Below are 210,953 nucleotides of genomic sequence, written 5' to 3'. Positions count from 1 at the left end.
AAAGTGGGAAGGAAAGTTAGATGGTGATGTGGATCTCAATTTTATGTTCTATAGTCTTCCCCCATATAACAGATATTTATTACAACTTTATTTCTGCAGCTAGAAGGTGGGAAAAGTATTTTCCTATATCTTTTTTCTTATTATTAATTTTTCTTCGGGAAGTATGTTCCTTAATCTCTATATATAAAGTCATATAAAAAATAGGCAACAGGGTTAGTTTAGTGGAAAAGAGCATTGACTTGCAGTCAGAGACGGACCTAGGATTTCAAAATGACGTAGGCTAAATTTACCTTACATATAAACCTATTGAAAACTCAACGGTACAAGTAAATTTCTTTGATAACAACAAAAAAATACACGAGAGACAATGAGTCTTACCCCTCAAATAACACTTATATAAGTTGCGTCATTCAAGTCTTCACAGAATTAAAATCACTAATTATTGATTCATTATCTATATTATCAGCAAATTCTCTTTCAATATGAAGTAGCATACAATTAGCAAGAAACTCATCACCTATCTTATTCCAAAGTCGATTTTTAATAAGTCTCATACATGAAAATGCTCATTTTGCTGTTGTTGTAGACACAGGAAGAGTTAGCATCAAACGAATCAATCTATCAATCAAGTAATATGTTTCTACTAATTTTGTTCTTTTTATTTATTTGTTGGTCAGCCTAGTCCTAATAGGATTAGTTAATAATATTTTATTTAGCCTAGTCCTAATGGGATTAATTAATAATATTTTATTTAGGTGACCTAGGCTAGAATATTAATTTAGTCTATAAAAAAACAAGTTGCCTGGGCTTTAGCCCAGTTATGTTGTACGTGCTCGCTTGTAGTTGCAGACTAGAGGTCTCACCAATGACATCTGTTTGGGTCAAAACTCTGCACGCCAGCTCATTTTTGTCAAGAGGCCCATGAACAAAACATTTGGGCTTTTATATACAGGAATTAGAAGTACAAAACCAAGATACTGAAAAGCCCAAACCCTTTTTGAGCAGATTACAAATACAACCATGATCTGAACAGAAAAATACCATTATTGTCAGTTAAAAAAGCACACACAACAACTTTGATAAAAGCCAAATTTCTGAAAAATTCACACCACTTGGTCTCTACCCCAAAAAAGGCAAGTCAGTAGATCTTTTTCTCAAGAGAACCCCCACGCGACTTTCTAATTTTAGAAAAGTTAAAATTTTCAACTATCATAGAGGAGTTGATAAGGAGTTAATGAAGGCAGGTCTTACAGGAGGACTTCTCCATTTTTGCAGCCAAAGAAAGAAGATCAAATCCCCCTTTTATATACATAGAAACTTTGCACCAAAGCAGGTAGCCTTTCCAAGAGATAAGCAGACTACATTTTCAAGAGATAAGTAGGGAGCAAGGAGGTTGTTAATCAGGAACAGCAAACTGACCATCATGACAGATTGTGTTTTTTTTCTCTTTACAAAGAACAAATGAAGAACAAAGAGAGTTGGTTTTCTTTCAAAAAAGTAAGGAAAATACCTCCATGAAAGCTAATTGTTGATGGTTCTTCTCTGCCAAAATAAAAACTTCCTTTTTGTGGCATTTAAAAAGAAAGATCTTTTGAAGGATCTGCCACCCATTATTAAAAGATTAAAAACCCCACTCCAGCAATTCCTATAAATATGAGATGAGGTGAACATATCAAAAGACAATCAAAAAAATCAATCAAGACAAATAAGGGGATGAGGAAGATACCTGCAACTGAGTAAAAGGAAAACAATCTTCATTAAAAATAACAAGCCTAGATGTGTAGACACGGCCTATGGATGGGTCAAGGCAATGATAACCCTTGTGATGGAGGCTATGGTCAATGAAAACACATTCCAAGGAACGACTCAATAACTTGTGATTAACATAAGGACCAAGAAAAGGAAAACAAGAACACCTAAAGACACGGAGATTTTTGTCAAGAGCAGGAACAAGGAAGACATCACTAAGGTTGAGTTTAGAAGTCCCCAAAGAGAGGGGTATGTTACTAGTATGAGAGATGGGAAAGGAGTCTCCATTACCCAAAAGTACATAATTATTACCATTGTTGGGTTGGGGATTAGAGAGAGAATTGCCATTACCAGTTATATGGCGGGTTGCTCTTGTATCGGGGTACCACTTGTTGTTAGGCAGATGGAGGGTGTGGGAGCCAGCAAAGGATGGAAATGAATATAGCGATGGGGGCAAGCAGCAACAGTGCGTTGAGTAGTAGAGCAAGTGGGACACCAATTGGAAGGAGGAGGGCCCAACACACCTTGGCCAGCCCAAGAGGGCAGTGAGCTAAAGCCACGACTAGCCGAGGGTTGTGAAGGCCCATTCTAGGGAGCCCAACTAGGTGTCTGCCACGAAGAGGATTGAAGGGAGAATGCATTCCAACGATCACCACGACGGGAGCCATTGTGATTCCAGCCTCCATTGCGACCATTGCGACCGTTACCACCATTGCCATGGGAGAAATGAGAGGTCTAGAAAAGACCAGCTCCTCCACGAGATGGTCCGTAGGACTGGCTGCAATTAGGCAATGTCTCAGGCAAGCAGGTCGAGGAAGGGCACGGGGCATGGGTCTCAAATGAGAAAATGTAAGAGCATAACTCGGTGAAATTTGGCATCGGAGGGAAATTAAGGATGGCAGTAATGAGCATGGCATAGTTGGGACCTAAGCCACGTGGAATGGCAGTGACCAAATCATCATTGGAGACAAGTTAGTTGATGGAGGCATGTGAGTCAGCAAGAGATTTGGCCTAGTTGAGGTATTGGTCAACAGATTTGGTGCCTTTTGTCATATCAAAGAGTTGGAAGCGGGGATTGGCAGCATTAACAATGGACTTGTAGGCAAAGTGAGTTTGCAAACAATCCTAGATTTCTTTAGAAGTTTCGTAACCAATAGTGAGGGCGAGAACTGGCTCGGAAAGTGTAGAGCTGAGGTAACTAAAGATAAGCTGGTCTTGTTTGTAAAAGACACGAAATCAGGATTGGGTTGAGTGCAAGTGGTGGTTGTAACAGAAGAGGAATTAGGAGGGTCAGAGGAGTTGTTGGTTGTGGTGGCAGTAAGGGGTGAGGTTGGAGGAGGTGGTGGTAGTGGTAGCAGCAGGGGCAGGATTAAACCCACCAATATATTGTCACAGGTCATGGCAAACAAGGAAAGGCTTGATTTGGCGAAGCCAGCAAGTACTTGGATCCAGAGAGTTTGATGAAATGGGTAGTTTGCTGGAAGGGAGGGAGAGGATGAGGAGTTGTTGGTGGCTGCCATGTTGGATCAAAGAAGAAAAGTGACTTTGCTTGAAGGAGAGAAGGGTTGATACCTATGAAGAATTTCTTGATATTATATTTGATATACAATTGTACAATATATATATATATATATATATAATACAGTTGTCTTTTAATGGAACAATTTTGGTAAATACAAAGGGCTATTAACCATAGCAAATCATTTGGAGATCATGATATCAATCAGCATCATTTAGGGATTTATCAGTGGAGGAAATAATGGCTGTGATCGCTGGATTGACAGCATATATAGGTAAAGGAACTTCAAATTATGGGAAAGAAAGAGTTGGAAACGATCTCCGAGGATCTGCAACCAAAGATCTTCCAGGAGAATGACACGGTGGTTGAAGCGGGACAGCCTCTTCACTCGATGCTCTTTATTATATCAGGCACTATGCAAGCGTACGTACCAATTAGGGATGCTCCAAGAGAGGCGAGAAAGGTATGTTTTTTGGAGAACAACTTCTAGATTGGGCAGTGAAAACCAAATTTTTTGATGAGCAACCTCATTCGGACAAAACTGTCCGATGGTCCACGAAAGTAAAAGCCTTTGCTCTCACAATTGATGACTTGAAAACATTGGTGAAGACTGGCAAAGTAAAGATGAGTGGTGAAGTTTAGGCAACATTTCCAACAGTTCTGAAAGGTGGAAATAGGCCCGAGGTTAAATAAGTGATTAAATTTCCATATTGGTCAACCCGGTACTCTGTGGGGTCCACGACATCCGATTAACAATTCGAGAGTTCTCATAGGTTCAACACAATTTACTAAACATGCCCTGCAAGTTTGGTTCAAATTGAACGGTCGGATTGCTCGCGATCGCACGATCGGATGGTTACCGTTTACCTAAACTTTGAATTATTGAATTGGAGTATCCGAGACTCCAATTCTTGATCCGCGAAATCTTACACGATCCTAAAGGTGCCTAGAACAACATATTTGAAAATGAAGTCGATCCAACGGACCGAACATATCAAACCTGAATAACGCCGAATATGAGATATCTGATCGACAGCAAACGTGAAATCGAGCATACCGTCAGGTTGGGACTATGGGAATCATTTTAGAACCAAACTCAACTTTGACACTGCGACGTACGCCATCATCTGGCGGTGTAGAGAAATTTTCGCGATCCAAAAACTCCAACCGCGCCAATATTCATACTCTAGATCAAGCACATCAAGGGGAGTAACCTTATACCCTTGCTCGAAGATCAATTCCACCATTATGCCCTCAAACGAACGATTTTGTCTTTGAGAAACCTAGAAAGTTTTGGGTCTGGATTTGACAATTTCTACTTGAAATTGGGTCGGGTCTTTGTGGGAAATCGCATAGGGAAGATAGGGGAGTGTTTTAGGAGTAATTTGTGGCCGGTGGTAGCTGGAGCTAGCTTAAAGCCATCGGTGGCCATTGTTTTGAAACAGCTTAAATGGACTCGCCGCAGACGGCCGGACGGATCTAAACACACGGAGGTCGCTATGCACTGAACCAAGGGGAGAGAGAGAGTTCAGATTTTTTAACCCCCTTTTGAAATATTTACGTTTTGCTGCTGGGCTTCTTTAGATCACAACTTCTTTGTTATAACTTCGATTTTAGCCCACTACGTGTCTGCGAACTCATCTCGACGTGCTCTATTAAAATATTCCTAAGGTAAAATTGTCTTTTGCTTGAATATTTTAATAATTAAATATTAAATTAGGAACGAATTATTACAAAAGTACTAAAACGGAAAAGGAAATGAATGCATTGTATTTGTGTTTTTGCATTGCAATTTCTGATCAAGTTGCAACCAAACTAACAACAAAAACAAAACCAAAAACCAAAACCAAAAAAAGCGAAGAAAAGACATATCCATTGATGACACAATTATATAATTTCCATTAACTTCAAAAATCATACTAATATCCAATGATAAAACAATTTAGCCAATTGTAATTAAATGGAAACCGCAATGCAATGTGTAAAACTATAATCCTGTGTGTACAAAACTGCAATGCAACACATGTCTAGAAAGTCACTAAACTATCTCTAACATAAGCAACCACAAACTGAAAAGGAAAAAATACTTTTAAAAAAAAATTTATTTAACTTTTTGGGTATGAGGAGACCAAAAGTCACTAAGCCAAAAACACCAACTAAAACATAACATAGACTGAATTTATTGCAAAGACCTTCACTGCACTGAAACAAGAAGACTAATATATCGACAAAATTCTTTTCCTTCAAGCATTCTAAAACCAAGACCAGCATTGATGATAAACATGCTAATCAAGGTCTGACTTGTTAACAACATGTTTTCATGGCGTCACAATTCTACCATGACAATAAAATTTCTAAAAATCCAGACATTTTTAGACCAAAGATAAGTTAACTTTTAAGACTTACCTTAGGATAATTGCACCAAAAAGTCAAAAAAACAATCCACAATAAAAGGCAAAAAAACTACAATGTAGTTATTATTTTATAACAAAACTTATTACAAGGAATATTAAGACATTACCATAACCACTGCAACATAAAATTTAACAAATTCGTAGAAATAACACAAAAATTTGGTGGTGCCAATACCATTCATTCATCCATATCCTCTTTCAATCCACGTTCTTGTTTGTTTGGTTTCTTCCATGGTGAAATTGACTGGGTGCCGACAGGGGCGGAGCTAGAATTATAAAGTTGGGGGGGCCGAAATAGAAAATATAAGTATATAAAATACTTAAATATTCAATATTTACATGTTCAGAGCTAAATATTTATAATTAAGTCATATCTAATTTGTTTTAGAGGACATTTTAACTTAAATTCTAAGTTGTTTATTACAAATTCTATATATTATATATATAATATAATAGAAGAGTGGTAAAATATGGGGCTAAAAATACTCCAGTCTAGGAGTGGCTCCGCCACTGGGTGCCGAACTAAGCAAAATTTATCCAAGTAAAAGAAAATAAAACAAAATATATAGAACATACGACATAGTGTTACTTCATTGACACTCCACCAAACCCAAATTAGTTTTTGTTTCCTTCTTATTATCAAGCTCTTTCACAAAACCTCCATGTCGAGCTAATAACAAATTTGCAGACTACAAAATTATAAGTATAGCTGATCATCTAAATAAAATGAAACCATAGTTAGCCCAGATACCAAAACTATTGTTAATCACTAAGAAAAAAGCACCTCCAAACTCAAATCTTATCACAAAAAGCAAAATGAGAACAAAATCTACATCAAATACTTCAAAATCAACTTCTCAAACCAAAAAACAACTACAAAATTGAAATAAGATTCTAATCTAGAAAACACCTACCTCACCATATGAGAAATAGAGCTTCGTGCGAGAAGAAGGAAGATGAGAGAGAGGGTGTCGTCGTCAATGGAGCAAATAAGGAAGAGGAGAGAGAGTGGGCATCGTCATCGTTGATTGAGTGAAGAAGGAAGAGGAGAGAGAAAGGGCGTCATCGCGTCGTCAATGGAGCGAAGAAGGAAGATGAGAGAGAGGGCGTCGTCGTCGATGGAGTGCATAAGGAAGAGGAGAGAGAAAGGGGTTAAGATTTGGTTTTAAACAAAAGGGTAAAATTGTATTTTACCTTTATATTGTAGACAAGCCCAAATTCGTTGGGCCTCCTCTTTGGCCAAATTCAAAACAAAATTCAATTCCTAGGTATTAAAACCAAAACAGAAATAGTGTTTGTCTCAAATACTAATTAGTAAGGATAATTATGTCTAATACCTAATTTTTTTAATAAAACATTGGAGACAAGTCTTCCCCTTAGCGTGGGACACCATATCTAAGGCCAATAAAGAGAAAACTGGAAGGATGTCGAAATTTCAAGAGCTGCTTAATTGTATTCATATTGGAAAATATATATTTTCCTAGCAGCTTCTCTTTATATTTCAAATTATCCAAGCCCTTAATCATGTGTAGCACCAAATACATCATCAGGTTTTCCTAACACACACAACCCCAGGCCCCCCCTCCTCCTTTTTATTTATTTATTTATTCATAACTTATCTCGAAACAAGTAAAGGATCAAATAAAAATGCAAGCACTTGTTCGGATTCCCGAATTAATAAAATGGAAAGTAAAAGATCATTCCATTCCAAAATAGAAGGAATATAATTCATGTTCCTCTTTAAACATTCCTATCAAACAAACGTCGCCTAAAACTTTGGTAATGAAATTCTTTCACTATTAGACTTTGGTAATGAAATTCTTTCACTATTAGACGCTTAGTTCAGTCATAATTTACCAGCGATTATCAAAGCATGGTGCTAGCTGCCTCCAGTTGATCCTGCTTAATTCCATACACTAGTTTGAGTTTGTATAAATCTTTAGTTGTCATATATAGCTGTTTAATTATGAGTGCTGCCAAATGAACCCTAAAATTAACTGAGTACACCTTACTGCCAAACTAATTATTGAATTACTAATTTACCCAAATATAAAATGACCAAAAAGGATATATTGAATTGTGAAATAAATGTAATTTTAATAAGTACACCCTACACACCATATTCAACTATAATCAAATACAAGCGAAAAACCCTACTTCCAAAAACCTTAGTATTAACTCCACCAATTTGTTTCATCATTATTTAGTAATTCATGGATGCAAGCAAGTTTCATGTATGCTTTAGACATGTTAAGGGAGTCATCAAAAGATGTATTAACTTCGATTTTTTTGGTTTAGGTTGAAAAAAACTCAGATAACATATTTTCTCTCTTCCCCTCTTCGTCCTCCCCCACCTTCTTTTCCACAGAAAGTTTCTCACGACGCCACCTATATAGATCACATCATTACATTCATTCTCCACATCAATTCTAGCATCGCTGGACAATGGAAAAAAATTAATCCTATAGAAACCTTATACTCTCTTGACCATCTAAAAAATTCAACTAAATTATTATTGCTGTGAATCTTGACAGATGTTATCTTGCTCATCAAAATAATATCCCCAAAGGCTTCCTAGCTGGAGTCTAAAAATTTGTGTGCCAAACTTCACGAACAATGAAAATGAAATTATCTCAACCTACTCTTCAAATATGGATCTCTAACGTGCGAAGAGGAGGGATGTGTGAATCAAGCAATGCAGTGTTAGGGTGTACCAGAGATATTTTTGGTATTTAAATAGGGTGTACTTTTTTAATTTTACATTTTGGTTTAAATATTATGGTATACTTAGATCGTAGGGTGTACTCTGTTAATTTTAGGGTTCGTTTAACAACACTCTTAATTATTGTATTTGTAGGAGCTCATGCTGCCTAGCTATTTATGTTACGCCAGACCTGGAGTTAAGAATTTCAAACAATGGGTTAATCGTTTTATTAGTCCATAAATTTTGATCCGATTTGCATTTGAGTACGTCAATTTCCAAAATGGTTCCCGTGGTCCTTTAACTTTAGTTTCGTTCGGACATATGATCTTGCCGTCAATTTTGTTAACTTTTTCTGTTAAATGCAGGGGCAAATGGTATTTTTATATTAAAACCAAAAAATGAATAAAACATCATATCTTGAAAATAACAATAAAAGAAAATGGAATAAAAAACCAACCCAAAAAAAAAATTCAAATTTGGGGGAGTAGAAATTAGGATAGAGGGGGAGAGATAGAGTTTAATTTTAGTTTTCTAGTTTTTTAAATTTTTTATTCATATTTTAATCAATTTTGATACAAAAATACCATTTTGCCCTTGCATTTAATAGAAAAGTTAACAAAATTGACGGCAAGACCATTTATCGTAACGAAACTTAAGTTAAAGGACCACGAGAACCATTTTGGAAATTGAGGGACTCAAATGCAAATCGGGTCTAAATTTAGGGACAAATAAAATCATCAAAAGGTACCCTATGATATGCTACTTTCGTGTAACATGTTTCCTACCCCTTGTATTCTATCTCTCATCACAACAAGGCTTATCGGGTAAGAAAGATTAATTTCTCCACACCTTGAGGATTCACTTGCACTCTTTCTCCGAAGTTCACGTAAGTTTAAAGTAAAGGCCTTGTGCTTGTACGGGCAACTCTTGCAACCTCTTGCAATCTTCTCTTTCTCTCGCCCGGTTTGTTTTCCTCTTTCGGAAACAAAAATTTATTCTTTTCTTTTGGTTGGGGATTGTTAATTTGATTTTTGGGGTACATACACGAATTTCTCGTACATACACAATGATTTTTGGGATTGTTAATTAACTATTAATCAGGGCGCTAGCTCTTATCCAAAACCAACCTCCATGATAATAAATACCTACTTGGTCTCTGCAAATAGCTTCAAGGCAAGTAGGGAAGCCAAAATGCCACGGAACTTGATGATCAGTTGCATCCCTCCGACTCCGAGAAGGTAAGTAATCATTTTTTTATTCAAGATCTAAGGTTGTAGCATTATGCGCATTTGATTCCCGGAATGGGTTCTTTGAAAATGAAATCCCCACTAGTTAACTCTAAAGAGAAGCCATGTCTGAAGAAATGGGGTGTGGAAGCTGGACTGTCGTGAAGAGAAGCCATGTCTGAATTAACTCTAAAGATTGGTTGAGTTTTATGGAAAAGCTTGCACATAGTTACATTATGGTCACTATAATGAGTCCTTCAGTGTGTGTGTGTGTGTATATGATAATATGATATATACGATTATATGATAATCAATCAAGGTTTACATTATGGTCAATGTTGTCTTATATATGCACATAGTTACATTTGCTCAGTGAGTCGAGTCCCTAACCTGCTGTTTTTGGTCCAGTTGGCAATATCAGTTTTCTATTTCAAGCCAGGACTAGGCTCTAGAAATTTCGGCCAAAGAGTGACAGTGAGCTTCTTCCTTATTATCTATTATTTGGTTAAGTGTTTTTCTAATCTGCATATCCAGTATGGATAACATGTACCATGCTGGAAAATGGGTTCGAGCTACACTCAATTTATTTTTCTACATCCTTACTAGTCATGTAAGTTCTTAACTCGTACATATTCCTTTTTATGTCTTATCCCTATTTTTTTAAGTACTTCTTGACTAAGTTCTCTTAAGTTTGACATAAATAAGTTTTTCTTTAAAACTCAATTTTATCCAAGTTAATAATGCTAGAGATTACATCTATAAATACATAGTTTATACACATTAGATTGATGGCTTCCACCCCTACTAGAGAAGTACCGCTCTTTAAACACATTGTAAATTTATCACATTATGTGGCAACCGATGTATGCATGCCCCGTCATTTAAAATAGCCACCTATTAATACTTGTTTTACTTACATTTTATGAGTTTTAGGGTTAATCAATATTCTTTTTTCAACTTTTCACCCTTCTCTCTTGGCATTTTTGCCTCCTTTTCCTCCCTTATCTGCAACTTATCTATGGTTGTTGGGTGGTACTTGAAACAAGATCATTGGGTGGTACTTGAAACGACGGAATTCAATGAGAAAATCTATATAGATCATTGGGTGGTACTTGAAACAAGATCCTTGTACTAAAACACAAATCCTTTACTGGAACCAAGCAATACAAAAACTTCTTTAAGTTTGATTAGGGCTGAATATGGTGAGTATGGTGTACTTATTAAACTTGTATTTATTTCACAATTTAATATATTCTTTTTGGTCATTTTATATTAGGGTAAATTGGTGATTGAATAAATAGTTTGGTAGTATGGTGTACTCAATTAATTTTAGGGTTCGTTTAGCATCACTTTTATGAAAATCAAGTGTTCTAAGAGTTTTTTTTGCCATTAAGAAGAATGGTGTGGTGGAAGGGGTGGGACATTGGAGCAATGGAATGGGGAGGGGGAAGGTGGTCGCTGGGACTGGGAGTTGGGAGGGGCTGTTTGGGTTTTTAAGTTTTGAAAAAAGTTCATTTATTTTTAAACATTTAAAATAATTTCTCCAAGAAAAAATATATTTATTTTTAAAACTACCCATGCCACATCAATGGAATTAATGATTTTCATCTAAAAACTAACGGAATGGGGCAACTTTGGTGATATAATGAAAGTTCATGGGAGAAATTAAGTCATTTAAAACGTCCCACATAGGGTATTTCAACAAATAAGTCTAATATAATAGAAGATACTTTTTTATTTCTTAGGACAATATAAAATTAGTTAGGGTGAGATCATAGAGACGTGAAGTCGAGCAACGTCTTGATAGATGCGGACATGAAACCCCGGCTAAGCGACTTTGGCCTTGCCAGGCTCTACGATCATGGAGAAATATCACACCCCACAGGTGTGGTTGGTACAATTGGGTACATTGGCCCTGAATTGGCTGGCACCGGGAAGGCCTCCACATGCTCTCATATGTTTGCATATGGGGTTTTGCTCCTTGAAGTGTTGGCTTGCAGGCAAAGACCTATCGGCTCGGGCGAATTCAATCTGGCGGATTGGGTGATGGAGAATCGTCTAAATGATCGCATACTCGAAACTGTTGATCCAAACTTGGATTCGAATTATGTTGTTAAGGAGATGAGGTTGGTGCTGGAGCTGGGTTTGATTTGCTCTCACTTCAAACCAGAGGCTAGGCCTACCATAAGACAAGTGGTACGATATCTCCATGAGGATGAGCAGCTCCCAGAAGTCGACAACTGGAGCATTGTTGATTCTGGACGGATCAGTGAAATGAACGCAAGATTTCTGCAGGTCCTTTTGACCGATACCATCACATCGTATCAGTCATCATCCTTAGGTGGGATCCCTTGCAGTTCAAATCAAACATTGTAACATTTGTCTAAAATTCATTGTCCAATCAATTATATATACAAGTTTTTTTCTTCTTAAGCTATAACAAAAATTATCAGAGCTCTATTCTAAAGTTTATTAAGCATTTGATTTGATGCAAACTAGGTAGTCAAATGTCGTCTCGAATGGCTTCTAAGCATTGTCACTGAATATGAAGTTGTACAGCAGTACGAGGAAAGCACGAAAAAAACTGGACGGCATAAAAGTTGACCCATCAAACCACTGATCAGTGGATGTATTACAATTAACAGAGTTCCAAAACATAAGAAAGGCCACCTTCATACTGGCTTCAATGATGGATTCTGCCAAATACTAATACTATACAGAAAATATCATTTGCTCACAAAAGAACCAGCACTTCTCATGACTCCATGATGCGCCTAATCCTCTCCAGAATCCAAGCTGCCGTTGTCCTGAGTTGTACTTACACTATACAGGAAATATCATTTACTAACAAAAGAACCAGCCACTTCTCGTGACTCCATGATGCGCCTAATCCTCTCCAGAGTACAAGCTGCCGTTGTCCTGAGTTGTACTTACACTATACAGAAAATATCATTTACTCACAAAAAAACCAGCCACTTCTCATGACTCCAAGATGCGCCTAATCCTCCCCAGAGTCCAATCTGCCATTGTCCTGAGTTGTTCATCATCAGATTGAAGACACTCTTGCAAAAAGTCAACAATGAATGCACCGTCCACAGACAGCAGCTTAAAGTTTGGGCCAAGTACATCTGCAACGTCACCCAACGCAGCAACTGCAGCATTTGTCACACTGTCATCCCTGTAAAACAAGGACAATCAGATGGGAAGAAAACAGATTCCAAACCGGCAAAGCCAGAAATTTAGGGGCAATTTATTTGATACATCAAGAAAAAAAATTTATATATATATATATATATATATATAGAGAGAGAGAGAGAGAGAGAGAGAGAGAGAGAGAGTGATACCTGTGTGTCTCCCTTAAGACAGATTCAATAAATTGCACAATATATTGGGCATATGGCATCATGACCTGAGGCTTTGAATTTTTACAGCCCTGAAATATACCAGAATAACCTTCAAAGATGCTACACTTTAGCTGGTTTCCATATAACTCATCATCATTAGCACTGGAGTCCATCCGAGAACAGAGATTCGCAGCTTCCTGCATCCTGTACAGTACATAAGGTGCATACTTCTCAAAATGCTCTCCCATTGTGAGAGCTATGTTGCCAAAGGCAGAGAATAGGGGAGGCTTGACAGACCGGTGGAGCGCTTCACGAGACCAGACGGTAATCAGGTGAAACATAATCGCTTCACAGTACTGTGATGCCTTGTCATCCAAGGCACGGCAAATGTCACCAACCAGCCCAACTGTGATAGCACAGACTTGATACTCCTCAAAATTCTGCAACCCCATCTCCAAATACTTGGACAGTTCAGACAGGTACTTCTCAAAAAGAGACCCAGTTGCATAAGCCAGTGTACCTATAGCAAGCATTGCTTCCTCATGCACTGTAGAACTACGGCAAGCAAACACTCTAAGAAACAAAAGCATTATCTGATCTGCTGCCTCCAATATAAAGCGCTTAGTTTCCTCAACACTGCTCAGTTTCTGAATGATAACCTGGAGGACACCACAAAAAGAAGCTTGCAGGTCTCCTTGCTTTTCCTTGTCATATGACGATACAATCTGAAGCTCCAAAGTCTGACTCAACTTATTCATGATCACAGGGAGTAGCTGAACTATAATTTGTGATGTTTCTACAATATTGGAACACCTTATGACCGCATTCACTGATTCATATGCAGTAGACCTCAATCTAGAATCATTCCCATCTGGATGACTAGCAGTGGAAAGAAGACATTCAATGATGGCTGGGACATATGGAGTAAGGAGAGAGGAAGAGGTTCCTGCTTCCTCATACCCTTGGCAAAGGTGATAAATGGCGCAACAGACCTTCTCTGCAAGATTTGGCGCATCCTTCGTGCCTTCCAACAATACTTCCACCACCCTTGGAAGGTTATCAGCAGAAATCACAGAAAATCCCCGAGCAGGATGGTGCAAAAACTCAAATATACGATTGAGAGTCCAAGCAGTAGTGTCTTTGACATGGTTGTTTTCATCCTTCATTAATCTTAGCAGGAAATCTAAACCTGCATTGACCAGACCAGATAGCTGCTCAATGGTTGGGCCTTCAATGATTGAGCCAAATGCGAATGTGGCTGCCTCGCGACAGTGCCAATCTGGCTTCACTATGTTAGCCTCCACAAATGGCATCACAAGGGGTAGAATGGCATCCCCAACAGTCCTGGCAACAAGTTTTAGGCATGTCCCGCCAGCCATCGCAATATTCCAAATGTTGTGATCTTGGTCTAGATTCTCTTCCTGTTTCAGCAATGTTTCCAGCACCATTGGAACTAGAGACGTCAGAGCTTTTTCTATAAAACGCGAATGAGGCACAGAGTCCCCACTCTCAAATTTTTGAAGCTTTATTTCTTCATCACAAATGGAGCTCCAAAACTCAATTGCTTGGAGGGCAACGGCCTCTTCATCCCCCTTTACAGCATTTGACGTAAGCTCAAAGAGAGCCTGCATATAAGGCTCAAGCACCTCATAGTACCTTGAAGCAATTGAAGCAAGACACTCAAAAGCAGCCTGCCTAATATCTACCTCCTTAGACAAGGCCGTCTCACAGACCATCTTCATGATGTAATTCCGTTCCATCTCATTTTTAAAGTTGGTCTGTGCAAACTCCAGGGCATTATATAGAGCCCTTGTTGCAGCAAGACGGACTTCAGGGCTTTCAGCAAGGCTCATTCCTTGGACTACAGCAGCAAGAACATTGTTCACCTCACCTTGCCAAAGATCTTGATAGGATATCTCCTCACATATATAACCAAGTGTTTCCAAGGTTGACTGTTTCAAACCAGCCGGGCTATCTCGATGAATCATATTGTTAAGCAAAGATCCAATCAGGTCAGTCCACTGTTTCCTGGGAATATCAATAGAAGCAATTTTTGCAATAACTTGGGCAGAGGTGTGTCTTGCCTCTGACACAGGTGACCCAAGTGTCCTTAAGAGCAAGTCCTTGATTTGGGATTTAATAGAAATGTCAATAGCCATCCATTGTTCAGCAATAAGTTTTTTTTTGGTACCTGGTGAGTTCTTAAGCATTATACCAGCCAACGTACGCGATTCAGTGGGTTTCTCATGGTTTGCAAGCTCAACCGACAAAGCCAGTAAAAACGAAGAAACATTTTGGTCTTGGAATTGCCTAAGATTAGCCTCTGCTTCAGTACGAATTCTTGCATCAGCTGATTGAGCGGCCAATAGAATCTGAGTAATGTCCATAACCATTTCTTTCCTACCACAAAAGAAACCACAAAAAAAAGATACATAAGAATATATAAACAGATAATAATGATTGAGTTGACACCAATGATTTCTTGAGGCTATACAGTATGTCATTGACTTATGATTACCAAGAAAACTAAATAAATTAATAAATCTACTTAAAAATTTGTTAAATCAAGAGAGGACATAGGAACAGTGAAAAGAATGATCAAGCATGAAAGCAGCAACTGTAGAGAGAAACAGAAACCTCCAAATACAACTAACATGACAACCAAAACCATAACTTGTACTAAAATTATACAAAATTGCAGCTCATGTCTTTTTCTCTTCCATACCAAAGGCAATTCAAGCGTCACCCGATTGATCCAAATTCCTAACTAACTGGCCAAATTCAGTTTCTGAGGTGCCAGAACCATAACATCAGTAACTTCTGAGCCAGAAGCATCATGTGAGAAACATAGAAAAATCTCCTCCTCTTCCCTCTTCTTTTCGTTCAGATTTCCAGAGAAACAAAAAATGATTTAAACTAACTTGTAATATAAAATAACAACACATAGCTTAAATCCTCAAAACCCCAAACATAACACAATCCATGACATGCACTATTCGATTGAAAACAACATGTAAGATCCTGAATACTGAAACCCTAAGGAACCGCATTAGACTAAATAAAACCCAAATCGCATTTCACATAGCAAATACTAGAGCGGAGCACAAAACCTAGGGGACCAAAAACAAGTAGAAACATACGAAAGCAGCAGATATATTACCAGAAATGTAAACCGATGAAGCAGAGCGCGCGACTAAGGCTCTAAAACCTTACTCGAAGAACAATTAGAGGGCAAGCGAGCACTTCAACTCACCTCTGTACCGTCGCGTATAGAAGAGAGAGCCTCTGTACCGTCACCTCACCTCTGTACCGTCACCTCACCTCTGTACCGTCGCGTAGAGACAAAGCAGAACAAGAGCGAGAGAGAAGAGAGAGAGATTGAGGAAGAGAGCGTATGAATGAAAATGAATTTATCGGCGATTTATATAATGGTTTATATTTCGAATGCTTGGAAGAAGCGGGAGGGGAGTAGTCCCGATCTGGACTCGCGGGAGGGAGACGAGAGGAATTCAGATATCCTGCAACTAATTTGTTGACACGTGTCACTTACTGAACATACCAAACGTTGTTAACTCTTATTAGGACTCGTCCAAGTGGCTAAACCCAAATTTTTTCCCTTAAAAAAATAACTATTTGGGTTTTAAGAATAGTTTAAGTCTAATTTTTTCTAAATGAATAACTTTTCTTCATTTAATCTTTTTAAATAACTTTATAATTTTATTTTTTTGACCAATTTAACCTTAAAAAATTGAAATTCCACAAGTATTATTTTTTATGGATTATTTGAAAAATTGGTGGATATTTACAGTGTTTTGAGTAAGTTTTGAGATTGGATCTAATTTATATTAATTAAAAATATTATTTTGACCGGTGGATTTAAATTTCTGTCATTGGAATATTTAATCAAGATCATTTATTTGGGTTACTATTGAAATATTTATAAATTTAAAAAGGGGGGGGGGGAGGGGATATTTGATTATTGTTGTTGGATTCCAACGACAACATCACGAGGGCGTGACAAAGTCTTTAGCTACAGCAGCGCGGGCCCCTTTCACAACTATTTGCAAATGGGCTGCACTAAGTAAAAAATAATTAAAACATAAGTAATTAAAAAAGAGAAATTCAGATTATGGTATTTACAGAGTATAGCTGGGCAGCTGTACCTTTAAAATATTCTGTTTGTAGGGTATAACCGCACGGCTATTCTCTTTAAATATCTAATGAGTGCCTTATTGTTTCTTAAATTTTTTTCTCCATGATTTTCCTTTGTCGATAAGACGAGTTTGGAGCAGTATCCATTACGTTTAGGCCATTACCATGGTATAGCTATTGTCCCCTTTCGATTTTTTACTTTCCCAGAGTTATTACGCGTATAAAGAATTTAGCATTTCCCCATTTAATACTTGTATTATACACATACGTACGTATTTTTCAATAATACTTCCATTTTTTGTATACGTCTTAAAGACTCGTTATAATGAAAGCAAACGTATAATACACGTATTGTACACACCTATTTTAATGATTATTCAATATCAAAGAACGAAAAACAAAGTCCACAAAATAATTCAAAACAATTAATTACTATTTACCAAGTAATTTACAAAATCATTAAAATATTTAAATATTCATTAAATAAATAATAAGTAAAACATAATTACTAATTAAAGTAATTTAAAAAAAGGCTAAAGTATTACCTAATTACGTGTATTAAATTAAAGAAGTTGGCCAAAAAACAAAAGTAAAGAAACAAATTTTATATTTTAAAATTTTCAAAATAAAAGGCAAAACAACCTTTCCCGACGAAATTTTTGTAGAAATTTCGCTTCAAGACAAAGAGACCTCACGAAAATATCTCTGCCAACGAAATTTCATCGGGGAAAACCTAATCCGGCAAATTTTGTCAGCATAGACCTTTGCCGACAAAATTTCGTCTGGAGAGGTTTTCTTAAAAAAATAAATATAAACTTAGTATCCTTAGGTCAATAATTTTTTTGTGAAAAAAAATATTTTCAGTAATTGAATAATATCCTATAGCCTGATTTAGTTACTTTCATTAGTATGTATGTTCTAACTATTATTTCTCTAGTGAATAATTTGTATTAAATACTAATTATTCACTAAGTAAACAATAATTATAAAATAAGTAATTAAAAAAGAGAAATTCAGATTATGGTATTTATAGAGTATAGCCGGGCGGCTGTACCTTTAAAATATACCCTTTAAATATCTAATGGGTGCTTTTTTGTTTTAAAATTTTTTCTCCATGATTTTCCTTTGTCGATAAGACTAGTCTCTGTATGAGCAAATCTCGGAGCAATTTGAAAAGCAAGGGTAATGAAAGCGTAATATCATATTGAATTAACTATGGCCATATCCATGTATGCTGGCTCTCTGTAATACTGTTTTTAATCATTACTATTCCAGCGGAGCAGGTGCTTACTCATAGATGCGAAAGGAAGCATACTGGAGGAGAAGAAAGGGATTGTCATATCTAACTGCATTGATTGCCTTGACAGGACGAATGTTACTCAGGTTTAGAAGAGAATTATCTAGTGTAATTGCTTTTCATGATTTGTGCTGGCCATGATTAAAATGAGCTTTAATATATTTTACTGCTTCCTCCAAATCTTATTATGCAGAGTTACTTGGCTCAGAAGTCTCTAGATATGAGCGGCCTTGAGGGTGTGCAAGTGATGCCACTGCACAGGGCCCCCAATTTTTTAAGGCCCCCAAATTTTTTAATGTATATTATATATATATTGATATGTTATATATTAGATATATAAAACCCGAGTAGGGCATTTACACAACGACGGGTTTGGCAGCCTTGTGTTTGGTGCACCATAACTTCTACTTATGGCACGGGGTCGAGGCCCACTTATGTACATCAATGATTGCAGTTTTACTTTGGTTTTGTTTTTTTTTTTCTATTGTAACCGCAACAATAAAAGAAATAAAAATTCATGTCTCCTCCTTTTTAAACTCATATTTTCTAAGTAATAATAATCATCACCAATCTATCACTTTGACTCTTATTTTCAATCCTTTAATTTATTTTTTTCCAATATCAAGGATTTCAATATCAAAAATCCAAAACACTAATTCCTAAATTCATAAAGGGCTAAGGGAAAAAAAAAATCATAAAGGGCACTCAAAATCAAATAGTCAAATTGAAATCTCAATTTAAATTCAGGTATATATCTAAATTTCAATCTACATGACTTGTTTCATTATGTTGATTGTTTACAAGTATTTACATATCTAACTTATAATATATACAAGTCTTTATATAGTTAAGGAGCACTGAAAGGAAAACTTAGTCTTTATACTAAACATACTGGTATTTAAGTTTCTCAAATTGAAATGTCAAAAATTTTATATAGTTAACGAGCAAGTGTATAATACACTTATTGTACAAGTACACACCTATTTTAATGATTATTCAATATCAAAGAACGAAAAACAAAGTCCACAAAATAATTCAAACAATTAATTACTATTTACCAAGTAATTTACAAAATCATTACAATATCTAAATATTCACTAAATAAATAATAAGTAAAACATAATTACTAATTAAAGTAATTAAAAAAAAAGGCTAAAGTATTACCTAATTACATGTATTAAATTAAAGAAGTTGGCCAAAAAACAAAAGTAAAGAAACAAATTTTATATTTTAAAATTTTAAAAATTTAAAAATAAAAAGCAAAACAACCTCTCCCGACGAAATTTCATGAAATTTCATTAAAAATAGACCTCTCCCGATTTAAAATACCTCGCTAACTAAATTTCAGGGAAAACCTAATCCAGCAACTTTTGTCGGCAAAGACCTCTGCCGACAAAATTTCGTAGGGAGAGGTTTTCTTAAAAAAATAAATATAAACGTAGTATCTTTAGGTCAATAATTTTTAAAAAAATTATTTTCAGTAATTGAATAATATCCTAGCCTGATTTAATTACTTTCTTTAGTAATTATGTTCTAACTATTATTTCTCTAGTGAATAATTTGTATTAAATACTAATTATTCACTATGTAAACAATAATTAAAACATAAGTAATTAAAAAAGAGAAATTCAAATTATGGTATTTATAGAGTATAGCCGGGCGGCTGTACCTTTAAAATATTCTATTTGTAGAGTGGCTGTACTCTTTAAATATCTAATGGGTGCCTTTTTGTTTTTTAATTTTTTTCTCCCCGATTTTCCTTTGTCGATAATACTAGTCTGGAGCAGTATCCATTACGTTTAGGCCATTACCATGGTATAGCTATTGTCCCCTTTTGATTTTTTACTTTCCCAGAGTTATTACCCGTATAAAGAATTTAGCATTTCCCCATTTAATACTTGTATTATACACGTACGTACGCTAGGACTTATGCCCAGTGTACTGAACTCTGTTGCTTTAGTGTGGGCTGAGCAAGGTGACGAGATAAGCCTCGAATATGCTGGGACTTATGCCCTGAAAGGGGACCTGGTTAGGTGCGTTCAACTTATACTATAATTTTCAAGAATTATGGTAACTATGTATATCCTTTTTGTATCATACACTGAGTCCACATTACCGCAGAGATGGAAAACAAACATTTGGAGAATACTGAAGGATGGGATGAGTGCTGTTTCAAGATATTATTTGAATAATTTTCATGATGGCATTTGTCGGGTAATCTGCCTGCCTCTTATCTTTCTCAAATATGGAATATCGCATCTGCATAGAAGAGAGTAACTGCTAGTTAATCGTAGTTGCTTAAATAGTTTTAAATGTGTTCAGGATGCTACGGATCGTAGTTGCTTAATTTAATTTTTAGTCCGGATAGGACTAGGATTTCTAACTAGTAGTCTTAGTAGGAATCCTACTCCTAGTAGGATTAGGTTTTCTTAATTATAAATAATCTTAGTAGGAATCCTACTCCTAGTAGGATTAGGTTCTCTTAATTATAAATACTCTTAGTAGAAATCCTACTCCTAGTAGGATTAGGTTTTCTTCATTATAAATACTCTTGTATTTCAATTTGTATGAACATCATCCATCATTCGAGAATTCAATTTATAGATTTTGCATCCCTTCCAGTTCCAACTTGTTGTCATAGGTGCACATACCTATCTTCATAATTCAATTTATAATGGACGGAAGAGCTGATGCTATGGCTAAGACTACTCATGAGAAGTTAATGGACGAAGCTAAATTCTTTGAGGAGTTCCAACAAAAAATGATAGATTATATTAAGGAAGTGGAGTCAGAGGTGGAGAGGGTGGGCAAGAAGGTGGAGAGGCTGGGCGTAGGCAACACTGGTTGTAATTTTTCAAAGCAATACCTTGAATTCAGGGTACACGAATTGAGTTCGACAAAGCATCACCTTGATATCATCACAAACTGTTTGAATCGGACGAGGGAACAAATTGCCACTCATCATGACTACTATGTGCTGCCACCGCCGCCGCCGACCGAGGAGGAGGAGGAGGACTCTTCTTCTACTTGTAGCAAGCAGCACTAGTATTGTTGATAATACTCTCATCGCTACCAGTCTTGCATTATTCTGGCGATGTTCAATCTACAGCATGCTCGTAGTAACAATGTATTTTGACTTTAATGATAACAATTTTAGTTTTTACCCTTTCAATTTCAAATGTTTGTATTTTGGCCTCCGGATCGAATGAGGAAAAGGCCCAAGTGTGCATGGTTGTCGTTTTCTCCCATTTGCTTTGACTTTGCTCTTGATATAGTTAGAATTAACATTCAACAAAATATAGCTATAAGAAAATACTACTAATAAGCTAAAAAGTACATATTCCAAAAATGAAATGGATTTTGACTTTAATGATAACAATTTTAGTTTTTATCCTTTCAATTTCAAACGTATGTATTTTGCCAAAGTCACATCTAAGGCAGGTTACATATCCGTCAATTTACTTAATTATAAAATAATATCATCAAATGCGTCATTAGGGCATAATCTTATTGCATTTAAATTAAATATTTTTTTGTTAATTATGTAAACTGACACTCGTCTTTGACACGACTGCCGGTTGTGACAAATTCATCGTTTTTGAATCCAGAACGCCTGCCACTCGTCTCACAATTCCCGCATTTTTGTGTAGTCCAATTAAACTCCCATCTTCAAGATTTCATTATAGTTCATTTCATTTGCAACAAGGCATCAACGCCGGCATCCTCATCTATAGGCAAATTAACCGAAGACCGGCATTCTCTTAGAAATTAATGAGTTAGAAATTAGCATATTTAGGCCCAAATCAGCAAGACATGACAAGGCCATGGCTTTGCTTTCTTCCCTATTCCACGAATTAGAATGAAATTAGCAAGTCATAATAATCTTATACACCTAATAGTTTTAAAAACCTGCCAAATAGCTTCCAAATTATGCACTTGAAGTTCAAACCAAAAAGAAGAATATTATTATTGTCGGAATTTGCTTTGATTTTTTATTATTTTTAAAATTCAAAAGACCAATCTGCCCGGAAAAATTAAAGTAAAGAAAAGAAAAAAAAGGACCTCTGTATAGCTGAGCGGCTATACTCCTTAAAAAATTAAAAAACAAAAAACAAAACACCTCAGTATAGCCACCAGGATTCATTATTTTATTTGCTGGAATTTGGTATCTGCAACAAATTCTCGTCTTTCTCTTCCACTTATTTCTCTCTAATTTCCCCTTAGTTAAATAACAAAAACTAATTTCTTTGCTATAGTGTAGAATATTTTAAGCGTATAGCCAGGCGGCTATACTCTTTTTATAGAAGTTTTAACAGTATATCCGTACGGCTATACTCCATAAATAGATATTTTAACAGTACAGCCGGTCAGCTGTACTCTATAAATAAAATTTAACAGTATAGCCAGCCGGTCAGCCGATCCCTAGTGACACAACAACGTTTTCTTTCGATCCCACAAAGGACACGTGGAGTAATACAAATCCTCGTTAGGAGGGGAAAAGATCTCTTTAAATACAAATCCTCATTAGGATGGGAAAAGACTCTATATCCTAATTCAAATAGGAATTATATCATAAGCGCCGCCTATAAATACATGTAAATACTTGGGAATCATATCCCAATATCATCAGCAGCAGCAGCAATCGCTATGGCTTCTACTCATTCCGCCAAAAGGAGGAGGCTAAAATATTCAAGCACAACACCAAATAAGTGGGCTGATGAGCTCCCAACTGAGCTGTTAGGGTTGATCGTGAAAAAGCTCGCTCCTAATTTCATGGACATCAGTCGCTTCAAAGCCGTCTGTTCTTCTTGGAACCGCTCTGCAAGATCGTATACCTCCGCCCCGTTGCCTCAATATCCAGGGCTCATGTACCCCTCCACGCGATGGGGTTGGATTGGGAATGGCATATGCTTCTCCAGCCTTGCAGAGAAGAAGGTTTACAAGACGGAAGCGTCTCAAGGCTTTCTTGGAGTCGATTCCTTTTTGGGTTCATCACATGGGTGGCTGGTGATGGGGAAGAGGGCTTGGACATTGGGCGAAATTCGTCTTTTCAATCCAATTTCTAGAAAAAGCAGGACGCTTCCTTCCTTGCCGCGTGGGTCTCCAATCCGTAAAATTGTGCTTTCCTCAGACCCCTCTCGCAACAACAACTTTGTCGTTGTGGTAATTCATGAGACCTTGAACGTACCGACAAGGTTAGCATTCTATCAGCACGGCAGAGGAGGAGAAAACGCTACAGCATGGACTGAATTAGAGGGTTCACATGATCATTATTTTGATATCCTACTACGCAACAATGGTCATTTATTTGCACTGTCCAAAGACCACTCAATTCAAGTTTGGGACTTCGGGGACACCTATAATAATAATAATCCCACGAAGATCATGCATTTTCGACCTTCCATGGCTCGGAATGGTTTTCACGGAACCATGATGGGGGATAAAAAATGGTTGGTGGAGTCAATGGGTGAGCTTTTGCTTGTGGAGCGAGAATGGTTGGGGGACAATGGCAGAGGAACAGAGAAATTTGATGTCTACGAGTTAAACATTGCTGCCAAAACGTGGGAGAAGGTGGAATGTTTGCGTGATTGTGCTTTATTTTTGGCCAAAAATCAACCGGCAATGTCATTATCCACCCAGAAATTGCCAAAATTGAAAGAAAACTCAATTTACTTCGCAGATGAGTATCATGAGCATTCACATGGTGGTGATATTATTGATATTCATGTTCGAGGAGTGTACAACTTTGAAACTAAAGTTGTTAAGCAATACTCTATAACTGGAGCGAATAACTTTAGTTATTCACCAGCCGTTTGGATTGTGCCTAGTCCTTGGTGATGTTGGCATCAATCATATTTTTGTTTCTGTTGAACATGTAAGGGGTAGGCTTATGATACAAATAATTTTTAATAATAAGTCTCTACAAGTTGTACAGTTATGTGTCTCGTGCTATTCCTATGAGTTAATTAATTTTATGGTTTTTTTTTTGTTCCCATTTCCAATTAATTTTCTTTTCATTCTCTCAAAACCTGCTACCCATTATTTTAATTGGGCACAATTCAATCATATTTACCAAGTTGCATTAATGTATTCAACAAATAGTAGAATCTAGTATATATTTAGTCCTTTAAAACGAAGTTAGGTCAAAGAAATTTAACAATAGCACATTCAATCATTACTCTTGTACAATTAGAACATGAACAAAAGCATCAAAATCCAGAGCATGCCATTATGGTCAACAAGTGAATTTAATTACACCAGCACATGAAAATATTTTCTTCAATATTCTTCACCCAATAAATACAAAATGGCACCAAAGTCAGCCAATAAACCAATTTTCAATATTTTTGTTAGTCTTATTACTTCTAGCTTCCCCACCTATTTGCATCCAAACCAAAACATTCAACAATGGACTTTGTACCTCTGCAGCATTTCTTGCTCCTTCATGGTTGTTTATTCATCATCTTCCGCCCTGCATCCCGCTCCCTCTACTCAAGTTTCTCCAACTCATCCTACAAAACACCATTACATAAAACACACAACATCCATCGTATGGTAATGAGTAGTGGCAATAATTATTTATTTGATTGTTCCATTTAATTACTACATTATGCATTAATATAACTTACTTTTGCCGCTTCATCATTAATTGGCCTAGGAGTAGGGCCCTTCTTACTGTAAGCAAGCCTCAAAATTATGCAGATCGAATATCATCGACAAACAAATACCATTGCCTTTGAACCAAATATTATATATGAAGATACTAGTTAAGGACTTAATATTAATTGCACACTAAAAACAAAAATTTTTAAAAAGCACAGGTTGAAGCAATGACACTCTCAACCAAAAAACAAATAAAGTAAACATCACTTCCCCAATAAAGCTTGGTTAAAGACCAAACAACATACTAGCTAAAAGACATGCATACTTCGAAGCAGTCAAAATTATTCATGCACCAAATTTAAAACAACCTGAAAATAAAAGACGAGAAGCCACTACCCAATTATTGGAAATTTGTATAACTAACAAGCAAAATAGCAAAAGCATTGTGTGTTACTTGCAATTTTCTGATAAAGCCTCTGAAACAGCAAGAGTGTAGATCCCAAGGACAAAGGTAAACATATGTTTATATTCCTGCAAAAGTTATTGGGTTGTAAAACAATCCACCAAAAGAAGAGGAAATAACCTTTCCTTAATCTAGTTTAATACAAAATCTACACAATTATTATATCAGAGAAGCAGAAGCACCAAACAAGAAGCGATTCAATTTCTTGTCATTTTAACAATCCTTGCTCACTAATAGCATGTTCAAAAAGGGAAAAAAAAATTTATATAAAGAAAATAACCATGTAGTCCCTAACAAGAGTAATATAGGCCGAAGGTTAAAACATCAACCTCCTCTGCAGCACCAGGGGAATTACTCAATTAGATACAAAAATGGTATCCTCCAAACATGCTTTACATAGGGCAGCAGAAAACATAGGAGAAAAGCGTTTGGAAAAGACAAATATTGAGCCAAAACATAAGATTTTACCTTGACTGAGTTATGGTCAATCTTTAGAGGCTTTGTACGAACTGCAACTTAATCAATTGAAACACATTTTTCACAAGTAATGAAGGGGGAAAAATCAGACATGAGAATTCATGAACAAAAGGGTAAGTTCCTCTGCCCAAATATGCATAAAAACAATCAATTGCCCAAGGTAACAACTCTAATAGCCACCACACTAAGCAAATGATACACAAAATACATCTATATGTGATAATTATAAAATGCAGGTCAGCATCCAGACCAGCACCTAATTTGTCAAAGTCATCATGATATGATGATAAGATATATAAATCTAGTAATACAAGTTTAGACTAGCAGAAAGAATTAATGCAATCAATGATACATAAACAAATTAAACAACAAGTGGAGAGGGGGGATTTTGACTTGTACTGATTCAGGTTGATGAATCAGACATCTTCTGCTTCTTAAAACTACCAACATATCCAAATATAAAATTTGAAAGAAATTGTTTTAGAACATTGTTTTCAGTTAATTTCAACTAGGCAATTGTCTATCCACTAAAAGTGGAAGAGACAAGACAACTGCCTCACTCTCTTATACTCAAACCTTACAGATGGTCTCAAAATTGCATACTGCTTATAAAACATCGACAACTAGGGATGAGATTATATTGATAAAACTACAAAAACGCTCTCAAAAGATTAAGGATCCAGTTCAACAGCTGCAAATATCAAGTCTAATTGTACAAAACAAGAAGAGCCACAGGATTCACAATTTGTAATGAATGATAGCAAACCAAGAGCAGTGCACTGCGTACCTATTTCAAGCACATCCACAGAGCCAATATGTAATATACGCACGAGTTACTTGGCATCAACCGCTACATGGACAATACAATCCCCTGATGACCTAAACTGCAAACCAAAATTTCAAGCTAGCTAGTAATTAAAACAATGATGACAAAATTACTTTGGTAAATTTTAAGTGCATATGTAAAACAATGATGCCGAGCTACAGTCACTCTGCTTTCAATATATGTAAATTCCAAGGTTCAATTATGACTAAAACCCACTTCTCAGTTTTGTTTTTCTTTTGAAAGATTAATTGGTTCCTGATTGAATCACCCCAAAATTAATGTCTTGTTAATTTGCAATGGTTCCAAATATGTAGCATATGTTACAATTAATTAACTAAAGCGCCCCACAGTTGTCTTGCTAGTATAGTTCATGCAACCCATGATTTTAATACAGACAAAATCACAGGTGCCAATAAAAGAGAAAAACAGTAACAAATCAAATGCACAAGAACAGAACAATAGAATACCTTCCCTCTTATTTCTCTCCCCTTCTTCTTTCAAAGCTTCTCTTTCCTATACTAGCAACGATAACATCAAAACCAAAAATAGTCCAAATATCAAATACCGACAAATTAAACCAATCCAAAAACACCAAAGCAGAAACACCCAAACATCGAAAGCTTAGGGATTTTCATACCTTAGATTAAAGCCCAGAGAGGCAGAGAGATCTGAGAGAGTGGTCTGATCTCCAACGTGAGCTGTTAGAGCTGATGTTCGAAAAGCTTGCTTCAATTAATTTCGTTGACGTTCTTCGCTTTAGAGTTGTTTGTTCATCTTGGAACAAGGCCGCAAAATCTTACATCTCTGCTGCTGCCAAAAATAACACAACAACGTTTCCTCAAGCTCCATGGTTGGCGATCCCTATAGATGAAAAATACGACGGGACGATACTCTGCGCTTCGTTAACCTTGCGGAGAACAAGGTTTACAAGCTCAAGAACGCTGCATTTAGAGGCTTTCCGTTCGAAGGCTTTCACTGCGGAACAAGTTATGTGGGATCGTCGCATGGGTGCCTGGTGATATGGAAGGAGGATGATGTTGTGCTACAATCATCAAACTAAAACTAGAAGTAAAGGATCTCTATTTTATTAGAAGATAAAATAATTTAACATAATTTTTTAGAATTTTTAGAAATTTATTTGATATTTTTTTGGAATAAAATACGAATTTTAGAGTATAAATTACCTTAGTCAAAAAACGCAGGAATAGTAAGATCGGATGGTGGTTGCCCATAAATAGATGGTCGGAAAAGCAGGATCCCGATGGAGGTCTCTAAAAAATATGTAAATACACTAGGAAAAAGAGAAGCTTCGAACTCCAACTGTCACTTTGGCTCTTGGGGTCTCTGAAAAATAAAAATAAAAAATCTTATTACTACTAGCACATAATGCATTATGACATTTGGATGTTTTATATTAACTCCTTGAGCCACCAGGACTGGGACTCATTAATTTATTACAAATTAATAAATAAACCCAATTCTAGACATGTATTTATAAAAAAACTCAAGCACTATTTAAACATAAAAACACACCCAAAATCAATCCCAAAGTCAACTTTTTGGGTGTGTTTATAAATGAGTTTTGAGTGTGTGTAATGATGGGTTTTGGGTGTGTTTATAAAGTGTTTTGGGTGTTGGGTTTTTTTATAATTTCAACCTCCATTTTTGGTGTTTTAGTGAAACTCCCTTATTTTATTTGCTGGAATTTGGTATATGGTAGAAACAATGCCAGTTCATATACTAAGGGAAATAATTCTGTTTAAATTTTAATATTTTATATTATTTTGATTCAGTAATATGTGAAAATTAGGTGTATGATATGTGAACTTTTTTATGCATTATTGAAAATTTTGTAAAAAAAACACATGTATTAAATATAAAAAATATGGACATATTTTACGTTTGCTTTTTAAAAAAACTTTTGATTTTTAAAAAAACTTGTATTTTACTGAGTCTTTAAGACGTATAGGGGAAACATAAATATGATTGAAAAATGCGTACGTAAGTGTACAATACGAGTATTAAACTGAAAAAAATACTAAATTCTTCATACGGATAATAACTCTTTAAAAGTAAAAAAATAAAAAAGGGATAATAAAGACTCGGGTAATGGATAATGCTTTAAACTACTCTTACGAAAAATCCGGGAATTTTTTTTTTCTATTTAAAAGGACCCCAACGGCTATACTATTGATTAAATGTATTTATATATTTTTTTAAAAAGGACCTCCGGGTCTCAGAGCTAGACCCTAGAGCCGGGGACTCTCTTCTAGATCCTTAGCTTGGGCATCTCACTTGTCATCTTTATATTCGGGTCCAACCCCATGTACAAATGTAATCATACACTATTATAATGAGAACATACTTCTCTGTAGACGTAGCCCATTTATTAAGAGTGAACCACGTATATATTGTCTTCTTTACATTTATCGCTTGCCCAAGTCTTTACACGCATGCTTAAGGTCCTCACCTTCATCCATCATCCATCACACTTTATCACTAAATTGGACTCAATCTTGGCCTAAACCATTTTGAGCATCAACAGTTTGGCGCCGTCTGTGGGAATTGATACAAAAGGCTTATGTCGTTCTCCCATTCCTCAGTGCCCTTCGGCACCCATACAATCTTCATCATATAGCTTGTGCGATGCCTTCAGCACCCAGCCATCAATTGGCGCGAGCGATGCCTTAGGCACCCAGCCATCAACCGGCACCCTCATGCCTAGTCACATTGCCTTGCAACACGCGAGTTTTGTGTTGCCTCCAGCACCTTCGTGCCCGGCCACATTGCCTTGCGACACGCAAGCTTTGTATTGCCTTTGGCACCCCCGTACCTAGCCACATCGCCTTGCGACATGCGAGCTTTGTGTTGCGTCCGGCACCCTCATGCCTAGTCACATTGCCTTGCAACACGCGAGCTTTGTGTTGCCTCCAGCACCTTCGTGCCCGACCACATTGCCTTGCGACACGCAAGCTTTGTGTTGCCTTCGGCACCCCCGTGCCTAGCCACATCGCCTTGCGACATGCGAGCTTTGTGTTGCCTCCGGCACCCTCATGCCTAGTCACATTGCCTTTGCGACACGCAAGCCTTGTGTTGCCTTTGGCACCCTCGTGCCTAGCCACAATGCCTTACAACATGCAAGCTTTGTGTTACCTTCGGCACCCCGCCATAATTCGACCTAAGCGATGCCTTCGGCACCGTCGTCATTTCAGTTTGAGTGATGCCTTTCAGCATCTCATCATCATTCGAAGCAAACAATGCCTTCGGCACTTCATCATCATGAGGCGATGCCCATGCACATCCTCACCACAAGATAAGATCTCTCTTCTTACATATAAATATTGCATACGAATAATAGATGTCCAGGTACCCAATTCAACTAGAGTACCACTTTGCATGGCTTGCATGGCTAGGAACGAGCCATTATTTCAATCCGAAGGAAGGTCCATGAAATTCACATCCAAGAGCACCCCATGCCACGGAGAGAAATCAAGACCTCTAAAGGCGCGGCACTGGAGCTAGCCTCCTTTCCCTCTAGACCCTGCTAAACGTCAAAACAAGCTCAAAGGAGGGCGTCTTCAAACCTATTTACCTCCACAGAGGCCCAGTCCTTCTCATCCGAGATCCAGCTCCCAGACCACTCGAGCTACAACACCAAGTTGCTAACTCATGGAGCCTAGCTCCAAAACAGGCTCGACTCCAAGCTTCTCGAGACTCAACAAGCCTTAGAGGCTCGAATAAAATCACCGTATTTTCTACGAGGAAGGTCCCGTGAAAAAGCAAAATGGGGGACTTATGCCTAGGCCCGTGCCAAACCCCGTACTCAAGGCCAAGGATCTTAGCTCCAAGCCACGAGCACAGCTCCAAATTCGAAGCCCGACTCCAGGTCACAGCACAAAAACCAAATTTGCCGAAACTACAAGGCACCTTTGCCAAATCCTAGGCCCAACTTCTCTTGCCAAAATGCCCGGACCCAAGGCCCAAGTTCCTTGCCGAATAAGGAGCAGGCGCAGCTCCCCGATTTGGTTGCCGCAGAGCCCTGCTCAAGATTCCCGATTCTCTTGCCGAATCAACACACACCACGTTTCAGATACCCTTGCGTTTCTCCAAATCAAAGCTGTCCCAATCTCTTATCAAGACTGCCGAAGACAAGTTAACATCAGACCAAATGAACGTTCGGCAAGGCCCCATGGATAAAGAAATGGGAGACTCGCAGGAACACAAAGCCACGGGGTGAGCCCAAGCCGACATGGTGCTGAAACCTCCTTTCGAAAAATAGCCCAGCTTTCGAGTCTACACTCCAAAACTCTTGAAGCCCAGCCTTCTAACCGAAGATTTACTCTGGACACCCTTGCAGAAGGAAGGCCCCTGCTCTCACCTCTCGCTGAACCTGCCATGGCAGCCCAGCTCTGAAAAATCCCACCCAGCGCCTTGCCGAACGGCAAGGGTCGTGCAGAACCTTCGAAGGCCTCTCGACTTCCCCTGCTCCACGATCTCGCCCCGCTCCCAAGCCTCAGTTCGTTGCGACCTCATGAGACATCGGATCCAACGCCAAGGATACTGGCAGGTCGGAGGCTCACCAAAACTCCGTTCGAATGTATGTTGCCGTTCGGCACCTCCACTTGCCGAAATTCCCAGCTCCAAATTCATGACGAATCCGCAGAGTTACCGAAGACCAAAACTTTTTCTTGCCGAAGGTCTAGGTGCCGAACAAGAGGTGCTGAGCAGACAGAAACTGACGAACAGCTCAAAAAGGTCACGATTCCAGGTCACCGAACCAAGTCCTTGTCGGCTGAACCTTGCCTTGCTTGCCTAAGCTTGGTTGAGCTGAAACCAATTCCTTAGCTCCCAGCTACAAAACAGAAAAAAACCAAAAAAAGAAAAAAGAAAAAAAAAGGCTATAGTTGCATGGCTTGCATGGCTTACAATGACCCACCTACCAAACTTTGGCTTTCCTAGTCTGCTTGCCGAACGGCATGGGTCACCAAGTCTTATTGGATTCTTGCTTTTTTAAAGTCTAGTGCACACCAGACCCCCCAAAAAAAAAAAAATTTAAAAAAAATTTGCATGGCTTGCATGGCTCACCACAATTCAAACTAGTCAAGCTCCAAGATGGCCCAGCTCCTCAAATCCTTGGCTCGTGCCTACACAAAAAGCCCAGCCTGTTGACCCCAGGACTTTTCCAATAAATGAAAAATAATTTCCTAAGTCCCAGCTCCAGGCACAAGCTTAAAGAGCCCAGCTCCTTACTTTTCGAAATTTTTCTCCCCAAGCACACAAAACCCCAGCCACCTATGGCTCAGCCAAAACCCGTGACCCAGGGAAGTCACGGCTCTAGGATACCCAACCAAGTCCAAGCCTGGAGTGACTTTCAACGCCAAAAATTCTCCATGCAGAAGAATTTTTCAAGACACCCATGGCAATTCCATATTGGCACCTATTCAGGAATCACCTACTGCTGCTTCCATATCGACATCTCTTATTGGAGCAAAACTGCTCAAGCCACACTCCCAGCTCCAAAGTCGGGACTTACCTCCAAACAGCTGCCCCATTGCCCGACTCCAGTTCAAGCTAGCTCCTCTCCGCCACAAGCACCTAACCCAAGGACAGATCCTGGACCCATGCCTCAGCTCCAAACCGGTCTAAAACCGTGACCACTTGGAGTTTTTGCCAAACGAAATGAAAACCCCAGCACTTTTCAAATCTCGCCAAGGCCACCTTTACCGAATTTTATGCCATTGCTTGAATTAATACACTGTTCTTCTCTCTTTCAAGCAATAACTTGCATGGGCTCATTCCAGCATCAATATGCAATGCCTCAAATCTTCAGATTCTTAATCTGTCCAATAATTCTCTGAGTGGCATGATTACCCAATGCTTGACTGCAATGCGTGATCTCAGTGTACTTAACTTAGCGAGAAACAACCTCATTGGATCTATTTCTAATGTTGAAGTTACTGAAGATAGTTCATTGCAAATTCTAGAGATCGGTGGAAATCAGTTAGGTGGCAAGGTTCCAAAATCTCTAGCTAAATGCATTAAGTTGGAGGTTTTAAACATTGGAAACAATAATATAACAGATAGCTTCCCATGCTTGTTGAAGAACATTTCCACTTTGCGTGTCCTTATTTTGCGCTCCAACAACTTTTATGGAGGCATTGAATGTCTCAACACCAATGGCACCTGGCCAGGGGTTCAAATTATAGACCTAGCTCACAATAATTTCAGTGGTGAAATACAGGGAATACTTTGGAGAACATGGCGGGAAATGATGGCTACCGAAAATGGTTCCCTATCGACAATTGCCTTTGGATCACATACAAAAAGAAAAACCTTGGCCTCGATGACTGCTACAAGCTGCAATCGAGCATCTGATAGATCCTGTCGTGGCTATCAAAATGTTGTTCCTTCTCGTGCAGAATCTTGCCCTTCAGATTCAACTAATAGACTCTGCCATCGCTATGCAGTTGCTAGTTCTTCTAATGCATATGCTGGTTCTTCTAATGCAGATGATGGTTATTCTTTAGAGTATAGTGTAAGTGTAACAGTTACTAGCAAAGGTTTAGAGATGGAACTGGTAAAGATTCTATCTATCTTTACCTTGATTGACTTCTCAAGCAACAACTTCAGTGGACCCATACCCACGGAAATAGGAGAATTCAAATCACTATGTGTCCTTAACTTGTCAAGAAATGCATTCACGGGCGAAATCCCATCCAAATTTGGTAACATGCAGGTACTCGAGTCCTTGGACCTGTCACATAACAAGCTGAGTGGGTATCGCTGAAGCTGTCCTATCAAACCAGTGAACTCACAGGACCCAAGTGATAGTCCCTTGCAGAACCCAGCTCCAGTATCCTTCAACCTTTTCCAAACCTGCTGAAAGTTCAAAGGAAGTAAACACCAAGTAATCAACTGGTCCTTGCCGAACGGCAAGGTCCATATAGAAGAAAAGTGGGGACTCAAAATAATACCTCCTTGCCGAAGGAAAAGCTCACAACCCTAGGGGTCCAACTCCAAACTTCCCTCCTTGCCAAAGTCAAGTCCTATGAGGAGGCCTCCAAAAATTCCCAATCAACCCTTGCCGTTCGGCAAGGGATGAGCAAATGTCAATTGGGGTAACTCGAGCTCTGAAACCCACCAAAACAGGACCAGCTCCGATCCCCCAATCCAAAGTGACGAAAGGTAGGTGGAGCAACCCGGACCACCTCAAATGCCCTGCCGAACGGCAGGAGCCGTGAAGGAGTTTTTGGGACGCTCGTTTGAACCCACTGTAGACTCGACGCTCGAACCTTGCTGAACCTGCAAAGTGCTGCCAAAAAATACCTGCAATCACCCTTGCCGAACGGCAAGGGCTGTTCGAAGTTGTAAGGGTGACTTCAAGAACCCAAGTATACTGGCTCACGGTGCTTCAACTCCAATATTCTTCTCCAACAAATTTTGGATGGCATGAACAGCTAATAGGGGACTTGTATCTCTTTTCCAATCTTTGGACTCACCTTCTCAGCACTTGCGAACCCAGCTTCACCAAGCTCCAATTCTCCGACCCTGCTCAAGACTTAGAACTAGCACAAAACGGAGGAGTCATGATTTGATCAAGACACCCGCTCCAAGAGCCCAGCCCCACTCAAAGGCCAAACCCGTGCACTTCCAAAACTCCAATGGTCCGGCTCCAAGAAAATTATCAATATCCCAGCCTCACCAATCTGCCGAAGGAACAAAGGAACACCACAGGCCTCCAAAAATCTCAAACAAAACCCCAGCTGCCCTTGTCGAACGGCAAGGGCTATGCGGAAATTAGAGCAACCCCCCCCCAAACGAACAAATGCTGAACTACAAACCTCGACTCGAGCCAAGGTAGCCAGGAGTCCAGCTCTATTCACGTTGACTCTGTTCTCACCGAACCCAGCTCCATGGATTCACAAGGGACCCAGCTCCATGGATTGACAGGGGACCCACACAAGACCCAGCTCGTGCCAAGGTACCTAGCCCCTTTTGATTTTACCTTGCCGAACGGCAGGTTTTGATTAAAAGGAGATGCGCACATCCCCCTCCAACCACAGGGCCTAGCCTTGGTGCCGACATTTCAAGGCCCAACCTTGGCCAACCAAAAGCCCAGCTTCTTGTCTAAAACTTCCAAGGTCCTACGCTGCTCCAAACACTCCAAACAATCCAGCTTCTTGTCTAAAAATTCCGAAGCCCAGCTCCAAGCCAAGAAGGCCTCTCACGTTGGTCCAAAAACAAGGTCCTGTGGGTCAGCTCCACAAACAGGCTTGGAGGCTCGGATTGGTGCCATGCCAAAGGCCCAGGGGCTTAACCCCATACAGAAGTAAATGGAGGCCTCAAGCTGCTGCCAAAAATAAAAAAAATAAAAAAAAATGCTATTATTATTATTATTTCTTCAAATAATAATAAAAAATGCACACTTGCATTTTTCCGTTCAGCACCCTTGGCATCACTTTCCTACTTTCTAAAGCCATCACTTGGTTACCAAGGATGCATGAGCCAAGGCCATAACTCAGCCTCCCTGTTGAACGGCAGGACCCGGGTCGTAAAGAACTAAGGGCCCACAAACCTCCTTGCCGAAGCTGGAAAGGCCCAAGCCTACTTTTCTCTCCTAAAATAGCCCTCTTTGCTGAACACCAAGTGTGCACTTGGCACAATTCCAAGACCAAACTCCTGTCGAAGCTTCAAGGCCCCCGCCTCTACCAAGCTCACCCATAAAGCCCAATCTCGGCATCCTTGCTAAAACCAAGTACCTAGCTACCTACGGTTCTAAAGGTTCACACAGCTCATACCATACCTTCCAAGTGTTGACGCAACTTCTAGCTTGCCCACTTGGGGGACTAGGGAACGCCCTACGACTCCCACTGAACCGAAATGCTCGGTCATGATTACACAAAATCTAACAAGTTCCCAACCCAGAAGTTACTTCTTGACCGTGAACTTGGGGGACTATTGTTTACACCATAATCAACCGAGCATATCCGGCATCAAAGCAACAGCACCAAGAGCATCAACACCGTGACATGTGTCACCACCACAGTGACTTGCAAGAGTCCCACATCGAAATTCTATGCAAACCTCCCACTTTCACCTCCCTATAAATAGGGAGTAGTATCGTGTGAAAATGGGACTTCCTCTCTCCACTTAGAAGAGGATCCGGGTCTCAGAGCTAGACCCTAGAGCTGGGGACTCTCTTCTAGATCCTTAGCTTGGGCATCTCACTTGTCATCTTTATATTCGGGTCCAACTCCATGTACAAATGTAATCATACACTATTATAATGAGAACATACTTCTCCGTGGACGTAGCCCATTCATTAAGGGTGAACCACGTATATATTGTCTTCTTTACATTTAACGCTTGCCCAAGTCTTTACACGCATGCTTAAGGTCCTCACCTTCATTCATCATCCATCACACCTTATCACTAAATTGGACTCAATCTTGGCCTAAACCATTTTGAGCATCAACAGGTAGAAACAATGCCAGTTTGTATACTAAGGGAAATGATTCTGTTTAAATTTTAATATTTTATATTATTTTTATTCAGTAATATGTGAAAATTAGGCGTATAATATGTGAACTTTTTTATGCATTATTGAAAATTTTGTAAAAAAAATACATGTATTAAATATAAAAAATATGGACGTATTTTACGTTTGCTTTTTAAAAAAACTTGTATTTTACTGAGTCTTTAAGACGTATAGGGGAAACATAAATATGATTGAAAAATGCGTACGTAAGTGTACAATACGAGTATTAAACTGAAAAAAATACTAAATTCTTCATACGGATAATAACTCTTTAAAAGTAAAAAAATAAAAAAAGGATAATAAAGACTCGGGTAATGGATAATGCTTTAAACTACTCTTACGAAAAATCCGGGAATTTTATTTATTTATTTAAAAGGACCCCAACGGCTATACTATTGATTAAATGTATTTATTTATTTTTAAAAAAAGGACCTCCGTATAGCCGAGCGGCTATTAGTATATTTAAGGAGTATCGCCAAGCAGCTATATGCTTTAATTATAATAATATAGTATCGCCGCATAGCTATACTATTTATTAAAAAAATCGAAAAAGAAAAAAAGGACTCAGTATAGCCACGCTTCTATACTCCTTAAATATAAGAATCAATCTAAATGCTAACATTGGGCGGGGTGTCAATAGATTGAGGTGTAAGCCCTTATAAAACTTTTCCTTTCTAGACACAAAATTCCGACTAAAGGTTATGGTATTAGTAGAGTGCTACATTGTCGAGATGACTTCACTTGCGAGTAAATATAATATATATAAAAAAAATTAATTAATTAATTAATTTATTATTTTTTTATTTAAAAAAAAAACCACAATATAGCCACGTGTGGACTCTTTAAATATTAGGGAGACTTTAGAAAAACACAAAAGAGAGAGAAATTTTGTAAAAGAAGCCAAAATGGACAAAATTACCCTTATTTATTTTTAGATTTCCTAAGGAATTTTTACATTTGCATGTCTTTGATTTGAAAGTTGAGAGGTTTTTCTGTCTTTTTTGAAAAAGTTTTGGCTTTTTCTAAAAGTGAAATTTTTTTTTTGGCTAAAACCTAAATTTACTTAAATAATTACCACAAGGCATTCCATCTCATGTTTCCAAGTTTTACTCAACTCACAAAAAGGAAAAAGTTTCAGAGTACGTGTACACAATGCAAAGTGTTTTTGCTTGACGCAATTATATATATATATATATATATATATATATATATCTTTCATTTTCAGCGCACTGCCTCTTTGACGCGACCCAGATGTTGCCACGTCATCCACTCCTGTCACCTCGAGCTCGAGCATATCTGTTGTAACTGATTACGGTACAATTGTACGTAGAGAATCCTTGCTAGAAAACCAAGCATCTCACAGCTGCCCCTGCTCTCACGGCTCACACTGACGGTAAATTACAAAATTATGATTTTGTTCCGTCAATTGTCTCCAAATCCCTGAACAATCACGAAAGTCATTAGGGGTAATAACGTCTTTTAATACAATGCATCGTCTTCGACATTGGTTATCAGCTGAAGCCCGAAACAGAGTGAGGAGTCTGTCAATTGGATATTTCCAAATTGGCAACCACCATTTTCTTCTTCGATCAATATAGAAGATAATTCTAGAGTTATTGTGTTTGCGGAAATGGACGGTGGATCTTGTTCTAGCGGTAAATTCAAGCTCTACGAGCAGTTAGAATTGCAGGAGTTTCAGGACAAGTTCGTGATCAAATCCGTCGAGGCTCCAGATCAAGGCTTCTCGATCGACCGCCGTGACGGGACCATTGAACCACTTAATGGTATAAATTTTTTAGCTTTGTTTATGGAATTTCAATTTTTTCTTATTTTTCTGAATTTATGTGCTTGTTTATTATTATAAGGTGATTCTTCTTCTTCTTCTTCTTCTTCTTCTTCTGCAAGACCAACCAAAACCTCTACGATATATGGTGTGGCGGGAACCATCAGATTGCTTGCAGGTAGTTAATTGCTTGGCAGATTTGTGTATTGGATTTTGTTTTAAAAACTTGCATCTTGAATTTCAGCTTGAGCTATTTAGATACAATGATGTTTCTTTGAATAATTCATGTATTTGGTGCAGGAAATTATGTACTTTTAATAACTTCGAGGACCGAAGTTGGGGCCTTTCTTGGCTTCCCTTTTTACCGAGTAACCTCTATGAAGTTTCTGTCCAGCAATGAGGTTTTGAAGGATTCAAATCTTCAAGAGGTGAATTTTTTTATTTTTTACTTCTTTTAATTGACAATACAAAGCTAATTTGAGCGTCTCTTGGGATTTTTAAAGTTTTGAGTCTTGTCTGAAAGCTTCTGATGTCTTTGTGCAGAAAAAGGATGAAGCTTACTTCATTGCTCGGTTGAAAACAGTCCAATCAACTCCAGGGCTGTACTTTTCTTACCAAACAGATATTACATTAAAGTAAATTCTTATACCTAGCGCTCAAACACAATTTAAAAGTTTTCATACCTGTTAGGGTGCTGTTTGAGTAGATTACCGCTGTTTTCGTCATTATTCTGTGATTACATTCAGACGTGTATCATGTAAGTATATGCATCTTTTTGGTTAAGTATCATGTCAATTTACGCTAATTACACATATTTGATAATTTCTACGAGCTTTCAAAGAAGACGTAAGTTAATGGAAAGATGGATGGCCAAACCAATATGGAAGCAGGTTAGTTGGAAACGTGGAATATTTGGTTTATCTTGAGCTGATTATTTCCTGGAAGTTATCCATGTCAGATATATCAGGTGCATATAAGCTATTGTCCCATACATGTAATATGATGGATATTAGGCCACGGGTTTAGTTTACAGGTATCCTCAACTCTGTCTAAGTGAGAAGGAAAAAAGGGAAAAGAAAGGCTAGCTGGTATAGAACCAAGAGGAGAGCTTTGAGAGAAGGAAACTAGAAAGAATAGAAGAAAAAGAGAAAGGTTTAGAGAGATGAAGGGGGAAATGCTTGGTCATAAACCAAGAAGTGAATTTTAAGAGATGGAAGAAAGAGAAGGAGATAGAGGAGAGAAATGTTACTTTTGATGGATATTTTCCCATCTTTTTCTTATGCTATTTCAGCCCCTGACAAATGTTTTTCTCATTTACAATATGATCTATAATTACTAATTGCTTGGTCAGGAGTTTGAGCTTTTAATTTTGTTTTCTTTATATTAGAAAATATATTTTTTAAATTGACGATCGAATTAATTCATTGTATTCATATAGGGTCAAAGAGTGTAGCTATAAAAAATCATCAAAATCGGAGTTAAAATAACCGTTAAATCGTGATTTTTCATTTATAACCGTCGAAAAGTTTTGTCTCATTACTTGATCTCTGAATGTTTATTTTTTCCGATTTTTGGCGTATATGATCTCGAAGTATAAACAAACAAGTTTGACGGTTAGATCGTTCAAAATAGTTTCGTAGAATGCGTATGCCATCAAAACAATATATTCACTAACAATTAAGAGTTTATTTATACTTTTGTTAAATATAACATAAGATTTTGTGGTATCCACTAGTGTAAATATTTGTATTCATATAGGGTAAAGGAGTGTAGCGGTAAAAAATCATCAAAATCGGAGTTAAAATAACCGTTGAATCATGATTTTTCATTTATAACAGTCGAAAAGTTTTGTCCCGTTACTTGATCTCTGAATGTTTATTTTTTGCGATTTTTGGCGTATATGATCTCGAAGTATAAACAAATAAGTTTGACGGTTAGATCGTTCAAACTAGTTTCGTAGAATGCGTGTGCCATCAAAATAATATATTCACTAACAATTAAGAATTTATTTATACTTTTGTTAAATATAACATATGATTTTGTGGTATCCACTAGTGTAAATATTTTAAATTGAAGATCAAATTCAGTCATTGTATTCATATAGGGTAAAGGAGTGTAGCGGTAAAAACTAATCAAAATCGGAGTTAAAATAACCGTTGAATCAAGATTTTTCATTTATAACCGTGGAAAAGTTTTGTCCTGTTACTTGATCTATGAATGTTTATTTTTTGCAATTTTTGGCATATATGATCTCGAAGTATAAACAAATAAATTTGACTGTTGGATCGTTGAAACTAGTTTTGTTGAATGCGTATGCCATCAAAACAATATATTCACTAACAATTAAGAGTTTATTTATACTTTTGTTAAATATAACATAAGATTTTGTGGTATCCACTAGTGTAAATATTTTAAATTGACAATCGAATTAGTTCATTGTATTCATATAGGGTCAAGGAGTGTAGTTGTAAAAAATCATCAAAATCGGAGTTAAAATAACCGTTAAATCGTGATTTTTCATTAAGAACCGTTGAAATTTTTTGTCTCGTTACTAGGTCTCCGAATGTTTGTTTTTTATGATTTTTGGGGTATACGATCTTGAAGTATATACAAACAAGTCTGACGGTTGGATCGTTGAATGGTGTGTGTGTGTATATATATATATTTATTTATTTACTTATTAAGTAGCTTTAAATTTATTTATTTTGTACGTATAACACTTAAGAAATTGGTATATACATTTATTAAGTAGCTTTAACCTTATTTATATTTTAAATCGTAAAAAAAATAATTTTATTATTCATAACAATTATTTTTATAAATATCATGCTACGAACCAATTTTTCGTCTCTCAAAAGTTTGCGTGACCAACAATTCGTCGTGCAAAACTCTAAAAATTTGGGCGGGTACCAAAAATGGGATGCGGGATGAATTTATTATATTTTTTTTTTTAGACTTTGCGAGACCAATATATATTTAAATCGCGCAAAAAATTTGTGGTACCAAAAATGGGACGCGGGAATTTTTATATATTATTTTTTAGACTTTGCGACCAATATGTATTTTCGTTGCAAAATTTCAAATTTAGGGTACCAAAAATGGGACGCGGGATTTTTTTGACTTTGCGCGACCAATATACTAATATTCGTCGCGCAAAACTTTGCAACTAATACTCCAATATTTTTTCGCAAAAACTTTGCGCAACCAACAATGTCGTTCGTCGCGCAAAGTGATACAGTTTTTAAAATGAAAATAACTCCTCCACCATTTTCTCAATGTCTTTCTCTACTCTTTCCTCTCCTCTCTCTTTCCCTCTCCCCAAATCCCACCATTTCTCTCACACTCACTCCTCTCACTTAATCTCTCATCATCTCTCTCTTCACTATCTCTCAGTCTCACTCACTCTCTCATCTCTCATCATCTCTCTCTTCACTATCTCTCACTCTCACTCACTCTCTCATCTCTCTTTTCACTATCTCTCACTCTCACTCACTCTCTCATCTCTCTATCACTATCTTCTCTAATTCTCTCACACTCATTTCTCTCTCTCATTCTCACTGACTCTCAATCTTGCCAAAAGGTAGATTCTCTCCAAATTTTAATTTTTTTCATTAATATGTGTTTTTGGAGTTAGTTTTGAGTTTGTGTGGGGTTTGGGGTTGAGTAAAGGGGAGGGATTGGAGTTTGGGTTGGATTTGTGGTATAACAATTTTAGGGGAGATTATCCCTTTTTTTTAATTGTACTTTGTTAATTTATGTGTACATTTTGAATATTATATATATATTTATTGGATAATTTGATCACTATTTTTCATATGTAATTTTATTTTGAATATGTCAATTTAAATTAAAGTAATTAAATTTAAAAAGTAAACATTTGAATAAATTAATATAATTAAATTAATATCAATTTAAATTAAAGTAACAAAAAAAATCATACAATTAAATTAAATTTAAAAATTAAAAATTTGAAATAATTAATATAATTAAATTAATATTAAAGAAATAATAAAACAAAAAGTCAAAAACCAAAATATTTCGTCGCGCAAATATTTGCGCGACATTAATATTCGTCGTGCAAAACTCTAAAAATTTAAGGGTACCAAAAATGGGACGCGGAAATTTTTTTAAAATTTTTTTCGTCGCGCAAAGTGACTTTGTGCGACCAATATGTTTCGTCGCGCAAAGACACTTTGAGCGACCAATATTTTAAATCGCGCAAAGTCTCTTTGCGCGACGAATGAAAGTTCGTCGCGCAAAGTCTTTCTCCACGATCTTTGCTCGACGGAATCTGTGACGAAATTTACGTCGCGCTAAAATTTGTGCGACTATAATGTATTTTGCGCGACGAAATTCTCTTCGTCGCGCAAAGTGAAAATGTAGTAGTGTAACAAAAGTTAAGGATTTGACTTTAGATACATTAAGATCTATATCTTTTAAATCCAACAGAAGGGAAAAACCAGAAGATCACTCAAACAAATTATCCGTGTTTTGATGCCCACTTTAGTTTTCAATAAAAGAAAAAAAAAATATAGAAATTCCAGTTGACAGATATATGGCCTTATTTTAAAATAATTAAATTTTATATAAATTTTTATATTGTATATATTTATAATATATTTTTGTACACATGGCTCTTTTTTATTAGTTGTATATGACGTTATCATAGGCGTGCATGCACACGATCAGCACAAAAATTATAACACAACTAGGTTTTCATTTCTTCTTTCATTCTCCAATTTCGTTCCTCTCTGAGCTCTCTCCTTCTCAGCCGCCGAAACCTCTTTGACAGAGGCTCTGTGTGCGCCATTGCCAAACCTCTCTCAGCCAAACCTACGTCTCTCTCACCTTCCTCTCTCTCATCCTCTCCGACAGAGGCACTGTCCGCTCCAATCCTCTCTGCGCAAAACCTCCTCTCAGGCAAACCTCTCATCAACCGCGCCTCTGTCATCCAGCGTCTCTCTCAGCCTCCACTTCTCTCTAAGCCGCCACCTCTCTCACCGCCACCATCACAGGTCAGATTGTCTCTTCTTTTTCTTTCTTTTCCCTTTCGAATCTCTGGCTAACTCTATCTGCTGCAATTCGCAGATTCAGCTGATGAGTTCGCAGCCACCTCTTCATTTTATTTACCTCTCTTTCTCTCTGTTAGGTATGATTCGCCATAAACGATTTGAGAATTTAAGTTTCTTTGTTATGCTGCCAAGTTTAGTTTATTTCTCCACCTAGCTGGCGTGTGGTTCTTAGCTTTGTTATTGTCTGCTGTTTGCACGGAGTGTTTTTCAAATTGATTTAGGCTGCTTGTTTATATATTAGCAAGCCAAGCTAGCTTGAGCAGGTTGTGTAATGTATGTTTTCATTTCTAAATTCAATTTGGACCACCAAAGTAGTTTCTTGTACTGTAGTAACTTCAGATGCTTCATTTTAATTTAATTTTTTGTCCGGATAGGACTAGGATTCTAACTACTAGCCTTAGTTGGAATCCTTCTCCTAGTAGGATTAGGTTCTCTTAATTATAAATACTCTTAGTAGGATTATGTTTTCTTCATTATAAATACTCTTGTATTCCAGTTTATATGAACATCACCCATCATTCGAGAATTCAATTTATAGATTTTGCATCCCTTCCAGTTCCAACTTATTGTCATAGGCGCATCTACCTATCTTCATAATTCAATTTATAATGGACGGAAGAGCTGATGCTGCTGAGGTTGCTATGGCTAAGACTACTCATGAGAAGTTAATGGACGAAGCTAAATTATTTGAGGAGTTCCAACAAAAAATGATAGACTATATTAAGGAAGTGGAGTCAGAGGTGGAGAGGGTGGGCAAGAAGGTGGAGAGGCTGAGCGTGAGCAATACTAGTTGTAATTTTTCAAAGCAATACCTTGAATACAGGGTACACGAATTGAGTTCGACATAGCGTCACCTTGATATCATCACAAACCATTTGAATTGGACGAGGGAACAAATTGCCACTCATCATGACTACTACGTGCTGCCGCCGCCGCCGCCAATCGAGGAGGAGGAGGAGGAGGAGGACTCTTCTTCTACTTGTAGCAAGCAGCACTAGTACTGTTGATAATACTCTCATCGCTACCAGTCTTGCATTATTCTGGCGATGTTCAATCTACTGCATGCTCATAGTAACAATGTATTTTGATTTTAATGATAACAATTTTAGTTTTTACCCTTCGAATTTCAAATGTTTGTGTTTTGGCCTCCGGATCGAATGAGGAAAAGGCCCAAGTGTGCATGGTTGTCGTTTTCTCCCATTTGCTTTGACTTTGCTCTTGATATGGTTAGAATTAACATTCAACAAAATATAGCTATAAGAAAATACTACTAATAAGTTCAAAAGTAGCTGCAAAAGCCACACTGACTGTTATGATGAAATATAACTGAATTATGTCATCTAAACTAAAAACCAAGTGAAAGTTTGGCGGTTGTGTACATATTCCAAAAATGAAGGAACATTATCATGATATTTAAATTCTTCTTCACTTTCAAGTGGAGTAGATTTCTGAAAGCAAATGACAGTCTCCATCTTCAGCTCTATCCATGCTATTATTTTATGAAAAGAAGCAGCTCTGCATGGAAAGATTAAGTAACTTGAATGTTGAAGCTACACAGATAGCTAATCTAAACTATTTAAGAAACCAAACTCTTTCATTGCAGGCCAGCTATAACCCAACCCAAAACTACATGGAATTCTTTACAGCTAACGGTTTTTGTTCAAGTTAACTCATCCAGGGCTTTGCCATGCAAATTGCAATTAAAAGGAAGACTTTAAACTCAACAAGTCAAGCCAACCACGAATCTCGTGGAGGCCTTTTTGCACGATATTAAAGCCACATCATTATTTTAATTATGTCCTAATTTTCATGGTTACTACAATATTAGATGGTGAAAGACTTCAACCTAAGCAAAGTATATCCATGCCGAAAGACCAATGATAATTATCATGCAAGAACTTCTCAGCCCAGTTCAAACCAACAGCATGCATTGTCCTTAACAACTGAATGTGTTCTTTATGTACATCTGCCAGACAATCAAGACCTTCATATCGTGCCACCACCAGGACATGCCTTTGTGCCTGCAAAATTCCAAAGTTCTTTTAATCAGCTAAGAAGTAGAAGAGGTTGGTGAAGGATATATTAAGGGAGATTCACAATTATACTCAATATAAGAGCCCAAATTATTAAAAAAAACCCTATATGAAATGGACTTTAGAAACATACCCAAAGCCCAATTACAATATAACAAAAAAGCTTTTAACTTCTTTTAAATTACAAAATTGTCATTGATTTCTTAAAACAAACTCAACCCCAAATCCTCATAAAAAAAACACAAAACACTCAATGGGGCATCAAAGTAATTTAATAATCAAAATTAAATTCAATAGGGCCAGCTGCCATTTTTTGGGGTTTGTTTAGAGAAATTAAATGGTGTAGGGTTTATCTATAATATTAGTGCTAAGAATTGGTATATGACTAAATATTTCATATATTAATAGGTGACATTACGCTACGACATATTAATTTAAACATATGCCATTACGCATCATTCGTGCTTCATTCGTAAAAGAAGAAAGAAAAAAAACTTCAATAGATGATACCCAAATACACCCTTTATACACCCCTTCTCAAATGCATGAAGATTACTCTACCCAAACCAGTAATCATCGCGCTCTACTACCCAAATAAATCACATCCCTTTGATGCCTCACTTGTTACCCAACACTTACCCAAGACAGATACTCTTGAAAGTTGGAAAACTCATCACCTAACATATATACGTCCCTCTCTTGGATCATACTCTTGCACCCAATTTAATTCCCAACCGAGCAATATATACCCAAATGACCAAGGCCTTCACCTTCAATTTTTGGGAAATAAACTCTGTATGAAACCGAAATAATAGAGCAAAAGCCCAAAACTACCCAAAAATAAAAATAAAAACCAAGCGAAAGAAATATAAGAATTACAAGGGCCTATCTCTTAAGAGAGTCCACAAATAAAGTAAAAAGGCCCTAAAAACTGATTTTGATTAGAGCAAATGGGATATCCATGGTATTATGGGAGGAGATCATTAAAAACACTCCGGGTAGAACATACTGAGATGGATCATGGATATATAGCAAAGGATTAAAATCAATGCTTTAATCTTTTGAAATGTATTAATCAAAATTGAAACTTATATAAGAATTAGGAGCGACTATATTTTTACACTAACACCAAAATCCTCTCATGTCTCAAAAATTACACGAACACCCACCGAAGATTTCAGTTTGTTTTCACAAAACTTCTTTTGATTTAACAAACTAAAGCTGACGTGTACAGTCTTCAAAGTGGGGCTAGAATTTTAAACCCCTTTTGCTTTGGCTGATGGTATGGAATGATTGAAGAAGTGCAAAGGTACCCTATGATATGCTACTCTTGATTTTAACGTAATCGGTACGTTTAGACTAGCGCTTGTGTAATTAGTCGAAAGTGGGAAGGAAAGTTAGATGGTGATGTGGATCTCAATTTTATGTTCTATAGTCTTCCCCCATATAACAGATATTTATTACAACTTTATTTCTGCAGCTAGAAGGTGGGAAAAGTATTTTCCTATATCTTTTTTCTTATTATTAATTTTTCTTCGGGAAGTATGTTCCTTAATCTCTATATATAAAGTCATATAAAAAATAGGCAACAGGGTTAGTTTAGTGGAAAAGAGCATTGACTTGCAGTCAGAGACGGACCTAGGATTTCAAAATGACGTGGGCTAAATTTACCTTACATATAAACCTATTGAAAACTCAACGGTAAAAGTAAATTTCTTTGATAACAACAAAAAAATACACGAGAGACAATGAGTCTTACCCCTCAAATAACACTTATATAAGTTGCGTCATTCAAGTCTTCACAGAATTAAAATCACTAATTATTGATTCATTATCTATATTATCAGCAAATTCTCTTTCAATATGAAGTAGCATACAATTAGCAAGAAACTCATCACCTATCTTATTCCAAAGTCGATTTTTAATAAGTCTCATACATGAAAATGCTCATTTTGCTGTTGTTGTAGACACAGGAAGAGTTAGCATCAAACGAATCAATCTATCAATCAAGTAATATGTTTCTACTAATTTTGTTCTTTTTATTTATTTGTTGGTCAGCCTAGTCCTAATAGGATTAGTTAATAATATTTTATTTAGCCTAGTCCTAATGGGATTAATTAATAATATTTTATTTAGGTGACCTAGGCTAGAATATTAATTTAGTCTATAAAAAAACAAGTTGCCTGGGCTTTAGCCCAGGTTAGCATGTTAGTAGGTACGTGCCTGCTTGTAGTTGCAGACTAGAGGTCTCACCAATGACATCTGTTTGGGTCAAAACTCTGCACGCCAGCTCATTTTTGTCAAGAGGCCCATGAACAAAACATTTGGGCTTTTATATACAGGAATTAGAAGTACAAAACCAAGATACTGAAAAGCCCAAACCCTTTTTGAGCAGATTACAAATACAACCATGATCTGAACAGAAAAATACCATTATTGGCAGTTAAAAAAACTGACACACACAACTTTGGATAAAAGCCCAGCTTCTGAAAAATTCACACCACTTGGTCTCTACCCCAAAAAAGGCAAGTCAGTAGATCTTTTTCTCAAGAGAACCCCCACGCGACTTTCTAATTTTAGAAAAGTTAAAATTTTCAACTATCACAGAGGAGTTGATAAGGAGTTAATGAAGGCAGGTCTTACAGGAGGACTTCTCCATTTTTGCAGCCAAAGAAAGAAGATCAAATCCCCCTTTTATATACATAGAAACTTTGCACCAAAGCAGGTAGCCTTTCCAAGAGATAAGCAGACTACATTTTCAAGAGATAAGTAGGGAGCAAGGAGGTTGTTAATCAGGAAAAGCAAACTGACCATCATGACAAATTGTGTTTTTTTTCTCTTTACAAAGAACAAATGAAGAACAAAGAGAGTTGGTTTTCTTTCAGAAAAAAGTAAGGAAAAGACCTCCATGAAAGCTAATTGTTGATGGTTCTTCTCTGCCAAAATAAAAACTTCCTTTTTGTGGCATTTAAAAAGAAAGATCTTTTGAAGGATTTGCCACCCATTATTAAAAGATTAAAAACCCCACTCCAGCATTTCCTATAAATATGAGATGAGGTGAACATATCAAAAGACAACCAAAAAATCAATCAAGACAAATAAGGGGATGAGGAAGATACCTGCAACTGAGTAAAAGGAACACAATCTTCATTAAAAATAACAAGCCTAGATGTGTAGACACGGCCTATGGATGGGTCAAGGCAATGATAACCCTTGTGATGGAGGCTATAGTCAATGAAAACACATTCCAAGGAACGACTCAATAACTTGTGATTAACATAAGGACCAAGAAAAGGAAAACAAGAACACCTAAAGACACGGAGATTTTTGTCAAGAGCAGGAACAAGGAAGACATCACTAAGGTTGAGTTTAGAAGTCCCCAAAGAGAGGGGTATGTTACTAGTATGAGAGATGGGAAAGGAGTCTCCATTACCCAAAAGTACATAATTATTACCATTGTAGGGTTGGGGATTAGAGAGAGAATTGCCATTACCAGTCATATGGCGGGTTGCTCTTGTATCGGGGTACCACTTGTTGTTAGGCAGATGGAGGGTGTGGGAGCCAGCAAAGGTTGGAAATGAATATAGCGATGGGGGCAAGCAGAAACAGTGCGTTGAGTAGTAGAGCAAGTGGGACACCAATTGGAAGGAGGAGGGCCCAACACACCTTGGCCAGCCCAAGGGGGCAGTGAGCTAAAGCCACGACCAGCCGAGGGTTGTGAAGGCTTATTCTAGGGAGCCCAACTAGGTGTCTGCCACGAAGAGGATTGAAGGGAGAATGCATTCCAACGATCACCACGACGGGAGCCATTGTGACTCCAGCCTCCATTGCGACTATTGCGACTGTTACCACCATTGCCATGGGAGAAATGAGAGGTCTAGAAAAGACCAGCTCCTCCACGAGATGGTCCGTATGACTGGGCTGCAATTAGGGCAGTGCTCTAGGCAGCAGGGTCAGAGGAAGGGCACGGGGCATGGGTCTCAAATGAGAAAATGCAAGAGCATAACTCGGTGAAATTTGGCAGCGGAGGGAAATTAAGGTTGGTAGTAATGAGCATGGCATAGTTGGGACCCAAGCCACGTGGAATGGCAGTGACCAAATCATCATTGGAGACAGGTTAGTTGATGGAGGCATGTGAGTCAGCAAGAGATTTGGCCTAGTTGAGGTATTGGTCAACGGATTTGGTGCCTTTTGTCATATCAAAAAGTTGGAAGCGGGGATTGGCAGCATTAACAATGGACTTGTAGGCAAAGTGAGTTTGCAAACAATCCTAGATTTCTTTAGAAGTTTCGTAACCAATAGTGAGGGCGAGAACTGGCTCGGAAAGTGTAGAGCTGAGGTAACTAAAGATAAGCTGGTCTTGTTCGTAAAAGACACGAAAATCAGGATTGGGTTGAGTGCAAGTGGTGGTTGTAACAGAAGAGGAATTAGGAGGGTCAGAGGAGTTGTTGGTTGTGGTGGCAGTAAGGGGTGAGGTTGGAGGAGGTGGTGGTAGTGGTAGCAGCAGGGGCAAGATTAAACCCACAAATATATTGTCACAGGTCATGGCAAACAAGGAAAGGCTTGATTTGGCGAAACCAGAGCAAGTACTTGGATCTAGAGAGTTTGATGAAATGGGTAGTGTTTGGGCTGGAAGGGGAGGGAGAGGATGAGGAGTTGTTGGTGGCGGCCATGTTGGATCAAAGAAGAAAAGTGACTTCGTTTGAAGGAGAGAAGGGTTGATACCATGTAAAGAATGTAATTTCTTGATATTATATTTGGATACAATTGTACAATATATATATATATATAATACAGTTGTCTTTTAATGGAACAATTTTGGTAAATACAAAGGGCTATTAACCGTAGCAAATCATTTGGAGATCATGATATCAATCAGCATCATTTAGGGATTTATCAGTGGAGGAAATAGCGGCTATGATCGCTGGATTGACAGCATATATAGGTAAAGGAACTTCAAATTATGGGAAAGAAAGAGTTGGAAACGATCTCCGAGGATCTGCAACCAAAGATCTTCCAGGAGAATGACACGGTGGTTGAAGCGGGACAGCCTCTTCACTCGATGCTCTTTATTATATCAGGCACTATGCAAGCGTACGTACCAATTAGGGATGCTCCAAGAGAGGCGGCAAGAACCTAAAATTTTGAGAAAGGTATGTTTTTTGGAGAACAACTTCTAGATTGGGCAGTGAAAACCAAATTTTTTGATGAGCAACCTCATTCGGACAAAACTGTCCAATGGTCCACGAAAGTAAAAGCCTTTGCTCTCACAATTGATGACTTGAAAACATTGGTGAAGACTGGCAAAGTAAAGATGAGTGGTGAAGTTTAGGCAACATTTCCAACAGTTCTGAAAGGTGGAAATAGGCCCGAGGTTAAATAAGTGATTAAATTTCCATATTGGTCAACCCGGTACTCTGTGGGGTCCACGACATCCGATTAACAATTCGAGAGTTCTCATAGGTTCAACACAATTTACTAAACATGCCCTGCAAGTTTGGTTCAAATTGAACGGTCGGATTGCTCGCGATCGCACGATCGGATGGTTACCGTTTACCTAAACTTTGAATTATTGAATTGGAGTATCCGAGACTCCAATTCTTGATCCGCGAAATCTTACACGATCCTAAAGGTGCCTAGAACAACATATTTGAAAATGAAGTCGATCCAACGGACCGAACATATCAAACCTGAATAACGCCGAATATGAGATATCTGATCGACAGTCAAACGTGAAATTCGAGCATACTGTCGTGCTTGGGACTACGTGGGAATCATTTTAGAACCAAAACTCAACTTTGACACCCTGCCGACGTGCCGCCATCATCGGCGGGTGTGTAGAGAAATTTTTCGGCGATCCAAAAACTCCAAACTGCCGGCCAATATTCATACCTACAGATCAAGCACATCAAGGGGAGTAACCTTATACCCTTGCTCGAAGATCAATTCCACCATTATGCCCTCAAACGAACGATTTTGTCTTTGAGAAACCTAGAAAGTTTTGGGTCTGGATTTGACAATTTCTACTTGAAATTGGGTCGGGTCTTTGTGGGAAATCGCATAGGGAAGATAGGGGAGTGTTTTAGGAGTAATTTGTGGCCGGTGGTAGCTGGAGCTAGCCGGAAAAGCCATCGGTGGCCATTGTTTTGAAACAGTTAAAATGGACTCTGGCTGCAGACGGCCGGACGGGACTGAAACACACGGAGGTCGTTGCGGCACTGAACCAAGGGGGGAGAGAGAGAGAGTTCAGATTTTTTTTAACCCCTCTTTTGAAATATTTATGGTTTTGCCGCTGGGCTTCTTTAGATCACAACTTCTTTGTTATAACTTCGATTTTAGCCCACTACGTGTCTGCGAACTCATCTCGACGTGCTCTATTAAAATATTCCTAAGGTAAAATTGTCTTTTGCTTGAATATTTTAATAATTAAATATTAAATTAGGAACGAATTATTACAAAAGTACTAAAACGGAAAAGGAAACTGAATGCATTGCAGTTTGTGTTTTTTGCATTGCAATTTCTGATCAAGTTGCAACCAAACTAACAACAAAAACAAAACCAAAAACCAAAACCAAAAAAAGCGAAGAAAAGACATATCCATTGATGACACAATTATATAATTTCCATTAACTTCAAAAATCATACTAATATCCAATGATAAAACAATTTAGCCAATTGTAATTAAATGGAAACCGCAATGCAATGTGTAAAACTATAATCCTGTGTGTACAAAACTGCAATGCAACACATGTCTAGAAAGTCACTAAACTATCTCTAACATAAGCAACCACAAACTGAAAAGGAAAAAATACTTTTAAAAAAAAATTATTTAACTTTTTGGGTATGAGGAGACCAAAAGTCACTAAGCCAAAAACACCAACTAAAACATAACACAGACTGAATTTATTGCAAAGACCTTCACTGCACTGAAACAAGAAGACTAATATATCGACAAAATTCTTTTCCTTCAAGCATTCTAAAACCAAGACCAGCATTGATGATAAACATGCTAATCAAGGTCTGACTTGTTAACAACATGTTTTCATGGCGTCACAATTCTACCATGACAATAAAATTTCTAAAAATCCAGACATTTTTAGACCAAAGATAAGTTAACTTTTAAGACTTACCTTAGGATAATTGCACCAAAAAGTCAAAAAAACAATCCACAATAAAAGGCAAAAAAACTACAATGTAGTTATTATTTTATAACAAAACTTATTACAAGGAATATTAAGACATTACCATAACCACTGCAACATAAAATTTAACAAATTCGTAGAAATAACACAAAAATTTGGTGGTGCCAATACCATTCATTCATCCATATCCTCTTTCAATCCACGTTCTTGTTTGTTTGGTTTCTTCCATGGTGAAATTGACTGGGTGCCGACAGGGGCGGAGCTAGAATTATAAAGTTGGGGGGGCCGAAATAGAAAATATAAGTATATAAAATACTTAAATATTCAATATTTACATGTTCAGAGCTAAATATTTATAATTAAGTCATATCTAATTTGTTTTAGAGGACATTTTAACTTAAATTCTAAGTTGTTTATTACAAATTCTATATATTATATATATAATATAATAGAAGAGTGGTAAAATATGGGGGGGCCAGGGCCACTCCAGTCTAGGAGTGGCTCCGCCACTGGGTGCCGAACTAAGCAAAATTTATCCAAGTAAAAGAAAATAAAACAAAATATATAGAACATACGACATAGTGTTACTTCATTGACACTCCACCAAACCCAAATTAGTTTTTGTTTCCTTCTTATTATCAAGCTCTTTCACAAAACCTCCATGTCGAGCTAATAACAAATTTGCAGACTACAAAATTATAAGTATAGCTGATCATCTAAATAAAATGAAACCATAGTTAGCCCAGATACCAAAACTATTGTTAATCACTAAGAAAAAAGCACCTCCAAACTCAAATCTTATCACAAAAAGCAAAATGAGAACAAAATCTACATCAAATACTTCAAAATCAACTTCTCAAACCAAAAAACAACTACAAAATTGAAATAAGATTCTAATCTAGAAAACACCTACCTCACCATATGAGAAATAGAGCTTCGTGCGAGAAGAAGGAAGATGAGAGAGAGGGTGTCGTCGTCAATGGAGCAAATAAGGAAGAGGAGAGAGAGTGGGCATCGTCATCGTTGATTGAGTGAAGAAGGAAGAGGAGAGAGAAAGGGCGTCATCGCGTCGTCAATGGAGCGAAGAAGGAAGATGAGAGAGAGGGCGTCGTCGTCGATGGAGTGCATAAGGAAGAGGAGAGAGAAAGGGGTTAAGATTTGGTTTTAAACAAAAGGGTAAAATTGTATTTTACCTTTATATTGTAGACAAGCCCAAATTCGTTGGGCCTCCTCTTTGGCCAAATTCAAAACAAAATTCAATTCCTAGGTATTAAAACCAAAACAGAAATAGTGTTTGTCTCAAATACTAATTAGTAAGGATAATTATGTCTAATACCTAATTTTTTTAATAAAACATTGGAGACAAGTCTTCCCCTTAGCGTGGGACACCATATCTAAGGCCAATAAAGAGAAAACTGGAAGGATGTCGAAATTTCAAGAGCTGCTTAATTGTATTCATATTGGAAAATATATATTTTCCTAGCAGCTTCTCTTTATATTTCAAATTATCCAAGCCCTTAATCATGTGTAGCACCAAATACATCATCAGGTTTTCCTAACACACACAACCCCAGGCCCCCCCTCCTCCTTTTTATTTATTTATTTATTCATAACTTATCTCGAAACAAGTAAAGGATCAAATAAAAATGCAAGCACTTGTTCGGATTCCCGAATTAATAAAATGGAAAGTAAAAGATCATTCCATTCCAAAATAGAAGGAATATAATTCATGTTCCTCTTTAAACATTCCTATCAAACAAACGTCGCCTAAAACTTTGGTAATGAAATTCTTTCACTATTAGACTTTGGTAATGAAATTCTTTCACTATTAGACGCTTAGTTCAGTCATAATTTACCAGCGATTATCAAAGCATGGTGCTAGCTGCCTCCAGTTGATCCTGCTTAATTCCATACACTAGTTTGAGTTTGTATAAATCTTTAGTTGTCATATATAGCTGTTTAATTATGAGTGCTGCCAAATGAACCCTAAAATTAACTGAGTACACCTTACTGCCAAACTAATTATTGAATTACTAATTTACCCAAATATAAAATGACCAAAAAGGATATATTGAATTGTGAAATAAATGTAATTTTAATAAGTACACCCTACACACCATATTCAACTATAATCAAATACAAGCGAAAAACCCTACTTCCAAAAACCTTAGTATTAACTCCACCAATTTGTTTCATCATTATTTAGTAATTCATGGATGCAAGCAAGTTTCATGTATGCTTTAGACATGTTAAGGGAGTCATCAAAAGATGTATTAACTTCGATTTTTTTGGTTTAGGTTGAAAAAAACTCAGATAACATATTTTCTCTCTTCCCCTCTTCGTCCTCCCCCACCTTCTTTTCCACAGAAAGTTTCTCACGACGCCACCTATATAGATCACATCATTACATTCATTCTCCACATCAATTCTAGCATCGCTGGACAATGGAAAAAAATTAATCCTATAGAAACCTTATACTCTCTTGACCATCTAAAAAATTCAACTAAATTATTATTGCTGTGAATCTTGACAGATGTTATCTTGCTCATCAAAATAATATCCCCAAAGGCTTCCTAGCTGGAGTCTAAAAATTTGTGTGCCAAACTTCACGAACAATGAAAATGAAATTATCTCAACCTACTCTTCAAATATGGATCTCTAACGTGCGAAGAGGAGGGATGTGTGAATCAACAATGCATTGTTAGGGTGTACCAGAGATATTTTTGGTATTTAAATAGGGTGTACTTTTTTAATTTTACATTTTGGTTTAAATATTATGGTATACTTAGATCGTAGGGTGTACTCTGTTAATTTTAGGGTTCGTTTAACAACACTCTTAATTATTGTATTTGTAGGAGCTCATGCTGCCTAGCTATTTATGTTACGCCAGACCTGGAGTTAAGAATTTCAAACAATGGGTTAATCGTTTTATTAGTCCATAAATTTTGATCCGATTTGCATTTGAGTACGTCAATTTCCAAAATGGTTCCCGTGGTCCTTTAACTTTAGTTTCGTTCGGACATATGATCTTGCCGTCAATTTTGTTAACTTTTTCTGTTAAATGCAGGGGCAAATGGTATTTTTATATTAAAACCAAAAAATGAATAAAACATCATATCTTGAAAATAACAATAAAAGAAAATGGAATAAAAAACCAACCCAAAAAAAAAATTCAAATTTGGGGGAGTAGAAATTAGGATAGAGGGGGAGAGATAGAGTTTAATTTTAGTTTTCTAGTTTTTTAAATTTTTTATTCATATTTTAATCAATTTTGATACAAAAATACCATTTTGCCCTTGCATTTAATAGAAAAGTTAACAAAATTGACGGCAAGACCATTTATCGTAACGAAACTTAAGTTAAAGGACCACGAGAACCATTTTGGAAATTGAGGGACTCAAATGCAAATCGGGTCTAAATTTAGGGACAAATAAAATCATCAAAAGGTACCCTATGATATGCTACTTTCGTGTAACATGTTTCCTACCCCTTGTATTCTATCTCTCATCACAACAAGGCTTATCGGGTAAGAAAGATTAATTTCTCCACACCTTGAGGATTCACTTGCACTCTTTCTCCGAAGTTCACGTAAGTTTAAAGTAAAGGCCTTGTGCTTGTACGGGCAACTCTTGCAACCTCTTGCAATCTTCTCTTTCTCTCGCCCGGTTTGTTTTCCTCTTTCGGAAACAAAAATTTATTCTTTTCTTTTGGTTGGGGATTGTTAATTTGATTTTTGGGGTACATACACGAATTTCTCGTACATACACAATGATTTTTGGGATTGTTAATTAACTATTAATCAGGGCGCTAGCTCTTATCCAAAACCAACCTCCATGATAATAAATACCTACTTGGTCTCTGCAAATAGCTTCAAGGCAAGTAGGGAAGCCAAAATGCCACGGAACTTGATGATCAGTTGCATCCCTCCGACTCCGAGAAGGTAAGTAATCATTTTTTTATTCAAGATCTAAGGTTGTAGCATTATGCGCATTTGATTCCCGGAATGGGTTCTTTGAAAATGAAATCCCCACTAGTTAACTCTAAAGAGAAGCCATGTCTGAAGAAATGGGGTGTGGAAGCTGGACTGTCGTGAAGAGAAGCCATGTCTGAATTAACTCTAAAGATTGGTTGAGTTTTATGGAAAAGCTTGCACATAGTTACATTATGGTCACTATAATGAGTCCTTCAGTGTGTGTGTGTGTATATGATAATATGATATATACGATTATATGATAATCAATCAAGGTTTACATTATGGTCAATGTTGTCTTATATATGCACATAGTTACATTTGCTCAGTGAGTCGAGTCCCTAACCTGCTGTTTTTGGTCCAGTTGGCAATATCAGTTTTCTATTTCAAGCCAGGACTAGGCTCTAGAAATTTCGGCCAAAGAGTGACAGTGAGCTTCTTCCTTATTATCTATTATTTGGTTAAGTGTTTTTCTAATCTGCATATCCAGTATGGATAACATGTACCATGCTGGAAAATGGGTTCGAGCTACACTCAATTTATTTTTCTACATCCTTACTAGTCATGTAAGTTCTTAACTCGTACATATTCCTTTTTATGTCTTATCCCTATTTTTTTAAGTACTTCTTGACTAAGTTCTCTTAAGTTTGACATAAATAAGTTTTTCTTTAAAACTCAATTTTATCCAAGTTAATAATGCTAGAGATTACATCTATAAATACATAGTTTATACACATTAGATTGATGGCTTCCACCCCTACTAGAGAAGTACCGCTCTTTAAACACATTGTAAATTTATCACATTATGTGGCAACCGATGTATGCATGCCCCGTCATTTAAAATAGCCACCTATTAATACTTGTTTTACTTACATTTTATGAGTTTTAGGGTTAATCAATATTCTTTTTTCAACTTTTCACCCTTCTCTCTTGGCATTTTTGCCTCCTTTTCCTCCCTTATCTGCAACTTATCTATGGTTGTTGGGTGGTACTTGAAACAAGATCATTGGGTGGTACTTGAAACGACGGAATTCAATGAGAAAATCTATATAGATCATTGGGTGGTACTTGAAACAAGATCCTTGTACTAAAACACAAATCCTTTACTGGAACCAAGCAATACAAAAACTTCTTTAAGTTTGATTAGGGCTGAATATGGTGAGTATGGTGTACTTATTAAACTTGTATTTATTTCACAATTTAATATATTCTTTTTGGTCATTTTATATTAGGGTAAATTGGTGATTGAATAAATAGTTTGGTAGTATGGTGTACTCAATTAATTTTAGGGTTCGTTTAGCATCACTTTTATGAAAATCAAGTGTTCTAAGAGTTTTTTTTGCCATTAAGAAGAATGGTGTGGTGGAAGGGGTGGGACATTGGAGCAATGGAATGGGGAGGGGGAAGGTGGTCGCTGGGACTGGGAGTTGGGAGGGGCTGTTTGGGTTTTTAAGTTTTGAAAAAAGTTCATTTATTTTTAAACATTTAAAATAATTTCTCCAAGAAAAAATATATTTATTTTTAAAACTACCCATGCCACATCAATGGAATTAATGATTTTCATCTAAAAACTAACGGAATGGGGCAACTTTGGTGATATAATGAAAGTTCATGGGAGAAATTAAGTCATTTAAAACGTCCCACATAGGGTATTTCAACAAATAAGTCTAATATAATAGAAGATACTTTTTTATTTCTTAGGACAATATAAAATTAGTTAGGGTGAGATCATAGAGACGTGAAGTCGAGCAACGTCTTGATAGATGCGGACATGAAACCCCGGCTAAGCGACTTTGGCCTTGCCAGGCTCTACGATCATGGAGAAATATCACACCCCACAGGTGTGGTTGGTACAATTGGGTACATTGGCCCTGAATTGGCTGGCACCGGGAAGGCCTCCACATGCTCTCATATGTTTGCATATGGGGTTTTGCTCCTTGAAGTGTTGGCTTGCAGGCAAAGACCTATCGGCTCGGGCGAATTCAATCTGGCGGATTGGGTGATGGAGAATCGTCTAAATGATCGCATACTCGAAACTGTTGATCCAAACTTGGATTCGAATTATGTTGTTAAGGAGATGAGGTTGGTGCTGGAGCTGGGTTTGATTTGCTCTCACTTCAAACCAGAGGCTAGGCCTACCATAAGACAAGTGGTACGATATCTCCATGAGGATGAGCAGCTCCCAGAAGTCGACAACTGGAGCATTGTTGATTCTGGACGGATCAGTGAAATGAACGCAAGATTTCTGCAGGTCCTTTTGACCGATACCATCACATCGTATCAGTCATCATCCTTAGGTGGGATCCCTTGCAGTTCAAATCAAACATTGTAACATTTGTCTAAAATTCATTGTCCAATCAATTATATATACAAGTTTTTTTCTTCTTAAGCTATAACAAAAATTATCAGAGCTCTATTCTAAAGTTTATTAAGCATTTGATTTGATGCAAACTAGGTAGTCAAATGTCGTCTCGAATGGCTTCTAAGCATTGTCACTGAATATGAAGTTGTACAGCAGTACGAGGAAAGCACGAAAAAAACTGGACGGCATAAAAGTTGACCCATCAAACCACTGATCAGTGGATGTATTACAATTAACAGAGTTCCAAAACATAAGAAAGGCCACCTTCATACTGGCTTCAATGATGGATTCTGCCAAATACTAATACTATACAGAAAATATCATTTGCTCACAAAAGAACCAGCACTTCTCATGACTCCATGATGCGCCTAATCCTCTCCAGAATCCAAGCTGCCGTTGTCCTGAGTTGTACTTACACTATACAGGAAATATCATTTACTAACAAAAGAACCAGCCACTTCTCGTGACTCCATGATGCGCCTAATCCTCTCCAGAGTACAAGCTGCCGTTGTCCTGAGTTGTACTTACACTATACAGAAAATATCATTTACTCACAAAAAAACCAGCCACTTCTCATGACTCCAAGATGCGCCTAATCCTCCCCAGAGTCCAATCTGCCATTGTCCTGAGTTGTTCATCATCAGATTGAAGACACTCTTGCAAAAAGTCAACAATGAATGCACCGTCCACAGACAGCAGCTTAAAGTTTGGGCCAAGTACATCTGCAACGTCACCCAACGCAGCAACTGCAGCATTTGTCACACTGTCATCCCTGTAAAACAAGGACAATCAGATGGGAAGAAAACAGATTCCAAACCGGCAAAGCCAGAAATTTAGGGGCAATTTATTTGATACATCAAGAAAAAAAATTTATATATATATATATATATATAGAGAGAGAGAGAGAGAGAGAGAGAGAGAGAGAGAGTGATACCTGTGTGTCTCCCTTAAGACAGATTCAATAAATTGCACAATATATTGGGCATATGGCATCATGACCTGAGGCTTTGAATTTTTACAGCCCTGAAATATACCAGAATAACCTTCAAAGATGCTACACTTTAGCTGGTTTCCATACAACTCATCATCATTAGCACTGGAGTCCATCCGAGAACAGAGATTCGCAGCTTCCTGCATCCTGTACAGTACATAAGGTGCATACTTCTCAAAATGCTCTCCCATTGTGAGAGCTATGTTGCCAAAGGCAGAGAATAGGGGAGGCTTGACAGACCGGTGGAGCGCTTCACGAGACCAGACGGTAATCAGGTGAAACATAATCGCTTCACAGTACTGTGATGCCTTGTCATCCAAGGCACGGCAAATGTCACCAACCAGCCCAACTGTGATAGCACAGACTTGATACTCCTCAAAATTCTGCAACCCCATCTCCAAATACTTGGACAGTTCAGACAGGTACTTCTCAAAAAGAGACCCAGTTGCATAAGCCAGTGTACCTATAGCAAGCATTGCTTCCTCATGCACTGTAGAACTACGGCAAGCAAACACTCTAAGAAACAAAAGCATTATCTGATCTGCTGCCTCCAATATAAAGCGCTTAGTTTCCTCAACACTGCTCAGTTTCTGAATGATAACCTGGAGGACACCACAAAAAGAAGCTTGCAGGTCTCCTTGCTTTTCCTTGTCATATGACGATACAATCTGAAGCTCCAAAGTCTGACTCAACTTATTCATGATCACAGGGAGTAGCTGAACTATAATTTGTGATGTTTCTACAATATTGGAACACCTTATGACCGCATTCACTGATTCATATGCAGTAGACCTCAATCTAGAATCATTCCCATCTGGATGACTAGCAGTGGAAAGAAGACATTCAATGATGGCTGGGACATATGGAGTAAGGAGAGAGGAAGAGGTTCCTGCTTCCTCATACCCTTGGCAAAGGTGATAAATGGCGCAACAGACCTTCTCTGCAAGATTTGGCGCATCCTTCGTGCCTTCCAACAATACTTCCACCACCCTTGGAAGGTTATCAGCAGAAATCACAGAAAATCCCCGAGCAGGATGGTGCAAAAACTCAAATATACGATTGAGAGTCCAAGCAGTAGTGTCTTTGACATGGTTGTTTTCATCCTTCATTAATCTTAGCAGGAAATCTAAACCTGCATTGACCAGACCAGATAGCTGCTCAATGGTTGGGCCTTCAATGATTGAGCCAAATGCGAATGTGGCTGCCTCGCGACAGTGCCAATCTGGCTTCACTATGTTAGCCTCCACAAATGGCATCACAAGGGGTAGAATGGCATCCCCAACAGTCCTGGCAACAAGTTTTAGGCATGTCCCGCCAGCCATCGCAATATTCCAAATGTTGTGATCTTGGTCTAGATTCTCTTCCTGTTTCAGCAATGTTTCCAGCACCATTGGAACTAGAGACGTCAGAGCTTTTTCTATAAAACGCGAATGAGGCACAGAGTCCCCACTCTCAAATTTTTGAAGCTTTATTTCTTCATCACAAATGGAGCTCCAAAACTCAATTGCTTGGAGGGCAACGGCCTCTTCATCCCCCTTTACAGCATTTGACGTAAGCTCAAAGAGAGCCTGCATATAAGGCTCAAGCACCTCATAGTACCTTGAAGCAATTGAAGCAAGACACTCAAAAGCAGCCTGCCTAATATCTACCTCCTTAGACAAGGCCGTCTCACAGACCATCTTCATGATGTAATTCCGTTCCATCTCATTTTTAAAGTTGGTCTGTGCAAACTCCAGGGCATTATATAGAGCCCTTGTTGCAGCAAGACGGACTTCAGGGCTTTCAGCAAGGCTCATTCCTTGGACTACAGCAGCAAGAACATTGTTCACCTCACCTTGCCAAAGATCTTGATAGGATATCTCCTCACATATATAACCAAGTGTTTCCAAGGTTGACTGTTTCAAACCAGCCGGGCTATCTCGATGAATCATATTGTTAAGCAAAGATCCAATCAGGTCAGTCCACTGTTTCCTGGGAATATCAATAGAAGCAATTTTTGCAATAACTTGGGCAGAGGTGTGTCTTGCCTCTGACACAGGTGACCCAAGTGTCCTTAAGAGCAAGTCCTTGATTTGGGATTTAATAGAAATGTCAATAGCCATCCATTGTTCAGCAATAAGTTTTTTTTTGGTACCTGGTGAGTTCTTAAGCATTATACCAGCCAACGTACGCGATTCAGTGGGTTTCTCATGGTTTGCAAGCTCAACCGACAAAGCCAGTAAAAACGAAGAAACATTTTGGTCTTGGAATTGCCTAAGATTAGCCTCTGCTTCAGTACGAATTCTTGCATCAGCTGATTGAGCGGCCAATAGAATCTGAGTAATGTCCATAACCATTTCTTTCCTACCACAAAAGAAACCACAAAAAAAAGATACATAAGAATATATAAACAGATAATAATGATTGAGTTGACACCAATGATTTCTTGAGGCTATACAGTATGTCATTGACTTATGATTACCAAGAAAACTAAATAAATTAATAAATCTACTTAAAAATTTGTTAAATCAAGAGAGGACATAGGAACAGTGAAAAGAATGATCAAGCATGAAAGCAGCAACTGTAGAGAGAAACAGAAACCTCCAAATACAACTAACATGACAACCAAAACCATAACTTGTACTAAAATTATACAAAATTGCAGCTCATGTCTTTTTCTCTTCCATACCAAAGGCAATTCAAGCGTCACCCGATTGATCCAAATTCCTAACTAACTGGCCAAATTCAGTTTCTGAGGTGCCAGAACCATAACATCAGTAACTTCTGAGCCAGAAGCTTAATTCCTTAAAACTCAGATACAAAGCATCATGTGAGAAACATAGAAAAATCTCCTCCTCTTCCCTCTTCTTTTCGTTCAGATTTCCAGAGAAACAAAAAATGATTTAAACTAACTTGTAATATAAAATAACAACACATAGCTTAAATCCTCAAAACCCCAAACATAACACAATCCATGACATGCACTATTCGATTGAAAACAACATGTAAGATCCTGAATACTGAAACCCTAAGGAACCGCATTAGACTAAATAAAACCCAAATCGCATTTCACATAGCAAATACTAGAGCGGAGCACAAAACCTAGGGGACCAAAAACAAGTAGAAACATACGAAAGCAGCAGATATATTACCAGAAATGTAAACCGATGAAGCAGAGCGCGCGACTAAGGCTCTAAAACCTTACTCGAAGAACAATTAGAGGGCAAGCGAGCACTTCAACTCACCTCTGTACCGTCGCGTATAGAAGAGAGAGCCTCTGTACCGTCACCTCACCTCTGTACCGTCACCTCACCTCTGTACCGTCGCGTAGAGACAAAGCAGAACAAGAGCGAGAGAGAAGAGAGAGAGATTGAGGAAGAGAGCGTATGAATGAAAATGAATTTATCGGCGATTTATATAATGGTTTATATTTCGAATGCTTGGAAGAAGCGGGAGGGGAGTAGTCCCGATCTGGACTCGCGGGAGGGAGACGAGAGGAATTCAGATATCCTGCAACTAATTTGTTGACACGTGTCACTTACTGAACATACCAAACGTTGTTAACTCTTATTAGGACTCGTCCAAGTGGCTAAACCCAAATTTTTTCCCTTAAAAAAATAACTATTTGGGTTTTAAGAATAGTTTAAGTCTAATTTTTTCTAAATGAATAACTTTTCTTCATTTAATCTTTTTAAATAACTTTATAATTTTATTTTTTTGACCAATTTAACCTTAAAAAATTGAAATTCCACAAGTATTATTTTTTATGGATTATTTGAAAAATTGGTGGATATTTACAGTGTTTTGAGTAAGTTTTGAGATTGGATCTAATTTATATTAATTAAAAATATTATTTTGACCGGTGGATTTAAATTTCTGTCATTGGAATATTTAATCAAGATCATTTATTTGGGTTACTATTGAAATATTTAAAATTTAAAACGCTCTCAGACTTTCAAGTTAAGGTCTCTCTCTCAATCTCACTCGATTCAAGGCCAAATCCTTCCCATCTCATCTCGATCTCTCACTCGATTCAAGTCTCTCACTCTCTCGAACTCGATCTGTCACAATGTCAGTCTTTGGATTTCTTGATCTATCTCTGTCTCACTCTCTTAATCTATCGATTTCTCTATCTTTGATCTCTCTCAAGCTCTCACCCTCTCTCAACTCTCTGGAATAAGAAGCATCCCCAAATCGACGAAGGGACAAATGGTAAGTTTGTTGTGATTTTTGTTAATTTATTTAGGGTTAATTAAATACGAATGAAGTTGAGGGATCTGTGTTGTTGTGATTTTTGTTAATTTTTTGTTAATTTATTTAGGGTTTACGTTAATCTTTAGGGTTTATGCGTTAATCTTTAGGGTTTATGCTGTGTTGTTAATCCAAGTATAAAATAAAATGCCTATGTGATGACAAAGTATGGTATGGAATGCAAGACTAACCTGTAAAACTTTTGTTGTTGTTTTTTGGGCTGATGAGGATATTGCGGGCCCCTTTCACAAGCCAATGCAAGCCCTTGAGAGTGAAGATACAGAAATGGTTAGTGAGCCAATGCAAGCCCTTGTAAGCCATAATGCATAATTTTAACTATTTTGGTTTGTAAGCCATAAGGCATGAGTTTTAACCATTTGAATTTGATGAATCTCTTCATGGATAAATATTGATTTGGTTGATTTGGATATTGAATATGTTGATGGATATTTAATATGTTGATTGAGATTTGGATATTGAATATGTTGATTAGGATTTGGATATTGAAATTGAATATGTTGAATCTTTGAATTTGTAACTTAGGCATCATTTATTTTGTGTTGAATATTACAGAGTATAGCTGGGCAGCTGTACCTTTAAAATATTCTGTTTGTAGGGTATAACCGCACGGCTATTCTCTTTAAATATCTAATGAGTGCCTTATTGTTTCTTAAATTTTTTTCTCCATGATTTTCCTTTGTCGATAAGACGAGTTTGGAGCAGTATCCATTACGTTTAGGCCATTACCATGGTATAGCTATTGTCCCCTTTCGATTTTTTACTTTCCCAGAGTTATTACGCGTATAAAGAATTTAGCATTTCCCCATTTAATACTTGTATTATACACATACGTACGTATTTTTCAATAATACTTCCATTTTTTGTATACGTCTTAAAGACTCGTTATAATGAAAGCAAACGTATAATACACGTATTGTACACACCTATTTTAATGATTATTCAATATCAAAGAACGAAAAACAAAGTCCACAAAATAATTCAAAACAATTAATTACTATTTACCAAGTAATTTACAAAATCATTAAAATATTTAAATATTCATTAAATAAATAATAAGTAAAACATAATTACTAATTAAAGTAATTTAAAAAAAGGCTAAAGTATTACCTAATTACGTGTATTAAATTAAAGAAGTTGGCCAAAAAACAAAAGTAAAGAAACAAATTTTATATTTTAAAATTTTAAAAATAAAAGGCAAAACAACCTTTCCCGACGAAATTTTTGTAGAAATTTCATAAGAGACCTCTCACGAAAATATCTCTGCCAACGAAATTTCATCGGGAAAACCTAATCCTGCAAATTTTGTCAGCATAGACCTCTGCCGACAAAATTTCGTCTGGAGAGGTTTTCTTAAAAAAATAAATATAAACTTAGTATCCTTAGGTCAATAATTTTTTTTGAAAAAAAATATTTTCAGTAATTGAATAATATCCTATAGCCTGATTTAATTACTTTCATTAGTATGTATGTTCTAACTATTATTTCTCTAGTGAATAATTTGTATTAAATACTAATTATTCACTAAGTAAACAATAATTATAAAATAAGTAATTAAAAAAGAGAAATTCAGATTATGGTATTTATAGAGTATAGCCGGGCGGCTGTACCTTTAAAATATACCCTTTAAATATCTAATGGGTGCTTTTTTGTTTTTAAAATTTTTTCTCCATGATTTTCCTTTGTCGATAAGACTAGTCTCTGTATGAGCAAATCTCGGAGCAATTTGAAAAGCAAGGGTAATGAAAGCGTAATATCATATTGAATTAACTATGGCCATATCCATGTATGCTGGCTCTCTGTAATACTGTTTTTAATCATTACTATTCCAGCGGAGCAGGTGCTTACTCATAGATGCGAAAGGAAGCATACTGGAGGAGAAGAAAGGGATTGTCATATCTAACTGCATTGATTGCCTTGACAGGACGAATGTTACTCAGGTTTAGAAGAGAATTATCTAGTGTAATTGCTTTTCATGATTTGTGCTGGCCATGATTAAAATGAGCTTTAATATATTTTACTGCTTCCTCCAAATCTTATTATGCAGAGTTACTTGGCTCAGAAGTCTCTAGATATGAGCGGCCTTGAGGGTGTGCAAGTGATGCCACTGCACAGGGCCCCCAATTTTTTAAGGCCCCCAAATTTTTTAATGTATATTATATATATATTGATATGTTATATATTAGATATATAAAACCCGAGTAGGGCATTTACACAACGACGGGTTTGGCAGCCTTGTGTTTGGTGCACCATAACTTCTACTTATGGCACGGGGTCGAGGCCCACTTATGTACATCAATGATTGCAGTTTTACTTTGGTTTTGTTTTTTTTTTTTTTCTATTGTAACCGCAACAATAAAAGAAATAAAAATTCATGTCTCCTCCTTTTTAAACTCATATTTTCTAAGTAATAATAATCATCACCAATCTATCACTTTGACTCTTATTTTCAATCCTTTAATTTATTTTTTTCCAATATCAAGGATTTCAATATCAAAAATCCAAAACACTAATTCCTAAATTCATAAAGGGCTAAGGGAAAAAAAAAATCATAAAGGGCACTCAAAATCAAATAGTCAAATTGAAATCTCAATTTAAATTCAGGTATATATCTAAATTTCAATCTACATGACTTGTTTCATTATGTTGATTGTTTACAAGTATTTACATATCTAACTTATAATATATACAAGTCTTTATATAGTTAAGGAGCACTGAAAGGAAAACTTAGTCTTTATACTAAACATACTGGTATTTAAGTTTCTCAAATTGAAATGTCAAAAATTTTATATAGTTAACGAGCAAGTGTATAATACACTTATTGTACAAGTACACACCTATTTTAATGATTATTCAATATCAAAGAACGAAAAACAAAGTCCACAAAATAATTCAAACAATTAATTACTATTTACCAAGTAATTTACAAAATCATTACAATATCTAAATATTCACTAAATAAATAATAAGTAAAACATAATTACTAATTAAAGTAATTAAAAAAAAAGGCTAAAGTATTACCTAATTACATGTATTAAATTAAAGAAGTTGGCCAAAAAACAAAAGTAAAGAAACAAATTTTATATTTTAAAATTTTAAAAATTTAAAAATAAAAAGCAAAACAACCTCTCCCCGAAATTTCATGAAATTTAAAAAATGAGACCTCTCCGACGAAAATACCTCTGATTTAATTTCGTGGAAAACCTAATCCAGCAACTTTTGTCGGCATAGACCTCTGCCGACAAAATTTCGTAGGGAGAGGTTTTCTTAAAAAAATAAATATAAACGTAGTATCTTTAGGTCAATAATTTTTAAAAAAATTATTTTCAGTAATTGAATAATATCCTAGCCTGATTTAATTACTTTCTTTAGTAATTATGTTCTAACTATTATTTCTCTAGTGAATAATTTGTATTAAATACTAATTATTCACTATGTAAACAATAATTAAAACATAAGTAATTAAAAAAGAGAAATTCAAATTATGGTATTTATAGAGTATAGCCGGGCGGCTGTACCTTTAAAATATTCTATTTGTAGAGTGGCTGTACTCTTTAAATATCTAATGGGTGCCTTTTTGTTTTTTAATTTTTTTCTCCCCGATTTTCCTTTGTCGATAATACTAGTCTGGAGCAGTATCCATTACGTTTAGGCCATTACCATGGTATAGCTATTGTCCCCTTTTGATTTTTTACTTTCCCAGAGTTATTACCCGTATAAAGAATTTAGCATTTCCCCATTTAATACTTGTATTATACACATACGTACGCTAGGACTTATGCCCAGTGTACTGAACTCTGTTGCTTTAGTGTGGGCTGAGCAAGGTGACGAGATAAGCCTCGAATATGCTGGGACTTATGCCCTGAAAGGGGACCTGGTTAGGTGCGTTCAACTTATACTATAATTTTCAAGAATTATGGTAACTATGTATATCCTTTTTGTATCATACACTGAGTCCACATTACCGCAGATATGGAAAACAAACATTTGGAGAATACTGAAGGATGGGATGAGTGCTGTTTCAAGATATTATTTGAATAATTTTCATGATGGCATTTGTCGGGTAATCTGCCTGCCTCTTATCTTTCTCAAATATGGAATATCGCATCTGCATAGAAGAGAGTAACTGCTAGTTAATCGTAGTTGCTTAAATAGTTTTAAATGTGTTCAGGATGCTACGGATCGTAGTTGCTTAATTTAATTTTTAGTCCGGATAGGACTAGGATTTCTAACTAGTAGTCTTAGTAGGAATCCTACTCCTAGTAGGATTAGGTTTTCTTAATTATAAATAATCTTAGTAGGAATCCTACTCCTAGTAGGATTAGGTTCTCTTAATTATAAATACTCTTAGTAGAAATCCTACTCCTAGTAGGATTAGGTTTTCTTCATTATAAATACTCTTGTATTTCAATTTGTATGAACATCATCCATCATTCGAGAATTCAATTTATAGATTTTGCATCCCTTCCAGTTCCAACTTGTTGTCATAGGTGCACATACCTATCTTCATAATTCAATTTATAATGGACGGAAGAGCTGATGCTATGGCTAAGACTACTCATGAGAAGTTAATGGACGAAGCTAAATTCTTTGAGGAGTTCCAACAAAAAATGATAGATTATATTAAGGAAGTGGAGTCAGAGGTGGAGAGGGTGGGCAAGAAGGTGGAGAGGCTGGGCGTAGGCAACACTGGTTGTAATTTTTCAAAGCAATACCTTGAATTCAGGGTACACGAATTGAGTTCGACAAAGCATCACCTTGATATCATCACAAACTGTTTGAATCGGACGAGGGAACAAATTGCCACTCATCATGACTACTACGTGCTGCCGCCGCCGCCGCCGACCGAGGAGGAGGAGGAGGACTCTTCTTCTACTTGTAGCAAGCAGCACTAGTATTGTTGATAATACTCTCATCGCTACCAGTCTTGCATTATTCTGGCGATGTTCAATATACAGCATGCTCGTAGTAACAATGTATTTTGACTTTAATGATAACAATTTTAGTTTTTACCCTTTCAATTTCAAATGTTTGTATTTTGGCCTCCGGATCGAATGAGGAAAAGGCCCAAGTGTGCATGGTTGTCGTTTTCTCCCATTTGCTTTGACTTTGCTCTTGATATAGTTAGAATTAACATTCAACAAAATATAGCTATAAGAAAATACTACTAATAAGCTAAAAAGTACATATTCCAAAAATGAAATGGATTTTGACTTTAATGATAACAATTTTAGTTTTTATCCTTTCAATTTCAAACGTATGTATTTTGCCAAAGTCACATCTAAGGCAGGTTCCATATCCGTCAATTTACTTAATTATAAAATAATATCATCAAATGCGTCATTAGGGCATAATCTTATTACATTTAAATTAAATATTTTTTTGTTAATTATGTAAACTGACACTCGTCTTTGACACGACTGCCGGTTGTGACAAATTCATCGTTTTTGAATCCAGAACGCCTGCCACTCGTCTCACAATTCCCGCATTTTTGTGTAGTCCAATTAAACTCCCATCTTCAAGATTTCATTATAGTTCATTTCATTTGCAACAAGGCATCAACGCCGGCATCCTCATCTATAGGCAAATTAACCGAAGACCGGCATTCTCTTAGAAATTAATGAGTTAGAAATTAGCATATTGAGGCCCAAATCAGCAAGACATGACAAGGCCATGGCTTTGCTTTCTTTCCTATTCCACGAATTAGAATGAAATTAGCAAGTCATAATAATCTTATACACCTAATAGTTTTAAAAACCTGCCAAATAGCTTCCAAATTATGCACTTGAAGTTCAAACCAAAAAGAAGAATATTATTATTGTCGGAATTTGCTTTAATTTTTTATTATTTTTAAAATTCAAATGACCAATCTGCCCGGAAAAATTAAAGTAAAGAAAAGAAAAAAAAGGACCTCTGTATAGCTGAGCGGCTATACTCCTTAAAAAATTAAAAAACAAAAAACAAAACACCTCAGTATAGCCACCAGGATTCATTATTTTATTTGCTGGAATTTGGTATCTGCAACAAATTCTCGTCTTTCTCTTCCACTTATTTCTCTCTAATTTCCCCTTAGTTAAATAACAAAAACTAATTTCTTTGCTATAGTGTAGAATATTTTAAGCGTATAGCCAGGCGGCTATACTCTTTTTATAGAAGTTTTAACAGTATATCCGTACGGCTATACTCCATAAATAGATATTTTAACAGTACACGGTCAGCTGTACTCTATAAATAAAATTTAACAGTATAGCCAGCCGGTCAGCCGATCCCTAGTGACACAACAACGTTTTCTTTCGATCCCACAAAGGACACGTGGAGTAATACAAATCCTCGTTAGGAGGGGAAAAGATCTCTTTAAATACAAATCCTCATTAGGATGGGAAAAGACTCTATATCCTAATTCAAATAGGAATTATATCATAAGCGCCGCCTATAAATACATGTAAATACTTGGGAATCATATCCCAATATCATCAGCAGCAGCAGCAATCGCTATGGCTTCTACTCATTCCGCCAAAAGGAGGAGGCTAAAATATTCAAGCACAACACCAAATAAGTGGGCTGATGAGCTCCCAACTGAGCTGTTAGGGTTGATCGTGAAAAAGCTCGCTCCTAATTTCATGGACATCAGTCGCTTCAAAGCCGTCTGTTCTTCTTGGAACCGCTCTGCAAGATCGTATACCTCCGCCCCGTTGCCTCAATATCCAGGGCTCATGTACCCCTCCACGCGATGGGGTTGGATTGGGAATGGCATATGCTTCTCCAGCCTTGCAGAGAAGAAGGTTTACAAGACGGAAGCGTCTCAAGGCTTTCTTGGAGTCGATTCCTTTTTGGGTTCATCACATGGGTGGCTGGTGATGGGGAAGAGGGCTTGGACATTGGGCGAAATTCGTCTTTTCAATCCAATTTCTAGAAAAAGCAGGACGCTTCCTTCCTTGCCGCGTGGGTCTCCAATCCGTAAAATTGTGCTTTCCTCAGACCCCTCTCGCAACAACAACTTTGTCGTTGTGGTAATTCATGAGACCTTGAACGTACCGACAAGGTTAGCATTCTATCAGCACGGCAGAGGAGGAGAAAACGCTACAGCATGGACTGAATTAGAGGGTTCACATGATCATTATTTTGATATCCTACTACGCAACAATGGTCATTTATTTGCACTGTCCAAAGACCACTCAATTCAAGTTTGGGACTTCGGGGACACCTATAATAATAATAATCCCACGAAGATCATGCATTTTCGACCTTCCATGGCTCGGAATGGTTTTCACGGAACCATGATGGGGGATAAAAAATGGTTGGTGGAGTCAATGGGTGAGCTTTTGCTTGTGGAGCGAGAATGGTTGGGGGACAATGGCAGAGGAACAGAGAAATTTGATGTCTACGAGTTAAACATTGCTGCCAAAACGTGGGAGAAGGTGGAATGTTTGCGTGATTGTGCTTTATTTTTGGCCAAAAATCAACCGGCAATGTCATTATCCACCCAGAAATTGCCAAAATTGAAAGAAAACTCAATTTACTTCGCAGATGAGTATCATGAGCATTCACATGGTGGTGATATTATTGATATTCATGTTCGAGGAGTGTACAACTTTGAAACTAAAGTTGTTAAGCAATACTCTATAACTGGAGCGAATAACTTTAGTTATTCACCAGCCGTTTGGATTGTGCCTAGTCCTTGGTGATGTTGGCATCAATCATATTTTTGTTTCTGTTGAACATGTAAGGGGTAGGCTTATGATACAAATAATTTTTAATAATAAGTCTCTACAAGTTGTACAGTTATGTGTCTCGTGCTATTCCTATGAGTTTTTTTATATATATTTTTTTATATTTTTTATGCCAAGAGAAAAACCTAACACCTTTAATCAACATTATTCCCAAATATTGAAATTGTTTCTTGACCTAAGACTCGTTCTCTAAAATTATTAAGCCTTTTAGTTGATGGGTCAAATGCAAGAACCCGATTTTGAGTGGGGGAATCTACTAATATGACTCTTATATGGAGTCCAAAATTATATATGCAAGAACCCGATTTAACTTCCATATTACAAAACCCAAGTAGTTAACGTTTTTGTTTCTTGCGACAACATTATCATTATGCAAGCAAGGAGACAAGCATGGAATGAGATGGAACGGCCTAAACGGTGGGGATTATGACGGCAGCTATAGTGACATTGCATTCAACAATGGCTGTCCACGAGAAGGAACTCAATTGAAGTCTGGGACATAAGGGGGGGAAGCTCATAACCCCATGATAACTATGAGTTTTTTTTATGGGTCGGAAGTAGATTTCATTAGAAACCCACAAAAGGACACAACAATACAACAGCTAACTAAGCTTAGCAACAAAGCAAAAAGGCAAGAGGCCCAAATAAAATGCAAAAGAAAAGCAACAAGCTTAAGGCCCAAAAGGCATTAAGCCCAAATCAAGGCCAAGATAGCAAACAAACCCTAAACAAAACTCAACCGAGCCGCCGTCGTCAACACTGAGACGACATCACTGGGAAAAAAACCCCACAACCCATATATCCGCACAAATACCTTAAAATCTCACATATTACATAAATATGACAAAAAAAAAAAAAAAAAGCCAGCCACATGAAGATTATCACCTTCCAAATCAAAATTGACAAATCACTAGAACGAACACAAAAACCAAACAAAGATCAACATAGTAAAAGGAGGTGGTGCAAGCACCCGAGCAAGAGCAAAAGCTCGGACTCTACGCATCTTCACAGTTATGCGAAAAATCTCTTGTTGGGCTAGCAAGCGACCACAAGGTGAAGCAGATCAATAAGGAGGGCAAAATTTCAGCGGGAAGGGACAATACCGAGACCGTAGAGAAGGGATTTGAATAGAGTAGGTTGGGGGGGAAGGAGATAAGAGGAAAGGGGTGGAGGAAGGGGCAATTGAATACAATGGATGAGAAATAAAGGGGGATTTGGGGAAGTCATGTTGTTCTGTTCATCCTGTGTCAGTGCACAAGTCATCCATCATGTAGTTCTGTTCATACTGTGTCAATTTACTTAATTATAAAATAATTACATCAAATGCGTCATTAGGGCATAATCTTATTACATTTAAATTAAATATTTTTTTGTTAATTACGTAAACTGACAAAACTGATGACCAAAATAGAGACAGAGAGAAAAAGTGAGTTCACACAATTACACTACTAAAAGTTATAAAATAACAAACTGCAATGAAATAAAAATAAGAAGCAGGTTTTGCACGACGGTTGTGACAAATTCATCGTTCGAATCCAGAGCGCCTGCCACTCGTCTCACAATTGCCGCATTTTTGTGTAACCCAATTCAAAAGAAACTCGCATCTTCAAGAATTCATTATAGTTCATTTGCAACAAGGCATCAACACCGGCATTCTCTTAGAAATTAATGAGAGTTAGAAATTAGCATATTGAGGCCTAAATCCGCAAGTCATGACAAGGCCATGGCTTTGCTTTCTTTCCTATTCCACGAATTAGAATGAAATTTACCCAAAATAAATAAATAGGCTATATATAAACAAACCCAAGTCATAATAATCTTATACACCTAATAGTTTTAAAAACCTGCCAAATAGCTTCCAAATTACGCACTTGAAGTTCAAACCAAAAAGAAGAATATTATTATTGTGGGAATTTGTTTTAATATATATATTTTTAAAAAAATTAAAGTAAAGAAAGAAAAAAAAAAAAGACCTCTGTATAGCTGAGCGGAGCGGCTATACTCCTTAAATATAAATATAATAATATATTTAAAGAGTATAGCCGATCGGCTGATTATAATAATATAGCCGCGCGGCTATACTATTTTTAAAAAAAATTTAAAAAGGGCCTCCGTATAGCCAGGCGGCTATACCCCTTATACAAACTTTTAAAAAGAAAAAACAAAATACCTCAGTATAGCCGCCCGGCTATATCCCGTGAACATAATATAATAATATATTTAAGGAGTATAGCCGCGCGGCTGTACGCTTTAAGGCAGTCCATCTCCTGTTTCCAAGTCTTACTCAACCCACAGGAAGGAAAAAGGTTCAGAGTACGTGTACGCAATGCAAAGTGTTTTTGGCTGCACAATAATATATACCTTTCATTTTCAGCGCACTGACTCTTTGACGCGACCCAGATGTTACCACGTCATCCACTCCTGTCACCTCGAGCTCGAGCATATCTGTTGTAACTGATTACGGTACAGTTGTACGTAGATAATCATTGCTCTTGCATAGACGCAGAAAACCAAGCATCTCACAGCTGCCCCTGCCCTCACGGCTCACAGACGATAAATCACAAAATTATGATTTTGTTCCCTCAATTGTCTCCAAATCCCTGAACAATCACAAAGTCATTAGGGGTAATAACGTCTTTTAATACATTTCATCGTCTTCGACATTGGTTATCAGCTGAAGCCTAAAACAGAGGGAGGAGTCTGTAAATTGGATATTTCCAAATTGGCAACCACCATTTTCTTCTTCGATCAATATAGAACGATAATTTTAGAGTTATTGTGTTTGCGGAAATGGACGGTGGATCTTGTCCTAGAGCTAAATTCAAGCTCTACGAGCAGTTAGAATTGCAAGAGTTTCAGGACAAGTTCGTGATCAAATCCGTCGAGGCTCCAGATCAAGGCTTCTCGATCGACCGCCGTGACGGGACCATTGAACCACTTAATGGTATAAATTTTTTAGCTTTATTGATGGAATTTCAATTTTTTCTAATTTTTCTGAATTCATGTGCTTGTTGTTTATTATTAGAAGGTGATTCTTCTTCTTCTTCTGCAAGACCAACCAAAACCTCTACGATATATGGTGTGGCGGGAACCATCAGATTGCTTGCAGGTAGTTAATTGCTTGGCAGATTTTGTGTATTGGATTTTGTTTTGAAAACTTGCATCTTGAATTTCAGCTTGAGCTATTTAGATGCAATGATGTTTCTTTGAATAATTCATGTATTTGGTGCAGGAAATTATGTACTTGTAATAACTTCGAGGACCGAAGTCGGGGCCTTTCTTGGCTTCCCTGTTTACCGAGTAACCTCTATGAAGTTTCTGTCCTGCAATGAGGTTTTGAAGAATTCAACTCTTCAAGAGGTGAAGTTTTTTTATTTTTACTTCTTTTAATCGATAATACAAAGCTAATTTGAGCGTCTCTCGGGATTTTTAGAGTTTTGAGTCTTGTCTGAAAGCTTCTGATGTCTTTGTGCAGAAAAAGGATGAAGCTTACTTCATGGCTCTGTTGAAAACAGTCCAATCAACTCCAGGGCTGTACTTTTCTTACCAAACAGATATTACATTAAAGTAAATTCTTATACCTAGTGTTCAAACACAATTTAAAAGTTTTCATACCTATTAGGGTGCTGTTTGAGTAGAATACCGCTGTTTTCGTCATTATTCTGTGATTACATTCAGACGTGTATCATGTAAGTTTGTGCTTCTTTTTGGTTAAGTATCATGTCAATTTACGCTAATTACACATATTTGATCATTTCTACCAGTTTTCAAAGAAGACATAAGTTAATGGAAGGATGGATGGCCAAACCAATATGGAAGCAGGTTAGTTGGAAACGTGGAGTATTTGGTTTATCTTGAATTGATTATTTCCTGGAAGTAATCCATGTCAGATATATCAGGTGCATATAAGCTATTGTCCCATATATGTAACGTGATGGATATTAGGCCTCGGGTTTAGTTTACAGGTATTCTCAACTCTGTCTAAGTGAGAGGGAAAAAAAGGAAAAGAAGGGCTAGCTGGCATAGAACCAAGAGGAGAGCTTTGAGAGAAGGAAACTAGAAAGAATAGAAGAAAAAAGAGAAAGGGATAGAACAGAGATGAAGGGGGAAATGCTTGGTCATAAACCAAGAAGTGAATTTTAAAGAAAGAGAAGGAGATAGAGGAGAGAAATGTTACTTTTCATGGATATTTTCCAATCTTTTTCTTATGCTATTTTAGTCCCCGTCAAATGTTTTTCTCATTTACAATATGATCTATAATTACTAATTGCTAGGTCAGGAGTTTGAGCTTTTAATTTTGTTTTTGTTTCCAGGCTGACCCTCGATTTGTTTGGAACAGAAATCTTTTGGACGAACTTATTGAGTATAAGGTTACAAAGACATTTCCAAAAGTTGTCAGTTCTTCAAACTCAGAAAACTTTTCGCTGATTCACATTTATTCTCTCATGGCAGCTTGATGGGTTCATTATTCCTATACTACAAGGAAATATCCTGAAGCTACTGGTTCCTTATGTCTATTACTTAAGATTTCTCTCTCTCTCTCTCTCTCTCTCTCTCTCTCTCTCTGTGCTATTCATATGTGCGCCCATGTAAGGGGGATGAAGATTCTGAAATTAGGTTTGTAATATATTCAATTGGGGAATGGTATGGTATTTCTTTAACCTACATTTAAGCTTCCAGGCTGCACAGCTTAAGCTAAAAGGCTCACCTGCCACACTTACAATATTCTCAAGGAGATGTACGCGACGTCTAGGTACAATTTTATAGAGATGATTGATTCTTGTAGACTTTGTGTCTGTATCAACTAGTTATAAAAGATCTAAGCATGAGATACTATAATGTGGTCACCAGGCACAAGAATGTGGAGAAGAGGAGCTAACCTTGAAGGAGATGTAGCTAATTTTATTGAAACTGAGCAGTTGGTGGAGTGTGAAGGTTTCAGGTCCTCATTATTGCAGGTAATCCCAATTTGGAGGTTCAGAAAATAATTGTGTGCTTAGGGAATAGTATTAGCAGTTCTGTAACTGAATATGTACATTTACGTTATGTTCCTAAGTTTAATAGGGCATCAGCTTATATCTTGGGCTCATTACACACATGATCAACTAAGTTGGCTGAGGATGAAACTTTTTGGAAAAGTATAATCAGTGCTCCTTTTTTATCTGAGCAAAATCATAATGGTAGAACTTTTTTCTCTTTTCTAATCTTTATGAACTGGCCCTCACATGAGTGAAACAAATGTATAGTTTAACAAGGACGGATTCATATTTCCAATTTTTGTGCATCTAGACACTTCTAGATAAAGTACTTTCTAAATGGCATAAGCTGTTTCACAATCAATCCTTAGATTGATAGTAGACAGAAGGTTTTGAGCATTTATTGTCATCATTTAATATGAGAAGACTTATTTCCTTTTTCTTTTTTTTAAAAAAAATGCATTATACTTTTTCATATGTTTTCAGATTCGAGGTTCAATTCCACTTCTTTGGGAGCAAATTGTTGACTTGAGCTATAAACCACAACTTAAAGTTATTGATCATGAGCAGACGGTAAATTTTGTCCAATATGCAACCACCCGTCCTTTCTCTTTTCTTCTGGCTTCGGTGCAGCTCCCTTGTTAGAGTTGTGTTTTGAATTTTCCCATCTATCTGCAGTCAAATGTTGTGGAGCGCCATTTCTTTGATCTTTTCCAAAGATATGGAGAGATAATAGCTGTAGACCTAACTGATAAAGTAAGGGTTTCTTCTCTTTTATGTTATACTTTGAAAGAATAAATCTTCCACACTAATTTAGCTTCACTGTTAAGCTACTATATCTGTGAAGAGGAAGAATTTGGCCAGCTGAAAAGATTACAAATTTTGTTCATAAGACAGAATCACCATTGTGGCTCCAGGATTTGCTGAATATGACAGTTTTTTTACTTATTTTTATTTTTAAATTCTAGTTATTTGTGCTACACAAGTTTGACCTCCTTTTAGTTTAACTGTTATGCGAGATATATGTTGTTTCATATGTTTCCAGTTTATATACCAGTTTCCATTTATTTTATCTGTAGTATGGTGATGAAGGTCAACTAAGCATGGCATTTTCTGCCGAAGCACAAAATCTGCCAAATGTGAGGTGACAATTTGCACTTTTTTGTATGTAATTATGTTGATCCCCAACTGAGTCACTCTCCCACTTCAAGTAGATTTCTTTTTTGTTATTCTGTTTACGTATTCAAGCCTCCATTTTGTCATTATCTTCACCCATTGGCTACTAATTATATCACTAGCTTAATGTTTCTGTTTTTCTTGTTATAAATAATCTATCGTCTGGAATTGAGATTTTGTTTTTGACTTAATAGTTTTTGTGTTTATTGCAGATACATTTCATTTGACTTTCATCATGTCTGTGGGAACTCAAACTTTGAAAACCTAAAGCTTTTATATGAGCAAATCTCGGAGCAATTTGAAAAGCAAGGGTAATGAAAGCGTAATGTCAGATTGAATTAACTATGCCCATATCCAGGTATGCTGGCTCTCTGTAATACTGTTTTTAATCATTACTATTCCAGCGGAGCAGATACTTGCTCATAGATGCGAAAGGAAGCATACTGGAGGAGCAGAAAGGGATTGTCAGATCTAACTGCATTGATTGCCTTGATAGGACGAATGTTACTCAGGTTTATATGAGAATTATCTAGTGTAATTGCTTTTCATGATTTGTGCTGGCCATGATTAAAATGAGCTTTAATATTTTTTACTGCTTCCTCCAAATCTTATTATGCAGAGTTACTTGGCTCAGAAGTCTCTAGATGCACAGTTGCAGAGGATTGGAGTGCTTGATTCTTCTGAATGCATTTCTATGTTTGCAGAAGATTATCAAAAATTTAGAGCATGTATGGAATTCTTATTATATTATATCCCATGTTCCATAATGAGTCAGACGATGTCTGTAGTTATTTTTTAGCCTTATACTGAACTCTGTTGCTTTAGTGTGGGCTGAGCAAGGTGACGAGATAAGCCTCGAATATGCTGGGACTTATGCCCTGAAAGGGGACCTGGTTAGGTGCGTTCAACTTATACTATAATTTTCAAGAATTATGGTAACTATGTATATCCTTTTTGTATCATACACTGAGTCCACATTACTGCAGATATGGAAAACAGACATTTGGAGGAATACTGAAAGATGGGATGAGTGCTCTTTCAAGATATTATTTGAATAATTTTCATGATGGCATTCGGCAGGTAATCTGCCTGCCTCTATCTTTCTCAATATGAAATATCGCTTCTGTATAGAAGAGAGTAACTGCTAGTTAATCGTAGTTGCTTAAATAGTTTCAAATGTTTTCAGGATGCTATGGATCTTATCAGTGGCCGCTATACAGTTAGAAGGGATGGTTCACCATTCCAGACTGATTCTTTTTCTGTAAGTATTTGGAATCTTTCTGAGAAATTTTAGTGCCCGAATAATTTTGTTGTCCATTTTCAGCTCTTTACAATTTGTTATTCAAGTCCTGCAACATTCAGTATAACAAGAAAATCTTTTCGTTTCATCTTCATTTTAACTCATCACTTTACGGTGAAGGTAGCGACGTTCAGACTCTCGTTTTGTCTGTTTGCACTCTTCCCCTTATTTTATGCTTCGAATTCTCCTTTTGTTTACTAAATTACCAAAGCATAAAAACAGTAGGAAGGAGTGTATTAGCTGATGCCTGCATGCCATTTGATTGTTGTTGCCACTTTTAAGATGGTTTATTGAATTTATAGTCAAGTTTTAATGGAAGTACAAATATTGCAGTATCTACCGGTGGCATCAGCTTTGTTAATTGGAGGTTTGACGCTGACATCTGTAACACTTCAGCAAGGTATTGCTGTTCTTTTATTTCTGTCTGTAATCTTTATTACAATGGAATCTGTGTGCGAGTTTTATTCTATGTTCACTAAGACATGAAAAAATTTATATCCTATTTTCAGCGGGGCGAAATGCACAGCAATTTATGTCTTCTGTGCTTTGGGCTGGGGTGACTGCTGGAATAGCGGCAGTGGTGAAAGCTAATGGAAGGCAATTCTGTTCTAGGCCTCGCTTGTGCAGACTTGTTTAACAACATCATTGTGAACTTCTTCAAATGGATAGTTTTGGAAAATGGTGGAAAATGTAATACTATGTTACTGTTGTTTTAAACCTTGTAATTCATGAGATATATATACAAGTTGATTGCAAGCGGTTTATGGTTAAACGTAATTTAAGTTACTTAAAAACTTGTTCAGGTCTACTTCTCTTTGTAGCCGCTAAAGCACTCAATACATCTGGACATGAGTTGTTGCTCAAATGGGTTAGGGAAGGGTGGAGAAGTGGTATATTTGAGATTCAAATACATTTACTCAATAAGTACAATTTTAAAATTCATCTAAGTATATGTCATTTCTAAAATTCCACAAGGGTGACAATTTTAAAACGACTAGGTAAAATTTCCCCATCAATCCCACTACTATTGCCACCACCCCCGCCACCACCTCCACCATCATGACCTCTACTACCACAACTAGAGTCATAGTTAGGTGTATGCCTGAGGTCGCCATGGCCTCCCCAACCCCATATAGCTCATTCATCATTTAACATCTAATTATGTAATAATTTAGAAAATTTGAAAAAGTTATTCTAATTAGCCCCTCATATGTAATCGAGTCTGGCTCTGCCACTGCCACCACCTTGCCATGGACACGACCATCGCTACGGCCGCTACCACCACCACCATCACTATTGTTGCGATCACCACCACCATTACTAACTTTTTAGTGGGTGGGTGAGCCTCTTCTACTTATATTGTGAAGCAAGCCAAACTGAATTAGTTAATTAACTTACTAACTTATTAGTGTTTGAACCTCAAAAATACTTTTTTTATTTATTGTTTTAAACATTATTTTGTCTTTATATACCCCCAAAAAACAGAAAAAGATAGGAAAGAGGAACGAAATAACATAAACCCTATTCTCGTTCTCTCAGTCAGCCGTGCCCCACTCCTATTCCGAATCGGGCCAATCCCCCGCTTCTGTTCTCATCTCGAACAGTAACAGCCCCTCCTCCGAGTCCCCTCCAGCTATCCTCGCTCTCATCAGTCCTCTCCTCTCCTCTCCAGCTGCGGTAAGGAATGGTTTTTTCTTTTGCTTCTCGTTCTCCATCTCTAGTTTTCGTGTTTGTAGAAACCGCTGCTTAATTTGATTTATACAACTAATATTAAAAAGTTCTGGCCAAATGCGCATTTGATTACCATGTTTCTACATCTCATTATCTTCCGCATTCCCTTTGAGTTGTTCTGTTCTGTTCAAATTATGTAGATTCGTTTACACTCTTATTGAGCCCAAATTTTGCTTTCTGTAAAAAAATTGACATTGGGAATTAGACAAACATCACAATCACCCCTAAGTTGAAAGAAAATTTAGACCCAAAAGGAAACATTCAACCAAAAGAAAATGAGACATGTTCATCCTTTGTAATGATGGGGCAATAAACTGCTTTTCCTTGACTGTGAATGAAATATTTTCGTGGTTTAGCTACATTCTCTGTTAGTTGTTACCCTGTGATGAATTCATGTTATGAAATTAAACCACTGTAATTATTTTTGTTTCTCTGTATAAGTGAGTATTGCTACAGAAAATAATTTGCAAATCATCGTAGTCGATTGATTCTCCATGTTAATTTGCACCATAGGTTGCATGACTTGTGAATATGAACACTCTGGCATGCTACCACTTTGGCATGAACTGTAGCAGATAGCTCATTTTCTTTGTTTTACTTGCCCTGTTGATTATTGAAATTATGCAGATTTGCAAAATCGGTTAGTTTTGAATTTTTGGAATCAGCTTTGAAGTTTATTGATAAACATAACCAAAACACAAAAGCCTTGTTGGTTTTAGCCCCGTCAACATGATTAATTAAGAAATATGTTGTTTGGAACTATCATTATCATAAGCATTGCAATTGATTTTGTAAATAATCTGAACTTGGGCACAAAATCTAGTGGATTTTATAACCAAGTTGCACTAGTCAATTTCAGTTTTGATCTTGTTGATTTATAAACTGCAATGCTGCTGCTTGTTCTCTTCTCTTTGGGAGATCACTGACACCCATGTATGGATGATTCAGGGTGCATCTATTGTAGGACAAGCATAGTCTTGTTGCAGGAACATGGCAAAGCATCATCCTGATCTGATTATGTGCCGGAAGCAACCAGGAATAGCTATTGGAAGGTTGTGTGAAAAATGTGATGGTAAGTGTGTAATCTGCGACTCTTATGTGCGTCCATGCACGCTTGTTCGGGTCTGCGATGAGTGCAACTATGGATCCTTCCAGGGAAGGTGTGTTATCTGCGGAGGGGTTGGAATTTCTGATGCTTATTACTGCAAAGAGTGTACTCAGCAGGAGAAAGATAGAGATGGGTGTCCAAAAATTGTGAATCTGGGAAGTGCCAAAACAGATCTTTTCTACGAACGGAAAAAGTATGGTTTCAAGAAAAGATGATCATTAGCAGGGCAAGTTTCGCTTAGCTTCATGAAATCACTCTGTTTTGTTCAACATTGAGGCTAGCCTATATTGCTATAAGGTGCTTTTGCTTAGGAAATGTGCTTCTTACTGCTTGTATTTCTTCATATTTGACCGATGCGATGGGTTGTCTGTTGTATGTTGGATATGTTTCCATGATCAAACCTTCACTCTCTCTGTATCAAGTCTAGTTAAGGAATTTCTGACGTGTAATTCTCACGCGTAATTTGTGTACTTGGGAGTCTAAAAGCTTTCGGTTAATCCCCATTCCATATGTGATTTCAAATTCCATAGATGAACTTGGCCTTTCTTTCTTTCTTTTTTCTTTAAACCAAAGCTGTGAAATGGGTTTTTGTTGATTGGTGGTTCCATAAAGCTGAGATGTAATTTTTGTTCAGATGCAATTTAATGATCGATCTATTTGTGTTGGTGGTACAGATGGTTTTATTGTTGCTAAGATGACACAAGTCTCAACCTCATTGGAAATTCTTAGCCATGTAGTAGCCACCACTTACCGCCGTTGGCCGATCAACATGGCCAATTGGCAAAACAAGCTTCTCCTAAAATATCACCACCCCATCAATCAAACCAAAACAAAGTCCAATTAACTGCTTGTTGCTCAAATTCTCATCCTACAGCCAATTTCTCGTCATTAAAAGTCAAGCCAACTGCCACCCGGCCCCCAACTTCACTGCATGCAAAATCACTTGGAACTGCCCCCTTTATTTAGTTTGTCCCATCATCACACACACAAACCCTGTGCCTAAGCACCCTTCAACTTTTCAGACCAAAAAAAACAAAGAAAGCACCCTTCAACTTCTTTTTTGGTACTTTGCCCCCCTCCCTTCCTAGCCATTAACCCACTTGCATCAAAAACATTTGTCTGTTGGAAAGGCGTCCTTCCCTTGAGGGTTTTTAACTCCCCAAAAACGATGACTTTATTTTTTTCTTCCCAAAAACGATGACTTGTCTTCACACAATCTCTCCACTTTGCGGCCTTGAGACGTGTTGCCCCGTCAGCCAATTATCTATCCATGGCAGCAGCCAAGCCACATTTCTGCCTTGAGCCTTGAATTGAAGCCATTCATTTCATTTCGCATCAAACAAAATCAACCCCACTTCAACCCTTCAACCCTTCAATCCCTTCCTTTCTTGTCAAATCAAAGCTGCCTCTGACAAAAACACATGTGATGAACAAAGAATCACAATTCATAATCACAAGCCTCTTTTGAGCCTTTTCCCTTCCCTTTCCTCTTCTGCACTTGTTCTTCGCACCTCTCTGAATACACTAAACGACAAAACCCACCGAGATCATCCTCTCTCTCTCTCTCTCTCTCTCTCTCTCATCAGTCGGTCGGTGTTTTTTTTAGTGGCCGAATTGAAAGCCACCGTTTAATATCACGCTCCACTCACTTGTCACACGCAGTCCTAAAATCTCTCTTCTATAATGGCGTTCATCTTCACACGCGTCTCTTAGAGAGGGCTCAACCCAGTACAAAACCAAATGCATAAGCCTTGCTCTCGAAGTATCCTCTATTACCATTACCATTACTTGCCCACAACGCGAAATACAGCCAAAGACCCACACTATACATTCCACCTTTGAAATCCCAGCTCCTATTTAAACATTCCCTTCTCTCTGTTCTCTTCTTCCTTGTCTTAAAATCCCACACAACCAACCCACCTTCCCTGTTTTGGCCTTTTCTTTTCTATGACTAACAGGTCCGACAGCGGCTCAATATCAAACATATTCGGGGCATTCTTTGAAGCCTGGCTGGTTCGCCAAGAACATTTCTTAGACGAACTTCTCTCGGCCCAACAACGAATCAATGAAGCCCGAGACGAAGACCTCAGAGATTTGGTGTATCGGGTTCTTCTTCATTATCAGCAGTACTATGACGAAAAATCGAGGATTGCCCAGCGCGATGTTTTCCTAGTGTTTTCTCCCCCGTGGTTCACTTCGTTCGAAAGGTCCCTGCTTTGGATCGCCGGGTACAAACCGGGTCTCGCATTCCGGCTCCTGACCGAGTCGGTGCCCGATTTGTGCGACGGGCAGCGGGTCAGGATGGCCCGGCTGATGGAGGAGACCCGGGTGGAGGAGCGCGCGCTTAACGACAAGCTGGCGAAGATTCACGAGAGCGTGGCAGCGCCGCCGCTGGTGGATGTGGCGCGGCGGTACGGGAGGTTCGCGAACGGCGAGATCGTGGAGGAGGACGTGGCGATCGATGAGTTGAAATCGGACATTGGAGTCTGTGCTGGCGAATTCGAACTTGCTGAGAACCACGATGGCGACAAAGCTGGTGGATATGCTGAGCTCGGCTCAGGCGGTGAGGTTTTTGGCGGCGGTGGCGCAGTTTCAGCTGAAGATTAGGAGTTTGGGTTTGGAGCGAGACGCCGACAAACAGAGGGAATTGAATGGCGGTGGTGGTGGTAAGAGTCCAATTGGTAATTGATAAAAAAAAGGAAAGGGAAGTGTATCGTTAATTAGGAAATGGAGTTTGTTATTTTTGAAGAAAAAGTAATGGTGGGTTAGTTAGTACCATTGCAAGCTTCGATGAAAAATTGTTTAAGGTGAGGCTTAATGTTGCTTAATTTATCTAAATGGAATATAATCATGGTGATTTCGAGTTGAATTATGTACACTTTGTTTTTTACTTTGTTTTTCTGGTATTTTGGGCACTGGTATTTTTGAGAACTGGGTGCCCAACGGCTCTATTGATGGGAAGAAGAAGACACTTTAGAAGTTGCAATCAAAGATGCTAGTTGCAACTGCTTGTGACGTTTAGCTACCCCTTTAAGCCTTATCTTCCAAACACCCAACCAAACCAACGACTGCTCGTGCGAATTTGTTTTGGTTAGGGTCATCAGAGGTTTTGGTCCATACGATACAACGCCTGTGCAAGCTTTCCATTGACCCAGTTTCAGCAAGCTTTAAGCTTAAGTTTCATAAAGTTCTATTTCTTTATGTCATTTTGGTGAAAAGATGAGAACACCAAGTTGATTGCATCGCAAAACATGTCCTGACTGGGACTTATGGAAGCGCCGGCCCACCTTACTACTCCCCAAGATATTGTGAGACATAACAACAATGCAAGGTGTAAGCCTACAAAAGATTCAGGGTAAACTCTAGTTTGGTGACGGGAGATTTGTTTCTGCTAAGATTTATTCTTTCATAACTATGAGAATACAATGTTCAACAAGAAGAATTTATAATGCAAATTTATTGTTGTGGTCGCCGATAGATGCATTCACTCCATGTCTCATGATTGTTTCTTATTTAAAACCACCTTGGCATCAGCCTACCCTGTTACTAATTAAACAAAGTTGTCCCGAGAGCTGTGGAAATTCAGAGAAGCTTCACAGCTACAGGCGGCTTCGTTGGCTCGATGCGGCTGGCTTGAAGCTGGCAATGCCAGTGATTTCCCTACCTGTCACCAGGGCGTTGATGTCATACGTGCCTTCGAAAGTGTAAGATGGGTTCCAAATCACCGAAAGCCTGCATAGCGACCCAAAAGAGGAAAACATTAACATGTGACAGAAACGACTGAAAGGTGTACATATATAACAAAAATCAGTTGCAGGTTTGAAATCTCATGAAACCAGATTCTCACTTAGAAATATACAATAGCAAACGTTGCCAATTCTTTTACCAACAAAGATAAGGATTACGTATAAAAGTCGGTTTCATAGAGAGCAAATTTGGACTCAAATCTAACACTGCCTTCGAATCCTAGCTTGAAAATGCGACTAATCAAATCCTTGTATGATCCAATCCTTCTCTAGGTTCAGAGATAAAAACTATTAATTGAGAGATAAGCATGATAACCTTTGCAACAAGAAAATCAGCTAAAATTCCATTGCCACCTAGTAATTCCCTCCCTAGAGCAACTGTTTCCCTTGCCCTCAGAGTAATCCATGCCTGAAAATTACAAAAGTTCATTACAGAATGGATAAGCAACAAGATAACTGAATGCATCAGGATGTCATTTTGTCTTACCTTCCCAAGCTAGCGTGACCTGGAGTCATTTTACCCTTCTCATACAACTTACAGAGGCGCCAACCTATAAGTACCATAGCTTGAACATTACCCAGCATACGAACAAGTTTCTCTTGGTTGATTTGGAAAGCTGCAAGGGGGGCTCCAAATTGTTTCCTCTCCTTCAGATACCTTTCAATTACTTAGAACTCAGACTAGGAAACACTGGAAACTTGGAAAGTACACTTGATGGAAGATGAGAGAGGCATAGGTATTCATCTTTTACCTGTGACACATATCATAGACTCCCATAGATAAACCAATAGGTTGCCAGGCGACCATGACACGTGAAACAGCAAGAACCTGTTTCGGTAGTTTAAGGCAACATTAAATCAATAAATATTCATAGAGCCATTTTGACACGTGCAAAAAAAAAAGAAGAGAGATCATAGCAAAATAAACTATTTGAAGAATCAATTCTTGTTGCAGCATACCTTGCTAGTATCCTGAAAAGAATTAACACCAGGTAACCTGTCCTCATCAGGGACAAAGACTTTCTTCAAGAGAATATCTCCATTTTGAACAATTCGCAAACCAATTTTATTTTCTATTTTTGTAGCAGTCAGTCCAGGGACATTCTTCTTTACTATATATCTGAAACAGAAGGGAAAAGAAATACATTCAACATGAGGATGCTGCTATGGAAAACCATCACACTAATTTTCCATGACTCCTAAGCATCTCAATACCAATGCAATGAGAGAAATAATGAGAAAGAGATAATTCATGTTTTAAGCTTAACAAACAAGTTTCGAACACATATAGAGAGACTTTATACATTTTTATGTTTTATGTACCCATTACTCTGATTTCTTATTGTATTCCTAGAAAAAATAACCAATACATCAGCACAGGTGCTATTTCCTACCCATTAATCTGATTTGTTGTTGTATTCCTAGCAAAAATAACCAATACATCAGCAAAGGTACTATTCCCTATCCAGCGCTTTTGGCCCTCAAGTATCCAACCGCCTTCCACCTGATGACCTCAAACAAACAAGAAACGTGGCATAGCATGAGATCATAGCCATGATACCCAAAAAACAAAAACAAAAACAAAAGCCATGACACTTGCGTTTAATATAAATAAAGAAGCAGATCGAAAGGTTGAAACCACCTTTGTTGCTGTTGTTCTCAAGGCACTTGCATCACTTCCATAGTCAGGCTCAGTCAAAGCCTTTAACATGCAGACGAGCAGATTTGAGATCTTGACATTAGCATACAAAAGATATCAAATACAAATATTCATAATAGAGGATCTTACCCAGCAGGCTACAGTCTTTAATTCGGCCAAGGAAGGTAAATATTCCTGCTTTTGAGCCTCCGATCCACATAATGCTATTTTTGGCAGTACAGAAAAGTTACATTAAGTCATGACTTATCGTTAAAAACTCCAACAAATAATATGTAACAAAAAGTCTAGGTCTTTTTCTTTCATCAGAAGTAACCATTATTCAACCCCACTAACAAACTTAACTCATTTTTGAAGAGTAATATATCTGACTAAATTTCTATATTCCTTGACCAAAAATACCCCGAAAGCAAAAAAATACAACCAAAACTCTTCTTCTTCCTATCGTTTGAAGGCCAGCATGAAAAAACCTTGACTCTGTCACTTCTTCCTTCCTACATCAATCTCAGAATCTTCCTTCTCTATGCTGCTAAGGGAGATAAACTATTTCTTGCATTTTCATGGAGAAACCATTCTCACAGTCAGCAAGAGAGCTAGAAATCCATTCTCACTGTCACAAAAGGAGGAACCATTCTCGTCATTCGCCGTTCAGCATGAAAAGAAAAAAAACATCATGCCCATTTGAGGTGAGCTAAAATGTTGGGTGTTTTGTCCTTTTTTTAAAGGAAGTTGTGTCTTCCATTTCAAATCCACCACATTACACCATATTTTTCAATCACAAACTTTATACAAATTAAAATTTATGGGTACGATGCTTACCTTTCTTTTCAGGGAAACAATAAGAATGGGCATCTTTCTCTCTTCACAACAGTGATAAGGATGAACGAAGGAAGAAATCAGATTTTTCAGTTTTTGTTAACTTTTAAGGGGTATTTCGATACAAGAAAATAAAAAGTGTCCGTTTTAAAGCTAAAGAAAAAAAATATTTAGTTCTAGTTGGTGGAGTGAAGGGTTGTTAATTTAAAATACAAAAACTCAAAAGTAGAAGATTATCCAAATTCTAACCAATAGTTAGCATTGCAAGTGAGGAATGAACTAGGAAGAAAGTAGAACAGCTTGCATCAACTCTAGCAATTTCAGCAGTAGCAAAAGCATTTGCTGTAATAGAAAGACCGGGACACCCATAACCCTGATAGCAAGAAGGCCAAAAACAAGTTTAACAGCCTCATCCACCAAATTGTCAAATGCAAGATTCAAAAATAACCATTAAGATATGTATCAAGTACCTTGATCGTGCCACCAGCAATACGCAATGCACCAAACTTTGGAATAACATGAAATGGAAACTCTGCCTTCTCCCAATACTGAAAAAACAAAATTCCGAGATCTATCTCATTGTCTGTAAATGTATATTAAATCATCATAGCATACTAAGTGTTTTTGCATTAATGTAAAAAAACACAAACACCTCCAAATGGTTAGAGTTTAATGAAAAGGAATACCTCTGCCATAATAGGAGCAACGTCTTTCTCTAAACACTGTCTTACTCTCAATCTGACAGCCTGCTCCTCAGGCGTCAATAGATCATCAAACTGATAATAGTCTGAAGCTGTAAATATTTAAGGCAAAGAGAAAAGAATACGGAAGTTACTATCTGAAGCTACCCAGTTGACTTCAAATTACAAATGGAAACGGCAACCAACTAAAGCCTTCAAGTGTACAAAATATTCACAAAGAAACAAGGTAGGGAAAGGATGCAGAAACAGAAATATCAAGACATACATGGATGTACATGTGTGTGTATGCATGCATAAATTACGATGTATATTATATGTGTACATGAACATGTGTTACATACCAATTTCTTATGTTGTTAGACTCAATCTGGACTCCATACATTCAAACAAGAATCCATTTAATCAATTGTCTAAATTCACATAACATGCCAGCACACTGACAAGAGAGAATTTCTCCATTCACATATGCACATTTATTTATACGAGATGTTTGTACAGTGAAGGACTAATAAGTCTAATATTCTTACTGCAGGGAGGAAAGGTAGATGCTGGTGTTGCTTGCGGAAAAGCAAGTGAGACATCCATTGCAGGTGAATTGAAGTAATTAGTCCTCTCATTCTTGTTAACATCATCTGCAAGACATCAGCAAAATAATACCTACAGTCAACCCATTGGAAATCACAACCATAGAGAAGCTTAGCAACAAGTGCAGAATAACCAAATCAACAACAAGAAGCTTCAAGTTCAAAGAAAGAGGCTTCATTTCTAAACCGAACTTAAGGACTAAAACCCAAAAAGGAAATTTATATAAAATAAAAAGCCCGTCTTAATCTCTATGTCAATATATACATAACAATCAGAAATTAGATATAACTGCCACAAAGTAGTGATCTTTTACAGTTTTCTGAGTTTCGTTCAAAATATTTTCGCTTGATCCTTCATTTCTGATCGTTCAAACAAGAAATAAGAAACCGAATTAAATGAAACAAAAATGGACCAAATAGCTGAAACTACGATTGAGCTGAACCTAGCTACCACCGTACCTTGATTCGGAGGTACTGTCATGGCTGAGAAACTTCAAGAGAAAACGATGAGGGATAGAAAAAGGAGGCCTTTCTCTGTTTTTTCGTTTTCTTTCGGTGGAGCTTCAACGAAAAAAAATGAGCAGCAAATGGAGCGGGAAGGGGACGATAGTGCTGAAATGGAAACGATCTTACGTGTTACTATTGTGGCGGATCACTAATAAGAAGAAAGAGTTGGCACGCAAAACTATAAATGGTTCGTTTTATATTATCCTTAAATCAAATTAATAATTGCCAAAATATCCCAAAACTTTACGTAAATGCTAAAGGGCCACAATAACTAAAGTTTGTTTTCCCTTTTGGTCCGTCAGGTCCATTGGGCCGGGACCATATTCTACAGAGATTTTTCTTTTTCCATATTTTGAGTCCTATAATGAGATTATATAAAATGGGTTAATTCGCCAAAATCCCTATGAATTTGTAGGTCAATTTCAATTTGTCACTTACAAATTTTTTTTATTATAATTGAATCATTAGGACTTGAACTACTAAATATAGTAAATTCCCTCTACTCTTATATTTTTCTATATGTTATCTAATTTTCTGCTTTTAAACAAAATCACATATCCGACACGTTAAGGACAAATTAGTCATTTTCTATTTAATAAAATTACAAACTTAAAAGAAAGTTTGTGATACTTATATGATGTAGAAAATGCCATCTCAATCAACTTTCTCTTTTCTGTATATATTAATAATGTTTTCAATCAACAACTAAATCAGAAAAGGATGTCAACAATTTTGTGCTAAATATATTTTCTAAGCTTCTCCAATCCACTAATGTGTCCACCTCTCAACTACTGCACTTGTAACCAACCAAAGGCAAAGCGACACGCAAACGACATCGTTTCAGCCTTTGGGACAGATTGCTGATTGCGTGCCCAAAACGCAGCGTATCGGGTACAGCTTTATGAGTTTAACAACGGCTAAGCGCCCTTTTTTTTTCTTTTTTCTTTTCTTTTATTGCATTTGACTGACTCGAAAAATTTACAGCTCTATGACCATGGAAATGTCATCGGTTTGATCACTCAAACAAAGATAGAAAGTCTCCATCCGATAGTCGACAGAGGAGCAGACGAAAACTTCAAACACTCTACTCAATAATCTTCGAGCTTCTAATTGGCTATGTTCGCCAAGCGCCTTTTACAGAAGGCCATCCACCAGTCTCAGGTACCATATTCGCAAGCAATCCGTCGCCGCCGCTTTTTTTGCTAATTTTTTCAAATTCTTTTACTTTAGCTTCATCAGCAACTCGTAAATTTGTACTTCAACGGAGATTTTTGTGTTTCTATTTTTGTTTTTTTGATAAAAATTTCCAATCTTTTGTTTGGCTGGATTAAATTCCTATGCTTTTGATATTTTTGATTCATTTCCGCGTAATTTTAAGCTCAAGTACTTGGAACAACATTGAAAACAAAATCAAACTAAATTCAATTGCTTTTGGATATGCTAGTTGTGTAATGTCGATTTTCCGAATTGCTTCTCTCTTCCAGGCATCGGCATTTTGACTGATATTTGTGATTTTCTCTTTTTATTATTATGAAAAAATTGTTAATTTCAGCATAATATGTCACACGGAAGTTTGACGTCAGCAGACTTGGACCTACGAGTCGCAGTTCACTATGGTATCCCATCGACGGCATCCATTCTTGCTTTCGACCCCATTCAGCGCCTTTTAGCCATTGGCACATTGTGAGTTAAAATGCACCTTTTATTCTTCTTTCCACTATTTTGGTGTGTGAATTGATAGAAGACCGTTCTATTGAGCACTGTGCACAGTGCACCTTCATGTAGTTAATAAGATGGCTTGCTAGCTACTAAGCATTACTGTTCCATATTTCTCGGAATGGCTATTCGTTTTGGTGGTAAAATGCACACGTACATTTGGTGAAGTATGCTTGTAGATATCGGAAAAAAAAGGCATGCTTACCCTGCACTACCTTGCATATACTTTAGTGCACTACATCTTCCTGGTACCCTTTGATAATTGACTCAGACATGTATAATGGCATATGAGATTCACACAAATTACACAACAATTTCACATTATTGCTTTGTTTCTTTGGCAGGGATGGGAGGATTAAAGTAATTGGTGGTGATGGTATTGAAGGACTTCTTATATCCCCGAAGCAACTGCCTTACAAATACATTGAGGTATCTGTGTGCACCATTGATTCCAAAGTTTCCCAGTATAATAATCTTTTATTCCCCTTGTTTAGTTATGATATAAAAGATGAATAGTATATCAGGGTGATATATTCAAAAAAAAAAAATATTAAGGTTTTCTGGAATGAGGCTGGCACTTGTTCCTTCACGTGAAGCAAGATATTTAAGGAGTTTCATGCATATGAGGGAAAATATTTTCTATTGGCCTTATTTTCACCTTTTAATGCTTAGATAAAGGATATAAATTCAAGATGAAATTTTCTGATTGTGGGAGATTTGATTGAATTTGGCTAGAACTTATTTTTTCAGCTTAGTCTCCAACACATCCTTAAATATTTTTCTGTATTATTTATTGCCGCGTCCGCAAACTAATCCTTATTGTATTTTGGCAGTTTCTAAAAAACCAAGGTTATCTGGTGAGCATCTTAACTGATAATGATATTCAGGTATTGATTCTTATCAACACTGCAGTTTTTGTTTCTTATGTCAAACTTTACTCCATCTATGTGAAACATGACTTCTACATCATGCATCTCATTACATTCCCGTAGTCAATTATCAACATCAGTGCCTTTTTAATTTTAAATATTCAGCATAGACCTTAGTGGTCATTTTTGGATTCATTAGGTTTACCATTATAACAAAATTGTACCATAGGAGCACTTCAATGTGGGAATTTATCAAAAGGGGAGAATACACATAGATAGAAGCAGGTAATAGTTGGTAGCGAGGCTGTTGTCTTGGCAATTGTACAGTTCACAATCAAGTGCCAATAATTTAAATGCTATGAAGTGCTTAAAAATGAAACTATCTTTTGTTTAAGTGATTAATAACTTTTCAACTTGGCAGGTTTGGAATCTCGAGAGCAGGTGCCTAGTTTATTGTCTAGAGTGGGAATCGAATATAACTGCTTTTTCCGTAATCAATGGCTCCAACTTAATGTACACTACTGACCCAAAAAATTGTTAGAACTATTTTCAGTCAGCTCCTGGGTGGCTGGAGACACACACTTTATAACTTGTTTACCTGTATTACAACTTACAGGTATGTTGGCGATGATTATGCTCTAGTGGCTGTGATGAAGTATGATGCTGATGAGGGAAAACTTTTGCAGTTGCCATATCATATTTCTGCAAATTCTTTAAGTGGTAATATATGAAGAAATTATTTTCTTCAGTTTCATAGTTGATAACTGAAGCTTTTAATTTTATTATTTCTTTGCTTCTGTAGTTAATAAATTTCCTTGTTAATGTTATAAATCTCGTCACAAAAGAAGCTAATGCAGCTGTTCTTTGCTACAGAAACTGCTGGGTTTCCATTTCCTACTGACCAACCTGTAGTTGGAGTTCTTCCCCAACCTTGTTCATCTGGAAATAGGCAAGATACAAGTATTACTTAAAGTTTCTCATTTTGCATTTCTGCTTTAAGTGTGAAACAAGAATGGGCCCTGAATTATTTTATTTTACTTTTTTGTATCCTTCCAGTATGATAATGTATACAGGAAATTGATGTTAAATTAAGGGTATTTCTATTTTTATATTCTTTCGTTTCTTCATTTTAGGGTCATCCATTTTCATAAAGAACCATGTAATGATTGAAATTTTGGCAGCTAAAAAACCACTTTCTTTTTCTCTTAGAGTGGCTTATTAGTTAAGTCATAAGATCAAGATATTTCAAACTCGCTACTACTCTCACCAATAAAGGGTAGAGTGTCACGTTTGCACCTTAAGGAGAACACAAATTTAAATCTTCCTATGGTCATGAAGGATATCAAAAAGTACTTGGACATGGTGGAACATTAAATAAAATTGTTACAGTTATGACTAATGTTAGTGATATATAAGGGTACATAATTTTGGCTCCCTGCTGATTTTTGTTCTTGAGTCTGAATAAAGTTGCTTGGTATCCCATGAATGAATCCAATTGTTAGCCCCATTCGGTGTTTTATATTTCAACTTCCTTGATAGCATGGGACTTATTAATGAGGTTACATCGCATTACTTGGGACTACAAAGTAAAACTGATGAGAAAAGTTACAGTATAGTTTATCTATTCAGCTTATTGAATGATGAGGGTTTTTGTATTGGCAGAGTACTGATCGCATATCAAAATGGGTTAGTTATTCTTTGGGATGTATCTGAAGATCAAATCGTTTTTGTTGGAGGTGGTAAGGATCTCCAGCTAAAGGATGGAGTTGTTAAATCTACAAATGAAGTCAATATAGACTCTCCAGAAGAAACATTGGAACATCAACTGGGAGACAAAGAGATAAGTGCTCTTTGCTGGGCATCTCCAATGGCTCCATTCTGGCTGTGGGATACATAGATGGAGACATTTTATTCTGGAACACGTCATCTTCTGCTTCCATCAAGGGTCAACAAGCATTGTCACCATCTAATAATGTTGTGAAGTTACGATTATCATCCGCAGAAAGGAGACTTCCTGTCATTGTCTTACAGTGGTCCAAAAATTATAAATCCCATAATGATTGTGATGGCCAACTGTTTATCTATGGTGGCGATGAAATAGGATCAGAAGAAGTTTTGACGGTGTGTACTGTAGTTACAGAAAAGTTCATGGCTTTTTTCAGAAAATTTTATATATTTCAAAACAGTGCACTTTCTGAAAACATTGTAACATGCCTAGAAATAGTAAAATACTTTTCACATTTTAATGACAGAGTTGGTTTTGTATACCAGTTAATGTTCAAAAAAAGAACCTTTCACATTTTGTACATCAACAGTTGTATATACCAGAGTTTGTCTTGTCTATTTACTGCCACTGAAGACAGGAGCTGATAAGATTCTCTGTGTTCCAGGTTTTAACTCTTGAATGGTCACCTGGAATGGGGAATTTAAGATGTGTTGGCCGTACGGACCTTACTCTTACTGGCTCTTTTGCAGACATGATTTTATTACCAAGTTCTGGGACAACTGGGGGTAATCACAAAGCCGATGTTTTTGTATTAACAAACCCTGGGCAACTGCATTTTTATGACGAGGCTAGCCTCTCTGCCTTAGTGTCCCAGAAAGAAAGGAACCTCTCTATTTCTGGTTTGGAGTTTCCAGTGGTGATACCTACAACCAATCCAACCATGACGGTTGCCAAACTTATTAGGGTACCCACTGGGGAGAACTTATTAAAGGCTCTATCAGAGGTATTGCATGAGCGGATATATTTTTTCCTTTTATTTTTCCCATTCCTATATGATATATCCTGTTAAGGCTCTATGGGAGGTATTGGATTTCTTTCATTCATGAGTGGCTCATACATCTTCCTTTTAATGTTTCTCAACACATAATTATTTATTGTTTATGTGTATCTTAGATATCCTCAGTTGTGAACCATGGCTCAATACCAAACCCATCAGCTGGTACAAAATGGCCCTTGACTGGGGGTGTGCCCAGTCAACTGTCTATTTCTAAGAATAACAGTATTGAGAGAGTGTACCTAGCAGGATATTCAGATGGATCTGTTCGGATATGGAATGCCACATATCCACTCTTATCTTTTATCTGTCTTGTACAAGGCGAGGTTAGAGTTCATCACTTGAGCCTTATAAACTTTTAGTCTTTATAAAGGAGATACCAAATTATCTTATGTAACTGGCAGGTGCAAGGTATAAAAGTGGCTGGTTCAAGTGCTCCAGTATCAAGACTGGATTTCTGCGTTTTCACTTTAAATCTGGCTGTTGGCAATGAATGTGGTCTGGTCAGATATCTTTCTTTATTGGACACCAATTTTAACTTTTAACTTTTACTATACTGATTTCTTTCTGCTTGCATGTATAGGTTCAAATTTATAACCTCAAAGACTGTTCAGATGGGACAAAATTCCTCTTTGTCACAGAAACCAAATCTGAAGGTAGGTTATGAGTGTCAATCTCCTTGACTTTGTAAAACCGTTGTTTTGTTTTTCCATTGGACAGTTCATAAGATGTGAAACCATGTTCTACTTTCTGCAGCCAGATCATACTGTTAAGTTTATCTTGAAGCAGTTTTTAAAGAACATTTATTTATGAAGTTAACAATGTTATAACTTGTTTATCAGTTCACAATTTGCCTCAAGGAAAAGGACCTCAATGCAGAGCTGTTTTAAGTCTTATTAATTCCCCAGTTCAAGCACTACAGTTTGTGAAGCATGGAGGTAAACTTGCTGTGGGATTTGAATGTGGTCACGTAAGTATCTTTTTTCTACTTGTGAAGTTATAACTTTTTTTTATTGTCTTCAATTTGAAGGTTGGCCCATAACCTCAAGTTGTTAAAATTAAAATAATTTTTGAATTTAATGCATTCATTTCAGGTCGCGGTGCTGGACACCAGCTCCTTTACTGTATTGTTCTTTTTAAATGATGCATCTTTCTCTAGTTCCCCCACCATTTCAATGACTTGGAAAGAACTTACAAATTCTCAAGGCCTCTTGAAGAGCCCAAAGCACTCAGAAACAAAAACAACAGTTTACCCCACAGAGGAAGTAATGTTCATCTTAACCAAGGATGCACATATGCATGTAATTGATGGAAATACGGGTAACATGATCATCCCTCAGTCATGGCACTTGAAAAAGGAGTCCATTGCAATTTCAATGTATGTTATAGGCAAGTACAGATATCTTCTAGCAGAGAATAAAATATTTTATTTTTCCTATTCACTTAATAATTAGAGAATTCTGATTTTTTTTTTTTTTGGGTACTCCAGATGGCAGAATATCTGCCTCTAAAGTATCTGATGATAATCTTCCAGAAGAGGCCTCCAAGGATTCTTCAACCAAGAATGAGCCTGTGCCAGGCAGTTCTCCAATTGTTATAAATTCACCTGGGACTGAACAAAACTCCTCTTCAGAAAATCCATACTCTGAAGAAAGATTGTTGAATTCATTCATTTTGCTTTGTTGTGTGGATTCTCTGCGCTTGTACTCGACAAAATCTGTGATTCAGGTGCCTCTTGCCTTCTTTATTTTTGTTTGCTACTTTATTGTGGCAAGCATGCTGATGCGCTGTGGTCTTGTCAGGGAAACAATAAACCCATTAGAAAAGTGAAGCATGCAAGACCTTGCATTTGGACAGCTACTTTTAAGAAAGCTGATAGGGTTTCGGGATTGGTTTTGCTGTTTCAGACTGGAGAAATTGAGATTAGGTAAAGTTTCTCTTTCCTTGCCCCAGTAATCAAGAAAATGATATAGGTTATGCAGCATTAAGTACCTTATCAATGCATCATCAAGTACCAATGTTTCTACTGGGGGTTACTCTTCCTTCCTTTTATGATAGCATTACTGCTTGTTTATTGATTGATATTGTAGATGTATATGCATTATTGGTTGTCTAATGACAGGTTCCTATCCATGGGCAGATCTTTTCCTGATTTAGAATTGGTGAAAGAAAGCTCCTTAATGTCAGTTCTAAGGTGGAACTGTAAGGCAAACATGGATAAGACAATGAGTGCCGATGATTCACATTTTACACTGGTATAGTTGTCTTCTTGAAAATTTCAAAAATTGTGCAATTTGCACTTAATCTCTTGAAAGTTACCACGTGTGTTATAAGACTCATGCTGAAGATATTTTATAGGCAAATGGATATGAATCCGCATTCGTCTCTATGTTAGCTGTTGAGAATGGTTTCAGGTATTTTTTATATATTCATGTATCTACAAGTGCTGTGATGGAAATATGAAGTTGAGCACTACGGTTTGGTCATGAATTTTTAGTTAGAAAGATAATTTTGGAAATTTTATATCTGTTTGTTGTAGGATTCCAGAGTCTTTGCCCTGTCTCCATGATAAAGTTGTTGCAGCTGCTGCAGATGCTGCATTGAGTGTCTCATTGAATCAGAAAAAGAAACGGGTTAGAAAACAAAATTCAGTTTAATTAGGTTTTTATTTGGTGAAGAATGTATTATTTTCCATTATGTAATTTTTTGGCTACAGGGTACTGCACCTGGGTTATTAGGCATTGTCAAAGGGCTTAAAGGGGGGAAAATGGTCCATACTGGGGATTCTGCTGCAACTCCTAAATCAACTTTTGATCATTTAGAGGGCATGTTTTGGAAGTCCCAACAGTCAGGCCCATCCCCACATGTAGATCATCAAGAAGATGTGGAGCTTAACATAGGTTTTGTGCAAACCTATCTCCATTTCCCTCTTTTTTCCTTCTTTCTCCCTGTTGATTATTCACTCAATTCATGCTTTTCATATAGATGACATTGAAATAGATGAACCTCTATCCGTAGCATCTACTTCATCATCACATGATGTCAAGAGAGGTAAACTTTTTGTCGTATTTGACCTTCTCTCTTCTTTTTTTTTTTTTTCTTTTTTTTGAGGTTAGTAAGTGGAATAATACTTTCATTGAACATTTTGTACTGCAGAAGGGGAATCAGAACGGGAAAAGTTATTTCAAGGTGGGACTGGTGATACAAAGCCCAGACTTAGAACAGCCGAAGAAATTAGAGCTAAATACAGAAAGGCTGAGGTAATATCAAGTGATGATGATAGTTTAGATGATAGATAAACTACTCTGTAAATCAATTGTCTTCTCTGATGTGGTCAGAACTCATTTCAGGATGCTTCTTCTGTGGCTTCCCAAGCAAGAAATAAGCTCATGGAGAGAGGAGAAAAACTTGAGGTAGGATTCATGGAAGAGTTTTATTCTTTTCTTTCTTCCCCTGCAAAGATATTAGGAAATTAGGTGAACAGATTGAAAGAGTTAGAAACTATCTGCATTTCATTTGATACTTTGTTAAATGGAGAATGTTGTGAAATTTTCATTGGGCAGGGTTTAAAAAGTATTATCTTCCATATGTATTCTTTGTTTGCATATAAGATTGTAGCAGAACCTCTCAAACTAATTTTTCTTCTTTTTTGTCCAAATATGAGTTCACACACACAACTTTAGTGATAGAATAGAACACCATGCTTTCATGGTCTAAGCCAAATATATGACCAGTATTTTTCATTTTTAATCTCATTTCGTTCTTCTAGGTTACGTTCAACTAGCAAATGTTTAAATGACTCTTAAAGTAACTCTACCTTTTCCCTTTCTCTAATTCCAAAATTTCACTTTTATCAGAGAATCAGCAGGCGCACTGAAGATCTGCAGAACGGGGCAGAAGACTTTGCATCACTGGCTAATGAGCTTGTCAAGACATTGGAAGGTCGAAAATGGTGGCATATTTAGAAAGTTCGGCTTTATTTGCGTTGTGTTTGAATTTCCATCTCCTGGATTACTGGTCCTGTCGAGAGAGGGGAGATTGAGAACCCTTCTGCAGCACCTGAAAGACGAGGTCATTCAATTAAGAACACCATCCGTAGCTTGTGATCCAGCAGATATTCAAGAGGTCGTTCTTCTACAGTGTATAGAATTGTCATGCCATTGTTGCCTTTGATGCAAAGTAATTTATGTAGCTAGGCTTCAGAACATTGCAAGCCGCATTTTAATTTTACACTCGTGATTGTACCAAAATATGAAAGAAAAAAGGAAATTCGAAAAGTAATTGTCAAGCGCAGAGTCTCTTCATTTAGACATGTTTGTCTGGTAAACAGCTTTGAGTAATGTTATGAACAACTGTGGTTATTCAATCGTGTGGCAGTTCATGCATCTTTTATAAAGCATATAAGCAACAAGGCAATCTTGCTCTCATAGCAACCAAAATTTAAGGTAACGTCCCCTCCCACAGGGCGCTAAGACCAGGCCCCTCCTCCAGGACCGTCAGCGGTTCTTGAACTACCGAGCTTCTTCCCAACAAGATCCCTCAACTCAATCTCACTAGGGAACCTCTGCTCCTTCAGCTTCGAGAAGACCTACCAAGTCCAAGAAGATACACATGGTGAACAGAAGAGACAGAAATGAAGAAAAATTGGCCGTTGGAAATTTGGATGAGGTTAGAGTTTATACCAATTCCCCATTACAATAGACTTCAAAAGCTCCAGTACTTTGAAGGAAGGATTGTATGAAGTTTCCCAAAATCCAAGTGCTTGCAATGCTTCCAAATCTATTTGCTTTCAAGAAGTGGTACCAAGGAGGTGGTGTTGTAATCCCCAACCTCGAGAAAATATGTTCGCCCGCCATTATCGTCCCGATGATCCCTACTTGAAAAACTGGTACCAATTTGCTCAGCAGCCGTCTTGGAAGTGGAGGAGGGTGGTTTGCCAGAATTACATTGATCCCAGGAAATGCTGTTCCCAGCATGTTTTTTATTGTTATTGCACTTCCTCTGACACAACCATACAAATAAGGATCCAAATTACAGGATTAAATTAACATTAAAAAAAAAAAAAAAAACTTGCATCCAACTCTACACCAAAAAAAATACCACTTAAACAAAACATTTTCAAATTCAATAAGTTGATGAGATCAGGAAAATGTCATCTAAGAAATAGCACAGAAACCTGTAAGAACAAGATGTACAGAAATCAATGTTGATGGTGCTTCCCATGCCAATTGCTCCAATGCCATCAGATTTCTGCAGTTGAAAAAAATTTGAAAATTTTCAGCATTTATGATCATATAAACGATGTAATGCATGTATATATGAACATTGGAAATGCATGTAGGGGTTTTGGCACAGAGAAACCTGCTGGGTGGGGAATTTAAGGGGCTCTTGGAGAAGCTGTTGTTGTTGAGGATCTGGATGGTCAAGGGGCTGAGGATCTTCATCATCATGAACATGATAATGGGTACTGGTTTTTGGAGGTTTAGGTGTGAAAAGGCTAAAAATGTCTGTGCAGAACAGAAAGATTGGTAATCCAACCAGAACTAACTGAGCTCGATCCATTGGAGAGAAACAGAGAGACCCTGAAAAAAAAAAAGGGATGATCTTTAATGAGGATATAATGATTTTTGTGATTTAACAAAAATGTGAAGCCAACGAGTTGCTATGCTAAGGATTCACATGTGATTGACACGTGTAATAGAATGAGAACATATGCTCATTAGTAGGATCTTCTTTCTCTAATCAAATGCATGCTGAGACCAACATGGGTTTTGGCCCAATCAAATGCATGAGTGAATTAAATTAAATTAAATCATATCTTACGTCCCAAAACTAAAACATAAGAGGATCTCCTTCTGTGAAAAATATGACATGCTCGGATGCTCCCATTAACCACAGTTCTTAATTGGTCATAGCCAAATATGAGGAAACATATGGTAGTGAATGGTGCTGTCACCCACCCTTTCTTTTCGTAATTTTTTAGCACCCATATCTCAATAGGCAAATACCTATATCACAAAATGGCTAAACATCCTCCCAAATTAAGCATGTATGTGCAAACTAGGAACAAAACCTGTGGTAAATTAGGATAAGAGGTCCAAACGAATTCATATTTATTGAAATCAAACAATTAGGGTTTTTACCACCTACATTATGATGAACTAATTTGCATATCTCCATATGTACATACATTCTTGCTACTTAACTCACATGGGGAACTCAGTGTATTTCTCTCCAAGATGATGATCTTGTGTCCAATGTATAAGGTTTTGTTTGGCACACCTTTAGAAATAAAAAAAGTGTAAGACTTATGTTTACTCAAGAAAGTAGGTTTGGTTGAATGATCCATCAGTGTGATGGAGAGTTGTATTTATAAACAAATTATAAGAGCTAGTTACATAAACAAGATAGGACTCCTTCTTGATAAGGCAATCCTTGTGATCAGAATTTAAAATACAAATACAACAGACTTTCAAACTGTGAAACGTACAAACAATATCATGAGTTTGAATTTAAATTTGAGAATAGCCTTTGACTAACAAAAAGAACTTATGAATGCTAGTTATATTGTCAAATCTCGTGCGAGACCACTCATGGGAGCTCTAGAACTTCTCCTTTAATAGGATTGAGCAATAAGCAAAGACCCCACAAATCTCCTTTTATGTCAAAACCAAAACTTGTTGCAAAGTACAACATCTAGTTTGTAACTACCAAAACGAGAGAAAATCTTTATATTAAAATGTTTGAAATGGAAGTCGTGTTCAAGGAAACAAGCAATTAGTTCATAATAAGCAAATCTTTCAATTGAACTCAAGTTTGGTTAGGAAGTCGTTTATTTGTACAACAATTCATAACGTGTGGACAACATGAACATCATTCATTTGGCAGGGGAGAAACTATGCAAGAGAATCGTGATTTATATGATGAGCTTGAATAGTTTTCTTCCTTCTTATTACTTTTTCTTCTTTGAATTTTATATTTATATTTTAATTTTCAATGCAAAGTTAATTCAATCTTATAAAAATGAGCTATTAGTTGATAAATTCGTCAGAAGCAATAAAAATCAAAAGAAATTAACTGAGTAAAACCACTTGAGCACTTGCCATATGTGATGTTCCCTACTCCCTTACATCTAAAATCTACCACTTTTATTTTTCGTACCCAAACAAAACATGATGCAAAGCTGTCATCTATGTGTTTAAGTAGGAAAAGAAGGCATAGAGGCAGACTTGTGATGAGTCCAAACAAAATAGGCACATACTTATGAGTTAGGCCGGTATTAGACCCTATGAGTTACCCCGTGTTATTCTAAATATCACGTTACGAAAAAACGTAATTGACAATAATGTCATTTGTATTATTATACGGAATATGAGGATGTCAAAAATATTTTAGATAGAGGGAAAGAGATGAGAAGTACCCAACATTTTAGCCAAAAAAAACACCAAAAACATGATGTTGAGTGTCAAATCGTTGAAGTAAAATGAGTCGCAAAATACTTGGACGGTGTGGTATGAAAAGATAATTAAATGGTAAAATGTGAAGCATGAAATTCTCATGGGCAGCTTTTTATGAAATTCCCTTGTTCCTTCCTAGGGCTTCTTTTTCTTCCCAATGGGCTTATTATTGCAAATAGGCTATTGTTTAATGACACGTGTGACATTAGCCTTCAATGATATATGACATAAGCAAAAAGCCCACCGATCAAATTCCCATAGCAGGTCAAACCAAACCCTGAGAGCCACTAGCAAGCAATTGAGAGTGGAGAAATTCTTATATTCCAATTTGAACAGAAGCCCACTGACCAATTGGTCATATATTTATACCGACTCGTATGGCCATCTTCTTGTTAGGTGAAGACCAAGCCTTCAAATCTCTCCCTCGTCATCACCAGTTGTTAAAAGCTCCCAGTCCATGTTCAAGGTCAAGGCTTTGAGAGAGAAGAACAAACTATAAAATAATGGAGCTTTGAGAAACACTGAGAACAAAAATAGTCGTGTCGTCGTTCTTGAAGGAGGAAAGAAAATTGTTATCTCATTTTTAAATCCTAGATATTTTCCTTCGACCCTCTTCTTTTTGTTTGCTTACCTTCACATATTCTCTCTCTCTAAAAACCGGAGAGAGACTCAGAACTAAAACCCTGGTATTTTTGCTCCATCTGGGTCTCCAATGGCGGCGAGTTGGGTTCTCTCAGAATGTGGCTTAAAGCCTCTCCCTCAAAATTTTCGTAGACCCACAGCCGGATTTTCCTCTAACCACCCAGCAAAAGTTCGAGTTTTTCGGTCGAACAAGAGCGTGACAGATCTAAGATTGGCTTCAGCCAAAATTTCGAGTGCGTGCTTTAGAGGGAGAAGCTGGGGTCTGAAAGTGAGTGCTCCATTAAGAGTTGCTTCTATTGAAGACGAGAAAGAGAGAGTCAATGGTGTTAGTGGCTTTGGAGATGAAGAAGAGCTGGAATTTGATCCAGGTGCACCACCACCGTTTAAATTGGCTGACATTAAAGCAGCCATTCCGAAGCATTGTTGGGTTAAGGACCCGTGGAGGTCAATGAGCTATGTGGTAAGGGATGTGCTGGTGGTTTTTGGATTGGCTGCAGCGGCGGTTTATATAAACAAGTGGTTCGTTTGGCCTCTGTATTGGGCTGCTCAGGGGACAATGTTTTGGGCTCTCTTTGTTCTTGGACATGATTGGTAATCACTTCTCAGTTATTTTGTGTTCTTGGTGTGTGATTTAGTATCAGTTTGTGTTTTGTGGTATGAATTGTTCGTCTGGTGTTTGATTATGTAGTGGTCATGGAAGCTTTTCAAACAATCCCAAGCTAAACAGTGTGGTGGGGCATCTCTTGCATTCTTCAATTCTTGTACCCTATCATGGATGGTATGTTCCTGAAGATAGATTAATATAATATGATGCACTGTAAATATGAACAATGGTTTCTTGTGTTCTGATTCTTCCTATCTATTGGAAAAATTAGATAATATGCACTAAAATGATGGCTTGATTGAATGTTACAGGAGAATTAGCCACAGGACTCATCATCAAAACCATGGCCATGTTGAGAATGATGAATCATGGCACCCGGTTAGTCTTTTTTTCCTCTGTTGTATGGATTCTCTGTTCTACTTTTGCTTGGGGCATCCTGGGTTTCTCTATTTGTTAGAGGATGATAAATGTCTATGCTTGCAGTTATCTGAGAGAATTTACAAGAAATTGGATAGCATGACACGGATTTTGAGGTTCACCGTTCCTTTTCCCATGCTTGCATACCCTTTCTACCTTGTAAGTCTGTAGCGAATTGATTGATACCACATAATTTACGAAAATAGTAGCTGATTGTTATTGGTTTCCTATAGTGGAATAGAAGTCCAGGAAAGACTGGTTCTCACTTTCACCCAAACAGCGACTTGTTTGTCCCTAATGAGAGGAAAAATGTGATCACTTCCACTTTGTGTTGGACAGCAATGGCTGCTTTGCTTGTGGGGTTGTCCTTTGTAATGGGTCCTATTCAATTGCTTCAGCTCTATGGCATTCCCTACTGGGTAAATTCTACATCTTTAATCTTCTTATGATTCTACACAAGAATTGGGATAAGCTTTTCTGCAGCAATCAAGGAATTCCAAATTTGACTGCTTTCTTTTTAATTTTAGGTGTTTGTCATGTGGCTGGATTTGGTAACTTACTTGCATCACCATGGCCATGAAGACAAATTACCATGGTATAGAGGAAAGGTACGTGGCTTTTCGATTCATGATAGGCAACATGTTAAGATACCACAACAGAGAAAAGTCCTTGCATAGCTGTATCTTATCTTGTCTGGTTTAAGTTTGTGACAAAAGTTGGTGCAATATGTTAAAACTTTCTTCATCAAAACTTGGACAGGAGTGGAGTTATCTAAGGGGAGGGCTCACCACACTTGATCGCGACTACGGATTGATCAATAACATCCACCATGACATAGGCACCCATGTGGTTCATCATCTTTTTCCTCAAATACCCCACTACCATTTAGTTGAAGCAGTAAGTACCAAAATTTCATTTTAAGTAGAATTAGTACACTCATATGATTAAAAACAAGCCTGCTATTAAGTCCTAACACCTGCAATGTCTTAATGTTTTAATGTGTTTTTGTTCTTGAACTTGCAGACTGAAGCAGCTAAGCCAGTATTTGGGAAATATTACAGAGAGCCAAAGAAATCAGGGCCTCTACCGTTTCACCTGCTTGGGAGTTTTATTAGAAGCTTGAAGAAAGACCACTATGTCAGTGACAATGGGGATGTTGTGTACTACCAAACTGACCCTGATTTTGGTGGCTTTCCAAAATCAAAGTAAAAGCTTCAATTCTTTAGTTTAGATGACCACAAAGACAACCTTTCAGATCTCTTTGCATTGAGGGCATGCCACTGATTTGGGACTCTTGGGAAAGGAATGCCTCAAGAGAATGATGAAAAAAGGGTGGTGCCATTGTTGAAAAAAAAAATTACTGTATTTTATTCTTTATGGAGAGGAAAAAAAATCTCTTCAGCAAATCTACTATCATGCATTGTATAACCCCATTTTAAATTGAAGAAAAATAAGGGAAAAGAATAGGGAAAAAGTAGCCATCTTCCACTTTTGATTGAAATTAGTGGATTCAGTGGGACATTATGGATATTATTATTTTTAGTGATAATGGGCCACTTATTATCTTATGATTTCTTGAAATTTTGTTCATGATTACTTTTCATGGGTGCCTTTAGGACCACGTATTTTCTTATGATATCCGAGGACAATGGCTGAGTCGTTTTCTTTCACAATGTTTTGGTTGGGGGTCTTATATCGCTTGTCCATACCATAAAATTGCACAGATTAATCAACATCTTCCATTAAAAAAATACAAAGGATGCAGAAAGTCACTTTGGTCCTTATAGTTTGTAGGACTTTTCATTTTAGTTCATGTAGTTTTAATTCTGACAATTTGACTTATATAGTTTGATATCCTCATTTTTCGCAATTGAACGACACGTCCAAACTTTCGTCTAATTTCATGACAAAACAAGTATGTGTCCTTGATGTGGAAGGGAAGTTTATAAAGAATTTGACAGAATTTTTAACATGTTCTTGAATTTTGATTCCGAAACCCTAAACCTACATTGACTAAAATGGACCTCTTGCGCGATCATATGATTTTGGGTTTACCCATGTAGCCATATCAGTCTCACATCAGCTTCGCCCAAAGTTCCAATTCTAAGCCGATGTTGCCGCCACAACAGGCCCACGTTAAACTAAAGAACCCAACTGAGTCAATAAGCTCCAAAATCAAAAGAATCAGCAAAGTCGGTGGATTGGAATTTCTAAATCCGTACGAAGACCATAGGGGTGGTGGCTAAGAAATTAGAATGGAGGACCACCAAAAGGTCAAGAACTTCGGCATCTTCTCTAGTAGAAGAAAAGCAGAAGGGGGAAACCCCAAAATGGCAAAAACAAAGAAAAATCAGAGAACCCAGATGCGACCCACGCGTTTCTAACACTTCAACAAAAGTCTTTCAACTCCTCTAGTTTAATTCTTCATGCTTGCCAGTTGCTATCAATGGCACGTATTTAAACCGATAAATAAATTTAATGAATAAACTGCATGGCTGACAACACGTTGACAGGCCAATTTGGTGCCAAGAAAGATAAAATTACTTCATTTTATACGCGACAAATGTGCGCGTCAGTGTTTCCACCTTTTTGGTTCCATCTTTTCTAGTTTCTAATGTGAACTCAACGACCCAAGTCTTCCTTGATAAGCCAATAACAACATCACCATTAATTCAAATCACAAAACAAAGCCCTCTCTTCTTTGATAAACTTCTCTGCTCTGTCTCTTGATTTGGTGTGGGGGATTTTCAAATTACAACCATGAGTGGTAGCGGGAGAAGTTCAAGTTCAGTGAACCAGAGCTCTGGCTGCTTCAATGGCGTCTTGCGCAGGCTTCTGTGCTCTGGAAGCGTTCCCACTCACCCAACAGATCAAATTGCGGAACCTTATACAACCCAACTCACTCTGCTCCCAGGAAAACCAAACCCTGATCTCAAAATCCAATCTTCAGCTTCTTCTGTCACGCCTGGCATAGTGGCAAGGCTGATGGGTTTAGACTCTTTGCCAGAAACAAATTGGGTTTCGAAAGGAAGAGCCCCAGATTTGGTTAGCCGAAGTAGGTCAGTGAGTTTTGCTGATTACTTGATGGATTTTGATTTGGCTGATCAAGATCGTCAGCATCATCATCGCCGGGTTCGAACCTCAGTCTCTTTCCGGGAAGTCCCGGCGGCCCTGAATCATCAGAAAAGTCCTGATTTTCTTCTTGTGTACTTGGACAATGTGGATAAATCAAAGGAGATTGGGTCGAAGGTGAAGAAATCTGAGATGGGTTTTGGAGAGCTGAAGCAGGGGAAGAAGGAACAGAGAAGTAGGAACAAGGAGAACAGCAAAAGAGAGAGTGATGAGATTATTAAGCAGAAGAAGAAGGAGAAAATGGTAAACATAAAACAAAACAAGAAGATTTCTAAGTTGAAGGATGAGCCTAGAAGAGAATGTGGCGCACAATCTTCAAAATCAAAGGGTTTGGGGTACTCTGTTTCTCCCAATAAGAAGACCAGTTACAAGAATGGTGGTGCTGCGAATTTTAAGGAAAGTAGCGATCGTCATCAGCTGAAGAAGACAACCCAGAAGAAGAAAGTGGTGGAGGAACCAAGAATCAAGAAGACAAACCATCAACATGCATTTGCCAAGGAAAAAGAGGCTGCCGGTTTTCATGGCTTAGAGAACACAAGCCCTGTTTCTGTTCTCTGCATTGATGACATGTTGATCCAACATGAAGCTTGGATATCAGGTTTGTTCTGTTTTTTTAACTAATTTCCTTTAGCACATTGTGTGACCAAATTAATTCTAACTTCATTTGTTTGGGTTGATGTTTATAGGATATTCAATGCCTATGGATTTGAACTCCAACATGAAATCTTCACCAAAAGCTCCTTACATTGCCGACCCTGAAGTCAGAACAGCCAGAAGAAAAGATTTTGAGCCAATTAAAGACGAAGACACCAGAGATTACGCAGAGCTGCTGGCTTCCAAAATCCAAAGGTGGACAGAGGAGGATTTGAAAGAGTCAAATTGGGTAGCTAAGAATGTGTCTGGGTTCGAAGGTTATGAAGAAATCTGCCTGGGATTTGAAGGGCTGATCCTTGACATGCTATTGCAGCAGGCCATCGATGAGTTCGTGTAGATTTCTCATGAAAGCCTGTGGCCTTGCAGTGCTTGAAGAATGAAAGAAGAACTTGTTTTGAGATTCTGTATATACCCTTCAAAGTTTCTCTCTGTAACTTTGAAAACCTGACTCAGTTTAAAAACTTGAACTTTTCCATTTTGGTGTGAAAGGATCTCAAGACTTTTTAGATTATAATTGAGAGACTGTGCCTGCAACTAGCAGGAGCAGCAATGAAATCAATTGGAAAATGCGTATTGCTTACACCCATTCCCGTTACATGTAAGTGTTTTTTTTTTTTTTTAATCTCCTGCCCTCTTAAAAAAAAGGGCAGGTTTTTGTAGTTTTTTTGGCCATCAAAATCTAATCCAATGTAACTTCGATCCAATTTTAATTGTTTTCTGTCATTTATTCTTGTAGATTGATTTTGAATAAAACATAGTTTTGTTAAATTTGATGAACATCATCCCAAACAAGTTGGTAGGTGGAGAGTTAATTTCGACAACATGTCAACATCTGCACTAGTAAGTAAGCACATCAAACTATTATGAACAATCCTCTGTTGAAAATAACAACTTTAATTCTTTTGTGGAAATTTCAATGAATGACTTACGTTCCTACTTCATAGGGGCAACAAACAAGTCAACAATACTAGAGATGCCTTAGCCGTCTTCCATGTGAATAACTTATACATTTGCGGCCAATTAAATCATGAGACGAGAAAAGCCATCATCCCATCAAAATCATCACTCATTGTGAGGTGAAGGTGTTGGGTAAGGTCGGACCACATCATTGTTCTTACAATTAAGTGTGACACCTGCATTAGGGGTGGGATAAACGTGGAACCCTAATACAAAGGTTTCGCTTGTTTGTGAAAGCGATCCTACGGGTAGCAAGGTCGGACCACATCACACATACAATCGTTCTTACAAAAAAGTGTGACACCTACATTAGGGTTGGGATAAGCTTGGAACCCTATATGCAAGGGATTCGCTTATTTGTGAAAGTGGTCTTACGGGTGACAGGGTCTGACGATCTTACTAAGATTTTCTTTATTATGAGAATTGAGAGCTTAGTGAAATGGAAGATGTAGCCAGCTGGGAGCCACGTAAGCACTTCGGCAATTCCAATGACACATACAATTTTTCCATGTAGACATGACGAGCCTCTCTCCACAAGTGTTCGACGAAATTGACACCATGCAATGCACACCAAGTGCTCCATAGTAATGAGAATGAAAATTCCATAGTATGGATCTCAATGTTTATTCGTGTTACATCTCTATCTTATAGAACGGAGTGTTTCCAATTTCCAAGAATATCTATAACAGAGCCACGAATATAATAGGAAAGAAAATTAACCAAGAAAAAGAACATTCACTGAAATTCAACAAACCCTTCTCCAAATGCAGATGGGATTGGTAATTGAAATTCACTAAAAGGGTAAACTTCCATGATTTGATTATTTGGGATCGGATGCGATCAGTAAATGACATTCGAAATTTTAACAATTATTTGGTGTTGAAAGATGAGCTTTACAATTACTGTTACATGTTTGTATGCATATATTTGGCCCAATTAATTCTTGTCCTCCAACAAGTTGGGTTGATCCATCTTCAACCAGACCATAAACCCATGAAAAATCAGGCTGGTTGCTAAAACCCCACTGTGAGCTATGACCTGTGATTGAAGAACAGTTGAGTGTTCTAAGCAGTCCATTTTCATTGTGGAGATTGGTTGTCGTGAAATTTACTTTTTCCCCACTAAGTCCATCAAAGGTCACAAATTGATCATTTTCACCAGCGTTAGTACCACAAAACGACTGTGGAGAAGGACTTGGCCTGTTGAAACTAATTGCAGGCCTCTGCTGCTTCTGCTGAAGCTGAGATTGCTGCTGTTTATAATCATTACTTTGTTTTTGCCACGAAGTTTGCATCATGGAATGAGTGGGGTAAATGGTAACTGGGTTTTTTACCCCGATGCTGAGAGCAGCAGTAGAAATTGTTTACTTGGTCTAAGAGAACTCAGACAAGGCACAAATGGAGCAACAGTAGGAGCCCTTTTTTCCTCTTCCTTGTGAGCATAAGAGCAATCTTGTCTTTTGCAAGTGGTCCTGTACCAACAGTATCTGGTCCTGAACAGCATAGGATGAAACCTCTCCTCCAAAATCCCATGTGAATGGCCACAGGCATCAGCCTGTGGGCAAAACCCATTCTTGAACTCCAAGCAAGGGACACAACTGTACTTGTGCCTCAGCAAATCCCTTCTTCCCAATTCCCCATCATGCAGAAAAGGGCAGGGCTTTTTTGGGTAGTAGCAGATGCTTCTTTGGCAAGTTTTCACCTTATATACAATGTACATAAGGAATTGAGGTGTTCTGTTTAACCAACAATGGAAGTGGGTGAAAGAGAGGTCTGCATAATCATATCTGATATTGGCACAGCTTCCTCTTTCAGCTTTGCATTTTGTTCTGATTTTAATTATACAAATTCCCTTCAAGCAACAATGTATTTTTCCATCTAACAGCAGCAAGGCCAACAGATGAACCAGACACAGTTGGATGAAGTGCAGAAGTTCATCTTTTTCCAAGTTTCCCAGAGGTCAAAGACAGTGAGGCAATGCCTAAAACAAGCTAATTCTGAGTATTGCCAACTAATCAATCTGGTTTGGGTAGTGAAAGGAGAAGTTCAGAAGTTTTAGAAATCTACAATTTTCCTTGATCTGCATCCAATCAATCAATCTTTTGAATGGTGCTAATTCTTTTTATCAATTTTTATGATTTTTGTTTTGTTTTTAGAGTCTTGAAGCATACAATGGCCAGGCCATAAGGTTTCTATAAACTGAAGTGCTTTTGATATATTTATAGGTCTTGAGTGTCTCCTCGAAGTTTGAAAATTGTGAGAGAGAGAGAGAGAGAGAGAGAGAGAGAGAGAGAGAGAGCCTTTCAATCTCCCATTGATTTTACAATTGCCCAGAAGAAAAAACAGCCTTTCAATTCAGTAGTTACATCTATATATATCTTTCAATTCTTTAATATTTTCCCACTTATATTTCTTACCCCTAAGCCTATCTCACAAGATTACACAAGATATATTTATTATTGGTAGTTTCTTTTTCCTTCTCTGACTGAGTTCAAATACACAAATCACAATCTTGCAAGGAAGAGAGGTTATAGGCCAAGAAACCTTTGCTGTCACTTTTGGCCTTTAATTTTGACCTTAAAATCAGCATCCTTTTTAGATTGGAGTGTTTTATTTTCACAAACTCAAAGTTGGAATTACATATCCCTTCAAGTTCTAGAGGAGAACATTGCATATTAACAATTCTCATACCTACCTCGTTAATCAAAGTAACATGTACCAATCTTTCTATTGAGTTTCAAAGCAAATGAACAAATGGTACACTATTTAATTACATAGTAGTTGAGATTGTTCTGTTGAATAAGAATATGAGAGTTTCTCATGGTCCTTTAATTATTCAGCTCATAAAGTCAAAGAAATTGACGAATTTGAGTTCATTTGACAGACGCCAAGCCACAGTCTACACACGTGGCTGGATGTGTGATTATTTATACTAAACTGAGCCCATCAAGCGAAAGTCTTTGTTCCCTCCCTAGACCGAATGATATTGGCATCACCTATAAAATTAGTCAAGATTTGTAGAAATCCAATGGATGATAGAATAATAGTGTTTTCTTTTGAAGGGAAAAGATGATAGCAACCATTAGGGTCTTAAAGAGAGAGATTATATTATTCAAGCAGCAGAGGTTGTTCAACTGTATTTCTTTATATTCAGTCCAAATAGGAGCTGGTCAAACTTGGAAGTTGCAGACATTCCTTCGCATTGAAATGGGCAAAACACCCGTAAAGACCATATGGGTTCTGGCAAGTTGACGCAATAAGATCAAATTTGATTTTCTAATTGGTGAACTAAGAAAATTCTTATAATCTGCTCATTTTCAGTTCATCGTTCACATGTACGAATAAGATACTTATAAAAATATAAATGTGTATAACTTAAGAAGTTGTATGTGTGCAATGACGGAGCTAGATTGGTACATATAGGGGGCCATGACAACCTCAGGTCTGCATCAACTTCATCCCCGTATATGTGTAAATGTTCAAATTTAGAATGTTTTAAGTTAATGGCATTTCTTACGTTGTTCACACAAGTTTAACGCCTCATTGATTTTTTTTTTCTTTTTAATAAAAAAATAGTTGTTCACACAAGTTTAATGTTGCTATGAAATTGAGAAGAAACTCAGGCCTTTATCCTATCCATATTGAGACTGCAGAAATCTGCAAGCAAATTATGGTTGGCGGAAAATAGTTTGAGTGTGGACCACCAAATTATTTTGGGACAAAATGCAATTTATATGCGTCGGTGAGAAATGCCGAAACTTGATTTCAAAATGCCAGCTAGAGACAGAGGCGAAAACACGGTAACGTACGTTTTAAAAATAGCTGGACCTCAACAATGTCAATATGAAACTTGTAGACCAAGATTTATTTATTTAGCATTATTCCCTAAACCGTTCAAAAGTCTTCTGACTAACGCTTGCTGCTGCAGCTACCAGATATGAAGAAGAAGAAGAAGAAGAAGAAGAAGCCACAGCACAGCTTATCATGACACGTCGCTCATGGCTTTTTTATGTTAGCTGTAAAATTTAATTAGTTAAAAGAAATAGGGCATGATTTTCATGCGGTGTGTGTGTAAGACGTGAAACAAGCCCATCTGATATCTGCCGCATTCTAGACAGCATATATTTGTAGCTTCAAAATCATGAAGATTATGTATGTATTTTAATAAACCGATCAATCTGCAAAAATGCTAGAATGTCAAAAGAGGAGCGAAGTTTGAGACTCTGCAAACACGGCCACAGTCCTTGGAATCTTGGAAATCACGTGTCCTGAAGAAAAACTAGCTATATATATATATATGTAGTTTGCAAAGAGTAAATTTAACTTTCATCTCACATATCATCACAGTATATAGACAAGTATATACGTCATCACGATATTTAACTCGCACAATATCACATGAGAGAATATAATAATACACTTTCAAAATTGAAAATGGTGTTTGACATATCTCCGTTTTAGATCGTACGAAATTAGTCCCACACATGAGAAATTTCTAATCTAGTATACTGTGCAAGAGATCTTTTGGGTTATCAACAAATCAATACATATATACATAACATGTTAAACGGTCTAAAAATACAGTATTTTCACATCCGTCTATCATTTCAAACCCTTTTTCAGTTCTCCACTAAAGCAAAAAGCAGCTTAAAAAGGCTATGTTATGTCCCATTGCATATATATAGTGAAATCTTCGTAAATCATCCTCAGCAGCTTAGTTCAATGCCCCACCTGCAGGCATAAATGCTACTTCTAGATATATGACAACAACTGGGATGAAGGAAACAAAATATATATATATATATATATATCTCTCTCTCTCAACACAACTTCAAAATTCAAATGCAGAAAAAGTCAGATCTAGTTAATGTTATGGGAAAATCCATATGGCGTTTTAGCTTCTTCAGCCACTTGTGTACATGCATGTCATGATGTCACCACCTTAAGAACCGTATACCATGCATGTATTCAATCAACTTTTGCTAGCTAGAATACAAATGTCAATGAATTACCTGGATCAAATTTCAACTTGGCGTGCTTGGAGTCTCAAAGCCTGTATTTAGTGTTTCACAACTACTCATCTTCGATCTTCTTGCATGTGTTTACATCAAGACTTGTACATGGAAATTTAATAGAACAGTAACCTATTCTACTTAGCTGGCTAAACACGTGATTAGGCAATTTTAAGAGATTTTTCTTTCTAAATCAATGGAAATGAGAGGAGAGATTAATGGAGAGATGTAGCCCTTTTTTCTTCACTAAACTAGCAATAAATTAATTAAAAGCCTCTCAGTGGGCAAAACAAGAAAGGAAATGGATCAACATAATGTATAACATCCATTGAACGCCAAACCCATTTCCAAAGAACCAAGACTGTTTCTAGCTAATTGAGAACTAACAAACCTCTCAAGCCACCTTCATTGCTTGCTACATGTCTTCTCTTCTAAGCTTGTTTAGCAAAGCGGTGATAAGAGCATCCCTCTTCTCAGCCCTAGCCTCCTCTCTCATCCTCCTTTGCTCTTCTCTCTCTCTCCACCTCCTCTCCATCATTATCCTCTCGTTCTCTAGAGCTTCCATAGTCTGCCTCCACTCCATCTCCTTCAACCGCCTCTCGTTCTCCCTCGCTTGAAACTCCTCCCTCCATTGCATCTCCATTTGCATCTGTTGCTTCATGAATTCCTCCAATATCTCCCTCACATTATTTCCGCTTCCACTCCCACTTGTACTGCCGATGCCAATATTGCTCATCTTCACCTTCTTCTTCTTTTTCCTCACCGTGCTTGCCTTATTCTCTGCCTCGCTGTCCTCATTATCTTCCTCCTCATCCGAAGAAAGCGCTTTCTTCTTCGACCCGCTTGCAGCCCCGCTCTCTTCTGCCCACAGCATTCTCTGCATCCTCGCTGCGAAAATCGCTTGCAGCTCATTGTAAAATGGGAATTGCTGCCTCATAGCCTCCGGCTCCATCGTCTCACATCCCTAAATACATCAACAGAAAGCGAAACATAAAGACACACACATATACATGTCAAACAGATAATAATGAAGGCAGCAAAAAAAACTTTTGAAGATTTTGGGTTTGATGAATTAAGGAAAAGCAAAAGCAAACCCCTGAAAGGCAATCAGTATGTCGTATAAAAGGTGTGTTGATTAGATGGGAGATTAATTAATCAATAATTAAACTTAGGACTTATTTGGGTTTATACTTTACATAACATTTGTGTACCTTGTAACGGGTAACGAGGTTTTTCCACTTGCACTTGCACTGTTCGGCGCTGCGATGGTGGCCCTTTTCCTTCATCTTCGTGGCAATCACTTCCCACAAAAGCTTGTTTCTCTTCGTCTCCATGAAAGTCTGGTCGAGCTCGGCTCTGATCACCAGCAACTCTTTCGTCTCTTGAATGCTCCATTGAGGAAACCTATCGCTCGCGTCCACGTTGACGCTGATAGTACTAGGAAGCGGCTGCTGTAGCTGCTGCTGCTGAAGCTGCTGTTGTTGTTGTTGTTGTTGTTGAAGATGAAGCTGATGAGTTTGATGCTGAAGTGGTTGATGAGGTTGCTGTTGTTGTTGGTGATGATGACGATGATGTCCCTCCATGACCAAAACCTCAATCTTAAAAAGGGGTGTTTTCGTGAAGATTAAGTTTGGGTTTCGAAAAGATTTAATATGAAAGAAGAAAAGAAGAGAGAGAGAAGGAGGATAAAGCTTAGATTCTATGAAGGGGGTGGTGTGAATGGCAGGTGTGAATCCTTAAGGAAGAAAAAAAGGGACAGATTTTGATGATCTCTTTCTTCCTCCTCTCTTTCTTTAACTGCTTATGTGTCGATATAAAAAACCAGCAGTTTAATAATTATTCGTTCAGATTTGATGAGAAGTTCCAGAAAATGAAAAACAAAGAGAGAAAGGATAGAAAGAAAGAAATAAAGAAGGGAAAAGAAAAGGTTTTGTCTCCTGTTTAGCTTCTCATCAGTCTCATCTGTCTACGCGGAAACTCATTTCCCTTTCTCTCTCTTCTCTCCCTCTGTCTCTTTCTTTTTTATTTTATTTTTTATTTTATTTTGTTTTTGTGTACATACATGATCCCATTTGTTCCCACTGCGTTTGCGTGTCGTCATGCTTACGAGAAAAGTCTATGAGCTGCCCTGCTCAGACGTTATTCTCTGCACCCGGTTTTTTAAATCTTCTGCTCCAAGGCTTTTTATTTAATTGTTTCTTTTAAGTTTAACAAAAAAATACAAAATTTATGTTTTGTAGGTTTTTTTTTTACTAAATTTTTTTTTTCAATTTCTAGTCCTTGCGTTTTGAAGCGTGTGAAAGGGACAACAAAGGCTTCCAGACTCTACGTAGGGCGCAGGCGATAAGTCCTCGATTTGCAAGCCTTTTTTTTTTGCATGAACTTTTAAGCTGTAATTTGTAAAAGCTTTATATACATACAAAGATAATGAAAAATGAAAGGAGTTTGTAGCTTAAGTAATTTTGCGCTATTATCATTGTACCTGATGTTTTTTGTTTGAGTTCCTCTTTATCCCCAATATCGCTCCTATAAAAAAAAAAATAAAAAAACATGTATTTTTTTTATAAAAAAATCTAAATATAAAAAATTATATTTAATTTTAAATTGAGTGACTACTTGAGTTAACTTGAATTATCCCATAATTTTGCCCCACTTGGTTTCTTCCGAGAAGATTTTAACAAGGCCATTGTTACTCTATATTGTTTCGTGATTTTTTAATACAATATATTTTTTGTAAAAATAAAATAAATTGAGTGACTACTTGAGTTATCTTTCGGTACATAACATCGAACATTTTCGAGTGTGAATATTGACATTTTACAATTTTTATTTGATTAGTGTCACAAATACTCTCGAATCCAATTATAATTGTTTGAAGGGGGCACGTTTTTACCAGTTTTTGAAGATATTTCTGCACTCCCGGGAGCCCTCTCTTTATGTGAATTTTATCATAAAATAGGAAAAAGACTTCGTCTAGAAATTTCAAACTATATATAATAATTTTAACATCAGAAGATGGTTTAAAATTGGGATTTTCCTATCTTTTGAAAAAGAAAATTTGCCATCTCTGGATACTCTCTCTCTGTGGGCCGTTATTATTTTAATCACCTACGCGTTATTCCGCAGTGTACCATGTGTGGACGCCTACCATGTCTTTCCACGTGGCCTGCATGCAGACATGATAAATGGAAACAACATTGGACCCACTAGTCTCATTGTTCACACCGGTGGCTGTTGTGACCCATTCAAGTCCATACCCAAATTATTTGACCCGAGAATGTTAGCCCGTGTAAGATTACCAAAATGGATATGGATTACGGGACTGGGGAATTGGAGGGATGGACCGACTTCTGTGGATTTTTGTGGAATTCCATCCATACTTTGAATTTGGGAGGTAAAAGTGGTAAAACGTCGTTTGCCCAATAAGACCGCGTTGTATTGTGTATCTATGGTGAGACCAGGCTGAAAGAAAGAAAGCCACTTGTTTTCCTTGGATTTGGAATGATGAAGGTGGCCACCTCACCGCCATGATCTTTCTTTTTTCCTATAAATCAAAAGCTTCAACTCCAGATCTCTTTCAATATTGAGAAGAAAAAAAAAAAAAACCTCCTAATTATTTGAGCTACAAGTCGTTTGCGGTCGAGAGTGACTTTCGTGCAACAGGAAATAACATTATTATAAGAGTATACACATTTACCGTTTGCATCCTGTTTTTGATTTCTCCTTACCCCGATATTATTTGTAACAACTGACTCTTAATTTATAAGTGTTAAAATATGTTTAGGATACCTATATTCTAGCCCTTTGATATTTCCTCATACTTTGGATACTCTCAAATCTAGATTTTGGTGGACACATTTCACCAACTGCAAAATGTATAGTCAAATTACCCAAAAAAATACATAACATATAGCAGGGGGAAAAGGAACGAAAATGACAATACACATATTTGTTGTTTTTCCTTTGCCGAACGTCAATATTTGTAGTTGGAAATTGAAATGACTTTGACTAACGCAAAGTGGAGAACGGGTATGAGTTTACTCCTTCAAATTCTTAGGGTTATTATAAAATTCAACGACTTGGGTTGAAATTATATTCAAATTGATGAACAAGTCAATGGTGTGTGCAAGTACATGTCCATGAACCCCCATGGTTGATCATCTATAATGGGGACCTCTCGATCAGAATATTGGATTCGTGTCCTGATCAAAAGCGTTGGTCACGCAGGAAATTAACCTCGGATTATGCATTTGGATTACTATTTTATCAAATTAAAGTCAAATCCAAAGATGATTGCCTTGACCCGCTTGGAGCTTCTAAATTTTTTTGGTTGGTATTCACACGAAAACCATGAGATCATACCTTTCTTTAAGCAAACCTAATGGTCGTATTAATGGATATTAATAAATTCCGAATACGCTAGCTAGGCTCATGATATCTAACACCAATACGAACTCACGTGTGGAATTACCACTTATACGATTATATGAGAATTTGCGTTATGCATCCATTGGCCTTTGCTTATTGAGTGTTGTTATTTGTATTATGTTTGTGTTCTTGAGTGTTGTCATTGATTTGCTCACAAATGTTAATTTTAGTTTTATATGAGAATTATGTGTGTTGTAATATGAGTGGTTTGATAATACTACGTGGAGGGTGACTGTCACACCGAAAAATTACTCACTAACACGTTAAGTTAGTTCGGATGTAGCGTTGCATTTACACATTTGTAATATGTAGAACATATGCAATAAGTATATGGGACACATCAGCATATGAGAGAGAGAGAGAGAGAGAGAGAGAGATCAGGAAATCTGACGTCATATATGGGACACATCAGCAATGAAGCACAACTATCCGATAAGAAATTGGCAAAAATATCTGTGTTGTATCGTTCTGAAAGGCTGAAACCTTAGCTGAGCTGTATTAGATGTCTTGGGAGCAAAGCAAGTTAGTTAGCTTGTATTGTAGTACTTTGGCGATGTTGCATCAATTTGAAACAAGACACAAGAGATGACGAAGCAGCCTACGTATATAAAATATTCTGGAGAAGTTTACATGAAGTTGTTCTTTTAATATCTGATTGCGATACTTTGATCTTAATCAATTCTACTCTTTGACTTTTGCTTCCTCAATGGCTGGTAGTAGGTCTCACATTTTCTGAAATTACGTGATCAACCTCATAAAGTCCACCAGGCTTTCAAGTCAAGCCGAGCCAAAGGAGCTGTAAAGACGCAACCCACAACACAATACACACACAGCTTATTATTATTATCAACATAATCATTATTCTTCTGCAACTTCAATGTAAGCAGGCATTCGATATGTACAGCCCGCAAGAGTGTGTTGGCTTTTCACATACATATTCAAATCTTGATCCATCATAAATAGTATATATCTCACTCACACTAGTACTCTATTTGATTTTCACATTATAAGTCATTAAGTTATGCTAGAAACAGTTGTTTATGTGCGATAATGCTGGTCTTGAAGGCATTGTGGGATCCACTTGCATTGACCACATTACTCTCGCAAAGTGAAGTTGTCGAAAAAAGTCTTCTTTCTCCTTATATTTTTTGTGCCTTTTTCTATTTGGGAAATTTCATCATATAAACTTAAAGGGTGATGGAGCATGGTGAACTAAACGTACACTTAAACTAACATTGAATTGGGTAGAGAGTAGAGATATATTTGTTATCTAATGCATAACATAAGTACCCTTTTTTTCTTCCTTTTTAGTCATGTTTTGTGTGTGTAACTGATAGACAACACACATGAAGCGAGTATCTTGTGTACAAGAAAAACTTTATGTGAAAAAAGATATATAAAAAGTGGTGATATACAAACGAGTATACAGAACGTAGGGTTATACACTTTTTGGTACGAATTTTAGGTGCGTCTCCACTCACCAACATTCTCTCAACTAATTTCAAATAATGTTGAGATTTTATATGGACTTTCCTCTCCGTATAAGAACATGTCAACGACATCATATTGTCTAGCTATATGTGTATGTTTCATTGGAGAGGTTTTTAGGGGCTTGGTTTGCTTTTATAATTGAATGGTACGCATGTGTGACCTTCACTGCTGTTGTTACTAATGAATCAGAGAGAGTTGAAAGAGTTTTTTCCCCACAAGTCTTGTCGTTTGGTTTTTCGGCTGCATTCTGTACTTGGCGACATTGCAGGTCGCCTTTGTTCCAACTTTACACAAGCAAATATTATGCCATAATTGCTTTTTCCTCGAGCAGTTCTGTTGGTCACAATTGCTTTCGAAATAGTTAACACCAGCAACTTAATGAAGATCAAACTTGGAAAGGCAAACCTTGTGTTATACAACAAATTGGACCCAGCAATTCATACAAAACCCCACACTAATTCAAAGTTCAAAACCAAGCCATTCATTATTTTCATTATTCATTTACGCCCCCACATATCAAGTTCTTCATGAGGAAGCAAGCAAAGCAAAATGGAAGCAAAATCAAAAAAAGTTGAAAGCCGGTTGCTAAATGAGACCCACGTACTCAGTCCGAGAGAGAGAGAGAAAGAGAGAAAGAGAGAGAGAGAGAGAGAACAGACAACAAGGCCCCTCCCCCTACCTTTAATCTCTAATTCTGGGCTAAAAACAGACAACATGCAGCATCTTCTCCTTAATTCTCACTCTCTTTTCTTTTTGTGTTTGGCTTTTTCTCATCGTGCTCCAATTATTCACCTCAATCTTATTTAGGCACTTCAAACTTGGTTAATTCTAATTCAAACCCACCACACTCAATCTCTTTACATTAAAACCCTTGCTCAACATATAATATGGATGTAGGTCAATGTTGTTTGTGTCTCTTCTTCTTTGTTACAATCTCTCAATTTGCTTCCATTTTTTGCACGTTACCCTCTTCTGGCATATTTCCTTTAAAAATTAATGGCATTGTTTTGACATCCATAATTGATGATATTAATCAAAGAAATTTTATAGCATTTCATTAGCAAGGCTGCCTTTCAAGTTGGTAAATCTGCTAGTTAACGTTTTCCCAATATTTTCAAATCAAAAAATGACTTTCAAATCTCACTTAATCTTTTGTATTGTATGGAATTTTTGCATACAACGAGTGTATAAAACATTTCTCTCGTGACGACTTATCACGTGACTCATATGTAAAACCCAACTAGAAATGTTATGTTCACATTGTTTGCAAATATCTTCCCTATACTAATCAAGAAGCAAAATTAGAAACCCAAAGAACACTCCTTTTTTTCCTTCTTAAATTTATAATTGGTCAAAAAAATTTATGAAAAAACAGATTTAAGAACTGAGACAGAAATCTAAATTGCCAAATTACTCAAGGCAGAATAGTGAATTCCCACAAGCTTAGGGGCAGCAAAATAAAGTTGATTATTTAATTAAGCCCTATCATTCTGTCTGTTGTCTAGCCTCTGGCCCCTGGGCCTTGCTTCTGCCTTCTGGCTCTAGTTGTTGGGTTAAATATATCACAAATTAATTAAACCGCAAACCTAAGGCCACCAACAATTTCATTATAAACAAACAAACAAACAAACAACCCCCAACGGCCAACGCCAACCCATCGTCCTCTCTGTTACCCCAACTCTCACCGTCCCGTTCCGACCGTTCAAACCCTCCTTCTCGATGACCCGACAAAATTCACAGAACCAAAGAAGAACATAAAATATTCTTCAAATTTTTTAATTTTTTTTCTTTATTTCAAATTAATAATTGCGTAAAATAAAAACTAATATAAAAAAAATCTCCAAAACACCATCACTCTCACTCTCTTCTTCACTCTACAACTAAGGTACACCATACACCCTCACTATATTTTGCAGGCCATTTTCTCTCTTTTCCCCTCTTTCTCTCGCATTTGCTTTGATTTCCCAGTTCGGAGTACTCTGCTGCTGTTCTCTCTCTTTCTCTCTCACAAGGCTTGGGTTTCGGCATTATCATGTGAAACCCTAGCTTGCCTAGGGCTAGTTAGGGTTTTGGCGAGATCCGTGCAGAGCCACCAAGCGCGCGCTTCGCAATGGGCAATTGTTGCAGATCTCCGGCCGCCGTCGCCAGGGAGGACGTGAAATCGAACTTTTCCGGCCACGATCACGGCCGGAGGGACTCCAGCGCCGGGAAGAAGGCTCCGACGACAGTGTTGACCGGCGTGCCCAAGGAGAACATCGAGGAGAAGTACTTGGTGGATCGAGAGCTAGGCCGCGGCGAGTTCGGCGTCACGTACCTCTGTATCGACCGCCACAGTCGTGAGCTCTTGGCCTGCAAGAGCATTTCGAAGCGGAAGCTCAGGACTGCAGTGGACATCGAGGATGTGAGGCGCGAAGTGGCGATTATGAAGCATTTGCCGAAGAATTCGAGCATCGTGAGCTTGAAGGAGGCTTGTGAGGACGAAAATGCCGTGCATTTGGTAATGGAGTTGTGCGAGGGCGGTGAGCTCTTCGATCGGATTGTGGCGAGGGGGCATTATACGGAGCGAGCTGCTGCGGCGGTCACCAGGACCATTGTTGAGGTCGTGCAGCTCTGTCACAAGCATGGAGTGATTCATAGGGACTTGAAGCCCGAGAACTTCTTGTTCGCGAACAAGAAGGAGAATTCGCCTCTCAAGGCCATTGATTTCGGCCTGTCTATATTCTTCAAGCCAGGTATGAATTTGAATTTAGGGTTTCTGATTTTGCAAGGCTAATTGAAACAATCTCTACTATATATAGTAACTTAGAAAGTTTTGATTGTGACTACCTTGAAGACATAATTGGCTTACTATATTTGGCTCAAGTATGGATATATATTTTTTTAATATTCAATGAATTCTATACTTTGTTTACCTTAATTGCCTGTAGTTACCCTGTACAGTACTCGCATTTTTGTTGTTTAATCTATTGTCCAATGCTGTGCACAAATGGATGCTGATGTGGCTCTTACAGTTAGAAACGCCATATTTCAAGATTGCCATTGTTAAGTTGCAATCAAAGATTTTGATGTGTACCGTAAGAATTCATTTGAGAGGAGGAGGGGGGGAAAGGTGGGGTGATGTATTGGTTGGTTTATGGGAGTGGGAGATGAAGGATGACTGCAGAAGTCATGATAAGAATGAACTTCTAATAATACATGTAATCTTGTTATCCAAGTTCCATATTAGAGAAGTTGCATTGTTGCAATCAATTCTCCCCCTTATGTTTTGCACTTCTCTTTGACCGCTCCTACCTTGTAGATTCCCCCTTGTTCAAGTAATGAAAAAGCTTGAAAAAGTTATTTAAATTAGCTACCAGTGGAATAAAGTAACAGGCTAACATACCACTAAATTGAGAAAAACATAATGTGATGATATTGATATGTTTTAAGAGATGGATACTCAAGCAACAGAACATGTAGAGTGGTTGAAGAGATTAGTTTTTCCTTTTTCTGATATGAAACAAAGAATTTACTACGTGGAAAGTCTATGAGTTACAACAATAATGTCCAACTATGAACAGGAAGTTGAAAAGAAATAGATTTTTCTTAATATATATTGTGTGTGCTAAGTCTAGAAACTCTGAATGATTGTTACTGTTATTAAAAACCATAACATTGCAGGCATGAATTTTCAACTGTTTTTCCTAATTATGCTAATTTGGGTATATATTCTTGTCATATGTATGTTATCAGATTATTAACTTTTCCACATTCCAGGTGAGAGATTCTCAGAAATTGTTGGAAGTCCATACTACATGGCTCCTGAGGTTCTCAAGCGGAATTATGGGCCAGAAATAGATATATGGAGTGCAGGAGTTATACTCTATATTTTATTGTGTGGGGTTCCCCCTTTTTGGGCGGGTAATTATATCTCCCACTTGCTCCTCCCCCCTTTCTTTCCTCCTCCCCCTGCGGGATGGGAGCTTTCTCTTTTAAGAGGTTTCCACTTACCTTTTTGTACTTCTATGCAGAGTCTGAACAAGGGGTTGCACAGGCCATTCTTCGTGGACTGATAGATTTCAAACGTGATCCATGGCCCAATATTTCGGAGAGTGCCAAGAGTTTAGTTAGGCAAATGTTGGAGCCAGACCCAAAGCTACGATTGACTGCAAAGCAAGTGCTTGGTAATTTGCATCTCTTTGTGATAATTATATACTTTGTGATAGGGATCCATTGCACATTGAAAATGTGGTAATTGAGCAAGCCCTTATTTATATTAAGAAGAGATTATGCTGAGGTTGATATCTTGTATATATGATTTGAAATGTACGTCAAATATTGCATTTCAACAAACTCTAGATAGGGGTCTTGGTACATGATAAAGAAATTTTGACATGTTAATAAGGTATGATACACACGTGCACAAACAATGCATTGGTGTGAGTATCTACATTTCTGATCTTAACGGACATCCTGTGTATGGAAAATCTGTCAGTCTCCAAATATAAGACCACTGCTATGTACAGCTTTTGCCATACAACCATAAAATGTTGTTATATCTTGCTTCATTTATGTTATACCTGATCTGTGGTAATTTCTCTATTTCCAGAGCATCCTTGGCTCCAAAATGCTAAGAAAGCTCCAAACATTCCCCTTGGAGATGTTGTCAAGTCAAGGCTTAAGCAGTTTTCAATGATGAACAGATTCAAAAGAAAAGCCCTGAGGGTTGGTTGACTGCTCCTACAAACTTTCTTATGTGTTTGCTGTTATGGAGTATGTTTCAATGCAAGGACTAATTTAAGTGGAACTTCAAACAGGTTATTGCGGATTTCTTTTCCATTGATGAAGTTGAAGACATTAAGGAGATGTTTAAGAAGATAGACACTGATAATGATGGCATTGTTTCAATTGAAGAGTTAAAATCTGGACTTCGAAATTTTGGATCCCAACTTGCCGAGTCTGAAGTTCAATTGCTTATTGAAGCTGTGAGTATTGCTTCATATTTTGCGTTCAACAGTATCTCTAGCGTGAGATCAACTATGACATAATCTATTACACATCAAACAGTTGAAATTTATATTGGTCTTTTCATGATCCATAATCTTTTATTAGTTAGAGATGGTTCTCGATTGTTTACTTTAATTAGATGCAGACGTGAGAGGGTGTTAAGGGGAATATGCATTGGTTAGATACCGTATTTGATGTATAAGTATCAAATGAGCCTCCTAACCTGATGACTTAAGTTTTTTGGCATAGATATCGATTTATTACCTAGTTAACACATTCAACCTATACTGTAATACACTTGAAATTCTAAGGACAGTCCTAGGAAACAATTTTTTCTTGTAGTACCTTGGGTGGACTAGCAATACTGTACTGATGCATTCTTAGGAATATGACTAACTCGTCCATAGTTCTGGTGGATTAGAAAGTTATCCTTCATGGAGGTTGGTTCTAGATGCATTCCTAGGTTGTTTGATTTCAAGTAGCATAGGCACCTTTAGAAATGCACTGGTCTTCATGCGGACAACACCTTCTTAGGCACCTTTAACTTCAAGACATTCCTTCATGTACCTAGAGTTCTGAACCCAAATTTTTTGACTTTGAACACAAATTTTGTGTTTTGATGGAAAAGGTAGTGTAGTAGTTGTATGGGTGAAGGTGATGATAAAGCATATCTTGTTTTTGTAATGCGTCTCTATTTCCTGTTTCAGTTGACCTTGTTCCTGGGTCACTCTTGAAAACTACTGAATGAGATAATTTCCAGTGGTAAATCAGTCTCTTCTGGTTTTAATTTGGCGAGTTTGTTGGTAACAGGTTGATACTAACGGGAAGGGAACCCTGGACTATGGAGAATTTATTGCTGTTTCCCTCCACCTACAGAGAATGGCCAACGATGAACATCTTCACAAGGCATTTTCCTACTTTGACAAAAATAGCAACGGCTACATTGAGCCAGACGAGCTCCGCGATGCACTGATGGAAGATGGGGCAGACGATTGTACAGATGTAGCAAATGACATCTTTCAAGAAGTGGACACAGACAAGGTGAGGACCCAAGGAAGAGTTTCCTATGACCCTATGCTATGATATTTAAGGTGACTAACTGATGTTTTTGTTTTATGGATGCAGGATGGGCTTATCAGCTACGACGAATTTGTTGCCATGATGAAAACTGGGACAGACTGGAGAAAGGCTTCTCGACATTACTCAAGAGGGAGATTCAACAGTCTAAGCATAAAACTGATGAAGGATGGGTCCATAAATTTGGGGAATGAGTGAAACATAGACAAGTTCAGTCATTGGATTATTGATACAAAAGAAGTATCGGGTCATTTCTGGCACATCATCTGCCTGCTTTCTTTTGTGATTATTGTTAGGGTCCCTTGATTTAGGATGGGGCTCCTTTTTGCTTGGGTGCCTGCCATACAAGGATCCTGGAGGGGGCCGGGAACACTTATTTTGTCGCGGCGAGCATTTAATCGTGTAAAACACATGGTACCTCGTAGCTATGGCACAGCGTGTATGATTCTGTCCTATTCTTGTCAACTCCAACCTTCGTCTGTAGCTGTATTTTGCTTGATCATATTGGATTCAACTTTGTCGTATTGTGTTATACTTTTCAAAGAAATATGGTCTTGTAGTGTGCTTCGATTAAAATGAGTTGTTGTTGGGCTTCTAGCCCCGCATTTTCCCCCATACAAAAGAAATGGGTATGTTTACAAGGTGATGGTTTTATTCTATACGTATAGTTGTATTTGAATTTGTATACGAGGAAGAAACCCAAAAAAGAAGACAAGTGTTCTTGACAGCTCTGTTCCAATAACTCCATGAATTTATCGTCTTATCAGGCGCAGCAAGGACTACAGTCAGTCTCCATCAAGATCATGGTGTAGCACAAGATGAAGATGCCAAATAGGCCCATCTCAATCAAATTATAATGCACTATTTTTTTATCTCCCAAATGGGCCAAACTATGCACTTTCATAAGTTTATTTTCACCATTATCTTCCACAGATAACCCGCAATTTATGGTTGGTTGGCAGCTATTGCTTTGCTGCGTGGTGTATCCACCTTTTCTCATATACAACAAAAATAAAAAAAACAGTGCAACTTGGATAGATTTCCACATTGTGAGAGCTCCACAATCTCACTCCCATTGTCTTTGTTTATGTTGATTTTTGAAGTTCTAGATGCTGAGCTGATTGATTTGGGTATCTTATAGTTAAACTCTCTCTTTTTTCCTTTTTAATATTATAATTTATCGATAGAAAGTGTTAATCCCATGCTCATCAATTCATCAAATCATTAAAGGATCTCTCTGAAACCCCTCAAATTTATAAAATAGAACCAAACAACTAGAAGAATACATATCAGTTTAACTAATTATGCTTCGATTCTTAAAGGCAAACGTAAGTTAGGTCAGATGGATGGTGGTGCATTAGGCTTATCTATTAGATTGAAATACTAGACAATTTGCTTAACAAAAAGAACTGATTATAACCTAGCTACTTTGATCAATTATTGATAAAAGAATGCATATATAAAAATTTAAAAAAATTTAAAAAAAAAGGAGCTTCATGAGCTTAATGTTTCTTTATCATAATCTAGCAAGCATGTCAAAAATACTATCACGTTTTAATTTTTTAATTTTTTAATTTTTTTTGAGTTCACACCAACTTTTGTTGGAGTAGACAACTCAATCAAAATCTCTTAATTAATCTTGTAATTAAATTGATGCGACGAATAGTCCCTGAAGGGGACACATACACCTCAGTGATGCATCCCCAAACTCCACCACAGGCAGGAAATGGAGAGTTTGAGTCATGACTGTCCTCCTCTTTAAAGAAAAAAGAAAAGATGGCGATAAGAACAGGATCTTCAAGCATCTTCATGCCTTCTTCCTTCTTCCTTGTGTTTGCTGCAAACTTCAGAAAGATATATAAAAGTTTTCTACTTTAATTTGGTCAAATCAATTCCACTGGTGAACAAAAACTTAGCCAAGCAAAATGAATAAGTTTCTCATTTCCCATGCTTTGGTTTGCATCCTTGAATGGTCAAACTGGAAAAACACTAGTAATAACATGGCCGGGACAAAAGGTAAATGCACCTTCTTCCTTTACTTTTTGTCTAGTCCACAAAGTGCAGCATCACTTACAGGTAAAATTAGTGGACGTGCAACCCCACAATGGTTTTTTTATTTTATTTTTAAAAGTGGTGCATAAACCATGCATTGTCGTCATCATATGAACCATGCATAACTTTGTCTAGTTCACCTTCTTGTTTCTTGAAAAGATTATGTTAACATCAATGCGTGGAATTAATATATAATTATCATTAAAACAAATTAAGAGCAAATGGATTGATAGATGTTCTGTTTATAGTGATTGTGGGAACGATTCTTTCTACGAGAATATTCGTCTAAGATTCCGTCTTCTTTTTCACTTCTCTTTATCCCTGCAAAACCAACTCGGAATAAGAGGACCACACCTGGGGAGTGTTGGCCAAAGGTCCTCCGATACTTAAGTTAGTTCGAGTGTTTGTAGGAAAACAATAGCTAACAAAAGGGTATAGAGATATATATATATATATATATATATATAGATATGGGTGGTCGGAGCCTTGTGTGAGAGAGAGAAAGAGTTATGTAGAGTTTCTGCAGTATTTTGAGACAGAAGTTTAGACGTACCTCAACCCTTGGTGTAGCCATGTATTTATAGGAGCTTCGGAGGTTAGGGTTTCGGAAGAATAATTCCACAGATGGAAAGGAATTATTCTTCCCCAATTTTGAGAGATTGATGTAATTAGGGATTTGATTCCTTAATTAGGGTAAGAATCGAATAATTGACAATTAAATCAAATAACTCTCAATTAGGCCAACTAATTCTCAAATTGATTGGCTTAATTATTTAATTTAGGATCCGTAGATATTTTGCTTCCACAGTGACAATTTTATGGGTTTGATTTGATCTCTCACAGCATGACATGTGCACGTAGGAAACAAATTTCTTTATGTAGTTAAGGATCGACATTCTGCTGGTGCTTGAGGATCGATTCACATTCTATGAGATCAACTGCGGCACAAAAGATTTCAATCATTCAGTTTGATTCCCATATTCGGGCCAGACAGAAGAGTGGTGAAATCTATTACCAAAAAAGAATCTGTATGCGTGGTGGAACTCTTTTTGTTAAACATGTTGCATTGTACTACAGGTCTCCACGTTCTTGTACATTATTTCTACAATCAGAACACATCAACTCGATGCCATCAATTGGCAGTAAAAAATTTCACTTCGAAGAGAATTCGGTTTTGAAATCCTGGGATTAGGTTCAACTGAAACCTTTTTGAACCACATAATAAAAAGAGATGATTCGAACTTGGAACCGGGTTAAATCACGTCGGTGAAAGTTGTCTAATCAAGTATGCATTTTGTCTGTTACTCTTACATCATTGCAACGGTGATTGACATTTATTAATTGACTAATCACCTACATTTTCATGGCTCCCAAAGAGGTTGTGGTTTAGGGTGAAACATACACACTGGGACCATTTGGCGGATCCATTAAGAGTCCAATGAAGGCACTTGCCCTGTGAAGGTGCCAAATTGTTATGAAAGTTTGTATTGAATGGGAGCATGTCAGGGCAAGTTGTTTGATCAACTTCCTCAAAGAAGACTAAGGCAGGGCAAAAAGGGTGGCTTGCTCTACTGCTCTCTCTTCTTTTTTTTCATTTTTTTTTTTGGGGGTCAAAGATTGAAAGGGGAGGGGAATTCACTTACATATATTGGTGCCTACGGGTTTCGAACATGAGATCACTAATCTTAGGCCAAACATACTTTTTCACTATGGTATGACCCCATTGACAGCGTGCTTTACTGCTCTACTTATATTATTCTTCTTGTTTTGTTCTCTAGACTTAGTCTTCTCATTTTTCTCTTTGTGTCGTGCAGTAGAGGAATTAGATAGAATGTGTAAAGTTTGTGTCACTAATTTGTGCATGTATATGTTTATATGATCATTTTTATATGCATCTAAGAGTTGATTGATCTTTACTAGTTAGTAACCTGGTAGTAGTGTTTTCTTGCCCCAAGAAAAGAAAATTCATGCATGCGCCACTGACTGGGACCAGAGACATAAAGCACGAGCATATGGATGGGGCATGGGACTTCTCGTGAGAAATTGCCTCCTAACACGTGATTGGATAGGATGATTGGAGGTTTGGCATCTGAATTCATCCCATACCCTCCAGATATTGCGTGCCAATGTATAACCATTCATTACAAAGATAGATGTACATATATTCGTCCGATAAAATACAAGAAAAGAATTGCGAAAGCCAAAAAGGCAATGCTTATTTGGCGTAAAAAAAGCTCATCAAAAGCTCAATTTCAGGTGCTAAAAACAAAATGGATGCTGTTTTTGTGTGTACTGGTTTTAAGTCTAGTCTAGCTAGAAGCTGTGCTCTTTCCCCGACATGTCTTTGAAAAATCTCTTGTGCATGTGAAAATATCTTCCCATCCAACATTTTATATGTAATCTGCACCAAGAAAAAGAAGGCACATTCAATTTTTGACTTGATCAACAGCATGTATACATTCTCATTCATGAATCTTGTACATGTATTTCCACTATTATGGTAAGGGGCAAAGTCGTACTTTAAGCATGTCGTTCTCAGTCAACAGATGACTATCCTCTAATGTATGTTGAAACCAGATGGATTAAGCAAAGGACGAAAATTATAGGCATGGCATATTATTCAAAACCCAGGACTTTAGATGGAAAGTGATTGATTCTGATATGCAGATTATGATGAATTTCATCACGTGCCCAAACAAGAATCGCTTAATTATTGGTTTATATAGCGCTGATTTTTCCTTTAATTATGTCTTTTTTATTTGAGTTATATATTTAAAACAACAACCACATAACATATTAACATGTGTTTGATTTTTTTTCCTTTTTTACATTTCTCATTCATATTACTGTTCAAGCTGACTTAAACCCTTGTATTAATCATCAAGTTTAAGTTGTCTAATTTCATTATCAACATCTGTCATCATCTTCAACAGCACGTTACGGCATTTTATCCCTTCATCTTGCCCTGCCTTAAGCTCTGCAAGATACATAAGATCAAAGTGTGTGTGCGGTGGTCACCGTTGTTGTTCAGAAGTCCACCTCCACACAGTGACCCTGTATGTGTTTTTCGGGGACCGACTCTTTCACCCTCCTTATAGAATAACTTATCAAAAAGGTTGGCAGCTCAGGGAAAAATATAGGGTTTTATTTTCTATATATATTTTTTATTATTTTAAACCTACATACCTACCCCAGTTTGGTGTCATCTTACAATTTTCCAGAAATGGCAAACTTAGTATGTACCACCCAAACTATAGCTAGCTACGTGTTCATATACTTTGCAGTTCAACTACTTAAATAATAAATTATAAAGGGCTGAGGAAGATTACAATGGAAATCAACAACTTGAGCTTCAATCGATCGATAGCTACATCAAAAGTCATTAGTAAATTCAAGGAGAACACATGTATGTATGTACTGTCGACACGCATATATATAGTTCCCTTTTATTAAGTATATATATATATATATATATATATATATATACTTAGAAAATATTTCACGTTATAACATAAAAAAATAAAAATGAAAAAAAAATTTATAATTGCACACTGCGTGTCCTTGCAAATAAATATAAAACTAGGTTAGGAGACTAGGAGCCCCACCACTTTTAAACTGCCAAATCTTTTAAATATGGTTCGGTGAAATAAAACCTACCCATAAACAAAGATTTCGAGTTATTTTTTATAGATTATAAAAGCATTTTATGATGAAATTGTCAATTATACTCCTACCACCACCCTTCTAATTTTTTATTTTGTTTTTTATGGCATCTCTATCACACAAAAAAAAATGAAAAGGTCTTCGGGGACATCCGATTCTGGAAGGCCAAGGGGATATGGGCAGAGTGTTCTCATCATCTCCATAATGTCACGCATTTTCTTTTCGAATTTCCCACGTGATGCAAATGATGTCGGCCAAAACATTATCTTCGGAGACTTGTACTCCTCTCTACATATTCTAATATTAATGTACTGTAAAATTGCGGTGGATACTCGATTGACATTGATATATTCTCAGAACCCTGGCTACCCTGGCTAACGTTGCTTGTGCTGCAGCCGGAATTGCAGTCCTCCACGGAAGCTTAAGGCAAACAAACCCCGCCACAACCAGTTGTGTATATATTCGTGACTCAATTAGCAACAAATGTGTTTTGGAAAAAGAAAAGGAAAAAACAAAAATGATATTTGACACTGACATTGATGATCACATTCACATGCATGACTAATGATTTTTAGTGTTCATTTGATTCGTGGATGGATTTTTAATTATTTTGATCCCTGTTAAGTTCCAATTTCATTAATAAATTTTATTACCCATTCCACTGAATAAGACAAAAGGACAGAGGAAGGAAATTTTTTATTTTTTACTTTTTCAGAGCAATGAAGCTTCGATGACATTTCTCGTTCTCGTCTATTTTCTTTCGATCGAATTGGTAAAGGGAAAAAAAATGTGTAAATGATTTGTAGCTTACTATGCAATGCAAGTGGAAGACAGTCCACGTGACCTGGCAAAAAATAAGGTAGACAAGATATAGTAGGGTCACATTGTACATACACTTCAAAACTTTATAGTTTATTTTTGCTCATCATTTTAACTAAATGTATATTTTTATTACTCTTTTCAATACTTGACACGTGTTTATAGGCATAACCCTAACTATTTACTTTATATTTGTTGAAACATGGTTATGCCCATGTACACGTGTCAAATGTTGAAAAGAATTGCGATGATATATATTGGGTTAAAGTGATGAGAAAAATAATGCTCCCCTAGCTAATTGAATCAACTTGGGTAGCTGATGGGCTATGATTTGAAAGGCCCCTCAATTACTTGTTCTAATTTAAGATGATAAGAATTTGCTAGTTTTGGTAGGTTTTAAGAGAGTTAATGTACTGAGGTTCCTATTCCACCCATATCTGGAGCTCTTAGTAAGTGGAGACATTATAGCAACGTGAGAGCAAGCAAAAAGAAAATGGAATTTGGATGACTTGTCTTGTCTTGTCTACTTGTTTTGTCGAACTAGTAGTGCAACTGGAGAATTGGTCCACAAATGAATAGCAGAGTATGTGGAGTATATTCATTTGCTGTCAGCTATAAGATCAGCCAGAAGAAAATCGATACAAAGTTGAATTCAAAAAAGAAACAACAAAAGGTAAATAAGAACAGTAATATTGAAGAAAAATAATTATTTTTATTTAAATTTGATGATAATTTAATGATATGACAGATAATGTGACGAAGTTAGTGTAAGAGATAAATGACAAAAAAAATCTCAAATATTATAGCTACTTTCATTGTTTAAAAGAAGACTTAAACGACGAATAAGAAAGTATGATGCAAAAGTAGTAATATCGATAAGTTTTTTGAGTAAGGGACTGCTCAGCATAAATCAATAAAGTAGAGGGAAATATCACTTTGAGAGGTACAAAGACAAAGATTGGTGGATTGATAGAAGCTCAGCCACAAGCCCCTTGTAGTTTTTTATGTGTAGCTTTAATTAGCCATATGATGTATATGATGGACCTGCCGTCTTGCTACTTGCTTACCTCTCAAAAAGGGATAGGGCATATATAATAATAATAATATATAGTTCAACTCCAAACATATGAAGCATGGACCCAAACTGATATTCATCTACATCAAAATTAAACATTAATAAACATATGTACATACCTCTCTCTATTTTTACGTAAATATTATCTAATCAGATCATAGTAGAGAAAATTCATAACGCATCCGAATTTACTTATATTTTACAACTACCAAATTATTTATGTATTTTTATTTAAAATATGGTGATGAGAAAATCAAGTTGCTCACGGCGCCGAAACTAGATATAGCTAGCTAGCTCTCAGCCCCCACACCCCCCTCCATTTCTTTATATAAACCTCCAAACTCCTCCTCTCACTCTCGCATTGCAGCTATTGCAGCTACAAATATATCTCATCACTTTAACATATAAGTTATAACAAAGAAAGAAAAAAACAATGAATTGCTTGCAGTCTTGGCCTGAGCCTATCGTTCGAGTCCAGTCCTTGGCAGAAAGCGGCATAACCGCAATCCCGGACCTCTACATCAAACCCCCCGCCAAACGACCCTCACTTCTTCCCGCAAACTGCAACCAGGCTGAAGTGGAAGTCAACATCCCGGTCATTGACCTCCAGAACCTGCTGAACCAGGAGGAGAGCCTGCGCGAAACGACGCTGCGTTCGATCTCGAGCGCCTGCAGGGAGTGGGGGTTTTTTCAGGTGGTGAACCACGGGGTGAGCGAGGAGCTGATGAAGCGGGCGAGGGACACATGGCGCGAGTTTTTCGGGCTGCCGCTGGATGTGAAGCAAGAGTATTCGAACAGGCCGAGTACGTACGAAGGGTACGGGAGTCGGCTGGGGGTTGAGAAGGGGGCTATTTTGGACTGGAGCGACTATTACTTTCTCCATTATATGCCCGCCTCCCTCAGAAACCATAGCAAGTGGCCTGCCCTCCCATCTTCATGCAGGTAAATTTTTATTAATTAATTTATAATTAATTTATATTTATTATTATAATAATTTTAAAAGGGAGGCATGTTTTTCATTGAAAACGTGCTTTTATGACCTTTTTCGTTGTGTATATCCAACCCTTCATGTGGTTGTTATATATGATTTATTTATTGTGAAAGAAACGTTGTGTACATACACAAATGACTCAGTATCAATCTCATTAATTACAATCGAGCTTAATTAAATTAACAATTTACGAAGCTGTGATTTATCGGCTTACAAATTGTGTTTAGCTCTTCTTGCATATATGATATATTATATACATTGCTTTTTGTCTAGACAATGGTCTATTTGCCTTTTGTTTGTCTTTTTGTTAGGGGCGTAGGAAGACAATGATGAAACTTTGAGCTTGAAAATTGCACTTTAACATCTTAGTACAAAAAGATATGCAAATTGATGAAGTTTAGATACTTTTTTTTTTCTTAAAATAGTAAATCTCATAAGTGTTGTTTTCATTTTTTTAGAATATCCTCAATATATTTTAATAAAAAGCTTTTTATTTGTGAGTATCAAAGTTAAATAGAATTTAGGGATTTTATGTAAAGTATTCTTGTGTTCCAAACTTGGGTTAACGAATGCCACAAAAAAGAGATCTTTTATTATTTCCAAACCCTTGATATGGATACTTTGTAGCTTAGTGCTCTGAGTCTTTTATAATGGAACTACCATGTTTAAATTAATTGCATGCCTAAAAGCACTAAGTGGGCAATTTCCTAAAAAGCAGATCTAGGCCTCCTTTGGCCCTTTCATTTTATCCTTCACCATCAAGTCTGTCGATGCCCAACACAAGGATTTAGGGCCACAATAAGCACATGCAAATAGCACTTCAAAAGTGCTTCCAAAATTAGAAGAGTCCCCTCAAAGTAAATATCAACTTTTAATTTGCTGTGTGTTGACGTTTTAATAATAATTTTTGAATTAATTTTTGTAGGAAACTGATTGAAGAATACAGTGAGGCAACTGTAAGACTATGTGGAACGCTGATGAAGCTCCTGTCACAAAACCTTGGGCTAGAGGAAGACCAGCTTCTCAATGCATTTGGAGGAGAAGAAAACATTGGGGCATGTTTGAGGGTCAACTTCTACCCAAAATGCCCCCAGCCAGACCTAACCCTTGGCCTCTCAGAACACTCTGACCCAGGTGGCTTGACCCTTCTTTTGCCTGATGAAAATGTGGCTGGGCTTCAAGTGCGCAAAGGGCAGAATTGGGTTACAGTGAAACCAGTTCCAAATGCCTTCATTGTGAACATTGGAGACCAAATGCAGGTGCTGAGCAACGCAATTTACAAGAGCGTGGAGCACAGAGTGATTGCAAATTCAGTCAAAGACAGGGTCTCTTTGGCCTTGTTTTATAATCCAAAGAGTGATTTGTTGATCCAACCTGCCAAGAAGCTTGTCACAAAGGACCGTCCTGCCCTTTATGCACCCATGACATTTGATCAGTATCGACTTTTCATTAGGACGAAGGGGCCTTGTGGCAAGGCACAAGTTGAATCGTTAAAATCCTATGAATAACAATATTTAATTTCTCTGTCTTTTATTAGAATATATATATCTAATATGGTGGTTGTTGTTGCCCCAAGAATGATCCTGTAATTTGTTGTAGACTTCCACAATATAATATATCTACTCTATATTATTGCATGAGACAAGTCGAGTTAATAATTTTCTAATATAACTGTGATATCGCAACGTGTTTTATTATGATACTCATATGTAATTCACGTAAATAGATTACATAACGGTATTATGATTGTATAACATGGAATTATCCCATTTGGTTGATATCATGTCCAACATTAGTTGAAAACAAGTAAGCTAGTGGTGATCTGATATATGTTGTTGGAAAAATTGAGAAGGAAAACAAACTTATGTACCTAACTTGCTCTGCTAGTGCCCTCCTTGCTTGACTTACCGACTCTCAAACACACAAGTGGACCAGCAAGCACCATATATATTCACAATCAATGTATTCCTAGTGGTCCAATTGTTTAAGTAATAAATGTTGTGGAATTACTTTTGGAGAAGAAAATGAGGACCAAAAAATAAGCATAAGTTTCATGTTGTTTCAATTCAGTCGGCCATTCTTCTTCTCAGAAACCCTCAAAATTAAGTGGAGAACAATGGGATGGAGGAATGTAATCATTTAGATAAGATTGAAATTAGTGTGGTTGTGAATGAAATATAAAAGCAAGCACAACACCTCTCTTTGACAAGGCAGCAAAAATCCTCTTCTCTCTAATTGTAAAGAAATGCAAAACGTAAGAGAGAGAGAGGGCAGAGTCGTCATATTATATATATATATATATATATAGACGCACGTTTGTTTAATGTTTTTAATTGGAAAGTTCCATTTGTACAACTTTTTTGACCTGGTCATCACTAAATAAATATCCCACTTTTTGGTGCACCATCTATCATCTAACGCATGCATGTGTTAGGCAACAAACTTTTACACAATGCCGAACACACTCGTTTGTCCCCATTAAAAACCAATAATTAGGATGTTGTTCTCTATACATTGATTGACTAGTCGATGTATAGAGTAATTTTTTGGTATAACAGTCATATTGTCACGTGATATTATTAATTTTTCTCATAATATTTATATTTATTAATATTATACTTTAGTTCTATGCAAGATCAATCCAAACATCTATTAATATTATAACACATAAATTAATAAAACTACATAACAGTATGACAGTTATATACAAAATTAGAATCTTTGGGTGGAGGTGGAGCCTTGACTCCCTCTCTACATTCTAGAGTAGAGTAGGGGGTTTTATTTTTTTACAAATTTATAAATAAACCCAATCATAGACATATATTTATAAAAAAACTCAAACACTATTTAAATATAGAAACACACCCAAAATCAACCCCAAAGTCAACTTTTTGGGTGTGTTTATAAATGGGTTTTGAGTGTGTGTAATGATGGGTTTTGGGTGTGTTTATATGTTTAAATAGTGCTTGGGTTTTTTTATAATTTCAACCCCCATTTTGGGTGTTTTAGTGAAACTCCCTTTTTTTTTTGGGTGGTCAAATTTAAGAAATTTTTTAATACAGATTTATAAATAAACCCAATCCTAAACATGTATTTATAAAAAAAACCCAAATACTATTTAAACATAGAAACACACCCCAAATCAACTCCAAAGTCAACAATTGTATATTTTTTGGGTGTGTTTATAAATGGGTTTTGAGTGTGTGTAATGATGGGTTTTGGGTGTGTTTCTAAAGTGTTTTGGGTGTTGGGTTTTTTTATAATTTCAGCTCTCATTTTGGATGTTTTAGTGAAACTCCCAATTTTTAATCCCTTTGTCTTTCTTTTCCAACATGTGTGGAGCCCAAATGTACCAAGGGGATGGGCCAACTTACGTTCAACCCAAAATTAAGTAGTTCAAAGATAGCTCAGCTATTTCGGGCCATATAACACACCGTAGCATAAAGCTTGCCCATTTGCCCAAAAACTAGAAGCAATATTGAGTCTAATGTACACGTATTCACAATTCATGGACGAGTTGTATTCGTTTATAAATTCATATGGTAAAGTAAAATTATTGAGTCTAATATTGCCCAAGAACAAAAATGTACAAGGCAAATCATTAAGGCTAAGGGCTCGTTTAGAAGTGATTCTTAATAAGCTAATAATCACTTTTATGATTTTAAGTGATCTTATGGAGAATCAAACGGAATGTGCTTCTTCCCAGAATTGTTTAAAATCACTTTAAGTGATTATATAGGAAAGTAATTCTTTATAGATGTGATTATTGACATATCCAAAATTACTTCCGAATGAACCCTAATATTGGCTAGTGAGTAGGGAGGTGAACATATAAAAGAAGAACAGATTTTTAATCTCTTTAATATTACAATACCATGGTCAATCAAAACAAGAAGCCAAAAAAATACAATACCATGTAGTGTTAGTTTATTTCAGAAACAAACCCAGCATTATTTGCTCACTAAACCCCAAAGAAATCTTTATTTTACATGTTCTAATTTACCCATTGGCACTAGTGAAAGTGTTGCACACGATCATGCTAATCATTTTATTAGGAAACATCTTTAACTACTTCTGTATCTATACTAAAAATATGATATGGATATTTTTGATTGCTTCCACAAACTTCCAAGTAAAGCAGAGAAATAAATGGAAGCAGCAAAATCAAAACATCCCATTTGTTGCAGCAAACAAACTATATCTATGCACTCATAGAAAGAAAAAATACTTATAGAAAGCAGGTGGGCACCAAGGGAGATGAGCAGGCTGCAAGGTTCCAAGGAAAGTTGATATGGTCCTCATGAGGGAGAAGAAAGCTGTGGCTTTGATTATACCACTCTGAATTGAGTGCTGGCTCGCAGACCTCTTCGTTTTGATGATGTAGCCTAAGCCTCTTCAGAGCTTGGAATTGTTCTGCAGAGGATTGTATTTCAGCCTTGTCAGCCTCTGAGTCAGCACAAAACTCCTTTGCATTTGATTCTGAGTCTTCACAAAGTGAAGGCAGCGATGTCCGAGGCAACGGTACTTTGCTGGGTTTTGTGATTAAGATCGGACGGTTCTTCTTGTTGTTATGGCGTTCTGCTGAAAATATGTCAAGGAACCTTGCTTGGGCTTCAATTTTATGTTTCAGAATCTTTTGCACCTTAAAATTAATAACCCAAAAAAAAAAAAAAACACATTAGTAATTGAGTGAACATGTTAATTTTTAAATTTATAGATTTATAGATCATACATATGTGTATACCTCATTTTGATCACTCAGTCTCCTCTGTACTTGTATCTGCATAATTTTTAAGGCTTCATTGAGCTGAGCACCACTGGAAGGTGTTGAAAGCACACAGCAGGGTGGAAATTAAATAGTTGAGCCTGTGATTAATTGGTATAACAAACAGCATACAATTGTTACTTGTAGTTCAAGCTAGTGAGTGGGGACATGATTACTTACGACGTTGCACCGAAATTAGGCAGCATTTCTGAAATGTTTTTCTTCTGAAGTTTGCCTTCTGTGGAAAACGAAACAACACCAGAGAACATTTAAGCAGTAATTAGTAAAGTACGGTAGAGAAATGTACCAAACTTTTTAAGGGGAAAAAAAATAGTATCAAGTAAACTTACTACTGGTCGACTCTGGAATGAACTTTGATATCCTGTACTTCTGAAAATTTAAAAAAAAAATCAGCGACTTTTCCGAAATTAAGGCTCAAAATTGAAAAGTTATAATTTAAGCTAGGCAAATTAAGAAGAACATATAGAGAGAGAGAGAGAGAGAGAGAGAGAGAGAGAGAGAACCTGCAAATGGCTTTTGATATGGTAGATGGTCAGTCCAGAAACGCTCATAGCCTTCAAGATGCCCTTTGGTGTTGCCCCTATAAATTAAGCAAACAGATTATATAAACATAAGGCTCTATGACCTAATATGCATGCACATAACATATAATTAAATTGGACCAACTTCAGATTTAGACTCAATTATAGTGACTTACTATCAGGGCCACCAAGCTTAGTGACTGCCTCTACGAACCTATCATGTAGCTCTTGGGTCCAGCGCAGGCGCTCCCTCCCCGCAGAGCCATCTGATCGACTAGGACCCATTTCAAATTCGACCGGTACCAGAGCAGCCCCAAGCATTGCTCAAAGAGATGGAGGAAGATTATAGACAGAGGGAGCAGCACATAAAACAGTTGCGGACAAAAACAAACCTTAGCTGATCATCGATGTGAACTAAGTGGTGTGCTACGTTTGGATGTAATATATGCCTTAGGCTGTCTCTAAATGTCGGATTAAACTAAGAATGAGCGGAGTCCAAATCATTTCAAACTTAGTTTTCCCTTTTTTTTCCTCAAACCTTTCTTAATTAGTCAAATATTTCAACTTGGTTTCTTGTTTGCAGTGTTGTGTCCGGAAGTAAACGTCTATCGGTCAAAACTCAAAACCTTATTCACCAGGAAAATAGAAGGGCAACTTGCCCGAAATTGTATCTGCCCTGTTGTCACATTTGTATTTCTTTTGCTTCTTTTTTATTTATTTAAAATAAATAAAAAAATACAAAACCAATGTAGCACGAAATGGTTTTATACACATAAGATGAAGTTGTGCAAATGATATGTATCGATGAAAATGAAATTAAGAATAAACACGTCGACATCCCAACAAAGTCAACCCACCAACTGAGAAATCAGATCTGGGAGGGCCGGGGAAGGGCCCATGTATGAGCAATGAATCCATTTTTTCTGTTTTTTTTTCGGGTTCCCGAGTATGAGTAATGGATCTAAACCTAGTAAAACAACACTTCGACAACGTTGTTCATATTTTATGAAGCTATGGTATACAAACATAAGTGAATTAATAAATTATGTAACGGTCAGACCGATAAAAAAAAAATAAAAATAAAAAAAAAGTATCGTGGACGATGCACCAAAATTCCCACATATGCATGAGAAACTGGCGTAGACTTCTCTAGACTTGAAAGCGAAAATCAATTCAGTATTAAACATACCACTTTGTTTATCAAGATAATTATAATTTTTCAATTATAGTATACTTGACACGAAACATAACAATAACACTAACAAGAAGCAAATATTCTTCATACATTTGTCGTAAATTAATAACTGGAAGATAATATAAAAGCCGAAGCAACGTTTGACGGGGAAGAAGGCAGGCTTCAACCCCTTTGAAAAAGCATCTATTATGAACAAACATCACAACAACAAATGCATTACATTAAATAGTGACATTCCTATACTACTTTTGTCAGCCACTGAGACGATGCGCTATCTGCCTTTCCTACCCCGGAAGGTTTGAGGTTGAGTGATCACTACTGCCTGCCCCTTTTCAAGCTGCAAGATGGGCATTTGTATTGCTTGATGTTCTCAGCCTTAGCGGGTGTTATCTTCACGCATTTTCCATGGAACCATCTCTCACAGATGTCACAGCCGATCCAAAATTCATCTGCGTTATAATTCCCACCACAGCTCCCACAGAGAGTTTCACTATGTTCATCATCCTCCTCCTCGAAACTCTCATCTGGAAGCTTAGGATTGCTTTTCACAATTCCATCGCTGGATCTCTACAGAAAAGAAGAGCCAGTTAATGGACACAGAACAAGTTTGTATTCCAACATCAGCAGTTTGTTTCATATATATATATATATATATATATCTCAAAACCAGACGGGAAACAAAGCACAAAGTTTCTGAACCAACTGAGAACCTTGAAGGGGAACATGAAATCTGAAGGGGAAAAAACAGAACAAGAAATTGATCCATCTGACCTTTGTGCTGCCTCGAGATTTGCTCCCACTATCCACACTGGGCTTTTCTTTAACGGGTTTCCTTTCCGTCACAACTTCAAAGACAGTAGGCAGATCATTGATCAAACTAAAGAGGCGTTTCCTGTCATTATACAGAACAAGTCCTGATGAATAAAACCACTGAATCTCAAGCAAAGATATGCTACAATGCAGTTCCCCTATGTCAAACAATGGTGTCTTGGTGCAAATTGCAGAAAAAGGGACGAAGTGCTCAAAATTCATCAAAGATTGTAATAGGCATTTTTAGGTTCATTTCTAGTTTGATAATAGTAAGCCGGACAATGAAGAATTGACATGTAAACTAATGGATTTCTATCACAAAACCTATGATTTCAATCTTTCACTATCATCAAGGGAGATGGCTGGCACTTAAACCAAATTCTCCACTCATGTTGGTATTCTGCATCAGGCATTATATGAAACACAAAACCCAAATCCCGAAGGAATACTCTTACTGATCACGTGTCTCCTACAGTGTCTACTGATAAATCTTATGTAGTCAGACTGATTGTATAAAAGCATCTGAACGAAGGCTAATATTAACAATGAATAGAAACAGAGAATTTCCTCGTTCCCAATTTCTCTCTTAGTTCTCTCCCTATCTTCAACCTAATCTGAATTCGTTCAATTTCAGTTGAGCATCTAGACATCTTAAATCAACAACAGAGAACTAGGGATACTACCACGCTATCTACATCACACATGCAACAACAACAATAAAACATTGTGTACCTCTCATTGCGGTTAAGGCGTGCTCCAAAATAGAAAGCCACAGAAAGCAGCCAAGAATCACTGTGAACAGCAACGAGAGAAAGCCAGTCCTTGCGATTCATACCATCTCTTGCAAAATTGATCCCAAGTGCTGGCTCAGGAAGCTCGGGTGGGACTTCTTCTGCCGGAAGTGTCACTTCCCAGGTTTCATTTGGATGCCCATACAGACACAAATTCTCCTTATCTATACCAATGGGAGTTAAAAACAAAAATCATAAGTTGTGCCTTCAAAGAAGTAGGGAAATTGTTTTGAACTTCCACTACGATGAAATTATTTACTACAGTTAAGGTCCAACGCAGTTTCAAACTTTCAATTGTAGCAAGCAATTCATTTGAAGTAAAATTAAGATTTAGCAGAATCAAACAACGGACGATGTATACCAATTTATTTTCCTATTTTCGCATATTCTCAGTGTTTGGGGAAGAGAAGACATATACATAAAATTAACAAAATAAATCAATTAAAATATTTAGAAAGCAAGCAAAGGAGAAAAGTAAGTCTGATCTACAATTTGGCATTACCTGGATCGCAGAGTCCGTAGAATTCATCTACATCTGTGAGAAAACAATTACACCCAAAAAAAGTCAGAGATTCTCAAAACCGAAAAAGAGAGAGAAAGAGAGAACGAGAGAGAGATTCAAGTACCGTAAGTTAAAGCACGGACAACAGCAGTTCTCCGAGCACTGTAATCTTTGAAGATCTCCTCCACGTTTCGCGGACTCGAGGCCATTTCCATGGGATCTAAAACGACGCGTTTCGGAGGGAATCGGGAATTTAGTGTTTGGGATTGAGTCTGCGGAGCGAGTTCGAATTACAGAAAGCGAAGGGACAGAGCATGAAGACAGATCGAAAGAAGAAGATGCATGTAAACGTGGGAGAAGAGAGAGAGAGAGAGAGAAGAAGAAGAAAGACGAGAGGAGAGAAGAGAGGGTGTTTAGGTCGTGGGTACTTGATAAAGCCACTCCTCCAGTCCCCCAACAACGGTGAGAGAGAATCTAAAATATTACTTCTATTCTAATTTACCGACGGGTCTTTATATATATAGAAATTGCTATTCGCACGAAAATATTATATCAATTTCACTTAGATGCCTCTAACTTACTGTTATTTTCATATTGGCACCATATTCCTCTGTTTTTTTTTCCTTTTGTTTGGTTTAAGGTCAATGTTGGAACTTGGAACACTCACAAGTCATTTAGACTAATTTTGTAATTTTTATACAAATTGAAGACCTATGTCCACTTTCTTATCAACATGAGACAATCTTATGGTGAACTTCGAATTCAATATGTTTAAACTCACGACTAATCTCGTGATCTTGTAACTGAGTCACATTATAAATTTTTATGATCGTATTGAATACTAATCAATCTTCACGCTTCAAGTCAAAGTTGAAACTTCATTTTTTGTTTAAGCTCAAAGTTGGAGCACTTGCAATTTAGATTCATTTTATACAAATTGAAGTACCACTGTGTCACTAATACAAGTCCTTAAGCTGTACTTCAAATATTGAAAGCTATTTTGCCTTTGGTTGAGCGTTGACTAAGTGATGGATTAAGTCCAATTTTTAATTTGACTATTTGATACCCTGTTTTTTTTTGGTCAATTGAATTTCATAGAAACCTCAGAAACAGAGGCAACGAAAAACAAAGGGAAAGTAAACACCATAAACGAAACCAAGGTGGAAACAGGGCCACAGAGAACACACTAAGAACTCAGACACAGCAAACCTGTTTCCCACAAAAAAATAAAAAAGTTGGAGGGCAAGACAGGCCGTCAGACACCTAACACACCAACTAGAGACGGTGGTGGTCTCTCGACCCAACACTCAGGTTCCACCGCTCGCGATCCTATCTTAGCAGCCAAGTGAGCCGCACGATTTACACTCCGAGGAGCCCACTTCCAGCACACCTCAGAGAAGCTAGAGGAAAGAGTGTTAACTTCCTCCAAGATTGGGGCAATATTCCATGCCCCATTGTGAATGTTACCAGCAACCCTATCCACAAGCACCTTAGACTCAGATTCCATAATGATTTTGTTCTGTCCAAGATTAAATTATTTGAGACCGTTTATAATCAGTTAGAGCTGCTTATTTTTGTATTTCCATGCCAACCACTTCTACTGTCCCCACTAAGTTCAATATTTATGTGTTAACCTTGAGATTCAAGCCTGTCAGAACTATCCCTCCTTGGAATGGGATTGCAGAATTAGCTGCATATACACAGAAAACCTTTGCAGCTGATGCCTACATATACAAACATATCAATTTATTTTAACTATTAACTGAGTTTCATTTTACCATTGGAGGAATCACAATCAACAAGGCCACTGTAACAGTAACTACTTCTAAATAGATTAATCACAACAAAGCATACATAAATAGGATATTTTACAATAATAATTGCTCCCATTCATCACAATTTAATTGGTGGAGAGCAATCTACTAGTACATAAATAACACAAAGCCAAACACTAGCTTGGTGCATGATGAAGGGAATCCTAGAAAACTAGTGTTTGGCTGCAGAGAAAATGACTGAGAAAAAGAAAAGCAGACAGAAAAGGGAGAACTACCATCAAGCGTTTATGAAGATGTTAATAGCTGTCTGATGCCAGCTTTCTGCTCTGAGGTAAGCTTGGGGATCTTGATGTTAAACTTGAGAATCAAGTTACCCTTTCTGCCTCGTCCCTTCTGGATAGGCATCCCTTCCCCTTTAACCACTTCTTCATGGGTGATACTGATAACTGAATCGATAGAGACCCTCAGATTTCTCCCATCAAGGGTTGCCAGCTGCGCCGTGTGACCCGTCAGAGCTTCCGCAAGGGATATGTTCAGAGTGACAGTGAGATCGTCCCCATGCCTCTTGAAAAAATCATGAGGCTTCTCTTCAATGGTAAATATGATGTCAGCTGGTATAACACCTCGCTCCACATCATGACCTTTCTCTGGGAAAGTGATTTTGGTGCCCCGTTTCCAACCAGGCTTGATCTCAATTGTTAGAACTTCCTCCACTGTGCTTTTTCTTCTGCAGTATCAAACAAAAACAAAAAGAAAGTTGTGTAAAATCACTTTGATAATTTTCTAGTCACTTTTAATTTCCACACCAGCCCAGCTGGAAGATAAAGCATATAGCATTTCTAATGATAAGATCATCAAGCTAAGGCCATGTTTGGTATTAAATTATGCTCCCCTGAGCCCAAAAGACATTTTTAAAACCCCAGATGCCAAAATTAAACAAAAATATTCATAAGAAAAAGAAAAGGGCTTACCCACTAGCACCAACAACATCCTTAGAAATCTTCATCTTTTTGGTGGTGCCATTGTACAAGTCCTCCAGAGTGCAGGGCAATGTCTTCTCTATCGCCGCAGCTTTCCTAGGCCTATCTCCTCCCCTCTGCACAAAAGTCTTGTCGCCGAAGCTGAACATGCTGTTATAGTCCGGGCTCCGAGACCCACCAGCCCGTGACGCCCCTACGTTGCAATTCCATCCGAAACCCGACGAGAATACATCTTCATGGCTCCGTGATCCGAAAACCCCTGATCCCTCCATGCCTCACTCTCTCTCTCTCTGTTTTTCTCCTCTGTTTCTATCACTCCATGTGCGTCTAAAGCTCTCCTAAACTCTAAGCTCTGGCAAAACCTTTCTTCAAGTAGCACCTGATTTATAGGGTGAGCTCAATTATTGATGTCACAAAAGCAACAGAGCTCGATCACAATCATGGATGGAATATGCAGGACCATCAAAGGTTCAAAGGGTAATTTTGCGAGACTTCCTAGACAAGGCACGCTTGTCCTACGAGGAAAGTAGCTCAAGCGACTGTAGCAGCATTGTGGGTTAGCTTTTGTGAAAAGTTGAAGACCTTTGAGTCAATACTTCTATGAGGGGTCAATATTTCTATGAGGGCTTAGTCTGTATTTTAGATAGGAGGGGACAAAGCTATCTATCTTTGCGTCCTTTTGGTTCCCTTTGGTGATCAGAAAATAAAGTTTACAACACAAGTTTTTTTTTTTAACTCTTCTGAATCTAAACCCCACAAATAAACTAATCAACTACTTACAAAGTGCTCGCGCTCATCCACATGAAAAAAAGTCTCAATATTGAATTTTTTTTTCTCATAAGGATAATGATTTTGACACTCTCATTTTGTTCGTTTGGGCTCCTCCTCCCCCTATTTTCGAAGTACAAAAATAATATCCAAGAGTTCAAAGGGATAATCACCACCTTTCTCTAATAAATGGGCCGCCAAGGCCCATGCCAATCAGAGATGTTGGAGCGGAAAATTTTGGACCCAATTCAAAGAACCAAGAAATATGCACATAACATGAGAATGCAAACTTGTACAAGAATATAATAGAGATTAAATTAGAGAATATACAAAACTGGTGATGGGAGAAAAATGACTCATGTGCCAACTGTAGGCAAGGCTGATTAGTTCATCAGGTAAACCATCTTACAGCAAGGCTATCATTGCTCGACAAGAAACATCTGCATATAAATTCAAGCTTGAATTTTGGTTTAAGCTCAATGTCGGAACACTTGCAAATCCTTATGACTCATTTTATGATCTTTTGTTTGAGTTCAGCGTTAACTACTTCAAACATTGAGTCCAATTTTTAATTTGATATCTGAGACCGTCTAGTAATCAGATGAGCTGCTTTTTTTTTTGGTGCTACAGCATCATACTGAGAAAAACTTTGCAGCCTAGACAACTAACACAAGAACACACAGGAAAGCTTACACAAGCTTGGCAGATGGTGAAGGGAAACCTAGAAAGTTAGTGATTGAGTGCAGAGAAAATGAAAAGCAGAGAGAAAAGTTTGGTGATATGGAAGGGAGAGCTACCACCATACCAGCATTTACGAAAATGTTAACAATTGTTTGATGTTCTGTTTCTATCTCTTTGTGTGTATAAACTCTCCTAAACTCCGTGCTCTTGCTAAACCCCTATGTCCACTACTCAATTGGAGAAAGTCTCGAAATCGAATTCTCTTCTTTAAATGGTAGTGATTTTCACACTCGTTTTGTCCGTTCGAGCTCTTCTCCCCTTATTTTCATGCTTTGAATATCAAAGCACGGAAATAATAGGGAGAAATTCTAACGGATAATCGCCACACGAGAAAATAAAATTACTCATGTGCCAAGTGTAAGTAAGGGGCATTGTTCATCAGGTAAACCATCTTACAACAAAGTTATCATTGCTCGACAAGAAACATCTACTTATAGAAAAAAGAAACGAAGCTCAATCAAGGCCTAAACACTTGGAACTAGTCACTTCGACGCATTTTATGATCTTCTGATTCATTACACAAATTCAAGCTCCATCTCCACTTCCTCATTAATACAAGACCTTAACGTAAACTTCAAGCAAGAAACATGAAGAATATTGAATCCTACGCCGCCTATTTTGCCTTTGATTCGGCGTTTACCATTTCACAGATCATGTCCTGTTTTTGATTTCATATCTGGGACCGTTTCTTAATCAGCTAGAGCTTCTTACTTTTATGTTAACTGAGTTTACCTTGTTACCATTGGAGGAATCACAATCAACAAGGCCACTGTAACTGGAAGTGCTCCAAAACAGAGTTAATTACAGAGCATAGATTACACCATATATTGCAATAATAATTGCTCCCGTTCATCACAATAATGTGGTGGAGAAAGCAATCTACTTGTACACAGCTAACACAACACACACACAAACCTACACAGTACAATCAGGAAAGCTTGGTAGATGGCTAAGGGAAACCTAGAAAGTTATTGTTTGGGTGCAGAGAAAATGAAAAGCAGACGAAAAACGTCGATGGTACAATCAGCATTTACGAAGATGTTAACAAATGTTTGATGCTAGTTTTCTGCTCTGAGGTAAGCTTGGGGATCCTGATGTTAAACTTGAGAATCAAGTTACCCTTTTTGCCTTGTTCCTTCTGGATAGGCATTCCTTCCCCTTTAACCACTTCTTCGTGGGTGGGACCGATGATCGAATCAATGGAGACCCGCAGATTTCTCCCGTCAAGCGTTGTCATCAGCGCTGTGTGTCCTGTCAGAGCGTCCGCAAGAGAAATGTTCTGAGTGACAACGAGATCATCCCCATCCCTCTTGAAAAAACTATGAGGCTTCTCATCAATGGTAAAGATGATGTCGGCTGGTAAAACACCTCGCTCTACATCATGCCCTTTCTCTGGGAAAGTGATTTTGGTGCCCTTTTTCCAACCAGGCTTGATCTCAATGTTTAGAACTTCCTCCACTGTGCTTCTTCTTCTGTAGGTCCAAACAAAACAAAACAAGTCCGAATTCTTCAATTAGAAGTATTCAAAAGGGTAAGTAGATCAATGACAAGATATACCAAATAGAGGCACAAGATCTTGTCTTGTGAGGTATTTGTTCATTTCTTACCCACTAGCACCAACAACATCCTTAGAAATCTTTATCTTTCTGGTGTTGCCCATGTACAACTCCTCCAAGCTGCAAGGCAATGTCCTCCTTATCGCCGCTGCTTTCCTCTGCCGACCATTGCCCTCCGCTGCGGCTATAAGCGACTCGAATATATTTTCGCCGTTCATACTCCTGATTTCGGGGCTCCGAGACCGAGACCCACCGGCCCGTGACTCGCCCAGGTTAACCCCCTGTCCAAAAAACTCCGAGAACACATCGTCCGAGTCCCGAAAACCGTCATCCCGTGACTGGCCCATGCCGCCGCCTCTCCCACAAAAAAACTCCGCGAATATATCTTCTGGGCTCCGAGACCCGCCGGGCCTTGATCCTCCACTCAAACCCTCCTCGCCGTACTGATCGTACACTGCTCGCTTTCGAGGATCGCTCAAAACCTGCCCAATATTTGATTAGCAATAAATTTCAGGTGGGAATTTTGAGAAATTTTTGTTCCGAAGTAAAATTAAAAAGATGACATTACAATTACATACGTCGTAGGCTTGGCAGAGTTGGTTGAATTTGGCCTCGGCAGCTTCCTTCAAGTCAACTTCACTGGCGTTTCGTGGTACTTGAAGAATCTTATAGTAATCGGCGCCCATGACTCTCTCTCTGGTAAGAAAAGCCTTGGATTTTCTGTTCGTGTAAACTCCGGTTAGTGGCTGAAGCTTGTTAAAGTAGCCACCATATTTATATGGCGAGCTCAATCATTGATGGGTGGCAGCCAAAGAAACAGAGCTCTCTCTCTCAATCACAATCATAGATGGAATATGCAAAGCCAAGGGGTCCAAAAGGGTAACTTTGCAAGACTTCCTAGACAAGGCAGAACAGAAAGCAAAGCACCATTGACTACCACAAGAATTGCTAGCTACAGTAGGTCAAGAGACTGTAGCAGCAAAACTGTTTTGTTCACCAGCTTACACGTGGCCTACCACTTCAGGAAGGTTCAACACTTTTTGCTGTGAACTTCCTCGAGGGTTTTCCGACCGAATCCCGAAAAATAAAGAAAGAAAGAAGACTTCCTGGAGGGTTCAGTTTTTATGATGTGAATGATCATGTGAGAGAAAAAGCTATGTCCCTTTCGTTTAATTTTCGTGTTATTAGATTAATGCTAAACTAATAGAGTAGGTAGTATTTTTCTCTTTGATAGTGGCCAAGACTTTCGAAGAAGATAAGTGGAGGACTTCGGTAGTTGGTTCATTCCAATTTTCTTTACCAAATACAAGGAAAAAAGAAAGTTATGCTTCAGTTTGTTCCTCAGTTGCATTCGTTACTTATACAAATGGGCTGCCTATGCTTGTAGGACCATAGCTATAAACAACTCGGCCCGGTCGCCTCTTCTTTTTCGTTTGGATTAGAATGGAAGGAAAATAAAACCCTAAAGTAGCCTAATCCTAACCCATTTCCTCACCTACCCAGCCCAACTTTGACAATCTTACCATTACACAAGTAACACAATAGAAATATCTACACAGTAGACAGCGAGAGTGGTAGATGCAGAAGCAAAGAGGGAAGGAGAAGGGGAGGAGGGGAAGAGGGGAATTTTAAGGGGGAAATACCCTAAAGAGGTTAACAAATAGTTTACAAATTTCAAGTGTCAATAATTTCGTCTATCCAGCATTTCTACATAAGTTACGAAAAGATTGGAAAAGAAGAGAAATGGAATGTGGAAATTAACAACCTCCTAGTCAAATGCTGTGATCAAATCCCCAAATTCAACGAGGCGTGAATTTCCAATCCAGAAAACAAAAAGAACAAAAACACTAGCAAACCAAACAAATGCAAGCTTTCACAGGTTTGGTAGATGGTAGGGCGAGCTACCACCAGCCTCTATGAAGATGTTAATAACCGTTTGATGCCAGTTTTCTGCTCTGAGGTAAGCTTGGTAGGGAACTTGATGTTAAACTTGATTCTCAAGTTTCCCTTTTTGGAAGGTTCCTTCGGGATAGGCATCCCCTCCCCTTTGACCACTTCTTCATATGTGGGACTGATAATAGAATTGATGAGAACTGTCAGACTTCTCCCGTCAAGTGTTGTCAGCTGTGCAGTGTGACCTGTCAGAGCTTCCGCAAGAGATATCTTCTGAGTGACAATAAGATCATTCCCATCCCTCTTGAAAAGACTATGAGGCTTCTCATCAATGATAAAGACAAGGTCTGCTGGTATAATTCCTCTCTGTTCATTCCCTTTCTCTGGAAAAGTGATTTTTGTGCCTTTCTTCCAACCTGGCTTGATCTCAATTGTTAGAATTTCCTCCACTGTGGTAGTTCTCCTGTACCCAAAAAAAAAAAAAAAAAGAACAATAAATAGCATATGGATCCAACACAGACATGTCAATTAAAGGGATCCAAAAGGTGACAAATCCACCCCTGGAAGATAAACAATAACATTACTAATGACAAGATCATCAAGCTAAAGCTTAAAGAGTTTCTCTCCAACTTCAACGTGTATTATAGAATGCTAATATACATCCTGCCAACTGGCAAATGAATCTAACCACAACCATATTCTAAACATCCATATCCGCCGTGGATGGTATCAAGTTACGATACCCCTAAAACCAAAGACATTTCTGCCACCCTAGTGCAACAATTTCATGATTTACCTCAACACTGTCCACAAACCATATGTACATGTGGCCCTCCCAGGCTCTGAACTTTAGATAATCAGAATAACTGTAGCATTCAATAGTACAGCAATCATTCTGGTATGCCTGGGTGCTAGAGACAGATAGACTATATAATTGTAGTATAAATACAGGCAACACTTGAATATATAAGTAGTCACAAGAAACATGACTAATATAGTAATAATAAGGATGCACAGAACTTGACAGCATTTTCATCAATAATAACGTGGTGGGTTTCAAGAAAGACTTCTAAGTGATAGGTGAAGTTGTCTGAGATTATCATCGAGGATATAATGGAGATTAGAGAACATAATTTTCCAAAAAGCTGTAAGGGAGAAAAAATGACTCGTGTGCCAAACACACACAGTAAAGATTAAGGCTTAGTTCAGTCAGTTCATCTAAGATTATTTCTTCATCAGCGCTGGTTATCAGGTAAAACCATCTTACATGGCTATCATTGCTCGACAAGAAAAAACCAACATAAATCTCCCATTTAACTAGTGGAACCTAACACCAATTACCGCAATCTTAACTAGTTATCCTAATGTTTGGGATGAAACCAAGAATCACCTAACTGCACTATTAATAATTTAATTACATTCAGGATGACCGCTAAAGTCTGAGGAAAGACTTTATAAAGGGATATAAAATGTTGGTGGTACTGGAAAGAACCATAATCTAAGATTTAGTGCATTTTGTCACACTATAACTAATACAAGTTAATCAGATAAATCAGAAAAGATGCACAAATTGTGATGCATTCATCTCGTTGCAACTGCTAATATATACTGATATTTTACTCAATTTTCAACAAGAACTTTCCTATCCACACAATGATATTTTTCTATCAAATGAGAACTCAAGTGGGGAAATAGAAATGGCACTGGAAGTTTAAAACTTAAAACAACTTGAACTTCAAAACAACATTAACCAGAACAGTACTAGCATCAGTAGTCATAACATCATTCACTTACGCTTGAAAAGGAAAAAAAAATTGCTTCTATGCACTTCTCTTCTATCTCCTGTCTTGAACAGTATCATGTATAGGCCCTTAAGGGGATTCAGATGCAATACTAAAACATTAAAGAAGAACACAAACTAACAGAGATCCAAAGTCAGGAATTCTATATACACCTGAGCAAAAAATGCACTTGAATGATGTGAGAAGATAAAGCTAATTGCACAAACTAACGGAGATCTAAACTCTAGAATTCTAAATACACCCGAGCTGAAAATGCCACCTGAATGATGTTGAGAAGATAACTTACACACAATGTTATTGCTAAGATTCGCAAATTCAAACCAGGAAAGGATATAACTTACTAAAAACCTCATTGTGCAACCTCAGCCATGCAATCAACTCACCCAAGAAAACAAACACACACATAGAGAGAGGGTCTTAAAAATCCAACAACAATATTTATATATAGAGAGAGTAAAGGCTTACCCACTAGCATCAGGAACATCCCTAGAAATCTTCATCTTTTTGGTGGTGCCCTTGTACAAGTCCTCCAAAGTACAAGGCAATGTCCTCTCTATCGGTGCAGCTTTCCTGGGCACATTCCCTGAGGCCTCTGCTCCACCTCTAAATTGCGCGAATATGTCTTCCCCAAACATACTCCTCGGGAATGGGTTCCCACCAGCCCGAGACCCGCCTGCCCGTGACCCGCCCATATCGGGCATTCCCCCGAAACCCGAAAACCCGAAAAATTCAGAGAAAATATCATCGGGGCTCCTGGTGTTGAACCGGAACATCGTCGGACCGCCATCTTGGCCTTGGCCTTGCCCGCCCGACCAGGACGAATCAGGCGGCGGCACCCCTCCCTTCAAACCCTCCTCACCATATTGATCGTACACTGCTCGCTTTTGGGGATCACTCAAAACCTATCCAATTTGATTGATTGAAAAAAAATTGATAATAAATCTCAGTTGGGAATTTTAACAACAACGAGAATTTAAGAGATTACGTACGTCGTAGGCTTCAGAGATTTGCTTGAATTTGGCCTCGGCGGCTTTCTTGTTGTTAGGGTTTTTGTCAGGGTGCCACTTCATGGCGAGCTTTCGGTACGCTTTCTTCAAGTCATCGTCTTTGGCACTTCTTTCTACCTGAAGAACCTTGTAGTAATCGACGCCCATGCCTCTGTTTCACTCTGTATCTCTCTTTCTGTGTCTCTCTCTCTTTCTCTGGTACAAAAAAGCTTAGGATTTCTGTATGTGCGTCTCGAAACGCTGCGTTTTAGCTAAACCTGGGACTTCTTGTTCTGGTCGGAGAGTGGTGGTGACGTGACGTGAGTTAGTCATCACAGCATACAACCGCCGTTTATATATGTGGGCTGACTAGGCCCGTCCCAATCGCATCCTGTCTTATTGGACTATATTTTATGATGATAAATCATACGGCCCAAATTTGATAACCAAATTTTTTTACTTGGATTGAAGATAAGAATCAAATTGAAATTTGTCATCATCAAAAAGTGTTCAACCACTTGACCTTTTTTTAATATGAAGATAGGTTGCTTGATGAAAATCCAATAATTAATAATAAGATTTGTTAATAATATGATTAACGAATCGTCACCGCACAGTTGTCATAATCAGTATTTAAAGATCATCTTTGCATAAATCAATCAAATTGAAGATCTTTTATTTGGTAATATGTTTCAAATATATATACGGTTCATCATAAGAATTTTAATTGTTACTAAAATTTTCAATTTATATGTATAACTAATCGATCTTCAATTTAATAATTTTTTGCATAAATGATCTATAAGCGAACGGTTTCGATTATGAAATGTGTATGATGAAAATTCATTAATCGGAACTGGTTAGATAAGAATGATGGACTTAAGTACAATGGATAAAGAAATAAAGATAAAACAGCAAAGTACAAAGCAGCTGTGCTGTTGTTGTTGTTGAGGTAACAATTAACAAAAGGCCCACAACCACCACCGTAATTCCGCGATATTTACAATTGTTCTGTTTTTTTCTTTTAAAGAAAACAGTGACAACTTACAGATGCAGAAGAGCACCATTGTTTCTCTAAGCTCGAGTCGCATTCAGTGACAGAGGCCGTGGTGGTGGATTGTTGTGGGCTGCCATGGCGCCGATTGGCCAGGCTGCCGAAGTGTACATGCCGAGGAGCATTCAACTATGGCGAGCTTTCATCAACTGGATGGGCTTCTACTTCCAGATCCTTCTTCAGATCCTGAGAGACACGCCTTGCGTTCCTCAACTGCTGTCGTTCATAGGCCCCTCTTCTCCTTCTTTCAGACCCTTGCCTGTCGTCGAACTCCCTCTCAACGACTTGTCGTCCCCTGCCCAAGTTGAAAACGGTGTCATAAATGGCCACCGCCACATTGAAAAGCTCACAGTGAGTATCTTCATCTGTTAGTTTTGTTGGTGTAGTTGCTAATTGTTACTGTTGGAAGTTGGTTTCGTTGCGTTTTTTCTTTCTGGGTTAATTCAGCTGAATTGATGGTCGGATGCAGTTAATTATCTGAAATAATAATCTGGGTTATCTGCAAAAATTGGAATTTTCATTTCTTCAAGTGAATTTGATCATTATGGTTTTGTTAACTTGCGCCTTTAGAAATTAGATTTTAGCGCACGGACATTTGTTGCATTCTTGATATACCATGAAAGTGACTCCCTTTTATAGTTAATTGAGCTAAAAATGAAGATGCTTTTAGCAGTGTTAGTATTTTGTCGACTGGGTATTTGAGCTTTTAAATTTGTTAGCTTTTAGCAGCGTTATTGAAGCTTAATTCCACTTGGTTCAGTAACATGAGCAGGCTAGTGTTTTTGAGTGATTGGTTTTAAACTTGTTATGGATTTTGTAATGTAGGTAGTTCTTGACTTGGATGAGACTCTAGTATGTGCTTATGAAACATGTACCTTGCCTGCAATTGTTCGAACTCAAGCGACGGAAGCTGGGCTGAAGTGGTTTGAGATAGAATGTGCATCTTCTGACAAGGTATGTAGACCTTTGATTCTCTTTTCTCTGCAACTTTATACTCAATTTGATTGTCAAATGATAGTGTGTCTAATATGTTATTATTTGGGGTTGAAGGAGCCAGATGGGAAACCAAAAGTCAATCATGTGACAGTGTTTGAACGTCCTGGTTTGCGAGAGTTCTTGAAACAGGTTTATGAATTTGCTGATCTTGTACTATTCACTGCTGGTGTTGAAGGTTTGTTGCTTTCCCAGTTCCACAATCTCTTTTTGTTCAATTTATTTATCTGATTTGCTTTTTTTTTAAATTTACTCTGGCCACCATACAGACTATGCTAGACCACTTGTTGACAGAATTGATGTGGAGAATCTATTTAAGCTTCGTCTTTATAGGCCTTCTACTGTTAGCACGTAAGTCAGTGAGCATGCTGGTGCAATTTAATAATAAGTGCTGGCATATTGTGGGATATATCAACACACACACTCATACACTTGCACACTGAAGAATTTTTGCCTTTGATTATCAAAGCTCAAGTTGGAACTTGGAATGATCTTTGAAGTTGTGTAAACCACAGGGAATGCCGGGAACATGTGAAAGATCTATCTTGTTTGTCAAAAGATCTCTGTCGAACTGTGATTGTTGACAACAACCCATTCAGTTTTTTGCTGCAACCGCTGAATGGAATTCCATGTGTTCCATTTTCGGCTGGACAACCAAAAGATGATCAGGTTATTCATTTATTTACGTTTCAAATAAAGAGTTAATAATGAACTGAAGCATGTTCTAACTGATTCTATCCTTCTTTGCTTTTCATTCATGTGGATTGTGTAGCTTTTGGAGGTCCTGCTTCCTCACCTCAAGCAGCTCTCCCTGCAAAAAGATGTGAGGCCTGTGCTTTATGATAGGTTCCACATGCCTGAATGGTTTCAAATGCATGGATTTCCTGTTTCCGTTTTGACAGCATGATGTTAACTAAGGTCACTTTAGGGATAGGCAGCAATTTGCCTTGGGGCAGCACCTAACCCGATACACGTTTGGTGGAAGCATTTCTCTCGATGTAGGATTAACTCCGATTCTTTTGTAATTAGACTATAGGGTTGAATGAATTTGGAGTACATTCAGAGAATTTATGTTTTTTATTATGGCAATTCCCAAAGTATACATCAAATAAGAAGAAAGAATATATATGCAAAAGACTTATTTTCCTCCTCAGGTCTGTTCAACCATTTCACTTCCAGTCAATAGTTGCTTCTCTTCCTCCTCAAGTCTTTCCAACCATTTGAGTCCTAAATCACATCCTCCTTTCGCAGCAATCTGGAACCATTCTCCTGCCATCTCTACAGGATCGGTTACAAGGCTTTCTCCATTCTTTCTTGCCGTCCTGGCCAAAGAACCCCTCTTTGAAGTTAGCTTGGTCACAGATTCTGGGATTTCAACACCTCTAAGAATAAGAGACCCAAATGCTATAGCTGCACCGGCATGCCCCTTGTCCGATGCCCTGTGTAAGCACCACAATGCAGAGGCAATATCTTTCTTCACACACTCCCCCGTGAGATACACGGCACCCAGAAGGTAAAGAGCACCTGGGTGCAGCTGGTCCACAGCCTTCTCCAGATAATGGAAAGCTTGTTGATCTGATTGGACGTATTCATTTTCGACTCTAAGACCTAGTTCATACTGCGCATCCGGATCACCCATATTTGCGGCTTCAATTAACAGAGCAGCTCCTACGGCTCTGCAAGCCCCCGGGACATGGTATTTCAAATGCAGTTTGGACAACCAAAACCTGGCATGGGTGTTTGAATTGTCAGCTTCCAGAGCCAGCTCAAAGTTTTCCTTTGCTGCCCTTAACAGAGGGATGAGACGGCGGTCATTGAGCTCGCAGTAATCGATAACTCTGTCCACTTCTTTCAAAGCACTCCACCCTTTGGCTATCAACTCCATGGCCTTCTTGTTCCTGCTGTGCATCTCTCCGTTGATTGAATTGAGTGACGCCATTGGGAGGTCTGAAACTGAGCTTCTTCAAGAGCTGCCTCTGCATCATCTCTATGTGGGCGTGAGAGAGAGAGAGAGAGAGAGAGAGCAATTAGCGCAAGCATCAACTCAACATGCAGGGTCTATTCAAGAACAGCCAGATTATAGGATCAAAGTTCACGACTTGCCACAAGAAACCCAGACGAGAATTGAGGATAAAAAATGTTTCCTTGAAACCGAAATTGAAGTTGGAATGTTAGAGAGGAGTGACAAGAGGCAGAAACACTAATTTTTCTAGTTGAGAGCAGACTCCTGATCCGAGTCCCACCCACGATTCTCGAATATGTTGTTGAGAAATAGCTGGGCTAATTCTTTGAAGTTCAATAATTTTATTTTCACTTCTCTCAAAAAACTAAAAAAATTACTTTCATTTTAATTTTTATTAAGATAAACACTGCAACATAAGCTGCATGGTAGGATCTCCATTTTGATATTTTTAATTGGAATGAGGTTCAACACAGCTTTGGTTTAAAGTGATCAAAAGCGTATTGAGAGTTCACATAATTATTAAAACATTAGTCTGCCAAAGATTCAACAAAAAATACATCGAGTGCTGAAACGTAATTTGTTTCAATTACAAAACTTCGATCATATGGTACACAATCGAACCGGTTCCTACTGAATCTCTCTTATTGCTCACTATTCTAAGAACGCGGTAATTCTATGATACAAGGAGATCTGCTCAGTTTTACTATTTGATAAGATACATAACACAACCATGACTGCCTTGATGTCGTTCGCGTCAGGGTGAATAGATTTGTAGCACGGAAGTCCGTGTACTTTCGGATTCCGGTCTGTTCTCTGAGGTCAAACTTAAAGCAGAAAACAATTCGGAATTGACTTGGAATTTCAACAAGCACTGGATGACTCCTTTGATTTCTCTGCGACTGCCTCCTTATCTGAGTTGCTTGCATCTCCCGCCTGAGACTGACTGGTTTGAGCCTGAGAATCTGAAACAATTCCTAGAACTACCAATATAGACCTGGAAGGAAAAAAAAAAAAAAAAAAAAGCCCAGCTCTAATATCAGCTGCTGATTCCTCCTCCATTTTAGAGATCTTTACAAGTGAGGGTTTTCATTTACCTTGGAAGTGAAGATCGGATGTCCGGTTGGCTAGCGTGAGCAACCAACGGTGCTTTCAGAGCTGCAGTTCTCTTCAGTGCATTTTCTAGCTGTGCTGGAGGTAGCTGAGTCAACAATATACATATCATCAGAACTCATAAAGAAGTGAACAACCGTTGTTTCAAAGTCCAAATGTACATTCTAAGATAAACAAATACATCACATACTAAATTAAGAATTTCCTACCTCAAGTAAACGAAATAAACCGGAACACAACATAATCTACTTTGGAATTCCTTTTTATTTTCTCAGTTTAAAAAGAGGTAGAAGTTCAAGGATGGTCCAACTTTTATAGGAAAGCAGGGAGTAAATATGCACCTGAAGCAGGACGCCAAATGACTGAGGCTTTGTCAAGAATGCGCACTTCAAGAATCCCACCCACAACTTTGGGTATTTCCATATCTGCAACATGTCATCAATCACATAAATATATTATAAATAATAGATGGCAAGAAAAAAACTTAGGATACTGAAAGTTACCTGCTTGCTCACAAGTCGAGAGAGGATCTCCATTATAAAATCCACCTATGATATTTATTGACAAAGCAAATTCGACAAGTCAGCAACATGCTAGCCAAAGTTTGAACATGAAAAGTAGGCTGAATTTTTCATTAAATTTTAAGGGTAAGAAATTGAAGATATCAATGACAAGTGGCAACTAAATTGAACTAATGAGGAAATCTAGCAGATTTGCAAGCGGGTTCAACAATCATGGGGCATGTTCAGCCTACAAGCATTGTAGATTTAACAAATCCCTTAATGCAGCTAGTGTCCAGAAATGTCAAAGATATAATCGAAGGTATATTAGTATTTACATGAATGCCATAGACACATCTGCACATGGTCATAATACTCAAACTGAGCCTGATTTGAACAATATAAGTTGACCACGAAAAATTGGTTGTATGTTTGGATCTACTTTGGCTCCTTAACTTTGACAGACTAGGGAGTTGTTACGGTGTGTGATAGAACTACAGAAGTTTAAGTTTGTTAACCCAGAAAGCAAAATAAGCATTATTACTCAAACTTTTTCTTTATTCCTTAAAAAATATTGAGAAGATACTTTTTTTCTGCAAGTTATGATATGATGAGGACCTCACTGTCAGACCAATTAGATTTTATGAGGGGGAGATTAATGAATTCAAAGAACTTTTCAGCGATATATCCTTCACTCTAGGATTGTTTTGTCATGCAGTCTTGCTGTAGGTGTCACGCCTAGGGTTTCTGCAAGAATGATTTCTAGAATCTTACTAGCGCGATGCTAGTAGTTTCTATCAGTGTAATTTTTTCATGTTGTTCCTTGAGTTTTCCTATGTTTCATTAATTCTCAACAATTTACAGCATACATCTCATACTAAAAAAAGAGCAGAAATCCCACATATTTCCCTTGTCCTGAATCAGTTTAAAGAGTTCTTTGGATCTTACCAGTGCAGGAAAAGCACCTATGGCTTGTAATACTGTACGCATGAACAGTAAAGGAAGGGGAATCTGCTCAACCTGCAAGTATGAAGTTGTCTTTTAAGTTGTGCTTGAAAGAAGTGGTAACAAAAAGTTAATAAAGTTCCAATGGTACAGACCAATTGATTCAAAACTTTGGCAAGAACTTGTTGGGTGAATATCTGCCTCTGCTCAAAGCAGGCGTTGCATGCATCTGTGACCTGTTCAACAAAAAACATATCCAGTCATTCATTATTGCCACTCAGAGAGGTATCCAATCAATATAAACAAAAGATGACATGCCTTCTTTAGTGGAATTCCATCTCTGTCGGGATCAATTCCATGGATAGCAATCAAGATTTCAGCTGGAGCAAGAAGAGGACCAGAATTGGATGATCCCTGTCCAAGCAATATTTAGGATCAAGCAGCGAATAAGAGATGTACTTCACAAGCATATTAATAGTGAACTATACCAATGAAATCATCTAAAAAGTTTTAGAGCTTGACTAAATAAAAGCATAACATGTGTATTTTATCTAAGATGGGTGGGCAGTTCTCATGTCCGTAGAGAAACATAGCCGAAAAATATGAAAAAAATTAAAAGAAGAAAATGCTGTGAACACAGCAAAGAATGATGAATAAAATTTGTAAAATATCTGATAGCAGCACATTTATGCAAGAAGGAATTATTAAATGATAAGAAACATACAATACCAAAGGAATTATTAAATGATAAGAAACATACAATACCAAAGGAATTATTAACTGAGAGAAGGGTCTTACAAATAATTTATCGCATAGACAAATAAGCAAATTTACAGACATAGAATGCCTGATTCTAGCAACTCAGAAAGCAAAGCAAGAAGTGGGGCATGGGAAGCAATTGTAAAAGAGATTCAATAATTTCCAGGTTACACTTGCATCAGAAAATGACACAAATAATTGAAAGGCAATGGCATTATCTTCTCATATTTTCTGTAATGACCATATGAAATAATCCAAGAACTAACAAGGAAACAAAAATACCTGTAGTGTGCGAGCTAGTGCTGCTTGGAACTTATCCAGTTGAAGATTCACAAGTTGGGGAAATATAAGCATAACCTAACAAATACAAGATTATAAAATAATTAGCACCAAAACAAAAACAAAAAGAGTGCCAACTATCAATATAAAGCATTCAAAAGAATAAAGAATCAAACGTAAGTTATTAAGAGCAGGAAAAAGTTCACCCAGAATATACCAAGTACAAGATAGTAAATTGCATTCGAAGTACAAGATGTAATAGTATAGCAGTTATTTGGATTGTGGATGGAAAGAAATAGCATAATCTTCAGTGATGGGGAAGTGGAGTTGCAAAAGGAAAGGAGCATATTGTTGGCATCTTTTCAAGCATCAAGGTCAAAGCATTTCAAAGTTATGAATTAATCTGTAACAATTTTCTTGTAAATTCAGCATTACTTTTGTCATAGATGGACACCTTGTCCATCTCTTCCAGTACATCATTTATCCTTTCCACCAAATTTATATGTTTCTTAGCCTTAACAATGACCCAAGAACAAAAGCAAGATACATGCTAGACTATTTTAGAAGAGCACATATGGTAATGTTGTTGATGGATTAGTTTAAGCAACCCCCAGTCCATCAATATTGAGTACCCAAACATACCTATAGCTCAGTCACACACAAGTTTTATAGAACAAAGATATGTAACAAGTAACAAAAGGCACGCATGCATGCATGCACACACACAAACATCACACAGTAGATGCAATTATGATGAGAAGGTGAAAAGAAAGGAACCTCTTCTTTCGGTAAAAAGGGCAATATTGGAATAAGAATCTCTACATCCTGTAATCGTTCATAACCAACCATATATTAGCAAATAGTTTCAGTTCTTTGCAACTGTCAGAAAAATGTTAAATGTACCTTCAGTTTTGAATCATATAGCTTCCTAACAGTAAAAACCAGTTCTCGAGAAGGAACTATCCCATCTGTCAGTGTATGCAAAACCTGACGCCATTAAACAGAGGGGGAGATTAAAGATGTTATTTACTATGGGATGGTGTTGACAAAACTGTAATGTTGATAACTGAAAACCTGCATCAGGAGGTTCTCGCTTCCACTTGGAGGATCAGAAATAATTTCAAGAAGATCTGGTGACGATCCCATAGTACGTACAAGTATTGGAATGTGACGATGAACTGCCTGCACTGCATCATACAACTGATAAGAAGAAAAACCTCATGGGGCAGGAATTACAAGCACAACGCTAATTTATACATCAATGCCCAATTCAGAATAACTAAACCTGCTTAACGGCCTTTGATGCACTTCCATAAACAGCAAATATTTGGCGAAAAAGGGAATGCTTCTGCCAATGAGATTTCACAAATCATGTTAATTTCAACAAATAAATAAAAATTACTGAACACAGAGAATAATTATTGAATGGACCTAAGAAGAAATTCAGTTTTATAGTTAACGACCTTTGTACATAGAGCAAAATATAATGACAAACACCGCTGGGCCTCAGCAATTGAAAGGGATGATACACTTTGAGAATTGCATGATTGATGAGTATCAGAGGAGATATCTTTACTGTTACCACTCACAGATGGAGGTTCATTTGAATGCTTTTCCAAATCAGAATCCTGATGAAAAAGCAGTTAGATATTAACTCTCCAATTCAAGTCAATAATACAAAATATATTTTGAGTGGAACCCCACATCAGCAATGCAAAGATTATAACCTTCTGTGATTCTGTTTTTGATCCTTCAGCATCTGTCCTTTCAGTTGCATCACCACATTTTACAGAAAGCAACATTTCAATTGCGAAATCTTCTATTCGTTGAGCAATGGATGACAAAGGATAAAGCTTGTTTGCAACCTGTTAGACAAAGCAACCCATAATGGAAACAAAGTTAGAACCAAACATCTAATTCTTAGCTCTAATAGTAAGTTGCGAATAAGTACCAGACGTATAGCTTTCATACGCACTTCCTCCAGATGATAAACTGCACTCTTCCAGAGGAAAAAGAGAACAACAAAGTCAGATGAAATAAAGATAAAAACATAAGTTCTTTACAGAGACAAAATAGTATGGAATTTCAGAAACAGAGGTGTAATGTAGAATAAAAAGAAGAAACCTGTAAAGCAATTTTTAAGCAGGGATCGCGGAAAGGAGGCCTCAGCAAAATCAGGCTCCACACAGTGCTGAGACCTTGAGTCACTCGATCCCCACCTTGTGTTTCCTTCTCAGTTGTGTCGCTGCCTCCAGGTGAGCACATGCACTCCAATAATTTCAGAACTGAATTTGGTAAATAAGGAACCTCGCCAAGTAATCTGCTTAATGATTTGTCAGACGCTGGAAAAGAATCTCTAAGTGTTTCTGCCTGCAATGATATGAAAGATAATATATATATTATTCTTAAGTTCAACATTTGTATTGCATTGCAAAAGGAGGAGGGTTAATAATATAGAGATAAAAAGCACACCGCATTCAAAAGGAACGTTTCATATACAGAAGTAGCAGTTGTTGAAGAAAAGAAATCGTGTTCCTCTTCTGCCTCTCCAAATAACCTGTATAGGACACGCAATGTCAACTCATGTCCCTGAAGAGATTCCACAATCACTGTCAGCTAGTATTTTATGCTAGAGAATCACAAGAGTACATAATTAAGAGCTATGATCCTTATCATTAACTACTAATGTATGTTAAAAAGTATTTGGATAAATATGTGCGCCGGCAATGAATTGGCTCTCATCTAAGCACATGATACTTTTTGCACCCACATCTTGTAAAATTACCAGGTATGTAGTTCCTAAAATTCTTATGACCCAAACACAAGAAAAACGAAAGAAGGAATAAAGAGACTTATTAACTCCATTACTTAATCAATCGAAAAAATTTCAATCCTGACTAAAACAGATCATCCTCTTCTGCAAACCACTGCATTTAATACTCATAGATCACCCATCCATTTTGCTCAAAAGACCAAAACTGAGTTATCATTTTTAATTAACCAAGAGCGCAATCTTGTAGATATCAAATTAACCTAATACAGATTCATTTATTAAAAATAAAAAAAACAATGGAACTGTATCATACAATCATCAAAACCCATCACATACCTCATTATTCGTATAATCTGCCAAGATATGCTTCTGCAGCAGTTTCCATGGGTCTAACTCCAAAGGGAACTACCAAAAAAAAATTCAAATTTTGGGTTCCATAAGAAACACACTATTAAAAAACAGAACTAAAAAGATAAGACACCATACAGTTAGCCTTAAGAAAATAATCAAATTTTGGGTTCCATAAGAAAACACACTATTAAGAAAATTTTCACTAAAAAACACGACACCATACTGTTAGCCTTACTTAACTAAGAAAGGCTTAATTTCAGCCCCTACTCCTAACCCAAAAAGAAGAAAGAAAAAACTAAAAAGGCTTAGCAATTAAAAATTAAATAAATATCTGAGAAGCAATAACAAAGTAAAACGGAAACAAGGAACTGAACCATCACAGCCAACAAAAATTATAAAAATTCTATCTAAGAAGCTAGAAAAATACCTCAACTCCTAAATTTATAAGGAGAGAGCATCGTAATTGTGAACCTCCCGCAATAGCTATTTGCTTATATGCCTCGATGATGCGCGTAAAAGCCAATTTCTGCAACTGATCCTTCTCTTCATCAGCAAGGATGACTACCGGTGCCGACATCTTGGGCAAGACAAGATGAGAGGACAACCCAACTGAAGTTGCTGTTGAAGAAACCAAGCTATTGACATCTGCAACGGCAGCTCTTGGGCTAAGCTCCTCAGACTTATCCGCTGACAGTGATGGAAGTACATTAAGTTGTGTCCTTTGATCCGAACTGGTAACTTGCTCTTGACTTGCATCTTCTACATCCATTAAAGCTGATGAGGATGCAACGAAGGGTTCTGATAATCCACTATTACAAGCAGAAGAATCCAGCCCAGGTATTTCACTCTCAAGATATTCCATATCATGAACATCAGATGGCACAGGTTGACAACCCTTCTCCATTTCAGATGAAAATGGTGAACTAGTCGGCAACATAGAATGTTCAGCTTCATAATCCATGCCAGTACTTGCAACAGCGCTATCAACTACAGATGCTACCTGTTCTTCCTCCACTTCGGGTTTCTGCAATTACCATAACATTGCAGTTCAAGACACATAAGGAAAAAAGGGGTGAAAACCAAGATAAGAATAGAAAACCATACCACTATATCATTGGACACTAACTGATGAGTATCTAGGAGTGCAGCTATTGGAGGGAAAGTACTTGTAAGTGAGAGAACATCAGCAATAAATGATGGTGGATATTTAACTCGAGAATCACCGCCAACTATACCCATGTTCATCAGAGATTCATCTCCTTCAGCTCCAGCAAGATTGGGAGGAAGGTTGTACATATTAGCCATCACAACCTCTGCTAGCAAGTCAGCAGAGATACTTGAGATAAGAATTTCTAAAGAACCAACTGCTTTTTCACCTTGAGCTACCAATGCACCAAACATAGCAACGAGTTGCTGCACAGGTCCACTATCACTATCTCCTCTAGAAGTGGTAGTTCCACTTGAAGAAATGTCATCTTGAGACACAGAAATATTCCTATCGCACTCTTTCACTGATTCCTCAGAGACACTAGATGTCGATTTGGCACGCTTTCCAGAAACATCTTCGTCCTCTGCAAGGTCACTACTATCCAGTGCTCCTAACCGTTTCCTCCCAGAACTAATTTGCACAGCATTAGATGTTTTAATTGTGGGTTTCTCCTCCTGCAAAACATTAAGTTCACGCTCAAGAAGCTCCGAGATACAATTATGTCAATGGCCCAATGTGTACTTTTGCAAGAGCATCTATTTTATATGTACCTACAGAACTAATATAATAAAATGGGAAGCAAAGGTGAAGGAATACCTTAGTAATTGGAGAATCATCTAGTCCGTCCTCCACACTTCCATCAATCTTGGAAGCTTGAGGAATGGCTTGCTCTACCAACCCTCCAGCTTTCAACTTTCTCAAGGCCCCAACTAAACGATCCCGCCACTGCAAAAGTAAATCCATCATTTAGCAATTCTGTAAAACAAAGTAAATGCACAAAGTAGAAACTAGATAACATCAACTAAAGAAAGCCACCACCTGGTCTTTCCATAGATAACTATTTCAGCAAAAGATTGCAATGTTATCAATGTTGAACCATGCAAGAAATTTACGATCAGTTAGACAAGGCATTAAGGCATAAGCCTTTTGGGAGTAGAATTTAGAAATTCCTACAAGTGGACTTCTAGTTATATTCTTTCAAGTCGAAACAATTGCATTCCTACTAGAAATATCCTTAATATAAATACAGATCCATGGGGTGTTTCTATGAACCACAGTAGGACAACATGGGCTCAATGGCATTCCAACTAAATAACAAAATTACTCATGACAATCACACTTTCACATTTTGCAGAAGGTTCTTTAATTTTAACAACATGCTTACTTACTGAAAGAGATGCACCTAATAATTGTCAAAACTTCAAAACAGTTACTGCTTTATACACCGAAACCTAATGTCTTTCAGAGCCACATATTATCAAGCATTTTAGAGCAGTTATTTCATCAACCTTCACTCCCTCACTCATTAGAAATTGATACCATAAGTATAACATGAACATTTTAAGCAGGACAAATATAAGGTATTTAGAATAGTCTGGTATTAAACAAAATACCGGTGCAGCACCCTTGTGTGTACATTTTAAGCAGGTGAGGAAGGCATTTTTTAAGGCATGGTGCGCCCCAGAGACATGTACCCCATTAATGACAGCGCTTGAGGGATCAAATCCAAGTAATACAGGCAAAATGCGACCATAGAATGCAGGCCTCTTCTTCGCAATTGCTGAAAGACTGGCAAGAAATATCATATAGAATAAAGAAAAAAGAAACAGTAACAACTGTTAGCAATAACATATACAAGCTGTAATAATTATGCCACAAAAAATATAAGGAAGCTCTTGACACACACTTGACTCGGGATAAATGCTATTTATATTTCTATTCTTGTACACAAAATATACGTCATCCCCAGAGAAATAATGATACACCACAAAGTAAACGAGTACAAATGTATCAGAATATTGAAATCCCTAGGCCTCTACTTGTAAATGGCAACACGTTACTACTGTTGTCATCACCCTAAATATGATCCTAAAATACAGTCCTCAAAAACTACAATCGTCTCTAACATGGCTTTTACTTTTACTCCATTGAGTATAAACTTGTACATAACAATTAACTTCACATCAATAAATTAGAAACTAATTATATACATACTTATTGTATATTTCTAGTCTCTTATACAACATATAAGTTGTTACCGCTCCCAAAGAACAATCTCTTAAGAATCCAAACATCATCATACAGATGTAACCGGTATGGCATCAGGAGACAATAATATATCACTCAGCACCCAAGACCTAAATTCCCATATATGGTATGTCCAAACTTATTTATTGGCAAACTCTGGTGACTAAGGAAGGGAAACGAATAGAAAATTCCCTTATACCATGCACTTCCTCCAATTATTAAGAGGCAGCGTTGGTAAAGTGAGCAATTTCTACAAATTTTTATCTTTGTTCTGGTGAACACCCTCACTGGAGCTGGTCATCTATCCCTTTTCAGCATTTAAATTTAGGATAGAATAGCTGTATGGAGTAACTCATAACTTAAAAAATTGTAGAAAATAAAAAGAATCATATGACATAAAGAACGCCAATATACCTATTAATAAGCACAACGATCACTAAGTTACCAAGCGATTTCACGGTTGGGAACCTGAGTTGATCAAGCAATAAACCCAAACTTTTACTAGCCTCAATTGACAAATCTCCAACATTGAGTAGGGGATGGCCACCACGAAGCCAAGATATATTAAATTCCACCAAGTCACCTGCAAAACAGACAAGAACCCTTCATAAACAAAAACAAGTCATTTGAGTTCTGAGCCCAATGGACAGTGTCAAATTGTATTACCTTCATGAGCAGGGGGCTCTGGGGAGCCATTAGGATCAGGAGTGTAAAGAAGAATGACTGATTCAACAAATTTCAGTGCTAGCAACCTTATCCCCCCACTTCCTGGCTGGTAAGCATGATACAGTGCATTAGACCACAATGAAAACACATTCATATGTAATCCATCAACAAAAGAACTATTTCTTACCCGAAAAGCTATCGAGTATATTTCCTCCTTCAACTTTAACACCCATGCCCAAGATGACTCAAGCAAACTATCCAATTCACTAGAATGTAAACCCTGAAACATTACCCATGACTCAGAATGTCGATGATTATAAATCAACTTTAAATCGAAAAATTGATACTAAAATTACTTGGATTTATACATTCAATATTTGATCATAAAAAAGTAACCTGAGCAGTAGAATCAAAGACACCATTAGTAAGCATTAAATAACGTTCGACATATATAATTACCTGAATTGAAACCTTTTCGAGAACACAACGAAATAAATGAATCCCACTAGTGATGGCTTGTCGAGCAACTGCCGGTGTTCCATCACTCAAAACATTAATTAACGAAGGTACAATTTCTGGTAATAATTCTACGTGCATCAGTCCAATTTCGCCAAGCATTCTATATTGCAGAAAAAAGCCATAGGCAAAGCCTTCAATAAATAGATTATAAAACTACTATAAAGAGAAAGAAGAATTGAACTGGCGAGTAGTACATCTAGGGTTTGGAGAAAACGCACTCAGTGGCAAATTTTCGAACCGGACTGAACCGGTCGGACTGAAGCTCGAAGAGGCGAGGAAGGAGCCCAGAGAGCAACGCAGGGTCTTGTTGGACCACCAAATCTTGCTTTGATTGGCGTAGCCGGTCGAGCTTCGACGGTATGTCAGAGGCCAAGATGGCTGAGTCCATGAGACTCGCGAGTCTTTCGTTGGAGTTCGCGACCATCATCATGCCTACCATTGCAGAACGAAAACCCTAATTTTTCTTACAGAAGAAACTACAAGATCGTGAAATTTACCCGTGCTTTGAACATAAGGTTTCGGTTGGGAGGGGCGAAGAGAGATTTTAAAATGTCAAAGTGGAAGGAGAGGAAAAAGGGTGGGAAGTATTTCGTGACTTCTAAACGAGCGAGGAGTCCGTTGTGTTTCCAGTTTAATGCCAGATGAGCAGTTTAAGCAACTTCCTTTTAAATTTTCTTTTTATTCTTAATACCTTTTCGTTAAAAGAAAAATAATAAAGATTTCCCTATTTTGTCTTCCTTGCGTCTCTCCAAGTTGAACCAGGATTCCGTACTTATATTTTTCTGAAATTTTGGAGTAACTTTTTGGTTCAATGAATATATCGTGCCTTTTTACCCCAAAAAAAAAAAAAATCATGCCTCAGGTTAATTGGCTAAAGCAGTGTGCTCGTTTCTCTCTGAATTATTCTCGTAACATTGAATTTTCCTCTATATCTATCCCTTTTTGCTTTTTGACTAACGAAAGGGGAGGGAAAGAATTACTCTTTGTGGATGTCCATATTGGCCTCTCTTCTATTTTTCTAATGCTTAAAAAACCAAAAACAAAAACAAAAATGTTATCTAACAAGCCATTCATTTTCAACTAACAATTTCGATAATTTTTCAATATGCTATGAGTAGAGAGTTCTAGAGGATCTCAAGAATCAAATTTTATATATGATCTGTACAAACTTTTGATTTTGACATTCATGATCCCATGATCTTCTGTTTATGGTCACACTTGTTAGAGCACTTCCACCAATGGGGTTTGGGGGAGGGCTGGGGGTGGTGTGGGGTAAAAACTCATTTCCAGTAGTGGAGGCAGGCCTGGGCGCGATGGTGGGACCAAAGAAACGGGCTGGCCGTCTTGGCGTCGACGTGCCGTGACGCTGATGTCCGCCAACGATTATGTGCCATGTGTCATGTCCTAGGCTCTCCAATCATAATTTTACTCCAATCCAACGGCAGCCAATATTTTTGTAATAAAAAATTGAAAAAAATACCAAAAATTTATTCTCTTTTTTTTTTTTCTCTATACCTTATTTCCATTTTCAACATTTAAGTAAATGTCTTTGTTCTTTACTTTTATTTATTTTTATATTACTTCATTTACTTAAGTTTACAATGAAAATAAGGAAGTACCCCCCATTTGGATTCGAATAAAAATACTAGAAAATCAAATTCCCACCAAATCAAAATATGAAAAATCGGTTTTAGTACAAAATACGATTTATGCTAAAAATGATGGCTTATTAAGTCAATATATACTTCATATTAAAATCTCATAAAATCAAGTTTTCTTATTTGATGTGTAAAGAATAAAAGCCGCCAAAAATTATCTTGAGAAAATGATTATTCCGAAAAACCATTTTTCACACTTAGTCAATATTGCACCTCCACTAAAAAAAATTCTGGGTAAGCCAGTGTCTATAAATATCAACCAATACTCTTCACTTTTAACACCAAATCCTCATTCCTTTTTTTTTTTCCTATAAATACCAACTAATACAACTAATAAAATAAAATCTTATCCAAAAATATTATCCAATAAAATAAAATCTTGCCTTTCATTTCTTAGTTTGCTTGCCTTTCATTTCATTGTATTTTTTTGTTTTGTTTTAATAATTAGTGGTCATTCATGTATTTTATTTTATTAGTTGTATTGATTTATCTGAAATTTGAATTTTGAAATTTATATAAAGTTTGAAACCAAAAATCTTATCCGATATGAATAATATTGACACGTAGAAACCCAAAAATCTTATCCGAAAATATTATCCAAATCAAATGTTTAAGTAAACAAAGTTGTGAAAAAAATAATAAAATGAATAGTATTTGCCATGACAAGCCTAAACTGCTGGAAACACACTTTCTTTGGAGGAGAGAACTACTATTCATGTGAATAGTAGCGCTAGGGCTCCTCTGCCATGACAAAGGGCTAACTGGTGAAAGTGCTCTTAGTTAAGTTGGTTCTTGCACGAGTTCGAATCCTTTGCACAGTGTGGAAGTAGAGTTATGGATTAGTTGGATCACTGTATCCTGGACTTTCAACCTAGACCCGAACTAAAACTCAAACTTGGGTCGCTTGAATAAATTGGTTAGTCGTTGGATCACTCCTTATCTTAGAGCTTAGACCCTTAACCCAGGCCTCGACCCAAACAAAGAAAAAAATCCCTAACTTTGGAAAGAATGAAGCCCAAACGGCCTAAAGACTAATCCCTGATGTTAGTGGCGAGCAAAGGAAGCAAACACCAGTCGAAACCGAAGCAACTTGGAACCAAAACCAGTTGAATGATTAGCATAAAGCACATACAAAGATATAAACATTACAAGATTAGCATGCTAATAATCAGTAATTAGACAAAGATTGTTTTATGAGCTGCTACAAAGCGGAAACATCAACTTCATTCCTTATTAAATTAAGCAAAACTAAACCCAACAAACAAACAAACGACGACCCAAAAACATAATCTTCAATTAATTTTTTACATGTAAAAAAACTAAAACCCACCCACCCAAACACCGCCTTCCTTCTCCTCCCAAACAACAATGATTGCTTCATCACTCAGACCGATTAGCAAACCTCTCCACCTTCTCGTCCTTCAAATTCAACCCAACCATGGCCTCGCCCAACCCGCAACTCACCTCAGCCAGCACATCCGGGTCCCTGTAATGGGTCACAGCCTGCACAATCGCCCTCCCCCGCTTCACCGGGTCACCGCTCTTGAACACGCCGGACCCGACGAACACCCCGTCGCAACCCAGCTGCATCATCAGCGCCGCATCCGCCGGCGTCGCCACCCCTCCCGCCGCGAAGTGCACCACAGGCAGCCTCCCCAGCTGCTTCGTCTGCATCACCAGATCGTACGGCGCCGCGATCTTCTTCGCGAAAGTGAACACCTCGTCGTCGTCCATGTTCCGCAAAACCCTAATGTCCCCCATCACGGACCGCACGTGCCTCACCGCTTCGATGATGTTCCCCGTGCCGGCCTCACCCTTGGTCCGGATCATAGCCGCTCCTTCTCGGACTCGGCGGAGCGCCTCGCCGAGATTCCGGCACCCGCAGACGAACGGCACCCGGAAATTGTGCTTGTTGATGTGGTGCTCTTCGTCGGCGAGGGTCAGGACCTCGCTCTCGTCGACGTAATCGACGCCGATGGCTTCCAGGATTTGGGCCTCGACGAAGTGGCCGATTCGGGCCTTGGCCATGACGGGTATGGTCACGGCCTGCTTGATTTCTTTGATGAGTTGCGGGTCGGACATTCGGGCCACCCCACCCTGGGCTCGGATATCTGCGGGCACCCGCTCCAGGGCCATGACCGCGCACGCGCCTGCCTCCTCTGCAATTCGAGCCTGCTCGGCGTTGACGACGTCCATTATGACGCCGCCGCGGAGCATTTGGGCTAGGCCCACTTTGACGGAGAACGGCGATTGCTTGCTCTCGGTGATTGCTCCATTTCCGTACACAGCCACCACGCCGGAACCCGCCATTTCTAGAGGGAGATAAAGAGAGAGTGAAGGTTCTAGAGAAAGAGGCGAGGGTGGCGAGGGTTTAGGGAGGGGAATGGATTGGAGGAATTTATATAAGGTGGCGTTTGAATGGTTCTAAGAAAGAGGGGGTGGGTGCCACGCGAGGTCAGGACGCGTGGGCTTAGAAGGTGGGGTTGGGCAGTGTGTTTAATGAGGACCGTTTGATTTTCTTGTTATACAGAATTCTTGATTGATGGTGTGAAGTATGGTGATCGGACGGTGGAGAGACTGGGAATCGAGACTTGGTAGTATGAAGATACCCACTTGGTTGGTAGTTTGTTAGACTCCAGGCCACGCATTTTAATTGTGCCGAATCGTTTTGCAACGTGGGAACTGAAATTTCCAGTCGTTGGTGATAAAAACGTAAGACTCTGACTGTGCGGATCTTAGGAATTATAATTATATTTTTCTACAGAATTTTATATACAAATATATTAATTAATTACAGAAATAAATGCAAGTAATAAGCTTTCAATCTCAACGGTCCAAACTCCAAACCCTCAAATTGATTTCCTCACAACCGTTGCATCTAACGGGTCTCTTTCAGCCACTTTATATATGAGGTGGAAATTAAACTTTGCATTAAGGTGTAAAGGGCATTTCTATGTAAGGATTTGTATTTGACAATAAAAATACATTTGCTATGAAAAATAGAAAACTTTAGATTCAATGTATAGCTAGACGTAATATATTTGGAATGAATTTCAATTCACTCATTGTATATAGTCATTTCATTTTCATTTGTTTTCTTCATTTCGTTGTTTGACATATAATAATCTAAAATATTGCATTACAACTTTATAATGTCATCTAAATCCTTAGATTCATAATAATTTCGTGTACAAAACGTGAATATGAAATGAAAGACTTCTGGTATATAATTAAATATCTCGTCAGTTGGTAAGTAATTTTGTATACGAAATATGAATGTGAGAAAACTAAGTCTTCAACGAAAATCACAATGGTCATATTAAAATGGACACATTGATTTATAAGGATTTTCTTCAATTATGATTTAGAAAATCTGAGAATTTGATAATTTGATACTTTGAGAGAGAGAGAGAGAGAGAGAGAGAGAGAGATAAAGAGATAGAGTTGAGGGGCTGAAAGCTAAAGCTATTAGGAGGAGTAATCCAACTTCTCAACAAGTCCTTGTAAAATATTTACTTTTATGATCATGCCTGAAAAAAATGTATGACTATAAATTATAGTAATGGACTAAGGTTAAGGAGGCAGTTATGGGCTGCAGAGTTGTAGAGCATCTTTTTACCACATTTTCTGCTCTCAATGCGAAGAACTCAAGGTGGGGGAGGAGGCGGCGGCGATTAGCATTGGCCATAGGAGAGGCGTCTTCAACTTGCCCTCCCCTCTATATTTTTTCCATTATTTAACGTTATCTTTTTCTGCTGGATTTATTGGGAGGGGCATTTAGGACGACTTCCTTTATTGGACCGTCTCTTTCACCAGGGCAAAGACTGAGACAAACGAAATCTTTGTTCTACTTCGGTCTTTTACTGTTCATTGATGCAACCTACTTTATTTATTTATCTTGGATACTTGTAACCCCTATGCTAAACTGCAATTTTTCTACGACTTCAATTTTGATACTGTGGTTATATTTTTTTAACTTATTTTTGGGTCAAAGGTAGGAAGGAGAGGAGTAATTCACACACACAGGTGTCATGAGAACTTAAACTCAGGATTATTTGGGAGCATATCAAAGACATGAGCCAATCCAACTAACACCATGTTGATATTTTTTTACAAGCAATTTTCGTCATTACAATTAGGGGTGAGCACGGTGCGGTATTGAGCCGTGCTACCGATACCGAAAATTTGAATCGGTATAGATGCGGTATTATGGTTTGCAAAAACTGCACTGCACCGCGCCAAATCGATATCGATGCAGTATCGGTACCATTTCGGTACCAAAATGATACAACTAAAAAATGAACTAATTCAATATTCAACACAAAAATAAGTGATGCCTAAGTTACAAATTCAAAGATTCAACATATTCAATATCCATCAACATTTTCAATATTCAATATCCAAATCCTAATCAACATATTCAATATCCAAATCAACCAAATCAATATTTATCCATCAACATATTCATCAAATCCAAATGGTTAAAACTCATGCATTATGGCTTACAAACAAAAGAGTTAAACTTATGCCTTATGACTTACAAAAATACAAACACAATCCAAACATAAATGAAAAAAGCGTTTGAGAAATTGAAAGGCAAGCGAGAGACAGAGAGCGAGAGAATGAAAAAAATTTATATTTCAATAGAGTACTATTCGGTACGGTACGGTATTGACCGGTATCAAAATCTTGATATCGCTACCATACCATACTCGATTAGTGCAGTGCGGCATCGAATATCTATCGGTACCAAATGAAACGGTATGAAATCAGTACGGTACGGTGCGGTTAGGGTACGATTTTGGTATTTCGGTTTAAGATGCCCACCCCTAATTACAATAGTTCACAAGATAGATTCCAAATTTTCAATTTAAGGGAGCTTCATGAGATTTCTGAAAATTAAGAAATTGAATCTCAAAGAATTTGTAGTTTTTGTTTTTAACTCCAAATTTGGGATTTATACTTCTCATTTGAAAATCAAACAAGGCTAGAAACATGATTTTCAACGATCCTGAGTGAAAATCGAACAAGTTTTTAGTTTTGATCTGAAGCTCATTTGAGAAAAATTTCAAAACTGTCCTTATAATTGCTAATAAAACTAAACACAATGACCAAATTGACAAAGAAAGTTCTTTAAATTATCCTTGGATTCATGAAACCAGGTTTTACAATCAGTTATTTTTCCTTCAAATCAACAAGGTCTCGTGACAAATTGAGTTCAATTTCAGTCACAGAATAAGATACATAAATTTGTCGACGCACTCAGAAAAAGTGGTTAACCAAACAATATAGTAATATACATCAACAACATTATTACCATTAAAGATTGACATAGAAACCCAAAAAACCGAACCCAACCAACAACGTGGGGGTAAAGAATACACTTTTGAATGACTTATCCTATTCTGGCGTATTGAGGCTTTCTATAGCCGGAAATCATATTACATACCGGAAAGCCACTGAAAAACCACAAGGCATGGCCAATCCACACTCAGAAACTACCCCGGTAACCAGCTAAAATTAGCTTCACCAGTTCTATTGACAGGCAGTAAAGTGATGGCGCAAACCAGTGTTACATGCGGCTGTGTATTACTTAAACTGTAAAAATCTTCCTCACCTTCTTTATGTTTCTACGACAAATTGGACAAGTAGCAGCTGCCTCCGCTATCCTGGGAGAATGGAAACAAGTAATCAATCATTAAATTGGATTCAAATAACAAAATGATGAACAGGCCAAATATGATGCCTGAATCACTGGTTACTAGTATTTTTAAAAGCTCATTGGATGAGGCTCTTCCGAAATCAGAACTTTGTATGGCCTAATCAACAACTGGCCTTGTCAACTGTCACAACTAGTTTGGACTTGTTGCTGGCCGAAGAATAGAGTAACTTCACAATTACATATGACAAAGAAACAGTAAAGAATAACACCTTGTTGCGCAATCGAAACAAGCCACACAGTGCCCGCAGGGAAGGAAAAAGCAGTCCCTAGGAGCATCAAAACAAATTGCACAAAGACGACGAGTATTATTACTTTCACCATCTCTTACTGACTTCCCTTCAAGAGAACCTGCTGCCAGAAAGTCTTCAAGATCCCCCTCATCATTCGAGGCAGAGTCATACAATGAACCCCAACTTGATTGATCCTCATCTTTGTATGAAAGCAACGGGGCTCTCTCAGATCTGAAATCCTCCTGTTGTGCTCTTATTCCATCTTCATTGGTACATCGGAACTTGTTCAAGAAGTTGAAGGCCACTAACATGAGTACCGTCATCCCACCTAAATGCTAGAAAATTAAATATTGTACAAGATTGATACATAAAGGTTCCATTATGAGAAGAAATGGGAGAATGAGTCTACCTATACCAACAATATAACTGGCCCATCTCGGTCCATAAGACAGTTTGACATACTGGTTTGCATTAGGTATATCCTGGGGCAACCAAAAGAAATGTTAGAGTAAAGGGCAAGAACTAAATGAACACAAGTTTCCCAGGGTGACATATTCTTCTGATAATCCGCTAGATTACAGCCTTACCTGCTCTGGACCAGGAGATGTTAATACAGCTGCATTTCCATTGGGAAACAAAATTTTCAAACTACAGGATGCATCCTTGAAAGAACACTTGTAATAAGCTGCACTTGTATTGTACAATAAAGCATTCATTGTGAAGTTCAATTGCACCTGTTCAATGCAAAAATAAACCAAAGTGAATAGTATAAATGGGTGGGAAGATAACATCAAACAGCCACAATATTCTCGAATGTAAGGTAATAGCATTAGGAAAAGGGGAAAATAGAGACACTTATGAGGAATACTCTCAAGCCCTCATGTCATTGTGAAACTCTTTCATCACTAAATCAGGATATGCACGTCTTATGAATAACAATGTTTTGCATTTTTACTCTCACTCAATCTGTAATTCACTCACTTTAGCTGTATGCTGGGGTTATGGTCAATACAAGGATTGCATCAATTATTTTATTCCAAATAACAATGAATCCCATAAGTACTATTTCCCAATATAGCTTTTTAAGTGGATGAGCACACACCATAATAAAATAAGAGGAAAAAAGTGTACAATGGATACAAATTCCAAGGTCATAGTTTGACAATTACCTCCACGTCCTCTGTGTTCAAGTTACCCACAGCAACATAGTAACTGGAAGACTTTGATATGTCCTGCTCAATCATACCACTTCCTGTGAAGAAGCAAAAATTGACATTAGTGTAGCACTTATTTTGAAAAAAAAAAAATTGAAGATCATATTCCTGAATTCAAGTCTCACCTTGAATGAGGTTCCATGATAAAGTAGTATTAGGATATGTCGGTTCTTCAAGCCATTGAGCGAGACCTTCTTTACCTGAAATGCGCTAGCTTCAGAATGCTATGAAAGTTGAATGCATTTTTCAATCAGTTAAAAAAAAAGGGAGTTTCACTAAAACACCCAAAATGGAGGTTGAAATTATAAAAAAACCCAACACCCAAAATACTTTATAAACACACCCAAAACCCATCATTACACACACTCAAAACCCATTTATAAACACACCCAAAAAGTTGACTTTGGGGTTGATTTTGGGTGTGTTTCTATGTTTAAATAGTGCTTGGGTTTTTTTATAAATACATATCTAGGATTGGGTTTATTTATAAATTTGCATGAAAAAACCACAGAGAAGAAAAGTTTCAAATAATTCCTACTGCTTAAAGTAAAAGAAGTGGTGCAGCAAGAATAATAGGTCCCTTATGTGGCTAATTATGACTTCAGCTAGGAAAATTGCTCTGCAATATTGGTTCACTTATGTGGCATGCTATTTATAGAATCGCATTTCTAGGCATCAGTTTGAGTGGAGGGGCAATGACTGCATAGCAGCCAAGCAATTTGTATTCCAATTGCCTCAATAGCTCGCTACACTATTCAAAATATACTCAAACTTATGTGAAAAGGACGGATGAAGATATTAAATTTTCATTGCTGTAATAATATTTAAGAAGTGTAACTAGCATGGACACTTCTAAAGTGAAGAGCAAGCTATAACTTTGGATGGGAAAAGAAACGAAATGTAGGTAGGTACATACCTTGAGCGATAATAAGAAAAACAGAGGAGTACACGCTGTATGATATACTTATTTGAGACCCCCCATTTAGGAAATATATCCACTCCTGAAGAAGAAGCAGAGCAAATTATCAACCAAATCAACAACAACTAGAGGATAAAAAAAGACTACAAACTATGAGAAAACGAAAAGAACACTCCATAAAAAGAATTTTAAGCAAACTTGCCTGATGAGAATCAGCTGGAACGGAGACAGTATGCGTTTCTGACCAAGTTGTCTCAGTATCAAGAGGAGGAGTATTATAGAAACCATAGAGTACAGGACCAGGACTTGATATATTCACCTCTTCTACCTAATAAATGCCCACCTAGATTACCACACAGAATCATATAGGTAAAATGGAAAATGGTAGAGCTAGTGCCAAAAATACCTTTACAGACTGCACAAATATGGGGTTAGGTTGCAGAAGAATTGAACTATTAGGGCCTAGCTCTAAACTTGAAGACCCATACACTCCCAAAATCAAAGTCATCGAAACTGCAACATCCAATTAGCAGCTTAATTACGAATAATAATCGAACAGAAAATAACAATATGTTAAAAACATAGTTAATTTGAAAGTTAGACATAGATACAAACCAAAGAACCAGAAGGTGAGGAGGACGATGATGCAGGACCACGTGTCGTCCCTAATGATTGTTGACACCTCATCGAATGGCGATAGGTTTGCTCCGTAAGAAGTGCCGATTTCGTGGGTTTCTACCTCCGGATGCCGAAAATCGGTGTGCTGCTGATACTGATTGTGATCGTCCTCCTCTTCGCGGACCTGCGAAGCGCTTGAAGACGACGTCGCAGCAGCACCTGAAGTGTCCCTACTGATGAAAGCACCGTGAGAAGAAGATGAGGAGGAGGAAGAAGAAGATGGTTCTTCCATTGTAGAGAAACCAGAAAAGCGCGGGACTCAAAGAGAGGGAGATATTGGAGAAAGTAATTTCAGAAACCCTAACCCTAAACCAGGGGGAAGGGTAACGCACCTGAGAGGGTCTGAGGAAGAAGGTCCATGGGGAGGCGGGTGAGTAACCGATCCACTCACCAATCAGTCTTTCTTCTCCGTAGGAATGGTAGTTGCCAAAGAGTGACGGTTTTTGAAAACACTTATGTTAGCTGTAGCTCCAGCCAATAAGATGGCGCCAAATGGAGCAATGGGGCTTCACTTGCCACCTTTTTTTTTGGTCAATGAGTAAAAATCAAGAAAATGTGTTTAGGACACTAGGCTATTTCATCCTCTCTTTTTTGGGCGAAAGAGAGGAAAAATTGCATTGAGGACTAGTTTGATATTGTTGTGCTGTGAAAATAATTATTGTCAGATTTGTTGTGAGAGAAAGCAATTTGACATTTGGTAAATTTTTTGTTATAAGTTGTTGTTGGTACTGATTCCAGTATAATCAGGAAATGATTGCGGCATAATCATTAAACCCAACACTTCTTCGAAATTGATTAATATATAATCAGAAAATGAAAGCACCTCATTAGCTGTTTTTCCTTATAACTTTCTCTGACAACAATTTTTAACAATAAATGATTTTCTCATAGTTTACCAAACAAGCTAGGCTTTCCAAAAAATTTAAAAAATCAATTATCACCCCAAATAAGACAATGCCAAACGGGCACTGAATAACATTGTCAATTACAGATAATTGGAACTTCTAAAGCCCTCCTAACAAGGAGGGTTATCTAGTATTACATTACAAGCACAAAGGCCATAAACAATGAGCCAAATAAAATACATGGAACTTATCTCATTAGAAGCCAATCATATAAACAAGGAGAGCAGAATTCTCATGTAAAATCAGTGCCAAATCAGTTTGTTCAACTTTCTGGTTTTGTTTTATTTTAAATGCAAGCAATATTAGGGGAGGGGAAATCGAACATAGGATCTCGAATGTATGGATAAGTATTCTTAGCCACTTGAGCTACAAGCCCCTTACAATTTTTTTGGTTGAATCATGGCAAAAAATATATATTATGATTAAACATGTGAAAAATACTATTATATAAAGAGCTAGTTAATAACTTGTTTTAGTTGTCAGTTTCTTCTCTATTAGAACAAAAAATATGGACCAACTGATCTAATCTTTATTTCTCACTGCGTGCATAAGAGCATCTCTAACCGATGTGTCAAAAGTGTCACATAGACATTTAACAGCTAGAAATAATATCTCACATCACTTCAACCAATGTGTTAAAACTAATGTGGAATGAGGGCTGGAGGTTGAGATGTTATTTTTGACATCTCAAAAGCAAGATGTCAAATGAATATTTTATTATTTTTAAAAGATAGCTGGCTGTTACTCTCATTTATTATTTTCCTTTTTTTTATTATTTTCTTCTTATTTTAAATGATTTGACTGTTACAATAATTATTTATTTGACATATCGGGTGGAGTGTAAAACTGTGTAAATGTCAAATTGCCACATTAGCTATCAAATTTAAATTTGATGTTTGGTATTTGACATTTCCCTTAGAGATGCTCTAAGAGTAAGTATTTTACGACTAAAGCTAAGTGTGTCAAGTAATTCCACAAACCCGAAAGAAGCCATTGTCAAAATATTTTGACTTGGAAAAGGGGTAAAGTTAATTGTCCATTGGTGGTAAATTAAAGATACCCTTACGAAACAATGAAACATGTCGGCACGATTGTTCTCGACTAATAGGGGTGTATTGAATTGAGATTTTAATAGATTGTTTTGAAGCTTAAAATTCAAGTGGTATTCAATTAAAAATTTTAAGTAATCAATAAAAGTAGGTTGGTATTCAATTAGGATTTTTAAGTAGACAATAAAAGTATTGTGGTATTCAAAAACTTATCGATTTTAAAGTATTTCATTAAGTGGTGTATTGTGTGAGATTTTTAAGTGGGTATATAAATACCAAATCTCATAACAAATCTCACCCTTACATGCCTGACTCTTATAACCCATGCACTGCCCTCAACAAGAACTAATGAAAAGAACCACCAACACACCAGAGCAGATAATGAAAGAAAAAAACGACACCAGACTAGGCATAAAAAATAAATGTATGTCTTTTGAAACAACGACCCAATTTACACTTTGGAAAACGGTCGAAACCTATTTAAAAGACACTGGTAATCGTAGGTCGTAAAAAACCAAAATGCCTCAAAAACAAGAATACAAACTCTAGGGGCCTAACTCGTGGCTGCGCTACTGTAATCGTAGGCTGCCTACGCCTTCTTGAGGATCAAGCCACACGTAGTTCTCCTCTGCTCATGACCAGAATCGTTGTTTAATTGTAATCGTTTACTTATCCAGTAGAACATATTCTAGGGTGACATTTCTGGAGTATCCGGGACTCCGTTTTACGATCCGTCAAATCCTATACGATCCTGGAAATACCTAGACTAACATACTGGAAAAAGATGACGATCCAACGGTTCAAACTTACCGAACCCGGAAATCGCATACTAGGCGAGATCCGTTCGAGGTTCAAACAATATCCGAATTAAGTTCTGCGAAATCCTACGCGCTCGTGAGGACTAGGAGATCATTCTAGGACTGACTGTGGTCCCCACCTACTGCCCACGCGCCGCCACACGCGCTGGCGTGGTGCCTAAAGCGATAACGCATCGCGGAAAAGCTCAACATCTAGGCTCAAGACTCCTATCCTAGGTATAACACCTCATTTGGAGCCACTTTTGTTCTTGGACCTACCCCAAAAAGTGGCCGAAAATAGCGAAATAGTAGCCCAAAATCTGTCAAAACCTAGGTTTTGAAATCGTTCTCCTACACGTGAAATCAACCAATTCCTATTCAACAGGCAGCTAGAGCTCAAGAAATAGGTGAGAAACCATACCTCACTCATCGGAAATGGTGGCGGATGACGGAGAACGAGCGCTGAAGTTTCTCCCAAACCGATCGGGTTCTGTAAAATCCGGTGGATTCCGGTGGTTTTACCGGGCTTAGCCAGGAAGGAAAAGGAAAGCTTCGGTTCCTTTCAATCCGGCCCCAAGGCGGAGGTGGGTGGTGGCGGTGGCTTGGAGAAGCCACCGACCGAGAAGAGTATCTGGGGGTGTGAGAGAGAGAGAGAGAAAAAAAACGAGGGTTTTAAAAATCTCATTTTTCAAAATTACCTTTTGCCCTTGAGTGTATTTTGACCGTATTTTCTTCGTTATAATTCCGATTCGAGTCCACTACGTGTCTACGGACTCGTTTCGTCGCTCTACGCAACGGTATAATTGAAATCCCCAATTTCCTTCTTGGTCAAAAAGTCAACCTTTGACCTAATAAAAATTCTAAGGGCATTTTAGTCTTTTCCTCCAATAAATTAATAATTAAATACTAATTTTAGGTTTGGGTTATTACAATCTACCCCCCTTATAAAAATTTCGTCCTCGAAATTTACTTACCCATCACTCAAAAAGGTGAGGGTACTAAGCCTGCATCTATTACTCGGATTCTCAAGTTTGTTCTTTTGAACTGCACTCACCAATTGCATCTCAATAACTGTAACTATAAGGCAATCAATAAAATCTGGAGGTCACACATTTATGTCTGAATACCTGAGGTGGCTTAAGGAAATATAAAGCTCTGAAAAGATCTGATAAATAATCAATTCGATAAATTTAAAACTATGCTGCCATGACTCTAATATTTAGCTAAAATCCCTTTTTCCCTCTGAGTGTCTGACACCTGGCTAATGCTAGGTGTAAAAGACTAGTTTACCTTTTTAACTAAATTTAAATAAAATTCTAGTGTGACTTCTACCAAAAATGCGGCAGAGTCTCCCAGAATGAACATTTCTCAAAAACCTTCTACCTGTAAAACAAGCATATATGTTTAAATATATATCTATATCACAACTTCCAGCATGTATCGAATTATATCCAAAAGGAATCAAGGATCATAACACTCAAATTTCAGGTTGCAACAATTCAAATAAATGAACCTGCTCATAAAATTCATCTCAACTTTCACATCAACCATAAACTCTAGTAATCTCACTCAGCAGCCTGTAACTTAAAATATTTAGAAGCATATCATAAGGTACTGAACTCATGCATTCCTACTTATACATAACTTGCTAAGCAATACTCTTGCTGAAAAACATTGAATATATAATTCATCCTGCTTTGTAATCCTTGCTGGATTCAGGAGACATTTGGTCAACCGATCCAATCCTGGGTTCCCACGGTCCGGATAATAAGACTCGTGGGCAAAATATGCTAGAAATACTGGAACTGTTTAATATCATATCCAATAATAACAATTACAGTCAACAATTTAAATAACATAAAATAAGATAAATTAAAGCAACCTGGATGAAAATAAATTAAACAAACTTTGAATAACCTTGCATCGAACTCATTTAAAATTCATAAGTAATCATGTGTGTGTATATGTATATATATATATATATATAGTTGTAATGCTTAAGAAAATAATGATAATTGTATAAAATCCTCTCCACCTAGGCGTACCCCATATCTGATCCGTCAATTCCTGTATCCATCAATTCCGATAGCAGTCAATTCCCCTGGCGGTCTCGGTGATACAAAATCAACTCGAGCCGCAATCGATATCCGTCAATTTCCTGGCGGTCTCGGTGACACAAAGTCAACCCGAGCCGCAATCGAGACTCAGGGACCGTAGTCGGCTGATCCGCAAACTAGGTGTCTCGGAGACAACCTCTCAATCCGAGCCGCAACACACACGGCCAAAGCGTCCCCGAACTCGTGGGGCAAAATAATGCAATCGGGGTACCTGTGGTGGGTTGAAAATCATAATCTGTTATTTACATAAACTTTTAATAAATTAGTTCTCAACTGAACTTAAAATATATCCATATGCATATGTATATATATATATATATAAAAGCCTGTATAATATATTTTTCCTATGAAAACCTCAACAAATTTTTTTTTTTTCAAATCCTTCTGGATATCTGTTTTCTCAGTCACACCAATGCAATAAAATAAAATAACATCATCAAATAACAATTGAAATAACAATTGGAATAAAACAACCTAATAATTGTCCAGCAATTCTGAAAATACGGATGCATATGTAATGCAGTGTCTATAGGAAGTTAACCTAATGCTCTGATACCAATTGAAACAACCTGACCCAATTTACACTTTGGAAAGCGGGTCGAAACTCTGCTTAAATCGACACTGTAGCGTGGGTCGTAAAAACCAAAATGCCCGAAAAATAGTAAGACAAACTCTAGGGGCTAACTCGTGGCTGCTGTAATCGTAGGCTGCCACGCATTCTTCGAGGATCAAGCCACACGTAGTTCCTCCTCTGCTCTCGACAGAATCGGTTGTTTAATTGTAATCGTTTACTTATTCGTAGAACATATTCTAGGGCTGACATTTCTGGAGTATCCGGGACTCTTTTACGATCCGTCAAATCCTATACGATCCTGGAAATACCTCGATTAACATCTGGAAAAAGACGACGATCCAACGGTTCAAACTTACCGAACCCGGAAATCACATACTAGGCGAGATCCGTTCGAGGTTCAAACAATATCGAATTAAGTTCTGCGAAATCCTACGCGCTCGTGAGGACTAAGAGATCATTCTAGGACTGTGGTCCCCACCCTACTGCCCACGCACACACGCTGGCGTGGTGCCTAAAGCGATAATGCATCACCGGAAAAGCTCAACATCTAGGCTCAAGACTCCTATCCTAGGTATAACACCCCATTTGGAGCCACTTTTGTTCTTGGACCTACCCCAAAAAGTGGCCAAAAATGGCCGAAATAGTAGCCCTAAAATCTGTCAAAACCTAGGTTTCGAAATCGTTCTCCTACACGTGAAATCAACCAATTCCTATCCAACAGGCAGCTAGAGCTCAAGAAATAGGTGAGAAACCATACCTCACTCATCGGAAATGGTGGCCGGATGACGGAGAACGAGCGCCTGAAAGTTTCTCCCAAACCGTCGGGTTTCGCAAAATCCGGTGGATTCCGGTGGTTTCGACGGTGGGCTTGGCCGGGATGGGAAGAGGAAAGCTTCGGTTCCTTTCAATCCGGTCCCAAGGCGGAGGTGGGTGTGGCGGCGGTGGCTTGGAGAAGCCACCACCGGAGAAGAGTATCTAGAGAGAGAGAGAGAGAGAGAGAGAGAGAGAGAGAGAGAGAGAGAGAGAGAGAGAGAGAGAGAGAGAGAGAGATAGAGAGAGAGAGAGAGAGAGAAAAAAACTGAGGGTTTTTAAAAATCTCATTTTTCAAAATTACCTTTTTGCCCTTGAGTGTATTTTGACCGTATTTTCTTCGTTATAATTCCGATTCGAGTCCACTACGTGTCTACGGACTCGTTTCGTTGCGCTCTACGCAACGGTATAATTGAAATCCCCAATTTATTTCTTGGTCAAAAAGTCAACCTTTGACTTAATAAAAATTCTAAGGGCATTTTAGTCTTTTCCTCCAATAAATTAATAATTAAATACTAATTTTAGGTTTGGGTTATTACAATTTTAGACTGAAAGCACGTCAAATCACCTAGCCCAGCAAACTAACTCCTTGGAAGGCATGGGAGTCATTGTTTTGAAGGACAAAGACCCACAAAATTGGGCATCTAGCTGCCCAGACCTCCAAGTTATGAATGAAAAACTTGTTGAACATATTCTAAATATTGCAGTGAGAGTTAGTGTGGAATTTCAAGTGAAGTGGGTAGACGATGAAAAGATTATGGTGGTGGTGAGAAAGGAAAGGGTGAAGGAGGCCATAGAGAAATTGATGGATGAAGAAGAAAGCCAAGGGAGGAGAGAGAGTCAGAGAGTTAGCAGAGATGACAATATTGAAAGAAGAATCAACCACTATATGTATAACACATTACCTCCAGTGAAGGGCACATCAATAATTGACCAAAGCCAAATAAGGAAAAAAAAACACAAATGATGGAAGAAGAAGAGAAGGAAAAAGGAAAGAAAATAATATCGAAAATGAGGAAGAAAGAGAGAAAAATGAAAAATATGAGAAAAAATGAGGGTGAAGTATAAAAGAGGAGTACAGATCTGAAAGTATCAGTTGCCCAAAAAGCTACAAGCAAACCAAATATGAGATTATGCCACAAGTAGCAAAAAAATCCTAAGTGAATTGCAATCTATTAAAATCATAAATAAAATCATGTAATTTCATTATATTAAAATCTCGTAATTACAAATCCTGTTGAAATCCATTACATTTAATCTTGTAATTACAATATATTAAAATCTTAATTGAATACACCCCATAAATTGTTTGTTAAGCAATTTCAAGTAATAGAACACACTTAAAATAAGACCGCCTCGAAGCCTCCAAACCAAACAGAGAAAAGGGCTGGAACCTTCTATAGTTTGATAATACCAAATAGCAAACCACTGAACAAGCTTCCACCAAAACTGAACCTCCTAATTTTATGGGTGGTGATCGCAACGTAACATTTGAATTAAAAATAGCCACAAGCATATTCCACCATTCACATATATAGCCATAAGCAAAGTGCATTAATTTGATTAAACAGAGCTACAAAGACGCCATTTAAATTCGAGGCTTGCAATTTTTTATTTGTATGGGACAGCTGCGTAGACAAATGAAGGAAACAAGCAAAGATCTTCGATCTTTCTTCGAACAACACGGATGGAAGGTCGTCGGCGTTTGCAAGAAGGGGTGGTACAGAATCCGGACCAACCTCAAAATATGAGGTCTAGTCTGGTGATTGCTTATCTATTTCTTCTCTATCGGTGACTTGGGAAAACGAGGTCATGGATCGATGCCATATTTCTGTTCATTTCGCTCATTTCATAACAGTTAGGATTTTTAAAGGGTGCAATGATTGTCTAACATGATATTAGGGTTTTAGTTGTAGGAGTCACAGGAATATAATGAGACCTCTGATGTCCAATTCTTGATTGATCCCTAGTTGTTTATCAATTTGCAAAGAGCAAGGTTATACCTGTATATTTTCCTCTCACTTGATGGGCTTTAGTTTCTGGTGTCTAATGTGTACTGTTGTTTATAACAATACGGTGGATGTTTTTTTGAATGATAGACAAGTTAATGATTTCAGAATGTTGTAGTATAGTCCTATGCAAAATGCAAGCAATTGTTCTATTGATTTACACCTATAACACAACAATGAGCCTACATTAATTAATTTCATTTGTTTAGCAATGTTTAGATGGAGCAGAAATCTAATAAAAGGAACTTAGAGAGTCGACATAAGTCATCAATAAAATAATGCAGACAATCCATGCTAGAACTTTGTGTGTTGCACATGGAACACTTGTCCTTATGCATTATTGATCATTTTTTTTCTTTATATTAAAAATGTATACTTAAAAGGACTATGTAAAGGATCCACTGGTGTAATGGTTTGAAGCAATTGCTCCTCCAAGAAGGTTCTATTGACAGGGGCGGAGCTGTACTATGGCCTGGGATGGCCATGGCCCCTCCAATTTATTTAACCCTTTTGAATGTATATATTGGATGTGGTAACAAATGCAAAGAAAAATTGATATACTTAAGCCTATGGCCCCCTCACCACAAATCAATACTTGTAAAAATTTATTTTAATATGAATATAATAGTAAAAGCATATTATATTTATGAAAGAAAACCACTCATTTCAATTCAATGCTTTTGTACGCAATAGTTTACTCAATAGGCCAAAAAAATAAAATTATACAACTAAACTTTTTGTGTTTAACATGTTGGCCCCCTTAAATATAAAATCCTAGCTTCGCTCCTGTTTGTTGAAGAATACACACAGTCTCACATCGGAAACTTAACAAAATAAAAAGTCTTATATAATGAATGACTCTACTCATAATAACATCGAGGTCTTTTGTATAAAACCTCACACTTGCTAAATAGGTGGTTAAGTTGTGGACAATATCAATGTAACTAGTGGTAGATCAAGGGTCCGTCCCTCTGAAATCTTAACATGGCATTAGAGTGGGTCAGTTGATTGGGTACAATTAAACCCAAATCAAACAAAAACCTCCAAATTGAATCAAAATCAAACAAACCCCAAATTTAAATAATAATAATAATAAGGTGACCAATGTGGAATTGGTTGCACGTGTGGCCCACTAAAAAGTGGTCCCACATGAAGAGGATAATTAAAGAATACACACAGTCCCATATCAGAAACTTAACAAAATAGAAAGTCTCATATAATGAATAGCTCCACTCCTAATAACATCGAAGCTTTTTGTATTCGTGTAGTGTGTGAGTTTAGTGTACTATCGCCCCTCTCAATAGGAATAGTCCTTAAAAAAAAAAAGATCCTATAATTTGGTGCAATGAATTTATAGTTCAAGTGATTAAGAGCATTTAACTTTGTTTTTAAGGTCCTAGAATCGATTTTCTCCTCTCCTCCCCCAATATCACTTGTATAAGAACATAAAAAAAACCTAAACAACCAAAACTAATTACTATATTCCAATCTTAATTTTGACCCCAACTTCAAAGCCTAAAATTGAAAAAGAAGACAGCAAACATCCTTTGGTTATAAACCACATTTTTACTTTTTTTAGTTATGAAAAAAAGAAACGGCATATGGATTCAAAGCGTGAAAAAGTATCCAACTTCGAATTCAAAGCCTAGATGAAAGAGAGCAACAACAGCATTTGGTTATTATGAAAACACATTGTAATTTCTTTTGGAGTTGTTATGACATATGTTAACTAGAACTATGCAGATCACACTAACCCATTGATCAACCATCAAAAGAAACAGTCCACTCTCTCCAGAATGTCACTAATTCTTCCATGTCAACCACTTTTAGCTAAGCTCGGTTTGGTAAGTTTAGAATAGGTTAAGGTGGTATAAGTAGCTAGATTCTCAAGACCATATACGAAAACATCGTACGAAAAAGAAACGAGTACTCGGAGAATGTATGCAGTGCTCTCCTCCCATCTAATTCAAATATTTTTGAATCAAACGGCAGGAGCAGGCTAAGTAGAAGATGGAGAAAATGAAAATGGTGAAGGTTGTCTCCATGTGCAAGAAAGGATGGTACACAATTTGAACCCGTCTCAAAATATAAGAAGCCAAGCAGCATACATGGGCTTAGCCAAGTTAATTAGAGCGGATGTGCTCTCCATTATGCACTTAAGTTCGAATCCCCTACTTGTAATTTAAATTAAATTAACGTAAAATATCACTTGTATAAAAATAAAATAAAAAGCCAAGTCATACAGCCTTCTTAGAATCCGGATTTCACATATTTTTATACTGATTGGTTGATTATTTTGTCCGTTTGGTGAAGCAAAGTCATCCCCTGCTGTTTTGAAAATGCACAAGAGATATGTCATATATTAACATTCAATTGCAAATTAACACTGTATCAGCATTGGAACTGTCAATTGGGATGATAGCAATTTGTCGCTTTTGCAGGAAATAGAGAAGTTCCATTTTGAGAAGTGGCCCAATGCAATAAAACTAAAACAAAGCATAAATTATATCAGTAATTGAAGGTTTTAAAGCTATTGTAATCTTTCTTTGATGAAAAATTATATTCTACCTATCACAGAAATCTTGAATTTTATGATAAATAATCATATTGAAATTTTGAACCAATATAAACACAATCATATTTTGTAGCATATTTATTCAAATGAAAAATATGTGTATTATTATTTTTAATGAAACTTTTATATAATCTTGATACACTATGTATACAACAAAAGGTAGAGATGGTGAAACATGAAAAATAAGATAAAATACTATTGGTTAATGCAAACGTTGAGAATTGAAATTATTAATTAAATGATGATAATATGATAAATTCACACTTTTTATATTAAAAAATAATTAAAATTAAAAACAAAATTAGATATAGATATATATATATACAGTCCCCTTCTATTGAGGGATCCTCAAATAATTTTATTTGAACGCCCTTTAGTACCCTACAATTTTTTTTAATGATCCAAACCATCTATTTTTTAGGTCTTCATTCATAGATCATCCTTACAAAAAATTAGACAAATGAAACCGTTTGACATCTAATTGGGTCCTACAAAATCAATGAACACGGTGCTTCAAGAAAGTACTAAAATTTTCAATAACTCAATTGAATGGTCAAATGATAATTCAAATGATTTTTTGTAGAGATGATCTTTGAATGTGTATCTACAAAATAGAATTAGTGAAATACAATCCGAGTGGGTAAGGGTGTCCTATTATTATATATATATATATATATATATATATATATATGGTCATAAAACAAAATTAGATAATGAGTCTTATTTTTATGAGACACAACTATCCATTATTTTTTTAAACTTCTAAAATAAAATTAAAAAATCAATTAACATATGCGTGAGCATGTGCCAAAGGGTTAGTAAGATAATTACGCTCAATCTTGTGTTTGATTATCAAAATTTTCTTATAATGTGGCTATTAAAATTAATTTTAATAGAGTAATGCTACACTTACCACATTATTATTCCACATTTTTATATAACATGATATGGCATGTTCATATCATATGTCATATCAATTAAATGAATGAAGTGTATTTTAATAAATAAAATTAGAAAAACAAAAACTAATATTTTACATGATATGGTATGTACATATAAATTGCCATATCATGTGGTATAAAAAATGTGGTAAGACTAGTATTATTCTTAACTTTAATATTTGAAATATTGAGATCCTAAGGATTGTTTTTGTAATTTATCTTTTTCATTTAAAACAAAAAAGAGAAGAGATTAAAAATAAATTAAAGACGGTCCCACTTTTTTAGTTTAACATTCTTGCATTGAGGGAAGTCACGCGCTTTCTTCGCCGCGGAGCTTACGAGCGATTCTTACATGTCTCGAACTGGCCTCGCCTCAAGTTTGACAGCCTGTTTGATGTTTGTCACAGACAAGCTCTTCATTTTACATTTAAACCCCCAAACCCTCCTCCCTTGCCGCCCTTATTCGAAGCGCAAATAACGAACTCTACAAGGACAGAAATGTAATTTCAAACTCAAACATCAAAACGGACCTACTCTCCCTTCCCAACAAACCACCTCACCGGAACCAAGCCTCCCCTTTCCCCTTTCTCTCCCTCAACGGCTTAAGTCGCCTGCATTTGTTCGAAAACAGCACAGATCTACTGCCACACGCGAACGCGCGTTCAAATCGCAAACCCTAATTTCTGAGACCCCTTTTGATCTCTCCGATTCGATTTGATTCGAATCGAGAGCTGAGGACGCGATGGGCGATTTCAACCTCGCGCTCGTCATCGTCGCCATTATCCTCTGCGTCATCGTCTTCGTCTTCAATGTCTACCTGCTCGTCAATTACCAGCACCCCGACGACAAGAACCAGGCCTACTTCCCCAAATTCGTCGTCGTTTTGGGGCTCTCCGTCGCCGCGATTTCCATACTGATGTTGCCGGCCGACGTGGCGAACCGTCAGGCCTGTCGCCACGCGATATACAATGGAGCGTGTAATCTCACTCTGCCAATGAAGGATATGTGGCTCGCCATCTATATCCTTGACGCCGTGCTTGTGTTCTTCATCATCCCCTTCGCTATGTTCTACTACGAAGGAGACCAGGACAAGTAGGTACTTCTAGGGTTTTTGATTGAATCTATGTACATATGAGGTTTGTGTTTATTCAGCCTGCCATTGTTGATTTGTAAAAATTGGGTGTGCGTTTTTGTGTTCAGGAGTGTTGGAAAACGGATTAGAAGCGCGTTGTTGTGGGTGGTGGTGACGGCCATTGTCTGCGCGCTCGTGCTTGGCATCTTATACGGTTAGTTGTCTTCACTGGTGATTTTCACAGGAACCACTTTGATTGCACTGAAAGATTTTTCTGTTTATGGCTTTATGAGTGTTTGGTTATTTTTTTATTCTTTGTGGAACATGTTTTGTTAGAACACTATGGATTGTGTATCATTGGTTTACTCTTTGATTGTATATCAGGGCTAGTTGGGAAGGTGGACTTTACTGTTAGGCATCTCTCTTCTTCCACAACTTCCTTTCCTAGTTCATGGAGCTTTTCTAGCAGTCAAGAATGTATAAGTGGCTCACATCAGGTTTGACCTTGTTCGTTGGAATTTTCTTATACTACAAGTATCCATCCTCTTGCTCATTTTGGTGCTTTCTTTGTCTCTGGCTTCTATTGTCCCTACAGTGCTCTGCATATTCTGCCAGTGATTCGTCAGAGAAAACATGGACAATGCGTACTACCTTTCCAGAATATGTCGTTGCTCTTGCTACCATTGTTGGTTCTGTGCTTTTCACTGTAAGTTCATTCTTGGAAATCTTGACATATTTATGTTGTTATCGAATCTGCCTGTGATAACTGGGGGTCCCTAGTCAATTTCAAGAAAATGCTTCTCAGGAGTTGATTAGACTGCCTTTGTTTTTTTTTTTATGGCAAGATTATGTATGTACATACATGTATGTATGTATGTATGTCTGTGTATAGTAAATATATATATATATATATATATATATATATATAGACATTGTATTTCAGCATCTTATTTTTCTATAGTTAAAAAATTACCCTCCTGTATCATCCAGATATTTGGTGGTGTTGGCATTGCCTGTCTCCCTCTGGGACTCATATTTTCATTCATCCGGCGTCCAAAGGCTGTTATTACCCGGTCACAGTATATCAAGGTACTACTTTTTTGTCTATCATGTGTGTATAAGTTTAAATGATGAATATTGTTGTGATTTCTTATGTTTGGTTTCTCTTGTACACTTTAGGAAGCCACTGAACTGGGTAAGAAAGCAAAAGAATTGAAAAAAGCAGCCGATGCACTCCATCAAGAAGAAAGAAGTGGTTCCAAGGGTAGAAAATGGCGTAAAAATGTGAAGGCAGTAGAGAAGGTATATTTAACACTCCAAGTCTAAAGTTTAGTCACATTTAGGCACCAGCTTTTATGTTTGCTTTGGTGCGTGCATCATTTAACCTAATTGGAAAGGGAGTGCATGTACTATGTTGGATCCTTTGTGCTCCAAGCATTAGCTATGAAGCTTCAATGGATGTCAGAAAATTCCTTTGGAAAAATTGAATTTATTTTCTGAAATATGATGTTTGCCTTTGTATGTGCTGTTATTGAAAGTTATTTAACGTTTGCTAATGGCTTAACTGTCTCATTACAAAAAAGTTGATGCTTGCTTAACCTTGCAGGAGTTGCTTCAATTAGAAGAAGACGTAAAACTTCTAGAAGAGGTTTATCCTCAAGGAGAGAAGGTAAAGGGTGACACATGTGACTTCTTCACTTTCCATATATCAAACTATTTCTCCCTTTTATTTCTAATCTTCTTGCCTCACTTCAGGCTGAGACTAGTTGGGCTATGACTGTTCTTGGGTACTTGGCGAAGCTTGTGTTGGGAATTTTAGGGTGAGTGCTGTTGTTCCATTTAATGCTGCTTTAAATAGTTTTGGCTTCTTGACTTGAGAGTTGAGCTGGGATGGATATTTGGAAGAGTAAAGTTTTAGATAAGGAAGAAGCAAATATGAAGTAAATATGAAGCCAATAGCAGTATCAAAATCTTGCAGCCAATAGGAAATCAATAGAGTTCAGTTCAAGAGCCATGGTGCATGTGAAAATATCTGATTGCGTTTAGGTAAATATGAAGTAATTGCCCTTCTGGTGTATGCATTTCAGTATGGTCTATTTTTGTTGGTGCTTACTGTAGGTAGCAATGTAAATAGATAGCTAATGTTGTAACAGTTCTATCAAGAATGCATTTTTTAAAGATATGATGTGCTATCATTCATGGTGATGTTGTAGTATGCGGATTGCCATGGTTTTCCTTTTTCTTGTGTGTCGTCATTTTCTAAGGATCTTGACAAGATTTATTGACATAAAAAACCTTTTGCCTGTGTTTTTCAGATTGATTGTCTCAGTGGCCTGGATTGCTCATATTGTCATCTATCTATTGATCAGCCCACCGCTTTCTCCTTTTTTGAATGAGGTTTTCATCAAGCTGGATGATATATGGGGTACTTTCAGAATATATTTCTCTTGCCTCTATGTTGTTATTATTCTACTTAACGGATACGATTTTGATATGCTTATTATTTTCCACCAGGTCTTTTGGGAACTGTTGCATTTGCGTTCTTCTGCTTTTACCTCCTCCTTGCAGTCATTGCTGGGGCCATGATGCTTGGGATGAAATTAGTTTTCATTACTATTCATCCAATGAAGTAATGATTTTTCCATGTTAGCCTTATTTATTCAATAATGCTTGTAGAGACCTTTAAATTTTTGCCCCTAAGAGCTTTGGTTGATCATAAATGTAATTTACTTGTTTCAGGTGGGGAGCGACTCTTATGAATTCATTTTTATTTAACGTGGGACTTATTCTCCTTTGCTCCATCAGGTTAGTATCTTTTATCCTTTGTGCTTCTTATTACATGCTAGATGAAGTCTGTGCACGGTCATGGTTCCCTTTCTGAAGATTTTTTGAGATTGCAACTGTAACTAATGTTGAATTCCTTTGTTTCAGTGTGATTCAGTTCTGCTCCACAGCATTTGCATACTATGCTCAAGCAACTGCAGCCCAGGAAATATTTGGTCACACATTGCAATCTCTTCGTGGAATAAGATATTTGTACAAGTGAGTTCTTTTCTTTGCACTGATTCATTCTGATTAGACATGTACGTTTACTGATTTGCCTATACATTTTGGTGTTGCATTACAGGTACAATGTGTTTCAAATTGCATTTATTGTCCTGGCGGGTTTGACCTTCGTGTACTATGCTGCCTTTGTACGTCTACAAACCATATATTCTTGTTCGGTTTATTTGTCTTCTTCTACGTGCTTCTTAAAGTAATGCGGTTTTTGTTTGTGTTCAAAATTTCAGGGATGGAGAAGAAAAAAACCAAGTGGCAGGTTCCAACTTTCCTCGTAATTCATGTTTTGTCTAGAACAGCGTGCACCCACCTGGAGCTTTTGGGGTTCTCAGTTTTATCATCTCTTTTCGGAGTGGTTTTCTTGGATGTGCATGGCCTAGTTTTGATATATATTGAAAGGTTTCGGTTGAGTAGGCAGAGATGTCATCCGAGTTTGCATCGGGTTTTAGTGGAGGGGGAGTGGCACCGCTGTTTGTTTTTCTGCTTGTATTTCCCCCTTTGTATGTATTAATTCCTTCATTTGACCTTTTGTGTTATAAAATTGGTTTGGGCTTGTAATCGTGTTAATCCTTTGCACACTGGGAAACTGGATGTCTAGAACTACCCTTGATGTAACATAACCATTCGGATCAAATTATTGTATGAGCAGCCATATTTAGTTTCACATTTGTGGACATGTACCTACTGCTACATCATGTTCTCCAGAAGTAAACTAGGGTTTCGAAGATAATCATTTGCCAAAACTCTTCTCAGGATGTAGAATGGCATTTGTAATTCTGACAAGAGTCTTTTGGTACAAAGGAAATGCCGAGGGCTTGGAAGAGCGAGAGTTGAACTCTTTTCTCTGAGGGGAGAGGTTATTAAATGGTTTATGGCCATTAACTAACATGCATAATTATATCTTAATTGTCGCTAAGTCCCCAGTGGATTAGTGCTTGAGCAACGCTGTGATCAGCAATGTTCAAAGTTGTTCCATCACCACAGGGAGGGTCATAAGGCGAACTCTCTGCAAATTCTGTTGGCAATGACTTCCAGTGAAGGCTGGGTTCCCAGTCTGCTTCTCTGAGGACCTTCAGTATCTCCTCCACCACAATCTTGCTCCCCGCAGCTGAAAAATGGATTCCATCCCTGGACGATGGTCGATCCAATTGGTTAAGCGAAGGATTTAATCTTTGATCAAGCTGAGTTTATAGAAAATAGATGTAATTAATTGGAAGCATAAACTAAAATATGAAACTGCACGTACGTAAAGCAAAGCAGTTGACCAGTCTTTTCTCCTCTGAATTGAAGTCCACAGATCAACAGCCTTGACATCTAACTCTCGGCAGACCTCTAAACAAGCATCTGAGTAGATTTTGCAGGACTCATTTGTTCGATTCCGCTCGGGAATTATGTCTCTGATTTTGGTTTAAAAAAAAGGAAGGAACAGAAAAGAGAAAAGCTCCTGAGAACTCAGCAAAAGGAAATGAAGAAAGAATCACAAATCATCACCATATAAGCACCTTAAATTTTCAAGAATTTGTTCCTCATTGACAGGAGGAGCAGTGAGAAAGATAATGCGAATTTTTTCTGAAAGGCTCTGCCAACCAAATGTATCTGTCACTGTTAGAATAATATGCATTGCACACAAAACAAGTTGTTCATATAAATTTCATCCATCTGCATATATGTATATATAAATAAGCTGAGATGATGAGAGATTATTTTTACCTTTAAATATTTACCAATCTTCCTCATGTTTTCTACATATTCAGGAAGCGGTACATGAGGGCCTAAGCCTGATGAATGAGGCAGCATTGAATCATTGCCACCAAAATAAACTATTACCAGAGATGGCTGAATTGCTGCATCCTATACATGTCAAATATAATTACACAACATCAGCATCAAACTACGGCCATGTTTGGTGCCTAGGATTTCAGTTAATGCACAATGTCCGAGTCTGAATTCACTATAAATGTACAATACCTTGGGAAAAACTTGCTCTAGAACCTGAAGAGCACGCCTCGAGTTCCAGCCAGCATATCCTCGCAGCACTACGTCCGCCTATCCCCGAAATTTTATAAGATCAGTGATGCCATTAACAAGGAACTTAATATACAGTTTGACATGATGAAAGTTTAGTAGATAAACACATGTAAGGCTTCCAGGTTATGTAAAAGAGGGGGGCCCGGGCAAAAGGAAAAGCACCCTTGAAAATGAGTTGAGTCATTAATTTGACTGTTTGAATATGCAGTGAAAAACATTTATCTGATCATTGGTTTAAATCAATGAGAAAAGTTTATGTGTATTTTTCAAAGAAAGAGACGATTTGACTGTGACTCATCAGAAGGAAACCCAGGAAATTAAAAAACCTCACAGATAACGCCATGACTTTTGATCATCATGGAATCTTTTCTTTGTTTATTATTCAGTAGCAGTTAAAGCAGAAAACAAAAGTATATGATTTCTTCGTTTATCAGAATTGCCCAAGTGGTGGAGAAATTATAGAATAGTACGGATATACCACATATGATACTCCTATTTAATTTAAATATTGACATGTGTCTATTTTAAAACAGAAATTAAATATTTGTTTACAGCTGGACTTATATTTATGTCCATTTTATATATCTTTTTTTTTTTTTTTTTTCTTAAGTTTTTCAATTTTATAAAAATTAAGAAATAAATCCAGCTGTAAAAAAGTTTAATTTTTATTTTAAAATAGACACATGACAATATTTGAATGGAAGTATCACATGAGGACGCGGTATATCCGTAATATTTTATAACTTCTCCAAGTGGTAGACCTATCCGTAATATTTTATAATTTCTCCAAGTGGTGGACCTAGTGGTCCAATATATTGCCTTTTTTCAAAAAAAAAAAAAAAAAAAAATCAGAAGAACAAGCTCCTAAAAATAAAATAAATATATATATATATATATATAAATTGCCTGACGTATTAATTAATTGATTAATTATGAGTTTCACTGTAGCAGCGTAATGAGCACAGCAACAATGAATTATTTTATTTTCTGTGGCTGCAAATTAAGCATGAAAAAGAAAGCATTCTGGTTCATCGATGAGTGTGTGAGTGTGAACCAAGTCAAATATATGAACGGAGTTAACAAGATCAATGATCATGCATGTAAGGATATCAAAAGCGAGCATGCAATGCATGAATAAAGTAGAGAGATGCGCTTGAGAGATTAAGAAACGTGGACCCCACCACTAAGCTACTTGCCCACGTATGTACCAAGTTAACAACTTAAATAGAAAAAGAAAAAAAAAGAGAGATTAATTTGTTGGTTTGCTCCTTTCTTGTAAATTAATTTTAAAAAAACCATATATGTTGATCATCATAAACCCCAATCAATAGATATAGAAGCTGAAAACCAGGTTTAGGAAATTAATTAGGAAAATTAATTAGATTAAGTGAAGTAAGTACCTTACGAGAATACAAGTCAGCAAGAATGGCACCCCAGCCTCCATTGCTGCAACTGAACTGGACGATGGACGAACCAAACAGCACAAACTGCGGTCTTAATGGCCCCACCATCTCTCTCTCTCTCTCTCTCTCTCTCTCTCTGGAAAACACAGTTTGGAGGATAAAGCTTAGGTATTTGTCTCTCACCTGGATTCTTTGTTTATTTGATGCAATCCCCAATGACGACGAGCACAAACTTATATATAGACCACGTCATGGTCGACGAGGTAAGTGTGGTTCTAATGAATTTACAAAGAAAACCACAAAACATATCAAACACTCTTTTGCCACTTTGGTCAACTCGGTAATTTCATTGTAATTTTCTTGTAACTTCATTGCTAATGACAAGAATTAAACGAAGAGAAAAGATTCCAATTCAAACACAGTTGGGTCATTAGGATAATTTTTTAAAACTAGTGGGGACTTACCAATACTTTCCTGAAATTACAAGAAGAAAAGGAAAATATTCAAAATACTGGGGTTGGTTCTGATATTGTACTATTTTTTGGGGCAGAAGTTTCATTTTCAAAACTTTTTTTTTCTCCCCCGATCTCCCGAGTAGGTTTGCCACCTCCTAGCTTCTGTTTCTGAGCAAGAAGAAGACGATGGACATAGCTCTCTTTTCCCCATCTTCACTTTTCCATGATGACGAGGATGACACTTCCAGTGGTTTTATCTCTCTCTCTCTCTCCAAGGAGCTCCCAATTTTAGCTGATATGGCGAAAATATACTGATTTGGCTTGGCCTTATTTGCAGGTGAGGAAGACACAGAGAGCCAGCAAAGCTACGTCGAGAGGAGGCATAAGTTTCCGGGGATGGTAAGTCTATTCCTTTATTTGGTCAATACCCAGAAACGTAAATTTGTCTCTCACTTGTTCTAACTGTTAATCTCTTGTTAATTTGTTACTGTGGTCGTTTATATATATATATATATATATATATTTATTTATTTATTTATTCACACTTGTTCTTTCCAGTTTGTTTTGTCACATTTCTTCTTTTATGTTATTTCCCTATTTGAAATCAGTTTTTTTCTGTTTCTGAGCTTGAATGTTTGAATTTCCAAGTTTTCATATTAAAGTTCTGTGGATGGTGATAAGCAAATGGTTTTGATAGCATATATCAATGGATAAATCAAAAAGCATGTATTAGTTCAATTCCATACAATCGGATAATTAGGTGCACTCACTTCAGAGAGCAGTAGCTGCTTTTTACTAGAGTTGTTTTGGCCTTTCATTGAACATCCCAAGAGGTTATTTTTTTTGGGCCTGGTTCTTGATTGCTTCTTTGTAGAGTTTGGTACTATATTGTTTGAAGTTCTTTAAACCAATTTATGTAACTTGGTTTGTTTCAGGAGTTGGTCATCCGAGAATTTTCGTTTCATCAGCTGAATGCCAATTTACTCTGGCCTGGGACATTTGCATTTGCAGAATGGTTAGTTGAACGCAGGCCGTCGATTGAAGGACGGCATTGTCTTGAACTGGGCAGGTATTTCTAAACTGTGCCACATCCATCTCTGCATCACAAGAATACTTGAATGCTTTTCTTTTTCTTGTTTGTCCCACTTCTAGTGATTGGGGATCCTGAGTAGTGATTGCATCACATGGATACTTTTTTTTTCACATGGGGCAAAACCTTGCTTATGTTGTTCTAAAGCTGAACCCCATTCTACTATCTAGAATTTGTTTTTCTCCTGGAGTTGGTAAGATGCAAACGCCTGGCATCCGTACTGTGTAGTTTGAATAACTTCTCAGGAAAACATTTGTGGAATTGGAGTTAATTTTTAGTTTATGCTTTTCCAATGTCCTTCATTTCATCTTATACCAGACATATGTTTGATATAAATTTTGAGTCTGATTGATATTGATAGTTGCCCTGATGATGTTGATTTGTCTACTGATTGGCAGTGGCACTGGTGCTTTGGCCATTTTTCTTCGAAGATTGCTTAATCTTGACATCACTACATCAGACTATAATGATCAGGAAATTGAAGAAAATATAGCTCATAACTGCAGGGTAAATGGAATTACACCTGTCCTTCCTCATATAAAGCGTATGTCATCTTTCATTTCATGTTATACTCTACATATGTTTAGTGGACTTGTAATTGGTTTAGGTTTAAAGGATTTGCTGGGATTTTGTTAAATTCATGCCGTGGATACTAATTTTTCAGATACGTGGGGTGACACTTTCCCTACTGCTGAACCAGACTGGGACCTGATTATTGCTAGTGATATATTGTTGTGTAAGTTTCTCACCAACGTGTTTCAAATATACTTCTTCTAAACGTTGTCCTTGGAGCTGCACATAAAAACAGTGTGCTAAGTTGCTAACTATCCTTTTTTTCCTTGAATGCGTGCAGATGTGAAGCAGTATGCAAATTTGATAAAAACCCTTTTGTTCCTTCTCAAATCTTACAAGCCGAAGGATACTAAAGCTTGGCCTCAAGCAAAGGACGAGCAGAGTTGCGGTAATATGCTGGCAAATTTGTCTGAATTCATGTAGTAGATGTTAAAACTCTGCTCATTTATATTTACCTCTTGCTCACAGGACAATCATTCAGTTTGCCCCGGCCTGCATTTCTAATGAGTTGGAGACGCAGAATTGGAAAAGAGGATGAATCACTCTTCTTCTCTGGTTGCGAAGATGCTGGTCTTGAAGTAAAGCATCTGGGATCTCGTGTATATTGCATCAAACCAAGAGAAACAACTACCAATGGCGACCAAATAGAGAATATATAGAAGCTACATTTGGTCGAGAAGTAGCCATTCAATAATTGATTTATCTGCAGTTGAATCTTTCGTTTTTTTTTTTTTTTGATTTTGTAAGCGAAGGTTGTTTAAAAATGGTTTTTGTTAATCTGAATGAATGAGCGGGAAGGGAGCATGAAAGGTTTTCCAAGAATATCCATCTCTTACTAAATTACTAATAGATGGATGGATGGATGGATAATAATCTCTATGAAACGATATTCTAGCAAAAGCACCCAAAATTAGTTAATCTTAATCCACCAAATTATCACCAACAAATCAAGTAATCAACCCAAAAGCATAGAGATTATGGTGGAGGCCATTGCCAAGTTAGAATGGGAATCTGAAACAACTATCAAAATTGCCTAAAACATACGGGAGACGGCGGTGGCGGTGGCAGAAGGTCAGTGGATTAACATGTGTTTTTTTTTAAATAAAAAAAGTTTAATTTTTTTCTTCTAATTGATAAAAAAAAAAAAACAAATACTTTTGTTTGTTTAGGAATATTTAAGAAATTTACGTGTTTATTTACATGATATGTCACACACAAAGGCAACAATTTCAATCAGATGCATGGCACATGAAACACCTCCACATTAAACCAATGGCGTGCGTTGGTACTTGGTAGCTTGGTCTGTCGGTTGTTCTTGTAGCCTTTCCTTGTCAGTTTCAACTTCAAGTTCTTCTTTGATTCTCTGAAATGGAAATATGGACTTTTTCTCTCTGTGCCTGGTAAATCGTGTCCACATCTGGCTACCATGCATGGCAGTACCGGCCCTGCTTTCATTGCTCAGATGAATTGTAATTCAAAGGACACTACCTGTTTGGCATTTCCTCATCAAACCCAGTTTGAGCTTGGTGGGTGGCAAGACTTCTACTTAAGATATATGTATGAGCAAATTTCTCCACGAGAATATTTGATTGGAAAGATTTCCTTTTCTTCTTCGTCGCCTCTTTCTCCTTGCAAAATAGAACCAATAAGAGGACCACACTCGGGGTGTTGGCCAAAAGCCCTCCGATGCCTAAATTAATTTAAGAGTTTGTAAGAAAAACACTAGCTAAGGTACGGAGATGTGTTTTTGGTGTAAAATCAATTCTCAACCCAATTAGGTAACGTTCAATTTAATTGGGTAATCCCCAATTAAATTGAGTAACTCTCAATCAGGTTGATTAATTCTCAATTAGGTCAAATAATACCCAAATTGAATGAATTATTTGAGATAGGGTTTTGATTTAATTTGGTTATCACAATATATACTTTAGTTAATTTGACCCTTAATTGATTGTGGTTACCAGGAAATTAGCTTAATTAATTTAAATTGATTGCAATTAGCTTAATTGGTTTATGCTTCATTGGGTATATTTGCCAAATTATAGTAACCCTTTGCGTTTGGTTTTATCATCTTACCAAGCTGAGATTTTACCAAACCCCACAGAGATAAATTCCATATATACAAATTACAATCGAAGACAAGTTAATGCCAAGGGCCAAAGCTGTTTCTGTGAACAAAAGTAGCTGAACAAAAAAAGTCATTTTTGCTGTGATACCGACTATGGCTTCCCACCAAGAATGCCTCTTGGAAAATGGCACAAGCAGTGACGAGGAAGTGCAACATGGCAGGACCGCTAGACAATTGTCGGCTTCTGCATTGCGCAAGAAGTCGGATCCTACGCTGCCAAACAGTGTTCAAAATGGACATCTCAGGGAGTTGCTTGTTAATCTTCAGGTTGTTCTTCTGGGGACCAAGCTTTCGGTTCTCCTTCCCACCATTCCTCTGTCCATTTTTGCTGTGTACTATGGCTTTGGAAAGGTAAGTGCTTGCTTTCATATTTTAATAAGAAATATTGTATACAATGGAAAATAAAATAAAAAATCAGAATTTAGATGACTGATCCTTGTAACCCTTTTCTTTATTTTTCCTTTGACAGCCCTGGATTTTCACTCTGAGCTTACTTGCATTAACCTTACTTGCTGAGCGCATCAGTTTTCTCACAGAGTAAGGCACACAAAAACACAATCAATTAGCCTTTCTTCAAATGCTGCTTACATTAATCATTTGTATTTAAAATTGCAGACAAATATCATACTACACTGGTCCAACAGGTAAATTGTTTTCAGTTTACTTGTTAGAATATTTTCAATTACTTAAATGTTGCTTCAGAATGGGACTGAAGGGTCACTTTTTATCTGGTTTGTGCAGTGGGAGGGCTCCTAAATGCAACATTTGGTAATGCCACAGAGCTGATTATAGCAATATCTGCTCTAAGTCAAGGAAAAGTAGCCTTGCTCAAGTATTCTCTCTTGGGTTCAGTTCTTTCTAACCTTCTTTTGGTCCTTGGAACCTCCCTTTTCTGTGGTGGTCTTGCTAACCTCAGAAGGGAGCAAAAATTTGAAAGAGTAAGGCCCTAATCTTAACCCAAGCTCAATTTGCATTATATAATTTCATATGTTAACTTCCCTTTTAATCATCTAAACTATGTTTCTTCATACCTTAATTTATATGGCCATTGTTTCATCAGAGACAGGCCAATGTGAACTCTCTCCTTCTACTTCTAGGAACATTCTGCCACACGCTCCCAATGCTGCTTCAATATGCTGGGGACTCTGCTGCAACAAAAGACCAAACACTCCAATTCTCAAGGGCCATTAGTATCCTAATGCTACTTTCTTATATTGCATTCATGTTCTTCCAGTTGTGGACTCACCGCGGATTTTTCGAATTGCAGCAAGTAATTATCCTAAGGTTTTGGCTGCAATGTTAATTTCATTTTCATGCTTCCAAACTTTCTTTCAGTAGTGCATTGGGAACAATGTTCTGCAATACAAGTAGGTCATACAAGAAAAGCATTCATCTAGTTATATATGCAGTAAGAGAAGTAAGAAAACAAATATGCAGACATGTGCTCAACTATCATGCAAGTCTTCATTTCTAACCTGTCCATGAGATTGAAGCACCCCAAAAATAAAGAGAGTTTTTTTTAAAGCAATTGATTGATATATGCATTAGCTTGACTTTTCTGTGCTTCCATTCCCAAAAAACAAGCAAATAAATACTAGAGCTCAGCTAAGGAACTATAATAATGCAACTGGTCAGGTATCAGAAGTTGATGGTGATGAAGATGTTGAAGAAGAAGTGGCTGAGATAGGTTTCTGCAGTGGATTTGCTTGGCTGTTTGCTGTCACTGCCATCACAGCTTTGTTGTCTGAGTATGTTGTGGGCACAATTGAGGTAATTAGTACACTATGTTCTTGAGTGGATTGTTAATTTTCTAAACAGAAAGCAATTCACTGAAATTCCTAATTGTATTAGGATGCATCAAAATCTTGGGGTTTGTCTTTCAGCTTCCTCAGCCTCATCTTGGTACCAATTCTTGGAAATGCAGCTGAGCATGCAGGATCAATCATTTTTGCTTTCAAGAACAAGTTGGTGAGAAATGATAAATAGTGGCCTTTTCTCATTCAAAACTAATGGCAAATTGGAAAATCCAGTTCCTTTCATTTGGGAACTTATAACCAACTTTATATTTTCTGTTTTGCACAAATGCAGGACATATCATTAGGAGTCTCTTTGGGGTCTGCAACTCAGGTCGCCATGTTCGTGGTTCGTATCGATTATCAAAGCTGAATTACTGCAGGCCTTGCAGTTCTCTTTCCAAATTGAATTATAATGAAAAATCCGTGCATTAACATGAACAATTTTTCTAATTGTGTGACGACTCAGGTCCCGTGCTGCGTCGTTGTTGCTTGGATAATGGGCATCAACGTGGATCTTAACTTCAATGTCATTGAAACAGTGTCTCTTGCTCTAGCAGTGATCACCACAGCCTTTGCTTTACAGGTAACATTCTCATCAATCATACAGAACATAACTTCCTATTAGAAACTTGCTAGCTGTCCTGTTTTTTCTTGATCATTGAGTTATATTATTTCAAGTCTTGTAATGTTTGATTTTTATAGGATGGCACATCCCATTATGTGAAAGGGTTGGTTCTTATTTTCTGCTACATTGTTATTGGAATCTGCTTCTTTGTATTCGAAACGCCGGTTGGTGAGTACTCAGAAACGCTGCAAACACCACCAAACCCTTGTCAGTTTCCATAGTTCTCCACATACATACATGTATATTAAGTCATAATTTATTTCTCACAGACCAAACAGCATCAACTTGAGGATAAAATCACCAACTATGAAAGCAGTTTTCAGAGCTTAAAATAGTGGGCAGGTAATAAGTTATCTCTTCTGTGCTCTATGATTTGTGGTCCTGTTTAGCCAGAGGTTTATGGTTACCTTTCATTGCGATTGGGATTGGACAGTTATGCCAGAGGTTTATGGTAGTTACCTTTGCATTGCAATTGGGATTGACAGTTATAGCCATATGGTAGTTACCTTTGCATTGCGATTGGGATTGGACAGTTATAGCCAGAGGTTTATGGTAGTTAACCAACATAACAACAGCCATCTTCAGCTGCGCTTCGACTCGAGCGCGCCTTATGATATTTTCTCTTTTCTGTTCCGGCCACGGCGTCGTTTTGCATGTTTAATTATTTGCACCACATTTCCTCTTTTTTTCTTTTTTTTTGCCAAGCTTTTTCTTTTTCTTTGTTTGAAATATTCAAAAATGTTGAGGAAAATGTTAATAGCAAGAGAAAAATGCGTTGGAAAATATTAACGAAAGAGAGAAATATCCAATATATTATTAGAAATCATAAATTTGAAACAAAAAAATATAAATATAAATCTTATGAAATCACATATATAAGGAAGGGCTCAAGTCAGGCATCTACCCAGAGCCCACATATAAAGGTCACAACTGGCCTACAAAGCAATTTACCTCGGATAATACTTCCCTCCTTATCTTTTATTGTGGCTCACCTACAAAGTGACATGTGTCCTCTCCTTTTTAGTTGTCAAAACAACTTCTTTCTTTTTTCACTTATACTCAACCCCTAACTTTCCACCAAAATAGAAAGAAAAAAAAATTCAATTGTTTTGTTTTGTTTTGTTTTATTTTTTACTTTGACTTTTCTCAATCATTTTTAAAAATAATAATTTTCCTTCCTCAGTCAAAATTTTAAGTCTACAACCCTTTCCAGCTCCAACTTTAATAATCCATTTACAACCGAAGTTCCACTAACAACATTTGTAGACATTGTGTTGTTTCTTCATGGATGTTTTTTCCATATAGGATCATGCTACAAAGTAAAAAAACACAATGAATTTTATTTTTATTTTTATTTTATAGAATTTAAAAGTGAACAAAGAAGAAATTTTAATTTTTATTTTATATGTTTTGGTAAAAAGCTAGGGGCTGAGTAAAAGTGAACAAAGAAGAAATTGTTTTGACAAAAATTAAAAAATTGAAAAATTTTTTTTTTAAATACCAAAAATTCTGTATTTTTCCTATAAATACCTAACCATTTTATTCACTTTCTACACCAAATCTTCATAAAAACTCATCTCCTTCCAATATTTTCACTTTCCACATCAAAATCTAAAAAAAAAAAATCCGTTTTATTCAATTTAATGTCTTTTTATATATATATTTCTTGCATTTCCAATTTCTTTTTTTAATAGATTAGTCAAGGCAAAACCAAAATGTTATTTGAAAAATTTTATCCAAAAATTTTATTTGAAAATTTTATTGAAAAATGTTATCTTAAATTTTAAATGAAAATTTTATAATAAATATTGAAAATATAATCTAAAAATATCAAAATTAATAGTTTAAAGTATAAACAAATAGAAATAAAACAATGAATAGTAATTGCCTAGCGCCTAGGCGGCCAAAAAAAAGGTGGAGATGCTCTAAGCGGCCGCCTAGGCCGATTTTTCAAACCTTTGACAATTATTGCAGATACTTATGTCTTTATTCATGTACAAATCTTACGCGAGAAAACTGAAGAAACACACACAAATATCCAAGGCATCAAATCAAGTGGGAAAATCTCCGATGAGAGAGCAAAGCGATGTGAAGCGAATAGAGTGGCGATGCTATCGACGAATCGGTGCACTACTCCTCACTAGCCAGGAGTCGTCGTCGTGGCTATGCTCCTCTGTCTTTCTCCCTTTTCATTCCTTCCTTTGGGGCCTGAGTTCACACAACATAAAAAATGAAACAAAAACAAAAACAAAAAAACAAAAAAATTGAAAACTGGAGAAAGCAAAGAAGAAGGGAAGTGGAAGAAGCTGAAATTTTAGGATTGTTTTCTAATTTTTTCGGTTCCTTTCGGTTTCTAAAATTTCAGCCCTAAACCCTAAATGATGGGGCCGAGTTTTCTGGATTGTTTTCTAATTTTTTTTAAATTACGATTTACAAAAATACCCAATCTGAACTTTGAATATAAATTTTTATTAGCAGTTTTTTTTTTTTCAGAGGTATTTGTGACCAATGATTTTTGGTGAAGCCTGTAATTCTCTGCTTTTCACCTCACTTTATAAGAGCATGTCTAATGCAGGGGCAAGGGGTTAGGGTTGTTTTAGCTCCTCAAAATGGTACCATTCACAAAATTTAGCCTCTCAAAATTTTTGCGGTTCTAGTAGCAGTGAGGAGCTACGGGTTAAAACTCAAAATTTGTTATGTTTGTTTATTAATATTTTATTTGTGAAAAAAAAAATCAAAACATAAGAAAAGCAACACAAAAATTTATTTTTGGAAACAATTTGAGCATAATTTTGAACATAATTTTGAGCAAAATGAATAAAGACACACACAATTTTTTTTTCTTTTCATTTTCATTAATTTTGTAGAAATATAAAAAGAATAAACAAGTAAAAAAGTTTGGAGTATATAAATTTTTTTTTATTAAAAAAAAAGGTAAAAACAAGGCTCAACTAGCCGTTGAAAAGTGAAATAAAAAAAAGAACAACCCAATAAGTTGCCGTTGAAAAAGTAGCTTTTGGAGCGTTATGTGGCAAAGCCTCATAGGCCATTGCATTTGGAAAAGTTACGCCTTTTTTTTTTTTTTTTTTCCAAAAGCTGATTGTGAGGCTCGCTCTTGCCCAAGTTGACACTTAGGCTAAACCAGCCCCTTATCTTGTCTTAGGCCAAACTAGATTGGGTCAAACACATGCATTAAAAAGTGTTATTCATTTATTTATTTGAGGTTAGATCTGGACCTAGCCTAAGCCAGATAAGTCCCATTAAACATGCTATAATGGTAGAGACATATTCGGGTCCAACTTGTTAGTGGAATAAAATGTATGTTCTATTTTGTGTTGTAATATTCTAGTTTTTTGTCTGATGCTTCGATATTCTATAAAAATTCATTTGTTTGTTAACCAAACTAAGTTAGACAGAGCCTTTGGAAGGAGGGGAGGGCATACTTGTTAAAAAATATAAGTCACACATCGGAAAATTAACTAAATAAAATGTAAAATATAATGAATAGTTTCACTATTAATATCAATAAGGTCTTTTATGATAAAACCTCATACCTACTAGGCTTTGTTAGTGGTTAAGTTGGGGACAATATCGATGTTGTTAATAATAAACCGTTGATCCTTCTCTATAAATTTAACAATACTTAGTTATGGTTAATTATTAGTATCGTATAGTTTGAAAAAAAAAAAAAAAGGTATCTCCCCTTGTATTAAGATACGGTGGGTCTCATAAAATACAATTAACTTTAACAGTCTCCTTTTAGAATATAATAAAACTTTTTTTCTCTTTCTCACCTTGTACTAACAATCTTGCCGACTATTTTATTTGATAGAGATAGAAATCTACCTGCATGAAACTCTCCACTCACTGGCTATATACAAACCAAATCTTCCACAATATTTTATAGGTTTGGATGAATGGTGCTGTCAAGCCTTGGTTGGTGTGACTTGTACTGAACTTGGTTCACCATACATACCCTTAAGGCCTTTAAATATATATGATGTATAATTAGCAGAGAGTCCAAATGCGAAACGACTTCTTCTCTGGACCATCCGAACTTTCTACTCTCAGCAATCTTACTTCATATCAGTCTTCTTTCGAAGAAGAAATATAGTCTTTCAGAACTGGTTGTCTTTTTCATGGTAGAAATTTAATCCTACGTTTCTCTCTTAACTTCTTCTCTCCGAAATCAAATCAAATCAAATCAGGATTCATGTGAAGTTTAACCACAAAGTCAGTGTCCACGAGTCTCATCGAAGACTAAAGATACGGAATACATTACCGTACGGACGTCTCATATATATACCAACAAAATAAATTAACTGAGACGTCCCTACATATATATTGGAAATTTCTCGGAAGTTGCAGCTTCAGCAAGATGTCCCTACACACATGCACACCACATTACTGCCCACAACCAAAATTCCGTCCTCAATCCAAAAATGTAGTATAAAACTCACATGCTCATGTCACAGAGGATCTACCAAAATCTTCATACCAGATAGAGAACGATGATGATGCAGGGAAGATATTTACGTACGTGTCCATATATACCAAATAATATTCGCTTAATTCAATTGATGGAGGGGGAAGGAAGCTTCGCGGAAGCTGTCTAGAGTTCCACAGACATCATCATGGTGTGGAAGGCAGATATAATTTGGGAATGTAAAAAAGAGCTAGGGTTTTTCTTGATAACGTGATAAGAGCTATATATCAATCTCAGATTCTCAATTAAAGTAAGTATTATGTAGATGATGATACATTATATTATCCATATATAATAACATGTAAGTATGAAGTTTTCAGAGAAGGTATGCAAGATTTACTTATGCAAGCCGCAAGTGAAATGATGTTATAATAAGCAGGTACGTACGTAGTGTGAAAGCAACTTATACCAGAGATTGAAAGTTTGAAATTAAGAGTAGGGGCCTCGTGGACATACACAGTTCAGTAACAACAGGCAGAATAATGGACCATAAAATCTAAACTAGGTAAGCCGACTTGCTAGCTAGAAGATCTTCACCCATTAAAACCCTTTGCACAATTGACAGTCTTGACACTTGAGTCCGCAAATATATATAGGCACTTAGAAATCTTGCCCTTAAATAGTAAAGAACGAAACTTCTCTCTACCTTCCTCTAATTTGGAAGTTTTTGCAGCTTAATTAGTGAAGTGCAGGGTCATTTTTGTTCTCATTATTATAAACGTAGCCACCCAGAGAGTTCAAGCTATGCATACACTCTACAAATACAAAGAAGACAGTTTTGTATGTGTATGCGTATATGCGTAGCTTGAACTTCATTGTACGTATCGATCTTTGTTTCACTTGGGATAATTTTAGGACTGTAATTTGTTATACGGATTTATATGCATGTGTGGTCCGTGGATGTAGAGAACAAAATCGACAAAAAAACATAAATGCTGGTCTGCAACTCCATGTGAGCCAGTCATTCTTTCATGAAAGGTCGAGAGATCAAATGCAGAGAGAGAGGTAAGCAAGCATAGC

At 37.3% G+C, this 210,953-nt stretch overlaps 29 protein-coding genes, 4 long non-coding RNA genes and 1 pseudogene across 56 annotated transcripts; 17 read left to right on the top strand and 17 right to left on the bottom strand.

Annotated features, from left to right (window-relative positions):
• The first annotated feature begins 9,430 nt into the window (after nt 1–9,430).
• LOC148921116 (uncharacterized) lies at nt 9,431–10,810 on the top strand. Its single transcript, XR_016122669.1, has 2 exons — nt 9,431–9,624; nt 10,021–10,810. It is a non-coding gene; the product is annotated as an uncharacterized LOC148921116 (long non-coding RNA).
• A 1,302-nt stretch (nt 10,811–12,112) lies between these two features.
• LOC148921115 (importin subunit beta-1-like) lies at nt 12,113–16,441 on the bottom strand. 3 transcript variants are annotated; one of them, XM_089044283.1, is made up of 3 exons: nt 16,117–16,441; nt 12,957–15,356; nt 12,113–12,790 (listed from the first exon to the last, which is right to left on the bottom strand). In XM_089044283.1, the coding sequence occupies exons 2-3, from the start codon at nt 15,347–15,349 to the stop codon at nt 12,592–12,594; spliced, it is 2,592 nt and encodes an 863-aa protein (XP_088900409.1). In that variant the 5' UTR covers nt 15,350–15,356; nt 16,117–16,441; the 3' UTR covers nt 12,113–12,591. The 3 variants fall into 3 exon arrangements, with proteins under 3 accessions (XP_088900409.1, XP_088900410.1, XP_088900411.1); XM_089044284.1 differs by having other exon boundaries at nt 12,957–15,351; XM_089044285.1 differs by having other exon boundaries at nt 16,210–16,441.
• A 6,434-nt stretch (nt 16,442–22,875) lies between these two features.
• On the top strand, nt 22,876–24,343 carry LOC148921114 (F-box protein SKIP23-like). Its single transcript, XM_089043895.1, has one exon. It carries the CDS (start codon nt 23,053–23,055, stop codon nt 24,241–24,243), a length of 1,191 nt encoding a protein of 396 aa, XP_088900021.1. The 5' UTR covers nt 22,876–23,052; the 3' UTR covers nt 24,244–24,343.
• A 259-nt stretch (nt 24,344–24,602) lies between these two features.
• LOC103335424 (uncharacterized) lies at nt 24,603–28,135 on the bottom strand. 14 transcript variants are annotated; one of them, XR_016123187.1, is made up of 6 exons: nt 27,959–28,135; nt 27,412–27,836; nt 27,242–27,287; nt 26,736–26,832; nt 25,940–25,986; nt 24,603–25,539 (listed from the first exon to the last, which is right to left on the bottom strand). It is a non-coding gene; the product is annotated as an uncharacterized LOC103335424 (long non-coding RNA). The 14 variants fall into 14 exon arrangements; XR_016123186.1 differs by having other exon boundaries at nt 25,940–25,980; XR_016123177.1 differs by having other exon boundaries at nt 24,603–25,986; nt 27,242–27,292.
• Nucleotides 28,136–37,840: 9,705 nt separating this feature from the next.
• Nucleotides 37,841–38,900, top strand: LOC148921113 (phosphoinositide phosphatase SAC8-like). Its single transcript, XM_089054633.1, has 4 exons — nt 37,841–38,096; nt 38,178–38,273; nt 38,396–38,523; nt 38,639–38,900. Exons 1-4 carry the CDS (start codon nt 37,943–37,945, stop codon nt 38,732–38,734), a joined length of 474 nt encoding a protein of 157 aa, XP_088910759.1. The 5' UTR covers nt 37,841–37,942; the 3' UTR covers nt 38,735–38,900.
• A 17,188-nt stretch (nt 38,901–56,088) lies between these two features.
• LOC148921112 (uncharacterized) lies at nt 56,089–57,466 on the top strand. Its single transcript, XR_016127947.1, has 2 exons — nt 56,089–56,282; nt 56,677–57,466. It is a non-coding gene; the product is annotated as an uncharacterized LOC148921112 (long non-coding RNA).
• A 1,302-nt stretch (nt 57,467–58,768) lies between these two features.
• Nucleotides 58,769–63,121, bottom strand: LOC148921111 (importin subunit beta-1-like). Of its 3 annotated transcripts, none has more exons than XM_089054630.1 (3): nt 62,797–63,121; nt 59,609–62,008; nt 58,769–59,446 (listed from the first exon to the last, which is right to left on the bottom strand). In XM_089054630.1, exons 2-3 carry the CDS (start codon nt 61,999–62,001, stop codon nt 59,248–59,250), a joined length of 2,592 nt encoding a protein of 863 aa, XP_088910756.1. In that variant the 5' UTR covers nt 62,002–62,008; nt 62,797–63,121; the 3' UTR covers nt 58,769–59,247. The 3 variants fall into 3 exon arrangements, with proteins under 3 accessions (XP_088910756.1, XP_088910757.1, XP_088910754.1); XM_089054631.1 differs by having other exon boundaries at nt 59,609–62,003; XM_089054628.1 differs by lacking the exon at nt 62,797–63,121 and having other exon boundaries at nt 59,609–62,746.
• A 7,113-nt stretch (nt 63,122–70,234) lies between these two features.
• On the top strand, nt 70,235–71,698 carry LOC148921110 (F-box protein SKIP23-like). Its single transcript, XM_089041188.1, has one exon. The coding sequence runs from the start codon at nt 70,408–70,410 to the stop codon at nt 71,596–71,598; it is 1,191 nt and encodes a 396-aa protein (XP_088897314.1). The 5' UTR covers nt 70,235–70,407; the 3' UTR covers nt 71,599–71,698.
• Nucleotides 71,699–74,205: 2,507 nt separating this feature from the next.
• LOC103341711 (phosphoinositide phosphatase SAC8) lies at nt 74,206–79,867 on the top strand. Of its 2 annotated transcripts, none has more exons than XM_089054621.1 (20): nt 74,206–74,587; nt 74,669–74,752; nt 74,876–75,003; nt 75,119–75,210; nt 75,408–75,465; nt 75,957–76,013; nt 76,096–76,127; nt 76,314–76,396; nt 76,495–76,601; nt 77,106–77,192; nt 77,298–77,375; nt 77,699–77,763; nt 78,008–78,106; nt 78,208–78,307; nt 78,415–78,523; nt 78,621–78,693; nt 78,782–78,875; nt 78,982–79,056; nt 79,429–79,495; nt 79,605–79,867. In XM_089054621.1, exons 1-20 carry the CDS (start codon nt 74,434–74,436, stop codon nt 79,730–79,732), a joined length of 1,770 nt encoding a protein of 589 aa, XP_088910747.1. In that variant the 5' UTR covers nt 74,206–74,433; the 3' UTR covers nt 79,733–79,867. The 2 variants fall into 2 exon arrangements, with proteins under 2 accessions (XP_088910747.1, XP_088910741.1); XM_089054615.1 differs by having other exon boundaries at nt 74,295–74,587; nt 74,672–74,752.
• A 764-nt stretch (nt 79,868–80,631) lies between these two features.
• On the top strand, nt 80,632–82,302 carry LOC148921109 (PHD finger-like domain-containing protein 5A). Its single transcript, XM_089044230.1, has 2 exons — nt 80,632–80,772; nt 81,775–82,302. The coding sequence occupies exon 2, from the start codon at nt 81,817–81,819 to the stop codon at nt 82,147–82,149; it is 333 nt and encodes a 110-aa protein (XP_088900356.1). The 5' UTR covers nt 80,632–80,772; nt 81,775–81,816; the 3' UTR covers nt 82,150–82,302.
• A 1,349-nt stretch (nt 82,303–83,651) lies between these two features.
• LOC148921108 (protein ZW2-like) lies at nt 83,652–85,426 on the top strand. The gene has a single exon (XM_089055885.1). It carries the CDS (start codon nt 83,882–83,884, stop codon nt 84,539–84,541), a length of 660 nt encoding a protein of 219 aa, XP_088912011.1. The 5' UTR covers nt 83,652–83,881; the 3' UTR covers nt 84,542–85,426.
• On the bottom strand, nt 85,316–90,067 carry LOC103341754 (acyl-coenzyme A oxidase 4, peroxisomal). Its single transcript, XM_089055884.1, is given in 14 exon segments — nt 85,316–85,641; nt 85,643–85,666; nt 85,997–86,091; nt 86,169–86,338; nt 86,433–86,509; nt 86,641–86,800; nt 87,075–87,184; nt 87,323–87,382; nt 87,470–87,543; nt 88,403–88,526; nt 88,624–88,701; nt 88,840–88,946; nt 89,382–89,486; nt 89,898–90,067. Coding segments are annotated over 14 exon segments (1,314 nt in total). The 5' UTR covers nt 89,920–90,067; the 3' UTR covers nt 85,316–85,533.
• LOC148921107 (uncharacterized) lies at nt 87,770–88,239 on the bottom strand. Its single transcript, XR_016128575.1, has 2 exons — nt 88,157–88,239; nt 87,770–87,947 (listed from the first exon to the last, which is right to left on the bottom strand). It is a non-coding gene; the product is annotated as an uncharacterized LOC148921107 (long non-coding RNA).
• Nucleotides 90,068–90,941: 874 nt separating the features above from the next.
• Nucleotides 90,942–99,676, top strand: LOC103341775 (exocytosis protein SRO77-like). Its single transcript, XM_008245327.2, is given in 25 exon segments — nt 90,942–91,106; nt 91,498–91,628; nt 92,006–92,090; nt 92,495–92,548; nt 92,952–93,043; nt 93,147–93,250; nt 93,404–93,479; nt 94,193–94,389; nt 94,392–94,651; nt 94,921–95,259; nt 95,430–95,636; nt 95,715–95,813; nt 95,894–95,966; nt 96,153–96,280; nt 96,405–96,699; nt 96,800–97,038; nt 97,113–97,237; nt 97,451–97,565; nt 97,669–97,724; nt 97,850–97,943; nt 98,027–98,210; nt 98,296–98,361; nt 98,467–98,570; nt 98,661–98,723; nt 99,168–99,676. Coding segments are annotated over 25 exon segments (3,339 nt in total). The 5' UTR covers nt 90,942–91,061; the 3' UTR covers nt 99,276–99,676.
• LOC103341765 (selT-like protein) lies at nt 99,583–101,631 on the bottom strand. Its single transcript, XM_008245316.3, has 5 exons — nt 101,521–101,631; nt 100,672–100,892; nt 100,487–100,560; nt 99,993–100,311; nt 99,583–99,898 (listed from the first exon to the last, which is right to left on the bottom strand). The coding sequence occupies exons 2-5, from the start codon at nt 100,870–100,872 to the stop codon at nt 99,779–99,781; spliced, it is 714 nt and encodes a 237-aa protein (XP_008243538.2). The 5' UTR covers nt 100,873–100,892; nt 101,521–101,631; the 3' UTR covers nt 99,583–99,778.
• Nucleotides 101,632–102,989: 1,358 nt separating this feature from the next.
• Nucleotides 102,990–106,011, top strand: LOC103341784 (omega-3 fatty acid desaturase, chloroplastic-like). Its single transcript, XM_008245339.2, has 8 exons — nt 102,990–104,000; nt 104,098–104,187; nt 104,325–104,391; nt 104,497–104,589; nt 104,664–104,849; nt 104,958–105,038; nt 105,190–105,327; nt 105,454–106,011. Exons 1-8 carry the CDS (start codon nt 103,480–103,482, stop codon nt 105,637–105,639), a joined length of 1,362 nt encoding a protein of 453 aa, XP_008243561.2. The 5' UTR covers nt 102,990–103,479; the 3' UTR covers nt 105,640–106,011.
• Nucleotides 106,012–107,053: 1,042 nt separating this feature from the next.
• Nucleotides 107,054–108,984, top strand: ACI1 (ALC-interacting protein 1). The gene is made up of 2 exons (XM_008245350.2): nt 107,054–108,160; nt 108,249–108,984. The coding sequence occupies exons 1-2, from the start codon at nt 107,191–107,193 to the stop codon at nt 108,551–108,553; spliced, it is 1,275 nt and encodes a 424-aa protein (XP_008243572.2). The 5' UTR covers nt 107,054–107,190; the 3' UTR covers nt 108,554–108,984.
• A 4,587-nt stretch (nt 108,985–113,571) lies between these two features.
• Nucleotides 113,572–116,139, bottom strand: LOC103341804 (Homeodomain-like superfamily protein). The gene is made up of 2 exons (XM_008245361.3): nt 115,396–116,139; nt 113,572–115,148 (listed from the first exon to the last, which is right to left on the bottom strand). The coding sequence occupies exons 1-2, from the start codon at nt 115,765–115,767 to the stop codon at nt 114,600–114,602; spliced, it is 921 nt and encodes a 306-aa protein (XP_008243583.1). The 5' UTR covers nt 115,768–116,139; the 3' UTR covers nt 113,572–114,599.
• Nucleotides 116,140–121,685: 5,546 nt separating this feature from the next.
• CPK13 (calcium-dependent protein kinase 13) lies at nt 121,686–126,825 on the top strand. Its single transcript, XM_008245372.2, has 7 exons — nt 121,686–122,835; nt 123,860–124,003; nt 124,114–124,266; nt 124,692–124,807; nt 124,900–125,067; nt 125,900–126,130; nt 126,215–126,825. Exons 1-7 carry the CDS (start codon nt 122,214–122,216, stop codon nt 126,362–126,364), a joined length of 1,584 nt encoding a protein of 527 aa, XP_008243594.1. The 5' UTR covers nt 121,686–122,213; the 3' UTR covers nt 126,365–126,825.
• Nucleotides 126,826–134,083: 7,258 nt separating this feature from the next.
• LOC103341824 (jasmonate-induced oxygenase 3-like) lies at nt 134,084–136,403 on the top strand. Its single transcript, XM_089044211.1, has 2 exons — nt 134,084–134,717; nt 135,692–136,403. The coding sequence occupies exons 1-2, from the start codon at nt 134,209–134,211 to the stop codon at nt 136,272–136,274; spliced, it is 1,092 nt and encodes a 363-aa protein (XP_088900337.1). The 5' UTR covers nt 134,084–134,208; the 3' UTR covers nt 136,275–136,403.
• A 2,188-nt stretch (nt 136,404–138,591) lies between these two features.
• Nucleotides 138,592–140,397, bottom strand: LOC103342254 (myb family transcription factor PHL5-like). The gene is made up of 6 exons (XM_008245870.3): nt 140,250–140,397; nt 140,056–140,132; nt 139,882–139,921; nt 139,712–139,769; nt 139,511–139,583; nt 138,592–139,408 (listed from the first exon to the last, which is right to left on the bottom strand). Exons 1-6 carry the CDS (start codon nt 140,392–140,394, stop codon nt 138,995–138,997), a joined length of 807 nt encoding a protein of 268 aa, XP_008244092.3. The 5' UTR covers nt 140,395–140,397; the 3' UTR covers nt 138,592–138,994.
• Nucleotides 140,398–141,307: 910 nt separating this feature from the next.
• LOC103341835 (PHD finger protein ALFIN-LIKE 1-like) lies at nt 141,308–143,861 on the bottom strand. The gene is made up of 5 exons (XM_008245392.2): nt 143,496–143,861; nt 143,372–143,404; nt 142,811–143,033; nt 142,040–142,160; nt 141,308–141,835 (listed from the first exon to the last, which is right to left on the bottom strand). The coding sequence occupies exons 1-5, from the start codon at nt 143,584–143,586 to the stop codon at nt 141,584–141,586; spliced, it is 720 nt and encodes a 239-aa protein (XP_008243614.1). The 5' UTR covers nt 143,587–143,861; the 3' UTR covers nt 141,308–141,583.
• A 1,320-nt stretch (nt 143,862–145,181) lies between these two features.
• LOC148921106 (protein psi1-like) lies at nt 145,182–146,495 on the bottom strand. Its single transcript, XM_089045190.1, has 2 exons — nt 146,118–146,495; nt 145,182–145,873 (listed from the first exon to the last, which is right to left on the bottom strand). Exons 1-2 carry the CDS (start codon nt 146,396–146,398, stop codon nt 145,432–145,434), a joined length of 723 nt encoding a protein of 240 aa, XP_088901316.1. The 5' UTR covers nt 146,399–146,495; the 3' UTR covers nt 145,182–145,431.
• Nucleotides 146,496–148,407: 1,912 nt separating this feature from the next.
• LOC103341856 (uncharacterized) lies at nt 148,408–149,996 on the bottom strand. Its single transcript, XM_008245415.3, has 3 exons — nt 149,770–149,996; nt 149,243–149,673; nt 148,408–149,107 (listed from the first exon to the last, which is right to left on the bottom strand). The coding sequence occupies exons 1-3, from the start codon at nt 149,875–149,877 to the stop codon at nt 148,666–148,668; spliced, it is 981 nt and encodes a 326-aa protein (XP_008243637.2). The 5' UTR covers nt 149,878–149,996; the 3' UTR covers nt 148,408–148,665.
• An 821-nt stretch (nt 149,997–150,817) lies between these two features.
• Nucleotides 150,818–154,159, bottom strand: LOC103341866 (uncharacterized). The gene is made up of 3 exons (XM_008245426.3): nt 153,876–154,159; nt 153,352–153,788; nt 150,818–151,547 (listed from the first exon to the last, which is right to left on the bottom strand). The coding sequence occupies exons 1-3, from the start codon at nt 154,038–154,040 to the stop codon at nt 151,106–151,108; spliced, it is 1,044 nt and encodes a 347-aa protein (XP_008243648.2). The 5' UTR covers nt 154,041–154,159; the 3' UTR covers nt 150,818–151,105.
• A 683-nt stretch (nt 154,160–154,842) lies between these two features.
• Nucleotides 154,843–157,054, top strand: LOC103341877 (uncharacterized). The gene is made up of 6 exons (XM_008245435.3): nt 154,843–155,277; nt 155,752–155,880; nt 155,977–156,097; nt 156,189–156,270; nt 156,435–156,588; nt 156,692–157,054. The coding sequence occupies exons 1-6, from the start codon at nt 155,005–155,007 to the stop codon at nt 156,824–156,826; spliced, it is 894 nt and encodes a 297-aa protein (XP_008243657.2). The 5' UTR covers nt 154,843–155,004; the 3' UTR covers nt 156,827–157,054.
• On the bottom strand, nt 156,978–158,040 carry LOC103341888 (uncharacterized). Its single transcript, XM_089044794.1, has one exon. It carries the CDS (start codon nt 157,856–157,858, stop codon nt 157,070–157,072), a length of 789 nt encoding a protein of 262 aa, XP_088900920.1. The 5' UTR covers nt 157,859–158,040; the 3' UTR covers nt 156,978–157,069.
• A 316-nt stretch (nt 158,041–158,356) lies between these two features.
• ESP4 (HEAT repeat-containing protein) lies at nt 158,357–169,659 on the bottom strand. 3 transcript variants are annotated; one of them, XM_008245451.2, is made up of 27 exons: nt 169,238–169,659; nt 168,960–169,119; nt 168,688–168,780; nt 168,501–168,606; nt 168,249–168,417; nt 167,201–167,375; nt 166,404–166,532; nt 165,704–166,261; nt 165,027–165,623; nt 164,585–164,653; nt 163,948–164,064; nt 163,600–163,845; nt 163,427–163,474; nt 163,203–163,340; nt 162,939–163,103; nt 162,761–162,823; nt 162,550–162,657; nt 162,379–162,462; nt 162,253–162,300; nt 161,479–161,553; nt 160,756–160,851; nt 160,593–160,673; nt 160,441–160,512; nt 159,496–159,540; nt 159,334–159,417; nt 158,977–159,080; nt 158,357–158,876 (listed from the first exon to the last, which is right to left on the bottom strand). In XM_008245451.2, the coding sequence occupies exons 1-27, from the start codon at nt 169,456–169,458 to the stop codon at nt 158,744–158,746; spliced, it is 3,984 nt and encodes a 1,327-aa protein (XP_008243673.2). In that variant the 5' UTR covers nt 169,459–169,659; the 3' UTR covers nt 158,357–158,743. The 3 variants fall into 3 exon arrangements, with proteins under 3 accessions (XP_008243673.2, XP_088900910.1, XP_016652743.2); XM_089044784.1 differs by having other exon boundaries at nt 167,282–167,375; nt 169,238–169,641; XM_016797257.2 differs by having other exon boundaries at nt 169,214–169,353.
• A 2,204-nt stretch (nt 169,660–171,863) lies between these two features.
• Nucleotides 171,864–173,200, bottom strand: RSR4 (Aldolase-type TIM barrel family protein). The gene has a single exon (XM_008245459.2). The coding sequence runs from the start codon at nt 172,985–172,987 to the stop codon at nt 172,058–172,060; it is 930 nt and encodes a 309-aa protein (XP_008243681.1). The 5' UTR covers nt 172,988–173,200; the 3' UTR covers nt 171,864–172,057.
• Nucleotides 173,201–175,793: 2,593 nt separating this feature from the next.
• APD2 (RING/U-box superfamily protein) lies at nt 175,794–179,785 on the bottom strand. The gene is made up of 10 exons (XM_008245468.2): nt 179,378–179,785; nt 179,169–179,275; nt 178,965–179,090; nt 178,760–178,844; nt 177,969–178,043; nt 177,799–177,881; nt 177,217–177,363; nt 177,039–177,111; nt 176,609–176,957; nt 175,794–176,346 (listed from the first exon to the last, which is right to left on the bottom strand). Exons 1-10 carry the CDS (start codon nt 179,670–179,672, stop codon nt 176,271–176,273), a joined length of 1,416 nt encoding a protein of 471 aa, XP_008243690.2. The 5' UTR covers nt 179,673–179,785; the 3' UTR covers nt 175,794–176,270.
• Nucleotides 179,786–191,541: 11,756 nt separating this feature from the next.
• On the top strand, nt 191,542–196,013 carry LOC103341954 (LMBR1-like membrane protein). The gene is made up of 14 exons (XM_008245504.2): nt 191,542–192,309; nt 192,418–192,503; nt 192,674–192,786; nt 192,885–192,995; nt 193,280–193,378; nt 193,469–193,591; nt 193,896–193,958; nt 194,045–194,109; nt 194,605–194,714; nt 194,804–194,918; nt 195,029–195,094; nt 195,221–195,331; nt 195,417–195,483; nt 195,580–196,013. The coding sequence occupies exons 1-14, from the start codon at nt 191,960–191,962 to the stop codon at nt 195,625–195,627; spliced, it is 1,527 nt and encodes a 508-aa protein (XP_008243726.1). The 5' UTR covers nt 191,542–191,959; the 3' UTR covers nt 195,628–196,013.
• Nucleotides 196,014–196,082: 69 nt separating this feature from the next.
• On the bottom strand, nt 196,083–199,095 carry LOC103341963 (GDSL esterase/lipase WDL1-like; annotated as a pseudogene). Its single transcript, XR_016123695.1, has 6 exons — nt 198,778–199,095; nt 197,318–197,395; nt 197,060–197,200; nt 196,852–196,928; nt 196,596–196,746; nt 196,083–196,477 (listed from the first exon to the last, which is right to left on the bottom strand). The product of XR_016123695.1 is annotated as a GDSL esterase/lipase WDL1-like (transcript).
• A 224-nt stretch (nt 199,096–199,319) lies between these two features.
• Nucleotides 199,320–201,720, top strand: LOC103341973 (S-adenosyl-L-methionine-dependent methyltransferases superfamily protein). 2 transcript variants are annotated; one of them, XM_089044771.1, is made up of 7 exons: nt 199,320–199,482; nt 199,573–199,634; nt 200,171–200,304; nt 200,724–200,869; nt 200,990–201,061; nt 201,179–201,286; nt 201,367–201,720. In XM_089044771.1, exons 1-7 carry the CDS (start codon nt 199,422–199,424, stop codon nt 201,555–201,557), a joined length of 774 nt encoding a protein of 257 aa, XP_088900897.1. In that variant the 5' UTR covers nt 199,320–199,421; the 3' UTR covers nt 201,558–201,720. The 2 variants fall into 2 exon arrangements, with proteins under 2 accessions (XP_088900897.1, XP_008243749.3); XM_008245527.3 differs by having other exon boundaries at nt 199,326–199,485.
• A 623-nt stretch (nt 201,721–202,343) lies between these two features.
• On the top strand, nt 202,344–205,832 carry LOC103341984 (vacuolar cation/proton exchanger 3-like). Of its 2 annotated transcripts, none has more exons than XM_089044070.1 (11): nt 202,344–203,377; nt 203,496–203,563; nt 203,642–203,670; nt 203,768–203,964; nt 204,087–204,296; nt 204,662–204,796; nt 204,878–204,994; nt 205,115–205,168; nt 205,289–205,405; nt 205,525–205,619; nt 205,717–205,819. In XM_089044070.1, exons 1-11 carry the CDS (start codon nt 203,120–203,122, stop codon nt 205,775–205,777), a joined length of 1,341 nt encoding a protein of 446 aa, XP_088900196.1. In that variant the 5' UTR covers nt 202,344–203,119; the 3' UTR covers nt 205,778–205,819. The 2 variants fall into 2 exon arrangements, with proteins under 2 accessions (XP_088900196.1, XP_088900195.1); XM_089044069.1 differs by having other exon boundaries at nt 202,353–203,377; nt 205,525–205,615; nt 205,717–205,832.
• The last annotated feature ends 5,121 nt before the right edge of the window (nt 205,833–210,953 follow it).

The sequence above is a fragment of the Prunus mume genome, linkage group LG1 (assembly GCF_029339155.1).
Source record: "Prunus mume cultivar Tortuosa linkage group LG1, ASM2933915v1, whole genome shotgun sequence".
NCBI classification, from domain to species: Eukaryota; Viridiplantae; Streptophyta; class Magnoliopsida; order Rosales; family Rosaceae; genus Prunus; species Prunus mume.
This window is presented reverse-complemented; position numbering and strand designations above follow the sequence as displayed.

Bases quoted from the DNA above. Each gene is read 5' to 3' on its own strand.
- LOC103341711 (XM_089054621.1), top strand. From the start codon at position 74,434: ATGGACGGTGGATCTTGTCCTAGAGCTAAATTCAAGCTCTACGAGCAG. The intron at 76,602-77,105 runs GTAATCCCAATT...ATATGTTTTCAG, and splicing joins TCAGGTCCTCATTATTGCAG to ATTCGAGGTTCAATTCCACT. The intron at 77,376-77,698 runs GTAAGGGTTTCT...TTTTATCTGTAG, and splicing joins CTGTAGACCTAACTGATAAA to TATGGTGATGAAGGTCAACT.
- LOC103342254 (XM_008245870.3), bottom strand. From the start codon at position 140,394: ATGCTTGGGGCTGCTCTGGTACCGGTCGAATTTGAAATGGGTCCTAGT. The intron at 139,770-139,881 runs GTAAGTTTACTT...CGTTTTCCACAG, and splicing joins CATTCCAGAGTCGACCAGTA to AAGGCAAACTTCAGAAGAAA. The intron at 139,409-139,510 runs GTATACACATAT...ATTAATTTTAAG, and splicing joins GACTGAGTGATCAAAATGAG to GTGCAAAAGATTCTGAAACA.
- LOC103341866 (XM_008245426.3), bottom strand. From the start codon at position 154,040: ATGGGCGTCGATTACTACAAGGTTCTTCAGGTAGAAAGAAGTGCCAAA. The intron at 153,789-153,875 runs GTACGTAATCTC...CAAATTGGATAG, and splicing joins AAATCTCTGAAGCCTACGAC to GTTTTGAGTGATCCCCAAAA. The intron at 151,548-153,351 runs GTAAGCCTTTAC...TTTTGGGTACAG, and splicing joins GATGTTCCTGATGCTAGTGG to GAGAACTACCACAGTGGAGG.
- LOC148921114 (XM_089043895.1), top strand. From the start codon at position 23,053: ATGGCTTCTACTCATTCCGCCAAAAGGAGGAGGCTAAAATATTCAAGC.
- LOC103341877 (XM_008245435.3), top strand. From the start codon at position 155,005: ATGGCGCCGATTGGCCAGGCTGCCGAAGTGTACATGCCGAGGAGCATT. The intron at 155,881-155,976 runs GTATGTAGACCT...TTGGGGTTGAAG, and splicing joins AATGTGCATCTTCTGACAAG to GAGCCAGATGGGAAACCAAA. The intron at 156,589-156,691 runs GTTATTCATTTA...TGGATTGTGTAG, and splicing joins GACAACCAAAAGATGATCAG to CTTTTGGAGGTCCTGCTTCC.
- LOC103341888 (XM_089044794.1), bottom strand. From the start codon at position 157,858: ATGGCGTCACTCAATTCAATCAACGGAGAGATGCACAGCAGGAACAAG.
- LOC148921115 (XM_089044283.1), bottom strand. From the start codon at position 15,349: ATGGTTATGGACATTACTCAGATTCTATTGGCCGCTCAATCAGCTGAT. The intron at 12,791-12,956 runs GTATCACTCTCT...CTTGTTTTACAG, and splicing joins GTCTTAAGGGAGACACACAG to GGATGACAGTGTGACAAATG.
- LOC103341984 (XM_089044070.1), top strand. From the start codon at position 203,120: ATGGCTTCCCACCAAGAATGCCTCTTGGAAAATGGCACAAGCAGTGAC. The intron at 203,378-203,495 runs GTAAGTGCTTGC...TTCCTTTGACAG, and splicing joins TGTACTATGGCTTTGGAAAG to CCCTGGATTTTCACTCTGAG. The intron at 203,671-203,767 runs GTAAATTGTTTT...TGGTTTGTGCAG, and splicing joins ATACTACACTGGTCCAACAG to TGGGAGGGCTCCTAAATGCA.
- LOC103341954 (XM_008245504.2), top strand. From the start codon at position 191,960: ATGGGCGATTTCAACCTCGCGCTCGTCATCGTCGCCATTATCCTCTGC. The intron at 192,996-193,279 runs GTAAGTTCATTC...TGTATCATCCAG, and splicing joins TTGGTTCTGTGCTTTTCACT to ATATTTGGTGGTGTTGGCAT. The intron at 195,484-195,579 runs GTACGTCTACAA...TCAAAATTTCAG, and splicing joins TCGTGTACTATGCTGCCTTT to GGATGGAGAAGAAAAAAACC.
- LOC103341824 (XM_089044211.1), top strand. From the start codon at position 134,209: ATGAATTGCTTGCAGTCTTGGCCTGAGCCTATCGTTCGAGTCCAGTCC. The intron at 134,718-135,691 runs GTAAATTTTTAT...TAATTTTTGTAG, and splicing joins GCCCTCCCATCTTCATGCAG to GAAACTGATTGAAGAATACA.
- LOC103341765 (XM_008245316.3), bottom strand. From the start codon at position 100,872: ATGGATCGAGCTCAGTTAGTTCTGGTTGGATTACCAATCTTTCTGTTC. The intron at 100,312-100,486 runs GTTTCTGTGCTA...TGGTTGTGTCAG, and splicing joins TGTACATCTTGTTCTTACAG to AGGAAGTGCAATAACAATAA. The intron at 99,899-99,992 runs GTATAAACTCTA...TGGACTTGGTAG, and splicing joins TCTATTGTAATGGGGAATTG to GTCTTCTCGAAGCTGAAGGA.
- ACI1 (XM_008245350.2), top strand. From the start codon at position 107,191: ATGAGTGGTAGCGGGAGAAGTTCAAGTTCAGTGAACCAGAGCTCTGGC. The intron at 108,161-108,248 runs GTTTGTTCTGTT...TGATGTTTATAG, and splicing joins ACATGAAGCTTGGATATCAG to GATATTCAATGCCTATGGAT.
- LOC148921106 (XM_089045190.1), bottom strand. From the start codon at position 146,398: ATGGAGGGATCAGGGGTTTTCGGATCACGGAGCCATGAAGATGTATTC. The intron at 145,874-146,117 runs GTAAGCCCTTTT...TTGATACTGCAG, and splicing joins GATGTTGTTGGTGCTAGTGG to AAGAAAAAGCACAGTGGAGG.
- LOC103341804 (XM_008245361.3), bottom strand. From the start codon at position 115,767: ATGGAGGGACATCATCGTCATCATCACCAACAACAACAGCAACCTCAT. The intron at 115,149-115,395 runs GTACACAAATGT...TGATGTATTTAG, and splicing joins ACCTCGTTACCCGTTACAAG to GGATGTGAGACGATGGAGCC.
- LOC148921113 (XM_089054633.1), top strand. From the start codon at position 37,943: ATGGACGGTGGATCTTGTTCTAGCGGTAAATTCAAGCTCTACGAGCAG. The intron at 38,097-38,177 runs GTATAAATTTTT...TATTATTATAAG, and splicing joins GACCATTGAACCACTTAATG to GTGATTCTTCTTCTTCTTCT. The intron at 38,274-38,395 runs GTAGTTAATTGC...TATTTGGTGCAG, and splicing joins AACCATCAGATTGCTTGCAG to GAAATTATGTACTTTTAATA.
- APD2 (XM_008245468.2), bottom strand. From the start codon at position 179,672: ATGGAAGAACCATCTTCTTCTTCCTCCTCCTCATCTTCTTCTCACGGT. The intron at 179,091-179,168 runs GTATTTTTGGCA...GGCATTTATTAG, and splicing joins TATTTGTGCAGTCTGTAAAG to GTAGAAGAGGTGAATATATC. The intron at 177,364-177,798 runs GTAATTGTCAAA...TGCATTGAACAG, and splicing joins TGAACACAGAGGACGTGGAG to GTGCAATTGAACTTCACAAT.
- RSR4 (XM_008245459.2), bottom strand. From the start codon at position 172,987: ATGGCGGGTTCCGGCGTGGTGGCTGTGTACGGAAATGGAGCAATCACC.
- LOC103341835 (XM_008245392.2), bottom strand. From the start codon at position 143,586: ATGGAAATGGCCTCGAGTCCGCGAAACGTGGAGGAGATCTTCAAAGAT. The intron at 143,034-143,371 runs GTAATGCCAAAT...CCATTGGTATAG, and splicing joins CTACGGACTCTGCGATCCAG to ATAAGGAGAATTTGTGTCTG. The intron at 141,836-142,039 runs GTCAGATGGATC...TCTTTTCTGTAG, and splicing joins AATCTCGAGGCAGCACAAAG to AGATCCAGCGATGGAATTGT.
- ESP4 (XM_008245451.2), bottom strand. From the start codon at position 169,458: ATGGTAGGCATGATGATGGTCGCGAACTCCAACGAAAGACTCGCGAGT. The intron at 164,065-164,584 runs GTATGTGATGGG...GAATCTCTTCAG, and splicing joins CAGATTATACGAATAATGAG to GGACATGAGTTGACATTGCG. The intron at 160,674-160,755 runs GCATGTCATCTT...TTTGTTGAACAG, and splicing joins ATGGAATTCCACTAAAGAAG to GTCACAGATGCATGCAACGC.
- LOC103341973 (XM_008245527.3), top strand. From the start codon at position 199,422: ATGGACATAGCTCTCTTTTCCCCATCTTCACTTTTCCATGATGACGAG. The intron at 200,305-200,723 runs GTATTTCTAAAC...ACTGATTGGCAG, and splicing joins CATTGTCTTGAACTGGGCAG to TGGCACTGGTGCTTTGGCCA. The intron at 201,287-201,366 runs GTAATATGCTGG...TCTTGCTCACAG, and splicing joins AAAGGACGAGCAGAGTTGCG to GACAATCATTCAGTTTGCCC.
- LOC148921110 (XM_089041188.1), top strand. From the start codon at position 70,408: ATGGCTTCTACTCATTCCGCCAAAAGGAGGAGGCTAAAATATTCAAGC.
- LOC148921108 (XM_089055885.1), top strand. From the start codon at position 83,882: ATGACTAACAGGTCCGACAGCGGCTCAATATCAAACATATTCGGGGCA.
- LOC103341856 (XM_008245415.3), bottom strand. From the start codon at position 149,877: ATGGGCGCCGATTACTATAAGATTCTTCAAGTACCACGAAACGCCAGT. The intron at 149,674-149,769 runs GTATGTAATTGT...AATATTGGGCAG, and splicing joins AACTCTGCCAAGCCTACGAC to GTTTTGAGCGATCCTCGAAA. The intron at 149,108-149,242 runs GTAAGAAATGAA...TTGGACCTACAG, and splicing joins GATGTTGTTGGTGCTAGTGG to AAGAAGAAGCACAGTGGAGG.
- CPK13 (XM_008245372.2), top strand. From the start codon at position 122,214: ATGGGCAATTGTTGCAGATCTCCGGCCGCCGTCGCCAGGGAGGACGTG. The intron at 122,836-123,859 runs GTATGAATTTGA...TCCACATTCCAG, and splicing joins GTCTATATTCTTCAAGCCAG to GTGAGAGATTCTCAGAAATT. The intron at 124,267-124,691 runs GTAATTTGCATC...CTCTATTTCCAG, and splicing joins GACTGCAAAGCAAGTGCTTG to AGCATCCTTGGCTCCAAAAT.
- LOC148921111 (XM_089054628.1), bottom strand. From the start codon at position 62,112: ATGACATACTGTATAGCCTCAAGAAATCATTGGTGTCAACTCAATCAT. The intron at 59,447-59,608 runs GTATCACTCTCT...CTTGTTTTACAG, and splicing joins GTCTTAAGGGAGACACACAG to GGATGACAGTGTGACAAATG.
- LOC103341784 (XM_008245339.2), top strand. From the start codon at position 103,480: ATGGCGGCGAGTTGGGTTCTCTCAGAATGTGGCTTAAAGCCTCTCCCT. The intron at 104,001-104,097 runs GTAATCACTTCT...TTGATTATGTAG, and splicing joins TTTGTTCTTGGACATGATTG to TGGTCATGGAAGCTTTTCAA. The intron at 105,039-105,189 runs GTACGTGGCTTT...AAACTTGGACAG, and splicing joins TACCATGGTATAGAGGAAAG to GAGTGGAGTTATCTAAGGGG.
- LOC148921109 (XM_089044230.1), top strand. From the start codon at position 81,817: ATGGCAAAGCATCATCCTGATCTGATTATGTGCCGGAAGCAACCAGGA.